The following is a 243,332-nucleotide window of genomic DNA, read 5'->3' on the forward strand; positions in this document are numbered from 1 at the left end:
GACTTGTGATATAAAGAACAGTGTGTAGCCAAGGTAATAAACCAATTTTGGTTATTCAGAAAATGTGAAAAACAGACACCTGTGGATCCATTAATAGCTATGCTAAATAACTTGAAAGATTTTTTTGTTTCCTGGCAAAACAATACAGATGCCAGCAAAAAGTCTCTCAACATTGTGCTACATTAAGAACAAATAAATGCTTCTATCTCTTTTCTCCAGTACTCCCATCTTTTTGCATAAACCACCATGATTCAAGAGCACATTTACTAACAGCTATCAGAGAAATTCACTGGTGTCATGGTTTAAGCCCCGGCTGTAAATTAGAACCACGCAGTCTACTTCCCCCCCACACCTTTCTTCCCCCCACTCCTGGAGGGACGGGGAGGAGAATCAAAAGAATACAACTCCCACGGGTTGAGATAAGAACAGTTTAATAACTAAGGTATAACACAAATCACTACTGCTACCACTAATAGTAATAATGATAAAGGAAATAACAAGGAAGAGAATACAACTGCTCACCAACCGGTACGTCGCCCCCCACCCCGCAGTGATCCAGCCCTTCCGGGCACTCTGTTCTACATCCTGGGCATGACGTGCTGTGGTATGGAATACCTCTTTGGCTAGTTTGGGTCAGGTGTCCTGTCCCTGCTTCCTCCTGGCTTCTCCTCCTCCCTGGCAGAGCATGAGACTCACAAAGTCCTTGGTCAGTCTAAACATCGGTGTTATCAGCTCTGTTCCCAGGCCGAAAGTCAAAAACACAGTGCTGCAACAGCTACCAAGAAGAAGAAAAAATGACTGCTACTGCTGAACCCAGGACAACTGGGTACGAGCAAAAATGAAAACGCAGTGTAAAGATTGTGTCTATGGCGCTACAGCACAATAACCAAGGTGAGAGCTGGTTTGACAGCCTCTCTCTGACAATTCATGCTAATGTTTATGTTAGCATATAATCCATAGTCTAAAACAAGATCTGGAGCAGAACCACCCACTCAAAAGAACATGGAAATATTAAACATTAAATTAATGCTTATTGAAACAGATAAATTAGTGACTACTTCTACTCTCAGAAAGGATGGGTGATCTTTGATGGGCAAAGCACTGTCAATGGTCTACTATGTCTAGCAGTGCATCTGTATTGTGCCTGTGAATCATCAAAAGCTATAAACCATCCTGAAATCAGAGACTTGTCGTGCTCTGTGCCAGCCAGCCAATTCAAATCTGGAGAATATATTTTCTGACCAGGAATACCAGTTTTTTAACAGTGCTGTTCTTAAACAGCAACAGAAAGTTAGTCTGCTCCAGGACTCCTTTGCATGGGCCTTATAAAATACCTCCTGGCTTTTAACTGACGTTATGCTGAAGAAGAATATTTTAGTCTGAGTTCTGCTGAGGCTATCAATCTACAGCTGACATGACTGAACATCATGTCCTTTTTAATATCATTGCTATATATGGAAACTGATGAAATTGTGCTCAATTTTTCTGACATTATTAATTGCACAAAATCGGGTTTTATCCCCACAAAGGTGTACGGAGTGCAGTTACCCGAATGCTGGGCAGTGGGGGCTGCAGGGTGGGCTCTGTGAGGAGAAGCCAAGGCTGCCCCATGCTGGAAACAGCTGGTTCCAGCTAAGGCAATCTCACCAAAAAAGCTTTCAAAAAGAAGAGGTTTTGTAGCTATTGCACTTCAGGAGAAAACAGTAATACTGCATCAGAAGAACATTCAATTTTTGAAATATATTTTTTGTATTTATATTAATTGCTATTGCAATATTTCATGACATATCATCATTATTGATGTGTAAGGTGACGTCTCCTGTCATATTAAATTTCATCACATTGTGACACATTATACCAGCAACCATATAACTCCATATATCATTATATATGCAATATTATACTACAGCATGATATAATTATTAATATTTTTTTCTAATTTTTAAACTTATTTTGGTTAGGCATTTGTAAATACTACCTGAAGACAGTGAGTATTTACACTGCCTACAATATGCATTTCAGTTTAGCTCACTAAATTAGCAGCCTGTTTGTACTAAGATCTCTTTTCAGTGAAATGTGAGCTAGGAGAACTTTACAGAATTTTAAGCTTCTGCTTTTACTGACTCTCTAAAGTTATGTGTCTCTGTCCATAAACTATATTGACAGAAAGAGCGACTAGACTTATAACTCAGGGGTATAATACTACATGGCATGAGCATGCCAGTTATCCTAAAGTAAGCAAGATAGATGTTGAATTGCTTTCACTATAAAAATAAAAAAATTCCTCCCAACAAAAGGAACTGAAAGTTGCTGTTCACATAAGTATTATATTTTGAGCTCATCTTCTTTTTTTTTTGTTTGAAGAGTGTCGTGGTTTAAGCCAGTCGGCAAGTCAGCCATGCAGTTTCTACTCCCCCCACCCCCCAGAGAGATGGGGAGGAGAATCGAAAGAATATAACTCCTATGGGCCAAGACAAAAACAGTCCAGCAACCAAGGCACAACACAAACCACCACTGCCACCACCACCACCACCAATGACAAGAGAAATAACAAGGGAAGAGAATACGATACTACCCACCGGAAATGAGCCCGACAGAGAAGAGGACGTGCCCTTCCAGGTAACTCCCAGTTACATCCCCGGGCATGATGTGCTGTGGTATGGAATACCTCTTTGGCTAGTTTGGGTCAGGTGTCCTGTCCCTGTTTCCCCCCGGCCTCCCCTCCTCCCCGGCAGAGCATGAGACTCACAAAGTCCTTGGTCAGGGTAAACATTCTGACCAGCAACTGAAAACATCGGCTTCATCAGTATTATTCCCAGGCCGAAAGTCAAAACCACAGCACTGCACCAGCTACTAAGAAGGAGAAAATCTGACTGCTGCTGCTGAACCCAGGACAGAAGAGCCAAACTGTTTTATTACAGTAAACACAAGAGATGTTCACTTTGAGAAAATCAGTGATTTCAATCAGTAGTAACAGCTGCCCTTTAAAGCTTGAGGCATGTAATAAAGACCATCAATATTTTTATATTATTGTGAATTACTGCTGACTGATGCATTATTCTGTACCATCATGAGAAAACAGAAAAATAAAATAACCAAACAGAAAAAAATTAAGTGATTTTTGAAAGGACAATCCCACTTAACAAGGACATTATTTAAAATAAAGCAATAAATATTTTCATCTCAAAGCATTCCTCTAAGAACAATTTAATTTACAAAAGAAGAATGAAATCTATTTAGTTTTCTGAAGAATGATTGAATTGATGATAAAAGATTTAATGCAAATTTCACTGCAAGGTTGTGTACAGATCATCGCTTAGGTTGACATCTTAAATAAATAATCCAGTTATTTTTAAGAATATGAGATCCCGGTCTTCAAAATGACCTACAGTTTATTTCTAGTATCATGACATTAAAAGTATGATATACTTTTTATGTTTGTGTTCAATTTATTTTTCTTTTAATTTCTTGATTATCAGAGTGTAAATTCTATGCAAATTTGGTTTTCCATACCATTTCATCCTCTACGAAAATCACTGTTGCATGCTTGTCAGGTTTTACAAATAAACTAACTAGAAGGAAAAGTCAAGTCACATGCCAGCTGATTTGACATATGTCTTTCTATATAACAGCCAGATACACTTAAGGATCTGGGTTTTCCTTTATACATTGCTGTAAAATTCAGTGGTTTATTGTAGACCCAGGAGCACAAAGAGGAGCTATATACAAAAGCTGCATTAGGACACAGATATTGGCTTTCCCGTACTGTGCAACTGAGCCAATGCAGATAAAATAAGCTGTAGGATTTCCAGGTCAACAATCATCAAAGAATATTCAATAGGTCCTGGGTTATTTAAGAATCTGATATTACTGTTTTTTCTGCTTGTAATCTCATTCATTTGCTGTTATCTATCTCCAATAGATTGTGCTTATAGCATGACAGCATTCTATAACCCTTCCTGGCTTTTGTTATGTCTTTAATACTTTTCTTTTTTTCACCTCCACGTTGTTTCTTAATTTTTTTAAAAAGCATGTGAAACAGATTGTCCTCATCATCATCGTCATGATCATCATCATCATCATCATCTAACTTTCCTTAGAACGCTTATTATTTTTTGATTGCTCCAGAAACTACAGCATCTTTTTTCTTTTTTCTTTTTGTTTTTTTTTTTTTCTTTTCTTCCCTGCTTCTGCTTCTATTTCTTTATCCTATTTCTTTCCTGTCTTTTGCTAATATATAAAGAAAGATAGAAATCCCAAACATTTGCACCCAAATAATTAGTAAACCGTCGCACATTTAGACTGTAAGTCATGTTCATAGATACTACACAAGTACTTACCAATCACATTTTATAAAACCACAGAATGTTATTCTTTCTAAGAAAAGCATACAGTTATGAAATCAGACTTACAAGATGGCATCTGTTGCCCTGAAAAAATGAAATATCTTTGTTTCTCATATATCGTTTGCCATATATTCATTATTAGCTTTCCCAGTGAGATATACCTCCTCTGTAAGGTTAAAAAAAGGTACAAAGTTGGTGGTTCTAATATCAAGATACTTGATGGAGGATAAGTTCGGTGGAAATCAGAGGTGCTAGAGGTTTGTCATCATAATATAATGCTCAAAATATGCCTTATAGATATACAGTACCAAAATGTAGACTAATTAGCTTTAATTTTAATCAATTTTAGTCAACTGGAAAATCTTCGATTTGCAAAAATATAGAAAGAGGATACTGTTGAGAACAGTGAAGAAAGTTCAAAAAGTGGTCATTACACCTTTGGTTGCACATTAACACTGAAATGTTAAAACAGCACCTCTTTATGAGATACCACACTTGGTTAAGGAGCAAAAAAACATGTAAGAATGAGTTTCAGCACGTGCTGGCTGCTTCATTTTGTCTGGAAGTTGTAAGAAATGCTTTCAAAAATGAGTAAGTTATTTCAGAGAAAACCATAAAAATTTCCTAATCATATATTATTTTGATATTCCTTGCTGTTAGGCATAAGAACACAAAGACGTTTCAATCTTAAAATTCTCATAGGTGAAAATATGTCCTGTTTGCAAAGTACAGGCATTTGTCTCTAGAGCACTTGCAATCAAAGCAACTTACAATCACTGCCCAGTGTACTCTTCAGGAGCGTTTTCATGGTCCCACATGCATCCATTTCTCTCTCTCCTTCATATGTTTTGCACACCTATTGAATGGGTATGGCAGGCACAAATAATTCCCACTAGCTGTTTGACTGTGCCCAGCTTTGTTCCAGATGGAAAGCCATCACTGATAGTCCTTTTTTTTTAACTCAGTTCCCTATTTGGTGTTTTGATTTTTCATTATGCTTACCAGCCTCCCATGGGAATGTCAAAAAATATCTTATCTTGTGGCCATCACACCCCTAAAAACAAACAGAAGTTAAAAACATAGATTACTTTGACTGCTCTTCTGCTTCTGCAGCTGGAAAGGTGGATTTTTACACTGTAGTATAACCTTCTTTCAGGATAGGTTGCCTCTGCTTCCTGCTATCTGTGCTCTTTGGCACTGTGTTTGTGCTGTTTCGACACAGTGTCAGTCAGCACTGCTGTCTTTTAGCTACTGTTCCTGATGGGTGAGCCAAATACTAGTAGCAAATCCTATGCACCATGTGATGATTTTTTTTTTTTAAATGCAAGATTTCATCTTAGAATACTGGCCCTTTTGTCAACATTCTTTAGTGAGCTGGGCAAACAGTTGTAAATGTGTCATACTGTATGATCTCATGGCCCAAGGTTGTATGAGCTGTATGTCAAGGCACAGTTTGGCCTTTAAATGTATAAACATCTGAAGTGCAATGTTGTCGTGATTTAAGCCAGTCGGCAAGTCAGCCACGCAGTTTCTACTCCCCCCCCCCCCCCCGCCTCTAGAGGGATGGGGAGGAGAATCGAAAGAATGTAACTCCTACGGGTTGAGATAAGAACAGTCCAGTAACTAAGGTATAACACAAATCACTACTGCTGCGACCAATAATAATAATGATAAGAGAAGTAACAAGGGAAGAGAATACAATACCACCCACCGGAAATGAGCCCAACAGAGAAGAGGACGTGCCCTTCCAGGTAACTCCCAGTTACATCCCCGGGCATGATGTGCTGTGGTATGGAATACCTCTTTGGCTAGTTTGGGTCAGGTGTCCTGTCCCTGCTTCCTCCCAGCTTCTCCTCCTCCTTGGCAGAGCATGAGACTCACAAAGTCCTTGGTCAGGGTAAACATTCTGACCAGCAACTGAAAACGTCGGCTTTATCAGTATTATTCCCAGGCCAAAAGTCAAAACCACAGCGCTGCACCAGCTACTAAGAAGGAGAAAAACTGACTGCTGCTGCTGAACCCAGGACATATGAGGAAAAGGGCAACTGTACTCGAAAGAGAGAGCAGATTCATTTTGTTAAGGCAGCAATGGCTGGCAGCTCCTTAGAAATCAGTAATTTGCCTATGTTCTCTTTGTTGCTTAAATCTCTACCAGAATATACTTGAACATACTGACTGACAAGGATGAGAAGCTTTGGAAGCACAGCTGAGAAAGAAGGGATTTTTATAGAACTGGACTTGCTTTCCTCATATAATTAAATAGAAGAGATGCAATAAGACAGTCTTGAAAAGAGGGAATATAAAAGAGAAAAAGAAACCAGTAAAGTTGGATTAGGAGTAGCCTACCTCAAAATTCAGGTTTTTAATAAGGCAAACGTTTATATTTTGGGTGCTTATTCAAACCTTGGACACTTTGGATAGACCTGTGAAGTCTGAAGAACATCACGCTCAGATTTTGTGTAGCATATAGTTAAAAAATATCTGACTTAGGTTATTTAGAGAGCAAGATTCAATTCTTTCACAAACTGCAGCTTAAGTGTTAAAAGAGCAACATTCTACCTCAAGATCTTACCTGGCAGAAAGATACAGGAAAACAGGAGTCTGAAAATGAAGCTTCCAGGTATTTCCAGAGCCTGAGCTGTTCAACATGGATAAAAGCTGAAGACAGTATTTATAATTTTAGACACATTCAGCCATCCTATGAAGGCTTTGATGTTAATAACTTTTCACCTCAAATGCAGAAACAGTGACTTCCATGAAAAATACATCCAATGATAATATCAACAAAATAAAAGTGAAGCTGGCAGTGCTATATATTTAATGTCATCAGTTACAGTACATTTACCAGCATATCATAAACATTAAAAAAAGACTGTGCTAACATTTTAACCTGAAAAAAACAAAAAAGGTAACAAATATTTTGCCCAAGTTTCAAGGATATTTGAGCCCTCTGAGTGAGAACTGTCTCCACATTTAGATATTACATTTGTGTGAAATATAACGAGCCCTTAATATTGCCTGAATAGTGGGTCACTTTTTCCTGTGAAAATGGCTAAAATAACAAAAAAACACCAAAACACCCAGAACAACATCAAAAAAAGGCTTTGTATCTGCTCAGACCGCACAGTCACTTAGAGGGCAAAGTTTCACTCTTTGCGGAAGAGGATTAAAGAATAGGTCACTAAAACAAACCAAAAAAAAAAAAAAAGAAAAAAAGAGAAAGAAAGGGTTAAGTGATTAGATGAATTTATGATTAAGGTTTCTTTCAGAGCTCCATTAAGTCTACACAGTTTTTTATTAATTTTAAGCCCTGCAATGATATCATCTAATTTTATGGAAATTTGATCCTTATGCTTATTTAATTAATAAATATCACTATAATTTTGTTTAAAAGCATATGCTGAATTAATGCACTTGCATCAAAAATATGCTCAATGGCTATAGTTCTAGCTGATAACGGTATCTCACCTTGTTTAGTGCTAGAAAATTAAAAAGGAAATGAATGAAGAGCTATAAAATGCCATCAAAATAAGTTAGAAGTGGCCAGGTTTCAGTGGAACTAATAAACAGAAAAATTATTAAAAGCAAATAAAATCATAAAAAAGGAAGCAGAGCATATTAAATTTGAGAGGAACACACACAACCTGACTCTGCCTTGTGAAGTGAAGCAATAATTGTTATCAAAGTTTGAAAGCACTGGTAGAAAAAGACAATTTAGAAAGACAACTCTATGTGAGTAAAATCCTATAAGATAATTCTGGTCTATGTAGCTGAAAAATTCATTAAATTTTAAAAAATGGATACTTAGTAAAATAGAGTACAGCCAACATTCCACTTAGATTCTTATTTATTTCTATATTGAGGGTCCGTCCAAAATGTTAATACTTTGTGAGGACTTTGGGGTTGTTTTGGTTTGTGGTTTGTTTTTTTCTGTTTGTTTGGGTGTTTTTTTGTGAGGGTAAGAGATGCCAAAATAATAAATTTTGGTCATATCTGTAATGATAACAAGTAAGATTTATAAGAAACATGGCTCTTCTGACATTACTTTGTAGCTCCAGAATATTTTGGAATAAAAATAGCCATATCAATTTTTACTTATGGTGCTAAATCATGCTTCCTTTGAGCAACTTATTTTAGAAAAGAATGCCTTAACTGATTTCTTCTGAAAGAGAAGAATTTAATCAGATTTTAGTTTCTTGATATGAATGGCTTGCCTATTCTTGAATAATCTCAATAATGGAGTTTTTTGTAAATAATGGCTTTTTGCTACTTATTTTGGTAATTTCAGGTAAGGTCAGTATACTTCTCTCCTTTATAAATTCTCTTCATCCATCCATGAATATTCTAAGCAGAATTTCTCAATCCTTACATGAAATTATACATCCCAAATTTCATTATCTGTAATACAGTAAGATAACACTTGCCATTAATTTATGAAATAAGGAATTTTAATCCTATTTCAGAAGGCAGACATCTGAAAGGTGTATTCTCCATCAAAGTTCTTAAAGCAGAAGTACCAAAACAAGACTGTAGCCCAATGAGCCCTTTTTATTTCCCACTCCTTTGGGTTTGCCTCTTCATTAGCATTTTCTTTCTTAAACAGTAAATTAACCATGATAAGTAACTTCAATTACTGATTTATCTGCAGTGGAGGTGTTCTCTACAATTTGATAAAGTGCTTCCAGGGTTAAAGGAGAAGGTCGTCCGTCAGCAAGAGGATTACATCAATTCACATTTACAAGGTTAATCTCATGCAGAAAAGATCCAAAACAAGTACTCTGCTAAGTCTTCAGATGAGTCCTCCCTCTCTTGGCTTATGGATTTTTGTACAATTGAAAATCAGACACTCTGAACTAAATCTAAGCTGAATCAGTTATATAATAAACCTGCTATTATAGACTCAGAGGGCTCCAGGATCCAGTTCAAGGTCTTTGGGTAAAATCCCAGCGCTGATGCTTTCTTTGTAGAATGACGCATGGCAGGAACAAACATTAGAGCATCTAATTTGGACAAACATCTCGGCTGCTAAGTGCAAGTAAACCTAAGATAATTTTTTTTTTTTATTTATTCTGACAGAATGAGACAAATCCAGCAAGAATGGAAAGAGAAAATTGTTTGTAAGCCGCTATTCAGTAGCTGCCATCACTGATTAAGGTGACTGACACATTATTGTGTGGCCTCAGCAATCTTTTTTGAATTAAAGTGCTGGAAAATTGATGGGATTTGTAAAAAATGAGAGATTTTTACTGAAAAGCTTTTATTTTTTTTTAATTATTATTTTTCTCTATTTTTTGTCCAGCTTGCTCTAGCTATTAATGGGATGAATTTATTAGCCTATTACTGATCCAGAGGCCAATAACATTGTGACAGAGTGCCCTTTAAAGTAAAAGATATGAATTCATGCACCATTAACTGTCTCTGTAAAAGCATAAAAGCCCGCAGAGATGAAGAACACTCTGAATTAAAAAACATACCTTCATATACATAATTTACAAAATATCGCAACTGTGGATTCATAACTTCAGCTCAGTTTATTGCCTGGGAGAAAATGGATTATACGGGTAGAGGAATCAGCATTATGGAGGGGAGAATGTCACTAATTTTCAGACATGTTGGCAAGTAATCTATTAAAATTTTCACAAGTGCCAGATGCCTAAATGAAAACAACAGTACAGATATCCCTTGATAGCAGGTTAATAAGGATGTTCTACAAATGTGATGAAGGAACAGTATGATTGGGTCCTAGCAGCCAGGAAAAGGCATCAGAGAAATTCCTTACCACAATGAGAACAGGAGGCTGAGATCTGATGCAGTTTGAGTTTGCAGCTTCTCTTGTCATAGGATCAAAAGATAATTCAGGTCAGAAGGGACCTCTGGTTACCTACTCCAATCCCCTGCTCCTGTCTTGTTCTTTATTTCTAGCTTTCTTTCAAAGCTTGTAATTAAGAGCTTAATTTTTTGCTTGCTCCAAGTAAATTTGCTTTCTCTTCAAGCTTCTGCCACACTGCAAAGATGGGACAGTAAGTGGCAGGAAACAGTTCCTGTTCGCATCTGGAAACATCAAGTTACTCAGTATTATACCCTTGTGTCTATTGCTGGGGCATATAACGCACACACTAATTTCACAGCGTCATCTCTTTGTTCACATTTGTTTTCAACAGAACCAGTGGAATTTCTTCCGTGTAGTATAACTCTCTTCCTCCAGCTAAGATGGCAAATAGGAATACTTTATGAGAAAGTATTGCAATAATTGTCAGTTTCCTGGCTTTCAGAAGTGTGTGATTATATTTGGCATTTTGCCAAAGCTCATCTACTTTTGGTTTAATCTTCTTTTATCAATATATAGACACTTATAATGCTTATTTCTTACCACATATCTCCATTCTCATTGCTTGTAATTCAAGCCCAATTTTATTCAGCAGCTAATGGTGACTCTAAGCCTTCCACTCAAACATGTGAAGATTGTTCCAGAAGTAACTATAAATGGGGTAAAAACAGTTCCCTTAGATTTGCAAGTCTCAGTTTCCCAGGACAACCCTATTTCTTGAATTATAAAAGCCCAGCTCGTACCATGCATGATTCACATTCTGTGATTTGTGATTGCTTCATATATCCTTATCCCATGTCCTCTTATCCATCAATTTTACAAAACCAGGCAGTGAAATCCTGACCTGATTGAACTCAAGAGAGTTTTGACATTGCCTTCAACAACACTGGGTTTTCACTTAAAATCTTTGTAGCCTTTAAATGAAAGAGCCTTTGGTCTTCTTGTTTAGGAGGGGGAGGAAAAGCACTAAGACACAGACTGATGGTAATTTCACTACATGTATCTATCTCTTCCATTTGTAAGATACAGCAGTGAGTAGGATCAGAAAGGATATAAAGGTGAAGTAGGCAGACTTTTCCAGCATGGGAATAGGTTGGCTGAAATCTGCATAAGCATTTCTTTTGTCAGTATGTGTAAAAACCTGGACATAAGAGACCATGTTGACTCATTTGGACTGCCAATGGTAAGCATAAATAAGTTACAAAGAAAGTGGAATTCTGATCTCTATTAAAGACAAGTCAGGCCTGGTTAATCAAAGTTTTAAGTGAATCAGAGGTGAAACAAAATTATCCAGAGGTTAAAATTTAGCTTGAAATACATGTAATTTCCATTTTCCATTCATTCCTTTATGTCCCACAGAGCACTTTCTTCCCTTCTGGTGAGTGCAAACACAAGGAGTGGGAGCCTTTTTCAAGCTAAGTTGCTGTTAGAGACCTTTCTAATATCCCTTCCAGTATCCTTTGTGAGCTGGACTCTGCTGCAGAGACAGTGAAATGTATATAAGGTTCCAGAGATGGAAAAAACATATTACTTTATACTTCAAATGTAGGAAGAGCAAGCCTAACAGAAGCCAGTAGTGTCAGCTGCATGCTCAGCACATGAGACTTGGCTAGTGCATCCATACTCCTAAAATTGATGTCACTGGGATCACGCGTTAAAACACTTTGTTGGAATGTGCTAACAGGGGCACCATTACTGCTTCATTGCCTGTTTGCTGGTGGAAAATTGCTGCTTGGCTGATTCCCTATTTCCACACTCTTTTGTAATTTCTCTTTTCAGTCTGTAAGCCTGTCGAGGAATACACTGAACTGAATATCAGTGCTCTATTGTTGAGCTTACACCTAAAAGTCACATATGACAGTAGTAAAAAGGTGTTAAAACTAAGCCTTGGAATGAATGCAGAGAAATATTTTTTCCATATTTCTTCCCTCAATTCCCCAAACACAGTCTGTGAAGTTATATCTTGACTGATTAAACAATGAGCAGCATTCAGCATGAGATAACCCACCAGCAGCTCCCCAATTTGAGCAGGTTGGTCTGTATTCCTCTATCTATTTTGCTAAATTACATTTCTCTGTGGCTCTGTCAGTCATCCCGTGCTTTCACCCCACTCTATTCCATTCCACTCACATTCCTTTTGACAATTACAGTCTCTGAAACCACAGACATACATAAACAAACACAGCACCAACTTTATTAAACTTAGCTACATACTATGCCTTTAAAATACAAAGGTTTTCCTTATATTACAGAAAGGAATGGAAGTTCACAGATACCATGCTAGCCTCTTTTGACAGCAAGTACAATAATAGGCTTAACAAAGCATCCTCTCCTTGGGCCTTGTAGAACCCAGTAAACTCTGAAGAGGCAGCAAGGTTGCTCCTCCTCTCAAACCTGCTGCCAGAGAAGATTCAGCAAGACCCTTTGCTCTGCCTTCAACAGAGGACATCATGGAAAGAATAACTCTTGAAAATGCCTGTTTTCCATCTCTTTTGTCATCTGGCTGTAAAGAAGATGGATGTTATACTCCTCTGCTCCTCTTAAAACTATCCTACTGGCCAGCGACTGAAAAAATCACCATGTTACCATATAAGACATACTAAACTGTGGGAATGGGGACTGAATAGGAGGCTTCTTGTTCCTTGACTGGCTGTCCAAACTGTTAGGACAGAAGTCATACCTTTCTCTTAAAGCCAGACCAACTTTCCCTTCCCAGGTGGAGATACTACTCAATTGCATGTAACTGCCAGTCCTGTGCATGCGCACAGCAGGGTACCCTCTGGCAGCAGCTCAGAGACTGGTGACCTGGTGTGTGGGTCATGGTGAAGAGACCCTTCTCTAAAGCTCCAGAGCAGGATGAGGTGTGGGATCTGGGCACCCAATCCCTCAGGATGGATACCATAAGTGACTAAAACAGTCCTTCCAGTGTGTGGCTAAAGAATTCGTCAGTTTGGTTTCACCATTGAAGTCCGAGAGTGTATCTTATCTAGGTACTTTAAGCATCCAGTGGCAGCTTAAGACATTTTCAGGATCAGTTTTGGAGCCTAACTCCACATTCAACAGAAACCCTGTATTGGTCTAGGTCTCTTGTGTATGTCACTGCTTGCTTCCTTTTTAATTTGTGATATCTGAGAAAAGTCCTACCTCTGCCTCTGCATTTTTGGAAGACAAAAAGTATTTGCCACAACTTATAACCATTGTAAGGGCTTGTGTCAAAGCCCTAAAGTTAATTAGAGGTTTTTTTTATTGATTTCAGTAAACCAAATTCAATTGCTTATCCTTCAGTGATTTTTTTAACAATTCAGCCCTTTCACATAATGGTTTCCTAATTAATGTTAGTTGTAAAACTAAGATGTTATGTTTAGAGCGTATATATGTTTGTTACAGAGCATGTAACAAACCAATGCTTTTCAATTTCTGCAGTGCTTGAATAGCTTCTGCATTTACATGTTTTCCTCCCTGTTAAACTCAGGATTCAGTCACAAACACTTTGCGATACTTAACTTCCAGCTACCTGGCACTCCCCGAGTGGAAGCATGCAGGCTTTTTATAAGAAGGTGTGCATATTTCATCTCTCTTGCCAGGGGGGTCCCTGGATGAAGAAGGATGAGAATGCTCCATGGCCTACAGTGAGCCTCAAGAAGTTACTGCAGTCAGACACCTCTGCTCCCAACTGCAGATCCTGTCCTGGAGAGCTATGAGTTAAAAGTAGGTGACAGTGATACCAGGGTGAGGGAGCAGGAAGGAAGAAACCTTGATCCTCTCCCTGGCATACATTTCACATTAACACAATAAGAAACAAGAAATAATAATAGCTATGGGAGCTTGACCTGTGTGCAAGACTCAGCCTTGCCATCTAAGAGCTCTAACTACTAATTCACTGATTCATATTCCTTGCTTGTTTTTCCTCTAAGACCTAAGTACGCGTTTGAGTCTGTCTCTTAGATATCTAAGACATACTTAGTAACATAACAGCTATCCAAGAGGCTCAAAATGATAATCGTTTTGACCTATATCCCAGTGCTGGTAGTAGTTATTCAGAAACCACTACAATAAGTTGGTCAGTAATTCCTACTTTTGATGTATACCTGCAGGGCATAGCCCTTATCTTTGACCTTGTCATCAGTGAAAACATGACAGATCCCAGAGGGTTTCAGGCATAGGTTAGCAAGTTCGAAATTACTGCAGTGACCTCTATTTCCCATAAAGAAGCATATTTTCTGCATGCTATAGTATCATTGAATTTTTTACATTGCATTATTCATCAGTTACAGCTAGCTCTTGTTAATTCTGCTATGCATTTCCCTTGGCTATATTCTGTGTTAAATCAGTTACTACATAAACGATTATAACCAGACCTGCTCTGTATTTATACTCTTATTTTACAACGAGGTGATGAATATGCCAAGACCCCAGGTTCTGATACATTTTCTCTTCATTGTTTTGCTTCTCAGAACCAAAATTTACTTTGCTTATTTTAAGACAGTAATCTGTATTGTTGTGATAAAGAAGCATTTATCGGCCTCCAATATGAAATTTTATTGCTTGTATTATTTAAAGTTTCTGAGAAGTCCTAAAGGTATTTTCCATAAGTATAGAGACTAAAACACCCTTCAGAAAACAAAATTAAAATAAAATATATTTGTTTATATGTATTATTCTTGGGGAAGTTTTAATACAAATTAACCCAGTGGGGCTTTTTACAATCTGAAAACATTTGAGTAATGATGTTCTCTGTAAAGAGATGTTCTCTTTCTTATGCCACAAAGTTATAACAGATAAGGAAGATCAGTTTTCCAGCTGATTGTCAGTCACAGCTAATGACTATCTCTTGCAGTTATTAAATGTCTGTTGGCAATTCTCATTATTTGAATAGTACATTTTTCCAGAAATAAATCCTTATGCTTTGGGCTATGAACTTTTATAGATCAGTTTTCCCAAACTACCTGGTCTAAAAAAAACCATAATTTAACAATGTCAACGGATCTGGATTAATATTTTCCTGTGAGAAAAAGGATTCCTCTCCCCAGACCCATGTCCTGTAGAGTCCCACAGCAATAACTTTTGAAGAAATCTTTCAAGTCTGCAAAGGCTTCAGAGGAAGAACCAGATTGTTTAGGTACTGCTGTATTGTTAAAATGCCTTCTGTCTGAAAGGCAAAATTCTTCAGACTGCATCCTCATCCAGGTTTCCACACAATGTGTCTTCCACTTACTTGCCAAGAAAAAATGCCAGGAAGATCACTTGGTGTGAGAGATGTCTCCTGTCAGATTAATCAAGTGGGAAAGCTTGGATGATTGGATTAGGTTAATAAGTTTCAAGGAAGACCAGAAGCTTATCAACATAATGCACATACAAAATCCCCAGGGAAGAGAGAGAAGGGGAGGAAGGGAAGCATGGTCAGGCATTGCGGAGGGGGAAATGGTTAGGCAGGACAAGGTGCTGCAACATCAGAAAATTAATCTGCTATTCAACAGGTCACTTCTTTTCCATCCAATCCCCACACTGCGCCATCAAAGAAGGATTACTTATAATGAAGGGCAAGGAGGAAAAGCTGTTTGCCCCTAAAGAGATTTTTGACTACTGCTCAAATTGGAAATAAAATAATGGTAATTGTTGGCTAGTCTCCCTTAAAATGAATGGATACATCAAGGTGCTTCCTGCCAGGAGCTCATACCCATGACAGAATGAAGAACTACCAAGGCTCAGCAAACCTAAATCTGACTGCCATGTTGTGGCATGGATGACTCCTGAGCAGAGGTGACGATGGACTCTGAACCTGAGGTAAAGAGAATCAAGGATCTGGGAGTGACAATGTTCTTCTATCCCTCTAGCCCAGCTGGTACAGTGTTATGTTTAGGCTTTAGTCTGAGAATAATGCTGATAATACACTAATGTTTTAGTTGTTGTGAAGTGTTTCATTCCTAGAGAAACAAAGAGACTAAGCAAGCAGACAGGCCAAAAAACTACTGAAATAAATGTAACTTCAATTCTCAAAGAAATATTAGAGCAAAACCACAGAAAAAGTCTACTTATCATCTAGAAGATACCCAAATGATAAGCAGTATGAGCTTGACAAAAAAGAAATCCTGTTAAACCAGTTCAATTTCTCTAACATGGCAACAGACCTGGTAGTTAGGTGAAAGCAAATAGTTTGAATTGAATTTTGATCCTGTCCCACAGGATATTCACTTGACTCCCTCCAAAAGTACACTCATGATTGGCTTACAACAAAATGGATAAGCAAATGGAGAAAAATTTTTCAAGAGGTTGAAAGTTAAAAGGTGAATTAAGTACTATATGAGGACTTCATGGGTTCTATAATCTATAATTTCCATTACAGACCTGAGCAAAAGACTGCATTAAAGGTGCAAGAAGTGGTGAGGGGCTGTAAGCTTACTGTAAGAGGAAGAAGAGAATGAAACATCCACTTCCAACCCCCCTGCCATGGGCAGGGACATCTCACACTAAACCATGTCACCCAAGGCTCTGTCCAACCTGGCCTTGAACACCGCCAGGGATGGAGCATTCACAACCTCCCTGGGCAACCCATTCCAGTGCCTCACCACCCTCTCAGGAAAGAATTTCTTCCTTATATCCAATCTAAACTTCCCCTGTTTAAGTTTGAACCCGTTACCCCTTGTTCTATCACTACAGTCCCTAATGAAGATTCCATCCCCAGCATCCTTGTAGGCCCCCTTCAGATACTGGAAGGCTGCTATGAGGTCTCCACGCAGCCTTCTCTTCTCCAGGCTGAACAGCCCCGACTTTCTCAGCCTGTCTTCATATGGGAGGTGCTCCAGTCCCCTGATCATCCTCGTCCCTGCCCATGGCAGCGGGATTGGAACTAGACGATCTTAAGGTCCTTTCCAACCCTAACTATTCTATGATTCTTTGATCTTGACAAACTGCAGAAGTTGTCAGAAGAAAAAATAAAACAACACTAAAAACCAAACCCAAAGAAAGAAGAACAACAAAACAAAACCAAAAAAACCATAAAACCAGTCCTAGACAGGAAATAGGGACAATCAAAAACCAGTTACACAGCAATCAGCAGCACAAAGAATCAGTGCAAATAAAAATTTAGGTAATGATTTTTTACAAACTAATAATAATTAAATACTATTACTTGAAATACTGAAAGATAAACTGAATTTTTTAAAGTGAAACACAGGAAGTAATCATTCTGCTCTATTCAGCACTAATATGGCCTCCCCAGAACTACTGCTTGGAATTGTGAATGCTGTGCGTCAAAAATATAAGGCCATTAAAATTGTTAGAGAGACGGTAAATGAAGAAACATGAAAATGTGGTCTGGTTTGTCAAGAGAAAAGAAAACTTGGGGGAAATATGATGACAGTTTAAAATGATTCTAAAAAAAAAAAAAAAAAAGAAGGGAATAAACTTTTTTAATGTCTACTGTGAATAAGACCAGTAGTATGGACTAGAATTGGAGCAATGGAGGTGTACATGAGGCAGGTGGAAAAGCCTTTAATGGGAGACAGAGGAGTAGATCGCTTAGTGGTAATGTGCAGCATCTTCCTCTGCAGGTTTTAGGAACTGACCAGGGATCTGTCAGACAGTCTTGCCGCAAATGGGAGAGGAAAAGTGAGATGGGCTTTCTCATTCCCAGCTTATTTTCTGTGATTCTGAGCAAAATTCTATCATAAAAAAAGAGAAAAGAACACACAGGTTAATACCAGTAGGCTACGTTGGATAACTAGTGTCATTACAGGAAATACTCATTTTCTGCATTGCTTTTCCACTAAGATTTGTGCACTTTACAGGTATCTTATGTGCAGTTCCAAATCCAGCATTTATGCGAGGGTGTCCAGCACATGTTCCCAGCTGCTCAGCTCTGTCTTTTTAGCTCAGACCAGTTTGTAGTTCTGAGAGCTTAAAAACATTTCTCATGCAGTACGGCATAGTGCTTGTACAATGTAATGAAAGAATCATACTGCTATTCCAAATATCCTCAAAAAGACTTTTACCTGAATTAAACATCCTTGACTTCTAGAGCAATATTATCTATTACTTTCAGACCCATTCAAGTTTATTCCTGTGCTGGACTAAGACCATCTGTGATTCCTCAGTTTTGACATCATGTTTTGTTTTGTTTGCTCGGTTTTTTATGGGAATTACATGTGGGCTGGAATGAGTTGGAAGTTCTGCTTACCTAATGGATTGCAAAGAAGTATGGTCACTCAGTTGGAAACATATTGTTTCCTTACCTTAATAGCATGCAAGCAGCTTCTGCTTTTTGAACGTGAATTCTGTTTCTGTACCTCTAGTGTGTTTGTCCTGCTGGCAATTTCATTACAGAAACAAAAAGCTTCATGCATTTTTTTAGATTACAAGAATAATATTCCACATTTGTTCAAAACCTTAAGACTATTATTCACTGACATAATTTGACTTGTGTTTCATTCTGCAGAAAATCATATAGTCCAAGCCAATGAAGTTTTCTCACTCACATTTTATTCAAAAGAATAGCACAGCTTTTATAGATATAAAAAACCCGCAGTGCTTAGGGTGAATATTTGTGTTTCTCTTAGCCAAAGGAAATGTATAATGGAAGATCATTTAACTACCCCATATGCTATTTTTTTATGCTCTTAATGGGCCTGGCAGATTGCCTAGTGAGCATCTTGTCTATGGCAGAAATTAATACAGGTGGATTAGGAAAAAGCATAAGAAACATATATAAAGAATATATATACACATATTATATAATACATATATATGGAATATACAGAATATATACAGAATAATCCCTCCTTAGTGTACTTTCTTCTCTTATTAATTTTATAAATTATATTTAGAAATTCCTATTTTAAAAACTGGTTGTCTAATACATCCTTTCTAAAGAAATATTGTAACTGTTATTATACAGCAGTGGGGTGGGAAGAGGCCCCCATGAAAACATTTATCTTTTACATTACTCATTACTAGAAAGGGAAGGAATATTATCTGTATCAAAGCCATATTGCCCAGTGTAAGAAAAAGAACAAAATTTTCTTTTTGTACTGCCTTTAATTCAATTAAGGGTGTTCAGCATACATCCCTCTGGTCAAATCCCAAGGAGGACACCACGTAAGTAATAGTCTTGCTAGCTTGCTGGGCAACTCTCAGAGGACAGCATTTTGCTCTTTCTGGAGGCTGGCAGGGAAGGGCAAGGCTGCCCAGCCTGACAGGACATGCAGAGCATGCCTGCAGGGCATGCAGCATCCTACCTTCTCCGTGCCCCAGGAACAGAAGCCACCAGCTAAGCAGAGGAAAGAAGAGCTGCCATCTCCCATGCATTTTTAGCAGCTGTCTGTATTTTTAATTTTGCAACTACATCTTTTATCCTAGCCATAAACTAGCCTGCAGGACACTAATTTTGAGATAATCTAAAAGGAAAGGTTCTCACTTTACCCAGTAGTACTCTTCAGGGCAGCCATGGTATGCCAGGATGCTCAGGTTAGCTTACAAGTTCTTTGCAAGAAGAGTCTTCTGTTCACTGTCACTAGCTTGGAGAACCCCTTGCCACAGAGTAAAAGAGGGATGGACACTTGAATTTTGGGATCCCTAAGGAACTGGCAATAGGTGTAACAGCACAAGTCAGACTTCACAGAGCTAAAAATAAGGAAATACAGTTACTAGAAATGTCACTTGCTCGGATCTGTGAGAAAAAACAAACACTTCTAAAACATCCTCAAAACTTCTTCCAGATACAAACTGAAGAGAGACGCCTGTACTTTTGCACTCATGTGGTACAGCTCTAACTACTGTTCAGATGACAGAAAAACTGCAAAGAACTAAATGCAAATAATTTTCACAGACTTGAGCCAACTGTTTAGAAGCAGCAGCAGCACTGTTGATGCACACTAGTAAGTGCACCAAGCCTCTTTGGCCGGTGACCACATAGAAACGCACATCTGCCTTACACAATTTGGAAACCTCACAGCTATACACCTGAAGCATCTATATTAACACTCCTTCTTGGAAAACAGGCGGGTAAACACCTCTTACCATGAGTGTTACTCATCTAGAAACTGCCTCACTAGCTTAATGATTGTGACATAGGAATTAGCTCTAATAAATACTATTTCTCACAGTGCAATCATCAGTTCAATTTAGTGGTGCATTTTTTTACAGTGCAACAGGACTTTGCAGAGAGCAATGGGCAGCTACATCATGAATTACGAGCTAAGGAAGGCTGGGGAAAAAAACTCAGCAAGAAAAATAACTGTATGGAAATGGATTAACAGAGCTTTCAAAAGGGACACTATGACTGAGCTGTGCATGGCTTGAAAAAGCAAATGGCATCTGCAAGAAGTCTACTGAACATAACTTTGCTCAGGCTACTAAAATGGCTCTTGGATTTTTCTGCAAATGCCTGACTAGGAGGATGAGAAGTGATTGAAACAGTAGAGTGAGAAGGAACATTGCAGCTGATTGGGCTTAACCCAGCCACAGGCTTCTGTCCATAGAATTACTACACTGTGATTTATTATTTAAATGCAAATGCTACCATGCCAGGTGGCTCCTTCAGTGAGCCGTGTCTTAGCCACATGCTCTTTCTTCAGAAACTCACAAGAATATCTGTGCAGGTGGAGTGGGTGTGAACAGCAGAATTAAGGATATTTAATGTCATTGGATTTTTTTTTTCTTAATTTCCTTGTTCTTAAAGTGTGTGTGAAGTCCAACAAATCCTCAGTGAAAGATCTGGAGGCATTTTCAATAGTTTCCTCCCAGTATTTCTTATCCATTGTGCAATAAGGGGTGCTTCAACCCTATCAAGGTGAGAAATAAGGTCTGCTTCCACCTGCATCTCTGGATTAAGTTCCTATGTTTAATGAAATACATTTAATGAAAGTATCTGTGAATCTTCTACCATTGAATTAGGGTTCATATGGCAGTAAGTTTTTAAGGAAACAGTGTAATTCACTCGCTAGGAAACCAGGATAAAAGTCAGCAACAGGAGAACTGCATTTTAGTGAAGTAAGAACTACTTAAGAGAACACAACACTAATAATAGTAAATCTCAAAAATACATGATAAGGTCTGCCTATTTTTCTTCTAATTGCTGGATCAATTCCAGGGATATTTTACTGACAGTGTGGTCTCCTATATCATTACAACAGAATCATCTATTTTCCACCAAACTTCTGCAACACAGAATGAGTCATTATTTTTCACTTTTTCCTCCATTTTAAAATGACATCATGTTTCTATACCTTATGAATATTAATTTACTTTTAAATAAGATATTATAAAAGTTATGATTGGCGTTTGGTAATTTGGTACATTTAATTGGTCAGAATGAAGAAATCTCCTTGGGGTTATTGAATTCTTAGATAGTCAACCCTACATTCAAAGTATCAGTCATTAAATTATCAAACATGTATATACCAAAAAAGATTCACTATATCACTATATATCCCTCCCAGGCACAAAATAGTGCCATGAGCAGAGACAAAGGCCTTCTGACCCAATACAGCTGTTTTAATAAAATGTGTTCTCATGTTTAAGGACTTTCAATTTATGTTCTTAACTAAGAATTTTGAAAGTTCAATGAGTCAGTGGCTTTTAGTGATCTGTTTCATTAATTCTGTTGAATACTGCATAAGTATGAATTATAAGAGCTTTATGTAAGATAAAAATCAAGTTTCAAATGTTTAATACTAAGGTATATATTAAACAAGAAACCCCTCTCTTTAGTAGATGTCAGAGCTGTTGGATTTATACAAGTTACTGCATTTTTTTCCACAAGTTATTGTATCTTTTTTCTAATTTCCTTAAAGTGAGAATAGTAAGAAAATTTATGCTTAGTTGGATGGAAGCAGAAATATTCAGACCTATATTACTGCTATCAGATAAACCTCAAGTGTCACTATGAGCAAGGATTATACGTGGGATGTGTTTGTGCACTGTGAGGTAGAAGAATAACATTTTTTTTCTATACATGAGAAACCAATGTGCAGAAAAGTGCAGAAAAATGCAGAAACTTTCCTCACAGTGACACAAACAGCACAGAGATGAACTCCACGATTTTCAGGTTGATTACAGCTACATTTTTAGATTCTAAATTGAAATATAACTCAGCTTGCCATCTAAAAGCCAGCTGTCCCAGGAAAATTTTATTATAATGACATAAGAACGAAGTTACCCACTTGAAGTCACTGTTATATTTTTGTGAATCAGATATGAATATGGTTATTAAGAAAGACCTTTTCTACTCCAATAAGAAGCCATCCCCTAAGCACAAGGATCTAAGAACTCTTAATAGCAGTGTAACAGCTTTAATTAGCCTTGGAAAAGGGTGGTTTGACACCACACAATATAGCAAAGTACATAAAAAATAAATTCCTGTTTATTCAATCTTTTAACACTGAAACAAGTGGAAATGCCAGTAACTATCGGCATTAAGTAAACTTAAGTTTGCTTAAGTTTAAGTAAATTTAAAATTGCCACAGCATACCACAATGTTTCCTAACAAACATGCCAAATTCACTAACATTCATAATATTATCTTTGCTGAGGAATGAATATACATATAATAAATGCACACAACATTATTAAATACAGAGTGATACATATTTTTTTGTCATTATTTTAAATTTCACATCCTGGAGACTTAGCAAATATTTTATGTTCCTAATATCAAGTGAAGATGGGAGAGATTCAGATTAATTTTACCAATTTTAATGTCGGATTGCAAAGCTTACATAACTACAGAGAAAGGGTTTGAAATGCTGACCATATGTAAAAAAAAAGTCCTTGAAACTGACTGAATAAAACCCCACCTTTTTTAATGTATTTATGATTTACATAAATCTCTTGATTATTCGAGGTCTGACAAGGATTTAGCCATAGGATTTAGCAAGACACTTCTGCTAAAGAGAGCAATGGGCAAATGCTGTGTTTATGTTGCGGCATGACACTGATTATTGTTTCCTATTACAGTTAGATTGAGTGCAAACTACAGGCAAGCTAAATAAATCTGAGCAAACCAGTGCCATTTTAAATTATTCACATCTAAAGAAACCAATGAATGACTTTGTTCTTTCAGTTGCATCCAGCTCAGACAGGATTACAGCCAACCTGGAGAAAATGCTAATGAAACTTACTGCTGTTCTAAGAATAGAGACCTCAGCTTGAAATCTAATGCTTGTGCTTCTGTGGAGTCTAAAGAGAATGGAAATGTAGCTATAAGTAATTTTTGGAAAGACATCATTGCATTACAATATTTGCTGATATTCGATAAGCTTATATTAGCCCTTTTGAAGAACTCTCTATACCTCTCTATGATAAGCAGCTTTATCAGTTGAAAAAAAAAGAAAAAGGAAGTTAAATCCCTGTGTCCTGTTACCATTGTGGGAATTGCATGTGTGGGATTTAACATAAGAAACTGCAAAGGGAATAAAGTGCAACACTAGGCTCAAAAAACATCACTGTTTGGTTTTGCTTGTTTGCTTTTTAACTTCTTTCATACAACTCATTTTGTGGGACATTTCATTTCACCTGTAAAAGAAATCCTGCATGAAAAGATTTTTTCTGAATTGTTATAATCTTAAACAATGTATTTTTGCTTCAGGTCATATAGTGAATGATTCCAACCTCTTTGATCTCAATCAGGACCTTATGAATTGTTATGAATGCTGCACATATGTTCATCCTCTCTCCCAGCCTCACACAGTTTAGATGAATGTACACTACATGTGTGTTGAAATCAGTCTGAGTACTTCTGAGGACAAGAATTTCTAAAAGCAGACATGATCATAATTTCAAGAAGTATGTATCTAGCAAGTAAATTCACTAATAAAGAGGTGGAAGAATCTAAGACCTACCCATTTACTATGCCTAACAAAGTCAAAGTAGGAATAAAGAGAAAGCGTTTAGACAGGGATGACACATAATCCACAAGAGGTTGTATAAATGCCTCCATGTATTTCAATACAAAAAAACGTTCAAAGTATTAGTCATATTTCCTTTACCATCCCTCATTTTAATTACACATGCATCCACATGTGAATATGAAACAGATAGTTATCTGCCACCTTCTTCAGAAGATCCTTGTTCTGGTGTATCACAGGAGATTTGAGAGGTAAACTCACCTACTAACCTTGGAGCAACCCTATGTTAGTTTCCACCACTAATACAAGAACTTGTATGTACATTCATACACAAAATTGTGTACCTCTTAGTTTAAATCAAGTGCTTAAATATGAGCTGGAAATCGTGTACCAATTTGCTTGTATCAAAAGAAAGCACAGTGTAAAGGGCAAAATAAAGAAAATGAGTGGTATCACGTGGTAATTCTAGTGGGATGAAGGACTGCATGACTGTATCAGGCAGAACTTCTGACTTCCTTATTCTAGGCACCATTTTGCAGCTTTTAGAATGCAAAGGCTCTCTTTAAGATAAATGAAATATTGATTTTTAGGTTCTAGATAGACTCCATGAAGATGCTCTTGTAAGTCACATTGTGTCTGCAGAGAGTGGAGTTTTATGACCATAAATCAGTTTTCTGATACCCAAAAGTGGGCTTTTCACTCAGACATAATTCACTCAACTTCCCTGTGCATCAGTAGAACTTGCCTTGCAGCTTTCTTAAGCACTTTCAGAAAAACCTTACCTGAATTTCTGGTATTGAATATATCAATCATGACTGTTATACCATAGACACCCCTTTTGATTCTGAATACAGCAGCAATAGAAACAGCATTGTGAAGAAAGAGACAATCGATAACTCACAGAGCATTTCTCTGTGTGTTGAAAGCAGACGTTTCGAAAATATGTTTGAATAAAGAACGAACTTCTGACCAATGCAGTACATGGTTTGAAGTGCCTCTGGCACCATTAGGCCTGTTTACACTGCCAGATGCAGCAACCCTCAAGCTCCAGAAAGTGCTTTAACACAACAGACCTTGAGCCTGGATTGCCGCTAAAAAATATGAAATGGAGGGTCAGCACTTAGACCTCAAAGGGGCAGTCCAGCCACTGCCAGGTCATCCTCACTCCAGCCCTGAGCAAAAGCAGTTCTTCACTCTACTCTGGGTGAACATCAGCCCTGGAAATCAAATCAACAGAAAGAAACTGCTGATTCCTGGCGTGCCTCACTCTTTGAATCGTCCAAAGTTTTACTGGTCTCTGGAAATTCCATCCAGTTATCTAATCCTGGGAGGGTGGGAGTGGATTACAGATGGGCAGGTCCACCCAAGGGAGAAAGACCAATACCCAGAGAAGCCTATTTCACCTAAAGAAGGGGAAAAACCCACAGGGACTGCACTGAGAAAGAATTTATTTCAGAAGGAAAGATTTATTTGGAAGTAATTTAACAGACAACATACAAGGATTTTCAGGATCTTCAGGTTTTTTCCATGGGCAAAAGTGCCATCTTTACAATATTTTTTACCTGCTATCAGTAAGCAACACGCTTGATAATGACCTTATACAGAGGTCATAGATTTCCTACATACAAATAACCACTGATTAGCAAAATGAAAGGTTAAGCAAACTAAAGTTCAGTGAAGGGTCAGGAAAAGTTTGATTTTTCAGCAATTACAATTTGACATTACTTGTGCCATGCAGTTATAGTGGTACTATGCTTTCTTAGGAATTATGTCATAAGTGATAAATAAATACTACATACATATGTAAATTTGCTACATTTTCCTCTACTGGAACGCAAATACTAAGGCAGAAAAAAGATTATTCCTCCCCCCTCCCTGGAAAAAAGGCATAAACAAAGGAATTAACTTATTTGATCATATAAACACACACATCTTTACAGCATTCTCCTGGAGATAGCTTTCATGTGTAGACGTACACAGGCTTACAGAGATTGTTACATCTGGTTCTGATACAGAGTATGACCCCTTGAATAAAGACAAGTACTGTCACCCAGACCAGCACTGCTTTAAGGCCATACCTTGATATCAATCCCATGGGCAATACAACTGAATCCTTTCAGAAAAATGTGAACACTGGGGAGAACTGAATGAAAGTTGGACTCAAAGAAAGAGGGAGGCTTTCAAACTAAATAAAAAGAAAAAGCTGGTTTTTTCCCAGTTCAGCTAAGTGTGAATTCAGACCATCAGTCTCATTAAAACCTAGGTAGAGAACAATCTTTTTGCTCACTAAGGATGCCAACGTTGCTTCTCTGGGTTTTTGCATGCATTTGCAGAGAGGGAAAGAACCTGGTGAATAAAATAAACCAGTGCACATCTCTCATTACACCACCACAGGAGTCAGATCTTTATATTCAAGAACACACATGGACAAAGAATTATTTGTTTTCCCTTTCCCTCCAGTGCTCCTCCTGTGTGACAGCATCACCACTGACACCGAAGAGAGTGATGCTTTTGCAGAGCAGTCCCTGTGATAAGAAAATATAAAGTTCTTGGCCTCTGGATAAACATTAATTCATGTATAATGAGTTTGTTTGGGTTTTTTTAAATAAAAGATATTACAGGAAGAAGTTATTATACAGCCCCATCTTGTATAGTTAGTGTTCTCAGCAAAGCAAATTCACCTGCTTTCTACAGATACCATCATGGTCTTTAGACTGAGCAACACGCCTTTAGAATGAAAATTTTATTTTCTTCCCTGAGATTTACCCAGTCCTGCTCACCCTGACCTCCTGAATTGCCTGTCATTGGGATTTAGCATTCCTTCAGAACAGCCCAATACCCAAGTGCTTCGGAGAAAACATCTCAGTGTGTTTATCCAGACACACAGGTCCATGCACCCACAAATGCACACATGTACTGTAGCTATTGCCATGACAATTAGTGTGATCCCAGCACACACATTCCAAACAGCCTCTAACTCTCCCTGAAGCTGAACTTACTTATTTGAAAACTCAGGGCATCTCATGCAGAGGGAATTGTAAATAGCCTTAAAAGCCACACAAGCACAACTTTATCCTGTGCCATCCATCTTAACTATTCAAGCATCTTGCTTTCCTAGCATCAGCTGGACTTTCAGGTTTAATCCAAAGGCTTTTCTTAGCATCTGTATCCAAGTGTGACCAGTTTTTCCTCAAGATTTTATCTTGACTAATATTTTACCTTTTTTAAAGTGAGTCTCTGTTGGAAAAAAAGCCTCTGCGGTTGGAGCCATATAGTATCCCAGTGAGGACTGAGCATGCATTGCTATGTATAGAAAGGAAGCTGACAGAGACTCAGGCTGAAAGAAGATTGAACAAAATCAGACTGATAGGTGATATGAAACCTGCTGTTATGCCCATTTATATTTTTTCCAGTTAGGTGGTCTGTCCATTGAGAAAATTCAGTACCCAGGAATTATATTAGATTTCTTGTACTTATGCTCTCCTGAAGTAAATTTCAGTGGCCTTTTTGAGACCTCATGGAAGTTTATGGGAGCACAATATTTCACAGATGGCTTGTCTGCAACCTTATTTAAATACCAACCTCACTGTCCCAAACACAAGCATGTCAATAGTAACAATAGCAAACACATTAAGAGGGAACACACCGTGTGGAGGCAGAGAAGCATCAGAACAGTGAATGAAAATCTGCATTAAAACTAGTCAATTAATGAAATGCCATCTGTTCATCCAAACTTCATTCAAAAGCAGGAAGTTTTCCTGTTTACTTGAATAATTAATAAGTCAGGGTTTGGAAAAATTAGTGATCAGCTGTATTTTTTTCCCTCTATGAAGCCTTTTTTCTGTGATGAATCATTATGCAATTATTTACCTTGAAAATGACACCAGGTCAGCCTCCCCCATGTTACTGTAGTATTTTTCTCTGTAGAAGTGTTACATGAAACTTAGCTGGATGCATTCACTGGATGTCAAATGAGCTTTATTTAAACAAAAATAATAATAAATTGGTGCCTTCCTTTAGTGCAGCTGTGTTAATCTTCTGTCATTTGTTAATCATGATGTTAATCTTCAGTTCATTTGGGGTTTGGACAACAAGGCAAACAGAGTGATGCAGGGTGAGTTCCAAGCCAGGCTGGGTAGAGTAGAACCATTACAAGATGACGCATAATATAACTTCCAGTAGAGACATACTCTCTTTTGGCTTTCTCAGAGCTTGGCCTAGACTTGCTAAAATATTTGTAAGTGTTTCTAATAATAAGTTATAATTTTTGGTTTCAAGTGAGCTGAAACCCAGCAAAACTTGCTGAGTTTTGTTTCCAAGACAAAAATACAATTAGTTTTTGCTTCCAGACCTGGTGGAAAATAGGAAGAATCATTAAACCACTTTTCCCCTGTTCTCCCCTTCTACTCTTTTGGCTTTCTCTTAATGTCAAGGCTTTCACAAGCTTCAGCAATTTGACTTCTATTGAGGTCACATGCTTTTAATACAATTTTCTGCAGGCTGTGGATCATGCCAGCTAAGAGTACAGAGTGAAAAAAGAAGATACATGCTGGTTCTAAATCCTTGGTTGTCCAGTTTCCCTGCTTGCAAGCTTCTTGATGAGCAGAAGCCCTGTTGGGGGATTTATGCTATCTCAGTGAACAGTGTTACTGTTACATACAAAAGCAATATTGCCAGTGAATTTGGACCATCACCTGAGTTCTTCACACTATGACAGTACCGCACACGAGGGCTAAATATTTGCTTTTAACACCTAAGTTTTCTAGAAATTTTTCTTTGATAAAACATTGTGCCCTGTGTCATGATTTGATAGATGTAATGCTCTAAATGGGTGCTCCTATTCTGGTTTTGCTGCAGAGGAAAAGAAAAGAAGATAGTACTCAAATTTTTGCAATGGAAACATGGTTGTGCTTAGACCAAATCCGTAGCTTAAATTCCTGAGTTCCTATCTATGTGTTTATGTGACTGTCACTGTTGGCACAGCTGAGTGAAACCTCCAGATAACTCTAAAATGTTTCATACACAGCTTGAGGTGGCCCATGGCTTCAAATGCCCCCCAAAACTTTAAAGCACTGAGGATTTCAGTGGCAAGGAGAATCTGACCAACTGACTCAGGCTTCTCACCTGCCTTCTCTGAGTATGGCTTTGAGTGATGCTGATGTGCTTTCCAGGCACAGCAATAAAGTGTTATAGATGAAGTAATAACAATCACTGATGATAAGTAACACAGTATGTGTGTTTGACAGCTACACTGTTATAAATAAAACCAAAAATTGATTCCTTTCATTACATTCCTTCTGCTTTTAATATTCCCTAAAACCAAGTTGCTGTTATATGAAGTAGAGGTTCTTGCTAGGCAGCCCGCTCTCACTGAGCTCCACCAGCCTCCTTGGCTCTGAGTGACTGCTGAGCAACACAAGGGACCAGGAGTTAAAGACCAAGAAAATCTCAGCAGCAGGGAGTCCCCACATTGAATGTGTCTGGAAATAAACATAATAACTGGATATAGGTATATCTTGGCTGAAGAAACATGAGAGTGCTTTAGAATAAAGCAGTGTTGCTCATAATCTGCTGTTTAGGCAGATTATGCCTAAACATAACTCAGGCAAAGACACAGTCTCCATCCTGTTAAAGGCTTAATCCTTGCAGTGGGTGCAAAGATGTTGTTCGTACAGGAAATAGCTACCAAAAGGTAGATACCGAATTAGTGCCCAGCTGCAACTCCTGCCATGTCTCTAGTAAAGCATTAAGATGAAAAGATTTACAAGCAATCTCCCTCCATACCTGGTTCATAGAAGTGTAGCTCCTTTTCTTGCTTTCTCTCAGTCTAGCAACTTTCCTTGATCCTTGGAACTGAGGAAGAGTAGTCCCCTTGTTATTCCTCTCACAGCTTGTCTAGTTCCTGCTCCAGATGCAAGTTCCTTATTTCCCTTGGATTCCCCTTTCTGCTTATATTCCCTTAAAACATGTCATTTGTTGTACTAAGCTACATCTAGAGCTGTACAGTTTTGAGTCCCAGCACTGCCTACCAGGTTAAAGCCCAGAAGCCTCCCTAAGCTCAGCATGCCCAAGGGAATCTCTCCTAGAAGGACTTCACTCTGTACATTCAGACAAAGCAGCCACCCAAAAAAAAACCCTCCTTTTTTTACCTAACCACAGCTTCCTAAGAAAAAGGAACAGGCAGTAACCAGCAGACAGGCAAAATTCAAGCCACAGATTACATCTGCTAATTAAAGGCAGGATAGAAATGACTCAGTGCTGGCACAAGGGCTCCTCAGTTCTCCAAAGATGGCATTCAAGGGGATGTTCATATGCCCTACTTCTCCCATAATTCGAAACATTTAAATATCACACTAGCAAAACCTTTTCCTCTGCTTCAACCTCATTTTGCAGCCTGGCTGCCTTCAGCTTTTTGTTCTCAAACAATTGTGCTTATTAAGTGAGATGTTGTCCTGAGTTCAGCAGCAGCAGTCAGTTTTTCTCCTTCTTAGTAGCTGGTGCAGTGCTGTGTTTTGACTTTCGGCCTGGGAATAATACTGATAAAGCCGATGTTTTCAGTTGCTGGTCAGAATGTTTACCCTGACCAAGGACTTTGTGAGTCTCATGCTCTGCCAGGGAGGAGGGGAAGCCGGGAGGAAGCAGAGACAGGACACCTGACCCAAACTAGCCAAAGAGGTATTCCATACCACAGCACGTCATGCCCGGGATGTAGAACTGAGAGTTGCCCGGAAGGGCTGGATCACAGAGGGGTGGGGGTGAGGTACTGGTCGGTGAGCAGTTGTATCTCTTCCCTTGTTATTTCTCTTATCATTATTATTATTATTATTAGCGGTAGCAGTAGTGATTTGTGTTATACCTTAGTTATTAAACTGTTCTTATCTCAACCTGTGGGATTTGCATTCTTTCGATTCTCCTCCCCATCCCTCCAGGAGCAGAGGGAAGAAAGGTGGGGGGGGAAGTAGACTGCGTGGTTCTAACTTACGGCCTGGGCTTAAACCACGACAGATGTTCAAACACTTCTCTCTTCTCAATTTTAGCAGCAGTATGCACATACTGGGCTTTCATGCTAATGTATTGCTGCTGTGTGAAAGCATTTTCATCATGCATGATTATGAAACAGTAACATGAAATGAAAATCCCTACTATGGCAAGTGTCATCAGTTTTTTAGAAACCTGGTCTTGCCAAATTGTGTGCACCGATTGCTAGTGAGATAGGGAAAGACCTTTCTATGCCTCTCAGGCCTCCAAAATCTCTGGCTGGACCCAGGTGTAGAGGCAACTCCCTGTGACTCATTTGTCCGCTCCTGACCCAGACCCCTCAGCAGAGCAATTGCCTTCAGGAATTCAGTGCTTGCACCCCTATGCAAACAAAATGATTCAGCTGTAGAATATTAACAAGCTTGATAACATTTTTCCATTAAATAGGAAGCCAATCTTCAGGGTGTGATTCTCTATCATTTAACAGATGGGCTATTTTCCTGTAGAAATAGGATGGGAAAAAGTGGTAACAATAGTGTGAAAAAAGCAGAGTTCCTTTATTGGCTTCTTAGCTGGTTTAATTTTAAAATTAATTCCACTTAAAGCCATCTCAAAGGGCACTAACAGTGTTCATCTATTAGATACTGTCAATAAAGTTTAGGATCTGATTGTGGGAAAGCACTGAAAGATGACCAATATAAATTACAAAAGGAGCCTCTTCTGCTCAGTTAATATTGGGAAGATATAAACTCCCAAAGTTCACAGGTATTTCTGTTTGTATTTCTATCTGAAAATGTTTCTAAATATACAGGAATTTAGACAAGGACTTTTCCATTAGATATGAATACTGTCAGGTACTAAGTCCCAATACATACACTCTTCTAGCTATTTTAATACCCAGTTTTAAACTTTCATGGTTAAATTGACAACTAATCAAAACTCCATATAGCATGCTGTTAACAAGGTATACAGTAATGTGCAATCTGTGTGGGGATTTATTTTTTTGCTTGCCATAAAAATGTTACCTTCCTGTTTTTATGGTAAAGAAAATTTACACAGTGTCACAAACCTGAAAGCCATTCCTGCATTGCCTTCCCTTCCTGTTACCACTCCTTTCTGCAGTTCTCACAGACTATTACACATACCAATGATTAAAAGGTGATGAGCTCCCTATTGAATTAACTTCAGCTGCATATTGTTCCTTCCTATTTATACAGAAGAAAGCTGCAGGCTAGATGATACTTGTAGTCCAATCTAGCAGGTATAATTCAGCATTAGTGATGGAGAGACCAAAAAAGAAGAGAAATAAGAGAGGTGACATCTTAATGAAGAACAAGTTTCCTCACACTCTCACCAAACAGTGGACTAGAAAATCTTAAAGCCCTTCTGATATTTATAATCTGTCTCCACGTGGTCTGCATGAGACAGAGCTACTGGTGGCTCCCAGACTTTATTGTTTCTTGATCACTCTAAGCGAGAAGACTTGCAGTAGCAGGAGACCTTTTACTTGGGCTCTGAGTAGCAGCAGAATAGGTGCCTCAACAAGGTTGTTTCCAAAGAGCAAATTGATTTCCAGGTACAGAGAATTTTGCCTGCCTATTAAATTCTGAGCACTGTCACATTTCTACAGACAGCAGCCTTATGAAACCAAGGAAATACTGAGAGTGTGCTGCACACATACACCACTCAGATCACCAAAAGCCTACTCCATAAGGTGGGTAAAGAAATATTGCATTGCAAGCCATCAGATTGCTTTGGCACAATTGAATTTGTTTCACTTGCATATGGTGCTTCGTTCAAGCCAAGATGACCCTTTGATCAGGTAAAGATTTAGCAGATTAGTTTTGAGTTTCTCATCACTGAATAAAATTAATGTAACAGCCCAGATCCTAGAAAGATCTCACAAGCAAATCTGGAGTAGCCACAACCACTGACAAAAGAGCTACAGCTGTGTGAATCAGCTTCAAGTTGAATTGAACAAAAAACCTTAGAGTTGACTGAATATGTTTTTACAGTGTCATTCATATCAGAGCTATATCCTACTCTATTGAAATCTTGATGTTTATGGAATCAATGCATGACAACATTGGGAAGCAGCTGTGTAGATGGCTCAGTATATTTTCCTCTAAAGTACTGGTTTAGCACACTAAACCTAGAAAAGTTTCTTCTGCTCTTAGATCTGCTAAGATTGCTTGTGTTACAATTTGTTATAAATCTCAAGTGATGAAGGTTTTTTGCATTCCAATTCAACTTATTGTATGACACTAGAAGCCACAGAAGAGCTCGCTGTTCAACAGTATACTAACATTTTAATGATAGCTTTTTCAGTAGTGATGCAACAGAAATTGTGATCTAAGTATAATTTAAGAGTCGTTATTTCAGGAGGAAAGACAGTGGATGTATACCACTACCATGAAAAGTTCTTGAAAAAAAGCTATTGCTCCTTTGTTAATGACATTAGAAGTCAAGTTCTTAATTTTCTAGAAAGAATGAAGCATAGACCATCAAAAACCCTGAAGGTGTCGTGGGAAATTCATGGCAGCTTTTTTCCCCCCACCTATTCAACATTCTCAGGTTGTTTCATAGACAATTTTATGACTGATGATTCCTGTGGGCATTTGGTTTCTGGGTTAATTGAAACTAAAAGGGGTAGAAAGTAGTTAATTTCTTCCTATATCGGTAGTTGCAATATATACATATTTTAATGAACAAATAAGTAAAACAGTCCTTACATCTGTCAAGACTTGTAGAAATGCTGATAGGAGTGGGTACATGAAAGTAGGCTTTTTCTTCAGACAGAAACAGTTATAGGAGCATTAGGAGCAGAAGAGGCTCTGAGTGTCCTGCCTGCTCTAATGGTCCTGCTGGCCAACACCAGGAACTATACCTGGACTATAGATATGTCAGTGGAGGCAAAGAACAGAATGTCTTTTCAGTCTTTATCCACTGGAAACAGGCTTTTGAGAACGGGAACACATGTCTGTTCCCAGGTTAAACAGTGAGTGGAAGGCAAGCAGTTCAGAAATTAATCTAGTCTAGACTTAATTGAGGAGAAATTGCATTTTCTTCTTTATTTTACTTTAATTAAGCAAATCATTAGAATTGTACATATTAAATCATGGCTGTGGAAAAGGAAATATGCTGTTTCATTGCAAGTAATTTTTTTATTACTCTAAATGCATCAACTTTGTAGAATCTACTACTAAAAACATTAATTTCCAGGAAAAGACAATGATACACAGATACAACTTATCTAAGCTAGGATAGTAAATAATTGGTTTGCAACAATTAAAACTCAGATTTCTTTGGTATTTTTTTATCCAGGGTGACCATGAGTTGTCTGAGCCAATTGTGTGAAAGAGCACATAATATTTCTAAATCAATTTCTGTCCAGAATATGTATTGTAAGGAGTTTAATATTAACATTGTAACTTCATGTATTTTAGACACTGTTCAATCAACCATTAGCAATATAACAAAATATTGGTGAGAAGTAAATAACAAAGGAGGGAACTTCCTGAAAGACACCAAGGTTTTCAGTAGTTTTGGATAAAACTTGCTATTAGCATAAAGGGGTGTTTGTACCAGGAAAGATCTGAGAGTGTTGCAATAGCTGTAGTCCGTTTCAGTCAGAAAGACTTAGTGAGCCCTAACAACAAGAAAGGTAACTTACAGAGAAGACATTTTTATTTCTCTAGAAAGACTCAATATGAAACAATGGAAATAATGGATACATAAAGCAGAGTATGGTACAATACAACTAGGGTGGAAGACTATGGGCTATCCCAAAGTAGCTAAAATCAGCTTCTCAATATCACACTCATTTCGTCCACGTAGAATCCTAAAATAACCATTTTCTCCCCAAGTTTTTCCCCAGGAATTTGCAGCAATCTAAAGAAAAACAAAGCGGAAAAAAATAATTTAGTTTTAAAGTCATATTTTAAAATGCAGGTGTAAAATGCAGAATGAATCCCTTGTTAGTTTCCTTTTAAAAAAACAGAGTTTCTCAGATTTGGTGTGCTGAGAATCAGAATGCATGTTTTTCTGATTTCAAATAATTTGTTCCTTTTTGTTTTGACCAAAATTTCAATTCTGAAACCAAGGTTAACAAAAATGGGATACTACTTCTACAAGGCAGCTACATAAGTCGAAGCAAAAATCATTTGGTAACATAACTGTTGGCTGGAGAAAGCGGTCATTGAAACAACAGTGGTCAAAATTCCAATTACAACTAATCTGTTAAAGAGAGACCCAAGATATGAAAAATCTGACTTTTAATAAATCAGGTTCCGTTCAGGTAGCTATTGGCATACTGAGCAATTTAGTTTCTAATGAAGTCTGCAAAAGTTTTGCCCTAGATGTCAGTGAAACTACCTACCAAAAGCCTTCTGCCATCAGCTCCAAATTACCTTTATTGAACACAGGAATAATGAGATGAGCTGTTAATTGCAAGTATAGCGATAAAATCTGACTTGCTCTAAATGTCTGAAAACGACAATTATTTTTTTTCTGATATATGTATCACATTTGCCAATGCTGTTTAGATAGCTTGTCTTTTCCAAACTTTTTAACAAGTAATACATTGCTTTTACTAAGTCTCATTTACAGGCATCAGAAATAACTGAGTCTTCAAGGGAAATCTGAATAAAATCTGAGAGTTTGAATAGGATTTAAAAGAGAAAAGACAGTGTAGGAAAAAAACACGGATACAGGTAGGACGTCGGATAAAACAGGCTTTAAAATTGAGGTAGATGATGCTATAGTTCAAAGGTCAATATTATAAAAGCTGACAGAAAGGGAATAGAATTATGAAGGAGACTTGAGGGTGAAGGAAAAAAAATAGATGCAGAGAGTGAATGAGAAGAAAAAAGTTGTTTTTCAATAATCTGTGTTGTAGAGATTGTTTCTTTCTCTTCAAAACCCAGTACTAAGGATTTACTTACCCAGAACTTCTGTTTCTGTCCTTTTTTGTCAGTTAATGCTCCCCACCTGTTACAAGAGATGGTCTGAGTGAAGCCTTTCATGGATATGTTCACATTTTGAAGCTTTAAACAAGCAACCAGAAAATAAAAGCTTGTCTTAGTATCAGAACAAGGCCTGACCGATAGGCATCTCCATGTTTAAATAACAAACTCTGATGATGAAAATGAAGGTAAGTATCCTGTTAGCCACAAGCCAAATCACCATTAGGGACTACAAAAACTTAATGCAAGTGTAGTTTAAGTTCGTCATTGCAAAAACCTTGATTTAGTGACAGGATCTCTCCTCTGAAGAGCTTGCTATCTGAACTGAACTGTGTAAGACTACTGAAACTAATGGGAACCCATTTCTTCAACTGAAGATCCCTCAGAACATTTTTGTTAAAGATTTCACCCAGCACCTTTACAAAAATAGCTGGTGATTTGGGACTGAAAATGCTCACAGTTTTTCTCAGCTCAAATTAAGCTGCTGACAACCTAATCTGCTTTATGGCACAGTGTGGGGGATGACTTGTAAACTTACCTAATATTTCTTTTGACACCTTTGAGGACACATTTAATGTTGTAGCACCATCCATGAAAAAACACAAGAAATTACCCCTGCCTGCTAGGTGATAGGACTTTCACAATTGTGCAGTTGTAGCTGAACTGCACAGTGCTCTGAGTTGTTAAAATCACTTTGTATATATACAGGACAGAAGTTCCAAACCAATTGTCTGTATGTAGTTCAATGAGCAAAAGCTGCACTGCACTTCTTAGGTAGCTAGGTATATATGGTATGTCTACTGACTGTTCAAAGAGTTCTTTCTTGTTCTATATGAGTGTTTGTCAAGTTACTATTTGTAGGTCATGATGCTTGGGTGCCTATAAAAAGGCACAAATAAACAGAAAACCAAGGACGTGAACTTTTACAGATTTTTCCATAGTATAAAGTTAATCTTAGAATATCCTGAATGCCACTGACAAGGGGTTTATTTGGGCCATTACCATTACCCATAAACAAGGGGTTTATTATTGATTTATAATGTCACATATTTGGGCTGTGTTTGCAGTGCTCCATTTGAAAGGCAAGCAGCAAAAGTATGATGAGAAATCCTACGCTGTGAATGGGAAATCAGGATTTTTGTCTTTGTAAAACAAATTTTAACAGCCAAGATGGCATCCATTTTCCTTAATTGGCAGTAAACCCTAATGTATGTGGAGTATTTGCATTTCCTGCCGAAGGAAAAAGATCGAAACAAATTGGTGACTAGCAGGGAGGTGAAGTCTATATAACAATTGCAAGCACAAATTGTAGCTACTGCTCATTATATGCAAAAAGTCATAAAAATAATGTTGATCATAATGACAATTGACAATAATTTCTGTTTTTTAAAAAGGCCTCATAACAGCACATAAAAGTTAAGGGATTGTTAATATTTATTACTCACTAATAAAATTAATATTATTTGCCATTTTTTGGCAAAATATGTTTCAGATACAGTCAGTCATGATTATAAATTTGAAATAATAAATAGGCTGTCTGATTTCATATCAGATTCAGACTTATCTCCTACTGACCATTTTACTAAAAAAAAAATTACATCAGCTGTAGTGTGAAAGTCCAATATTTACACCAGCCTTAAAGACAGAGGAAAATTGCCTTGAGTTTATATTCATGTATTTCTGCATTCAGTATTACACAATATCTCCCCACTTGTTTGAGCAGAATGATGATCAGCTCCTGCAGACTCACTTTTCTGTGATTAAATATTTTTTCTAACATTTGTTATATCCTTAAAAAAAAAAAAAGTCAGCTTCTAGTTTCAGACACTGATAGGAATTTACCAATTCTCAGAAGTGTTTCTAAATGGAATAAAATTTAGAAACCAAAATGGAAAAGGATCCTTTTTTATCCTTGACAGTAACATATCCATGAATTTAATTTCCTAGGTTTTGTTCCATCATAGTCAGATACAGAGGTACTAAACATTCATTTTATCTTACAGTTTAGAAAAAAAAGCTGTTTTCTCAGTAACCTGTGCCCATGGACATTCACCCAAACACTCCAAACTAAAATACATTGAATTACAGTTTACTAGAGTACAGCCAGCAGGTCAAGAGAAGTGACTAATCCCCTTTATTCAGGACCTGCCATGCTGAATCTGGAGCACCGTGTCCAGTTTTGGGCTTCCTCATACAGGAATGACATTAACAGGCTAGAATAAGACCAGCATGAGTCCACTGAGATGTTTGGGGTCTGGGCATATGATATATGAGAAAAGGCTGATGTAGCTGGCTTTGTTCAGCCCTCAGGAGTGGTGGCTCCAGGGAGATCTATTAGTTGTCTTCTGTTTTTCAAAAGTCTGGTACAGAGAAGATAGAGTAGACTCTCCTGATAAAAGCACAGCAGATGGTAAGAAGATGAGTCACAGTTTTTAGCAGGGAGAATTTCAATTGAACATAAGGAAAAAAAGTATTTTACAGCAGGAGTGTCTAGACATTACTGAAGTGAGAGCTTGTGGAATATCTGTCCTCAGAGGTATCCAAAACTCAACTTGAGAAGCCCCATGAACCTTAACTATGAAGGCTGCTCTGCTTTGAGGTAGTGAATTAAACCAAATGACTTTCAGAGATCCCTTCTAATGTGAAGTGTTCAGTGGTGTAAGCAACTTGATCTAAGATGGCCTTGCCAATTTAGGGTGCAGAGAGTTGGACCAAACAACTTCCAGCCTCAGTCTACAGTTCTACAAATTACTAAATTTTGTATTAAATGTATAGATTTTGTGTAACAGATAACTAAGTATACCAACAGATGGTGGTGGGGCAAGTTATTTTGCCAATTTTTTTAATAGCTGCAGTCTAAAGATAGAAAAAAAGGCTGATTTGCAGCTTACTGATCAAAAACAGTCCTGGCGTTAGGGCATGAATTGGGAGCAGGACTTAGCAGAAAAGGTGGAACAGTGTGTCATCTCTTTCAATTAAGTCCTTTACTGGCAGCAACTGTGGCATGAGCTCCTAGGCCTGTTTTTTACCAAGCCTCTCCAGAACTTGGCACTTGTTCCAAAGACTGGCTGAGATTTACCAATTCTCATTTTTCCCAGGCTGATGTGCTTCTCCCAGTCTGATAAGGCATTGCCTGTAATGGAAACAGCCGTTGTTTTGTGAATTGCAGTCTATATTTATTGTTCAATGATGTGTTTTTTGTAGCCACATTCTAGTTTGATTGGATATCTTGCCTTGGGGAATGAATGCCAGCTCCATCAAAAGCATTTCTGGATATTTCTAGGCTCATTCATACTAATATATTTTCTAAAGAGGAAGGAATTCTTTCAAAAAGCTCCTTAGTGGAAAGTATTTCTGCAGTAGTATCTTTAGGAATGGAGGACATATTTTTGAAAATGGATTTCTCAATTTTCTAAAATAGATTTCTCAGCTTAAGTATTGCATTTTATCTTTTCAATTTCTCTTTTTCCCTTTTCCTGCCTATAAAGAAAACTACTTTAGTAGTTTTCATGATTTCAGCCTTATTAGTGGAATAATTTTATTCTTCATTGTATCCCTTAGCTGTACCTGTCAAACATTATGGCATTCAAGCACAGCTTCCACTTTAAACTTAATTTAAGTTTAGATTCCTCAGAGAAAACAAATCTCTAAACATCTTTTCTGTTGTTAAGCCAGGCATATGAAGGTGAATTTTCTGAGTTATAAAGAAATATGTGATATAAATTAATAATATTAAATTCAGCTTGAATTTTTAGTGCTGGTTTACTTGCTGCTGTAAGTGCTACTCCTTGAAATATGAACAATGACTAACTGAGAGGAATTTGTCAAAATTAACAGATAATATTTAGTAATTGAAAATAAATTCAGAGGAAATGTTAACCTTCTAAAACTCTTAGCCATCCATTAAGCTGACTGGAAACTGTATGACATCTTCCTTCTGCAACTCAGAAAACAATCTTTTTTCTATGGAGTTCATGTCCTGTATGTTTTCCTACATAGATGGGACTCTGTACAAATACATTTGCCTGAATCTGGGTAATCTTGGCAATTTGACTTCTTTATTTCATATTTTAAGATAAACATTAGCTGCAAAATTTTATTTATTAATAAATTAAAAAGGAGCCTTCATGGAAGACACTATAGGAGTAAAAAGGAACTTGCTATATCATTGACAGCAACTGTGGAAAGTGATAGCATTCCAGATAATTTTCCCTGCATAGCAGCAGCTCAGAGGAAGTGTTGGTTGGTCCCTCAAAGTCTTCAAAACCAAAATTTTTAAAAAATCAAGTAACTAGAAGTATAATCCTGAAGGAGCTAAGTAAGCCATTAGGGTTTAAAAGTGAAACCTATACCACCCAATTCTGTCCCAGAAAAGTGAAACATTAGTACACATTATGGCAGGCATAATGTAGGACAAAGATACTATTAATCAATGTAAATTTTTGCTTTGGTTATACTGTGGAGAAACAGAATATATAATAGTTCCTTTACAATATTTTCACAAACATAGTTAATACCATGTACTACTGTTTTACTGGTTTCTTTTGAGATTTAAGCTGTACATTGGCATTGTTATCCTTCCTGTAAATGTTAATGTCAGTACTGAAATCAGAATTTGTCTTTTTCCTGGTGGTAAAACACTGTGGGATTTAGTTCAAGATTAAGATATCTAAACGTATGTGTCCCACAGTAGTAAACAGAATACAATGTCAGTCATTCACTTTCTTAAATGCAGGTGTCTAGGGCTATTTGAGATGCCTCAAGGGCACTTGAGACATCCACGTGTTTCTGGGAAACATGACAAAGGACCTATGAGACGTCCACATCCTTTTGAAGACACAGCTAAGTGGGAGGCTCTTCCCACTTCTGGTAACATCAAATATTTGCATAGGGGAAACTAACTGATCCATGAGCAGTTGTAGCTGAGTTGCCCTCCAGTCTCCACTGACTTTGTGGACTAGATCACCATCTCTGATGAGAATTTGGATATCTAGCACATACCTGCCTGAATATCCCATTGAATCCTGGCATAATTAATTGCCTAATTCTGAGAAGAGCAAAGCAGAAGACTGGAAGTTACTAGGAAATATACGGTGAATAAAGCATTAGAATGGGAACCAGCAGACAATAGAATGCATCAGCTTTCAGAACTACAGAACTGTAACACAGAATAAATGACTGGGAGAATTAAGACATTGCAGACTGAAAGACTTGGATTCTGTCCATCTTAAACAATCAGGTATAAAATCAAAGAATTTAGACAAGGTGGTGAAACTATCATGATAAACAATATGGAAATTTCTGGTCTGATATTTATCGGTTTTTCACAATATAACACAAAATCATAGATGTCACAGTTCGGTTGGACAAAATTAAACTAGGAATGCAGTGTCTGAAAAAGGTCACTAAACTAATCTGGGATGCATTTTATGTTCCCTCATGGCTTGGAGCAAGAGCTGGTTTAAGGACCAACAAACTGGAACAGATAATGACACTTTAGTTAATCTTTCCTGTTAAAAAGCTGTGCCTTGGAGTCTCAATCATGGAACAGAAAACCTTTGTGTTGAGCATTGTAAGTGAAAATGATTTAGTAGAAAAAAAAATCCTGTTGCCATTATCTGCTTTCAGAAAGCAATCTTGAAAGAAAAGTGAATCTGAGAGGTATCAATATTTTGACTATAAGTTAAAATCAATGGGAATTAATAAATGATTGTCACTACTTCATAAACAACTGACACTTTCAGAGTTGCTAGCTGATATAATTTCTATAATAGTCAATACAGTATCTCCTCCTACAGTTAATTTTCTTTCTCTGACTGTTCTTGTTCCTGAAATCCCGTAGTTCGTGTAATCAATGTAGTCATTACCAATTTTTCCTAAAGTAGATATATACAAACTACGTGCTTTTAACTCATGACATTCCACGTTGTTAAAAGTAATCTGAGATTTCTAGTGTCTCCAGGGAAGCTAAGGCCTTGAAAGCTAATAGATGTGATAGTGAGTAGCAAAATAGTCATGGAGTCTGCCTTAGGTATGTTAACAATATTAGAAAGAAGGCATAAGAAGCTGGGATTAAATGTAGGCAAGATCATGCCTCTTTTGAGTAGAGTTATACAGTATATGACTGGAGCAGTACACTAAATTTGATATGTCACTGATAAAAAACCAATAGCAATAGGTATTTGTGTGACAAATTGAGAAAATAAGTCAAAATATATAGACACTAACAACCTAGATGAATGTGGGGCTCAGTCACCAAGCAGAAACAGAAAACTGCCATATATAAGCATCTATAGATAGAAAACGGGGAAGAAGGTCTGCCTATCAATTACCAAAAGGTATTTTAAAGAGAGAGCTTTCTTCTGTCTGACAAAATATTCTGCAAGAAATACATGACTCAGCTTTTCCAAAAGAAGCCATCATGATCTTCAATCAAAAATAACCTAGAATAAAAAGAAGCAATTTCATTGAATTACATTCCTTCCCCTTCAGGAGAAAAAGTAAGCAAGGTATTTCCACTTACTCAAAGGAAACTAGCTCCAACTGACTCTGTAAAGAGAATTTTGGTGCTCTTTCAGATAAAAGAATAAGGACTTGCATGTTTATATAAAAGGATTTTCATAATTTTGTGTCCAGTTTCATGCAGTGGAGGCATCTTAGCTGTCCCTCTCAGAAATAACTTTTCCTTGATGTTAACTCTGTAGGAGTAGGCCCTGAATGCACAGTTTATTTATTTTAACTGCCTGACAGTTAAATAACCAGAATATGGAGACTTTTTAAGTATTCTTCTACAGAATGGAAACTGGTTTTGCTTGAACTTTTCCTAGTTTCTTTTTCAAGGAACTATATTAGTACAATGGAAGTATAATTCACAAGTATAAGGAATATTTTCAGAAAAAAAACATAGTAGTTGATTATTAAATATCTTCAAATAAAATAGTAGAAAAGATAGGAGTATAACCTAACACAACTAACTTATCAGCAGTGGCTTCAAAACTGAGGTGTTTTGCAGGAGAACAGACTTGGTCATATAACTGATATAATACCACCAGACAAAAGAAAGGTATAGCTATTGCAGGTTATGTCCTATTCTTCATGCTGTAACACAAAATACTAGCACTTTTCAAAAACTAAGATTTTCATCTACTCAATAACACAAAAGTTTTGTTTTCAATCTTTTATTAATAAGAAGGTGGTTGGGGTCACTGACTAGTGTTCTCCATGAGATAAAAATTCCTAGAAAATGGTTGCTGGAAATTGAAACTATAGTTTTGCCTGGACTTTCCAGCATGAGAGATGAGTCAAATCATCAGTGAGTCAATAGTTAAATCATTCCCACAAATCTACTGTAATGAATTATATTAGAGACAGTCTCAAAGATTTAACTCCATGAATCATCAGAGACTGTGTATTTTTCCCTATCGTCTTTTAATTTATTTCTTTTTTTGTAAAACATTTTGAAGTGTTACTGTTCAATTTTTAAACTATAATATCTGATTTTGATTGTTTGATAAAAGTACAGTCAACAAAGTAAGATTTCCACCCTCCTCTTAAAAAAAAGAAAACTCAACCCAAGATTTCTTTAGTCAGGTAGAAATAATTTGGGTCATAACTTTTGTTCTTTTAAGAAGTTACTTATTTGTTGTTATTCTGAATCTAAGCTCAGTGAGGACAAGTGAAGAGGAAAATGAAGAGAAAAACAGTGTGTTCAAAGCCAAAACATGCGATGTCACTAATAGGAGTCACTGGTATCTTTTTCAAGCCTTTGGACTTTGCACAGGTGAGTCAATTGTTTATTAAATCTTGGAGTGCTGTTGCTCTGTCTGGCTATTTCCTCAACACTAAAACACAAGGTTTTGCTTCACGTGTCAATTTTATCTCAATTAGGATGGTTTTTCGTGTTAAGTAAAATTCAACTAAAGTTTTTCAGGGCATAGATATTTCAATGCCGTTTAATCTGCTGCACTATTGAATTTAAAGCTTCCAGTGAATCACTGACAAAAATAGAGGGGGAAAAATGTTTCCACTTAATATAAACCCCTCAATGTCCTTTTATGAAAGTCCTTTGTCGTTCTGATAACCTTCCAAACATCTGAAAATCTATCTTATTTGTGAAACAGTATCTAAGGTTTTTAATAAATTTTTTCTTGTCTCCTTCAAGCCTTGAGGTGGCAATCCATAGATCTGATTGTAGCCAAAGTCTTGGGAGTTTGGGGCCTTTCTGAATTTTTCAGTGTCAGGGTATCAGCAGATACAGCTTTTTGAGTGAAGGTATGGATCAGATATCACAGCTTGGCACCGATACTGAAGTAATGCAGAGGAGAAAGTCTGAGAGAAGATTTGTCTGAACAGGCTGCAGACATTAATGATGGATACTTTACTTCACTATGCCCAACTTTGAAAAGAATATATTCAAACTAGAACTGTAGCTATACAAGCAAATGTAATTCCTCTATGCTGAACAGACTTTGGCATCTTTACACCATTAATAAATCTGCCTTATGTTTTCTTTCCCTGAGGATACTACATTTCTCTTCTCTCGTCTTTTTCTAGGTGGAACCAAGAAAGCCAGAGGAGCAGAAGGACAAGAAGAAAAAAATAAATAAATAAATAAGCATAAATTTTACAGAGGCTCTGCTATAGAATAAGCTTGACAGGTTTGTTCAGCAACTTTAGGTGAAATGTATAGGTCTAAAAGATGAATCTGCTACCAAGTTCATCTTTGATATGAATTCACTCTACTTTGATTATTAAGAGACCTTGAGATAAAGATGACAGTTTCACGTCAGTCATTAGTCTTCTTAAAATAACAAAGCAAAGCAGAAGAAGTTAAAATTACCAAAGTTTGACCAATTTGTCTGCCTTAGTCCCACTTGTTATTTGCATTTTCATTGTGCTTTTTTCATCTTGTTTTAATTCTGGTGCCATTAAGAGTTGTAATATGTATGTGTATATACACATAGGTCCATGAATGTGTGTGTATGTGCATATACACAAACATAAATATGCAAGACATTCTGAAGACACTTACTATGAATGTTATGTATCATTCAGATGGTCATTTTGATTTTAAGCTACTTTATGATTCTATTACAAGTGAGGTTCCTCTAGTCTGACCTAGACATTTTAATGTTATCTATGTAAGTATGATGTTACTCCACAGGTTCTTTTATAGTCAGCAGAAAGAAATAAGATCCAACAAAGCAATTCAGCTCAGGTTTAGATAAATACCAGGACAGAACAGAAGAATAGCCATGGAAGGTAATGGGAACCATGGGTGCCTAGCAGTGAGATAGGAATCTAACTATTGCACATCAAAAGTTAGCTGTTATGAAACCTAGAATAGCCATGGAAGGTAATGGGAACCATGGGTGCCTAGCAGTGAGATAGGAATCTAACTATTGCACATCAAAAGTTAGCTGTTATGAAACCTAATCTCCATTACTCGTTTTTATTATTTACCTGCCTGTCTTTGGAATACAGACACAGAAACTGCTTGAGAGATCCTACTTTCTCTAAATGTTGGTGTGGTCAGTCCATCCTGCCTTCGAATTGCTGAAAGCCCTATTTCACTCTCCATGTAGACTGTGATCAAACCTAAATTGTCTGCTATCTGTAACCACAGCTTGCAGCTGGCTGTTCCATATTTTTCTATCCTGCTTCCATGCTGTTCTGTCTTTTCCCACTCTCTCCCTGAGCCTGATGTCACATAGTACCTTACTAGAGATAGCCATGTAGTCCCATCAGAGCTGATTTTATAAATAAGGAGACTTCAAATGATAGAAAATAACTAGCAATTTCAAGTTGCAAAAGAAGGGAAACCAGTCAATGAATTCATAATCCTTATGATCAAATGATCACTTAGACAGTTTGTGTGTGCATTTTAGGGTTTGTACAAATAGCTCTTGTAAGCTTCACCAAAATTTATTCTCATTCTATTAACTCTGCACCTTATATATTGCACAATTCATGGGCAGTTTAAGACCTCAGAAATGCTTCTGAGAGATTAGAAATACCAATTCAATATAGTCATTCACTATTATGTCTGCCTTTTACAAATATTTAATCTCTTTTACAAAAGCAGTTATAACTAAAAAATCCACCTAAAATAAACATTAACCCATACAAAACCCCAACATTTTTTACCCTATGTGTCATCATGTCTTCTTTTCCTTCCTCTAGGAACCATCTCAGGTAAGCAGAATGCAATAATCCTCAATAATTTTATTTAAAGTCCAACTTTAATGAGATTCTAGTGACTATTTCATGTAGGTCAAGGAGTTTGCATTATTCTTTGCTCAAAAAAATTACATACGGCACATATAGCTTGGGTGAAGGTTTTTTATACCAGAGACACATGTTTTACATTCAAACAAATTAATGACATGAAAAACTGATAGTTTAATCTTGAAGACATTAAAATCTATACAAAAGAGTGGTTTTACACTTAATGGTGAAGATTCACTTTTTATGTTAGGAGCTAACAGTGCTCCACCTATGGAAGTGAAACGTTTGAGTTCCAAACTGGCTATTGACATTTTATAGCGTTCATAACTGACAGAGGAAAAGGGGAAAGAATATACTTTACTCACCCAAGGAGTTTGACTGAATGAGTTTTCCATCTAGATCCTGCTTTTTGGGAGTGTCTATAGATTCCCCCTTTGTAAAGGAAAAAATCTTCATACACTTTCATTATAGCTAAAAAAAACCAAAGAACAAAAACCAGGAAAAATCTAAAGTCAGCAAATATTTCTTAGATTCTTCTTTTCTCCTTGCATTTTACTACTTAGTTTTTTGTTGTGTGTTGGACTGTGTAAGTTTACTTTGCAATTACACTAAATTCACTTATTTCAGAAGTTCACTGCTGTGAGTGATCCGAGGGAAATATTCTAACAGAGTTCCCTCGAAGGTCTCTTGTCAAATTAATTGAGTTTCTATGTCATGAAAATTCCCTATCATAGACTTTTTCCAGTACAATGAGAAGAAATATTGCTTCCTGTAGGTTTACTTGTGTTTTCTTAGTTCCATTGAAATCCAGTTCAATAAAACAAATATCAAGGTACATGTACAAAATCCTCTGTTCTGACAGGCAGCTGCATACTCAGGAGAAGTATTTAACAGACAATGTATATCCTGTGAAATACAGTGGAGTAACCAGTATGCCTTTTTAGGAAACTGAGATACAGTGCAATAAGTACACAACAATCTCCTTATGGAGAACTAAATTGTATATATGTTCATTATGCCTTTTAGCTAAAAGTGTGGGAAAACACCTCCTTTGTATCCATAAAAGTGTAGGACCGAAGAGCTGATGGACTTGACATTTTATGCCAAAGAATGAAGATTGCAATTTGCATTTTATTTCTATTCATTATTTCCTATGAATATCATTCACTTCTCTTTTAAGAAAAAATTGTTTGGTTTATTTTCCACATTTGGCCTTCCACCTTAGTATCATTTGCCTTGTTATATCTGAGCTACCAGATCCACAGAAATGAAAATATTTCCAGGTTTGCATTACCTTTAGATTCCAGTGAATCAGAAGCATTACATAAGAGCTTAACTTCAACTTAGTTTTAGCTTATGATTTTAACAGTCTTAGACTGCCACACAGCTTGGAACATAAGAATTAGTAAAATCCAGTTTCCTAAAGTCTTGCACCTTGGGAGTCCCATAAAGTACAATTTGTATTGTGCTGACCGTTTTTATGTGATTGGACCATTTATGCCATATGTGCCTGGTATAGATCTGCAGTATCTGTTAAGGTGAGCTCATGCTGCAGTTTTTTCTGTCTGGCACATTTTCAAATTTCTGTTTCCTACCTGCATAAACTCAAAGGAAATTAACTATCCTTACAACCTCTTGGCCTCTATCATACTTGGCTGAACACAGAAAACACTGACAAATTTTAGCGGATGAAAGAAAACAGCTAAATAAATGGTCAAATGAGCCCATATGCCCAGGAAACCTGGCTAAAAATATTCTTTGCTAATGAGGTCTCTCACATAAAAAATGTATGCCAAGAACAATGCATGCAGAATAAGCAGCCACAATGCTACCTAGGTGGCAAGTCTGGGGGAGAGAGATATCGTTTAAATCAGAAAAAAAGTTAAATGCTTTTAATGAATAATGTTACAGCTTCTGCCAAGCTGCCTGAAGAACCAGAGTTCACGCATACTGACAGGCACAGACTGGAAAATAACGGAAACTTTATTCTTGGTTTCTAGCTGCAAGCTCAGGACTCTGCTAGACCTCTCTGCAAAGGTTTGTTCCCTCCTTTCCCCTAGGCTCACTACTGTATAGAGTTAGGAGTTTAACTCCTGCTGATGTCCCTGTACTGCTATGTAAAATTACAGCTGTTGAGGTTTCTGAGCTTCCAAGAAGCTTGAGGAGGGAGAGCCTTAAAACAGTACAAAGGAACTGAAAGGGGAAAAAATACTCCCACTGGCCCTAGTCCAGGTGAGGATGTCAGAGGAGAAGTGAAGGTCATCAGTCTTTTAAAAAAATACTATAGAGGCTTCCCTGGATCTTATTTTGATATCTTGGCCAAAAGGAGGCAAAGAAATAGGGGTGAGTGCAAGGACTGCAGAATTCACTTCTCCCACAGTAGGTCTGAGGTTAGAAGATCACATCTATCATCAGGCTGAGACAGGATAAGGTAGTTTTATTTCTAAATCACATTGTTATTTGAAATCAAGTTCCATATATTCAGTTTCAGAAAACAATTTATTCTTTATCAGGAACTTTAAGTAAAAAACATGTACTTGGCTGTGTGAAGAAATATCTAAATTATTTCCACTAAAATGAAATAGAAAATTTTGAAGTTTATTTCCAGAATAACTCTAGTCTATGTGAGGGAATTTTATCCACGATTACATGTCTCCATTTTGTGTGTGTGTATATGAATATATATTTCTCTATATATGTAAATACATATACCTGTGTATTTGCATATCTATCTATTTATCTAGGTGTATATATATCCCTGCAATCAGGAGCTAAGTAATGGTACAGTCTTTGGAATAAAGTGGGTTGGGTATGTGAAGTGTAAGGTAGACAGAGAAATGATAATTCAAAATCAAGTACTGATATATTTTATTTTGTGACTCTGTCCTGATATGGATTGTGACTTGGATAGGTTGGGATGATCACAGTCCACCAGCCAACTTTGTTGCCTCCCATGTAGAAGAGACTTTGTATCTTCCAAAATCAATGGATTAATTATTAATGAATCAGTGGAGGTAGTGATTTTCCTAAGGTTGACAGTAACTCATGTATCAGCTACCACAGTCATGCTGAGCTGTCAGATATATAAAAGAAGCAGATTATAAAATTCATTCTACTATGGATTCCTCTGGATAAAATTCTTAAGTAAGAATTTGTGCCTCATAGACGTATGAAGATATAAAGAACTAAAAGTGGTTGCTACAAAAAGAACTAGAGCGTAACGCTGTACATTAATGTAGCCTAGCGTTTTCTCCGGATCTTTTTCTTGTGTTAGCAAATTAAATATACCTTTTTCTTTCCAATATCATAATAGCTGAAATTATAACCTTTGCAGGGTCAAAACTTTGATATATTACCATGAATGTGTTGCCTTTTCTTTTGATTGGGACTGACTACTGTGACAGAAAGGATTGTTTTCCTTCATCAGCATTATAACTATCAGAACATTATCTAAAGTCTATTTAAAAACAAAGACAAATGGGCAACATTAGATTGTCCATTTGAATGCTTTTAAAGCATTGATGAAACTTCACTGTGTTTATTTGAAACCAGATTTTTTTAAAAAACTGGTGTTTCATTATTTGCATCTCAAAGTGCTAATTGCTCAGTTCCTGACCCATTAAAACAATGAGGTATGTCAGAGACAAATTGTCATTCAAATTTGAAAGCTGTATAGCAGAAAATTTTCAACTACATTCCTACGCATACTGTTTCACAATTGTTAAAAAAATATGCATTTTCCTTAACATTCAATATGCCCCAAATCCATGTACATTCATGATCAAACAGGATGGCTTTCTACCTCATGGTCTTGAAAGGATCTTGAATATTTTCCAGCTGTTAAACATTACTTAGTACACTAGATAAGACTGGCTATAAGCACTTTGTAACTTCTTGAGGAATGACAAGTGAATAAATAATAGAAAAATCTCTTTCGGTAGCAGACCATTTGCAGGATATTTCAGGGGAAAATAAAAGTATGGTATGATTTGAAAATTAGAAGTATGCACTGATTGCATTTGTAGTACAGGAAGATAGAAGAGAGAATCAGTGACAAATTACTGAGTCATAATTTGGACTCTTAAAAATCTCATTATAACAAAAAGAAAAAATGGAATGTGATTTTACTCAGTCATACACACTCTCAGTCATAAACTCTTCTTCAGATTTTTCTATATACAGCATTACCTTAACCTGACATAGACATTTTCTCTGAAAAAGCATTGACATTTAAAAAAAAATGTATGAATTATTGTGTGGTTAAAACCTAACAAATGGCTGAATATAGATTATTTTATGTGGAAGATTTAGTACTGGCAGATTAATCCAGCAAACTGTATATACATGGACTATGAATGCAATATTAGAGAGAAGCCCCAAAATTTTTTCTTGAGGATACTAATCTTTTCATTTTCTCAAAGCCAGCAGAAATTACTGCATTCACTTCTAGATCAAATGCAGCATGGGAAAGAATATTTTACTTGAGCAAACAAAATTGGGTAGAACAAAAAGGACTGATGATTTTGATCTTGTTAAATTTGAGCTTCAGATTAATTGCAACTGCCCACATAAAGAGCTTTAATAAGTAGTTTCAACTGCATGATATACTGAAATGAATTAAATCTAAGAATCAAGACCATTTCGATGAGAAGTTGGAGGTCACGATAATTTGCCATGTAGTTGAGGGCAATAGAAACACAGAAGTCACCTTAAGTAAAAGGCTTTGGGTTTTCTTCAAAAGAGGTGGGCAGCCTGCGCTATGACATTTCACCATCACCCCAAACCCCACAGCCCTCAACCTCTCCAGTTACACTGGCCTGAGGGGTGAGCAGGAACCTGCATTTTCAAGTGCTGCCAGCACCACCCATGACTCCAAACAGACTGTGTTCAGGCTAAACAACATTTCTGCAGTTCCTCATTCCCTGCTGAAGTCTTTTTCTCTAAGAGGTCAGGGATCTCCATTGCAGGGTTCAGCACAAAAATTCAAAACTAGCAGCCCTTTACAACCAACAAGAATATTTGGGTTCTGAAAGGGGGAATTCCGGGAGTATTCCAGAACTTAATGATTTGCTGGAGGGCCCATATACTGCAGCATTGCCTTCAGACAAGAACAGACTTGGTGGGTTAGCCTCAGCCAATGGAGAATTAATATCAGCCCTAAAGAGGAGAGCTTTGCTAACATTTACCTCGTCCTGCACATCCCCAAATTACTATTTGATCAATAAGCAAGAAACTGTCATGGGAAAAAGGCACATTTCAAGCACACAGATTTTGCACAGATTTTCAACAAATCCAGCTCAAGGCCATTTTACTCATCATGGTCTATGTTGCAGGCATATCCACCTTTAGGGGCACTACTTGCCCATCAAATGTCCCTGGATGAGCTACAGTGCATATGTCTGTCCTATTCACTGTGGAATGTAATTTGTGTTTTCTAATATTTTGATACAAGGACATTGCACACTTCAATTATTTCAATAATAATATTATCATCTTCCAAACTTACCATACCTTGCACTGGTCCTTTGTCCATGATTTCTTTCATTATATCAGTTTCCTGAAGGAAGGTAAGAGCGGCAGCAGAGAGAGCAAGGGAAGATAACATATTCTATTACATAAAATTAAAACTCATACTAATTTATCATTGTGTACATAAAATATATGTATGGATGATATGAATGTACGATTGTACTTGTATTTCTGCTAGACAATATTTGGTTTGCCAAATGAACAAAACTTTCAGAAGCATGTTTAAGAAGCACTAACACTCAGTTATGACTGCATACTTTCTTTTCTATCTCTAATAAATATCACAAGCAGCAGCTTTAAAAAGATGATGTAAAACTGAGAAGTTATAAAGAATTTGAACTCTTCTGAAAATACAAGGGTAATACACAGGAAAAGGTCACAGCTCCAGTATTCAAGTAAAGCGAACATATTTCCATATGCCGGATAATTTTCAAACCCAGTGGAGAAAACTGAGTGAGACAATGGTGAACAACATGAACTTACTTTTGAGGAGACCCTGTAGTGGGCGGCACACCGGTATAACCGATTGGATTCTACCAAAGCATTAGGACATGGCCCGTTTGTATGGTTTTTTCCATATTCGCTTGACACATAACAGTGATTTTCACCTGATGGCTCCAGGTGACTCTTCCAAAATGATGGATAACAAGCATAGGACACAACGCTGTTCAGATATTTAAAAAAAAAAAAAAGTTGGTAAGAAACTCCTTTAAACATTTTTATAGTTTTATTTCAAGCTGGAACACTGACAAATATGAGAAAACGGGTGAGACTGCATAGGTATCAGAGAGGTGGGACTTACTGCAGTTTTACAGCTTGGTTATTTTGCAGTAACATTCAGATTGTTCCGTAATGGAAAGACAGGTTTATGTTTGGAAGTGAATATGGACCAAAGAACAAACAGAGACAAACTTTGTGACTTATAAACATGTGACATTCAGTGTGCACAAAAGCCTGGGGACTATCCCACGGGGCTCAGGCCACAAGGCTCTTCCTGTCAGTTCCTGATTATTGACAGCAATGAGTCTCTCAAGGAAAATAAATGACAGATTGTGTCATGATATCACAGGGGTATCTGCATTTCCTGAAAATATGCTGGCTATTTCTTAGAAAAACATCTATCTCAAAATATTTTCTGAATGCTTAGGAAGTTTTTGCTCGCACATTGAGAAATTTAATTTTTCCTACCACTTATTACACATCTGCATTAAAATTTTCAATTTCAAAGTTTTAGAGTTTATGTAAAGAAAATATAAGTAATTTTTAACTCTTTTAAATTAAATTCTATATTCCACAAAGATTAATTTAAAAATATTAATTCAAGTAATTACTGGGCAGTTCGTTCTATCAAAGGTTTCAAAAGCACAAAAATTGATTTATGAAAAGAATAATGGGGGAAATGTGTAATAGCAAATACATGTTTCCTATGAAAACAGGCTGAGTTGGTGTTCTTCATCCTGGAGAAGGCTCAGGGGAGACCTTATAGCAGCCTTCCAGTACCTAAAGAGGCCTACAAGAAAGCTGAAAACAGACTTTTTATAAGGGCATATAGTGATAGAACAAGAGGTAATGGCTTTAAACTGAAAGGGGATAGATTTAGATCAGATGTTAGGAAGAAATTCTTCATTATGAAGGTGGTGAGACACTGGCACATATTGCCCAGAGAAGCTGTGCCTGCCCCATCCCTGGAAATGTTCAAGGCCAGGTTGGATAAGGCTTTGAGCAACCTGGTCTAGTGTAAGGTGACACTACCCATGGCAGGAGGTTGGAACCAGATGATGTTAAGGTCCCTTCCAACCCTAACCATTCTGTGACTCTATGTATTTTATTATTTTTACTTTTTTTTAAAAGAAACAAACAAAAAAAATCTTCTAATAACAAAGAAGATTTTATTTTTCCAACACATTTGTGAGACCTCACTTGGAGTATTGTGTACAATTCTGGTGTCCACAACATGAAAATGATATGGAAATGTTAGAGCAAGTCCAGAGGAGGGCCACGAGGATGATCAGGGGACTGAAGCACCTCCCGTATGAAGATAGGCTGAGAAAGTTGGGGCTGTTCAGCCTGGAGAAGAGAAAGCTGCATGGAGACCTCATAGCAGCCTTCCAGTATCTGAAGGGGGCCTACAAGGATGCTGGGGAGGGACCCTTCATCAGGGATTGTAGTGATAGGACAAAGGGTAATGGGTTAAAACAAACAGGAGAAGTTTAGATTGGATATAAGGAAGACGTTCTTTACTGTGAGGGTGGTGAGGCTCTGGAATGGGTTGCCCAAGGAAGTTGTGAATGCTCCATCCCTGGTGGTGTTCATGCCAGGTTGGACAGAGCTTTGGGTGACATGGTTTAGTGTGAGGTGTCCCTGCCCATGCCAGAGGGATTGAAAGTAGATGATCTTAAGGTCCTTTCCAACCCTAACTATTCCATGATTCTGTGATTCTATTTCTAGTTGCAGGCTTCAAAGACTTAAAGACATTTAACAGATGTTGACAGATAAGTGACTGTGGAGGAGTTGTGATAACTCACGTGTGACTTATACTCTTGTTAATTTTGGATTTGAAAATCTTCAAAGTGCTAAAATCAAATGAGCTTTGAAGCACAGGTTAGAAGCCTTCATTGCATTCAAGAATGAAGAAGGGCAATAAAAATGAGGTGGTTTCAAGGAAAGGTAAAGAAGTGTTTTAATTCTTTACCTTGGCAATACGTCAAATGAATTGCTGCTTCTGCAGTAAGTTTATTTCAAGTAGCTTATCATGAATTGTTCAGCCATTTTGACTGCTTGGCTTAGCTGAACATCCTTTTTACTTCAAAAAAATGAAGGAAAAAGGGTGTATTTAAAATGCACCTACTAAAAATCTCAAAGGTGCACTGAATCTTCCTCTTATTATTTTATGCTTTTTATGAGATATTGCAACCGTCTAGTTTTCTACTTTGCATTGCTAGATGTTTCCAAAACAATATATGCATTTCTATACAATGCCAAGGAGGCTTATGAGAAGGTTCTTTTTAAAGAGTCTAATTAAATAGTTCATTAAAGCAGAATATTTTAAAATAGGCAGTCTTATTAAAAGGATATGCACTTAGGTAGCTCGCCAATTGTACTGAACTTTCTGAACCTGAAGAAATGAAAACTGTATTTCATTTAATGTTTTAGTTTTTTTCATTTATGTTTGCCTATGTATACTTAGTTGCCAGGAATTTTACAAGATGAGCACATATATGCTTCAGCTACTTTGAATAAATCATCGGATTTTCCTATTAACATTTGGTGGTATAAAAATTGACCCGAAGAGAATGTCTTTTTGCTTACAAAATTCTTTCTGCCTGAGCTAGACCAACACACACAGAAGCTCGAAAAAGCATTAATTCTGCCTGCTTGAAAAAAGATCTTCCGTCCAAAGTTGTTAGGTTGTTAGGGTGTCATTACTTAGGTACTCACTGGCAACCTCTTTTATTCCCTTCTGAATATCTAAAGTTATTCTTGATTCCCAGATTTCCAATGGGCAATGGTAAGCTTTTAGGCCAAATATACATGAGCTGTTAATAATAATTTAAACATTTCTTATGTTTTGCTTCTATTGTTAAATAAAAAGAAACCTTTGTTTTATATATGTAGACATATCATATATGTATTTATAAAATGTATCTATCTCTACATACATAATCATTCTAGTCACCACTGATCACCAATTTCCAAAAGAAATATACTGCTGCTGACTGTAGTCAGGCCTTTAAGGCAAGTAAGGTGAACAGATAATCTCCTCAGAGCATGATCTGATATAGGCAGGGCAGGAGCAGGTGATTGCAACCCTGTGTAAGAAATGGTATGACACTATTCCTCAGTTGTACTTAGAAACATCTCAGAGGGAGACAACAAAGTAAAAATTCATTCCTGGAGTAGGGATTTTTTCCCCTCCTTTCAGTTGGATTGTCCCTCTGGAGTTGTCACTGGTTCTGCATGGATGGGTCTTAATTCTGTGGCAATAGAAGTGAAGCACCGAGTGACACCGGCACACTGGAGCTGTGTGGTAATCCAAACTTGACAATTCATTCTGGACTAACAGTCACTTTTGAATCCTTTCACTAACCATATTCTGTAGTAATGATTAACAGAATTCAACAGCTCTGAAACATGAGTTTGTACATGCTGAAGCATCAGAACAGTAAACATTAAATGCATTTCAGGAAGACCTTACCAGAAGAGTCATAGAGGAAAAATAAAATAGAGACATAAATAAGTGCATTTATATGCACATACACATACACATATAGAAAAATACTACCAGGAGCAAGCAGCATTCAGAGAGAAGCAGCAAAAGTCTGCAGTATGTTCCTGTATTCTTGACAGAATTTATCTGAAGTCATGTTTATATGTTCAATCTAATGAAAATTTTTGTGGTTTTATCATATTTGAATTGTGTTGAATTTTATCATATTTGAATTGTGAGGTGAGAATATAATCTCAAATATTAGACTATGTTATTAGCAAGTTGACCAAAACTAATAGCAATAACATCCTTATCATACCTGGAAATTGCTAAGAGCCCAAGGTACAAATCAGATCAAGCTTTGATTAGAAGCAGTATTTGTGTTCAAATGTGTAACCTTTTACTATCTGAAAATAAAATGTTTCTTCCTCATCTTAAAGTCTATAACCTTTTAATTTCCCTTATTAGATAAAATAGGTGTTTTCAAACCACACTGATTCCTCCTAAATTGTGGCTTGCAACTGAAATGCCTAAAATGAATAATAAATAGAGATAGAATATGGTTTTATTCTTTAATTGATGGAGAAAGAGAGAGAGAGAGAGTTTGACAGTAATTCTGCTCCCCCTGGAGAGACTTCACTATTAATTGGGTGCTCAGTGATTCTGTCAAGTCAGGTCTCAGAACTGGCCTAACCTCATTGAGCTTTACGAAGGTCTTTCATTGACTTCAGTGAGGATAGTCAAAGTCAGCACTTGATTTTCCTCAAAATCTATAAAAATCATGAGATAAGCATACTTCAGAAATCAGGAAAACAGAAGATTTAAAACAGTATTGAACACCTGCTGTGAAAATTTACAAGCCCACAAAGAAAATCAATGCACTTTCTCCCTATTGCAAGGAATGGGGATAATGAAAAAAATTGATTGCAATATATTGGTTCATAAATAAAAGTCACCTGAAAGTGCAAGGAAGCAAGCACTATTTAACAGGGCTCATTCAAAAGACACTTCAGACTTATATTATGAATTTACATCTTTTTTCATTGTCAAAAGTAAATGGTTATGGATTATAGGGTTTCAGCTACAAAAATTATTTAATTATCAGTCCAGTGAACCAAAAATATTTATTCTGTTTTTTGTTGTTGTCTATACTATTTACTCTTGGCCACTGTCAAAGACAAAATATTGGGCTAGATGGACCCTTTCTCAGATACAGCATAGCCATTGTTGTGGTCTTCCAGTATCTGTTCTCACAAATATTTGGATATTTTCCCTAAGGTGTTTATTTGTGTCTGGAACTCTTGGAAGAGGACTTGAAATATCATTTAAACTTCAGGAAACAAAATCAGGATTAAGGAATATTGTTTATAAAAATAGTTGAGTAGACATTTTCATGTACACTGACAATGAATCAGTGATCAGGGACAAGAATGGGTAGCAAGCAAAGGTCTGTAAGAGCTCAGTGATGTTGTACACATTGCAGCTGACTCTACAGGGACAAGAAAGCTGGATGAATGACTAAGAAAATAGTCTCAGACTGTGAAGATGTATTCGAGATCTAGATAGTCTCCGAAAATCTGTGGTTGTTCTCACAACTGCCTGGCAGGTTCTTTAATCACTCACCACTGATCACCATTAAGCTACAAGAAGCTGGTGAATACTACAGGGCATATCTGGCGACTGAGCAATAATACAAGTACTGGGGACTTACCCCAGGTTCCAATATAGGTTGGGCAACGACCTGTTAGAGAGCAGTGTAGGGGAGAGGGACCTGGGGGTCCTAGTGGATGGCAGGATGACCATGAGCCAACACTGTGCCCTTGTGGCCAAGAAGGCCAATGGCATCCTGGGGTGTATTAGAACGGGGGTGGTTAGTAGGTCGAGAGAGGTCCTCCTTCCCCTCTACTCTGCCCTGGTGAGACCGCATCTGGAATATTGTGTCCAGTTCTGGGCCCCTCAGTTCAAGAAGGACAGGGACCTGCTGGAGAGAGTCCAGTGCAGGGCAACTAAGATGATTAAGGGAGTGGAGCACCTCCCTTATGAGGGAAGGCTGAGGGAGCTGGGTCTCTATAGTTTGGAGAAGAGGAGACTGCGGGGTGACCTCATTAGTGTATCTAAATATATAAAGGGGGAGTGTCACGAGGATGGAGCCAGGCTCTTCTCAGTGGCAAACAATGACAGGACAAGGGGTAATGGGTACAAACTGGAACACAAGAGGTTCCACTTAAACTTGAGAAGAAACTTCTCAGTGAGGGTGACAGAACACTGGAACAGGCTGCCCAGGGGGGTTGTGGAGTCTCCTTCTCTGGAGACATTCAAAAGCCGCCTGGACACCTTCCTGTGTAACCTTATTTAGGTGTTCCTGCTCCGGCAGGGGGATTGGACTAGATGATCTTTTGAGGTCCCTTCCAATCTCTAACATACTGTGATACTGTGATACTGTGACTTGGGAAGTGAAAAGACAGTTCCCAGGTGTGCTCTGGTGAACTCAGGTGCCCTGCCTGTATGCTTCCAGCCTTACAGGAGTCAGAAAGCCTGCTGTGCACAGTACTTTCACACTGGTGCTCTGCGGTCAGCCAGGGAGCAATCTTCTCACTACTTCATTTACACCAGCACGAGCTCTTGCGTGAGTACAGCTTGGTTGATAACCAAGTGCCTCATACAGTCTCAGTCTGCCACATTTTCCTTATAGAAATAAGCTAACTATACTTAATCTGCCTCTGCAGAGCAGGCAGTGTCACTAACCACACTGCTTCAGGTGAAAGAAATTTAGCTTTCTAATACAGGAAGAATCTTACTACTATGAGCTCATGGTGGTTATGCCCACGCAGAGATAACAGTCAGAGGGAACAGAAAACTAGGCAGTTTTCCTGTTGTTGCATTCTTTATGGCTTTTCCTCTGAAACTAGATTGCTCCAACTGTTGTGGAGATAATACTTATTAAAATGGATCTCTTATCTTACCTATGCCGGCAATTCTTGTTCTCCTGTCCTCAACATTGTAATCAAGCAAACAATCCAGTGAGAAAGAGTATTTACTCTCTTAGGAACATGAGTTACTGACTAAAGGAGCCTGTTTTGGGGCTTACAGAAAAGTGTTTGTTAAAATGTTACGTTATAATTTTCATTTGTTCATGAATGAAGCCTCTGGCCATGAAGTAAAACCCTCATTAGTTGTTGATGGGTTTTTGGATAGAATCCATTAGTGCCTACAGTAATCGTCCAACTAAAGGGTCTCACACTTAAAACCTTTAAACCCTGAGACAGAAAGACAGAGGAACACATATTTACACATGTAAATTCTCCACATAGCAATGCAAAATCCATGTCAGATCAGAAATAGCTTGGTACGCTAGAAGAAATCAGAATGATCACTTTTTATACTGTGTCTGTGTGAATGACAGTGCTTTGGTCTTCACTTAGATTCCAGGCTGCCATGTCAAATGTGACGTCTGATGCATCATGTCAGACATTCTTTTGCTCTTTCCATGGTTTGTTTCTTTGTTTGTTTTTAAACTAAAATTTAAAGTTGACAGACAGCAGACCCAAGATACTTCTGTCTGTCAGTATCAGGTATATCAAAGCCAGAGTAAGTGGTAAATGTATGAAAGTGAGAGAGGAAATAGATTTTGGTAGTGAGCAGGAAAGATAAAATATTTTCTATAATTTCTGCTGAGAAACAGCAGAATGTAACACAGTATATAAAATCTGGTTGTTGCAAATTCTCCTGGGAGCCATTTCCAGGTACATGAAATTCAAGAGGTTGACTAAGAACACGCAACACAGATTTACCATGGTAAGTTATGCCTCACCATGATGAGATGATGAGATGACCTGGCCGTGATGAAATGACTGCCTCTACAGAGAATAAGAAAAGCAGTGGACATCATTTTCCTTGACTTTATGGTGTTTTCAGCATGGTCTTCTGTGGTGCTGTTCTAGTTTATTGGACTAGATAAACTGCTTACAAGGTCAGTAACTGAACTGAACTGGCATGCCGACAGGCCTAAAGATCAAAGTAACTGGTGCCTGTTTGCTAGTGGCATTCTTCAGGAGTCAACACAGCTACAACACTGTTTTGCATCTCAATAGAGATTTGGACAGTGGGACATAGGGCAGTAAGGCACCCTTAGTAAATTTGTGGAGGATGCCAAATTGGTGGGGAGTGGTCAGCATGCAGGCCTTTCATTCAGAGCAACACTACAGGCTAGAGAAATGAGCTGACAGAAACCTCATGAAGTTCAAAAAAGGCAGAAAAAAATCCTGCTTCTGAGCCAGAGCTGCCCATGCAGAAGCATTGGCAGGGCATTGCCTGTGCAGAAGGCAGTTTCACAGAGAATGACCTGTGGTACTGATGAGCTGAAAGTTGAATATGAGTCAGCAGTGGGCCCTGTCAGCAAACACTGACAATCTTAGCAAGAATATAGCCAAGACATTGTTAGAAGTTATTATTCCCTTCAAATTGTCACTTTTGTGGTTACATCTGTGGTACTGTATGGGATCCCCAGTAAAGACAATGACAAACTAAGCAAATCCAATGGCAGGCACTTAGAGGTCTGAAGCATATGACATGCAAAGAGGGGGTGAGACAGCTAGATTTGTTTAGCCCAGAGAAGTGAAAGCTAAAAAGGAATCTAGCTACTGTCTTTCACTATGTAACAAGAGGTTATAGAGGAGACAGAACAAGACTCTTCTTGGAGATACACAGCGAAAAGCGGAAAGGTACCATCACAGGCTGTACCAAGGAATATGATGATTAGATATACAAAAAAGCATATGTTTGACCACAAAAGTAGTCCTGAAGGAAAGGCTGTGGAACCTCCATTCTTGGAGATACTCAGAATATGACAGGGGATATGGCTTGAGCAGCCTGATCTAATTTCAGAGTTAGTCATGCTTTGAGCAGAAAGTTGAAGAAAAACTTCATTCCAAGCTAAATCATTCTGTGATTCTAAAAATTATTATATGGAATTTTAAAAAGCTTCTAGCTTTTTGTGTGGAGCTTGAGAGCTGTGAATTTTGCTTAGTCCCACCTGAAGGAAAAAGGGTCTTGATAAATTCTTTGCTACAGTGTCGCATTCTGGCACAATCTTGGGATGGGATGATTACTATTTGCTTTATAGAAAGATAATGTTTGATCTTTTTGAATATTCAAATTGTTGTCTCATGCAACTGGCTGCTTATTCAAGGTTGTTTAATGTGAAGAGCCTGTAACCCAAGAACCGTAGAAGTTTTGAATTCCCTTACAGTATTGTCTTTGACATAAAAACCTTTCTTGTTTTTCTTGCTTTTAGAGAGGATACCATTTTCCTCAGTTGTGTTACAGCTAATAACAACATCTAGATGCAATAACGCTTAAACGGGAGCAGGATGGTTGAACAGTTTTCTCTCTGAGAGCCCTCATTCAAAATAATCTTCACTCACTTCTTCAGGAGTGCTTGTAGTTCTTCATAAAAGTGATTTAAAGAAGGTATAAATGAGAGAAAGTGGTACTCTTGATGAAGTAATACGGTTAACTGGGGCAAAGCCAAATATTTCTTTTTGAAAGGTCAGAAATCATCATTATAACACAAGCAAACTGTATCTTAAGCAACTGGATCAATTTAAAATAACCTAGACAGATGGATTAAATATTTACCCATGTGTTTTCAGATATCTCCAAGCACCGTCAATACTTCCACCATTACATCCGTGTTGATTCCTGGTATCACAAGAGATCAAATTCTGAACGGAAAGGTTGTCTGTGATCTGACCATCAGAATGAATTGCTATTCTATCTGCTGCAACACCTGTTTTGAAACAAATATTCCATTATCAAAACCAAATAATTACAGCTTCACATTGGTTATTGTGAAATAGGGACTGAAATACAACTTCAATATTTTCTGTCTGTGCAGATATCTTCACAAAGCAATACAGATTTAATCTGTACAGACTTTCGAGAGAGGATGGTGAAACTGCAAATCATCATGAGCAACTTTGCTGTAAATCAACAGATTTACTGGTTATCATAAAGTCCCATATATTTAAACACCAAATGAAGCATTTACGTAATTTAGTCTGATAGTTTCTAACATGTTTGTAAATGCATATTAATTTCTGTTTGACTTCGGCAGAAGATGCAAATACTCCCCCACCTCTCTGCAGCTGAATCTCCAAATCTCTCTTCTTTCTTTTCTATCTTCCCTTTCTTTGGTTGAGAAAAAGAAGAAAGGCGAAAATGAACAGTCATATGAAGAAAAAATTCAAGACTGAAAGTACATATTGGTTTTAGTGGAAAGAATATTTGGAATTGTTCATACTAATGTGTAGTAAGTGGGATTCAATGGACCAACCTTCCTTATCACACAAAATTTCTCTTCTGAGATAGATACCTTAGATGTCTGAACTCAATCAGATAGTCATAATTCTAAATACTAATATATTTATGCACTGATTTGAAGGCAAACTAGGCTAAGTTGTGTGTGAAATTAAGCTACTCCTCCTTTCTTTAATGAGTGACAATGAAACAACTATTAGGCCCTAATCCCAGTCATTACCTATTCTTAAATTATATTTTTATTATTGTTACCCTTTATTTTTCCACCTGAAAAGAATAAAAAGCACCCGCCTTGAAATCTAAAGCCCTATGAAAATCAGCACTAACTTCAGTGAACTTTGGACATGACTTCAGAAGAGTCAATCTGCTGATGACAACTGATAGCAACTGTGTTCTTTGCTTTGGTAAGGTGTCACATGAAGGTGAATTTATTTTCATAGATGTAAAAACTTTTTACTGAAGAGCTCTGGAATACTTACATGAGTTACTCATTATAAGAAAAAGGATGCAGTAGTGACTGTCTATTTGTTGAGCAACAATTAATCTTACCTAGAAGGCTTGAAAATTTGGATTGAAAATGCTAGGGGCACCTAAACAACATGGGAAGGCATCTCATAGTATTTAGCATTGAAAAGAACTATATGAATTAAGATCAAAGGTTTCAATTACGAAAGGGAAAATTTAGGCTGAATATCTGGAAAGTCTTTCCCTCTGTAAACTCTGTTCATCTTTGCAATAATTTGTCCAGAGAGCTGCTAGAGCTTTCTTGGTTTCCTCTTTTATAGCTACACTGAACAAGACATATTGGTAACAGAGTGCCTTCAGTCTGTCTTTGTCAGGGAGCTGGAATTAACTGAACTAAATGTTCCTTTCCTTCTCTTACTGCTGTGATTTAAGGAAGTGGTTGCAGAAACCTACACCCATGAGGACCCACTGGCCAGATTAAGTCATAAAGACTGATTGCAAAATTTTTCTTCTCTATCTTTATATGTACCAATATATACTGAGATTTACTGCAACATAAGAAAAATGAACATAAATGATTGCTGTACCTTCTTTTGAGAAAGTGGCACAAACACTTGTGTCCTTTTCTTATAAAACCAGAGGTTGCAGCACATGCAGTTTGAATTACCTTACTGACATTTCCTTGCTTGCCGAATCTGAAAACAGTTACTTCCACAAATATCTGAGCAGTTTCAGGGTTTTTTTCTCATGAAATTATTGATAAGGTTATACTTAATTTGCTGGAATAGCAACGGTTGGACAATGGTAAATGCACAAATGTAAACATACATTAAAGACAAAAATAAAGCCCCCTTGTTTTAAACTTTGAAGTCAAGAATGCAATTGTGCAAGCAAGGGGTGCAGGTTTTTAAAAAGTTACTCTATCAATTACAAAAAATTGTGTTAGTAAATTTATTTTCTACTTTCTGTCACCAAAACACCTCACTGTGTTACATGAACTTGTGAAAAGTAAACAAAGCTCTACAGCTTCGATTGACTCTTAAGACTTCAGGACAACTTAAAGGGAAAGCTGTAGAAATTTAAATGTTCTTATTTGGTGATAAAAAGTGAACAGTGGGCTGAAGTTACTCCATTAATAATCACTACAAGTTTTCACCGCACACCTAACATCGAAGACATTTTTTTAAGGAGAAAAAAAATAATATTACTTGCGGTTGAAAAAGCCCAGGATGCGCCACAGTTTCGTTGATCCAGAGGATCATGAATCCACTCAGGCCATGCATAAGTGGCTGCAAAAAATGCAGGAAAGTTTTCTTCTGGAAGTGATTTTCCCTAAAACAAAATGTATATGCTTCAATACTTAATTTTATCTTATATTTTACCCTAAATTTATTTTTAAAGTTCTTAATTTTCAAAATGAGGAAACCCAAAGCATTGGCATCTGTGGCTTCCTCAGCACCAATGTGATGGTTACACTGTGGCTGAGAACTGTGGACCTCCTGAGAGCAGCAGGGTTCTGGCACTTCACTAGCTGAGCTGGAAAGCTGAGCTCCACCACTGTCAACCTGAATAGCCTTCTAGTTTCTCTCTGATTTTTATTTCAAACAACAATTCCCTATGAAACACGTTAATTATGACCATATAATTAATTATGGCATTTTTGGAAAGAAAAGCCTTCTACTACAAACAGCAAAGAAATTAGTTACCTGTTACCTTATTCTCCTTGACACACGGCTGTAGGTAGGAAATTTTAGTCACAGGGAGGCATCAGTGTACCATTGATCATTGTGTATCATTGATTTGTGTTTTACACAGAGGTTTTTCAATCTCCAGCACCTATTCCAGAACAAAACCCAGTGATTTTCCTTTTGCACTGCTCTCCAATGTTGTGTAGATGAAAATTCATGGTCCGTTTACTAAAGCCATTTAGACAGCCAATTTTGGCATCTTCATCTCTTAGCCTTGATTTATATCCTCCAAACTTTGCATATCTGCATATGAGAGAACCATCTGGTACAACTGCTATTAATTTGTTTTGTGTTCAACATACCAAAACCATTGATCCATGTTTGTGCTTTTTTTTTTTTTGCTGTTGAACTTTATGGAATGATTGCTTCTGCTGTTCAGGGAAATAGGAATAGCCACTTAGAATGACAATATTAGTCCATCCAGTCCATCAGTTTGTCTCAAACAATTGTTGACAACATCTGTTTTAGAGGAAAATACAATATACAAACCACAATAATCTGTTCCTAAGCAAAACATTTCCTGATGCTTTCTTAAAAACAGCCTCATATCCTGAAGCACGATAGCTTCAATCCTGTCCAAATTTCTTTATTTTACTTTGATTTACTTAGTCTTCTAATTTTGTCCTTGCTGAACCGCTTTTCTAAATTACTTGTATGACTTATAAGATTACATACCTATTCCTAAAATGATTCAAACTTTTGAGCTCAGTTTTTTCAAACTATTTAAAGACACTCTGGGAAACCAAACTTTACGACTTTGGTTGTATCCAGAACACTTTGTTGTGTATGCTGGGAAACAGCATTGCCTCCATCTACCTTGTACACCTGTGTTTCCCGTTGAAACCCATGACTGAGAAGTGATTAGAGATAAAAGCAGCTTGCACCTTAGCTCTGTATCATAAAATCACAGAATCATAGAATAGTTAGGGTTGGAAAGGACCTTAAATTCCTCTAGTTCCAACCCCCCCACCATGGGCAGGGACATCTCACACTAAACCATGCCACCCAAGGCTCTGTCCAACCTGGCCTTGAAAACCACCAGGGATGGAGCATTCACAACCTCCTTGGGCAAACCATTCCAGAGCCTCACCACCCTTACAGTAAAGAACTTCCTCCTTATATCCAATCAAACTTCCCCTATTTAAGTTTTAACCTATTACCCCTTGTCCTATCACTACAGTTCCTAATGAATAGACCCTCCCCAGCATTCCTATAGCCCCCCTTCAGATACTGGAAGGTTGCTATGAGGTCTCCACGCAGCCTTCTCTTCTCCAGGCTCAACAGCCCCAACTTTCTCAGCCTGTCCTCATACGGGAGGTGCTCCAGTCCCCTGATCATCCTCATGGCCCTCCTCGGCACTTGTTCCAACAGTTCCATGTCCTTTTTATGTTGAGGACACCAGAACTGTACACAATACTCCAAGTGAGGTCTCACGAGAGCAGAGTAGAGGGCAGGATCACCTCCTTCGACCTGCTGGTCACGCTCCTTTTTGATGCAGCCCAGGATACGGTTGGCTTTCTGGGCTGCGTGCGCACACTGAAGCCAGCTCATGTTCAGTTTCTAATCGACCAACGCCCCCAAGTCCTTCTCTGCAGGGCTGCTCTGAATCTCTTCTCTGCCCAACCTGTAGCTGTGCCTGGGATTGCTCCAATCCAGGTGTAGGACCTTGCGCTTGGCATGGTTAAACTTCATCAGGTTGGCATCAGCCCACCTCACAAGCGTGTCGAGGTCTCTCTGGATGACATTCCTTCCCTCCAGCATATCAACCGAACCACACAGCTTGGTGTCATCACGAAACTTGCTGAGGGTGCTCTCAATCCCACTGTCCATGTCATTGACAAAGATGTTGAACAGGCTGGTCCCAACACTGAACACGAGCCATTGACCACAGCTCTTTGCGTGAGGCCATCCAGTCAGTTCTTTCTCCACCGAGTGGTCCATTCATCAAATTGATGTCTCTCCAATTTAGAAACAAGGATGTCGTGTGGGACAGCATCGAACGCTTTGCACAAGTCCAGGTAGATGACGTCAACTGCTCTGCCCCTGTCCATCAGTTTCGTAGCCCCATCATAGAAGGCCACCAAATTGGTCAGGCAGGATTTCCCCTTAGTGAAGCCATGCTGGCTGTCACCAACCACCTCCTTGTTTTTCATGTGCCTTAGCATGCCTTCTAGGAGAATCTGCTCCAAGATTTTGCCAGGCACAGAGGTGAGACTGACGGGTCTGTAGTTCTTTGGGTCATCCATTTTCCTCTTCTGGAAAATGGGGGTTATATTTCCCTTTTTCCAGTCATCGGGAACTTCACCTGACTGCCATGGTCTTTCAAATATGATGGCCAGTGGCTTAGCAACTTCATTCGCCATCTCCTTTAGGACCCGCAGATGGATTTCATCAGGTCCCATGGACTTGTGTACATTCAGGTTCTTAAGATGGTCTCAAACCAGATGCTCTTCTACAGTGGGCCTAGGGCCATCATTCTCACAGTCCCTGCATCCGCCTTCCAAGACTTGGGTGGTGTGGTCAGAGCATTTGCCAGTGAAAACTGAGGCAAAGAAGTCATTAAAAACCTCAGTCTTCTCCAAATCCTGGGTAGCCAGTTCTGATAGCTTCCAGAGAAGGCCCACACTGTCCCTAGTCTGTCTTTTATTTGTAATGTACCTACAGAATCTCTTCCTGTTATCTTTCACATCCCTAACCAAGTTTAATTCTAACTGGGCCTTAGCTTTCCTAACCTGGTCCCTAGCTTCCCAGACATCATCCCTATATTCTTCCCAGGCCATCTGTCCCCACTCCCACCTTTATAAGCCTCTTTTTTCCCTTGAAGCTTCCTCAGCAGCTCCTTGTCCATTCATGGAGGTCTCCTGGCCATCCTGCTACACTTCCTTATAGTCGGGATACAACACTCCTGAGATTGTAGTAGGTGATCCTTGAATATCAACCAACAGTCTTGGGTCCCCCTGCCCTCTAGGAGTATATCCCATGGAACCTTATTAAGCAGGTTCCCGAAGAAGCCAAAGTCTGCTTTCTTGAACCTTATTAAGCAGGTTCCTGAAGAAGCCAAAGTCTGCTTTCTTGAAATCCAGGGCAGTGAGCTTGCTGCACGCTCTTCTCACTGTCTTGAGGATCTTGAACTTGACCATCTCATGATTGCTACAGCCAAGCCTGCCCTGGAGCATCACATTTCTAACCAGCCCTTCCCTGTTGGTGAGCACGAGGTCAAGCATGGCACCTCTCCTTGTTGGCTCCTCTATTACTTGCAGAAGGAAGTTGTCTTCCACACAATCGAGGGACCTCCTGGATTGCTTGTGCCGGGCTGTACCTTCACTCCAACAGATGTCAGGGTGATTGAAGTCCCCCATGAGAACAAGGGCCTGCGAGTGTGAGGCTGTTCCTATCTGTCTATAGAGCACTTCATCCACAGAGTCCTCTTGATCAGGCGGTCTGTAACAGATCCCCACAATAATGTCCCCCATCGCTGCTCTCCCTTTAACCTTGACCCACAAACTCTCTGCTGACTGATCACCTGTCTCCAGACAGAGTTCCATACTCTCCGGCGTATCACTGACATAGATAGCAACTCCCTCTCCCCGTCTGCTGAGCCTGTCTTTTCTAAAGAGCCTATAACCTTCCATTCCAACACTGCAGTCACAGGAGCAATCCCATCATGTTTCTTTGATGCCTATTATGTCATTCCCATAGACATGCACACATTCTAATTCCTCTTATTTGTTCCCCATACTATGGCGTTTGTATGGAGGCATCTGGGCCAAGCTCCAAATGAAGCTGGCTCATTGGCTGGGGCAGCTGAAATATCTCTGCATTACTCTGAGCACAAGCAAGGGACTTACTAGACCAGGCAGCCTCTCTGCAACATCCCTGATCCGAGTCCCTGGCAGGCAGCACACCTCCCTTGAAACTGAGTCAGGCTGACAGATGGGTGCCTCTGTGTCTTTCAAAGTAGAGCCCCCTAGTACTATGACCCGCCGCTTTTTCCTGGAGGCACCAGTAGTGATCCTACTTACAGGTGCATTAGCTGGCTGTTCACGTGGCAATGTGTGTGTATCTGACACTAAATTGGGATACAGACCCAACAGAGAGATTAATACAGTCTGTGGATATGCCTAGACCCGGTAAAACTCAAGCGCTTCTAGGTTCACTATGTTAGATGCAGACTGTGAGTTCTAAATACTATTAAAGTATACTGCAAACTGTTAAGTCACTTAAGTGCTTCTGAAAGTTTTGCCTGCAACCATAAAAAGCCAGTAATCTTTTATATCTTGCTAAAATATTAATCTCAATATTTTGATTAATCACTCTGAGAAGTCTGATTTTTCAAAAGCTTGTTAGATGCATGGGACTTGCAACCTCAAGTGGCACACAGAAGGCAACAGCTAATTTCAACAATATCTTGTTAAATTATTATGTTCATTATTAATGAGCAAGCACAAGCACAAGATTTACTTTGAAGATGAGACAAATCATACAGGTGAAATCCTAGACAAATAGTGTTTCTTTTACATGATAAAACTGCTCATTATCAACCAGTAAACAAGTAAAATTTGGCAAAGGTTGTTTAGCACACTTAAGAGGGCAGTGACTGCTTAGAATTTTACAAATGAAGCAGTTGAGAAAATAAAATTCTAGATAGATCTTTGGTCTGAAAAAATGTGTCACTTTATGTATTCCTAAACTGCTGGCAATGTATATAATAGCCTTATATTGTAAATCCCACAGCAAAATCCTCATTAATCTTCAGCCTTGCCATTTAGAAATGCATGATTGACCTGCAGCCAGAAGCATTAGCTTTTTATGGGAGAAGTTCCTATCCTGATATTGAGAAGCACTGCTGTGTCAAATATTTAGTCTAGACAATTGTTTTGCAACGTATGATCCATGAACCAGCATCAGATAGCACAATGCAATCAGCAAAAATGAATGAGTGGCAAACTATTTTTAAACCTTTATATGTATTCTCTGCAGCCAAGCTAGGCCAAAACAGGAAGGTAAGTGAATGTAAAAGAACACTCATACTTCGCCTATGACTTCAGAAGAGTTAGATGGCCCTTCAGAGAAAAAAGGACTGAAGGTGATGACTGGATTTGCAAATGTGGATATAGTTTTTCTGAGAAAAAGCAATATTTTTTTTTTTTAAGTAGGAAAAAAGTTTTGGACATCATTTGCTTTGTGAAAACGAAAGGGGTATGCATGACTTTCAGTTTACAAAAGAGAGATCTACAACTGCTGAGCTTTTTTACTATGAAAGCCATATATCTGTGGAACAGCTGGTGCACTTTCTGCACCTTCACATTTTATTTACATATATTTACTTCATAGAAAATGGTGCCTTATTACTAAACTATGTATTCCATTTTCTTGTAAGATGGCACTTAGGTGAGTACCTTGTTGCTGATGGGTTCAGACCCCGCTATTGCCTGAACACATACTGACAGAATACCACCAGAAGTGTATCACAATGTGTTTTAAAGGCATAGCAGGTATTTTTGTGCTTCACAGACCTTCAAGAACCATTACACTATCCCCTGTAGTAACACTTTCAAAATGCCTTCTCATATAACACACTTGACACTATTGGGGGCTCCAGTTCTGTCAGGAGTCACAACAGTTTTTGCGGTGTATTTAGCTGTGTGTCTATGTTCAGGTCTAGGCATAATCTGCAGCAGAGAGTACTCAGTTCAGATTTAGTTCTTGTTCCAAATCATTGATTTTTAGGAATTCTATTGTGACATCATTTTAAATTACCCTTCCAGATATATACATTCACCTTATTGAGCAGGTATAGTCTTTTATTAATAGCAGAGCTTTTGAAAACTCCATAAGCAATTTCAAGAAGTTTGTGTTTTCCCTAAGATGAAATGTAGCTCTGTCACACCATTTAATTTGAAATAATGTTAAAGAAGCTGTATTTGTAGTTGGAAAAGCTTCTACTCTACAACTAAACCTTTCAGGACTGCAGATAACTAGGACTCTGCCACAGATGTAATGGGTTAACACAGAAAGGCTTTACATTCTTTAGTCCTTTTTTCCATGCAATTGAGTAAGCAGCCCCTTCTATACAAAAAAGCTTTTCTCAAGCATCCCCCAAAGACAGTAGAAAATAATCAGAACAGCCAGAAACTATTATTCTATTATTTATTATCTAAATAGTAGAATAGTAGACCAGCAGCATGCTGAAGAAATTAGTTCCATTTAAAGTAAAAAAAAAAAAAAAAAAAAAGAGTTATTTTTAATGAATGAGTAGCTATGGTTCTCTTTCTACATCAGCAAACCTACTAGGTTTTAATCAGGTCAGTACAAGACGAAGCTCAAAATTTCTGAACACTAATTATAGCATTTTTATCAACTAAGTGTATGACTTTGGGCAAATGACTTGCAGTTTTCTCACTTGCAAAATGGGAAAGGCAGTAATAATCGCAGAGAATACATGAATATTTAATTACTGCCAATTTATCCACAATAAGTAACTAGTACATTGGCCTACAGGTAAATTAGTACTCAGCAAAGTCACTTAAAGGTCAAGCCATTAAGGTTTGGAGAATATCTGAAAAATATATAAAAGTCATTATTTCTGAATTTCGTCATTCATATCCTTTTACTCTCTTCTGAGTTGTCACCTAGTTACAGGTGAAGCTTAATGAAACACTGTCATGAAAACTCACTCTTTTTTTATCACTTAGGACTTTGTAAAAGTGTTAACATGCTTCACCAAATAGCAGTGACAGAAAATTATTCATGGAAGGTGAAGCAGAGTCTCTGAAAATCTGGTAAGATACTTATAAAGCACCTGGAAGTTAATGCCATTGCTGAGCCAAACCTGTGCTATGAATTTGCCAGATCATGCAGTGACAATAGGTATGGAGCTGGCTATGAGTGAATAAAACCTTTCTTTCTTTTTTTTTTTTTTAATATTTTTATGAAGTATTAAAACATGGCAGATAATAGAGAATTTCCTCAGGCAGAACAAGGACACTAAAGAGATTATGTTCTTCTAGAAAACTAGAGAATGGGACAGAATCAGGGAGATTTGGAGCTTTTCAGGAAGCTTCAGAGAAAAATATTTTTACATCAAGACTAGGTAAGACAGAAACTACTGGGGTAAGAGCAAGAAAGTTTTAATAATTCTGAAGAGAAACCATAGGAATGAAGCAGGCTTATGTACAATTACAATTCAAAGAAATTTTCTGCAAACTTAGAGAATTCTCCAGAGGCTGACAAAGTTAGACAGAGATTGTTATTTTGTAGTTTTAGCTTTTGTAAGTAAAGTAAAATATTTCCTTGAATCCTGTGCAAATCTTGTGTGTCCAGCAGTATGTAGGACTTCCTGAAGGCCAAATGTATGAGTGCACAAAGCTGGATTTCTGGAGAATAATGCACTGAAGCTCCTCAGGTGTCTGGCGGGGCCAAGGGTAGTTGGGTTGTGGCTCACAGATTTTTTAAAAATGTAACAGGTAGAGAAAACTTATCAGTGGAACAAAGACTTCAAGTAGTGTGTCTGCTAAAGCTATGGGAAACTTAATAATAATGATTAAATACACTAGACATAACGCAGGACCACTGAGTGACCAGCAACCCCAAACTAAATGGAAAAGAAGAAATATCACATAGAATTTCTGTAATGTTCCCTGTCTTGTTTTCCTAGGTGGGATTTCTCTCATCTAGCTAGATATCTAGTAATGTAGATGTCAACCTCTGAACTAGGCACGCGATATCCATTTTTTGATTCTCCTATATAAGTATCACGCTGTATTCCTGAAGGAAAAAACAACAGCAAGTCAACCCCAACTATCTTTAGCCTCAATGTAGTTAACTGGTAATTTGTAGCAGATACCTACTAAATCTTGCACTAAACCCTTTTGTATCATTGTCTTATTTTGACTTGCCATCTTGAACTGAAGTAGATCCTTCTGTGGCTGCAAGGAGCAGTCTAGCAAACCATAAAAGGCAAAACTCCAAAGCTTAGTATCTGTCAACTGCTTGCTCTGGTAACCCTCCATAGTGTAATTTTGAGCAAGATAGCCAGTGTGGGCCACAACCCAATGCCTCACCATGCTGATGCAGGAAGCTAACTGTGTGGGACAAAGAACCAATCTGCATCAACTAAATGGCTAGTATTGTTAAAATTGTTGCTTTGGCTAGCCTGGGTCAGGTGTCCTGTCCCCGCTTCCTCCCGGCCCCCTCTCCTCCCTGGCAGAGCATAAGACTCACAAAGTCCTTGGTCAGTCTAAACATCAGTGTTATCAGCTTTGTTCCTAGGCCAAAAGTAAAAAACACAGTGCTGCAACAGCTACTAAGAAGGAGAAAAACTGACTGCTACTGCTGAACCCAGGACACAGAGGTACATGGTTCTCCCCCTCTTTCCCGAATTCCCTGTCAAGTGGTAGCTTTGCACTGTAATTTTGTTTCTTCTAAGAAAGAAGCCAAGAAACTGATCCAAAGAATTGAAAAATCTGCTTTGGATTCAATAACTATGCATTTCTTCTTTAATTGCTTATCTTATTTACACAACTTAAATCACATTTGCTTTGTTGCAGAACTAAATATAAGAGCATAAATATATGATAGAAAATTTAATTTAGCTGCCATGAAAATGGCCGTGGCAAAGACACTTAGAAAGCTGGTAGTAGAGAATTATCTCATTTTCCCATTTTTCCCACCATTTTTCTTTCCATTTGGATAAACCTCCAGTCTTACACTGCATCTTTACATTGTTTTATCTTTTCAGAGCTTCTTTCAAAGACTGGTGTTTAGTCTCAGCTGGTAGTGTTAATGAATTATGACTAATTTAATCTTTTTTTTATGGCTACAGCTATGTGTGCAATGATTAACAAACGGAGGCAATAGTATGGAAGCATCCTAAAGAAGCAAAGATTTCAAACACCGATGATCTACAATGCTAAGGCAATACTGATGCATAGCTTCCCAAGGGATAATATTTGCTTTTGCTCCTCCTTGTTTGATTTCCATCAACAGGACCACACACTCTGTGACTTGGAGAACTATTCATATTCAGCACGGAAGCATTTAGCATATTTAACATGGAAGCATTTAGTATTAAATCCCTGAATCATAATCTTATAATTGCCCACATTTACTTTCCCATGTGATAAAGTTATTTTAAAAATTAACAACTGTACACTTACTGGAGGTTCTTTCATATTCAGCAAAGAATGAGATGGAGGGAAGGTGCCCAGGCGCTTTTTGAAACCTTCTTCCACTGTCATTCCCCAGAACTGAGTGTAGTTGGCAGCTTTCCATCTTCCTCACAGACAGAAAACAAACAGGCAAAACCCAGGTTAGAGACACCATTCACATTAATAACTTGCTTCTTTTTAAGAGCACCACTAACATCCAGAAATAATCTTTCCAATTACATTTCAAAACCTTGTATTTGATACAAAAAAGAAAACAGCCTAGAGAAGAGAAGCTGCATGGAGATTTCATAGAAGCCTTGCAGTATATGAAGGGAGCCTGTAAGGATGCTGGGGAGGGACTCTTCATTAGGGACTGTAGTGATAGGACAAGGGGTAACGGGTTCAAACTTAAACAGGGGAAGTTCAGAATCATAGAATAGTTAGGGTTGGAAAGGACGTTAAGATCATCTAGTTCCAACCCCCCTGCCATGGGCAGGGACACCCCACACTAAACCATGCCACCCAAGGCCTCATCCAACCTGGCCTTGAACACCACCAGGGATGGAGCATTCACAACCTCCCTGGGCAACCCATTCCAGTGCCTCACCACCCACCACCATAACAGTAAAGAATTTCTTCCTTATATCCAATCTAAACTTCAACTGTTTAATTTTTAACCGCTTACTCCTTGTCCTGTCACTACAGTCCCTGATGAATAGTCCATCCCCAACATCCTTGTAGGCCACCTTCAGATACTGGAAGGCTGCTATGAGGTCTAGAATGGTCATAGAATGGTTTGGGTTGGAAGGGTCCTTAAAGATCATAGAATCATAGAATAGTTAGGGTTGGAAAGGATCTTAAGATCATCAAGTTCCAATCCCCCCACCATGGGCAGGGACACCACACACTAAACCATGCCACCCAAGGCTCTGTCCAAACTGGCCTTGAACACCGCCAAGGATGGAGCATTCACAACTTCCTTGGGCGATCCATTCCAGTGCCTCACCACCCTCACAGTAAAGAATTTCTTCCTTATATCCAATCTAAACTTCCCCTGTTTAAGTCTGAACCCGTTACCCCTTGTCCTGTCACTACAGTCCCTAGTGAAGAGTTCCTCCCCAGCACCCTTGTAGGCCCCCTTCAGATACTGGAAGGCTGCTCTGAGGTCTCCACGCAGCCTTCTCTTCTCCAGGCTGAACAGCCCCAACTTTCTCAGCCTCTCTTCATACGGGAGGTGCTCCAGTCCCCTGATCATCCTCGTGGCCCTTCTTTGCACTTGTTCCAACAGTTCCATGTCCTTTTTATGTTGAGGACACCAGAACTGCACACAATACTCCAAGTGAGATCTCACGAGGGCAGAGTAGAGAGGCAGGATCACCTCCTTCGGCCTGCTGGTCACATTCCTTTTTGATGCAGCCCAGGATATGGTTGGCTTTCTGGGCTTCAAGAGCACACACTGAAGCTGGCTTATGTTCATTTTCTCATCGACCAGCACCCCCAAGTCCTTCTCTGCTCTGAATCTCTTCTCTGCCCAACCTGTAGCTGTGCCTGGGATTTCTCTGACCCAGATGTAGGACCTGGCACTTGGCATGGTTAAACTTCATAAGGTTGGCATCAGCCCACCTCACAAGCGTGTCAAGGTCCCTCTGGATGGCATTCTTTTCCTCCAGCGCATCAACCGAACCACACAGCTTGGTGTCATCTGCAAACTTGCTGAGGGGGCACTCAATCCCACTGTCCATGTCACCGACAAAGATAGTGACAAGACCAGTCTCAACACCAATCCCTGAGGGACACCACTCATTTCTGGTTTAGATTATATATAAAGAAGAAGGTCTTTACTGTGAGGGTGGTGAGGCCCTGGAATGGGTTGCCCAAAGAAGTGGTAAATGCTCCATCCTTGGCAGTTTTCAAAGCCAAGTTGGATAGAGCCTTGGGAACATGGTCTAGTGTGAGGCATTCTTGCCCATGGCAGAGGAGATGGAACTTGGTGATCTTAAGGTCTTTTCCAACCCAGACTATTCTATGACTCTATGATTTAGTACAGGCTCTTCTACTGTGAATAAGTGTAGGATAGAGCAATGCAACAGTGTATGGAAAGTGGTGATTTGAGGTCAGCATCATGTCAGCCTGCAGGAGACAAGCAAGCAATACTTCAAGGAAACACGTAACAGTGTTGTCTTGAAGTTATGCTCAAATTATGCTTCAGGTCAGATGCCCACAGAGAACTAACATCTTCATGTAGTGAGCTACATTGCCTTCAAGCTTTGGTGAACTAGCAGTGAGACACTGTTGAACCCAGTAGAAAACCTACCTGACACATTCTGCCTGAGTTTTACACCAATAGCCAGGTTGAAAGAGAGAGCTCTCTATGGCTGTTTAATTATTCCCTCCCTACTGTCAAGTAGACTAGACTGAGATTGCAGTGTTAACTGCAAACCGTGTGCACAACAGAAAAAAATTACCTTGAAGTCATAATCATCTAGAACACACTGAAATTTGTTATTACTAGAAAAGAACTGGGCCACAGGGGAGAACATTATTTTTGCCCAGTTCTTTCTTGCTTATGTATGAGGAGCAGGGAGGCAGAATTCTTGCTGCCCAAAAGAGAAGCCTCATTACTCTTGGTCTGTGTGTAGTCAGTGAAGAGTGCAAGTACCTGCAGAAGTTGAGTCATATCTCAGCTGGGCTTAACCACCCTGTGGCAAACCTTACCACTGACAAGAGGCAGGTGAAGGGCTCTGGGTGCCTAACTTAATTGTCTATCCTAAGTCAGTTGGTTTGAATGTCTCCCATGAAGTACAAAACGTTTTAGCATTGAATAACTATTTGAAATCTGGGCAATCTCAGTGGTAAATTTAGCATCTCATCTTCTAGGAAGGCAATCCCTATATCTGTCTGGAAATAGTCAGCAGGATACCACAGCACACTTCCTGCATTGAGGTGTCTGTAATCCCTCTGCACAACATGGGGAAAGCAAGAAATGGTAACAAGAGAAACACCGAGCTTCACGAAGTTCTGATATCCTGGTCCCCATTTGGCCTATCTTTTTCTCTTCCAACATTACCTAGAGTCCCATTATGTGGAACTGTGCTCTTGAGGGGGGAGAAAAATTACTTTAAAGAATAAGGGAATATTATCTAAATAACATATTGTGAGGAAAAGAAATTATACTAAATTTGTAGAAAGTTTTAGATAGATATTTACAATGTTGATTCTTACCAGCATGAGACTGTTGTGTTTTTTTTTCATTTAAAACTCTATAATCTGCCAGAGATTTAGGAAATTGTCACAGATGTACACTTACAGTCAAATTGCTGTAACGTAAGTAGGGAAAGGAGGAGTGACAAGGACTGCATAACTTGTAATTTACACATACGTACAATAAGCAGTACAGTGGTTTACAACAAAACCTTAAATGAAGAGTGTTCTCACCCATAATCTCCAGAATTGATGTGCTGAATTAAGTCTTGGCGAACAAGGCATATTTCTTTCGAACACTTCCAGAGACTTTGCAAGCATTTGCTGAAAGGGCAAGAATATCACTGAGCAGAAAATAAATTGTCAAAGGAAAAATATGTACTTTAACAGCAGAAGGAGGTTGGAGAAAAAACCCAAAAGTGTTAACGGTATAAATGTCACACAGTATTTATGAAAACACGATGCTACTTCTTGCTGTTTCACTACCAATGAATCCTAACTGGAACAGGGTGGGAAGGCTTACTGCTTAAGAGAAAGACTGTATTTGAAAAATTTTGCTTCCATCCAAGCATGAAAGAAAATGTCCTGTAAATGAGACCTTTTGAGAAAGCTTCACTCTGGAAACCCAGAAAGAAGCCATGTGTCGGTAGACACATTGCTCCAAAGACCCTGGGCTATAGTCAGGACAGCGGGAGCCCCAGCTCTTTTTGCATGCTGCTGGAGTCCCCTGGGCTTCCCTGGGGCTGGAGGTGCAAGGATATTTTTTGGAGCAGCAAAGCAGAGGGGCAGCTGAGGCAGCGAGCTGCTGGGACTGGCAGCAGAGCTCCCCTGCCTGCACCACCTGCTCCTGTTCCAAAGCAGAGAAAGGGATGCTCAAACAGTTGATCCCTTTCCTACGTAAATATACATATATATTCTTCCTTTATGAAATAATGTCAGGTTTCATCACTCATGCCAAAGAAACAGAGGAAAACATTCTAAAATAATCCCCTAAACTTTAATGCTATTTGTTTTGTCTGCATTCAGGTCAGTGTCCAACTCTAGGCTGAAACCATTTTGAGTTAAGTCAGAGCCAGCAGACTGACTGAGCAGGAACAGAATTAGGCCAGGGAGGTGGAGATTTTAATGCTTTAATTTTTATATCTTGATTAGAAAGCCCATGGGGTAACTTTTGCCATTCTTCTAAGTTGGCTGTAATCTAGTTCTATGATAGCTTAATACAGCACTACTCTTCCAGCTATTTTGATTTGATTACATGTTTAGTATGAATTTAAGAATGCTGACTACCTTAATTCCTCTTTCATGACATATGCTAAATAAAATCCAATTTTCTGTTCTCTAAAACATTACCAGGAATTGCAGTTGTCTTTAATTATTGCTCCTTCTTCGTAATATCGTCCAGCTCTATAGCAACCTGTCAACATAACATATCGATGTGTGAAAAAATTTATCATATTTTAAGTGAATTAACTCAAAACTCTTGCAACTATTGAATTAATTAGTTGTACGAAATGTGCAGAAATTATTCAGTTGAAAGTCAGCAACATTTATTCCCAGTTTCTTCCAAGTAATGAAGGTAGTTTGATGTATTTTAATTTTTTACCAGGTACATTATCATTCATAGTAAATAAAACCAACAACAGATTCAAAACACCCACTGAAAAATTATCTTACATGTAAAAAATAGAATTCTTCAAATAAAGTTATTTTTCAGTAATAAAAATCAATAGAATACTTTTCTAACAAAAATCATTTTCCATTTGTCAATTAAAATAGAAATAAGATTTTCCAGTTATAGGATTTTAAAAAAAAACTAATAACTACTCCAAACCCATTGTAATATTGTAATATAATCTTTTTCCTTCCCAGTTTAATTTCTTTTTGAAAAGCAGGTAGATCAATTATGTTTCAAGGAAACGTGTGTTTCATATTTCTCCAAACCCAATATAAAACCTAAATTGACTTTTCCAAAAAAAATAAATGCTTCTTAATTTTTTTCTTGGATAATACTTCTGTGAGAAAAGACTTTATATGTGTTCTAAAATCTTCCACACAACTTTCTTTGGTGTGCTTGATTGTCAAAACTTCAATAAAAGAAAGATCCAGAATCACAGAATCACAGGATGGTTTGGGTTGGAAGGGACCGTAAAGATCATCTAGTTCCAACCCCCCCGCCGTAGGCTGGGATACTTTTCAGTGAATCAGGTTGCTTAAAGCTCCATCCAGGCTGCCCTGGAAGAATGTCTGCACAGGACTTTGGATCAAGCTTATAACAAACATCGTACATTTATCACATGGGTCTTTGCTTTCCAGCCAGGTAGAGATCATAGTTCCTCCCTCACTGAAAAGGTTTAAAGTCAGAACCCTCAAGTTCTGCTTTCTCCTCCATTTTCAAGAAGCTTAAACCATATATCATATTACTATAGTGTTGACTTGCATTTGCAGTAGTATATCATGCTTTTTCCCTACCACAGATGTGAGGAAGGCCATCCTCCTCTCACGGTGAGGGCTGTCTGCCGTGTGCGCCTCAGCTGCCTAAACGTCCCTCGTTGGCATTAGCCATAGCAAATTTCATGCCGAAGTAAACTATTGCTGATGAACTAATTATATGTGCGTGCCTTTCCCTGTTAGTCATACAGCAGGCTATGTTAACGCAGATACGAGAGACGTCCCAGCCACACAGTCTGACATCCAAAGTGTCTGTTCTAATTCAGCTTCTGCTGAGAGATGAGGCGTTTTTCAGAGAATACATGATGCAATTTACTCAGATGTCACAGTCTGTCACAGTCTGCCACAAAATCAGCATCAGCAAGGAGCTGGAAGGAGGCATCCAGCAAGATAGGTACTTCAAATGCATCAAGGGAAGGAAGTACTGATGCAGCACCTGAGGGACAGAACCTCATCGGAGCTTTGCTGGCAGGCATAACCATGCCTGGGAAAAAATGCAAACCTGGACAAGTACAGAAGAATCTTTGAGAATGTTTAAGAATGCTTAGGGGACTGAAGATTAAAACCACACAATTTGTTTAGTCCAGCCAAATTAAGACTAAGAGGGCCAGGAATGCTGCCTGAGGCATCAGTGACAGAGGGCAGAGATATCGAAGCTGAAAGACGCTGTTTGCATGAGAACACAGCACGATAGTCTGGCTGTGAACATATTCAGTTGGAATATTAATATATTAAGTGTCAAATTAATTAATTTGAAGATGCAGCTTGATGACTTTATGAATGGGATTATAGGATGTGAAAATCATGGTTGGAAGGAAGAGTATTTGATAAACAAAGACTTTCCTTACAGTCCAGCATTCTTACAGGTCTTAATCTATTTGCCCACAGTACTGATGTAAATACTTCTGTCAGTGAAATGTCTCCAGGTTTATTCAGTTGTAGGTCAGACCTGACTGTGTGGTGCAAAAGCAATTAACGAACTCTCTGGATGTCACTTCTGTACCACGACCGGGATGAGACCCATTGTGTTGAATCTGACAGGACTCTTTCATACCATCAGAGTAACGGAAAGAAAAAGATAAACAATAAATATACTCAATAAATAAAACTATAGCAGTTCTTCTAATAACAAAAATTAAAATAGAAATTATTTTAAAAATCCAGAACTTCTATTTGGTATCTAAGGCAGGCATGTGCACAGTTTTTTAAGAAAGTACAAGGAAAGCCATCAGAAAACACTGAATTCTGGGTTCACAAAGGCAAAGTCAAAGCAATTCCATACTGTTAAACCAAAACTGGCCCTCCACATGCTGCACACCCATGGAAGAAGTCAAGTAACTCGCTGCTGCCATGCACCAAGTCAGTGAATAGATGGCAATGCAGAAATAAAGCACCAAGCGGTTTTATTGCTGCTCATTCCAGCTCATGTAAGCACTTCAGTTTATTGGTTTATTTAAAGAAATATGACTTAGGAAGCCCTGAGGGCAAAACCACAGGCAACCAAAAGATCAGAATCTTCCAGGTGAAAAGAATTTTGGCATATGTGGTCTTCTAGTGCTTAAATAATTCTTAGCCAAAGGCAGAAGTGTAATCTCAGTAGCTAAAATACAGCTAATACATTTATGCCATTTCTAAAAATGTTTCATAGTTTGCTTAATCTTCAGGCATTCAGTCCTTTTTTCCTATTTTTTTCCTTCCAATTAGATTCTTTCTTCCCTGTTCCTCAGGCATTCCAGTTCTAGAAAGTTCCTTTAGAGTTGTGGATTTTTTTTTTCCTTCCATATTTTGGCTGCTTTATTGTACCCCTTTTACCCTCTAAGTTACTTACATAACATATATCCAACAAAGAGATTTTAATAAAGCTGCAGATTTTCCATCAGGGAAGCACTTTAAGGATCAGAAAAACAGGCTCTTGCTTTGAGGTACGTAAACAGAGTAAATATAATTGCTACCTCTTGCAGGTATGTACAGCCCAGGTGTTACAAAACACTGAATACACACAAAAAAATTGGATTAAGAAAGGCAGTAAACATGTTATGCCTCACTTAGTCCCTTATCTAAAACCTCTGTTATACTTTTACCTTTTAGAGGTACACCTTCATGCAGGGCCCGCATAGAAAAATGCTGTAGGTTTTGTAGTGATTCATTTCCATGAAACATCAAACTAGAGCCGCAGGCTGTCAGCTGAGTAGCAGAAACGCTGCTAAATGTTTATGTAGAGCTTACAACAACAACCCATGATCTGCTGGAAATAATATACACTACTGCACCAAATAAATATGAAAGAAATGTCTTTATTTACGCAAATAAAGGACACTCTTTTAGATTATTAGAAACACTTTGGAAAATCAAAGTTGTTTTACAGCATTTCTGTCACTCCCACTTTTCATATTTTGGCTGCATGCCTGGCTTACAAGCACAGCCTTCTGAAGAGCTTGTGGTTTGGGTGCTGAATGCAAGCAGTAGGGTTACTGCAAATAGTTAGTTAATTTTAAGGAGTCATGGTATCATTTTTGTTGATTTTAGGCTTTTGAAAGTTTGGTACAGTCTCTACATTTTCAGCCAGTTTTGGTGTACCAGAAGGAAGAAACTACATAGTCGTAGAATCCACAATTCTAAACTTCTCTCACCTGCAGAGATTTGGCATAAAAGGGAACCAAGGCAGCACCAGCTGCCTGTAGACCATTTTTTTGCAATCTCTAGTTCTAAAAAAAATATGCTAAGTTTAGAGTAGCCCTGAAGGAATTTTCACTACAAACTAACTAGTAAGAAACTAAAATATGCCAGAAATCCTTGATCTAACTACTTCCCTTTACTACTCCTGCTCCTGTGCTGTCTCACATGAAAGCTATGCTGGATCAAAACCATTGCACAATAATTTAGAGCAGTATAATTCAGAATAACCCTCAGTTTTCTTGATTATTTGTATGCATTGATGGATATAATAATTTAGACCTTGCTGTTCACTTATTGTTGATTTGTGAAGCTCTATTGAAATTGTTGAGATTACACTAATTTTAATTCAGTGAGGTTATCTCTGAGAAGTTGCGAGTAAAACAGAGATTCTGTCCAACAAAAATATAATTTAACCAATTTAACCTATTTAACCAATTTAACCTATTTAACCAATGCTAAAAATATGTTGCTAGAAACAGAGAAATAAGAGCAAGTATAATTGTACTCCAGTTTCATACTATCTTTCTCCACTATGTCTTTAGTCACATTTTTAGGATGTATGCACTCTGATCAGTAAGTTTGCTTCCAAGTATATTTTTATCATAATGCACTAATGCCAACTGAATATCTTCTCTATGCCTACCTGATGTCAGAGGTGGCCAAGGTTCATCTGACCTGGTGGGCTCAACACGGTGGTCGCAGACATCCCAGTAGTCAGCACAACAGTCTACAGGGCCAGGAGAACCTGAGGCACAGAACTGGTCACAGTAACATATAGCTGCTCTGGAGACAATATTAAAGCTGCAGTCATCATCTCTTCCCGTGCAACAGCCTCTTACTCTGCAGGATCTTCCCTGATACAGACTCCTTTTTAGCCTGTTCCACTTTGCAGAACCATCATCTTCAACAGGGTAAAGTCCTCGGGAGAAGTTTCTTCTAGAGCCAAGCTGCTCTGCCATCCGAACTTCACATGCAATGCAATATAAGATCAGTATCTGACTTTTGAGACACATTCTTTTACCTCTAGCAACCTTATTTCAGGCTTTCTGCTTCACTTGAGCAGTAAATATCCATCTACTGCACATGCAATTCCTTCAGTTAGTATTCAGAAAGAAGTCTGAGCAGGAATCTACAGACTAAGGTTTTCTAGGAAGACTCTGTATGTGTTAATTATTAGTCAGTCATGTTGTAAACTGATTTATTTTCCCAGGATACAGAGACACTGGAAACAGAGCCATAACTATGTATTAATCTTTATGAAACATTGGGTGCATTTTTTGCAAGTGGGAAAATTTATAGTAAAGGTTTCAAAATATAAAGAATATACATGGTCTGGTATTTTAGTTCTATACTTTTCTGAAATTAAAACAATATGAGGAGTAAGTCGAAGGAAGCTTGCTTTCCTTCTGGCTTCATTTACCTGTAACTACTATATTCCCAGTACGATGGGAAACTATATAACAGACTGCATTTCATCTACATTCACCTTTCTGATACGCAAAGCTGTATCACTGCATTAAATGTATCCTGCAACCCCTATTTCAATCTTGCTTCCAGTGATCTAGGTTAGCTTTATATGCTTCATTTTGAACTGGTTTACTGTGTGTGAATTCAGAAAAACATGAGATTCAGTATAATCTATTACCCAAAGATATTCCTTACAGGTTTGCATTTCTTTAGACAAAATGAACTTGGTAGTCATTGTTAAAAGCGTATTTAATACCCACTGATGAGTGCTCATTCTTATTTAAAAAGGAAATGGCTGTATTTATAAAGCCACAAAGAAAACCAGAGCAGATATCAAAAGATAAATCTAACAGCCTTTATTACTTGATCTCTGCTCTCCAGGTTTTTGAGTATCAGACAGAAAGAAATATGCATGGTGCTTTGCCAAATCTTAAAAGAATAAAAAATAAAACCAGCAAAGAACTTTGACATTCCTAGCAGAGATAGAATATAAGGCTAAATTGCAAAAAATATCATAGGTTAAAATCTGAACCACTGCAAGATAATTTAAAGCTCCAAAGCTGAATAAGCAGAGGAAAAATCTAGTCATAGTTTTGTTTCCATTTTGTAGCAAATGAGAGGGACCTGGAGAAGGAGATGGCAGACTGTTTTCTAGGGAATGAAGGAGGTCTTCCCCTTTGTGACTTCAGCTGGGCTTTTCAGTGCTGCAGGAAGTCAGAGCACCAAAGGATGGCTACTTTTGAAAGCACAGCTGGCAGCTGTTTTGGATGCATTGCCAAACCAGCAAACACAGCTGGCTTGGATGCATTGCCATGAATAACAGAGACATTAAGTGGTAATGTGTGTATATGTGTGTGTATGTTTATATATATGCGCTTGTTGTCAAAATGTTTGAGTTTTTAATACCATTTCTTGCCAGCAGTGCTTTATATTGGACCTGCTTCCCACACTGTCCCCACTAGAGCTAAAGAACTGTGAATGAGGGGAAATTGCATCAGACCACATGATTTTTACTGTGCTCTGTTGCAAGCAGTCTTCTGTGTGGAAGTTAATAGAAAGGCCAAGGTCAGCAACATGCAATCACTGTACGTAATAGGACATAAATCTTATCCTTAAAATTTGCTCTGTGGGTTTTTTTTATATAAAGTTTTATTTATAAGACAAAAATCTGGACAACATTTAAGTCTGTTACTGTGCTATATTATATCAAATATAGCATAAGGAACATTGGAAAAGTTTCATGGAAACTCAAGTGATGTACTCACTAGAAATTATAATCTAGTTCTTTTCTTTATGTGTATGCAGCTCCATCAGTTCCAAGAAAATGACTCCTGATTTGCCCTGACATTATCAAAACGCACATCTTCTTTGTTAGCACAAAGGTATAGAAATATTTTTACAAAGTCATCTCCTTGCTCTGGAAGCATAAGAAAGAAAAGAAAGCTACTATATGTGATAAATGTTACGAGCCAGTCAGATTAAGTGAACAGGCTTATCTGTGTTTTCACTTATAGACCTCTGGTTTCATTTTGGTTTGTTTGGTATTTTGATTTTAATTTTTAACTTTAAAGACTTGCTGATGGTAAACCAAAGGCAAGGGATTTGCTTGAAAATGAGACAATTTACACAAGAATGAGGTTTCTTTTAAAGGAGAGTGAAAATGTAACGTGCATTTCTAAACAGCTTTGTTTTTTGACACAAGAAACTGTGCTGAAACTTGATAAAATTTACCTTTTCCCAGTTTTTGGCATGTGTTCAAACATTAAAAACAAAAACCAAAAACAATCAAAAACCAAACCAAAACCCAAAACCATTCATCTATTCTACTGTGATTCAGCAAATATTTTTATTTCAGTATTTTCCTTTGTAAGCAAAGTAACTCTGCTCACTGTAAAAAAGCATACGTTGACTTACCTGTAACTATTTAAAAATACTTAAACATGATCCTTTTTCTCTATTGAAGATTAACCTATTCTAAGCATAGCAGCTCTGCTAAGCTTTTGAGTTATTGTCCTGGTCCTACTTCTAGTCTCTACAGTTAAGTATAGAATTATCTGACTTGTACCTGTTTCAGCATTACCTGATGTCTACCCTAGCGCTTCAAAAAACACCACACATTGGACAGAAATTCAAATATTAATATCATTGAACATTTGGTGGAGTAACAGATAGGAAACAGATTTACATATCCAGGAATTTCTTTGAAGCTGGAGCAGGATTATCATAGCATCATAGAATAGTTAGGGTTGGAAAGGACCTAAGATCATCAAGTTCCAACCCCCCTGCCATGGGCAGGGACACCTCACACTAAACCATGTCACCCAAGGCCTCATCCAACCTGGCCTAGAACACCGCCAAGGATGGAGCATTCACAACCTCCTTGGGCAAACCATTCCAGTGCCTCACCACCCCCACAGTAAAGAATTTCTTCCTTATATCCAATCTGAACTTCCCGTGTTTAAGTTTGAACCCGTTACCCTTTGTTCTGTCACTACAGTCCCTAGTGAAGAGTCCCTCCCCAGCATCCTTGTAGGCCCCCTTCAGATACTGGAAGGCTGCTATGAGGTCTCAACGCAGCCTTCTCTTCTCCAGGCTGAACAGCCCCAACTTTCTCAGCCTATCTTCATACGGGAGGTGCTCCAGTCCCCTGATCATCCTCGTGGCCCTCCTCGGCACTTGTTCCAACAGTTCCATGTCCTTTTTATGTTGAGGACACCAGAACTGCACACAGAACTCCAAGTGAGGTCTCACGAGGGCAGAGTAGAGAGGCAGGATCACCTCCTTCGACCTGCTGGTCACGCTCCTTTTTGATGCAGCCCAGGATACAGTTGGCTTTCTGGGCTGCGAGCGCACACTGAAGCCAGCTCATGTTCATTTTCTCATCGACCAACACCCCCAAGTCCTTCTCTGCAGGGCTGCTCTGAATCTCTTCTCTGCCCAACCTGTAGCCGTGCCTGGGATTGCTCTGACCCAGGTGCAGGACCTTGCACTTGGCATGGTTAAACTTCATCAGGTTGGCATCAGCCCACCTCACAAGCGTGTCAAGGTCCCTCTGGATGGCATCCCTTCCCTCCAGCATATCAACCGAACCACACAGCTTGGTGTCATCGGTAAACTTGCTGAGGGCGCCCTCAATCCCACTGTCCATGTCACCGACAAAGATGTTGAACAAGACCGGTCCCAACACTGACCTCTGAGGGACACCACTCGTTACTGGTCTCCAGCCGGACACTGAGCCATTGACCACAGCTTTTTGTGTGTGGCCATCCAGGAAGTTCTTTATCCACCGAGTGGTCCACCCATCAAATTGATGTCTCTCCAATTTAGAGACAAGGATGTCGTGTGGGACAGTGTCGAAGGCTTTGCACAAGTCCAGGTAGATGACATCAACTGCTCTGCCCCTGTCCATCAGTTCCGTAGCCTCATCATAGAAGGCCACCAAATTGGTCATTATTACACAGCCTTTCTTTTAAGTCTCCTGATTTGTCTGAATAAGCCTATTGAGTATTATAAAAATCTCATTTCTAACCACCTTCAGGACACCGGAGATAGCAGTGGTCACTGAGGCTTTGAGTGCTGAAGGTCACCTTCAGGATGGACAACCCCATAAGAAGACCACAGCAGCTTCTGTTCTGGCTGCAGGAAGCAGACTGGTATCAAGCTTTATGCCCAGATTGAGAAGGAGAATTGCAGTACTGCTAAATTGTGCCAGGAAAATGGAGTGACCCTCAGCACATTTAGGAAGAAACCAGGACACCCAACGCCAATTCAGTCATTCGCCAGTAGGCAAAACACAATGCATAAGGGAATCCCTGTAATTTCTTATCTCCAAGTTAAACTCTGCAATGGTACAGGCCATCCTTTTCTTTGAACTCAAACAGAAATTTAACTGGTGACTCCTTGCACAAAATACATCGCTAATTTGTTATGGCTGCCATAGCTTGCACTTATTACTCTTTCTTATTAATGGCTGTAGTGCAATCTAAGTAATACAGTAAAAAATACTTCACCTAAAGTATTATCCCACAATGTCTTCTCTCTCCTATGTACTAATGGCAGAATGAGATTCCCAAACCGCAAGTGACTAGCTCCTAGATGTGTTTATGCAGAGAAAAGCAGTGTGTTAAAGCGATTTTCTCACTGTCACTTTGGTCTCCATGTGTTTGGAGCAGGAGTGGGGTGTGATTCCACCCTGTTTGACAACAGCCTGACAGCTCACTGCTGTGGGTTGTTGGCATGGTATCAAGCAGTGCCACTTTTAATTCACACATTTCAGGCTGCTTATCTCAATTATTACCATGCTAATCCAGATTTACATGTAACTTAGAATAATGGTGGTTTAAGTGATAAAGATCATCAGATGTCTAACTAGAGTCCTGCCACAGTATGATTTGCCTCTGTGACCAGCATGCTCAGTTCCTGAGATATTTAAATCAACAGATTTAGGGTCAAAGCAAGAGGTAGAGGAAAAGAAGCTGACCCCCATTGCCCATGACAAAGAAATCCCATTCCTCACACACGCAGATTCATATGCACAAGTGCTCAAAGTACTCAATCAATGACCACCGGTAAAAGGTGACTTTATAGGCACAACATTGTACTAAGTGGTCCCTACAGCTTCATAGCCTTTACACTCTTCTCACCACAGTAATTCACCACGCATATTTCCCACTCCAGGGGCATCACTCGGTCAATCTCAAGGCAGCAGATGCCATGTCCTTTTTATTGTCAGCCATACTTCAGCATTGCCCTGAAGTCAGCCCTCTCTGGGCTTAGTCAGGTAAATACATACAAAGAATGGGGAAAACTGTGCATGAACCAGCACAGCATGCACCCACACGTCTGCAAGCATTCTCCTAAACAGTGTTTCACTACGGCTTGCAGAACAGGGAAGAGCAGTCATTGTGGCTTATATCTAGATAGGAACCTCACAGGAGACACAATCAGGCATGGAAATCTTGGCGGTGGTCCCAATATATCATGGACCGCACGTCACCTTTGTTATGCTGTCAGTGTAGATTACTGTGGACGGTTTAGCCTGTGCATGGCTGCACACAGCTTCAGAGAGGTGATGCTTGCAGTAAGCTTGTCAATCCCAAACCTCACCAACCAGTTAGAGGTGAGGAGGGGAGCATACTGTATTTCACTGTCAGTATGAGCTCTCAGGTGTCATGCAGGTGTTTCATGGCAGATCTGTACCTACTGGTGTTCATCTCAAATGTGTGTCCCTATCTGATCCCAGCAGTGAGTGCTGGAACTCCAAGTCCAAACTCTTCTCTTGATCATGAGTAGACTGACAAGGGCAGAGGCAGAAGTAGCCTCCCATACCAGTATTAGAAACCTGAACAGGCTGTCCATATGCTTACTATTAGTCATAACATAAGGTAGGCTTAGAGGCATTTTTGGATACATATTAAGTTTGGCATTATTGCAATGCAATTTTATCCAGTCCACTTGTAAAGAAGCTAGCTTGCAGTAGGCTCTTCCCTAAACTTGTAAGCTACACCATGCCATTTGTTTTGAGGTGTATGACTTGACTAGTGTAGAAATAACCTAGCATCGTCCTGTGTATAACTAGATACTACTCCTTGAATAAGTGAGAGCAGTCCTGCACAGAAATCATCAGCTCATTTTTATTCAGACCTCTTTTATAATGTACGAAGAGATGCTGCAAAGATGATATATACAACTTATTCATGTGAAACAACTATGCCTTTGCTAATGCACACACTAGATAGCCACTATTAACATACTCACCAGCCGCAGTAAGGCAGATAGTGAGCGTGTGCAGTGTAAACATCAGTCAGGTGGGGGAAGACTTGGCTTCTTAATCCTCATAACAGGATGATTCTCAGTGTTACTGAGTTGCCATTTTCTGATCTCTGCTTTTAAGGATTTTTTTATACCTTAAGGTATAGATTTTTTCCTTTTGTATCCTTGAGCTGTTACTGTTATCTTTTTAATGAAATGTTTCTCTCTGTGCTTTTACTTCTCTCCCTTTGCATAGCTTTAGCTTCAGCTTCTTCACTTCCTGCTATTTAAGCAATTTTTTCATTAAAACTGAGCCAAGATCACAGAGATGTGCCACATCAAACTAGACTTTGGATCCAGACAACTGAACCCTTGGGCAAAGGGCTGCCCTTAGTCTTTTCTAACAACCAAATTTTCTTAAGTAATGAATTCTGAGCCTCCTTCCCATGGCCTATGTCACTGCTCACATACATGCTTTGTGCTAGGCAAATCTTCCTTTTGACCGCTTGGGCCAACTTTAATAATTTTTTTTTGCCAGCTTGACTTGTAGCACATAGCAACAGAAACACCCCAAGCACTCACAGGATACAGTGAACATACTGTATCTGACTGCAGGAGAGGATGAGTAAAAAAGCGGACCATAAGCCCTAAACATAAGCAGACATTGTCATCCTGACAGAAATGTGCATTTTACCAGAAAAATAATGAAAAAAACAGGGTAAAGGCAGCAGGATTTGGTCTAAATATACCGTACTATTGAAACATCCATTAATTTTATAGTACTACTAGAAAAGCTTTCAATTTTCCATGTTGAGTATTGCTCTTTATAATCTCTCCTTAAAGGATTCTTTTCTTTTAATACTCTTTCTGTTGGTTTCTTAGATACTTTGTAGACTGTAATTGCCAATATACTCCCATTTTTCATATATAGACAGAAGCTGTTTGGGCAGATTGGGCAACTGTTTTTTTAAATATGCATAGCTGAACAAATTTACAAACCCAGAGGTCAATAAAAAAATTTTTCTTTTCCCCTTCCTATAATCCTAGGATTTCTTTCTCTTCTTTGTATTCCTTCCACCTGTGGGATTCAGCTTATCACTGGGCTAGTTTGAACCTAATTCATATCATGTGAATAATTCTCTTGACTAGACATGCTAGATGGCATTTGTGTTTCACAAAAATGGAATTCAAGAGGAAAATAAAGTTGGGTTTGGACCAAATTCAGAACAAAGCAAATTTTTTGAAAAAATGGGCAGAAAAGCTTACTAGGACTTTTGAGAATCACGTAGATCACACCGATTCTAAACGTTAATTTTTCCCATTTCAGTGCTTTACTGAAAAAAGAAATACTATTAGGTCCTTGGTGGGTAGAGCTATTACATCTTACACAGTATTTATAACACACTTATAAATGTGCTTAGATGTAAAAGTGCATATTTATTTTTAAAATTTTTCAGTACTTTTTTTGTTATATTTACTTATATGTATTCATTTCTGTCCCCAGGAACTCTCTCTTGAACTCACTGAAATGGTTTTCTCTATTTTTTTTTCTGCTGTCAGGTTAATGAGTATGCCCTCCACAATATGAACACACTTAACTTCTGTTATTTTTCCATTGAGAAAATAAACTAATACAAAACCAAACTTTATATTTCTATCAATCTGTTCATGACATTCTGAAGGACATGTGTGCCCCTGTATCAAGAGAAAAATGCGTAGTTTACCTGTAGATAGACACCCACTGACTGCTGAACTTCTGTTTTCACAGTTCCACAACTCAAAAGTTTAAATGCTGGCTGGATTGAAATTGCACCAGGTCCAATAGTGCAAGAGGCTGAGTAGCCTGAAGACTATTCCATTTAAACTGGTTTTAATGTTTTAACTGATGATAATATTTTATAAATTAGTTCATCACATTCATTTTAATGAAAGCAGCAGCAATTCTCATTAAAGTATTAATCTTAACCACAATACATAGCAATGTGTCAGAAGGCAAAATGCCTTCTACACCAAGACAGGGCTGCGATGCAAAGGTCTTGAACATACACATACCTGTGAGGTGATTTGTGGTTTAAAGGATCAGAGGGTCAGGGAAAAGGCAATTAAATCATGCAAGCATCAACAGTCTGCTTCCTTCAACTTATAAAACATTTTGGAAGCAAACTGCTTCCAACTGGATCCAGGCTCAGGCAGCATTGTGAGGGAGCAGCACAGGGTAAAAATAAAAAAAGAGTATAAACTGGAGAAGAAGGTGGTGATTCTTCCATGTGGGCCAGGAGCGCAGCTGACAAATCTGCCTGCACTCTCCAGCTCGCACAGACACTGCCTGGCCAAAATGGCTATGAATATTGCATGGCAGGGAGCAATCGCTGTGCATGCTGATAGCTGTGAGTGCTGACACAGATGTGAACAATTCCCTGATTATTTCACAAAACATAAGTGTGTGGTGACAAAATGTGACCAAGGTTAAGAGCATGGGGGTGTTTTCTTTTCCAGCAATGTTGACATTCATTCTCAGCTGCTTGAAATATGTGGAGCTAGATTTGCAGGACTGAAAATAAGAATCGCAACAAACACTTTGCAACAAAAATACAGCTTTATTTAATTTCAACATTCATTATTATTTCTAAAGAAAATATGCTGTGTTATATTGGGCGTCTCTTAAATCAGCAAGCACTCAAAAAATGATATTACAATATGTCATGTTCATGTGTGCATCTCTGGGGTTAATTCTGTTAGTACATAATCTCTTGAAAGAGTTTGATTGTTATTACTGCTATGCAATTGGCATACTGGAAGCATTTTTGTTGTGAGGGGGTTTTTTTGTTTTTGTTTGGTTTTTTGTTTGTTTTTTAATTGTGTTTTAAATAACATTTGTGCTGTGGATTCCTTCTCAGTACAGAAACAGGCATCAAAATACTCTGCAGTTTTAGCTCTTGATCCTAATCCAGAGCTGCAAAAGAAGAGTTTTTACATGAACAAAAGTCATCAAAAATGCAGATTAATAAACTCTATAACATGCACTGAGGTCATTTAGTTCTCCTAATTTATACAACCTGAGGATCTAGCTGACAAATGTAACTCATAGTTTAACAGAAAAAAAGTCCTAAAGGTGTCCTTGCCCATGGCGAGGGGTTGAAACTACACGATCTTTAAGGCCCCTGCCAACCCAAATCATTCTATGTTTCTAATATTCCTTTATAACAGTCCATTAGGAAGAGATATAAACTGCTTTGTCTCTACTCTGTCCTTGTTTCTTGTCTTCTATGTGAAGACACTGAAACCTTTAGAACTTTTCTAAATGTCCCATTTGTTTCCCACATCCCATGCAACAGATTCTTCACTAATACTGAACAAAGACAAGTAATTACCTCCATCATATAACCACTCCCTTCAACATCTCCCTGGAATATAATTTTTCTTAAGAACATTACCTCTTCAACTTAGATTCAGTTTGTGGTCCTCTGTAATCTTCAGTTTTTTTCCAGCAGCATTACTGCAATGCTTTCTCAGTCTATGCTGCATTTTTTTGTTTGTTTTGTCTTCAATGAATTTTATCATACTGATTTCAAGCCACTTCTCTAAGGTGACATCTTTTGAATTCTAACCCTGCCTTCTAAGCTTCTTGCAAGTCCTTCCAAACAGGCATTATGTGTAAATTTGGTATGCTTACTGTCTATGTGATTGAGCAAGTAATTAATGGCAACGTTTTATAGTGCTAGAGCCAGAAGACAGCACTGTGGAAGCCTGTGTGAGATGTTCACTCACTGTAGTAATAAATGACTGCTCTCACAGTCCAGCTTTGCAACCAGTTGCACATCTTGGACAGAGCCTTGGGTGACATGGTTTAGTGTGAGGTGTCCCTGCCCATGGCAGGGGGGTTGGAACTTGATGATCTTAAGGTCCTTTCCAACCCTAACTATTCTATGATTCTATGATTCTATCTACCTTATGTGAATTTAATTTAGTCTGTATCTGCTTTGCTTGCTTATGAATGTCATGTGGGCCTGTGTTCAAGGATGTGCGGTATCAAACACATCCTCTATATCTGTTTTGCTGTTAAAGTAGGAAATGAGGTCAACTTGATAGGATTTATTTCTGACATGTCACTGTGCAAGTCATCTTATCTCCTTATTATTAGTAGCTGCTTACAAATGCATTGTTTAAGACTGTTCCAGTGTCTTGGAAATGTTACTAGGGCTGACTTTTCTGTAATTCTTTAGATTTTCATTTCCTCTTTTGTTAGATATGATATTATGTTTGCCTTTCTCCAGTTTTCTGAGAACTTATTCATCCTGCTAATCACTAATATTTGAGAAATTGCTTTGGTTAAGTATTTTAAGGGTAGGTTTCATTAGATTGTGTTAGTTTATGTCAGTATTCCTTCAGGCATTTCTTTCCTTTTCTTTTCATGATCCTACTCCCAAATTCTTAATACTAACTGAAATAAACTTTTACTCACAATTAACCTATTTTCTGAAAACTGGAACAAAGGAAAAGGTATGGAATATTTCAGCCTCTTCTCTCTCACCTATTTACTGACCTTCTCCATCAAGAACTACATTATATTTGCTTTCAAGCGTAGTTTTGAGCAACCTGGTCTAGTAGAAGGTGTCCCTTCCCATGGCAGGGTGGTTGGAACTACATGAACTTTAAGGTCCCTTCCAACCCATTCTATTATTCAATGACTCCATGATTTCCAATATAATATTATTTAACTCTAGCAAACCATTCATTTTAATAGCACTATGTAGTTATGTGCTCAAATATAAAATAATATTAATCTTATTAATCTTATTTCAATCACATTACTTCACAATCTAATTCCAGACTATACCTCAATTTCTTCCAACTGTTTGATTGCATCCCACTTGGAATTAATTCAGTTGTGACTTTATTCTGTGATGTTAAGAAGTTGAGTTGTTCTGCATTGATAATTACTAATGGAAAATCATTCACCAAATATAGCCAGCTTATTATCCAAATATTAATTTTCTAGCTAAAGCATCCTATCATCTTTTCAAACAAAACCATAAGAATTTGTTAAAGTGAGAGTAAAGATATAGTTACATATTCAAAGTGGTGCTATAATAAACTCAGAAAAATAGCAATACTCACCATTATAGCTAAACAGAACCTCTTTCATTGGCAACCTGTAAAAAAGGGAATTAAAAGGTGAAAACAAAATGGAGAGGAGAACAAAAACTGCAGTATGTTAAACAGGCACAGTTCTACAAATTGGTGGACAACTTCAGACAGCATAGTGCCTTTTAAAAACATTGGTTTCCTGCACTGTTAATTTGTAACTCTGCCTACTGAACAGGGGATGATTTTTAAGACATTGACATGTCTGAGGAAGCGTACTGCACATAGCAAATTTCAACAAAGCATCACCTTGGCTAAATGCACATTAGGGGACATTTCAGGCTCACTTCTCTTTCAGACCACACCCTGGAAGGACAGACCTTGTGGCCAACCATGCATTCACATAGCATGGATACTGTTTTCATCCACCTTAACAAGGTTTTTGACACAGTCTCCTGTTGCAACTTGGTATCCAAACCAAGAAGTAGGGTGGACTACAGTGTGAATGAATAACTGGCAGGACTACTTGGCTAAAAATATAGTAGTCAACTGTTCAAAGTCTCTGTTCTAGGTGGAATTTCAGAGGATGCTAGGGTGGCATGGGTGCACATGGGTGGTAGGAGAGTCAGGAATTCTGGATGTTGCTAACTTGGAGAGAAGGGGGAGACTGATATATGACGGTATGGCTCCCATATATAGGACTTTTCCAGGTTGGATGAATGTGCTGGCAGGAGCTTCGTGAACAAATACAAAATCCTGCATCTGGTAGGGGACAAGGTGAATGGAGGAAGTGAACAACCTTGTGCAACAGTACAGGCCAATGACTGACCGGCTTACTGGCAAGTCTGCAAAGAAGGACCTGAGGTTTGATTGGCATCAAACTGAACATTGCGTTAGTCCACCCTTCCTGTAGTAAAGGATAACCTCATCTACAATTGCATTAACTAGAGCATAGCCGGGAGTTATTATTCCGTTTTGCTAGGCACTAGTGAGGCTGCGTCCGGAGCACAGTTTCCATTTTTGAGCCCTCCCAATAGAAAAGATTTTAAGTCAACCAGACAGAAAAACACAGTAGGGGATCATCAGGATTGTGGAGAGTGTTCCCTGATTCCTGGGAAAGGCATATGATACATGAGGGGAGGCTATATGGTTTGTTTAACCTGAAAAGTAGGTTAACAGGTATCTGTTTTCCCTCTCCAGATACTTAATAAGGGTTTATAGACAGCTCAGATTTGCATGGTGAAAGGAAAGGAGGCAACAAGTGGGGAAATTATAACTAGCCATAATGAAAAATATTTGTTATCATGAGTGGTCAAACACTACAAACAATTGTATGAAGACAGGCTGAGAAAGTTGGGGCAGTTCAACCTGGAGAAGAGAAGGCTGCATGGAGACTTCATAGCAGCCATCCAGTATCTGAAGGTGGCTTGCAAGGATGCTGGGGAGGGACTCTTCATCAGGGACTGGAGCGGTAGGACAAGGGGTGATGGGTTTAAACTTAAACAGAGGAAGTTCAGGTTAGATATAAGGAAGAAGTTCTTTATTGTGAGGGTGGTGAGACACTGGAATGCTCCATCCCTGGCAGTGTTCAAAGGCAGGCTGGACAGAGCCTTGAGCAACACGGTTTAGTGTAAGGTTTCCCTGCCCGTGGCAGGGGCATTGGAACTAGATGATCTTAAGGTCCTTTCCAACTCTAATCATTCTGTGATTCTCTGATTCTATGATTCTGTCATTCTAATTACTTATGCATTACTTAAGTATTGAATAATAAAAAAGCTTCTTCAAACTACAGCTGTGTTCTGACTACTTATTCAGGGCAAGCTCTTTTCTTCTAAAGTTATGCAGTAATATGCCATTGTCTAAAGCAGACCAAATACAACAGTCGCTTCTTAAAGTCAAATATAGTTAGATTAAAATTGCAGTTTAAATTGCATACTGACATTTCATACTTTCTCTGTATTATGTTTTTATTATTTATTTATATTCTATACACTTTCAGGCTTTTAAATGTAAATCTACTGTATAAGTAATATGTATACAGTAATACTTCTTATAGCTATCACATTAGAAATAAAATCCCAGTAATGCATTAAATGTTTTTCCCTGTTAATGCATGGTGATTTACACTGCCCTGTCATGTCAGAAATATTTTACTTAAAACAAGGAAGTATTATTGAAGTTTGCTAAAAGTATTGCCCAAATACCTGTTGCAAGCATGAATTTCATGTTGTACATAAAAAGTATTAAAAAGTAAAAAATTTAAAGCATTACTAAAGTATAAAGTATGTCTGCTGATATTCAAAGTTTTTTGTTAGAGAATTTACAAATGTGCATTGTTTGGACCTACCTTTCTACTTATATATATCAGAAGACTGCAGTTTACTGTTCCTATTTAATCACTCATCCATTTAGGAGGTTAAAGAATTTGTTACAGCTAACAGCTGAAATTCTTATTCTATAATAAAAGAAGTAATTATTTCTAATTTTAATGCTTATTTGGTGGGTCATCAAATTTTCAGTTAAATGAACCGTTATGATGACATGGAGACAGCCTAGGGCTGCATTGTTTGGTTTGTTCAAAATAAACTAGTGGTTGGTGAGACTATCACTTCAGAGACATACTGTTCATTTCTTTCCAAAATATTTTGGAAGATCACAGGTTAAGTCAGAACAGTTCTCATTTTGGACATGACATCAAAGCATCAAAGGATTTTCTAATTTGAATTATCCAAGAGTTGTTTTAATATGCATTGCTGTTGCCCTATGCCTGATTATTTGCTGCTTTAATCTCTGTGCTTAGACTCAGTATGTGCAGCACTCTTTACGAATTGCCTAATGTCCCCTAGTTAGTTAGATAATTCATAAAATCTGCAAACCAGTGGTGCTGTAAAGATCACTCTGACCCTACATCCCAGGTGTGGGAACAGAATTGATGCTGATTGTGTCACAGTGTAACACAGGCATACCCTGTGGCCTGGCTAGCTATGGAGCTGGCAACAGTACTCTGCCACACTAATCTATTCCAGCTCTTCACTGTCTGGAGGACAGGGCTCTAATTTTATGCAAAACTGAAAGTATAAAGTGAATAGTGTGTCTGTGATGTGACAGGTAGAGACTCTGTGTTTATGTCTCCAAGGAAAGCACTAGGAACAACACAGTCTTTTGCCCCAGTATGTCAGGGTAGAACCTGCACCAAATGGAAGAAAGTGATTGAACAAAGGAGTTGAACATGTGAGTAAGAGCAGCTTCTGACACACTTCCCTCTAGTTTTATTAGGTATCTACCATATCCTGATTCTTGCTTTGACGGGGGTCTTCTTTACAAGTTGAAAAGGTATTGAACAGTACATGAGAGCTGAATCATTCCAGAATACTTAAGCACTACCAGCAACCTCTCTCAGGCTGTCAGGATAACCTGGAGGAGAAGGCAGACTGTACCCTGCCCTCGCATCTTTGCACCAGAGGCAGGGGAGTGCAAGCCTCTGCTATGGGCACAGCCCATGCTCATCCATCCCTGCTCCATAGTTATTATGCTGCCAAGCAACTTCATGAGGGAAACTCATAAGCCCTGGGATTTTCTGTGTAAATCCAGGGTACAATGACCAGGGTCTTTTTAACTGGAAGAACATCACTGTGCTCTGATAGTGCCGCTTGTGTTGGAGCTTTGGTCTAACGTTAAAACCCTTACATAAATTCTTTAGGACAAGGACTATTTCATAGAATGGGTGAATTTTTTTCTCTATATGTAGAGTCTATCAATAATTAATACTAATGCTGACCTCTGACCAAGAACACTCCTTAAGAAAATAAAGATTAAGAACAATGTATAATCGAACTTTGGACCTTACTGATATTTCATTTTCATAGAATTACAGATTTCAAGGACTTTTGCCATTGAAGCATTTTAAAATGGAGCAGGACAGATTAATTGCTCCCTCTTGTAAAAAAAAACCCAAACAAAAAGCAAAACAAACCCAACCCTTTTTCCCTCCTAGAAAAAACCCAAAACCAAACAAAAAAGAGCTTCTTGCACAAAAGACAGTCAGTGAAATCCTGTCACCGTTGAAGTCAATGAAATAAACTTTTTCTCATAGTGTCTTTTTATGAATGTTGACCTGCATACAATGTCTTTTTGTGACTATATGGGAACTTATGCCCCTTGTTCTTTCTAAAGATTCTGACACAGTACAATTCTGAGAATGATTATAACATCATAACCTGGGCAAACACTAGGTTTACTTGAAAAGAAGACAGTATTGGAAATTACTGGCATATGTCTTGGCTAGGTTTTAAAGGCTGCATCCTTCAGATCTCTTCCTATTAGAAACACTGGCTGTGGAGAAGGATTTTTCTAGGAGGAGAATGTCCCTTATTTGTTTTCCTGATTTCTCAGTGACAGATCTAATTTGCTTCATGCATGAAGACAAGAATGCTGTTCTTCTGAATACAAAGGTAACTCCTTCCTCATCCCTCCTGCCCCTGAATACTTTCCCCTGAGAAAAGCAATACAAATTACTAAGTAGAAACTAGGAGCACCTTCCTTTCTTTCCTTCTCTCACTCCTTCCTAAAGGTCAAGGATGTGCTTGCATTTCACAGAGCATCTGCCCAATCTTCTTTGGAATTGCATAAATCACATTGATGTTTTCTCTGTGTGTTTTTAGCTCTGAGGGAGGACCATTGTGGGAGACTCAGCATGAGCCTATATGTAATTTTAGATAAAAAATTGCATTTTGGTGAAGGCAGAGACTACAAGACAGGGATCTAAAGTTCTTATTACAGCAGTAGAAGTAATGCTGGACTTATAACTTGACAGAATTTTTCCTAATCAGTTTATACAAACAGGACTTCACTGATAAAAGGGAAACATTAAATTAGCTGGACACCTGTGAGTTATATAAACTCATAAAGTGTAAATTCAGTATAAACAGTTCCTAGATAGGTTCCTAAATAAAAAGGAACAATACAGATACATGAAAGATATTGTGATATTAGAAATCATCAACCAAGGACTACCACTTTCAGAGCAGCTACAAAATGTGCCTTGAAGCTCTTGAGCTGCTTCTATGTTGCTCTCTTGTCTGTCTCCAGGACTGCATAAATGTTGATCTCCTTCTGGATATCAGTGCTATATATTTCCCTCTCCAGCAATAGATCTCCAGGGAAACAGATGTCTTTTTTCAGTCCTTCTTGACTGAAGATTAGCTGTATCTGTATCTTCTTTGCCCCTTCCTAAATATGGTAAGACATTGCTCAGTCTCAACATGGCCAACATGGTGTACTCTGCTCATCTCCTCCTGCTAAAAAGGGGATATAATTGGGGAGGGGAGGGGGGGAAGAGGGAAATTAGATAGCATTCCCTGTGCAAGTACTTTGAAAAGTTCACTGGAGAAGACTTTCCTTGATTTGTAATAGGGAAAACAGAAAATGTGTCATCTCTTGATGCTAATTCCTGACCAGCTTGTGGTGAGCCTGACACAGTTCTTCTTGCTACATGTGGACTGGATTATACCTGTATAGTCATACTCAATTACAAAATACAAATTAGTGACAGGCTCCAGGGAACCAGCACAAATAGCTTGCTCAGCTGAACCAAATGGTATTTGATGCTTTTTTCCAACTTTAAAGCTATTTGCCTCCACCCAGCATTATTGTATATGGTGAATGACTGTCACCCAATAAGATGATAATCAGTGGAAAAGGAGAGTACTGATAACAGCCCAGATAAATCCTTTTGTTTCCAATTGATTGTCTTTAGTCTTTGTAAATGCAGCCACAATTGAATTCTAAAGGTCATGGTACAAATGTTCCAACTGTGGGAGTACGTTAAAGTTTTTTAATAAATTGCTTGTTAAAAATTCTGTTCAAAGTGTTTCTTCAAAATCAAGACAACTTTCTGAAGGCAGTGCTATATATTTTATCTGCCTTGGAACAACCAAGTTGGCCTCCAATCAAAGGAATTCTGAACTTCTGTTGCCATTGTCAATCCATTTTTAAGAATATCTCATGTTTTTAAGAATATCTGAGTCAAAGTAGTCTAACTTTATGAAGTCAGCATGAGATGCTTCACTTTCTGAAGTGATCTTATAATTCATCAATTAAATTGTTTGGCTTCTTTCTCAAAATAAATATTTTAAAAAAGATTTGACTTTCCATTAGATCTACAAAGCTCTCCCTCAATGTGGATGAGAAGATGAGATGTGGGGTTGAGCTGCTTGCTTTCCTCTATAATTTTTTCAAATACAGGAAATTCAGCTGCTTCATCAGAGGCTGCATATATATACATATAAACACATGCATACTTACATATACACATACAAATACACACACACACACACGTATATATGGAAAGGACATGAACGTTTTGGGGAGGGTCAGTGGGCTGGAACATCTGTCCTATAGAGACAGGCTGAGAAGGTTGGGCTTGTTCAGCCTGGAGAAGGGAAGACTCAGGAGAGACCTTTGAGCAGCTTTCCAGTAACTAAAGGGGACCTAAAAGAAAGCTGGAGAGGGATTTTTTACAAGGGCATGTAGAGATAGGACAAGAGGGGATGGCTTTAAACTGAAAGAGGGGAGATTTAGATTAGGTATTAGGAAAAAGTTCTTCACTGTGAGTGTGGTGAGGCACTGGAACAGGTTGCCCAGAGAAGCTATGGCTGCTCCATCCCTGGGAGTATTCAAGGCCACTTTGGATGGAGCCTTGAGCAACCCGCTGTAGTGGAAAGTGTTCCTGCCCATGGCATGGGGTTGGAACTAAATGATCTCAGGAGTGTTGCATCCCAAATAGAAGGAAGTGCAGCAGGAGGGCCAGGAGAACTCCTTGGATGGATAAGGAGCTCCTCAGGAAAATTCAAAGGAAAAAAGAGGCTTATAAAAGGTGGAAGCCAGGACAGGCAGCCTGGGAAGAATACAAGGATGCTGTCTGGGAAGCTAGGGACCAGGTTAGGAAAGCTAAGGCCCAGTTAGAATTAAACTTGGCTAGGAATGTTAAGGATAACAGGAGAGGATTCTATAGGTACGTAGCGAATAAAAGACAGACTAGGGACAACATAGGCCCCCTCTGGAAGCTATCAGGAGAACTGGCTACGCGGGATTTGGAGAAGGCTGAGGTTCTTAATGACTTCTTTGCCTCCTTCTTCATGTCAAAGGCTCCGACCACACCACCCAAGTCTTGGAAGGCAGACACAGGGACTGTGAGAAGGATGACCCTAGGTCCACTGTAGGAAAGGATCTGGTTTGAGACCATCTTAAGAACTTGAATGTGCACAAGTCCATGGGACCTGATGAAATCCATCTGCGGGTCCTAAAGGAGATGGCGAATGAAGTTGCTAAGCCACTGGCCATCATATTTGAAAGATCATGGCAGTCAGGTGAAGTTCCCGACAACTGGAAAAAGGGAAATATAACCCCCATTTTCAAGAAGGGGAAAATGGATGACCTGGGGAATTACAGACCAGTCAGTCTCATCTCTGTGCCTGGCAAAATCTTGGAGCAGATTCTCCTAGAAGGCATGCTAAAGAACATGAAAAACAACGAGGTGCTTGGTGGCAGCCAGCATGGCTTCACTAAGGGGAAATCCTGCCCTGGCCAATTTGGTGGCCTTCTATGATGGGGCTATGGAACTGATGGACAGGGGCAGAGCAGTTGATGTCATCTACCTGGACTTGTGCAAAGCCTTCGACACTGTCCCACACGACATCCTTGTCTCTAAACTGGAGAGACATCAATTTGATGAGTGGACCACTCGGTGGATAAAGAACTGCCTGGATGGCAACACACAAAAAGCTGTGGTCAATGGCTCAGTGTCCGGCTGGAGATCAGTAACGAGTGGTGTCCCTCAGGTTTCGGTGTTGGTTCAACATCAGCTGGTCTTGTTCAACATCTTTGTCGGTGACGTGGACAGTGGGATTGAGTGCGCCCCCAGCAAGTTTGCCAATGACACCAAGCTGTGTGGTTCAGTTGATACGCTGGAGGGAAGGGATGCCATCCAGAGGGACCTCGACAAGCTTGTGAGGTGGGCTGATGCCAACCTGATGAAGTTTAACCATGCCAAGTGCAAGGTCCTACACCTGGGTTGGAGCAATCCCAGGCACAGCTACAGGTTGGGCAGAGAAGAGGTTCAGAGCAGCCCTGCGGAGGACTTGGAGGTGTTGGTCGATGAGAAAGTGAACATCAGCCAGCAGTATGTGCTCACAGCCCAGAAAGCCAACCGTATCCTGGGCTGCATCAAAAAGGAGCGTGACCAGCAGGTCGAAGGAGGTGATCCTGCCCCTCTACTCTGCTCTTATGAGTCCAGAGGAGGGCCATGAGGATGATCAGGGAACAGTTCAAAACTGTTCAGTGCCTCACACCACCCTCTAATGAAGTACCTTTACTTCAATAATGTTTTAGAAATTTTACAGATGCTAAAAAAAAAAAAACCAAGCTATCTCAGCTCAACAAGTTGGTTTTTTTATAGCTTCACTTTGTGAAATCATACTGGGACTTTCTTTGGGTAGATCCAGTGCAGAAAACATAAAAACTGCTTTAGAGAGAACTAAGAAGTGGCTCCTGGGAGGCAGAGGAAAGGGGATAGATGGTGTAGAAACAAGCATAAAGTTCAAAGGCGAGAAAAAAGGAAGGAGGCTGAAATGCTTAAATGCAGATTCAAACAAAAAGAGATATGAAGTAGTTCTAAGTCTCTGACACCCTGCACAGAGGGACCAGAGATGCACATGAAGGGTCTATGTTCATGCCCCATATATTCCCGGTACAGAACAGCAGTTCGTTGGTCCACCCAGCAAGTAAGATGTCCTTTTTTTTTTTTTCTTTACTTTTTTTTAACTTTTTTTTGTCATTGGAAAGTGACAATATATTGACAAGCTGTCAACAAACTCAGAACCTGGGCAAACCCGCTGCTTCCAACATGTGAAGGACTTGACCTCAAAACTCACTCAATACTTTTCAAAACAACAAGGCAGTTACTCATTCAGGAAATAAACTGTGTTACAAAAATGTAATTATCATTCCTATCTATACTGTTAAACTCATCAAAAAACTCATTAAATAATTATGAGCATGCACTTGTCTTGGTTGTAAAAAATTCATTCTTGTGGCATTAATATACTCATGCTGCAATTATTGGCAGCAAGTTATGCATTCCTATGCAAATTTGTAAAATAATACTGAAAATGTCCTTTAAACAAAGGTATTCTATTACATTCAAAAGCCTACAGTAAAGAATATGATAGTTAATTAATTTACATATGTTTATTTCAACACCAAGACTGTAATTCAGCTTCATGTTCATGACCTTCTTGGAAAAAAGACTTGCCTGAGCCAGCAGAACCATTTTAATTTTTATCTGCACTGACTCAATAGAAAATTGATCACATGTAACAAATCACTTCTGCTCTTACTGAAGGAATTACCGAGGGTGGTAAACACTCTGGTCCTAGAGTTTAGATATGTAAAAGCAGTAGGGAATTGGCCACTGAATTTAGATTTTAAGATTTGTGTCCTTCTTCAAAGGCAAGTAGAACTGGTACTGAATTTTGATACAAGGCAAACTTGCACTGTATGTTTTTATGTTTTCGTGACAGTCGTTTATGAAATTCTCAATAACTAATTTTCCTAAGTGCTTCTAGTAGTTGTTGTGTCTGTTATTTAGAACAGAAGTTATAACAGTGGCTAAATCAGGGAATGGGTGATTTAAATGGGGCTAACTAAAAAGCACATATCAGGAACCTGAAGTGGAAATCTTGGGGTTACTCCAAATTCACATAAGCAACACAGTCTGCAACACAACTCTGATGGTTTTTATTCTTAATGATTAAGAATAACTAATATTTATCTAGTCCATGTAATGGACAAAAACAGACTTGAAAGCACAGCACATTTTTGCTCACCAAGTTGTCACAAACTACATAAACAAAAGATAAAGCTAGCATGCAAATGCTTAGCCCAATTAAATGTCAACTGATTACCTCCTTAGAGCTGAGTGTTTCATTTTCTGGAATAGGCACTATGGCATGACTTGGCTTCCGGGCCAAGATGTCACAGGTTGGAGAGAGCATGAGGTTAAAAACAGGAAATAGAAATAAATTATCAGTTTAATTTCTATATAAACTATCACTACAGTTTAATAATGAAAGCAAATAACCTCAGTTAAATCCTGTTTGTGTTACCTGCCGAAAAGGCCCTCTTTCACTACTCTTTAATCTGTATGAAAATCCATTTCAAGGTATGGCCTGTTTTCTATTATATCATATTCTCATAATTAAAAGGTTGGGGAAGAAATAGATCACTTTCCAATCTGAAGGAGGTATCTCAACTAAAAATCACAGCAAGGGCACCTGCCTTATGATAAATCTGAGATAATGCATATAAAGTTATTTAAAATGCAACAGTATTCCTGTCACTTTGAATATCCATCTTCTTAAATCACTTCCAAAAGAGCTCTCCTTAATCTTAGATTTCATCAACATAAATCATACAAACACTTAACTAAAAAATGCTGTATAACAGGAATTAGTATGTGCAGAAAGGAGTTTTAGATCTCAGTGATTTTCCAGTGTTTTGAGTATTATATGACTTTCACCTGAGCAATGAAGTTTGATGAATGTGACTCAAGTGAACAACCACACCAATTTCAATAAGATTTTAATTAGTAATAGGTAAATTAGGTAATTAATAGGCTAGTAATTAGGAAAATAGATAAGCCAGAGCTTATAAAAGCAATGTTAAGATCACAAGCTTGTGATGTTTTCCTATGCAGTGACACAGAGACATTCTCTATAGAGAAAATCTTGCTGAAAGTGTTGGGGTTTGGGTATTTTAGAGTTCTATGAAAACAAGGTTGGAAGAAGCCTATTTTCAGTGTATCAAAGGCATTACTTTGTTTTCGTATTTAGATCAAATAGTAAATTAACAGATGATGTGTTGCTCAAAAAGATATTGTTCTTGTCCTAAGAAAATTAATTTTGAAACTGTGCTTTTTGTGAAGTAAAACTGGTCTGCTAAACTGCCCCTATACATAAAGAAGGATACTGAAGTGGAATATACTCTAATTTTCTGCGATTATGTAATGGATCTGCTATGTATTGCTCTCTCTCTCTAAATTTGCCCTGATTTGCTTTCAAGGAAGCAGGAATCAGCTCTAGCAATAAGAGCAGCAGTTACAGAAGCTTTGACCCATTTTGCTTCTTTTTTTTTTTCCCAGAAATGAAAAGGCAAATTATTAACTTTAGGTGCCAAGTTTATTTATTCATTCAGTAAATGTAGACAAGGGAAAAATTTTAGCCAAATAAAGAGTAATGAAGGAGTAAGAAGCCTAGATCCTTTCAGCAGCAACATTTCTCCCTCTGCTGCATACTTGGATCCTGATTTCAGCCAGCACAGCCCCTAGACTTTACACCACGCCACTACTGCAGCACAGACAGGAAAAATTTAACGGCTTAAGTGGGAGACCAAAGTCCTGTTTCTAATCCAAGCACCCTGCAACTACCAAGGGTGGGCAAACCTTGGTGATACACAGGTACAAAGTTCTAACAACACCTGCAGTGTCATGGGAAGCTTATTCCATTGAAATAAACCTTGGAGTTGCCTATTGCCTCACCAGAATATACATCTCTCTATTCTAGTAAAAGAAGGGTTAATCACAAAGAGAAGAGTGAAAAGTATTGATCATTTTCTGTTTACTTTGTGATGTGCACCTAAGTTCTCTGAGAACTGTCTACTGCTTGTTGCAGTAAAGAAAAGCTCCCTAGTCAGGTAGTGATCTGAGAATGCAACAGCTCTTTTTCTGAAATTGCACAAAGACCAATCAATGAAAAATGCACTTTTACTGTGTTATCCTGGCCTTTCTTGCTAGTAGTATTCATTGCCTGTTGTGGTGACCTGAAATGCCTCTCTGAGTCATAATTCTTCCTTACCTTGTTCCTTGAGTATGAGGTTTGAAGTCCCTCCTTAGTTCTGACAAAACCAGTGATTCTTTTTTTTTTTTTTTATCCAAGAAATATATTTGCTTCCTTTATTTTGACAGCATCCTCTTTTCAATCTAAAGACCCAACATTTATAGCAGTCTCCATAGAGTGGGAAATTATGTCTATTTTCTGGACATACACACTTAACATTGACTAATTTAGAGAGGCTTAATTGAAAGAAGAGAAGTGAGAGGCAAACAAGGATTTAACTGATTAATAATGGGGAAAAAATGTTAAAAAGGCTGAACACTTGGAGAAAACTGAACAATATAAAGCTCTCTGCTTGCACCAGGCTTCTCTGACACAAGTTACCTTAGAAGAGTCTATACGTTCTATAGTCAGGTGTCTGGAGACCTTATTTTGCCATGATATGGGGTCTAATCTTAAGGAAGTCACATATGGTTGCATTTATAAAAAACTTTAAGTAGTACTTTAGTGAATATGCAGCACACAAGCCAAGTGCTGCATCTTTTCTGTTGAAATAATGTTTAGTCTTGCAGGTCCCTAAAAGGAGGGTGTTAGATTTTTTTCCTGGAATTGTACAGCTATGCCTCTGCCAGCCGCAAAGGAGCTGAGTACCTCAGCCTGGGTGACTTCATCCTAATTAGCTGGAGGCTTTTTCTCTGTGTTATTTCTATCAAGTGTCAGTGTAATCTGAAATGTGTTAGCCTTGCTATGGAAGAAGTCTCATGCTTGTCCTCCCAGAGTTTAACCAAGAAGCTACAGAGTCTTATTCTTTCCTCCATGATTTTTCCGTACAAATATAATTCTTGTTTTCTTGAATGCACACCAAGCCAATCCCACAAACAGGATGGTATTTGCTGTGCCAGTGCTTTTGCTTTCTGCAGCTCCATAGGTAAGGAGTGGACTCTTTAGGAAATGAGACAATGAGTTTGAATTTCTGTAGGGTGAGATAAGCACTGTAATCAGGTCTCTCACTGTCTGGGCAAGTATTAAAGGAGGGCTTTGGCATCTCCATGTTGTTTTGTCTGCATGACGGTCAGCCGGAGTTGTTGGGAGGACACTTAACAAGACAGCCTACCTGATTAAACTAAACCTTGTACCTGAATCATAGTACAACTTATGGCACTAAGCACACGGAAAAGATCCTCACAGAGAATGATCATCTCTGCAAAGATGAGCTATCAAGATCAGAGTAGCAAACAGTCAACTTAAAAGTACCAGAATGCAAGGTAGGCTGAACGAAGTGGGATTAATACCCCTACTAGACTCTGTGTGACTATCCTCCCTCAGAGTCATACAGTAACGTGCTCATATCCACAAGTTCTGAATTATGAATTCAGCTTGGACTATGTACTTTTTACGAGTGTGTTGCCTTAATGAGACTTCATCAATCTCTGTCACTGGCAGTCTCTCAACTCCAGATCAAAGCAGGTGGCAGGAAACCTTAGTTTCTCCCACAAATGTAAAGGAATTGCATCTGCTGATGTTGAAAGATGACAATATGGCTTTTATAATTTGTACTCTTATTGCCTTTGTCAGTTACAAAATTCTGCATTACTCTTACAAGGTTAATTAATAATATTTAACTTTCCAGATATCGCTCTATTTTCTTATATTATGACATTTTCCTTATTATTTCTGAGAACAGTGACAGAGAAAAATAAGCAAATCTGCTTTTGTGGCTGCAAAAATTGTATCGTGGAGGGTGGATATCCTGACAACATTTAAGAATTTAAAGCATGCAAGATCAAAGGGAAATTATATGCTTGGCCAAAATAACCTCTTGCAGACTCAGCCAAGGCTTAGAAAAAACGTGATTATATAACAACTTAGTTAGACCTTTGTTCATTTAGCTCTGTAGGGTAATCAGCAAGACATATTTGCCTTTAAAAGGTCAGTTTATCTTTATTGTGCTATGAATCACAGCTGCCTCTGAATAATATAAAGCTTTCCGAGGTGTTCCCAAGGTAAGACCTTTTTCATAAATCTAAGTGACTCTCTAGAGGGTTCTGCAATCTTTGCTAACTGAGGCACAGGTTTAAAACCCTGTGGAACTGGTGAAAGATAAGGTACATAAAAAATAAAAATGTTTCAAATATAGTAACCAGAGAACATTCATGTATCACTATTCTTTCAAACTACCCTGTTAAGACCACTAAGTTAATCCACTTTGAAAATAAATAGGTAATATAGATTTGTATGAAACACAGAGTCATTTCTTCACAACAGGAAAAATTACTAATTTCTAAATGACTAAAAAAGTTTGTTTATACACATATAACAAGCAAACTTTTTTTTATAAAACAATTTTATAGATAACCACTTTTTCTGAAAGCAAGAACATGAAATCTAGGGTACTACTAAATGGTAAAACACCCACAGCAGCAAAGACTACCTTCAACAAAGGGGAGAGAAAATATATAATGTGAAGAGACAATTTATAATTAAGACAATTCAGTCTGTCTGAAATTACATGATATAAAATCCATTTTAAAGATTCAGTCAGTTAAATACCTTTTTTTTTTTTTTTTTTTTTTTTTGCAATTTCCACCTCTCTGTAAGGAAAAGTAAAGCAGAAATGCTGATCACAATAAAGATTTATAACACCCCTTCAGCCACCTATGTCCTGACAGACTTGCAGATCATTATTATATAGTACCATACTTGTGCATTTTTAACTTGAAGATTCCAAACCTCTCCCCAGATATTGGTAAGCACGTGCACAAGACACACAGCTCACACACAGCCATGGTTCCTGGACAGGTTTTCACAGGACACAGGCCTGGAGGGCACCAGAGTGGGGTGAGACTGAAAGATTTGTATGAGAATACCAGAGGCTGGAGGAGTTACAGGGCTTTGCAGTAGAGATTCCTTATCTTTAAGTGGAGTTGGAGAGAGGGAGATGCACACAAGTACAGCAGTGCTTCAATTTTTCCTTGGGCTGCATTTTCTAAGCCAAGTTGAACAGCTCATGCTGGGCTAGCCATCAATGGAATTGTGTGGGGATTTTCTGCCAAAATGATTTTTCAATGAAAAAATACTAGCAACAGAAAAAAAGAAGCTTTCTGCAAAATATTTTGATCCCTTGTAAACTCCCACTAGCCATTTAGAAAATTAAAATGAAGTGTTTAATTTTAAGAAATCCCACCTCTAACTGGCATATTGTGTTTTCTGATGTAGATGTTTCATTTTGCATTACTTCCATAAAACATTCAAAAGTATTTCACTATCAGTTCACTCTGTGGCAATAATGATAAGAGCCTCTGTTCTCTACTGTGGGCTAATCAAGCTCTGCAGTTCCTCACAGGGCTAATTTCACTGTAGGTGATTACAGGAGCTGGTGGCCAGCAAGGGTACCAGGCCCGTAACAAACACCTGGGGGAAGAAAACCACAACCTGCACACCTATAGGGTAAGGCAGCAGAGACAAACATATTCTAATCATATGGATTAGAACTATCTCCATTGAGTTAAGTCATATAACCCAAATGATACATATTGATTTCTGGAGTATTTATATGTTTTCAAATTCCTATCTGCATTGGAAAGAATATTTCAGAATTTCCAGCAGTATAGGTGTTCGAAATTTCCCTCAGCATACTGACTGTGAGCTATTTATGGTTCCACAGAAATTGAGTCATTGCTCAAAAGTGACGACACTTCCCTGCCCCAGGAAGGGGCTCATTGCTCATTGACTGATAACAGCCAAAGAACTTTAACTGCTTTCCAGGTGAGAGTGTGATATAAAATGGATTTAATTTTCAGAGTTGACCTTCCACCCACGTATTTTCTTCCCAGATTAGCTGCAAAACTGAATAAGTCCTGTTTTCTGAGTAAGCTTTTCATGCAACAGAAATCTTTGACCTTAGTTACTGTATATCCAAACCACAAACTTTGACTGAGTTTTCTAGAGTATATGTGCATAACCGTCATTGCCTATATTAAAATTTGTATTAAGATTGTATTCTACTATCATATAATTACTAAAAATATAGCTACTGTTTAATTAAGAAAAGGAGAAAGCTACTACTGCAATTTACAGATTATCATATATGACCACTTCATCAAAATTCAGAACACATAGCCAAAAAGAAAAAAAACCCAACCACTAATGCCTTGAATTTCATAACATCTTTGTAACATACATAAATACTGGCTTCTTTAATTAAAGCTCTAAGTACATACTTGGAATTTCAAAGAACTAATTATATTTCATACATTTTTCTAACATAACTAGAAAAAGAGTTAATTAAGGCCATACTTCGGAGTACACATTATATCAATACCTGCCATAACAGTTAATTGAATTCTAATTGTGACAGTTTGTCCTTTAAAATGCAGAGTTTCCAAGTCAGCTCACTGTTTACTTTTCCTTGATACCTCAGAAGAGTTTTTACAATCTGAAAACCAGCAGGAAATTGTCTAGAAACATATGTGTTCAGTCACATCTAAGATGTGAATTTCTATGCAGCTCTGTGTGTTTTGGGATAGTTTCCATTAACTATGATTTTTTTTTTCCTTGAGACTTTTTTTCTCACTCTCTTTAATAAAAAGCATACAATTGTTATTTCTGTGTCTCACAGAGGTTATATGCTCACTAAACCTTTTTTATATTTTTTACTCAATGGTATATTTCTGCTTTTGTTGTTAAAACCAACAATCTTTACCTCTGAGTGTGTTCTGTTCTTTGTAATTCTATCTTTTGTTGTTATTACTGTATTACAGGCAAAGGCATGTCTCTAGGTTGCAGTTCCCATTTGCCAAATTATTAATAGAGATTATTTCTTAACATTCCCATTTTCCGTGCTTTCAAATTCCCTTAGAAATGGAGTTGTATCCACTTCAAATTCAGTCATGGATCATGATCCCAACATCAGAAGCATCCTCCAACCTATGGCAACCTTGCCCCCATCACCATCGGCATGTCATAGAATCCCCTTCACAAACAGTCATTAGAAGCAGATACCAGGAGTGTTGTATTTGGTCTGTCGTGTTTCCTTTGGTTGTTCTCCTAAGATGTGTGCTCACATATTAACCTGAAAACACAGAAGGCTAAGACAAAGCGATCTTGGAGTTGTTAGCTGGGGCCAGAATTTCTATTATATTTGATATTGGTTTACGCATTTAAAATGTCTGCCTGAAATACATTAAGCAGAAGAATAGAATTAATCTTCATAGGAAACCATGGATAAGACTGAATTCAAGTTTTATATTACATAGAGATTTCTAAGAATGAAACCAAAACATTTTAAAGTACTTTTTGGTTCTTGAGACTGGTTTAAGCTTTTCCAGCTAAGACAAGCTGCATAAATAAAAAGGCAGAAAACAACAGAAGTGGTTCTAAGTAGATTCCAAAGAAACCAGGACACTTCTGGGCACAGTGTTCACTGAAAAGCACATTTTGATTTCTAATGAAAGTGCCTGCTGGGTCTGATCCTACCATGCTCAAGAAAACAACTCTGTGTGAAAACAACTCTTTGTAAAAACAATTCATTGATTTCTAAATTAAGTACACCAAAGATATAGGGGTCATACCATCAACAGCTTCTCTTAGTGGAAATAAGACAGCAAGGCTCTTAAAATTGCCTAACTAAAAAAAAAAAAGCGTTCGACACTGTCTCACACGACATCCTTGTCTCTAAATTGGAGAGACATCAATTTGATGAATGGAACACTCGGTGGATAAAGAACTGCCTGGATGGCCACACACAAAAAGCTGTGGTCAATGGCTCAGTGTCCGGCTGGAGACCAATAACGAGTGGTGTCCCTCAGGTTTCGGTGCTGGAACTGGTCTTGTTCAACATCTTTGTCGGTGACGTGGACAGTGGGATTGAGTGCGCCCCCAGCAAGTTTGCCGATGACACCAAGTTCAGTTGATACGCTGGAGGGAAGGGATGCCATCCAGAGGGACCTCGACACGCTTGTGAGGTGGGCTGATGCCAACCTGATGAAGTTTAACCATGCCAAGTGCAAGGTCCTACACCTGGGTCAGAGCAATCCCAGGCACAGCTACAGGTTGGGCAGAGAAGAGATTCAGAGCAGCCCTGCAGAGAAGGACTTGGGGGTGTTGCTTGATGAGAAAATGAACATGAGCTGGCTTCAGGGTGTGCTCGCAGCCCAGAAAGCCAACCGTATCCTGGGCTGCATCAAAAGGAGCATGACCAGCAGGTCAGAGGAGGTGATCCTGTCCCTCTGTTCTCGTGAGACCTCACTTGGAGTATTGTGTGCAGTTCTGGTGTCCTCAACATAAAAAGGACACGGAGCTGTTGGAACAAGTGCAGAGGAGGGCCACGAGGATGATCAGGGGACTGGAGCACCTCCCGTATGAAGATAGGCTGAGAAAGTTGGGGCTGTTCATCCTGGAGAAGAGAAGGCTGCGTGGAGACCTCAGAGCAGCCTTCCAGTATCTGAAGGGGGCCTACAAGGATGCTGGGGAGGGACTCTTCACTAGGGACTGTGGTGGTAGGACAAGGGGTAACGGGTTAAAACTTAAACAGGAGAAGTTTAGATTGGATATAAGGAAGACGTTCTTTACTGAGAGGGTGGTGAGGCACTGGAATGGGTTGCCCAGGGAGGTTGTGAATGTTCCATCCCTGGTGGTGTTCAAGGCCAGGTTGGACAGAGCTTTGGGTGGCATGGTTTAGTGTGAGGTGTCCCTGCCCATGGCAGGGGGATTGGAACTAGATGATCTTAAGATCCTTTCCAGCTCTAACTATTCTATGATTCTGTGATTCTATGAACTCCCCAGGCCAAACGGAATGAGAAATGGTAATCAAATCCTTCTTTTCCTTTGGAAAAGCTCTCTCTGGAGAAGTGGGTAGGAGAGTTCTTTCCAGGCGGTACCAGACTTAAGACATTTTCCTGTTAAGTGCATGCTGCGGTGTCTCCTGTTGAGCCTAAGCTACCTTCATGTTCTTTTGGTAATATGATGGCTTTGAAGAAAGCAATCAATTACCAGGTTATGATCCTTCTAAAGTTCTTTAGGAGAAATGTCTTCCTTATTAGAGCAGCTGAGCAAGATCTCTAGAGGCGTTTTCTGCAGGCATTATCAAACCAAGCCCAAAGTGATAGAAATGTCATCTAAGTATGATATGATTTAAATAGTTCACTGAGCCAAAGCAATGCCATCAGAGGATATACAGAGGAGCCACAACAATATTAAGCATTAATACTTTCCCAACGAGGAGGTTGAATTTGTAGCACAGTGCTAATGAAATGACTTGTTTGCCTCTGATTTCTTTTTGTACGCTAAAGCAATTGTTCAGGATCACAGATAATAGAAGGTTGAACAACCACAATACACCTACACAAGAATAGCATTTAAATATCAACATTCGAAAGAAAGAAACTCTATTCTAGAAATAAAAGCAGCTGGGATGATGTCAGGGAGAAAAGTACTTTTCCATGGCAACCTTGAAAGGCTGCCATGTTCAGAGAATGTCAATCCCCACTATGCTACTATTAATCAAACACAAACTCCAATGAGTAGGAGTTTGGATGATGAAGTAAACACAACTGATTTAATCTAAAAAATAAGAAAGATTCCTTTTAAGTATTCTGCTTAACTATAAGCCTGAAGATCTGCAAGTGATTATGGAAGGCTGACATAACAACATTTAGTGATCTCAATAAAAATCCATTTAGGTCCAGGAAAAAAAGTAATAAATAAATTGGCTTGAGTTCAAATTTGGACATTAAAGAAAACTTTCCCTGTGCAAGCTTAGACCTTTACTCTTATAAATAATGTCTGATCAGATACAGAAATGGTAATTTTTTAGAAATTCTTGTACCTCTTGCAAAAATCCAGTTCCTGACAATCCATTTTTAAGGCTATGCTGCTAAAGAATTAGCCGATAGAGAGATTTTTACAGGGGTGTACATGAATTGTGTTCACAGTCCTTGCAGACAGAAAGAAGAGGCAGCTTGAAAGTCAGTAAGGACTGGGAGGCAGTCCCCAGGTGAAGGAGCTACACCTGCTCATCCTCTGGCTCTCACTTGGGCAGGTCATTCCTTTCTCCTTCAAAATGACAGCTGGTTTCCCAAAATCTAATGCTCTCTGCCTTGGCAGGTATTTAATTCAGTCATACCCCATATGAATCATAGAATCACCGAACAGCCCAGGTTGGAAGACTTCAACCTTTTTTGGGGAAAGGGAGCCTAGGTGAGGTTACCTAGCACCCTTTCCAAACACATCTTGAAAACCTCCAGTGGTGAGCACTTCACCACATCCCTGGGGAGGTTGTTCCAGTGACTGATTGTTCTCACTGTAAATAAATTCTTCATACAACACGAGGAAACCTCTCCCAGTACAACATGTACCCATTGTCCTTTGCCTTCTCCAAGTGCCTCCCTGTGAAGAGGAAGCCTCCATCTTCTTTGTAGTCATGCTTTAAGCACAGGAATACTGTAATGAGGTTCCCCCCTTAGCCTTCTCTTCTCCAGGAAGAAAAGATCTGACTTCTTCAGTCTTTCCTCATAGGGCAGATTCTACAGCCCTTTGATCATCTTTGCGGCTCTCCTTTGGATGGTCTTCAATCTGTTCACACCGTTTTTTAATTTCTGGGACCAGAACTGGACATAGTATTCCAGGTGCAGAGTTGTACTCTTCCGCCCTACAGAGCCTTCTGTTAAAAACTGAAGGGATTCCCAGCAGAAGCACTCTTTAGAATTAACCACAGTGCTCAGTGTTACCACAAGCTCTCCATCGCTGCAACAGTTGTACTAGTGTCCACTTTCCTGAGCTTTTTTATTCCAAACAGAAGGAAAAGTATAGTTTTTATAATAAAAAGTTCAACTCATGTAATTATTCAAGACCAAGGAATGTAAACAAAAGTAGCAGCACCTGATGTCTGGGGACAGACTAGGGAAGGAGAAGACAAGAGATATAATAAGGCAAATGAAAACAGAATCAGTTCAGTTGAATGGGCAACATTATTACTTCAGAAGGAGCCTGTGCACAGAAGAAAGGAGCCTTACCTGTTCTCCAAGCAGAAGGATAGACACAATAGCCTTGTTCACATTGCCTCCTCCCATCAAAGCTAAAACCACATTGTGAAATTATTTGGGCCACAGCTTATGGATTTCATCACTCTGAACAGTTATAACTACAAAACCTGCCAGGTATATCTTTCAGCTTCATCTGTGTAATTTTATCAGTTATGACAGTTCAGGCATTCCGTGGAGCTTCAAACAAGAACAACCTGGACCTTAGTGTCCTTTTGATAAAGCATTTCAGATAGAGACAGCTGTTATTTTTTCACACACTGAAAGAGCAAATGAAATTATTCTGGTTTTAGGAGCTCACCATATCTAACATCTCTAATGTAAGACACAGGTGATCATTATGGGGTTTTTTTCCATATCCCATTTCCCATTTCTAAGGGAAGGCTTTTTCAATGAAAGTGCAGGTAAAAGGTAGCAATGCCTTTCACTGGCACATTGTATCCATTCTCTACGGTATATTAAAACCATATTTTTAAATGATTGTTAAGAATTTATGGCAGTGGGTTTTGCCCTCTAGTGGAAGATGAAGCAAAATACAACATATACTTCAAAATGTAGCATATATATAATATATATGGATTTACCATGTAAACACTTACCAAGTGTTTACTAGATGCTAGAGAGGCAACAAGTGAGTCATACTGCATATTATCCCTTATCCCAGTGAACGAGAACTGAAGAGGAGGAACACCAGGAATTTACAGAGGTGACAGTCCAGGTTTAGTAGAGAATGGAAAGAAATTCCCATGATGTCTGGCTGCTGTTTAAGGAACAGGTCTAACAGTTTGAAATTTCAACACCTGATATTGTGTCTACTATATTGTGTTTTCTGTTACTTCAATTATATATGAAAGTAAATTAAATAATTTATTTTTAAAAACATGAATAGCTCAGACTATAATTGGGTGATGCACAAGACAGGGCTATTGCCAGAAATAAGAGGTAAATATTGTTAGGGGTTTTATCAACATATACTGATTCAAATATTAAATATTGATCATGTGAATAAGGTCTAAATTAATCATCCTTCGGTTACCAAAGAATGTTAATACTATAAACCAAAACAGATTAAAAATATATTTTAAGTGGTGAATATTTACTTCTTGTGTAAATAAACCTCTGCTTGTATTAAATTAGCCCAGTATTGACATCTGGTTATTCTGTTTCCCAAGGTATTGGGCCACACCTACCTCCATTGTAAAAAAGGGAAAAAAGGAAGACTCAGGGAATTACAGGCCAGTCAGTCTCACCTCAGTGCCTGACAGGATTATGGAACAGATCCTTCTAGAAACTATGCTAAGGAATATGGACCATATAGCGGATGATTGGTGACAGCCAGCATGGCTTCATAGGGGGCAAATTGTGCATGACATATTTAGTGGCCTTCTATGATGGGGTTATTTACAGCACTGATATATAAGGGAAGAGTGATTGACATCATCTAACTGGACTTGTGCAAGCCATTTAACACTGTCCTACATAACACTGGAGATCAAAAATTGTGGACGAAGAGGCCTTGTAATCATTACCATATGGGTGGAATGCAAATATACAGGTTCAGCTGTCCTATGACCTTTGCATTCAAGAGAAGAGTTTTGAGTACACAGTGCTATGGAAAATCAGAGCAGCTTCAAAATTCCTTATTTGAGCAATTATTCAGCAAGGGTATCCCTGTTTGAGAAAACAGCTGACATGATACACCAAAAAATTACACTATCTTACTATCTTAAGAGAACTTATTCATCTTCCCGTACAGATTTCTGAGTTTCTAGCAGTTTTCATTAGCAAAAGCTAATACCTATTTTCATCATAAAAGCTGGCTTCAATGGTCATATCAACTGTTTGTTCATGTGAGTGTCCTGTAACGAACCAGGAAACTTGTTGAAATCTTTGCTGTCTTAAATAGATATGTCAGTCTGGTTTAGTAAAAGTTGAAAGAAAACAAAACCCAGTCTAGATGTGAAAAGGTTCTTTTGTTCAGGATGACTCAAAAACAGGACAGAAGGTTGATTTGAGTCTTAGTTTTAGTCTAATAAGTTTAATAAGTGGGTAGAATGGTAAATTTTATACTTCACAGGACAGAGGGGCCAGCTTCAGACACTGTTGACTTTGCCTATTAACCTAAATTATGTTTCTAGTCAATGGGCATGGGAAGGTTTTTCCAGGCATTTCTTCAAAGTCCAGTGGCTGACCAACATACATTCTCTGCAGAGGTGATAACTTCTCTCTAAAGCAGTTTCAGCTCCCAATCTACCTAAAACTAGTAAGTTATATTTCACCCTGTGCTTCTCCTGAAGAGGAAACCATGACATAGCCTAAAGATACAGCACCTAATGCTGGTGTTTTAACCTCTTGCATCCTAAATAAAGCACACTGTACATCTTATAATGAGGTTATTCCTCCAGGAATCAAAGTGTGAGCATTTCCCTCCAGATCCTGTTACAAAAAGAGGACATGGGAGGGATGCATCTGGGGGGTCCAAACAGCATCTTCTATATACTTCCACAACCAATGCTTTTCTAACACCAGACAGGAGCTCTCTTGACATATTGTAAACACCCTGCGCCAGCTGCATTTTGAAAAGACTCATTTGAAAATTGACTCAATTTGAAAAGCTCATTAGCCAGCCCTGTCACCCACACTTTGAACTACAGAGGTTTTTGTCTAACTTCATGCTGTTTCAAAGAAGACACCAATATCAGCAAAGCTGTGGTTCCCCACGTATGGGTAAGAGACAACTGCTTGTCAAGAAGACAGATAAAGCCACTGGAAAAGCTTGTATTTCTCTCAAGTTAGCCTCCTTTCCCTCAGTCCCAAGACAAAGGAAATAGCCCACTACTTTAGCTTGGGTAAATGTCAAAAGTAATCAGAGCATGAGGGATGAACTAGATTATTTCTCCTTTCAAGAACAAATAGCTTGAATAAGGAGTAGCCCTGTCCTGGCATGCCTGGAGGAAGCAAGCCCTGACACAAGCTGTGCCAAGGAAAGGAAAAGCAGCAATATCTCCAGGGACGCTGAAGACGCAGGCTTGTCTGAGATGCATCTCCCAGAGCACTTGCCAGGACTGATCCTAAATTTTGCCTGGAACTCAAAGGATAAAAGCCTGACAAAGCTCTTGGATCACACCACATTTGACGCTCACCTTATTGTACAAAGAGTTGTGACTGTAAGGGCGATAAGGATTCTCTTGAACAACACACATGATGAAAGACAAGTGGCTGAAAGGTCCAAAGTTTAGACAGTCAGCAAGGGAGACAGATAGAAAACACATAGGGGACTTAGTTGGAGGGATCAGTTTAGTTGGATACAGAGGGTGTAGGAGCGCGGTCTCCTACGAAAAAAGAAAAGTAAACCAAAAAAAGATTAATGAATGAAAGAAAAAAGCTTTGAACAGAAAGCAAAGTGCTTGCCTTGCACCCTTTTTACATTTCACAGGGCTTGATAATTAACTAGGAAAGACACTCTACCTTCATGCTAATACAACTGTTCTACACTAAACACTTTCATTGGCATGAAAGCACACATGAAAAAAAAAAAACTGTTGTAGATGACCCATTAAACCAGCTACACTTTGGCTGATGACCAGTGCATCTCATGCATAACCATGTTTTGGGACATTTTCTGGGAGGGTAGCTTGGAAACAAAATCAGTCTGAAAACTTGAAAAATTGAAAACAAAATCAAAGTGCTTGAGAGTACAAAAGAAAGTCTGCCTTATCTATGCACTAGCAGGATCACTTCAGGCTTTTTAACAAGACTTTTCATCCATTTAAGAGTTAAACCAGTGAAGGTGCATGCACAGTATATTTCACTACTGCAAGTTCTCAACAATTATTAGTGTTTCTGGTTAAAAAAACCCCAAACAATACATATATGGGGTTTGAAACCTAAAGAATAAAATCTTTTTTTAAAAAAAAAAAATGTTTTTTTAAAAATGTGAGATAGAGTGAAGGAAGCATACACAGGTTTTGGCACAAATCTCATGCTCGTGTTTTGTCTAGGCCACTGACACAATGAACCCACTTGGCAGGCTGAATATAGACAAGAAACTCCTTTGCACGCTGTGTCTTTGAGCTAAATACCCAGAAAATTTGTGACAAGAGCTGTGATGAGTTCCAGCAAAAGCTGATGTATTGCCTGCCGAAAGAGTCAGAGTGAGCAAACTAGTGAATCAGAGCCCAGCAGCAGCAAGAGGCTGGAAAGGGACCAGACGGCAGTCACTTCACACAGGCCTTGCCTCCTGCCTCTTGCACCTCCTCAGAGGCATCAACCCTACTTATTTATTAATGATAAGCCTTGGCAAACTGGCTTCATAGCTTCATGCCACTTGTAACTAATATCTCCTTAGTTCATTTTTCTCTCACTCTTCCATTGTCCAAAGTGGCTTACTTTTTTTAATGACAAAGGAGCCTATGTACATTCTTGTCAATAAATACTTGCAAGATGAATTCTCTAACATTGATTGAGTTGTCTTCATATTAATGTGTAATAAAATACCCTATTATTTCCCAAAAAATATTCTATTTCCCTAGTTCAATTAAAATCTTCATGAAACCATCAGTCACATCTTCACTGGACATGAGTTACATATACTTCTAGTATCTTTTATGGTTGTTTTTTGAACAAATTGGAGCATACTTGCAAAATTTCTGAAGCATTAATGAAATGTACTAAAGAAGAGAAAAAAAATCTTTCTCATAATGAGGAAATTACCATCTCCAGTAACGGTATCTGAAAATGTGGGAAGCTTAATACTGTCATACTGGAACCTCAGTTTGTACCAGTGTCTGCAGAAAGTGCTTAAGGGGGTGATATCCACTGAACAGCCAGTGTTACAAATTGTATATGTCCTCAGGAAAAAGCTAATATGAGAGAAAGCCAAAATAAAATGGGATTTTTCCCTTGTTTATAAATTTTATTGGCACATGAGTGTCAGTCTACTCACAGTGTACCCAGAACATAAATAAAAAGAGCTTTCTGTGAGCTGAGAGACATCCTTTCCAGATGATCTTTATTAATTCAGAAATCTCTTTTTGTCTCCATTCACTACTTCGGATTATCTGTACGAGAACAGCTGCCTGTTAAAGCAAAATTACTATTTTTTTTTATCAGGGAAATGGCCTTTTCCACACAGCGGAATTTCTTAATGAAATGAAAAGCAAACAAGCTACTCTCTGTTGTGCAAAAAAATGTGTGCTCGACATAGGGACATGAAGCTGAAGGTCAGCGGTTACGGCTGGCTGCTTCATTATGTCTCAAGCTGAATGTCACTCACATAGTCACCAGTGCTCAGTGTCACATTGGGAAGATTGGCACAGAGAGAAAATACTGAAGAGGGCTAAGAAAAGTCAAAAGAGAGAATAAAGATGATACCATCTGGAGTCTCATCTAGTCTGTACCATCCTTGACAATGCAGGCTGAAAACGTCTGTCGTTTCAAGAAGGGCTGGGTGAAAAAGGGGCAGCAACATCACATAGTGAGAGTTTTATTAACAATGCTATTAGCAAGAAAGGAAAACACAGAGACAGGGAGAGAACAGAAATGTTTTTTTCCCTTCAGGACTGGAAAAATCTCCAAATAAAACCAGGGAAAATCAGTAACAGTATGAGCAGTTTTGCCCTCAGCCAAAGTAGATACTCTTATTTGAGGAGAAGTGCACTAGTACTATCTCTTCCGCAGAAAGCAGAAAGCCTAACTGCTAGCTTCCTGGTTTCAATCCACAGCCCTCACATCCCATGGATGTAGTCAAGTTACCTGACTTCGGGGTAATATTAGTGAGAACAGCTCCCACTCTTCGGAAGCGAGCCACTGTGCAGCCAAAAATGGTAACTACTGAAAGCAGGTGAAGAGGGAAAATGAGTGTCCTTACAGGCTAACAACCCCATGGTTAGAGATGAGCACTGCAATTTTCAAGCTGTTGTCTGGGCACCGAGCCCAGTTCCACAGGCACGGCTGTTGCTCTTCTACAGGCACTAAAACCCCTGAGGAGAGTTTCACAGATGCTGTAAGATTATGAACATCCTCATGTGGGTACCCAAATCTTCTCCACTCACAAGAGCCTTATGTCAGCACCATAAACCCACTCTGAGAGGCAAAAGCTGAAATCATAAACATGCTGTCATGATCAGCACTTCAGCATTTTCCCCAGATCCGGCTATTATCATACTACTAATTGTTGTATTAGACCACCATTAGAATCATTTAGCCATTTCTCATACAAACAAAAAAAGGTTTCTGTTAAGCCAGTGAATCCATCTGTATATACGTCCAAGTACTTCTTTTTTCAGAACTTTTTATGGATATCTTCCAAAGTAACAAGCATTTTACAGCAACCTGCAGTATTTCTTACCACAAGCTTAACATATTCATTGTCAAATTAACTTTTCCATCTATCGAACTCAGTGCACAATATGTTTAGCTCATTTTAATATATAGCTTTTATGTAAAATAACTTTGGCTTTCGCTAAAACATTTATTCCTGGACTTATTTCATCCTCAGAACTTCAGTAATATGGACCATAAGTAATTTATACTTGATTTTTACAATTAGTTTCACATGTCAGAAAGCTTCAGACTATGGCAATAACCCCAGGTTTGTATTTGCCTAAAAATACAAGTTTGGTGATTGCATCCTTCCTTCATCTGTGAAACTATAGCCAGCAGAATCAGTGCCCAGCCCTGGTGAAAGGAAGGCATGAGCTGCCCCTGCCTTTGCAGAGGCCCCACTGAGGTGGTCTAGCAGCAGCTCCAGGGCAGCTCTCTTTCTCTTTCATCCCAGGTGAATGGCAGGACAGTGTCTTGGCATGAGAAGGTTTTCAGTAAGTTAAAGCATGAAAAACTCACTATGAACTCATGTGGAGTCTCGGAACTCAAATATTCACTCTCAGCCTCAGAAGTTCAGAGACAAACTTCAAATCATCATTTTTATTATTATTTTCTTATACTTTATGGAAACTCTACATTCTATAAAAATCTGTAGAATGAGAAAGCTTCTGATGCTACCCATATGTGTTGCTGGAACCCACTAATACTACAAATATATCTTCCTCTCTTTGTAATGCTGCGGTACTCTTAAGAAATGCTAGGATTTTTCTATCAAGCAAGTCAGAACTATGGTGAGAAATGGGAAGAACCAAAAGGAATATCTTAAAAAAAAAAAAAAAAAAATATCAGTTTTGAAATGGAGAAGAGAAGGCTGCCATTGTTAAGGCCTCTCTCTAATGTGAGAGGCATAGAAGAGAAATTTGAATGGTAAGGTATTTTATTCACTTCGTGTCTGACAACAGGACTATTGGCTTCATTTCACTACCCTGGAAATGGAAAATTCCAAACCTGCTGGTTAAGTTAATAATGAGCTCTTACAGGGACATTCAGATTATGTACAGCAGTTAAGGTTTAATTCACATAAATGTACAAACGCAAATGAATAAAAAAAGGCTGACAGAACCATTTATCTGGGGTTTCTCTGAGGCAATGCCTTATACAGGTCAGCAAACTTCAAGATGTGTTTTTGTAAAGTGACCCTGTGGCTTTATGCAGAGGTCTGTGGGAGAAGACAGCATTTTTGCTGGCCCATGGGCTACATTTTAGTGCCTATCATGTGTGATAGGAAGAATGAACCTAGCCCAATCCTTGCTGTCCTCATTTCTCCTTAGAGAGGATTCAGATCTGGACCCCAAATGGATGAAGGACTTTCCAGTAGATCTGATCCAGACACCTGCTTGACAAGGGAGCACAGGATTTTTGCTTTCTTCTGTACAGTGTTTCCTACAGACATCATAAAAAGGTCCTCTCCTCAGCATATAGGCTTTTAGATCACTCTAAAAAATGACCCTTTAGAAAGCCCAGCTGACCAGCTCCAGCCTGGAGACTCTCCTCCAGGAGCCAGTGGCCATTAGGGAATCATTTAACTTCACAATAGAAGAGACCAGGACAAAAGAAGGATTTAAGATTATGCCATCATCTTTAAGAAAACTAGATGAGGCTACAGAATCCTTCGGAGTGAGAGTTACTCACCTGCTCAGTATTTTGATCACTGATTTCTTCAAGGTACTTTTTAAAAGGATTGGGTTGATAGGGCTCCTCCTTTTGCTGTACACTCTTTCCTTTCACCATCACCGGACGAATGACACCAGGTTTTGTCTTGACCCATAACACAGCCATGGGAAAAGAGATGGAAGAAAATAAAATAAAATACTTTACAGTTCACACAGTATTTGTTGGGTCAGTTCCAGAGCAGCTGTACTGACTAGGATTTTTTTAATTTTATCAGTAATTTATTTCACCACCAAAATTATTCAGGTGTCATGCTGCCTGGCCTACTTTTACTACAGATTGTGGACAAAAACATCAAGAGCTCGTTTTATGCCCAGAACCTCACCACTGACATCTGTTTACTTTCAACACAAAAATAGATGCTGGGCTGTCAGACTATGGTTTGTGGGGTTTGCCGGCTGTTTGTGCTAGCTGTTCAGCTGCATCTTGATAAGTTCATCAAGTCACACTTAACGCACAGCCGCACATCTGCTTTCAGGCTGCACATTCCTTTCTGGGTTCCTCAAAACAGTAACTTTGAAGCAAGGAAGGGCAACATGTAATGCTGTTAACTTACACCCATGCATGAACAGATTAGGGCAAAGTCTTCCTGGGGAACAGTATCAGTGACTACATGCTGAACTTCATAGACTCATAGCAGTTTTTATGCTGCACAATGGCTTCCAGCTCCTCTGATTTGCTACCCATGCTGTTTGCACTTCAGTTGGGCTATTGATCCCACCACCTTTTAAGGTGGCTTTTTTTAACCCCATCTGTTGCCAGCTGACCTGGTGTTATATAGACCAACCCATGATCAAAGAACCCCAGATTCTGCTGGTGACACCAGGCTCGGAGCCAGGTGTTGATCTGCTGGCTCTGCCTGTTTCTTCCCTCTTCATTCCCTGCAACTGGTAGGACAGAGGAGAGCACTTCTTGTGCTCCTGACCCCTTAACCAGTGTTCCCAAGGCCATGAAGTCTCTCTTGGTTGCCCTTGGACTTCTTATGGTAACTTTGTCACTGCCTACCTGAAAAACTGATAATGGATAGTAATCTGAGGGCTGTACCAGCATAGGAAGTTTTCTCTTTGCATCTTTAACCCAGGCCCCAGGGAGGCAGCAGATGTCCATAAGAAGTGGGTCCAGCCTGTGTATTGGGCCTTCTGTTCCCTTCAGAAGGGAGTGTCCTATGACAATGACCTGTCTTTTTTAACTTTATGGAAGCAATTTGGACACAGGACATAGGACAACTTAACCTTAACAATGTCTCCATGCTAGATGAACCATTATCCTTGTCAGTGTTTCACTTGCAGAGCCTCACACCCCTCATGCAGGAACACCTGGGCAGGTACGGCATCCAGAGGATGGATGCATCCAGTGCACTGAGCAGTAACTTATCACCATTGCCCAAATCCCTTAAGTCACTGTGTCCAGTTGGGCAGAGAGGGGACAGGGAATCCTTCATATCATACATCCTGTCTGCCTGCTGGGCCTGTCTCAGGGAAGGCAGCCTGTGCCTCTTTCACTCTCCCTGATAGTCCTCAACCTACTCACGTCCTCCCTGAGCTCTGTCACTAAGAAGAGCAGTTCCTTTACCTGGGCACACGTCCCACAGGTCTGGTCACTGCTGCTGTGGAACACCAATGTAAGAGCAAGGCACAGGTTGTAGCTGGCACCGGCGTGGCAACATGTTCCCACCAGAGTTGTGTCCATTGTGGTGGATGCAGAGCTTAGAGGCCAGGGCTTTCTGCTGGGTAGATATTGCTGCTCTCTGGTCAAGCTGGCAGAGATTCAGCACCTTTCTGCACACCCTTTTGGGTGAACTGCCAGATGCCATGCCCTGTTTGCCCACACTTTTGGCAGCATTTCTGATCACTGGTGCTCCCTAAGGGCTTCTTTTATACATGGTGGGGTTTGGCTGCCATTGCTCCTAGCTCCCCTCCCCAAGTCCTGTCAGCCACTGTCACACGAGCTGCAGGCTTCTGGCAGCTCTCTCAGATCCCCTGAGGTTCCTCCGTTTTGGGAACCCTCCTGTGCTCCATGCTAGAGCACTCTGCTGCGGAACACACTGGCACCAGAGACACTCACCTCAGCAACTGAGTGACAGCATCTTGAAGAGTTCACTTAGAAAAGTGCAGTTTTAGAGGCTTTAATTAGCATGGATGTGTGATTCCCCTTATTTCAGACAGATTGGATTATTTAGTCAAGAAAAGGTCTTAGATAGCTACCAGCCAACGAAAAAAAAATGGCTATTGACTTGTCAATCAGTACATCTGTGATTTTCAGAACTCTTACAGTAAAGTCTGACACGATGGATTGTGGCATAAACTCTAAATGGATGCTAGGGGATAATTTTAAAATACACAACCTGTTCGGTAAACAAAGAAAAGCAAGAAGATAGTTTGCATTCTCACTGGAATTTGGGAAGTATTGAAGTCCTAGAGGGATTTGAGACTGAATTTTAACTTTTAAATAAGTTAATTCTGTTCTTCTCTGTTACAGCGATCCCACAGAAAATGGGCGGTTTTGTCACAACTGATACAGATAACAACAGGACTGCTGCTCAGCTCCTTCTGTGGTTGCAGCCCAGAGGGACAGCTTGCCCAGCTGAGACTGAGAAAGAGGTGCTGTCACAGCTCCACATCCTCAGTACCCAGCAGAGTATAAAAATGCAGAGAAGAAACCTTTTTCGCTATTAGATTTATTTATGAGATTTAGCCTATGTACATTTAATGACACCATACTGCCTATTTACAAGAGCAATACACTTAAGCAGTGTATCTGGAGTAAAAGAGAAGCTTACTATGACAGCATCTGGGATTGCCAGATGTATCATGTAAACTGAATTATGGATAACTTTCAAATAAGACCTGCAGGCATCCAGCAAGGACAGGATCAGAAGGGTGCTTATCAGAGGGAAGGGTGCAGGCAGCAAGAGATGTCTCCATATCTTGTGCATCTGCCTCTGCCCTGGGAAAGGACAGAGCAGTGCTCAGGTGCTGAGATGAAGGTGACAGAGGAGAGCAAAAGCACAACATGCCTGGGAAGAGCAAGGGCCAGGCAGCAAAATATCTTCCTTTATCTTTGTGGTTTATCCCCTCCCTCCTTTCCACAGGTTGGGGCCTTTTCATCAGCCTCATCTAACAAGAAGCATATTCAACTGAATGTAAAAAATCAGCCATAAGGTGATATTCATTCTTTAAAAAGGGTAATAACTGCCTAGTTGCATTAAAAACTCTTTCATTGCAAAGGTTAACATAGTGAAAAATATGGTGTTCACTTAATAAATTTATAGTCCATAGTTCATGATAATTTCTTTGTAGAATTCACTATAAAATATTTATTTTCCTCTCTAAAGTTTCTGAGAAGAGTTTGCAAAAGGGAAAGACTCCTGGCTCTCAACAGAAAAGTAAGTATAAAAATAAAAAGAAAGCTACAGTTGTTATCAAGTCATCATCACACAGACAAAGGACCTGTGGCCTTCTAGCACTCCTCCACACCATGTAACCATGCAATTAAAAGCCCATTGAGGTACCTGAAATCACCAAGTATAAGCTACTCTCCTTATGTAAGAAACCGCTTCCAAAAGCACTCTGTAGAAATACTTTCAAGGGAGCATTTTCTAAACAACATCACACACTCAAGTGTTGACTGAGTCATATGTTTGTATCTGACTCTGCTAACAAAGTGACAGATATCAGCCAGCAACCAGAAATTGAAATACTTTATTAGCACCCTGACAAAACATATAAAATCTCTGATCCAAACCTAAAAGCTTGAACTCCTCCTTTAATATCAGGTAGCGCAACTGACATTGCTGAGAAACAAACTGAAACTTAATTTTGCCAAGGAAGTGTTGATCTTCCTAAAACAGGGCTGAAAAATTACAAAGGCTGTTACCATAGCAATGGACTGCCATCATATGGCTACTCCCCTAATAGCAAATTATACAGCCAAGACGCAAGCTCCAGAGCTGACCCATAATCAGCTGTACTGATTTGGTGTCAGGGCGCTTCCTGGCATGGTTTTGGCTCAGGCTGGCAAACACAGAAATAGCAGGACAGGCTGGGCAAGGGAATCTCTTGATAGGCAGTATGGACATGGATACCCTTCTTCAGGGACAGAAGGGATTTTGGCTGTATGAAAAAGAGCCCTGTGTGATATTTCCCTCAAAAGTCAGAAGACTGAATTACTCGTCTGCAGGTGTATGGGTATGTTCAACTCTATTTTTTCCCTTTGTTATCATGACATTGATTGTCCCTGAAATCTTGCTGAAACCGGTGGATAAGGTCCCAGCTGCAACCCTGTTCCACTCAGAAGAGGCCCAAAATTCTCTGAGTCCCACATTTTCCTGTCTGAATCATTGTCAGTTCCACTTATCCAGAGTATTAAGAGATTACCAGTGTAGGATCAGACCCTCCTCCTCTGTTAGCTAGCAATGACTGCAGCCACTCTTTGCGGTGCTCTAGGTCACTACATAGGCATTAAGGTGTTCTAGATACCTGATCAGCTTTTCTGTAAACAAGGAAGTTGCCTCTTAATGTTTAACAAGGGATTGGCTCTTTTATATATTTTCGATGCAGTGCTGTTTTGAAGCAAGCCTGCCTCTGAGATAACCAGACAAATAATTAACATAGATAAGACATGAATAGATAAAAATACATAACAAAACAGGAGAGCTAGCCTTGTGATAAAAGTTGGCTGCCATCTTTTGTTTCTTTCCGCTCTAAGTCCATCAGAGCCCTCTTGACAAATAGTAAGCACCGAGTCTATCTGCTTGGCTGCATGGTCTTTATTTTCTGTACAAATTGTAGTCTTTGAAGCCTTCTGCTTCAACTGGGATAACCAGAGGAACCATTTCCAGTTCTTTCCAACAAAATCTTTAGTTTTGGGGAAAGGGACCCTGGGACAGATGGGGCTAGTATGTAATGAAGCAAGCCTCAGCTGATGCGGTTATCTTTTTGTCAGCACTGAGAAGCCAAAGTTACCAAAGGAGCCTTTAAACTGTTAACAACACCCGCTTTCAGATAGTGAGGAATTGGCTACTTTGTCATGAAGGGGCATTGCAGTTTCCACTGTCAGCAAAAAGAGGGGGGTTGCCCTAACAATACAAACACAGAGGCTTTGTCTAGTTGAACTGTGAAACACCTTAAAATATTCCCCTTCTATTTCTTTTCTGCCACAAATTAGTCTTCACAAAATGAAATATGTAATTGAACATACTACCTTCTTTTTATTTTCCTTTGTAGAGGCTTACACTTGCAAAAATGCAATAAAACATTTCAGGCAGTGTATCAGTCTATGACAAACTTCTCCTTCAGTACATTTGAAGGTGTGAAGGCATATAACTATGGTTAAAAGAATTTCCTCTTCCTCCAGCTAAATAGTAAAACACTCACATTACTGAAAGCCTAGGAAGGAAAGATAATTATTTTCTTCACCTCCATGCTGAAGCAGGATCAGTTCTTACACCAGAGCACAGAGAATAAGGACAGTCACCTGTTTGAAATTCAAGTTGTCTTTATTTTTGTTCATACTGAAATATTTGCATTTCAAGAAACACAAATTTTCAACAAGATGTCTGATACTATACTGTGTGCTAAACTAAGCCAAAATTAAAATCAACATATTTAGCCCCTTTCCATTCTATTCACAGTACAGGGATGAGCTTTTTCCTCAACAGCTGGAGTAAAGGGACAGATCCACAATAAAAATAGTGTGAACAAGGCATTCACCTCTGTTGCTATTCTGCAGCCAGCAGAGGAGTAAATTTGTAAGTCTGGGACCAGAAAAGGGAGCAGGTTTCCCAGGCACTGCTCACTGCCCAGGCTGGTGGCAAGGAGGGGGATAACAGTGAGAAACCCTTCCACTGCACCCTCAAAACCTACAAATGACTGTTGCAGCATTAAAATGAATAAACATAAAATATTTAGGTACTAAGGTATGCAATACTGGTCCCACATGAATTTTGCTTTACTTGCTTAAGAAGCTTCAGTTGATGATGTCAATAATATGTGTTGTGTTGGTGTGCTGGGTATGGTTTTGCGCTTTGTTGTCATAAATCATTCATAGTCATCTTTTAAGAGTAGAAAATCTGTTGATAATTGTCACAGTGGCAAGCCTAATGCTTCACCTGTCCTTTGGATTAAAGTCACATAGCTCAGAGGTAGATACGTTTCTGGTCACCATAACAATCAGTATCTGGTACAGCTAGTCAGAGACTCCAAGAGAGAAGAAGTAATTAGCTAAATCATAAATTCTGCAAAATTTCTAAATCAGAAGAAGAATCATTCATGAATAAAGATCACAATGTGCTCAGAGACAGGTTTGCTGTCTGAACATACAAGAATTCCACTGTAGTGATCACAGTTTAAAACAAGTAAATTCAAATATATTGTTAAATAATTAAAATGCTTAGAAAAAAGACAGAAATCAAAGAAGCTGCCAAAAGTATTAAATAGTTATAAGTGCCCTGAATGCTACTTGAGACAGTAACGCTTCGGAGAAGCTGTGCGTCAGATTATAAGACTTTAAGAGATCAATACTGATGTTCAAAGAGCATCAACGAAGTGCAAAGAAGTGAAGAAAAAAAGAATAAGGAGGAAAAGGCTCCAAAGTCAGGAAGTTGTACTCAAATACCGCCTATAGAAAGAAAAGGAAAAAAAAAGGGGGGGGTGGAAATCTAGCCCATAATATAAAAATGTCATGAATTACATCAACAAAGAGAAGAAAAACTGGCTAAATTTCCTTACAACTATCAGTCTATAGGGCCAGTAGATAAAATCAAGACAAAAAAGATGCTTGAAGAAGACAAGTCCAAGGCTGAAAATCAATTCCTCACTTCAGCTTTCTTCACAGGAAGACTTAAGTTCTCACACTGGCAAAGAAGTAATTTGGAGGGAATATGTCAAGCACCATGTCAGTAAGACAGATCTGAGAACAAATCAATAAAATGAGCAAATAAAGTGCAAGGAATAAATAAAACTCTAAAGCAATTCCAGTGTGAAATTTCCACATTATGAATTGTGGTATTTAGCTTGCTCCTTCAGACATAATCAGCTCCAGAAGAATGAGAAGTGCCAAATCTGGGACAGGTTTTACTACAGGAACCTGAAGGGAACAAGGAATCACCGGTCTCTATATGTGACATTTAAAGCTGTGCTTTGTAGGAACAAATTATAGTAAAGAACAGAATTACTATATTTTTGAACAAAAAATAGGGAATGTCTTTTTAAAGGGCAGTTGTGCCTCATAAATATTTTAAAGTTATTTTAAAGAGTCAATAATGCAATAAAGCTGGCTGGAACAGCAGATGTAGGTTGCATTTAAACTACCAATAGAAGAATCTTTCAACATGTAGAAACACACATTACAGGAAATCAAGTGAGAAACCACAGACCATCTTCCATGAGGCTCAATATTTGGGGTTTTTTTCCCACCAGGTCCTAGACGCCTGGCCAGGGATCACAAAATGAAGCTGCAGCACAGATTATGAAGTTCAGTGGACGTGCAGCCATTCTGCACATGGATTTCCAAAGGCTTTGGTGAAGGTCTTTCAGTGGGGTCTACTAAGGAAATGAAAACGCTACGGAATGAAAGAGAATATTTCCTGCGGACAAATTAAAAGATAGGAAGGAAAAGGGTGGAATAAATGTTCAAATTTCTCAGTGCAGGGAAGTCACAAATAGAGTTCCTTGAAGACTTGCTCTGGAATCCTTGCTTTGAGTTATGGATAATAGATCAGCTAGAAAAGAGTGGCCATTAAGGTGTCAAAGTTTGACAGCTGTATCAGATCATTCATGAGAGTAAAAACAAAATATCAGTGCAAAGAGTTGCAGAGAGATCTTATGAAACTGAGTGAATGAATGATAGCAAGGGTGAAATTTAACTGAATTCAACATTGCTATATTTCACTGGGAAAAACTAAGCTATATTGTAAATTTACACAGGCAGTGAAGATACAGTTAGCTCCAAAACTAGGTGTCACCACTCAGGAAATATATCTTGGATTGATTGTATACAGTACTATGCGAACCTTGACTTACTGCTCAATACAAGGAAGAACTAAATAAACTACTAGAAATTGCTAAGAAAGGAATAGAAATAACAATAAAGACTCTTATTATGTTGTCATGTAAGTAAGAAGTACTGTGTTCAGAGCTAGACAAGAGTAGTTTATGGTTTTAGTCTCCCAATCTCAAAAACAAAATCTTGAAAAAGATACAGAAAAGGACAATAAGGTTCATCGAGGATATGGGACAGTATCCACACTTCTCAAAGAGCCACTAATCCATTTTGACTTTTCTGTATGTAAAAGTTGTTTGATAGGGTAGTGTGGGGTATTACGGTTAATATCTAGAATATAATTATTATTTAGAAAGTGAAGAAACAACAATTTGCTGTTTCAGTACAAGAACAGAGGTCAAGTAGTAGGATTAAAATAAATAAAGTACTATTTCACACAATGCATGATTGAAAAGTAAACCCCATTGCTGCAGAATATTGTAGGGACTTGTTGCACAAAACATGGAAGTATAACAAGATTCAAAATGTAACTGGAAAAAATTATAAAAGAAATGGTCAATGATTACTAAACAGAAGAAATTGATTCAGGAATTCCCTAAAATTCCATTAGCTGAATACAATGTGAAAAATTTCTCATTCACATCTCGTTTTTCCCCATTTGTGGTCACTGCCACTAGGACAGGATCCATGACCACTCTTCTGACTCTTCTTCCGAAAGTTTGGCTCCAACAGGACTAAATTGTGATCAGAGCTAAAATGAATTTGCATAATTTCCCTTTCTTTATTTGATTTTTACACTTGCTTTTCACTAGTTAAGCCAGCTCTGATTTAAGATGACGTGTAAGAAGAAAATAGATGCCAGAACATTGTTGCATATAAACAAAATTGTAGAAGTGGGATTTTAAAAGGGTCTGAGAACTTGTCTGAGTTGTCATAGACCTCAAGATTCAGCAAGACTCTCTAGTTTGTCAATTAGTCCATGGGTTTACAGGTACTGTCAGGATTTACAGTTACTTTAAACAGGTGTGTATTCAGTACAGAAGAAAGCAATATGAGTCTATAGAAGCAAAGCAGCTTTGTAGGAGGATATTTCCTGCAGCTTATTTCAAAGTACTAAGAAAGTAATAATACTTTTGATTTTGTGCTTAGGCAAATTTTGAAAAAACAGCGTACCACAGCTGTGCAATACATACCAGCTGACTCTCTGTTACAACAGGTGCTGATTTGTAAAGGCTGGCCTGCAAAAAAGATAAATACATACAGCATTACATACAATATCATAGTGATTATAGTTGTGACAGAAGAAAAATCCATGGACAGCAGCATGGAAGCTTTTACTACTGATGCAATGACATGCAATTGGTAAGAGAAGTTAAAATAGTGTTATTTCCAGTTTATTTCTAGGTACAACCAAATATAAATGCCAATCATTAACATTTCAGCGAAACTTTTCTTCAAGTGAAACAAAATTCTACTTTTTCATCACAATCTAATCTCAAAATACAAATCCTGACATTTCTTACCTGCCATTGTCTGTTAGTTTTCAGCATCGATGCTGTTAACACTGCCAGTTGTACTGGGACTTTGTTCCAACCTTATCATCCTTCTGACTTTACGTTATGAAAACCAGAACAATCCTACTCAAGCATTACTTTTTTTTTTTTTTCTGAGTATATACTGAAGCTGTATTTACCCCAATCTAGGTAATTATGATGAATGTGAAGTATTTATGCATGTATGTGTAATAGCCATGTGCCACATGCTTATCCATGCAGTGGTGATATTCAGAATTTCTGGTGCATTGATCTCTCCCATCAACTCCTTCAAGCACGGCAGGAGTTCCACTGGATAACACAGCGTTTCTGAATTGATGGCATATGTCAGCCACAGTTTTGGGAGATGGAGATCTGCACTGGAGTGGTATTAAATATATTCTGTTCTCACAGACTACATCTGAAACCCACCTTTTTATTTCGTTAAAAAGGTCTCTTCCAATATTCTTTCTAATTAGTATGAGCCAGAACAATCTGTCAAGTAAAAATCACAGTATGCAATAAGATATGCATACCACCACATTCAAGAAGCGAAATTGAATTGATCAGTCAAGCATTGTGCTGGCATAAAACTGGAAGGCCTCTATTGCTTTACCAGCACTGCTTTGACTTGCAGTTCAATAGAAATGCTGAATGATGAATAGCAAGCAGAGATTTCTCACCACAGGACGAGATGAGTTGTAAGTGAAATATGAAACCTGCAGTAACTGTGTATGCGAGTAAATATTAAAATGTTAATTTGGTTTAATCTTTCAATAATGGAAGAAATGACTCCATGTAGAGATTTTCTTTACATGCTAAAATGTGTGTGTACATGACAAAGCAGCTTCTCATCATCTTAGGCTAAACTAGGGGGTTTCAGCCAGCTCTATAACTTGGAAAGAAAAGTTTGGGTCAACCCCAAATTCTAATGGATAGGCAAGAACTAAAGGGGTTTAGGCTAAATCCAAAGAACTGCACCTGTCAGCACCCATAACAGTCTGTTTACCAAATAGCTGAGCTCTTACCCCACATTTAAAGAAAAAAAAAAGTGTGTGAAAACATTAATTTTAACATCATAATCACACAGATAAAATTAACAATATACACCACTTTGAAGAGATTCTAGCCATGATGGATTTACAGCAGTGGGAAAACATCTCAAGACTCAATTGCCAGTGTTCTAACACACTCACTTCTCTGTGCCAGTCAACACCATTTGTCATGAATAGATGCCTGTACAGATTCACCCAGTATTATAGCAAAAGCAGACAAATTAGACATTTCTGCATGCAAAATGTAATTATAAAAGTACTTACATATCTGGTTTCACGCCCAGCTGCTCTTTGCAGTGTTGTTGACACCTTGTACAAAATAAATAGATATATTAAGAACAAAGAGTTACTCTGAGGAGTAGCCCAAAGAGATTTTCATCATTGTGACAATTATTAATTGCTCAAATTCAAGAAAACTTTGGTTTTCCAGAAAGATTAATGCAATATATAAGAATAAGTTATCTTAAGGTTTTGCTTGATACGTTCATTGTAGAAAATACTATTTAATTTTTGCTGCTTAAAAAAACCTATCCCACTCTATTGAGGAAGGCATTTAAATTACCTCCAAGAACTCTCATAACAAAACGCTATTATTACATAGCCGTAGGTGTGGTTTCCTCATGAATTTTAAGTTAAATTTCCTCACAAAATAACCTTAAATGGCATCTTTGCATGTTCTCTTTAGCAAGAACTTGCCTTCACCTGACTAATCCATGCTATTTCTATGATATTTACTTATACACTTTTTTTCCCTTCCTGTCTATGACCTTCTTTTACCCTTAGTTTAAAGCATTTTGTTATAAGCACTTTAGCTGATAAAGGCACTTATGGTCACTATGCTGCATCCTCTTAAGCTCACTTTTTGTCCCCTTTATTTGGCTTCATGACTGCTAACAGAGGCCTCCAGCTCAGTCAAGGCTCAATTCTCAATTGCCCAAGGAAGTAGGTTTTGGATGCTACAGCATTTTAACCACTTTGGATTCAGCAGACATTGGAAAACATTCCCTCAGCAACTGTCTGTGCCTGCTTCTTCATGTTACTATCATGTTTCTGTCTTTCTGCTGCCTGAAGCCTGATTCACCAGGGTATGTTTGTTGACAGAAGAAATAATTTCATAAATGAAAATTAAATTTGAAGTGTATATTGAATATAGCGACTCAGGAATGCTGGTTCTATGCCCTATTTTTTGCCTGATGAACTGAACATTGTGCAAGCTATTTTGAATGCATGAATTTCTTGATATGTCCCTCTGCCAAAAATCCCTTTCCTTTTGTTTCCAGCTGGATTTCTGCCATTTTCACTTTCCTATAGCTACCATGACCAATTTAAATTTATCTGCGGCAAACCGCGTAGGATCCTCTTCCCTTGGTTAGTCATCGTTCTTAACACAGAAGGCACATCATTATAACTTAATGAAACCAGAAGTTTAACACTAATACAGAAAGTTATCCCTGCCTCTCACTACATGTTTCTGAGTTATTCAGGGTAGTGAATATAGTGGTAGAAAATGTAGTGGGCCTCCACCTTTTGTGAGGGGCCAGAGTTAAAAGGAAATCAGCCCTTAAGAGCAAGTCTATTTATTCATTTAATTATCCCATTATTTGAAAATTGATAGTGAAAAAAAAAAAAAGGTTCTGAAAGATTTCCAGTCACTGAAGCTAGAAACATTGTCTCCTCTGTAGTAAGGACACATAGATGGGAAAAAATCGGTAATCTGGCCAAAGATATTGTAGTATGGAAGGCAAGTTATGAAGGATTTCTTCCTAGTGGGTCTTAGCTTTTGAAGGCTTAACAAACAGTTTCTCATTCATAAGATAGCCCCTTCTGACTTCAGGAAAGCATTCTGCAGCAACAACTGCTCTGACTCTAGGGCTACATTTCTATCCTTCCATGTCTTTCAAACCACCGGATACTTCTACTGATGCTGGATGTCTCAGCTGCAGCTTTCATTGCTATAGGTTTTACTGTTGTCATAGGCTCTACTGTGATTTTGCTTGCCTTGATATCTACCTGGAAAGAGTCCTTGGTATCTGGGTGGGCTTATTCACCTACCTTGCCAACATCTGACTCCGAGCCCATCTGCAGAAAACTTGGAGAAGACTCAGATCGGCGCTGTAAAATTATTTTCAACACAGAACAGACTTATTAATGACGAGAAACAAAAAAAAAACAGGAAATGAAGAAAAAGTCAATCTTCCATACTGATGGGTTACCATAGTCAATGGGTCCTGCAGAACCTGATCAATGACAGCACACAGCTCTTCTGTTTGTTGTCTGAGCTCAGCAGGGGAGCACATCTGAAAAAAGACGATGGATCATTCAGTTAACCTTTGCTTTTTTGTTTTCAAATAGAGATTTGAAAGTCATATAACAGCACTACCTCTGAATGAGTGTCCAAAGCAATGTCTTCAGTCACACTTGCAGTCTTGGTTGACTCTTCTAATGCCTGCAATTAAAAAGATGTTGGTGTGATACTGAGTTCAAAATTTTAAAAACCAAGCAAACATAATTTTTGCAATGCTGTGTTTCCAGAAGTGACACTTTATGATTCACCATGGAAAGATGGAAGAAGAAGAAATTACAGGCCTTTGGAGCTTCTTCAGGTTACCAATTTCTGATTCTGAATTAGAGAGCGGCTGCACGGTTGCAGAAGGAGAGAGCATATTCAAGTTACTTGGGTGAATTCTCCCTGCTTTTAGAGATCAGAAACTATCAATCTAAATTGTCTTCTCTGGCAATGTCCCCCTCCTTCAGAGTAAGTATAACACTGTGAATGTATACCACGTGCCAAAGAGGGGTCAGGGGGCTGCCTGATGTGCACATGAGAGGAAAGCCACCAGCTATAGGCATGTGGACAAGTCAGAGGTCTAAGCACACAGGAGGTCCTTTCTTTTCCTCCAGTAGACATTTTCCTTAGAAAGTGCCTCCTTCTTAAAGAGGATTGTGATTCTACACTGCAACAAACCAATGCTTGACGTTTCTTGATTTTAGCCTGAAATTAGAGGTGTATAAAGCGGAATATGTGCTATACATATGCGATATCACACTAAATAGGTGTGCTATCTCTCCACAAGATTCTTGTGCTTGTATATACCTCCTGTTTTTCTACACAAGCACACTTGGGAGCAGCATGAATCAGTTTGCTGATCCTTCCCCTTTATCAGGAAACTCACAAAACACCCTCAAAAGAGAAAATCCAGTGGCTCAGTTCCCTTTTCATCTTCATCCAGAGTCTGATACAAACTCTCACTGCCATCACCCATTACTGCTTTGAAGTGTTTTTCAAACAGGCTCCGTGCCGAGACCAAAAATTACTCTGGAAGCCTGCTGATGTGTGAAGCTGGACTACAGGGGAGGGACCTGCAGGGTTTATGGGTTTTTTGTTTAACACATTATGTTTTTCTGAAGTTTCATTTTGCTAGTTAATTGGAAAAAAAATATGAAAGAACAAAAAAGCATTCCAGTAAAGCACTTTTTCATGCATGTGGGATTCTGTAGGAATGGACTGATCCCAGTGAGGGGAGTTATGAGGCCTGCCTGTCACAGAAGACATGTAGAGCTCGCAGGAAAGTGGCAGAATTTTTACATAAAAAATATAAATAAGCATATACTTAAACAATTGTTTCTGAGTTTAATTTTGCTCAGTACATTTTCTCTGGCAAGTTTCCTGTCCAGCTACTTGCAGCATACATCTATTTATGCATAACTGAAAAGTTAATGACAATTCATTTTAATATTATTTTTATATCATCGACAAATGATCCTGAACAGAAATACATTTATAGAACACTGTCTTCTATCAGAGAGCACAATAATTAAAAATGAAGAGTAGCTTCTTTCCAAATAGATTTCTTACCTCCCCTCCAGCTCTAGACAAACCTGTTTGCCTTAGAGTAGTTGTATTTCAAAAGGAAAAATGTAAAAGAACAATGATTTTTGACATACAGAAATTACTGTAATCCTATCCCAAGACAGATTAAAAGATCATCTTTCTCAACTCTGCTGGCTCATCACTGTCACCCAGCTAAGTGCTCAGATCAACAGGCAGTCCTGTAAAAGGACGGCTCAGATAAAGAGGGCTCATCAGCATTACACTCAACTACTGTGTCCCCATTCACCTTCAGTCAAGATTACATCCTCGATTAACATAAAATGAAGTGATAAAATGAAGTAGAAGAGTCATTCCAGTACCTATTAGGGCCAGGATTGCCAAAGTACCCTGTTTTAGACAGATGATGAGTCTGAATGAGAGTTAAGAAAACCAACAAATTTTAATCAGTCATGGAATCAGGATGCAAAAATTGCTAAGCTTCTCAAAATCTCCAAGAAACAAGTAGGGGCAATGAACATAATATAGTAATTGCAAAAAAACCACACGTTTCTGTTTCATATTTACTTCACCAGAGCAGTGGGAGAGGGTGAACACAGCCAAGGGTAAGAAACAGCTACCCAGAAGATACTGAGGAATCTTTCTAGAGGAACTACGGCCACATCTACCAAGCCTCTGGTCGGAACCAAGACTTAGGATAATTTAAGTACCAAACACCCATCTGTCTCAGTAGAAACTGGGTACCCAAATTTCTTTGCATTTTGGAGCCTTCATTGACTAAAGAACTCAACTGAGCCTAGCATAAGGTCTATGTATTCCACAGTCCCCCTGATACACAGCCATCATGCAGGGCCCATGTCAGAGAAAGCTGCAGTGATCTTCCTTTTTGAACCTTTGGGGAAGGAAAAGTTTAATCTTTAAAGTGATCAAACTAATTTCATCACTGTTTTATCTCCTTATTTATTTATTTATTTTCTATTTGAACAGCCCTAGTCTTCTGAAGAACAAGAACAAAGAGTTCTAGATTTTAGGCATCCCTAAGCATCCCTAACACTTCTGCAAAGAAAAAGGGTTCTGTTTAATCTGTGGCTAGCTTTTAAAATTAAAACTTTTTTTTTTCAGCAGTGATTTTTTTTGCATTTCCGCACAGAGAAAAATGTGAGATTAAAAAAATATAACCAGCGTTTCTGAACTCATTACTGGAGTTAGCTTGCAATAATGTCATGATTAATTTAAAGCATTAGTGCTATCTACAGTACTGTTGATTAGCGCTATCAACAGTATTGAAGCTTCAGTTTCTGTGCTGACTGTCTAACAATATTACGTTAAAAGTGGAACATTCCCATTTAGGTATTTGAATTTTTTTATTATTATATATGAAAACCAACAGTGAGACCACAGTTTAAAAGAAAAGTGCAATTTAGAGAACGAAATGTGTTTGTGACAGGATTTAAATGTTCAGATGAAACAACCAGTTGCTGAAACACTAATTTTTTCCCTTGCAAAGGGCAATTTCAGGGGTGTGATCCATATGCACCATTGACATCAATGATGACTACAATCCTTTCCTCCTCCTTCTCCCAAGCTATTAGTGTGCTAAAGCTGTATGAGGGCTGAAAGGACACTGGTAAATGAGGCAAGCAGGATCACCAACATTTTGTTAGAAGAATAAAAACTCTTGACAACATATAGGAATATTAAGCATTGTTTCATCCATCAATGAACCAAATCAATAGTAGAAGAAAAAAAATTAATATTGTAACCTTGATCTGACGCAGCCTCCTTCTTTATTTTGAAAAGCCTGGGCTGAGCAAAAGCCAAGAAGTTTCCTCTTCTTTTATTTCTCTTTTGTATTTTTCCCACCGTTATCTTTTCCTAAGCCCTCAGCACATGCAAAAAAATCCATCTGTATAATGGAACTTCACATACCAGGAGTTCCTTTAACTTATTCCATGAAGATCCTAGGAGATGGTAGTGAAAAGACCTGGCTACTTTTCCTCATATAAAATAATTAATACTAAAAGCTGCAAGGCGTTTGAAAGAAAGAGGGGGCTCATAGCCTTCTCCTACATTGACACAATTGGTTATTATTACAGGCAAACTAGGTCCTTTATCACTCTACAACTGCACAAATTGTTTCCTTTCTTTCTTATCACTAGGTATTTATCTCTAGCCTTGAGAAGCATTTTGACATGAGTAAGTGACCTGGATGCAAGAAATTCACCTAATAAGTGCACACCAGAAGTGCTTGGGGAAAACTAAGGAAGGTTTTATTAAAATATTCTCTTCAAACTGTTCTCAGAATCGCCTTCTAGGTCCAGAAAAGTCCTGACATACTTGATAATAGCCAACTGTCCAGCAGTTAGGTCTATCATCTGAAAGTAAGAAAAAAATGTCTTCCAAGTTCCTGCTGTATGATTTCAAGGAGCAACTTAAACTTGCATTTGTCATGATCAGTCCTTATACCAGTGCATATTTGATAATACAGTAGGTAAGATTTCCCTCAAGGCAAGAACAAAGAGCTGCATCTCCAATGTAACAGATCACTGCCATATTTTCTCAATTGCATTGCCTTCTTTTCATGAAAAAAAAAAAAAAAAAGAAAACAAATAAACAGAAAAAAAAAACACTCTCTTTTTCCTTCTGCTTTTCTTCCCTCCATGAGAAGAATATAGTACACTGCTGGCAGTCTGCTGTGTAGGTGATGCAAGTAGGATCTGGTTTAGGAGATGTCTACTTAAGAATCTTCCTGCAGCTCCCTGAAATAAACTCTTCATCACTACTTATTTTGACTGAAAGATATTTTTATAGAAATTTGATAAAGACAATCTCTAAATAACAGATTAATTACTTTTTAAATACTGTCTGCATAGGAATGGAATTTTCAATTAGACTGTGATGACATCTGTATAACTAGTAGCTATACAAAAGTGAGTGTCAATAAAGGAGTGACTCAATGACTCAACATTAATAAGGCCAGAAAGAACCACAGTGATCACCTAGTCTGATCTATTCTTTGAACTACAGAACTGTCTGGAATTACTGTATGAAGTGCCAAAAGAGCATCTTGTCTTGATTTTTCAGTTTTTGTGATAAAGAGCCTATTTTTATCTCCAGAAAATTTTTCTAATGGTTTATTCTTTCACTTAAACTTTTGTCTTATGCCTACATTAAACTTGTCCAGCTTCGTCTTCTAGCCAGTGGATCCTATCATCTGCAGGGCTGAAGAGTTCATTATCACAGTCTGTGCACCCGCTCCGTTGCTATGAATCTGTATGGCTATGATGGCACTGCTGAGAGACCCTGGTTACCACCACCTCATTATCACCATCTCTGCTATCCTTGCACTGTGGAGCTATACCCTTGCTGGTGAGGACAACTGTCCTGCCAGCCTTGCTGTCACTCTGGCTCCCAGTTTACCTTCCTTGTGGAGCAGCCTGCTCTTGCTAATCCCTTACAGAGCCTGAGGACACCTCCCTTAAAACACCAGTTTTTCCTCTTTTGCCTTCAAAGGAAGTTACTGCCTGATCTTCTAAAGGATATCCTGGATTGGCCTTTTTCTGAGCAGAGCACAGGTGATCTGAGGAACATCAGGTTAATACAAACTCAAACAGCTGGAAAGCATGCCAGTTATAAGATTTGATGAAACTAAGCCACTTCTAGGGTTGGCAAAGTATACATATATATAGCCAATAAGCCTTTTCTTTTCTGCTAATGAGCACAGATTTGAAAACTTTCTTGGAGTACAAGTACTGGAGGATAAGAACACCTCTAGAAAAACCATTAAGATGATGATAGCCTAATGGTTTCATAAGATGATGAAAAATGCTGGCTAAAATTAAAGCAACTATACACTCATAAAATACAAAAAAAAAGAAATACTTGAAAAAAAAAGACACAAGGAGACCATTTAGAGGCAGACAAAGCATTGTAACTTACATGACATATCAATGTCAGTTTTCTATCATTAGATTTAATTAATACTGCATATGAATTGTCACTAGGATACCCACATCTGAGGTGTCTTCTTTCTCACCACTCAAATCAAGTAATATAATTATTCACATAAGTCAAAAAAGTTGACTTATGACAATATGCATTTCTCATTTAATTGCATAGCAAAACACTTTTTTAGCACTTTAGGCAGATGATGTACTTCTAATCATGCATTCAGCTCAGTAATATCTGTGCCTTGCAGATATAATGTTTCTTCCTTACTTGCTAAAAAAACCCAAAAGAACCCCACTAGAAAACTTCTCCCCATAACCATGATTTTAATGTTCATAAAATATCACTTATGTAGTTAAAATCTTACTCTAAGAGTTACAATCTCTCTCCTTTTTTTTTTTATCCAGTTCATAAAATACATTGCATAAAATGAGAGCAATATAATTTATGTCATTGAGCTAAAAAGTAGCATGAGTTACTTCCCATTTCACTCCCCAGTATTTTTGAGGGGAAAACTTGGATATTACAGATTGGTGCAATGTGATCTGTGTGTGACTCCTTCATGCTTCCTTTAAGACCAGTACCCTAAATGCATGTCAGCTAGCACAGCAGGACTAACTTAGGAGCACTGTAATTTGCTGCTGGATCAATAGGAGATTATTATCCATAATTCCCAAGATGACAGAAAGCATGTAGTCAGGCCATGCTGAAACATACAGTTCACAAATTAAATTAGTCAAGAGCCTCTCCTGGAGGCAAATCCTGTGCAGAAAATTGATTTCTTATTAGTTTTACATGACTGTGCTTTTGCTACTTAGGGCTACACCAAGGCTAGCATTTTCAATAGAGAGGTGAATAACCAAAAATCTATCTAAACACAGATGCCTTTTGAGTCATTACTTTTTCCACAGACGCTGGCATTAGATGTGCTATTCAGTTTTACATACTGGGGATAAGTAACATGCGGATTGTGAGTCAATGCCCCAGAGATCATCAATGAGACCATGAAAAGGAATCTCGTTTCTTCTGAAAAAGTACAATCAGATGGCTGATTCTAACTTGCCAGTTTATGTCAGGAGTGTGCTCTTAGAGTGAATATCCTGCTCTAATTCATCTACCCGGCTTAGTGTACAGAGTGGTGGAGTCCACAAACTGGATGCCTTTCAGATTAAATCAACTGTGAGTTAATCAAATGCTTCCAGCCACTAACAGGCACTCTGTCCAAACAAAACCAGCCAAAACCACATTCTGTAAGGATGTAGGATCCCATGCATTAATTATTTTCCTATACAGAGACATTCCTATTGAACCATGTTGCATGTTAAAGCAGACATAACATTCATGAGTGCATTCCAGGTTTAAGTAACAGAAGAATCAGGTATTACGCAAATGATTAAAAAATCATTTAAGATTAAAAGAACAAGGGAAAATAATTGAATGTCCCTTTTTTAGGAAAAAAAGAAAGATATTTAAAGCAGTTAACTGATAACTACTAGATAACAATCAGTAATATATAACAACAAAATTACGATCTTCAAAATTCTTATAGTTAAGTTCACTCTCTCCGATGTTTTTAGGCTCTGAAAATTTCTAGTTAAATTAGCTAAGCTGTGCAAATGAATACATATTTGAAGATGTAGTTAGGAATGCTTAATCTTTCAGAAATAATCAAAGGCTAGGTTCCTGAACTAGGCCCTGGACAGAAATCTGTTTTTTTCTGATAAAGCTATAAACTGGATGTCAAAGTGATTAAGCATGTGTTTAAACATGTAAGACATTTAGCTCATTGCTCATCACAGAAAAATTTTGTTCAACTTAGTGGGCTATTCCAACACAAACCATTCTATGATTTTATTCTTTTGTGCAAAACTAATTGCGGGGTGGTGGAATAAAACTAGGCATTGGTAGGTACTTTGAACTCTTCATGCAAAACATAAATTTTCAATTTACTTCCAAAGTTGCATTATCTAAATAAAGACTATACAACCCGGCCTTTGTTGGATGTGCCTCTGGTTGTAAATAAATGCACTAAAGACTTCTTTTTATCTATCATCATACCTTACAGAAAAGGATTTTTACCCCAAACTACATCTTTGGGACAGACCTCTGGCCCATGGTAAATGTTGAAGTGCTCAGGGAGGTTGTCTGGGAGAATGGAAGGTATAGTCCAATACAATGTCCAGGACCGTTCCCACTAACAATACAGTTGATCAAATTTGCCTATCTTGAGATGTTAAATTTACTAATATAAGCATAGTCTTCTAATAATCAGTAACTGACAGAGACCTACTGATTGGTATGTCCCAGAAAATCAGTGCTCCAGACACTTTCCAATGATAAAACAGACTTTGAGATGTTGTTGTAAAGAGCAATTCCTTCAGGACTTTTTTTTTTTTTTTTTTACAGTAAATTTATTTGCAGAAATTTGCATTAGTGAAGGCTTTGTTCTTCAGTGGAAAGCGACCCTGAAAAATGGTTGGATTTATAATCCTGAGCAGTTAGTTCTCAGTGTTTCTACTCTGCAATATCCCCCACAGAAATGTCAGAATATGTACATAAAGTTGACTGGTGTCAAATACACAACACAATTCCCATGTCTTCGAGTAAACACTAACCTTCTGTTCCATAAGTAATGTGTTTGTAGGGATTGCTGCAAATGCCTTGTAGCTTGTCTTGATCTTGTATTGCTAAAAGGGTAAATCAGAAAGCAGGAAGAGAAGTAAAACAGGGTAGAAGAGGCAGAGAGGGAGAGTGGGAAGAGAGGGGAAAGGTACGACAGAATGAAAGACATTTCCAATTGTCTTGCAGACATGTAGCAACAATACAATGCTTACATATTACCTAGGAAAGCTATTTCTGAACATTTAGTGCTTCTGTTAAGATCTTAGAGGACTGTAATGTACATCTTTTGCTTTTAGGAATGAAGTAGGGCAAAGTAAATTCTCTGTACCAGCTTATAACTTCCAAAGTGATTTTGACTACTTTCTACTGACTACTATGCTTAAATAAATATCTGGAGAGGCAGTGAAGTTTTTCCAAGTTTGCTTGTGGTTTGATATGATGATGCACAACTACTTCTGCAAGTTCGTGCACTTCAACAACTGCTGCTGTGCAGTCTTCTCCTGGACCACCAAGTCAGAGGGATTTCTGTGATTTGCTTTAATGAGACTGATTAGGATCCTTAAACGCTGAATTACTTGTATGAGTGGATAGATAATTTAAGTCATTTCACAGCTTTTCATCTCCTGCACAAGTAACTCTACCACCCAAACAAATACTTCAAAGTAACTGTAGGAACTTTCACATTCTAAACAAGCATATAGGACTGGCAATTTAAATCATACAAAATGTATGGGTTTTCATATAAAAATTCTAAGATTAGCCTTAAGAATTATTATTTTAGAACAATTTATATGTTAGACTGTTTTAGGTCACCAGTTTTTTTAACTCTTTAGCAACCATACTTTCTACTTTTCCTTTCTAATTATGGAGGATGAATTCAGTAGTTTTAAAATTACTGATGAGTTTCTTCTATATTACATGAGTTTAAGAGCTAGGATTCTTTACAGGATAATTCATCCATCCCAAAATTGGCATCTATCAAGGTAAAATAAAATCATCCTGTAAATACACCATATTCTTTCTGTTAACTATAATAGAATTGCCCAAGTTTTGCTTGGATATTTAACTTTCAGATATCAAAAGTCACATGAGTTGAATCCTACCCTTTGAATGTGTAGACAGCAACACTCTGCTATAAGTAGGTGTACATTCATATATATATATGTACAAAATCTATATGCAGATAAGATATAAAATACTGCTCACTGAAGTAAGATGGAAGACCTAAATTCCAAGTATTAAAACTGCCATATCCACAAAATGTATCCTTGTTTGCTTATAATTGCAATTCAATCAAGAAATTTATAAAATAGCACATGTAAATTAAATGTAAAATCTTTACTGGCTTTTACATATGATGAGATGGGCATCATATATGATGAGAATACTGTGACCATTTTGAAGTGGTTGTACTGTCACATGAACTAAACAAAGACAGATCAGGTTGCTAAAATGTAAAATTTTCTATACCACTGGAAGGTGCTTCATCACTTCCAGATACTGTAGAACCTGTGAGCAATGTGCTATTGTCACAGTGTCTGAGATGTGTGGAAAGTCTCTAATTCATTTTCTTGTCTGTATGAATATGTTAACTGACACATTAGTTCATGTTATTTAAAATTCTTATTTAATGCCTAAATACATGTAATAATCTGGTTCACAGGAATCTGGCAGTATTTTTAAACAGCCATGGACAATTAGGTCTGCTGGCTTGTACCATGGTCCAGTCAGAAGCAAACCTAGCCCAATATCAAAGCTCAGACAAATATCAGCCTGGGGAGTTTTGAGAGAAGCGCCCTACTTTTCTTGCTCAAATGATCACCCAGGGCACCCACAGGGCATTGCAAAGTGTGCTAGACACGTACCTATAAAGCCTTAAAATCAGCAACTAACCATGGTAGTGCAGAGCTCCTCAGGAGTAATCTTTCCTGCTTTGTGGTAGGTTTTGCAGCTGTGCTGAGCTCCATGTTGTTACAGTTAGTTTGTTCCCCAGCTGTTTTGGGTAGATCTACATGCATTCCTGTGCTACATTCAAACAGGAAAAATCAAAGAATATGTAGAAATGATACTTCATGAAACCACTGCAAAGAGCTTTCAAACAACAGCCAGAAATTTTTATTCTAATCTGTTCCTGTGGAATCAGCAATTTTATGTGTCTCCACTCCATCCTACTGTTAATTTTTCTATATTAGGTCCATGAGGACACTATTAATGTGTTTGTAAAGTCCAGGGAGAGGGGTTTTTATTACCTTTGGTCACTCAAAGTTCACACTGATCTGTGGATTATGTTTATATTCACTTTGCAAAGCAGTCATATTTTTAAATCATTGGTGATCACAAATATATAAAGCATTGGAAAGCACATGTTTACATATAAAAATGCAAACAGTTAAAAAAGTTCATCAGTTATTCTTTGATTTGCATGAATCAATGCATGCATAGACATAGACATTTAAAAGCTCTCCATATTTCATAATTGCTTTGATATCATGCTAATGAAACAGTTTGATGTGAATACTGCAAAGTACATCTAATGACAAAATTCTGGTTTAATAGGCTTTGGTTTAATACATGTCTCAACATCAACCACTGTTGAAGCAACATTAAGGTAGATAAATTACACATGCCAAAGCAAGTCAAGCACTTGTAGATGCTGCGCTTTTCCCTTGATATTCACTTAGCAAATTCATACATGCAAAACTTTTGTCATGCATTGACGGTCATCAGATGAAGCAACTCGCTTTTTGTCTAGTTCTGAAGTTGAGTTGATTGGCACTAAAGAGACCTAAAGGCTGCTTAGGATTTAAATGCTATGTCTCCTCAATCTTTTCTCTTTTTTTCAGTGGAAATATACTGGGATTTGAGGCTGTAGAGTTTTCAGAGAGCTTGGTACCGTTAACAAATCAGCAAAGCTCATTGTGCTATGCCATAAACTACATATGAAAATAAATGAGAGCAGGAGGAAAGGCAAGTGTTGAATGCACACTATTATTAACTGTAAATGAAATCTCAGCCTCACATTTTAAAGCCACAAGAGATCTTTACTGCACTGAACACCCAGCTGCATTTGATTTACAGATTTCAGATCTTCCACATCCCTGGTGGAGCCAGCTCTGTTGGCATGATTAAAAATTGCACCCAGCTAACAGTCCAAGACTGTTAAACTGCTGGACACTCTCACTGTCTCCATGGGGTTCTGGGACAGTTTCAAAAGTGCCACCATATCACATTATAAAGCAGGATTAGCAGGAAAAGGACAGTAGGGAAAACAGAAAGTGAGAAATAACCTCCTCAAATATAAACCTGCGCAATAGCTCTGTGTCACAAGCAGAGACTTTCCTTATGCCAGAGACTCTCACAATGCTCATTGCACTAACTAGCAGAAACCGCAACTGCTTTGTAATCTGCAGGCTCAGTCAGGCCTTTCAGTTTTGTCCCGGGGCTTTTTCCTTGGAATTTCTACAATTTCATTTGTCTTTTTGATTCATTAAGTAGTACTGACAGGGTGTAGAGACACTGTACAGCTGTGCTTGGCGCAACAGTTCCTCTTGGGTTGTTTAATTTTTAAAAGAACTATTCATGATGATTGCTACTTTTTGCTGATCTAAACCTCTCATTTTCAATTAACATTTTCCAAGCAGTTCAAGTCACCCTGCCATGGCCAAGCTGTTGGGAACATATCTGACACAACTTGATCTGGCAGACCAGGCTGTAATTTTGTGCTGTGAACAAATAAATCAATAAACTGTGATAGCCCTTCAGTGATGGGCAGAGCTCAGATATTAGCAAAATGAGGCAGAAACGAAGCACAGTGCAGAGATAAGATAAAAGAGGTTGGAAAGCCTTCTACATCTCTGATGTTTTCTAGCTCTTCATTTTGCATAGCAGTTCCTTTTGTTTTCACCTACCTGCTGCATGTTTTTTGATCAGCTTTCCTTTCCTCTCCCTTCCCATTCTTGAGACTTATCCTTAGGTTTAAAGTGTGACTGGTTCCCAAGCCCTCCTGCAGAAATCACTGTCATTGCTTATTCTCACTCCACTGGTGCAGGACAAACAGCGAGAGTGTGGCTGATCCATTGAGTGTGAGACTTTCGTATTTGCAGTAGCTCATGTTGTAGGAAGATTGCTGTTTGGTTGGGGTTTTTTCCCTCATGTCCTGTCTAGCACAACAAGATCAAAGTACAAACGAAAGGGAAGAAGCAAGAGACTGTCCTTGTCCTCCCTTTTTGCCTCTTGGCCCCAAAGTCCCTGCTCGGGCTGGGCTGTGCTGTGCTGCACCTTTGGACTGGCGAGTGCAGGCTCCTGGGGTGTGGGGAGGACAGGTGGGACAAGGTGCTTGGGAACGAGCTGTCACTGGAACAGCCAGTTCATATCAATCAGATTAGACTGCTTCTAGCTCAGCCCTGCACCTAAAATCACCAGATTTCTATTCCTTTCAGTGGGAATGCGTATGGATTTACATTAGCATGGGTGCATAGAACGTGGTTTATGTTTATTTTTGACATACCAGTGTTTCATGTGAGCTTCAAAAATAAGTGCACCAAATGTATATCAGGGCCACTGGACACAAATCCAGTTTCAGCACTATTTTCTCCCTCATTAATAAAGTATTTGATTTTTATGCTAAAGGATTCCTACAGCATCTTCCCTGTAATACAGAACACTTTGCTAGCAATTTGATATGGTAGGATTTGGTCTTCGCTGTCTTCACTATCTATACAAAATCAGTTCCTTTTCAAATGTTTTTCTTACGCAGCTCATTTACTTTACTAGCCTTGTGCAACATGGATGTGATTTTTCCTACAGGGACAAAGAACTATTAGAAAATAAGCATGCACTAAGAGTACCTTGGGTTTGATGTTTTCATGGTCAGGAGGCAGGGAAAAAGACTGTGGTGAAGTCAGCTCTCTGGGTCTTGATGGTAGTGTGCCTCGTGACTTGTCTGAGACAGGTGATCTGCACTTTAACACAGGTGAGGTGGCAGACTGCTCAGGTCTTGGAGAGGAGGAATTAGACCTATAACTCATGTTCACCAGTGAAGAATTAAATTGCAGTGGATAGGAATTAATATTACCAGTTTGTGGAACCGGTGGAGTAGAATGAGGTCGTGAGAGAGACCACTGCTTTGAGGTGCTTAAAGGGGTAGGAGAGGAGACAGTTATCTCCCGAACAGACATTTGGGACGAGTCTGATTTAGGTCTAGAAGATGGATGCAAAAGACTTGGGGAAGGAGATGTGCGTTTTTCTTGGGTGGGGGAGAAGATACCACTAAGACTAGTAGAAGAAAGCAAAGGATATGACCGGCAGGTAAAAATGGGTGAGTAAGTGTGTACCCTCTGAGACTTCTGGGGTGCCCGGGATCCAGAAGCAGCACACTGCATCCCTCCTGGGGAAGGAGAGGTAGGGCGTGCATGGGAAGAGGGTGCTGGGGGATGAGGAGGAGGCAGTGCAGATTGCAAACCTGGAGAGGCAACTGATTTTCTATGGGAGAAGATGGGAGATGACAGAGGACTTTGGGAATCCGGAGAAAGTGTTCTGCCTGGAACATGGCTTTTAGGAGAAAGAGACCTTGCCTGAGGGGTGGGATGAGGCTTGGAGGGTAAAGACTGATGCTTAGCCCACCCTGAAAGCCAATATTCTTCTCTACTGGGAAAATCTGGGCTTGAAACAGATTTCTTGGAGGTTGGAGAAGTTGTTTTGGACTTTTGATCTATTGTGAATGTTGAAGAACTAAGGGGGCTAGGAGAAAATGTGGGACAAGAAGCAGGAGAAACTGGTCTCCGCTGGGAAGAGCCTGATCTTAAAATAGCAGTTAAGAGGGTCAGTCTGGTTGGCAGAGGGGATCTGGCTCCTGACTTCGCTAAATTTCCTCTAGATGACATTGGTGTGAAAAGCTCATTTACGCTACATATGGTTGAAGAGGAGCCACAAAGAGAGGGTGGAGACAAAGGTTTAGGGCTAGGACATAATGAATGTGTTATTATATGTACAGGGACAGGAGATAAAGCATTCAATCTTTTGGAAGAGCTGGGGGATAAAGACTGAGCTGAAGATCCTTGAATTTTAGCTGAAGATGAAGGACTGGGGGAAAGACTTGGACTTTTTGCTGGAACAGAGGATGTGGTGAAGCCTCCCATTTTGCAAACACAGCCAGAGGTATAGAGACTTGATGTTTGTAGGTTATCATACAATTGAGGAGTGGAGTAACAACTGCCTGATGCAGAAGAGGATGTTTTAGACATGGAAGGAGGTGAGCTATGGGGAATAGAAGCAGACTGAAAGTACAGAGATGAATCTTGCTTAGAAAACCCGGTCACTGGCTGCCAGTTGTTACGGGAGTCTTCCAACGAAGAGGCTTGATTCAGGTTAGCCTTGGCACCACACGCTATTTTCTGGTTAATTGGAGAAATTAAGTGGACAGCAAGTGGTTTAGAGGAAAGATGATCAGAGATGGAAAGAGTAGAAATTAACTGGAGAAAAAAAAAAAAAAACAGAAATGTTAAAATAGGTGAAACCTAGGGAACTGTTAAGCACCCCACATTTCAGTCCTGTGGTCATGCATACAGTGTTTTCATTAGTACTGCTCTGTGGGTTAAAAGCACAGGTCTGTCTTAAATTCAGGGATACAGCCTGATGGATAAAGCTGTCAGGGGAGGTGACAGACAAGTTGTATGTTATTTTATTTGGACCACAGTTTTGTTGACATAAAAAAGGTTCAAGGCTACTGTATTTTTCATTTCAGGTAAAACCCAAGACAATTGTGCCATCAGTGTCCAGAATCATGTGATAACCATTCACATTGTACAATTACAACAGAAAGTAAGAAAAATGCAATATTGTCCCATCTCACTTTACCAGCTCAATGGAAAGTAGCCTTTCTCTAAATGAGATTCAAGTCAAGTACCCATTTTCTCATTCAGTAAACAACACCTGCTGAAGCACTGTGATATCTGAACAAGAAATTTGCTCAGAACTACTTAAATCAGGCATCCACTTTGTTTTTCACTTTTCTTGTCATTCACAGGGCAGTGCATTTGACAGTTTGCAGGCACATAAGAGTCCTTATCCCCTTCTCCACAGTCTTACAATACACTAATAAAACTAATGAGTTCTTTCATGGGCGCCTTTTTTCTTAGGTCTATTCTAATTAGGATTTGTCAAAACTAATTAGAGTGTACAAGTATATTATCAACCTTTTATACAGTTTTATGCTTCTAAAGAAAGAAATTCTCTCAAAATCTTCCAAGTTCTTATAATGCTGAAATTAAAAACTGGGGTATACACAATATGAATAGAACGTATCAGTATGAAATAGTAAGCTTAGTCAACTGTAAAACCAAAAGGCTAGAAATTATCACCTAACTTTCGACTGAGCATTTTGAAGGCAAGGACATTTACTCTAATCCCTACAAACTTCATATAAATATAAACACATCTATTTATTTACTGTTTGATACTCTGAAAATATTATGCAATTCTATAAAAGACAATTATACCATTTAGTTTCTACAGACATGACTTGTGCAATACTGTGGCTCAGCTTATGAATTATATTTTTAATACAAATATCTTCCATGTAAAACAAAGGAATTATTATGATGATTATGGTTATTATTTTTATGTCACATAGTATTGATACATCATAAAACAAAAAATAGAACAAATCAAATAATAGTTTTAAAGTGAGAGGCAGATGCTGGAAGAATCTCTAACAGAAGGGCAAGACTTGAGACTTTTAAGGGCTAACCTATATGTAAAAGGCTAAATGTGGCCTATATATTCAGATCAGAACCCTATTAGGCCTTATAACTTAAAATAAGTGAGTTCTCCCTGCTAAATGATACTCTATAAATAGAAAACATTATAAATTGAAGATACTATCTGTATAAGAAAACATCAGAAAAGCCAAAGCTATGCCTTGATTTATAGAAATAAAAGCCAACAATCAGAATGCCTTTACAACCATACTGGTTTCCCTTTATTTTATACATGCATTAAAGTGTCCCATTTTGAAGTGGAAAGCCAATAGATATATACAGGACAAATATCAGAATATGAAAATTAATATCAGTGATATTGTTTCATTAATTCTATTGGATTAAGAAATTATAACTCTATTTGAAAAAGCTGCTAATTAAGAATAAGAAAAATATTGGAAAGTGAGAATAATTTACCAACATTTAATCATTCTGAAAAAATATTCTTAAATATGCCACAAAACATAAAATTATTTAACAAGTTAAAAAGCAGCATGGTAATACATCTGATTGGTAAACTGTAGTAGCCTCCTGAATTTAATAATGAGTTCTGGAAGTTGATCAACTAACAAAGCAGAACAGGGGAATGAAATCTTTATTCCAAAATAAAATATATAAATTTTACTTACAAAGAAAATGGATTAAAAGAAAATAAAGAACTAATATGAAACTCCATAATGAAAGAGCAGGATGTGCAATGACTTCTAATTAATTAAAAATTAGTAAGAATGATTTATAAGCAGCTAGGAAAATATTCATGGTAGCAGATGGTAAATTTGCTCCTGTGAGTATGATAAAGGCATTTTGCAGCAGTTTGAACATCACTGAACATTTACATCCTGAGATAATTAGGCCATTATTCAAGTCTTCTGAAAAGATTCTGCTGTTGCATTACAGTATTAACTACATCTATAGACGATCACCCTCTTATTTACAGGATCAGAGAATCATAATCAAAGTTATTTGGAAGTGACTTCTTGAGGTCATCTAGTCCAGCCTCCTACTCAGAGCAGGGCTGTCACCAACACCAGCAGGTCAGGTCAGCTGTCTCATTAAGTACCTAAACCCCTAACGGAGAGATGGCTCCAGCACACCCGGGCAGCCTGCGTCAGTGCTGCATTACCTGCCAGTGAGGAAGATTCTCCACATGTCCAGCTGGGACCAGACCTACCATGCTTCAAGTTATAGCTATTGCTGTCTCATGTGTCACTGCAGAGAGGATTTTGGTTCTGTCATCTCTGTAACTTCCCTACAAGTAGTTGTGAGCTGTTTCAAGATGCCCCCTTGGCTGCCTCCTGGTAGAAATCAACAAAGCCAGCTCTCTCTGTCCCAGCTCATATTGCCCCTGCTACCCTTATGGCTTTGTGCTGGATCCCCATTCCCTTCTTCACATCTCTTGAATATGGGGCTAACTGGCCACCAAACTGAACATGGTTTTACAGGTACAGCCCCACCAGTGCCAACAGCTGAGATATGACGACTTGATCAGTGGAATTTGTTTTGCTTTTTTTTTTTTTTCTGTTCAGTTTCTCTACTGGTTTAAAACACTTCTGTAGTTGTACTGGGGTAGTGCAGAGGGGGTGAATGACTGAAGTAGACTTGAATTTCTTTGGTCTGCGATTCAACTGCAAGCTTTTTTTCTCTTCCTAGGCTCACCACAGATATACATTTCCTAAAAATGTATGAAGAAAGTTGAAATAGGTGCTGATATTACCTTAGGACAAAGGTATCAGGGAACCTGATCAGTATCTTCCTCAGGTAAAATTCCACTGACTTCACTGGGAGTTTTTGGGAAGAAATGGATATTTCATAATGGTATGAATCCAAAACCGATTGGATTTATTATTCACAATTTCCTCAATCAAAAATTCACACTGAATTTGATGAAAAATTGAGTACCACAAATATTTCAACACAAGATAGGAAGTCCTATTCATTTTCAGAGACAAAGTAGCCACACTTAAATCTTTTTTTTTTTTTTTAAAGTATCAATGAAGAATTGCATTTTAAAATTAAGAAAACCCTGTCAAGGTCAAATAAAAAAATGACTGAATTTATTCCGTGTATGAAGGACATTGCGATTTTGCTAAAGGTAGAGATTTCTTCTGCATATACACCCTTGAAAATCATCCATGCTCTTTCCAAGATGGGAGACATTAACTTTTCATGCAGTAAATTGTATTGATGCATTTTGAAAATGAAAAATTTTAGAGACCTTTTTTGAATTGTCCCAGTGACAACTTAAAATTTAAATAAATCAATAAATGTATCCTAAAAAGATGAGCATAAAAAGGGCTTTTCATATTCGTTAGTTCTTTACACTTGTGCAAAGTCAGTGCTAACTAACAATCAGAATAACTGATTTATTTTTTTTTTTTGCAGCCTCTTTACCACAAAGGGTTGCAGCAGGTGCTGAGAACAAAAGCTAGGCCTGGGAAGTCTGATGCCGCTAATTTAAATAATGTACAGGCTCCACTGATTTCAGTCCATTTAGACTAGCTAGGAATCTAAAACCTTCTGATTAACTTGCTGTGAGATGAGCTGCTCTTAACGGAAAGAACCAATGGTCTGCATCACCTGTTCCATGTGTACACCAAAGCCATGGAGAGAGGCAGCAAGTCAGAAGGGTTGGGAAAATACCTTAGAGTCCAAACATGACAGGAATGGCCAACAAAAATGCTAATTAAAAAATAAATTGGCCAAGCTACTTTACAAAGTGAGTCAGTGTCCGTGTCCTGAAAGCTTTAGTAAGCAAAGGTTAGCTCTATAGTTTAAAGAACAGGTTACCTGATGTTTTTGCGGATCAGCAGTGCTGTGGGAAAGTGCAGCACCTGGAACGTGCCCATTTCCAGGAGGTTTCCCTGCCCCAGTTCCAGGGGAAACATGGGATGTGGCCAGCACCTGAGCGCTGATGGGACCATAGCCATTGGAAGGCCGAAGAGCGTTGTTCGAGGCAGCAACTACTTCATCTTCTTCACCGGAGTCCGTAATCAGGATAAACTCAGCCTTAAAAAGGTCATTCTCCTGCATTTCTCCTTTGCTCAAATTACACCCTGGGGACTGGAAAACCGTTCGGATGCTGTCTGTATGGATGGCTGACACACAGTCTTGTCTGGCTCCACTCTTTAAGGCCAGTTCATCAGAGAGTGCATTAGACTGCAAAAAGTACAAGGAAAAAAATCCCAATTAGTTGCATCTTATTTGTGCTTCCCAAAATGCAAAGTGGTTTTGACCTGCGGTGGTGGCTGGCAGTGCACTACCAAAGGTGCAGAGGGCAAATGGAATTTGGGCATCAGCATCCAACAGAAACAATCTGTCCAGGGAGCACCCCACTTCCAGCTCCCCAGCTGACATTGAGGGGCTTCTTTCCCAGCGTCTCACAGAGCAACAGAGGACTCTGAACACAGCAGTGGCCCAAGCCTGGGGCTGGTGCAGGAACTGAAAAGGAGGGTGCCGTCAAGCCAAATGAGCTGTCAGAGCAGACTATGCCAGACATGATGGGAAGGCATCCCAACTGTGGGATCCACGGGAGCAGACAATACTCCTCAGAGGAGTCTGACAGAATAATCTGGGACAAAATTTATACATATTAATGAAGAAACAAAGGCCTTTATGCCAGGTCATCCTCTGGACAGCAGACAAAGAATCTGAGGTCAGAGAGTTTTACTGTATCTTCAAGCTTGTCAGCACAGGCTACAATTGTTCTTCATATTTTCTGCAATTTCCACTCCCATTGTGTAACTTCTCAAGCATGCTTTGGATGAGAGTGGGAGTAGTGCAAGCTGGGCATGTGACACATCACAAAATCATTCCCTATTGAAACTGCTAAGGTAAGTTATATTTCTCTTGCAGCAGGAATCAGGTGAAAGGATGTGAAAGGATAGGAATATTGTGGACTGCAAGAGAAAGACTGTAAATGAGGCTCATTTTTTAATCCAGGTAGAGGAATATACTAATTACAAATTTCAACTTCACTTGCAGTTCCATGAGTTCCTGGAGCTCAGTTCTTGAAAAAGATATTGGACTATAATGGGGGAATTACTATGGAGGTGCTAATTTCATTATCTGATGTTGGTTTGGTTTGGTTTTTAAAATATTGTTGAGATTCTAGGCATTTTAGAAGAAGGAATAAGCTATGTTATGAAGGCCTCACTACTGCTCACTTGCCAGGAAAGTTATCTCTGCCTACAGAGAAACACAGGAAGACAGATATGAGGGAAACCTGATTCTGCTTTACCCAGGGTGTTACTTATAGCAAAACCAACATTGGGTGGCTGGAAATGTAACTAATAAGTTAAACATCCTGAGGATAATATTGTAATGCATGTCTCTTCAAGCACATCCATTCTCTGCCTACACCTAATCAGTTTTTAGACAGACAGGACACTGAAAATGCTGGAGCATGTTCAGGTCAGAAGTCTGTGAACTCCTGTGAAAAGTTTATGACACAGAAGAGCATCCAGAACTGCAGCACCAGCAATGTCCTAGAGAACGAGCTGTTCTACAAAAGCAGAATCACCATAAGCATTAATATTAACCGGCGGGCTGCATTTGTTTTTCAAGCCGCATGGAATAAAACAAGAGCCTGTTAAGTGCTGGGAGGCAGAAAGTAGTAACTGTGGGCTTACCAAAAGAAGGAGTACCAGCAGTCTTGGGCTGGTGGCTTCACTGTCGTAAGTAATCATGGGGATAAGCTTCCAAAAGCAAAAAACAAGCTTCCATTTTGACACATAACTATGCAGCTATAAAAGGGATTGGCATCTTTGCTGGAAGCCACAACACAGGAATTTGATGAGACCAGGATTCCATGACCAATTCTTGGTCAATTCCTATGTGATAACACTCCTTGCACACCACCCTTGCTCCCATAAAGATCAGGAATGAATCCCAGTTTGTCTGCTGAGAATATAGCGTTGCATGACTGACAGAGGGGAGTATCAAGGTGGGCAAGGATTTCCTTCCAATACAAACTCTGCCAAAGGCTAAACAAGCTATTGAGCAGGTATCAGCCTTCTCCAGCACAACAATTCTTCATCTCTGGTAGGCTTGGTGATTAAAATCAAGCACAAGCCAAGGAACAGTTAAGGGAAAGAGCAGCAATTCAGTGATGCTCAGGATAAAATTATCTGTATTCTTTGAAAGGTGGAAAAACTAGTGCAAACAAAAACCTACCTTATTTATAATTTCTTGATTGCTCAGATTCTTTGGCTCCTCTGGAATTGTCACAAGGAACTTAGAGACATCCACAACCTCACAATGAGTTGGAAGTCGTCCAATGGATGGTACAAATGTGAAGGTCAGTGGTTTGGTTCCAGATTCTTCAGAAGTCACCTAAAAAAAGCATAATTAGTTCAACTTTTTATTCAAATAAAGATAATTTTAGTCAGAGTTGAAATAACATGAATTGCCTATTTAACTTACAAGTGCATTATTAACTATACCAGTCATTGTGGGCTTTTTATTGGGTCACAGTATATTTTTTTTTATGTATATATATACATATATATATCTCTGAGAATGGAGACCTTGGGACAACTGTAGGAGAGGATCAGGTTTGAGATCATCTTAAAAACCTGAGTGTGCGTAAGTCCATGGGACCTAGCGAAATCCATCTGCTGGTCCTGAAGGAGCTGGCGAATGAAGTTGCTAAGCCACTGGCCATCATATTTGAAAAATCATGGCAGTCAGGTGAAGCTCCCAACAACTGGAAAAAGGGAAATATAACCCCCATTTTCAAGAAAGCGAAAATGGATGACCCGGGGAATTACAGACCAGTCAGTCTCACCTCTGTGCCTGGCAAAATCTTGGAGCAGATTCTCCTGGAAGGCATGCTAAGGCACATGAAAAACAACGAGGTGCTTGGTGATGAGGGCTTGAGCACCTCCTGTACGAAAACAGGCTGAGAAAGTTGGGGCTGTTCAGCCTGGAGAAGAGAAAGCTGCTTGGAGACCTCATAACAGCCTTCAGGTGTCTGAAGGGGGCCTACAAGGATGCTAGAGAAGGACTCTTCATTAGGGACTGTAGCAATAGGACAAGGGGTAACAGGTTCAAACTTAAATAGGGGAAGTTCAGGTTAGATATAAGTTCTTTACTGTGAGGGCAGTAAGGCACTGGAATGGGTTGCCCAAGGAAGTTGTGAATGCTCCATCCCTGGCAGTGTTCAAGGCCAGGTTGGAAGGAGTCTTGGGTGACATGGTTTAGTGTGAGGTGTCCCTGACCATGGTAGGAGGTTTGGAACTAGATGATCTTAAGGTCCCTTCCAATCCTAATTGTTCTATGATTCTATGATTCTTTGATATTAAAGCCTTTTTTACCAGACAAAATTGTCTCTATTTTGCCAAACAACATGCTATATATATTAGTGGTATGGCACAGCAGACAGGAGAAAATTTGTTCAATAATTTGTTATTCTTTCCATTTTCCATACCAGAATCAGAAAACCATATTCAATTCATTTCAAGACTTTTTTTATCTTTGTTTAACTCCACTTTAATAGAACAACAATGTAATTATACCACTGTATCTGGACATATTACAGCCCCAAGAGTATTTGCTTAACAACTTAAAACTAATTGGAAAAATCTCTGCTCTGCAAAAAGAATGCAAAACTTGTTTACATTTTCCAATGCAAATGCAACTAATTCTGAACAACATCTTGGGTGAATTCTGATTCAAGGATCTTATCCTGATTTTTTCAGGTCGTTCAGCCACATGCATCAACTAATTGCATGTCTGTCTGCTTATTTCTCTCTCTCCACCTTGAATTCTTGCTAGGACTGTGTGTGGAGCCTGAATTCACTCAAAGGAAAGGCTTAGAGAAGGCAATTTCACCTAAATGTTCAATTTTACCACAGTGCTCTCCCATCTATTCCATCTCCTTCACAGGAGATACTGAAAAGGAAAAAAAAGTCCACACCATGGTAAAACTCTCAGTCGTTTTGCCAGGTATCAGAGAGTAGAACTACAAAGGTAAATAGAGGGAACTACATCCCAGACCACCAAACCCGACACGCTGACTTTCTCACTACTTCTTGATGTAAAAAATCCTTCTTTCTGATTCAAAACTGTGGAATGCATAGTTTTTCACTCTTTTTTTTTTTTTAATCATCTGATTTAAAGCTTACAGCAGTTGATTTTGTTTTCAATAACTCCGATATGCAGAGCTTTGAACTGAAATGAATCATACAGATAAACAGGACTATTGCTTGGGCTCTGTTTATTGCTTGCTTGTTTAAAGTAAAACAAATTGGAGAACTATGGCTCTCATTATGCTTCTTTGTAATTTGCATCCATAAGTAAGTAGCAATTACAGAACAGAGTGGAATTATAGAATACATTCACATTATTCTCCTTATATATCACTTTGTGGCTGGAACATTAGAATTATGGACATAGATTTCCAATTTAAAAAAAAAAAAAAAAACATATCTAAACAAATATTCATTAATTCCACTGACAGCTGTCTCCGTGAGGGCTTGGGCAAAACAGGGACAGGTTATTTCTGCAAACACTACCAACTGCTCTTTTCTCTACAATTTAGAACTCTGCTCTCTCCTCTACAATTTAGAACTCTGCTCTCTCAAACACACCCTGAACAAATTTACATGTGTCCTCCTCTAATTCTGAAACAATGAGGTGTTTTGATGTCTGAAAGTGAAAAATATGAATAAGTGACAGCCATCTCAGTTCCAAAATCGTGCCTTTATATTCACAAACTTACATGAGCAGGTAACATTACACTGCAGGCTTGCTACCCAGCTAGAGATGAGCATTGAAAGGATGCAGGAGCAAGATGATCTCCTACTTTCCTCACCCTCCACTTCACACAAGTGGCCAAGCACTGCAGTACATGATGCACGGCCTGAATCAGTAGCAAAAGATTGACTGCTAAACACTTCACCTCAGCAGGATCTCTGGATGTTATTTTATCTGAGTGAGAAAAAACATAGCTCTGTCCTTCTCTCAGCACCCAAGGTACCTGAATCTGATCATTGCTTTTCATAAAGAAACATCACAGGTTTTAAATATTAATAGCCAGCACATTAAACACTTATTGCTTGCTCCTGATATAAGCCAGCAGAGTAACCTCAGTACTCAAGGACATGCTTACTAGAAGGCAGCCACCAGTCCCTATAATGCAGCCAGGGAAAGAAGAGAGAAGTGTGTAAATAGCAAGACCACACACAGATTTATAGAAAATTTCAGTCAAATGTGGTAGCACTGCTAAACTCACCGCACTTTATCTGCATATTTATAATGAGTAAATTACAAACAAAAGCCAAGTTATGAGGCTCCAGTCCATTGCAGAGTAATTGAAAGATCTTGCCAGCAGCTAATTCTGTACTCTGTCTTACCCTGCACTTCCAATTTTATTGCTTTGGTGGAAAAAAAAAAAAAAGAATACATGAAGAAAACTTTGCTGTATTTGGCCCAAACACATTGTGGAAATAACCATCAAAATTGCTCGCAAGATAAAAATAACATTTGAAAACACATATAAACATGTGCAAGCTAGAATATTTTTTCAGGTGGGAAGTGCCATTAAAGCATGGCACTATTTACATTCCCCTAGAATATTTTATTTTTCCTAGAGTTTAGAAAGTAAAAACTAACAAATAGAATTACTGAATTTCAGAAAGTTTTAAGTTGCCAGATACTGCATGAGGCAGTGTGCAAGAGTGACTTCCTCTTAGGCTCACTCATAGCAAGTGAGAAACAGGAACTTCTAGCAAATAAAACTGGTCATGCAGTCTAGGTCATGCATCACAGAAACCAAGGCAACAAGCAAGTATCACAACACCCGTTCAGAAAATGCAAACGTTCAAAAAATAGGTAAAAATATTTTGACATTTTAAAACTTAAATATTAATTAGAAAATATTAAGTAGAAAGAACTATTACATACTTTTCTTTTTTTTTTAAGCTAAAGAAAGGATTTTTGCACTTTTTTAAATATACTTACAGAATCACAGAATCCCGAGGGTTGGAAGGGACCTCAAAAGATCATCTAGTCCAACCCCCCTGCAAGAGCAGGGTAACCTAGAGTACATCACACAGGAACTTGTCCAGCCGGGCCTTGAATATCTCCAATGTAGGAGACTCCACAACCCCCCTGGGCAACCTGTTCCAGTGCTCTGTCACTCTCACAGTAAAGAATTTTTTCCTGATGTTCACATGGAACCTCTGATGCTCCAGTTTACACCCATTACCCCTTGTCCTATCACTGGACATCACTGAGAAAAACCTAGCTCCATCATCCTGACACTGACCCTTTACATATTTGTAAACATTGATGAGGTCACCCCTCAGTCTCCTCTTCTCCAAGCTAAAGAGACCCAGCTCCCTCAGCCTCTCCTCATAAGGGAGGTGCTCCACTCCCTTAATCATCTTTGTGGCTCTGCACTGGACTCTTTCAAGCCTGTCCTTCTTGAACTGAGGGGCCCAGAACTGGACACAATATTCCAGATGCGGCCTCACCAAGGCAGAGTAGAGGGGGAGGAGAACCTCTCTTGACCTACTGACCACCCCCCTTCTAATGCACCCCAGGATGCCATTGGCCTTCTTGGCCACAAGGGCACATTGCTGGCTCATGGTCATCCTCCTATCCACCAGGACCCCCAGGTCCCTTTCCCCTTCACTACTTTCCAGCAGGTCAACCCCCAACCTGTACTGGTACATGGGGTTGTTCCTCCCCAGATGCAAGACTCTACACTTGCCCTTGTTGAATTTCATCAAGTTTCTCCCCGCCCAACTCTCCAGCCTGTCCAGGTCTCGCTGAATGGCAACACAGCCTTCTGGTGTGTCAGCCACTCCTCCCAGTTTAGTGTCATTAGCAAACTTGCTGAGGGTACATTCAGTTCCCTCATCCAGGTTGTTGATGAAAATATTAAACAGCACTGGTTCCAGCACCGACCCCTGAGGGACTCCACTAGTCACAGACCTCCAGCTAGATTCTGCCCCATTGACCACAACTCTCTGCCTTCTTCCTTTCAACCAGTGTCATTTACTATATATCTCTGGCTGATGTTTCTGTTCTTGAAGAACTGAAAGAAATTAACAGTTTGGATTTTCAGCATTTAATTACATCTACTAATAGCCACTCTGAATATATAGAGGAAAGGCTGATGAGGAATGTGAAGCTTGAGGGCGATCGTGGCTGCAGTGACCATGAAATGGTGGAGTTTGGGATCCTTAGAGTCCAAGGAGGGTTTGTAGCAAGCTCGCTACCCTGGATTTCAGGAGAGCGGACTTTGGCCTCTTCAGGTTCCTACTTGGTAGAATAACATGGGATAAAGCCCTGGAGAGGGAGGGGCCAAAGAAAGCTGGTTAATATTTAAAGAACCCCTCCTCCAAGCTCAGGAGTGATGCTTCCCAACAAAGACGAAGGCAGGCAAAAATCCAGGAGGCCTGAAAGGATGAACAAAAAGCTCTTGGACAAACTCCAACACAAGAAGGAAGCCTACAGAGGGTGGAAGGCAGCCTTCCACTACCTAAAGGGGGCCTACAAGAAAGCTGAAGAGTGACTTTTTACAAGGACATGCAGTGACAGGACAGGGGGAATGTAGTGAGACCGCACCTGGAGTACTGCCTTTAGCTCTGGGGCCCCCAGGGCATGGACCTGTTGTAGTGAGTCCAGAGGAGGCCACAAAGATGCTGTGAGGGCTGGAGCACTTCTGCTGTGGAGACAGACTGAGAGAGTTGGGTTTGTTCAGCCCAGAGAAAAGAAGGATCTGGGAAGACCTTAGAGCAGCGTTTCAGTACTTAAAGGCACCTACAGGAAAGCTGGAGACGGACTTTTTACAAGGACATGTAGGGACAGGACAAAGGGGAATGGCTTTAAGCTGTCAGAGGGGAGATTTAGATTAGATTTTAGGAAGAAGTTTTTTACTGTGAGGGTGGTGAGGCACTAGCACAGGTTGCCCAAAGAAGCTGTGGCTGTGCCATCCCTGGCAGTGTTCAAGGCCAGGCCGGATGGGGCTTGAAGCAACCTGGTCTAGTGGAAAGTGTCTCTACCTATGGCAGGAGGGTTGGAATTAGAAGATCTTTAAAGTCCTTTCCAACCCAAACCATTCTGTGGTTCTATGATAGGATACATAGCCTTCAAATTCAAACAAATGTAAACATGTACATGAAAATTTCTTGCAGGTTATCATCTTTTGCCCATGACCAGTAGGAACAGTAAAAGGAGTTCAATGCCGTACATTCCCAGCTGCTGTAATTTACTTGAATCAATAGAGTTACAGTGGCAGAAAAATGCCATATGCTACTTCTACTCAAGTTGATACTGATAAATTCTGATTTATATTATATAATCAACTTTATGCACAATGAAATAATTGATTGTTTTAAATTGTATCCTTTCATGTTTCTTAGTTCTTTGAAGAATATAAATTGCAGAGTTTAATATAAATAACCTTTGAATATCCATTGGGGTCTATAAGCTGCTGCATACACATTGCTGAATAGCTTCAAAAATTTATTCTAGATAACTTCCATGACTTCCTGTACCACCAATTTACAAACAGGTTGGTTGCATAATTAATTCCATCTGTTTACAACTGCCCCAGGGATAGCAACTTAAATTATATTAATTATTGCTTTCATTACCACAGCTTCTACAGCCTTTACTTGTAGAGCACATTTTTATTGTCTTAGTTACCTTATGAAGACAAATGAACCTTTCATTTAATCTCTTGCATGTTCTATATACATTCAGCATACTGCCTATTTTGTAATTTAAATTGAGGTTCCATTGTCAGTGATTGCTCTCCAGGATTTCCTTCTGGAATACAGATTGCTAAAGCAAAATTTAATATGTTGGTCCACATTGCCACTTATTCCACTGATTTGCTAATGTAAGTCATTTCACTAATAAAAAGACACCCTGAGAAAACCTCACTCTTGAAATACTAAGTACTTCCTTTTGAGGCTGTATATTTGTTTAAAGGACAGAAAAAGAAAATATATGCATAAATAATAGCAAAATAGTGAGCATGCGCATCTTGATATAGAAACATGACGACTGAAGCGCTGTTTTGGTTAGAGTACAAATTCACATGCCCACAATTCCTGTGTGCTAAAAATAACTCTAACACACAGAGAGAGCTAACAGCTCACAAAGTGAGAACAGCTAACACCACTCACCCAGTCAGGGAGAGGGGCCATCCGAAAACATGGCTTGGGTTGTGCAACCTCTCCTTAAACTCCTTTTCTGTGCTCAGACTGAAGTCAGAGCACACAGAGACATTATCTCCTCCTTGAGACAGACAAAAGGGCTAGTCTACTACAGAAGAAATTATCAGTTAATGAAATGTAAGAATCTTCGGCATGTCTTCATACCCTGATTTATAGCTATCACAGTAACCTAATACGGATTAGCTGATTATTGTGTAATATGAGCTCTGGTTTATCTAAAACCTTTTACAAACAGCAGCAGATGATCTGAACACTAACTTTATATCTGTGAAACTTCAGGGGAAAAAGCTAAATCCAATCCAAAAGTCAAGGATGAAATTACAGCCCAGATGAAGTTTGTGCCAAAATTCCCACTGGCAGCTGTGGTCCAGGAGCTTCCCCAAGCCCTGTGATGTGCCCATTGTATCACCTTCAGCAAATCATTTTTCCTTCTTTCAGTACAGCAGCACACACTAAAATGCACACACACATAAGTATTTTTTGAAACTTAATGTGTAAAGCACTAGAAGGAGCAAATGAATGATAGTATAAATTGTAATCTGCTATTTAAAATGCAAAAGCTCATTCAGCTGAAGTGCTTCCTTTCAATAATAATTTTAATTAGCTCTTTAGCCCAGCAGACTTTATACAGCTGTAATTGCTTTTTCATACTTGTCTACATATATGCAGCTAAGCATGGTGAAAAGTAAGTAAAGATAACCTTTAATTTTCTCCTTTGCAAAGAGGGAGTAAAATACTTTGCCTGTTATGTTTAATTGATTTAATTAAATGCATTTTGACTAAATTATCATAAAACATTAGACACCAAGGATGACTGGGGTGACCCACACCAGACTGCCTCTACCTACTTCTTCAGCAGGTACTCACCATTTCCTTCTGTCTGTCCTGCATTCATTTTACTGCATGGATCTACCAGAAATTTTTCAAAAATATTGCTGTTGATTTTGCACAGGATTTTTTGTAATATGGCCAGGCTTGCCATCTGGTCTTGCACAGAAGGAAGTCAAGGAAGCGCAGAAGTAGACTGAAAAGTTTGAAGGTTGATTGCAAAATAAAATTAAAAGAAATAACTAAATGGTGCTGTCTTGTGCGCACACAGACTGCTTATCCTATACATTAGCAGTCAGAAGATTCCCTGGGAAATGGGAGACTTCAAACCAAGTCCTGTGCCTGTAGATACATAAAAATTTCTACACCTAAACTTATATCCTTACAGGGTCATAGGACTTACGAGTTCGTATGTAGAGTACACATACTAGTGTATACACAAAGACATTCACACACTATGATGTACAAAATATATGCTTATACAATGTCATGTTACTTCCGCCTAACAAAAGGGCTGCAGACTGCTTAGTCCCATTAGTATAACAGCAGCAAGGCACTACAGATCCCAGTTTGCCAGTCCTTTTTTGAACAACTCCGTCTCAATTACTCATGAGAAACTGAAAGTTAACTTGAATTTATTCTTTTCCTATGAAAGTTTATTGCAATTTCAGTGCTGAGAGTTTCCAGAATGCTTCTGTCATCCTCACAGCAGTCTTGGAACACAGTCTCATTAATGTGGATAACAGCTCCCCTCATTTTCTTTTCCTGAAAGCTGCATCTATGAGTAAGCAGGTGGAAGTTTCAAATCAAGCACTGGGAATAGAAATAAATCCCTATTGTCATCTGTCAGAGCTGAGAGGTCAGTCTTGTGGGATGATGCTAGCAAGGAACTCCAGTTTAACAGTAACATGCATCAGCCATTTGCCCTTTGGTTTCTCAAGATGTCTGAGTGGCTGAAGGCCCGAGGGATTTCAGACAGAACAGCTCCCTCCTCATGTAGGCTGACATGCAGTGAGGTTTTGCCACCACACCACTGAGCACTGCCAGTCCTGCCCTCACCACTACAGGAGGATCAAGGTCAGGTGGTGCTGCTACCACAGATGAGCACCTCATCAGTTCTCCTTTCAGAGATGCATCATAAATCAAGTCTGATAACAAACCAGTGATATTGCTGCAAGCAACGTATTTTTGCAGGAGATGGTACTCAGCATCACATCTGTGTCTATACATATCCCTGCATGTGACATCTAATAGACCATTATTTTTGTACAGTGAAATAGCTAGTGAGTGACTCCAGAGAAAGGATATGTATGTTCTAATAGAGTATATGTCATGTTATCAAGAAACTTGAAGAAGCTTGAAGGCTTTTGAAGAAAACCAGGGTATTTTAACAGATGCGTTCAAAAGTAGAAGCACAAGATAACAGCAGAAGCCTGGAAACTGCAAGTATAGGATAGGAACCCTAGGACTTACAAGCAAAAATTATTAATAATCAGTTGTTATTCACTACATGAATACAGCCTTTTGTGCTGGTATTAAGGATAATAGAGGAAGGAAAAAACCAGTACCCAGGATGTGTAAAACATAACAAACATGATAGAATTTCTATACAACATAGAATTTGTTGGCCAATAAAAAAAATGTAAGTGAACTGTTGGCAAACACAGAAAAATAACTTCAAGTGGATTAGCAGTGAAGGGGAAGTAAGCCTCACCATCAACCTCATACACCTCCCTGCAAACAACTAGAGGTGCTGGCAGCTTCCATAACAAGGCATATGAAAAAAGAGGTGGTAAAAATAAGAAAGCTTGTCTAGGTCAGTTTTAATTTTGTAATTATTGAGAATGAGCTGTAATAATAATCCTCACACTTAAAGTGTGAGTCATCATCATATAAGCCATCTGTATATTTGAATTTGTGTGCATTTGTGTGAACAATACAATGAGGAGATGCTAAGAGAAAAGAGTAGATTGAAGGCAGGGTAAGTATGAGAGGTAGCACATGAAAGTCTTTTCTAAACTGACAAACTCAGGAGATCAGTGGTCCAGCTGAACACACAAGAAATGATGAATTCAAAATACCAGGAGTCAGCCCAATCTGAGCAAGACCACCGGGACACACTGGAATCATCAGTGAACAAGTTGAACCCCATCCAAGAATGCAGTAGCTGCTCTACATGGACCATACGGGATTGTACACACAAACAAAGTAACAAGAGGCCCCTAAATTAAGTTCATGACAACTCAACCTAGAAGCCAAAGGCACAGCAGTAGGCCCTTCTGCTTCTGTACAAAGGGTTGCTCTCCCAGCTGTGGCTCCAGCTGGGTAGCTATGAGTTAGTGCATGAGCTTAGAAGAGACCTCCATGAGTTACTAAAGGCACTGTGTGAATAGTTATCCACTGTTAATAAAACCACCCTCATTCTATCAATAATAATAGCTTGGCTAACAAAAAGTGTTCTGATAAATATTGGTTGTGATGACTGACTCATTCAACTCAACCCTTTGTCAGCAAAAAGGGAATTAAAAACATTATAACTGTTATTAGACTGCTAACACTTTAATTAAATTAACTACAAATTTTTGCCTCTCTCTGTGTGTCTTTTTAGTATTGCATGAGCTGCACAAGGTATCCGGTCTTTTACCACACCCTTCAGGCTTGTCAGTGATTTGGATGCAGCAGCCAAGATTGAGCATTTCCCACTTGTGCAACTTCTCTGCTCATTTTTGAAGAACTTCCTTCCTGATTTGTTTACACAGAACTGAAGGAGGACTGGTACAGCCTCATATTAGCCGCTGAGTTATGCTTTAAAGGGCTCCAGGTTAACAGCTGTGTGTGAAATCCCTCATGGACTCTCCTGAGGATATGCTGGATTTACGGCTGTCAGTGCTGCACTGCAAACCTGCTGTTACCAGGAGCACTTTAGCAGTATTTTGCCTATACAGCAGCACTGGCAGTCTCTCTGTGTTTCCCCAGGTATAAGTCTATCCAAAACACTTCAACACAGTGTGAACACCCCTATTATCCAAGACAGACAGCAAGAAATGAACAACCATGATCCTTTATACCACGGTCATCTAGTATTGTAGCAGGTACTCAAAAAAAAATCATCCTCAAACCTGAAGGACGACAGTTTCAGGCTCAAATTCATTCTCACTTCCAACACTTTCAGTAAAGAAAGTGTTGAAAGCAAAGAAAACCTCTAATTTCCCTCTTTTGTCTGTTCTCAGCTAAACAATGTTAAAAGTACATTTTTCTTTTTTTTTTTTTCAGGTAAGTTTTTAAAAATATTTTCATTTTTGAACACTTTAAAAGGTAAAGGGGTTTTGAGTGTTAAAACCTTTTGGCTGAGTTTGGTTTAATTGGACAGTAACTTTTCATTTAAAAATAATTGATCTAGCAGGGCAAAGAAAGCACTAATGTGATGTGCTCTTGGCAGCACAGCTCGTGTTAAATTGCCTCCTGTGTTTGGACTCTCCCATTATTATTATTATAAAAACTTCTGGTTTTATTTCTTTTAAATCTCTGAAATATGACATTTTCAATAGATACGTCCATTCCCAAACTGCTACATCTTCTGTCTGGGCATTTCTTTTGCTAAGGAGCTATATTTTTGGAGCAGGTATCCAAAGGATATAAAGAAACAAATCAAGATGCACAGCCTAAATTTTCAAAGGCTCTGCATCTGGCACCCACATATCAATGACAGATAATATCTACCACATCTTCCATGCTTATCTCACCAGTTGATCTTGACATACTCTCAAATATGACCTTCAGGTTCCAAAAAGTGATCCAGCATCTGGATTTATCAATTTTTTTTTATCAGTTGGAAAAAGGTATTTAAAAAAAAAAAAAAAAAAGATGCTTTCATAGATTTCATGAAGAGGAAATTAAAATGTTAGTCTTTATCCACTCTTATATGACCAGACTGAGGACTTCTAGTTTATCTGCTGTCATTTTTTCTGCTGCCATTCCAACAGATAGCAGTGAAAATCTCATAAAACCAGATAGCCCAGATTCCTCGGCTCCTTTCCATAAGGAACAGAGTTCTTATTGATGTGTCATTAAGGATAGACAGTATTTTGGAAATGTCAGATGCTAAATTTTCAGCTTTTTTAACTAATTACAAGAGGAGGCTGTTGGTATTTTAATCATTAAAAAGTGGATTCTTTCATCCAATATAATCAGCAGTAAGCTTCTCATCAGAAGCCACACCACCCTTTACAGTCTTCTGCCAAGGGATTTAATGAATAATCAATATGAGCCCATCTATAAGCATTCTTACCTGTCCTCTGCTAATAAAACTCAGTGGGCTGATAATTCAGATGCCTCTTTCCCCAGGCTGCTGTCTGTAGCATGCAGAGCACAGCGCGAGATATATAAAAAATGAACATAAAAAAGCACTGAAGAAATGTATGTGATAAAACCAAAGAAGAGGTCATATTTTCCCCTTCTCAGCAAAGATTTTCAGAGGTCCTTTTAATGGGTTATTTCTGAGTAGGTCTGCGTGGGCTCAGAAAAATGCTGGCTACAAAGGGTAATTATTCTGGTGCTCAGCTACTAACAAACAAAAAGGTAAAGCTGAATGGCTGTTGGCTTCTTCCACACATTCACAAGAGGGCAGGATGATAAGCTTGGGATATAGCTTTCTTCTCTATGCTAATCGTTAAAAAGCAGCTGTCTTTAAACTTTCAACTTGAGCTTTCCCAGTTGTGAAGAATACTGAATGTTTAACAGCACCAGGTTCATCTTCCTACAATTTCATCTATTTGGAGAAACAACTACACTTGTTCCAATTAAGTAAATTTATTTTTTCCAAGAAAAGTGTTTGTGTGAAGAATTGTCATTCTACAAACTTGACTTTGTCTCATCAAAAAAAACATATTGAGTTTTGCACACTGGCATAATCATTCAGCTAAATAGTCATGTACCATTCCTCAGATATTTTAGAGTGTAGGAGAAAGAATAGGAGAACTGTAGAACAGTAAACTGTACATTTTGTACCAAGAACAAGCATAATTTCTTTAGCCAACAAATCTGGGCAGCTTGAAAACTGATATCTATGCTGTGCCTCAGGCTTCCTGTGCAGCACTGAGTAAATGCCTATAACCTTGTCTATACTAAAATATTCTAACAGTCCATGGGTACTTCTATCAAAGCTCTATATCCTACATCCACATGACATTATCTGACTAGTTCGGGTGAAATTAGCATGTATAGTTAGCATGCGCCAGCCTTAATTTAGGACAACTCTCACTTCACCAGTTTCTGTACCTAGACGTGACATACAGTATCTATCCAAGCTCCCATATGAGTCCAGCCAAACAGCTCTTCATATCTAGGGCTATCCCATTCAGATGGCAGTTTTTACATAAGTCAAGTTCTGGTTTTGCCCTGCAAGTCTTATTCCTGACAGGACAGAACAGAAATATGAATGATGTTGTTTCCTTTCAAAATCAGGTTTTCCTTCTTTCTAGGCTTATGCTCTTGGTCTTGTATTTCAGTGTCACTTAACACATCTAGAGACCAGTGATTCTTTCCTTCATGTTTTTGTGTTGTTCTTAGCAATTTCTCACCACCTAGGTTTCTCTTGCTATTCTCTCCATTCCCAGTTTGCAATCTACCTTTGAGTTATGGTAGAGCTTACATCTGACTTCTAGATAAGTGAGAAAACACACTGGTTTTAGGCTTGGCTTCATGACAAAATGTGCTACTAATATCAGACTTCTAAAGAAGAGTCTTTCAAATTTAAGCAATCCTCTGTCAATGTTATAAAGAATACTTTAGACTTTCAGCTGAAAATGTGTAAATAACACTATATTTATGACACTGATCTAAAAGGATCACAGTATTAGAAAAAGGGCTTAAGTTTAACAAAGATCTGCGCAGTCATTTACTTTAGACTAAAGAAGCAATAGGGTTTATTGTCAGAACTTCATTTTCAGAGATTTTATAAACATTTTTATCACCTTAAAATATTTCAAATATTATTTCAAAACCCATATTTAAGCCCAGATTTGTTGGCTTATAATATTTCAAAGTCCATATTTCCTGTAATGCCTCAAAATAAACTCAGTATCAATGTTGACCGTGACAGTAATTCAGATAATATAGATCCTGAAACTACCTTCATCGCCAGGGAGAACCACTTACCCTTAAACTCTTCCTTAAGTTAGATAACTAACATATGCTACATTGGGATATATTCTTTTCTCCTCTCCAGTGGTTTAGCATTTTGATTATGGTAAGTGTTGTGTACTCCCTTCTTCAAACTATAAGGCTAGATTCCAAAATTCTGTAGCCTTTCAAAGCGACTTTTGTTCCTTTTGCCTTTGTAGCAGATGACTTTGCAGTTTTCTAAGAGCAGAACTGCCAGATTCACAGAGAATGTTGCTTGTTTGCTACAATGTTATAAAATGTCTGGATGAAGGACAATCCTGCGAGACTTAGAAGACATCCTGATTTTTTTATCACTTTGGACCATTTTTTGTCGAGAGTTACTTGAAATAATTCAAATTTTACCTGAGAACTGAATTTAAATGGATGCGATTTTTGAACTTGGTCTTAGCTTTGAAATGGAGAAAAAATATATCTTGGATGTCAATTAAACATTATTTCTGTCATTACTAGTAACAGAGCAGTACAATTTACCATCATCATCCCAATTATAACAATGTGCATTATTTCAAAAAGAGACTCAACTTTGAGTTAGAGTCAACATCAAAACTCTGGAAAATAATATTATATATGTACAATTTACTACCAACAGAGACTGGTGTTTTTCATCCATTTCCTGAAAAACATGTTTCCAATGGAAATTAATATTGCAATTCACATTATATAAATTACAAGGTTAATACAAAATTTAAAAAACTTTGTTTCAGTGATTATTTTGTTGTTTTGAGATATTAGTCAAAGTTTTAATTTCCAAGAGCAGGAATCATTAGACCAGACATCAAATGTGAATCTTTCATTTAAACTCAACAGGAAAGACCCTATAATTCATAATATTTTTTAACCCAATGTTTTGACAAGTTTGAAGATTTACAGATAATAAACAGAAATGGACTTAATAAAACTCGTTCTTATGTTTCAGCAAATAACTTTCCTTAGAATTCTTTATCCGAGAGATTATCTAAGTCCTGTGAACAATATTAAGAAATCACAAGCATTTTTAATAAAGCTCTCACATCTGTATGCACAAGGTATCATGCAATCTGAAAGCATCATAATCAATGTCTTATGAACAGCCTCACAGGTTTACATAATACAAAAGCATATCTAGTATAAAAAAAAAAAAAAACCTGAAAGCCCTAAAACTGTAAGCAATGTATTAAGAATATCTGAACACCAATGTACTGGCAAATCCAATTTAACTGTATTTATGAATGCTCCTCACTAAAGCTTCAGGTTATTTTAAATTTGTATTTCAGCATTATTTATGTCCGATTCTGTCTTTCTCATGGTGTTAGATTTTATATTCCTACTGTCTATGACTGCTTCTTCAGGAAAAAAAAAAGTGATTAGGAGCTCAATCTGGCCAGCACTATCCAGCTGAGGTTCTGATTACAGCAGAGACCGCAGGTCAACGGAAGAGCTCAGGCACTCAAGAAAAGCACAGGGCAGATGTGCCCACAGGATCAGTCCTCTTCTCTGAAACACCCGTTCTCTGCCTTTTAAAGAAACTGTAATAAAAGATGTGCATTTTATCAAAAATAGTAGTTACCTCATGCAGTTCGTCTTACAGTTCTAGTCTCTGATTTTGCATCTGTCCTGCCTATTAGGTCTTGTTTGTTAACCAGCCAGAAACTGGCACATATAAAAGAGTTTGAAAGTTAAGGAAACAAAACAACTTATTTTTGGAAGTGACATAAAAGCCCTCTTGTACCAAGTACTTATTTTTTCCTCTGCTTCCCAGAAAAGATCCTTGTAGGACATTACCAAATATACTAGGAGCTGGTAAAATTTAATTAAATTAAAAGGTTGTGTTTAATTTCAGTAGAAGTCCCTGTGCCCTTGTGGCCCCAAAGGCCAATGGCATCCTGGGGTGTATTAGAAGGGGGGTGGTCAGTAGGTCGAGAGAGGTTCTCCTTCCCCTCTACTCTGCCCTGATGAGACCACATCTGGAATATTGTGTCCAGTTCTGGGCCCCTCAGCTCAAGAAGGACAGGGACCTGCTGGAGAGAGTCCAGCGCAGGGCAACTAAGATGATTAAGGGAATGGAGCATCTCCCTTATGAGGAAAGGCTGAGGGAGCTGGGTCTCTTTAGTTTGGGAAAGAGGAGACTGAGGGGTGACCTTATTAGTGTATATAAATATATAAAGGGGGAGTGTCACGAGGATGGAGCCAGGCTCTTCTCAGTGACAACCAATGGTAAGACAAGGGGTAGTGGGCTCAAACTGGAACACAAGAGGTTCCACTTAAACTTGAGAAGAAACTTCTTCTCAGTGAGGGTGACGGAACACTGGAACAGGCTGCCCAGGGAGGTTGTGGAGTCTCCTTCTCTGGAGACTTTCAAAACCTGCCTGGATGCCTTCCTATGTAACCTCATCTAGGTGTTCCGGCTCTGGCAGGGGGATTGGACTAGATGATCTTTTGAGGTCCCTTCCAATTCCTAATATTCTGTGATTCTGTGAAGTCAAATGCTGTGTTTGTTGCATGTAGTATTGCCTCAGCTGACTCTATTGCCCGTATACATAGGAAATCTCATCTCCTTTGCAGTTCTGAAAAGGACAAGGAATTTTTCTTCTAAATATTTTCTTCCACATAAAAAAAGTCAATTTGCTTGAACAAAATCTCTTAACAGAACATATTTGCTTTTAGTCACTTTTCATCTGGAAGGTTCCTTGAATCCAGGATGGAGTGACTAGTGGAAACACCAGGATGGAGAGACAGAACTGCTTTTGAATATGCCTCTCTTTGAAAGACAAGATGGAAACTTACCCCAAGTTTCCTACAGCACTGATGAATGTCCCAGCTACCAGGCTATTTTCAGATGTCTCTTTCTCAGACGTGCTTTTCAGCATAAGCTTTAAAAGACGTCTTCCTCTATTAGCATCAAGAAACAAATTGCCAAAGGTTGAAATTTTCCTTCAGATAAAGTCTTTTCCTAGCGAGGAATGTCAAACCCAGCCACTGAACATTAAAACAGTGATAGCACCTATGGTCAGGGAAGCAATCAGCAAAAAAGTCCTGAAGATAAGGCCTTGGGTGAAGGATTTAAGAGGCAAGAAAGGAGCTTTAGGCAACTTCAAGGGGGCACCTTTTGTTCTGCATCACTCTCAGGCACCTGCCTTTGGCCATCGAGCAGCCAAGACCCACTGAAGCACCTGAAGCTCACAAAAAAGCCAGAAGGCTGCAGATAAAGGGTCTGGATTGAGGGGTTGTCATCAGCCTTTATTGTTCTTCCAAAACAATGCATTTGAGGAGTGCATTTGAGGTCACAGATAGATTTGAAGTTATTAGCAAGCATTTTTGTTTGGCTTCTTACTATCAATAAATAAACACAAACTTTAAGACTTCACTGACCCACAGCTGGTTTTGGCAGAATTCAACAGCAAAAAAGGCTTACACAGAGGATTTCTGCCACAAAACCAAAATCAGGTCTGCGTCAGAGCTCCTTGTATGCTACACAGGGCACAAACTATTTCTTTTTCATTAAACTGTCCCTCTGGTTTACTGGAACCTCAAATATTCATTAGAGCATTCAAGATTTTGAGGCTTTTGGCATGCTTTCTGTAGAAAGTGTGTGTCTGTGTGTGTGTGTTTTAAAATGAAAGACAGGAGAATGCTGAGTGGGTGAAGGTGAAGTGTCAAGAATTTGGGATTTGCTTTTGCAGTCTGTTGCCTATGTCAGCGGGCTATATAGTTGTCCTATTAAAATAAATCAGGCTTTACTCACACAAAATTCTATAGCTTTTAATGGTTACCTGGGAAAAAATGCAGATTTTGAGCCATTTTTAATGAAGTTTTAGAGATGACATAAAATCAACAACAAAAAATCCATGCTGTGATACATTTGCACCTGCCTACTATAAAATATACCTCATTCCATGAAGACTAATTAAAAGCACAGTCCCACAACAATTGTGCTGCATCACATCAAAAGACCAAATTCTAAATGATCAGCTTGTTTCAGCACCCAGAATTATCTAAGTGGCACACTTCAGAAGCTGCTTTTCTCATCCCAACTCAGCTTATCTCTCTTGGAGCATGTGCACATGATTGTGAGTCTATTTTAAAAGGTTATTATCTGGCAGTGAAGGTACAGATAGGGAACCAACCATCAATAGGCTGTTGGACATCTGCAACTGCAAAATAAAATAAATGACCATGAAGAAAACATGTTTATTTAAATACCCTACCATTACTTTTTTCCCTGGGCAGCATGAGAATGTGTTTCCACTAACATGGGATAGCTTGTTTGAATCAAGCAATTCAAACCATGTTAATTGAACACTTGCAACCATGTAACCTCTCATGTCTGATAAAACAAGCCTGAAACCTTACGGAAAACTCTTTGACAAGATTTTTTTTAGTCAGAAGCATTGAATTATCCTCACTTCTCATATATTTAACTCTTTTTTAATTGTTTGTCACCACATTAAAACAACCAGCACGCAAACACACACTTAGAAAGCATATTCTGGGTAAGAATGTTTATACACTGTACCCCTCATAGCAACTGATGGGCAAGATAAACCTTCTAGTAAGGCTTCATATTTCTTCTCTGTTCAGACTGAGTTCATGCTTTTGTAGCACCCACACGACGTCTACTAAGTTATCAAACACCACCTGCGAGCTTAATGAGTGTTGACTCAATGCACAGACTTTCTTTTTCTTTATGAAATAGCAATCTGATTATTGAAAAATGAAATATAAAAATGAAGATAAAATAAAGGAACAATATTTTTAAGGAATATGCAAAGAATGCATTTTACTCACATAGCAGCAAAAGCGGGTGTACAAACAAGCCAACAAATGTTAGTTTTCTGCTAGTTCTTGCCATCATATGTAAAAATATTCAAACATACAACGAAATCCTGTTCAGAATGAAGAATATTTTAAAAGCCATTAAAAGGTTCTTAAACTTATTGGAATAAAACTGAATCATTCAAGAAAAAAAAGGCCATAACAAGAACATACAGAAACAACGTTAAAATCTAAGCACCAGCTGATCATCAGGACATGGGAATCAAAAGTACAGTTTAGTTTCCCCACTCTGGCTCAATGAGTATTCAATTAGTTAAACAACATGAAAGAATTTTATTCGGAGAAACCCACTCACATGCCTTGTGCCTAATGATAAGGTATTGGAATTCTCCTGCAAATTAGGATTTCTGAGTTCTGTTCCTGAGCTTGCCCCTTTCTCACACATTTCTCTAGGTATCAGCTACCAGCCACAGCCTGAGACAAGACGTTGTACAAAACAGGATTCTGGTTGATCCAGCATGGATGTTTTTATAGTCTTATTCTCATAAGAAACTGATATCTAGTTTAGAAGACTAAATTTGGAAAAAGTCACAGCTGAGAATGCTGAAAAAGGCAAGCTGCTTCCCTGTGGTCTAACGTCAGATACTCACCGCTTTCAATGGCCAAGGTTTAGGCTTGTTTCTGCCTTTCACTGGCAGCTGGCTGAGGCAGCTCTCTATCACAACTTTGGGTGATTACTACAGATAGAGCAGGGACCCCTTCTTAAGTTCCTGAGCTCAGACCTGAGCCAGGCTAGGTCAGCAGCCATGCAAAGCTCAAGCTAGTTGTGTAGAATGTCACTTCATTTAATAAGTACAGTACAGCTCTGTACTCATTTTCCACAACGAAAGGGTTCCCATCCAGATGGTGGGAGGCACTTTAATCCTTTCCTTTAAACATGGCCCTAGAAGCTGAAGAGGGAGCATGCATGCAGCGCAGCCTGGAGGTTGCAAAAGACCTCAAAGCACCCAAAGGTTAATGCTGCATAGGCAATGCTGGACTAACAGCCATTGAGATTCCACCCCAACAGACTCACGGGTATAAAGAAAACCCCACCCTTACTTCATTCTTCCATAGTACCCATATGGTGAAAATGAAATAAAAATCTACGGACAAATGAATTCCAGTGACATCTAGAGTCATCATAAAATTGTGCAAGTTAAATCCTCACAGCTCAGATTTCCACCATCCATTCAAAGTCTGTGCCAGTTATATAAGTAATACACACACACACACACAACTGCATTTTCAACAGAAAATGTATATTTTTACAGACATTTAATTTTGAATGAAACATCCAAAATGGGTTTGTACTCTTTGAAAGAGGAAAAAGCCTTGAATGACATTGAATCAGTTCACAACATCATGAATTGTTGGCAATGAAATTAATTGTATGACAGCCTCTCATAACAAAATGCTACCTATAAGCATTTCACATATCCAAACCAATAAACGCTATCTCTATCATTAAGGGATAGGGGGAGGGAGATAGGGGGAGATAGGATAGACAGAGAGAGATATTGAGGGCAATGCTAACAACTGAAGCAATATATAATAACCATATTCATGTCAAGGAGTGTGTCATGAAGAAGTTGATGTGATATGTATATTAATACATGCCAAATTTACTATAACATCAAATCAGAGTCCTAAGTCAATGTTTTGTGCAGTTGCTGATAAAAGTGACACTGGTAACAGCAGTATCACTTATCAAGATATATTAATGTCAGCTTGCTTCTCCCACTGCCAACAGCTAAAATGTATAGTGATAATGCACTACATATGCTACCCACCTCTCTCTGACAAGATCAACCTGACATGTCAAATCTTTCTAGAAAACCCTAATCAACATGCTCTGCTACAGTAAACTGAGATACCAAGGCTATCTAACTTAAGATGCTGATGAATAAATAATAAACCTCCAAGCATTACAAGCAAACTGATTCCTCCAATTGTAGATATTTTAAAGACTGACAGTGATTGCAGTTGGACATCATATTTATCAAAAACATCATATGTATCAAATCATATTTCTCTTAGCAAAATACCTTCATAGTAGTACATATAGCACCTATTAATACAATAATGGCAGTGTAGTAGATATATTTTATAATCTATACAAGACCTTAAAATCATTTTATATTTTATAATCCATACAAGACCTTGAAATCATTTTACAGACTTACTCCCAGTGAAGATTTTGTAAGACATAAATAACCACAGCAGAAATATGCAAGAGATATGTTGCATTTTTCATTGCCAATAAACCATCATTCCAGCCTAACTAGTGTTTTCCAGCTGTAACAGCTTTCACAAAATAAAAATACCCCTTAAAAAAATCATACGAATGACAGCAGGTTTTCTGTGCCCAAGTAGCACCTTCAGGAAAGACTAGTGCCTAAATCTCCTACTTGGAAGTAGTCCTTGGTATCTCATCCCTATTTAAAAAAACTCCATTGAATGTTGCCTACAGTGTGGTAGCTCACATCACAGTCACTAACCAGCATGTCCATATGTCCTTATCAGTTTGAAGGGTGCTGATGTAGCAATGTATCTGCCCAGATCAGTGACTGAGTTTTGAGGTGGGAAGAGGTGTGATGGAAATGTTGGGACCGGAGGTGCCTCTGAGACTTTTTCTATTGATTTCAGTGAAGAAAGAACATGTCTTCAAATTTTATCCAAAGCACTTTGACTAAAATGTTTATAGAAAGTCAAATGAAGATCTCTTGTTCTTGCTTTCTCTAATGAGAAAACAAAGCACAAGGTGGACTTGGTTTGTGTTCTGTCATATAATTTCTCTTCACTTACATGCTAATTTTCCTTTAACTGTGAAATTATTGTAGTGGGATCAACTAATGGAAACCTAGTCAAATAATTGGCAAAATCCTCCCAAATCATGAGACAGATTACACTGTTAGCAAGGCTGAACATTATTACTGTGAGACATTCTGAATTGAATATAAAATATGCATTATAACTTGCTCTTTACATGAGCCTCCAGAACAACAACATTTTTTGCATAATTATTTTTGGCATGAGTATCAATATCCTTAAGTAAGGCACATGACAGGTACTCAAAGATTTGAAGAATCACTGATAGAGGTGTTCACGATATTATTACTTTAAGAAGTTGATGATTTAAAAAGTTTAGATGCAGTCAACTTGCATGTCTTGTGGTGACTGGAAGTGCACCATGTATATTATAGATAGTCAGAAGTAGTGTATTAATTTGTCATTTTCTAAAATGGCTGCTTAAGTAAAAAAAAAAGAAACTTATTAAAATGCTTTTCATATTCATGAATAAATTACATCAATAGTCTTTGTACTAAGTTCCATCTAAGAGCAGATTTTACATTTACAGTAATTAGCGTAAGGTTAATCTCCATCAGTCAATTGCAACTGTAATAATATACACAGAGAGCCTTTGAGCTTACGGTATGCAATACTGCAAAAGCAATTAATTATATTTCTCTGCCTGTTATGGAAGTCAAGTTTTTTGATGACAACCAGCCAAGTTCATTCTTAGTGATACAGAATACCAACAGTATAAAGCCAATAGCCTCAGAGATCTGTTTATCCATTATCTTCAAACAGAATCAATTTCATGTTTATATATATGTAAATATGTGTAAATATTAATGCACCTTCTTGAACCTTAATTCTCTAAAAGCATTTCCAGAAAACATACTTGATCTATGCAGTAAGTACTGTAATGAAAAATACTTTAAAATAAACCAAATAGCCTCAAACCTGACAAAGAAAAGGAGATTTTGAGAAAAGGAAATGCTAATGACACTGTACTCTTTGACACAGTCCCCATGATTTGTAGGTAAATCCTAAACTATACATCAACACAGGAAGAAAGTAGTAAATGATTTTCTAACCACAGCAGTTTAAGATTGTATAGGATACTGCAAGTCCCTTCTTATTTCTTTAAAACTGTCTAGATATATTGTCAGCAGTAAACAAAAATAAATACATCCATAAACAAAATCTGACACCACTTTTCCTAGGAGAAAATGAGAATGATTCCTGTGGCTACAGGAAGGCGTAAAAATCTGAGAAGGAATTCATGACGGAAGTAAAACTCATCTGAGGGAAGATGAAGGGACTGTGGGTTGCTTCTTCAGCTGGTGTGAACTGACACCACTCCTTGCATCTCCCTGTGACTTCAATGGTCCACACCACAGAACCAGTGGGGGAAAAAAAAAATAGAGCAGCAAAATTTTTCCCAGTGCCATCTACCACTCTGTGAAATAATCCCCCATGAGAGGAATTCCAATTCTTTGCCAAGCTGCAGAGATCAGGTTTTTACTAAGAAAGGAAAGTAGGTAAGGTGCAGAAAGGTATTTCTTATCTCAAATATTCATGAGTCTATAGTAAGAACTACTATTTATTTCTTACAATGTTTTCCTTTAGCATATACCCCATTTCTAAATACCTTCCTAAATCCAATTAATATCCTCCATAAGCTCTTTATAAGTTTTGTAATTCAAAAAGTATTTGCAATGCTAAGTTATTCTTTCTGCTACACCAGGGATGAGCCTAGCAATACAGAGATTGTTACAGTACTAAACATTAAGGCTGATGTCTAATAAAGGCAGTTGTGTTTCCTTTTAAAACAAACTTTCTGAATAAATTATGTCTGAAAAAAATTAGACCCATGTAAGTATTCCCCAGCCACCAGGCATGAGGCAGTTCTTGCAAGAGGTAATGCTCATTCCTTTGTCTATTACAGCTACTTTATATTCAGAAAATATTCAACATTTATGGTTGCTTTTTGTTCTCTGACACTTAGGAGACATTCTTCATATAGGGTGAGATTTAGGGTTTGGGAAGCACCTCAAGGTTGGTTTAAAGAAGTTTTTCAATAACTGGGTGCTCAGGATGCTGAAGGCATTCACAGCCCGATCCCTGCAGGATGTCTTCTAAAAGGGGCCAATGACTTTTCCTTTCCAAAACGAAAGGAAAACAGAAAAACAGAAATGGCTACCTCATGCACGTCCATTCTGTGAGGCAGGCTTAGATTAAACCCATAAGATCAGAGGACTTGTCAAAATAACTCCTGCTCTCTGCATTCGTGATGGGGCTGCAGTTTCAGACTGGCATCAAAATACTCAGAGTAAAAGCAAACTCATTGAAGCTGAAATTGATGTGCTTGGGAAATTTTAATATAAAAAGCCTTGAATGTTCTAATGTTGATGGATGTCCGTGACTTGAAGGGAACTAAAATTGAGGGTTTCTAGAATTTTGACTGAAACATTAAAATTATGTCTGATTCATACTCAGGATGTGAAAGGCTTTTCAGCTTAGGCCCCAGATTAGGAGACTTCCTCGCCTTGCACTGCAGTAAGGTAGCTTGCAACTGTGGTCCATAAGAACTGTTTACTTTTTTTGTCTTTTGACATCTCTAGTTAAAGAATTATGATATATATCTGGAAAACAAATAGGAAAAGACAAAATTTGGTTTAGACTAAACAGACTAAAAATAATCTACATGCCATAATATTACAAGGACTGTTTTGTTACATTGCTGATACATTATCCAAAGGTCTGTAGGATCTTCAGAACAGGGTTTTTGAGGTGAGGGAGAAGAGCAACCTGACCCTAACAGCAAGCCCAGTCAAGAAACAAACGATGTACTGATATGACAGTAGCAGCTTCTTCCTACTGGTGTACAATGGGCCCTGGAGATGCTCAGTACCTCTTGTCAATTAGAAAACTTGAGATAAACGCTGTCTCTACCACAACCCAACTATTCTCTATGTGCTGTGCAGATGAACGGTGGTGGTACCAAAAAGCACACAAGCTATTCAGCCAGCCTAGGCTATTCAATAACTCTTGGTGCCATTTTCATCTTATCTATCTCTGAAAGCATTGACAGGAGATTTTGCACACAGGCAAATCTCCTCTCAGAAGACAGAGGCCAACTTCATTAGTTTGTGTGTCTGTCTAAAGAAATAATTCTCAAAGACAGCCACCAAGGACATATGACCAGTTGCCATCCTATAGATTTCACTCCTGTCTCTGTCACTAGGTGACCTTAGGCAAGTCACACTTCATCTTATACTTGCATCTAACATGTCTGGTATTTTCTTATTGGGGAGGCTTCAGATATGTAGAGTACATCACTCTCAGTGATGCAGCACAGCATGGCTATGTGCATTGATAAGGTCTGTCAGGTGAGATATAACCCAGTCGTTCTCCCTTTCTACAAAAGAATGCCCTTACTTCTTTATCAGTAAAGGTGTCCTTTGTGAATTTATTCTCATTTAAATGACAAATGCTACACTTTCTGTGTTTTATATTGTAAAGCACTTTTTTCTTAAACTAAATTGTCTGCATTATGATTTTTTAACAGAAATGGAAAATTAAATGAAACAATGAAAAATGAAAAAATGAAAACAATCAACTGCCTCCTCTGTTGCTGTAATTCTAGTAAGTTCTTGCAAGACATTATGCAGAGTTCCTGCATATTTTTACTGCTTCAATTCATACTTAACAGTGTATATACACTATGGAGTGAAGCAAAATTCAAGCAATGAGAGTGGGACATTTTCACATATTTCTGTCCCTCACTTTCACGAAGGAGTAGAGAAGCTCTCTGCAGCCCAAATGAAACTTTCTTTGATTCCTTGAAGGAAGATGCACTGACTGGTGCAATCTATGAATATATACTAGTTAAGTACTTTGAATCACCTTCTGGCAAATTACTACTGGGAGGAAAGCATTTATTAAGTATATGTAATTCATCCCATTAGTATAATGGCCTTTTCTCCATATTTCTTAATTCTATTTTCCCAAAACAGAATAGACTTTCCAGGGAGAAACAGACTTTTCAGGAGTCTGTTATCACTCAGCCATTTTTTTTTTCTGAACCTGTGATTGCCCTCTCTTAGGCCATGTCATGTCCCTTCATATTTTTTTCTTTCCTTTTCTTAACCACTAAATCATAGAGATCATCCTGAATTTACAAATACAGCAAAGAGAGTAACCTTCAGACTATTCTCTTTGATAAGAAAATAAAGAAATATACAAACTGTGTGGGTCAATCACACTGTGGTAGTGGCATTTAAATGGCAATATTCTATGACAGGAAAGGGTCACAGCTTGAAAACTGCAGTACTTAAATTTGTATAATTGACAGTACAAATTGAAGGTTTTCCTAATCATTTTATGCTTTATTTTTCAAGTGAGAAATATGAGCAGATCCTTATTAGATTGCCAAATGTACCTGAAAGAATATTCAGGATGTAGTAGAATATTTAACCAGGCTGTGTGAATGACTTTAGAAAACACAAAAGACAAAAGTCTGTAAGATAATAAATAACACTGACATACTTAACATGCTGAAAGTCCTCTTTCAGGCTGAAATACCTTGTGCTATCAGTCAAAAAGAGTGGCTCTTAAAATAGTCTAACACTTTTCACAGGAGTAGGAATGTAACCAGCTATTTCTTGGGACTTTGCCCAGATTTCAGTCTACATTTTTTTTGCATTTTCAATCTTGTATATCTTGAACTTCCCATCTAAAACTTGGTGTGTCAGCTGATACCTCTGTTCCACACCAAAGATAACTCTAAAAGACGAATACAACAATTTGAAAGACAATAAAATAGCATTGCAATAATCTGAAAAGCCAGTTTCTGCAGACTTAAACTGCAGATTCCCATACGGATAGTTAAGGAAATTTAAGCACTTATCATATCTACATTTCAGCTTGTTCAAGGCTCCATTATGGTCAAAGGAGAGAGAATAGGCACTTCTTGGAAAATTATTCATTTCACTGTAAGATTGTAATCTAAACTACAGCAGAGAATAATGCCCAGGAAGCCCCTGTTTCCATCCACTGACTACAACAAGAGTCTATACAACCTGTTGAGATGTAAATGCAGTTGTCTAAGCTCAGGAGAGATGATGAATCATAGCCTATTGACTAGCCATGTTAACTAAAATAACAACTTCTAAATTTCTAATTTTGGGGAATGAAGATTGGGTAATTAAAGCAAGAACAGACTCTAAATTAGTAGGAGAAAAAAGATCGTAACTCAGGGCCTACCTACTCTCATCTCTCTGATTATTTCAGAAGACTAACAAGTAGAATATTAAAATCTCCTGTATGTCTCAAACACCTAGATTTTTACTTCCAAAATTCATAGCATAGGTCTTATATAAACTTAAAATGGTACCTATCTTTAGTTTCTAGTTACACTTTCTGTACCAAAATCTCATGCTGGCACCTGAAATTTCTGTGGGAAGGAGTGCTGAAATGCCAGAACAACCAAGAAATAGGCATGAATGTCTTTTTTGTTTGTTTTAAAAAAACCATAGCACAAGAATGCTGGGAAGCATTACTAGAAACTAAATGTCATTTGCTGTTAGTTACAGAAACTGCAAAACCAGGATAAATCAAATGCTAGAGATTCTTGAATGCTGACTTATTGGCTTAGTCTAGGACAGTTTACATCCTTGGATTAACTTTCCTCTCCTACCTTTTCACTGGAAAATGGTTAAAATCAAAATATCACTTCCATTTGCTTTGTGGAATCAAACACTGTGGATTTGGCATCAGGATCAGGAAAGACTTGACATCAAAAGGGCAACATCTATCGCATGGCAATATGTTTATGCCAACATGCGGTATGGCAGCTACAGATTCCTCAGCCGTCAGGGAGATCAAATTTTTGGAATGGTCTTGAGATGGCAAGCTCTCAGCTAAAGGCACACCACCAAGGCATTTGCAAGCAGAGGCTCACTATCTCCTGGGTGCAGGGACCAATTCTTCTCTTCCCCTGGCCCTAGGATCATCTCTTATTCTCCAGCCCACTGCATACCATGTGCTTGTGAGAATAACATTTACCTGACATCTTGCTCTAGTTAAAGGAGCAAAGTGTTTTTCTTCAGCTTGCCTTGTTTTTTCAAGGTCTCTTTTCCTCCTTTTTGCTAGCTGTCAAACATAAAAAAGATAGCATTAATCAAAATGTTATGGGCAACCTTTTAAGAGACACTGAGCTGGGAATTCTCTTTATAGTCCAAATGAAACACTTTCATCATCCCAGGAATGGCCTCTTTTGAGATTATAGGCAATATAACAAAAAAAAAAAAAAAAAAAAAAAAGCCTGCACCATGACATTAAGAAAAAAAAATTGTTTTAAAAGTATTTAATTAGATGAAATTTCCATGCCATTTCTTTCTCTACTGCAGAGGCACTTTAGCTTGTGACCAAAGAGCCTAGCTAGCACCTGCCCATAGGGTATCTGAGGAAGGAAAACAAGTAAAATACACTTTACCAGACTATTACCTCATGAATTATTTCCTGAAACACAGTTGTTTCCCAAGATGATGCATATTCCTTCTTCCCTAGTGAATGACCTCACTAAGACTGATATTCATCTGATCATAGAATCATAGAATAGTTAGGGTTGGAAAGGACCTTAGAATCATCTAGTTCCAACCCCCCTGCCATGGGCAGGGACACCTCACACTAAACCATGCCACCCAAAGCTCTGTCCAACCTGGCCTTGAACACCACCAGGGATGGAACATTCACAACCTCCCTGGGCAACCCATTCCAGTGCCTCACCACCCTCTCAGTAAAGAACGTCTTCCTTATATCCAATCTAAACTTCTCCTGTTTAAGTTTGAACCCGTTACCCCTTGTCCTACCACTACAGTTCCTAGTGAAGAGTCCCTCCCCAGCATCCTTGTAGGCCCCCTTCAGATACTGGAAGGCTGCTATGAGGTCTCCACGCAGCCTTCTCTTCTCCAGGATGAACAGCCCCAACTTTCTCAGCCTATCTTCATACGGGAGGTGCTCCAGTCCCCTGATCATCCTCGTGGCCCTCCTCTGCACTTGTTCCAACAGTTCCATGCCCTTTTTATGTTGAGGACACCAGAACTGCACACAATACTCCAAGTGAGGTCTCACGAGAGCAGAGTAGAGAGGCAGGATCACCTCCTTCGACCTGCTGGTCACGCTCCTCTTGATGCAACCCAAGATACAGTTGGCTTTCTGGGCTGCGAGCGCACACTGGAGCCGGCTCATGTTCATTTTCTCATCGACCAACACCCCCAAGTCCTTCTCTGCAGGGCTGCTCTGAATCTCTTCTCTGCCCAACCTGTAGCCGTGCCTGGGATTGCTCCGACCCAGGTGTAGGACTTTGCACTTGGCATGGTTAAACGTCATCAGGTTGGCATCAGCCTACCTCACAAGCGTGTCGAGGTCCCTCTGGATGGCATCCCTTCCCTCCAGCGTATCAACTGAACCATGCAGCTTGGTGTCATCGGCAAACTTGCTGAGGGCGCACTCAATCCCACTGTCCATGTCACCAACAAAGATGTTGAACAAGACCGGTCCCAACACCGATCCCTGAGGGACACCACTCGTTACCGGTCTCCAGCCGGACATTGAGCCATTGACCACAACTCTTTGCGTGCGGCCATCCAGCCAGTTCTTTATCCACCGAGTGGTCCACCCATCAAATTGATGTCTCTCCAATTTAGAGACAAAGATGTCATGTGGGAAAATGTCGAACGCTTTGCACAAGTCCAGGTAGATGACATCAACTGCTCTGCCCCTGTCCATCAGTTCTGTAGCCCCATCATAGAAGGCCACCAAATTGGCCAGGGCAGGATTTCCCCTTAGTGAAGCCATGCTGGCTGTCACCAACCACCTCCTTGTTTTTCATGTGCCTTAGCATGCCTTCCAGGAGAATCTGCTCCAAGATTTTGCCAGGCAAAGAGGTGAGACTGACAGGTCTGTAATTCCCTGGGTCATCCATTTTCCCCTTCTTGAAAATGGGGGTTATATTTCCCTTTTTCCAGTCGTCGGGAATTTCACCTGACTGCCATGATTTTTCAAATATGATGGCCAGTGGCTTAGCAACTTCATTCGCCAGCTCCTTCAGGACCTGCGGATGGATGTCATCAGGTCCCATGGACTTGTGTACATTTAGGTTTTTAAGATGGTCTCGAACCAGATCCTCTCCTACAGTGGGCCTAGGGTCTTCATTCTCACAGTTCCTGTGTTCACCTTCCAAGACTTGGGTGGTGCGGTCAGAGACTTTGCCAGTGAAGACCGAGGCAAAGAAGTCATTAAGAACCTCAGCCTTCTCCAAATCCAGGGTAGCCAGTTCTCCCGATATCTTCTGAAGGGGGCCTATGTTGTCCCTAGTCTGTCTTTTACTCGTTACGTACCTATAGAATCCCTTCCTGTTATCCTTAACATCCCTAGCCAAGTTTAATTCTAACTGGGCCTTAGCCTTCCTCACCTGGTCCTTAGCTTCCCGGACAACATCCCTGTATTCTTCCCAGGCCGCCTGTCCCTGCTTCCACCTTCTATAAGCCTCTTTTTTCCTTTATATTTTCCTGAGCAGCTCCTTATCCATCCAAGGAGGTCTCCTGGCCCTCCTGCTGCACTTCCTTCTAGTTGAGATGCAACACTCCTGAGCTTGGAGCAGGTGATCCTTGAATAACAACCAAGAGTCTTGGGCCCCCCTGCCCTCTAGGGCTATATCCCATGGAACCTTACTAAGCAGGTTCCTGAAGAGGCCAAAGTCTGCTCTCTTGAAGTTCAGGGCAGTGAGCTTGCTGCACGCTCTTCTCACTGTCCTGAGGATCTTGAATTCAACCATCTCATGGTCACTGCAACCAAGGCTGCCCTGGAGTGTCACATTTCTAACCAGCCCTTCCCTGTTGGTGAGCATGAGGTCAAGCATGGCACCTCTCCTTGTCAGCTCCTCTATTACTTGCAGAAGGAATTTGTCTTCCACACAATCGAGGAACCTCCTGGATTGCTTGTGCCGGGCCGTACTGCCGCTCCAACAGATGTCAGGGTGGTTGAAGTCTCCCATGAGAACAAGGGTCTGTGAGCTTGAGGCTGTTCCTATCTGCCTATAGAGCACTTCATCCACAGATTCCTCTTGATCAGGCGGTCTGCAACAGATCCCCACAATAATGTCCCCCATCGCTTCTCTCCCTTTAACCCTGACCCACAAACTGTTGACTGCTCACCCGTCCCCAGACAGAGTTCCATACTCTCCAGCCCATCCCTAACATAAATAGCAACTCCCCCTCCCCGCCTGCCAGGCCTGTCTTTTCTAAAGAGCCTGTAAAAGTGTCCAGAATAGAAATCTATATCTGAGTTGTGCTCTCTTAAACGCGATATAAAGAAATCAGCATTTCTGAGGTGTAGTTCATCCTACTCAAAGGTAAATATTTAATATGGATCAGATTAATAATGTTCTACAATTTCTGTGCTTTTTTTCATGAGAAACTCCAATGACTTTCTCGCTGAGATATACATCATAGACAGCTAAAGGATGAGATATGAATCCTGTCTAAGCAACATTAATTGAACAATTCATAGACAAGATTCACTGTAAACATGAGCCAGTGGCACCTAGGGCAAGACGATGCCTACTACAATATTGTGTCAAAAAGCAGATATGTATAAAGGGCAGTTTGGTAGAAGATCAAAATTGCCATGAGGCACCACACATACAATTGAAACTGGTAGGGTTTCATATAACACATAACTACATTAAGAAACCCGCTGCCTCAGGAAGTTCCAGATGCCAGAAAAAAAAACAGTCTGAAACCCAAGAAAATACACCCACAGTGAATATATCCACTCTTTTACACTAAGGCCAAGAGGACCAGGAAGGAGCAGGAGTATTGATTCTTTTCCCCACACCTTTTTTTCTTAAACATGACCTGCAAGCAACAGTCAGGGACATGAAACTGGGCTAGATGGACCACCCATGAGGTCAGTATGTCCATTCATATTTACTGACCTAATATTGATAACACTTTCCTCATGGCAGTAAGCCAACCATGAAATATAACCCTGCCTCACACATACCATTTTTTCCTAGGGTTACCAAATGCAGCGTAAGCCTCAGTTTTACACCAAGAAACACACCCAAAGCACAAACAGAAAATACAAGCCATCACCCTACCAGCTTTTACAATCCTACTTCGCAACATCTGTGCTCGGTCCAATTCTCTATTTCTGATGCATTATTTAAGTACAGATATTAAATGGTAAGGACAGTTCATGTAGGAGCCAAACACCTACTTGACATTATCCATTCTGTTTGTCATCAATATGACTCATCAACAGTAGTCTCATCTTCCATCTTTTTGGGCAAGGTTGAAAAATTGCTAAGAATAGCAGTAGAACTTGACTGCAGAGTGTTTTTCTGGGGAACTCAAATCTTAGACATGACAAATCTGTGACTAATGCTGCTAATTGAATTTTTACCTCCATCTTGTTAAGGAAGAACATAAACAGTAATAGATAAGGCTAGCTTTTATAACGCTTCTTTCTACTGCATTGTTCCTGCCTCTTCATTTCAAGGCAGTGAAATACCAAACCATTACACAAAACCCTCTCCTAAAAGTCCTGCAACTATTTTTCTAAAGAATTAGACATATGGGGATTTCCCAATAATAATCTGGAGCTCAGTGGTGAGCTATTATTGCAACACAAATCAGAACATATGTTCTGACCTGTTTATGTTAAAAAATATTTCATGTATGGCATATCCTTTTTTCCTCCCCTTCCAACTTCTCCTCCTCCTTTTCTTTTAAATTAGCCATTAGTTTAACTATTGTATTTCAGCAGTGAGAGTTGCTATGCATAACCAAATCTGAACTCTTATGACAAACTGAAATTGATATGTATTGTTCACATTAAGTACTTCTAAATAACTAAGAGAAGTATGTTAGGGAAGAAAATATTCCATATTAAGCTAAGACAATCTCTTTTGAGTCCCTTCAGATCAGCTTTACAGAGGGAAAAAAAAAGACAAAAAAATATAAATAAGCACAAAAATCCTAAAAATATTTTGCACTAAGTAACTACTATTCCATTCATCTCATACTAATCCAGAAAGTTATGAATTACTGTTATCTTCCAGTACAATCAGTGTAAATTAATTATTTCAAAACTCAGTGGAAATAGACCCACAAAACAAGAATGTTCAAATGCTGCTAAAAGCAGAAAATAGTTACAGGAGTTTACAAGAAAATCCTAAAAAAAAAAAAAAAAAGCACACCCAAAGTTTCCTGGGTTTTTTTCTGGTTTGCTTTGTTGGGGATTTTTCCCAAATTTTTCCTGGATTTGCTGCAGTCAAGCCTGTATAGAGAGCCCATAAGAACAGATGGCACCAGGAGCAGAGACTATTCCAATATGCAAGCCAACTGGCTAGGATAAACCTGTGTTTAGTAGTGGTAAGCTTCAGGACAGTGTTTTGGGTTTTGTTGTTATTAGGTTTGGGGTTTGGTTTTTTTAAATCAAACAGGACGGTATATAATCAAAACTGGCTGCATTCGTAGGAAGGGAAACACACGAAGCTGCGCACTAGCAAGTAAGAGTGCGAGCGCATTTTGTAATGGCAAATACATTCAGTGCTTACATTCTTTTCTGTATTAGCAGCCAATCACACAGTACTTACAACAATCATTGCCACAGAGTTATCAAATTTTTCAACCGCAAACTCAGATCCCTACGGAGATTAAATCACAGAAGCAATCCAAACAAAATCAACAGAGTGCTTCTAATGAAGTGTGTGCATAGATCCGCACAAAGTCATAGCCCCAGGGGTTTATCAGACAGAAACAGGCTGGTAACCAGATGCCAAAAAAATACTAATAATATGTCAGAAATGAAAGATTAATAGCAGTCAGTCTGTTGCTGCTGTAAGTGACAGAAGACAACTGAAAGGAAAGAAAGGAACCAAAACAGAACCTTGTGAGTTCCCACAAACAACTACGGCAACTGCACAATCTAATTTATGTTATCTGACATTACTCCAAGCTTCTGAATGCTGAAAAAAAATGCGAGGTTATCTCTAGAGTCAAATAAAGACCCAACCACGGGACTGAAGAGCACTGTAAAGCAGTGAAAGGACAAGTCTTGTTATTATGCCCAAAGCTCTTGTCAGGCTGGAGCAGTGTGGCTGCCTCACATGCCTAGCGTGCAGAGAGACAAAGTGACACAAATCCTGTAAACACTTCAGAAGACATGAGAGAACAAGAGGTCAGTCAAAAATGTGACATATTGCCTAGTGCTGATGAGTGAGAAGGCAACCCCTACACTGAAAGAACGGCAGCAAAGGAGGATTGTCTGCACATCCTGAAGAGATACTAACCATGAAAATAATAATAGCAAAATAAATCAAGCAAAGATCTAGAGCATTCTCACTTGAAGATATGATGGAAAGTAGCATTCCTGGTTTCCTGAGTAGAAATGTATCTTCTAGCATACTAGAATAGGTCATCCTGGGATGTAAAAGTCTCCTTTATACCTACTTATATCTACTTATATAGATCAACGTATAATTATTTGAGCAAGACTGAGTAACAAGTGCAGTCAAGTGCTTTTATATAAAAGTGCTGGAGGGAAAGGAGGGAAATCTTGTTTATAGTTCAGCTAGGCTCAGGTATGGGAGTCAATGGCAAAACCTGTTTGTATAGAAAGAAAAGAGTTGTCCCTAGTATCACTATCATGTGGAAAGCTCTGATAATGAAGCCAGCAAGCAAATGCAAGAGTAGGAAGGCTTTGATCTCCTTACTGAAATCCGTTATCCTGCAATATGTGAAAAAGCACAACTAAATCTTTTCTTGGAAGAGGCTTTTAAGTGTCTATTGGGGAATTAACAGACATCGTGAGAATCCCTTCAACAGTGTGAAAGGTTGTTATAAACACATTAGCAGAAGGATATTGTCCTGTTAAGCCATGCTTACAAGCTACTTACAGGTGTTTTGCCAAGTAATCTGTGAATTCTACACTGTTATTTACCAAAAGGTCAAGGAAACTTAATATTAGGTGCAAATGATGAAGTATTAGATCGATTCCCATGTTTCTTGATCTTCCTTGATTCACACTTGTTTCTTAAACCTCACTAACATCACCTCTTAGTGGTTTTACTTAACTATTCAATAGTAATTACCTTTTTTCCTCTTCTTTCATTTCTCTCATTTCTGACTTCCATTACATTTTCTCCACCTTCTCATAATGTTTTTTAGGACTCCCTACCTCTCCAGTCTTTCTGTCAGCTTTCTTCCCAAGCTTTATCTGACATATCCATTGCAACTATGTCTGTAACCTGCAGCGCAGTATAGAAATGTTTGTGGTGTACACCACATTGCTCAGGACTTCAAGCAGATTAATTCAGCTACTAACAATGCAATTTTCACATTTTGCCTCAGCATTGCTGACTGCAAAGACATGCCACCCCCTTCACCCTCCAGACTCCATTTTTTGCTTCACCAGCCGTTTTCCCTACAGCACTGATTTCACTGGCCTATGCAGGGAAGGATTACAATGATTTAGCTAAGTTCCATTGCTCCAGGAAACAACAAAGTACTGAAGCTCCCACCAAAAGCAATTTAGCAGTTCAAAATAGCACTTATGCCTCGAAAGTGCTTCTAAGTTCAACCTTTCAACCCCTCTTCTCCTTTCAATATCCAGACGTTTTAAGCATTTGCAAATTCCCATGTGTATAAATTCAGGAACTAAAATGTCCTTAGGTATTTATGCTACCTTTATTCATAGAATCATAGAATGGTTTGGGATGGAAGGAACCTTAAAGATCATCTAGTTCTACCCTCCTGCCATGGGCAGGAACACCTTCTGCTATGTCAGGTTGCTCAAAGCCCCATCCAACCTGCCCTTGAACATTTCCAGGGATGAGACATCCACAACTTCTCTGGGCAATCTGTTCCAGTGCCTCACCACTCTCACAGGAAAGAACTTCTTCCTTATATCTAATGTAAATCTACCTTCTTTCAGTTTAAAGCCATTCTCCCTTGTCCTATCACTACTGCTTGCCCGAAGGTGTTACTGCCTTAACTCAGCTCAACATTGAGGTGCTCGTCTCATGCCCAAAGCCAGCCCATGATTATTAATAAGGTATCATAGACCCACATCTCCTGATAGGCAACATGTAGTGCTCAGGGAAAGCAGAGATGCCATAACAAAACCATGGACTTTGGAGCACATCCAGGTGCCAGAGGTGTTTCTGACGGTGCAGAATTGCTGTTCAGTTGGAGGGCAGAGCAGGATGAAACATCATACTAATAGACCAAAAATGTAAACTTAACAGGTGAGAATATAATGAAAGAAATTTAAGGCCAAAAATGTAAACTTAACAGGTGAGAATATAATGAAAGAAATTTAAGGAATAACAGGCTGTTTCAAATAACCTTCACGGAGAAATAAATGGTTGTTCCGTGTCTCTTTTTTAAATGTTAAAAAGTAGCTTTCAATTACTTTGTGGGTTAATAGTACCAAATACCCTAAAGTACTCATCATGCCACATAATACCTAGCTAGTCATTTCCGTCATTTTCTAAATAACTGATTTAAACACACAGCTAACAGACATAAATGTGCTTTCTGACAATTTTTCTGTCAGATATCTTCATTCCTTTGAAATGAAAGCAACAGAAAAAATACATTTTAAACTTGCAATTACAGTTTTATAACTTCATTAAAACCCATTTAAAAGGTACTTCATTTTCCAGTACAAATCCACACATAAATCCTAATTCATGGCAATAGCTTTCTGTTTATGAAATTTGCATATTTAATATGTAAATTATAAATATTTAAAATTACACACGTTTAGTTAGAGAACTATTTATTGAAATCAAGAATATAACAAATGTTGGGATGTTTAGTCATGAAAAATGAGGGGAAGGGAAAAAATGAGCTGTTTACTGTCTTCTGAAGAGAATCAAGTTCACATGAAATAGCGCTTTTTCCATATATTCAATAGCAGCTTGAAATAAACATCTGAACTTGACTTGAAAGACATTTATAAAGAATTTATATGAAGAATTTAGTGTACAATGGCATGTGCAGTGTGTTCAGGAGACAAGAGTAGACATCGATTATGTATTTGTTCCTAACCTTGAGCTCAGAGGCCCTGGTGTAGATGGGGAAATTGCAACATACATCGTGTAAAATTGCAGTATTAGTAATGCTAAAGATGATGCAACCTTTATTAACGCTTATGCAATGATTTAGAGTCTCCACTGGTTTCCAAAACAACCAGTTTGAATCCTGAATATCATCTGATTCATTTTACTCTACATTCAAGAAGCTGGAGCACTAAAATCTCTAATATCCACAAATTCTGCTCTTTTTAAGAAATTGCTTTAACTTGCCCCTCATAAGTGCCACCTACACCCTTCCTGCCAGTGGGTAATTTCTGAGAGCACTTTGCAGTGTGCTGAACTGTGTTTTGAACTCATCTCTTCTGTACTGTCAACGTGGCGGAGGGTGAAAACGCCAGGTTTCCTTTTTTTGGACATCCTGACCGTTTGAGTTATGTTTTCTGCATGTGTCAGGAAGCACATGTTCTGAAAAATGCAAAAATTGTCAATTGGAAAAAGAATGATGAAATATTAGGTATAATTTTACCATATTTTACTTATAAGACCACAGAGAGTAACTGCTCTGATAACATCATATCCTGATTTAGCTGGTGGTGGCGATCCCGAAGCACAATCACCACTTGAGAAGAAATAAATAGCCCATAATTCAGCTATTGACATTTATGCTATTAACACACTAATAAAACAAAGGAAAATTAAATTCACTCAGACAATCCAATTTTCCAGAATATAAAGTGTATATTTTCAGATGTAGAGTCTTAGAAGCCATAAATACTGGAGCCCCTGAAAACCCCAGGCAATCTGTCCCATGATACAGCCCTGCATCACCACAAATTGTTGGCACAGTTCACAACTTTGGAGCCCCTCAGCCCCGATTTCTGCTCCTTCGAAACTGGGGAGGACCTGAAAGTTGACTTCATTACAGAAATAATTTATCACTGCAATCCTTCAGCAGACACACCTTCTTTCACAGAAAAAGACACTATAAACTAGGATCTTGTTAGATTTAGATACTCCTCACAAAAAATACTGATGGTTTCTTGGGATTTTTTTTTGTAAATGCAATTATCAGTGTTAGTTCACCTAATAGATTGTAAACAACGTAACTATAATGAAAGCTGCAGTATTTTCAACTGAGATCAGTTTCATCACAAGTGAAAACATTATCTGCTGAAGAAAAACAGAGAAAGAGAAAAATCACATCCATTTCTCTGCTGGGATTTCAAATACAAATACATCCCATTTTGCTATTTTCTCAGACTGAAAGAAAAAGCACAGTTTTGACTCAGGAGCTTTGCTAAGAATTATAATTTCTTTGTTTGATTATCAGTTCAGTTGATGTCTGGCTTTTGATCTGGATGTATTTCAATGTGCATTTAGTAAAGAAGGATATTAAATTATTTAGCTCTTGCTTGAGGCTGAAAAATCTAAGGATTTTTTTTCTAGCATGTTTGCTATACAAAATTGTCACTAACATCTATAGTTGTAAGAAGCAGTAAAATGGTGATAAATGTGCTGTCCGTAAACTTCTGTGAGATGTACAGAACCACTATGAAAATAATTTAAAATCTATTCAACAGGGGAAAAAATTCTGATGGCTCTTTCCAGAACCTTCAATTTTAGTGGTTCAAGTGAATCCAATTGATTTTTTTACAGTGTTTAAAAACAAAGCATTTAAAAATCCCTATAATTTTCCCATGTTTGATTTCCAAATTTTCTTCGTGATCAAGACAAGAAACATAAAAAAGCAAAGATAAAATGGCAATGGTTCAATGTCTGCTCATAGAGACAAATGTGAAATTGGCTTTTGAATTTCTTTAAATCTGTCAGTTCTGGAGTACGAATACATCCATTTGTGTACAATTCAAGATATGAAAAGCTCTGGCCTGCTGCTTTCCACTTTTCAGAATCCTTAACAAACTAAAAGCTATTGAGCAAATTTACGTTTTCATCTAAATTCAGTATATCTGCCTTTGTCCCTTTTCCTCAAGAATGGATCTTCATTAGCTCAATCTGTATTTAATTAATCCTTTTAAGCTTACGAGATACAGATGGATATAGTAAAAGTGCCATCAGAAAGTATTTTGCAGTATGTACTACATGTCACTATCAATCCTTTGGAAAATCTACCAGTTAACTCTCGACACTGAAGTACTTAACGCACAAAGGTTTCCTGTATGACCATGACATTCAATAAAGATCAATTTTGTCTTAAAACAACATCATCAAATAGATCTGATGACAGGATGACCACTGCCAAAACGTAAGGTGCAGTTTTTGCTGCTGAACAAGATAACTGATAGTTCTGCCATCTATTTAATAATAAACATTAAAAAATCAGATGTGAAAAAAAATTTCTTGTGAAAACACAGAACCATCTTGGAAAACCTTCTGCTTCAGGACAGCCATTGGCCTGCAGATTTGGCTGTGCAGTATTACATACACTGTGATGGCATTTGCAGGGCTACATTACAGTAACCCCCCTGCCATGGCACACCAGAATGTGCTCCCTGGTCTCTCTTCACTTAGACTGGCACAACATTTGACTCTTAGAAAGGCAGGGAAAGCTGTGGAATTCTACTATAGAATTTACTATACAACGTGGTGGGTTGATAAACTAGCACACTTCTTATTTCCTGCCACAGCCAGCCACTCTACTCCCACTTCTCCTCATCCAGTGGAATCTTCTCCTAAGGGACAGATGAAAAAAACTTGACATCACTTGACAGAGACTCGAAGCATTATTTAGAGTTCTTTTACTAATCAACAGTACATTATAAGAACATATTTTTTATTTAAAAAAAGAGAGAAAAAATAACCACTGCCTTCTTTGGGAGAGATTTTTTATTAAATGCCCTGATAAAGTTAAGACATTCCTTTTTTTTAGAAATATCAATGAAGCTATTGAATCATTGCTGCCAGAACAGCATTTGCTGCCTTATTTCAAAGACAAGCAAAAAAAAAAAAAAAAGATGCCTTGATATTTCAATCGTTTTCTTCAAAAGACTGATTTTTCTGGATAGGTTAGTGGTTAAGATGCTTAGACTCAATGCCTAAAAGGCATTTAGGAAAATTATTTTAACAAGCAATCATTAATTACCAGCCTTTAAATATAATCTAATGGTGCATCCATGGAGGGCAATATGGGCAAAAAAACCTGAAATGTTACGCATTTCATAGCTGATACAAAGGAAACATGGAAGCTTTTTATTGCTTGTCTGTCTGTTGCCCTCAAAGGCTAGCAGGCTTCACATCCACCTTCTTCCTCCCTTTCACTAACCACTTCTTTCCTTTTATTCTGTTGATTGTCAAGCAGCTCTATTTCCAAGAATTCACATTGGAGTAACAGATTTAATGTCACTGCTGTATTATCGAGTGCTTTCAGAACTCAAAGGACAGTGAATTGAAAGCAGTTTGTTTATAATGCAAGAATGAAGAGGTCTTAATGATAAACAGAGTCTCATTGTGTATCCATGTGTTAAAGGTGTTTTGCAGATGGAAAAAGCTGTTAGCATGTTTTGTGACAAATGCAGTAGGGCAGCTTCAAAATCAAAGACCAAAAGAAAAGTTGTTTGGAAGGGACCTCTGGAGGTCATCCACTCCAGCATCCAGCTCAAGGTGAGTCTACTGTCTAAGCAAGGTCAAGTCAGCCATGTCTTCATATAGTTGAGTTCTGAAAATTTCCCCAGGTGGATATTCCACAAATTCCCTGCTTGTTCCAGTGCCACCCCACACTTCTAATGAAGAGATTTTCCTACTATCTGTCCTGAATTTCAGTGTCAGCAGCAGTAACAGAGAACATCTTTCCATGTATCACCCATAACTCACTCCCACATTCCTGAGGAATATCTTTTGAAAACACGTGTTTTTTCTCAGTAATGGTCTCCATCTCCAAACTTATTTCTGAAAATGGTCTCTCACCCATTCTATCTCTCAAGCTACACATAGGTATCATTCAGGCAAGTACCAAACCAATATCATACCACAGACCAATCTTTCAATTCAACTGACTTCAAGAAAGTTCCAGTGCTAGAAACGTATTCCCAGAACTATTATCAGCAGGGGCTGTCTTTCCATGTTAATAGTTCTTTCTTTGCTACTTTCCGCAAAATGCAATCATTTGAATTTCCCTGCATGACTTTGTTGTAGCAGGTGATCCAGCTGATAAGACAGGAGGTCTTATCTTTCCCCACTGCAAAAAGTTCAAATATGCAATTGTTACTTGTTCCTAAAAAGCCTCTTACACTATCACATTCAAGTGCCTGCAGGAATCTGCTGCCCTCGTCTTCTGAATCCCTGCATGAAATTGCATGGCAATGTTCCACATAACCTTCAGCCAGAAATGAGCTGATGACATCCCTCCAAGATAGCTTTTTTCCCACTGACGCAACCAAAACCTTCCTCAAGCATTTCAGCAGTGCTGTATAACTGGCATTGGGTTAAAGAAAACATATCATAAGCTCAATAAGGTGAAAGCTAAGTGACAGGATTAGAAAGGAGGACAAACCAAGATTCAGTGTTTCCTGCTTGCTTTGTTCCTGTTTAATGTCACATCAACAGTGCTAAAAATATTCTGCTACTTGCAGCTTCCAAGTTTATTCCTTCCTGCTTGGTGATCAGTTGCTGAAGTAATCCATGCTTCCACACAGTCCTGGACTTCAGAGCTCAGGGATATTTGAAAGTGCCTCCCGTGACCAACCCTTTCAGCTGAGGCTACTCTAATCTGGGACAAAGTAGCACAAAACTCCTTAAGTGTGACGACTCACCCACCTGAACTCAGCTGCATGACAGAAGCTCTCAGAGAAGGCCACAAGCAACCTCCAACAGAAAAAATAAGGCTTTCTTCTTAGATAAACAGGAATCATTTAAATATAGAATCATAGAATGGTTTGAGTTGGAAGGGACCTTTGAAGGTCACCTAGTCCAAATCCCCCTGCAATGAGCAGGGATATCTTCAACTAGACCAGATTGCTCAAAGCCCCATCCAACCTGGCCTTGAATGTTTTTAGGGATGGGGCAGCCACAGTTTCCCCGGGTAACCTGTGACAGTGCCTCACCACCTTATCATTAAAGGTTTCTTCCTTATATCTCATCTGAAATATTCATTTGTGTATACTGTATAGGTCAATTAGGTCAAAATGCAGCTTTACATCTTTTCTTAAGAAAATCTCCTTTTTTACATATTATTATAATTACACACTAGAAAGCTTGCATATCTCAAAAAGCTGACATAGAGTCATGTTTCCTCTTGTAATACACTAGAAGTCTCCTGAGCAACGAAGAAGTAATTCATGATTGCACATTTATGTAACAATGTTTGAAAGCGTGGTATTATATGCGTAAAGTGCTCGCCTAACTTTAAAGGTTAATATCATATAATCATAGAATATATACACACACATATATAAAAACTTCTCTGACTCTACGGTAAGTATGTGTGTTAATTTAGTTTCATATGCTATGCTGGATATGAGCACGATGCTCATACATCAGTACCGAATTAATCAACTGAGGAATGGATTCAGGCAGGGCAACATATTTTAAGGAGTTTCTTTACTGAGTAGGTGTGTTCTTACAGGAAACAAATAAAAAAGTCAAGGCATAAAGTAAACCAGTTAAGAAAGAGTATTTAAACAAACAAAAAAATCCTCATTTTATCTTTCACCTTTACCCTCTCATCTGAACCACATAGATCTGCAGCCTTGCAGCTACCAGCCTGTCCCCTGTTAGGGAAGAGGAGAGGCAAAAAAGAATGAGGTGTCTGTATCTGGCAGTCCATTGTATATATGCCACTGTCTTTCTCACAGAGTGCAACCTGCTGAAGCACCTCTACATTCTGCACTCCAGGCTGTATCACTGTACTTCACTTCCTGAATCTCCGCAATCCTCACCCACAGCGATTATCACATTCTCTCTACAAAGGAAAAAGAAGCCTAGCTGACCTCAGCAATGCTGTTCTGTGACCTTACACTGTTGTCCTGGCTAGATACAGATAAGCATGCAGACCCTGAGCCATGCATGCATGCGAGACACCTGATGCACGAGGAACCTACAGACCTGCCCCTCTCACAGACTACAATGCAAGTTGCTTGGCTTGAGCCACAAGCTTCTTCCTCCCACCTCAACCTTTCCAGGCTTCCTTCCCCACCCACTGCAGTGAATCTGGAAGGGCATTTGCTTGTGGAAACCAGGAGAGGCTGGTATCCATACAGGCATAAGCACAGTTCCTCTCCAGTGCCATAGGCAGAAGTGGCTATTCTATTTGTTACTCACCTGTAGAGATTTTTCCTGATGCCAAAGATGATCCTGTTGTTTGAGCATTTGATTCCCTGTATATGCCCAAAAAAAACATTTGCTCTTCCCTCAGCTCCTCTTCCTTCCCTGCTGCTTTGCACTAAGACCTTTTACCATGCCTGTTTGACCACTAGTACAGCCACCCCTGCCCACTCATCCACTTCAGTACTGCAGCAACTATTAGGCAGCCAGCAGTACCTGCTATGGGAGCCTGGTGCATACCCAGAGGTAGCATGACAGAGCGCTGACAATAGGGTCCTGCTCCTAGCTAAGATGTGACAGCCTGAGCCTGGAGGCTGTGCTGCCATCTCTGCCTATCTGGTAGCAGCCCTCATCAGCACAAGAGAGAGGGTGACCTGGTAAAGAGGTCCCCGTGGGGAGGGTTATTATACCTGGCACCTCCTGCCATGCTCACTCCCACCAGCCTCCACCCAACTCTCCTCCTTCCTCTTCTACTCTTCAAACAACCCTTCCTGTCCCATACTTCTCACCTGGTTTACACGTCGTTAACAACTACACCTGCAAGCAGGGCCAGTCATCACTGTATTAGTCACCATCCTCCATTCTGTTTGGGCTCCCTTAGGTGGCAAACTTCAGGAAATGGACTGTCTTCTCTGAGGAGTCTTTTCTTCCCACAGAAAGGTCCTAACTTGACAGGGCTCCTTCTGTTGCTGCCGGCGAACAAAGATTAACCTTTGTTTCTCTTGTGTAGGCTTGATCTGAACTGTCTACTCTGTATGAGCTGTATCCACATACTGTTTGTGTAAAGCAAATGCTAATTCTGTGCATGAAGTCCTGCAGCCCTTTCTTACAGAGTCCATCCTCTCATCCAAAAGATAACCTTAATGCCATTTCAAGCAGTACATGGTATTCTCTCTGATCCATATATTCATTTGGTTTATTCTATTCTCTCTTTATCACTACTTACCGTAACAAGAAGGTAAAAAAACACAGAAGCAAAAACCACTTATCATGCAAACTAAAGCACAAAGACATTCCCTGTTAAACATACCAATATAAACATTATTTTAAATGCTATACTTCATGTGCTGCATTTTCACAGGGAGATAAGAGATCAAATAGGAAACAGACAAGTGTGAAATATAATTACAATGATTTCAAATAATAGAGGTAATATGCCTTAATGGAAGAGGACTTCAGAATGTAAACAGACTATTTTGAGCTGAGCCGTCATTTCTACACGGGAACCCTGGAATTACTCAGTCCTTCTGAGCTATGCTAAAATCCTTTATGAAAGGGAAAATTGAGTCCATCTGCTTGATCCAATGTATTTGAGAGTGAGTCATTCTATTTTCAAATCACAAAATGCGCCCTCCATTTCCACAGCCAGTTTCACACAAAGACTCTCTTCAGGATCCTGTCTGCAAAGGAATTTTCCTCCAGGAAGCAAAGACAAAAATTTTTTAACAACAAATTTCACAAATATTACATGAAATATCCTGAAGTGGTAGAGAATTTTATATTATTTATCTTATCCACAGTATACAACGAATGTAAAGGTACACCACCATTTAATAAAACTGTCTGCGAAGTTGCCATTTATGGATGTTATACTTTGAGCATGAACTGGTCTCTATTTAATTGGCACACTGCAATCAGAATAATTTCAGGATTATATAGATTTTGTTCTTTTGAAAATGGGTAGAAATATTTGTAACAAAGTATACAAGCCCAAGATTTTTCTTACACACATAAATATATATATGTCATAGGACTGTGACATTGTAGAAATGACTGAGATGTGGTGGGATAGCTCACATGGCTATAGTGATGTATTGGGTGGACACAGGATCTTCATAAAGATGAGGAAGGTAAGAAGAGGATCTCTCAATGTGAAGCAGCAGCTTAACTGTGGGGAGCTCTTGTACAGGTTGGACAACAGGGTAGGTGAGCACTTGCAGGTGAGGATCAGAGGAGAGGTCAGTGAAGGTGACATCACATTGGGACTGGGTTAAGGACCACATGGCTGGGGTGAGGAACTAGATTATGCTCCTCACAACAACTTCTTTAAATAACACAAGCAAGTATCTGGATTACAGACCCTGGGTTTTATGGAAGACTTTATCTTCCCTGACACCTGCTGGAGAACAAAACAGCAGGATGCAAGCAACCCGGAGGATTTCTGAATGGTGCCAAATATAGCTTCCTGATACAGGCACCAGACAGGCCAACCAAAGTCATGCACAGCTGGATCTGTTATACAGAAATGAGAAAGAAGTGGCTGGGGATGTGACACTCAGTGGCGGGCTTGGTGGTAGTGACTGAGAAATAATGAAGCTGAAGATCTTCTGGGGGACTGAGGAAGACCAGTACCAGAGAACAGATCCTGGACTTTAGAAAAGCTGGCTTCAGCTTATTCAGGAGCTGGTAAGTGGGATCCCGTGGGAAGCAGCTTGGAAACAGATGGAGCTTGGGAAAGCCATCATGTATGTGAAAACCACCTTTTACGCATGCAAGACTGTCCATACTGATATTCAGGAAGACAAGCAGACTTATCAGGACGCCAGCAGAGCTAAACAGGGAGTTTGTAACAGAGCTGCAGTGCAAAAAGGCAGCGCAGAAGGTGGAAGCAGGTACAGATAAGGCTAGGGTGACTCCGTAATGTCTTTGCATCAGCCTTCACCATCAAGGTCTCCCAGACCTCTGTGCTCAGCAGCAGAGTCAAGGAGGAGGAAAGCAACCAGCAGTGGATAAGGACCAAGACAGGGAGGACTTGAGTTAATTCAACCGACCCCTGCCTGTGGTAAACAGGTGGCTGGGAACAGCACTTGGAAATCATACCTGACCAACCTGATTGCCTTCTACAATGAAATTACTGGATTTGTGATTAAGGAGAGAGCAGTGGATGTCATTTACCCTGACTTGCCTCCACACTGTCTCCCACAACATTCTCACATCCTACCCAGAATATGAGGGCCCTAGTAATTGACAAGCAGATGGCTAAAACACTGGCTGGACAACTGAACTTGTTCAATCAACATTCAGATGTTCATTGTTAGTGCTTTATACTGTTCTTGGCTAGAGACCTTCTGAGCTCCCTTTGCACCTGAGTAATCCTATGCTTTTACAAAACAGACATAAAGAAAAAAATAAAATCCAGTTAATTGCACATAATGTCGAAAATTGACACCTCCGAGCACCTATAATACAAAATTGTTCATGAATTTGCTACACTGAAGTTAAACGCGCACAGACATCAACAAATGCACATGTAACATGTACAAATAGTATCTGTAGCACACATTGACACTGCTCCCATGCAGCGTTGGAATATTGACCTGACCTGCATGTAACAAAGAGAAAAGGACAGAATCAATAAAAGCCCAGGAGGTACAAACCAGGGAAAAGTGATGGTGAAATCCATGTAGCAATCCAAAATGAAGGCAGTAAGGCTAAACAAGCAAATAAAGAGATGGGGCAGAGAGGAGGCTAGATGTTGTCTGGAAGAGGACAGGGAAAGGGGCAGGAGGACTGGCGTGGGGCCAGGGCATTCCTCCACTGCCAGCAGAGCTCCATGAAACCCACCAAGAGCACCCTTTTGCCAAGCACCCACAGGATGTGACCTGCCGCTGCTGACAGGGACCCTCTCACCTCACCATGTTACAAGGATTCAGTTTTGAAACAACCAAACAGCGGGTGACCTGGCACAAGAGCTAACATGGCTCCCCTCAGTGGGGTCCCTGCTTGCTCCAGTTTGTTCCTTAAAATTAGTAAATGATGCACACAGAGGAAGTCATCAGAAGATCATTAAGGCTCCAAATGAAGAGCTCTGCACTGTGGAAAAGCCTGACTTAAAGTTGCCTGCTCAATATTTTGTGCACTAAGATGCAATCAATAATTACACAATAATAGTGTCTGTTGACATTGCTATGTATTTTCCCCATACATCTGCTAGAACAAAATTTCAGACATTTCCTTTGAAGGCTTTCCTGAAGCTTTTGTGGATTTCACATTTGCTTTTAATTTTTAAGAGTTTTCCTTATATGTTATATATCAACTCCAAATTCAAAATGAAGTCACTATCTAACATATTAATTCATTAATGAGAAAATGAACAAGTGAAACATTAGACATTAGTCAAAACATCATGCTAAAGCTTTACCAATGTTGCTTTGAATGTTACTCTTTATATAAATACTTCTTTTCATAAAAAAAGAAAAGGTACTTTAAGGCCAAGTCATTACTTTCAGTTTCGGCGCTTCCCCTTGCCTGGGTGAAACTGTATTTAAAACTGTTAACTAACACAAGCTTGTCAAGTCTCCCCTAATCAAGGCTAGTAGAGGCAAATGTCATGATTAAACAAGAGTAAATGCTGGCTCACCATGAAATCAAACTAATGCAACACCACCACTATTTCAGATAAGCGCTAAAAAACTCAGTGCTGATTTGTTTCTTAACAGAAGTGATGGTCACCTTTCTTAACAGCTTTGCAAAGCGAAGAATAAACTGCCCTTTTGTGATATCAAGACTATAGCCTTGTTAATGCATTTCAAGCCCAAGCTAATTAAAAATAAACTCTGGTTTGACTATGTTTGCTTTCTGTTAATAATTCGTTTTGATCACACCTCTTTTCAGTAAGCTCCAGACACACTCCAGACACAGGAAAACAGTTTCTTCTGTGTTTTGCTGATCTAGAGTTAAGAACAATAGTGTGCAAAGACATGAAATAGTCCGAGAAAATTCCAATACAACCACAGACTCTCAGCTGTTGGTTTGGGTTACAATAACAAATTGACATTGAACTGAGAGTTCAGTTTTTGCACTTCACATGCACACAAAATACATTCACAAATTTATGTTATTTCCACAGAAATGTACCATCACAATTAACTTAACATACATGAATGAAGTTTTAATCTTCAAGGTCAGTGGTTAAAGGAAGCCTGGAAATACTCCTATGAAGTACAACAGAAGATTTGCCTCTCCTTCTTATCATTAAATAAATACATACATAAATAGCAACATTTCTCCACGTATCTTACCGTTCGCTTTTCCTCTAAAGCATCTCTTCCTGAGACTTTTACCTGCTTTCCTAACTCCATCTCCCAGGGTGTGGGAAAAACACCCTAATATACTGAGGAGAAGTGATTTAACCTGACTACATGTTAGATATCCCAGTACTTTTGGAGTCGGGAGAGAGACGTATCAGACAGCACTGTGGTGATTTCTGGTCAGCGCGTGTTTCCATTTATAGCTGTTGAAAATCCACAAATAGAAGCGTGGGGAGAGGGCAGGCAGCTGCCTCTGATAACAATAAATGTTGGTTTGGCATTACAGAAAATTGTTCAGGAGGGATTCTGGTTACTGGCCCCATTTACTCCCCCCTTCAACCCCAAAAGCTCATACTGAAAAACTCCATGAAAATAGGTAGCTATTGTCTCAGTAGCACCATCTTGTACTCACGGAGATTATTAAGCAAGTAAAACATCAAATATGATTAGCTGGCACCATATGTTACATGTTATGTTATGTTAGTATGTTATGTAGAGGCAGAAAGCATAGAGAACAGGATTTTTAATTGGTGCTTTAGCATGACTTGATCTTTCTCTGTTGGGTATTTGGGACTGAACTATGCTCATACACATTCATGCAGAGTGTACTGTCCTTTTCTAATATTAGAACATGACATCTCAGATTTTTGAAATGCAGAAAGAATTGCAAAACTTTCAGCAGGCACTGTGAGCACCCCTAAATATAAGAAATGACCAGTAAGCATCAAAAATGAAGTGAATATCCACACAAATGGTGGTTATGGAGTCTGTTAGTTAACTGCAGAAGAATAACTTAGCTCTGGTTCACAATGATAAAGTCAGGAGGCCAATATTAGAAACTGTAGCACCAGGGGAACCTCTTGGCAGCTCTGCTGTGGATGCCAAGGTTTATAACACACCCTCCAGTTGCCACATCAACTGAGCTCATGTTGTCTCGGGAGTGATTCACACACATGACTAGCTCTGCACGTACAAGCAAGAGAAGGGGAAGCACGATGACACAAAATCACATAGAAAATATTTGCTACTGTTAAACAAGAATGTTTAACATTCTCTCTGGTCAATCCGGTTCATTAAGAAATACAACCCCTTGTAAAGCTGGCACTTTAAGCATCTCACTAAATCCTTAGTGAAGAAAACACACATCCTTTTCCCTCTCTTCCTCTCAACATGTTGGTGAAAGAGACTTCTAAAATAGATAGATAGATAGATAGATAGATAGATAGATGATAGACAGATAGACGGACAGACAACTATAAAAACCTTTTTCGTCTTTGTGGAAATGACAGCAAAACTAGGCACACTCCTTTCTACTCATTTCTAGATGGATGCTGTACTCACGTAACCTTTAGACCCTTGAGTAGGAAGAAAAGGCAATCAGAGAAGTCATCACACAACAGTGTATATAGTTTACATATGAAAAGTTGATCAAAACAAAACAACCTTAGAGTTTTCCTGTTCTGAAACATTCTTCAGAACAAAGAAAATTTATTCCAATGACAATTATTTTTCTTTAGTCTCTTTTACCTTCATTTTAAGAAGTGTATGGCAACCGCTACAAGAGTAAATGTGGCAAGGCAAACACAAAGAACCAGTCAAACCTACAAAGGCTGCTGTAGTTGAGGGAATAAATATGAACTTGATGTCACAAGAGTAAAAATACATCCCAATGCGTTTCCCAGAAATGCTGAGATAAAAGAGTAAGTGACATAATACCCAGAGGAAAGCTGTAGCTGTTCTCCACTCTTCAGCAGGAAGGCAAACAGTATTAAGAAGTTAATATCTCTGAAATCTTTTCTATGAGGCTGAAACATATCCCTGTGGTGAGAGACTTGTACAATGCCTTTGCACCACTTAATGTCCTCAAAGGAGGCCTTCAGTGGGATCCAAACAGCAGATTACATTACACTGCTGCTTACATTACTGGTCATTCATGAGGCATGGGTGAAAAACTCCACTCCCATCAACCTGTCCATTTGCAACAGTTATATATCACAGACAAGGACTGGAGCATCTCAGGTGGGCACGTTCAGCTACATGTGCCCAGTGTACTCCACAGCCCTATCCCACCAGTGGCTGGGATACCCCAGCTGTCAGCAGGCTCCCAAACGGCGGCTCTCAAGGGAGTCTCTCCCTCCTTGTGCTGAGGAATGGTTACCCGTGTTGGTAAAACCGCAGGCTGTATCTGGAGTTCATGCTGTGTGTAACTTAGCACTCATACTAACTACACTAAAACATAATCTTCAGTCATGTTTATACTCTCTACTTTCAGGATCTGTTTTCATGTGTCAGCTCACCCACATGAATGTTAAAGGTGATCACTATGGAAAGACCAGGGAAGTGACTATGAAGTGACTTCACTCATAATAATTCCATGTAAGATGCTAATGTTAATAATTGTGGTTACTACAGCCTGAATAGGAGATTCCATGGGGAAAAGGAAAAAAGGGTGAAAATTAAAACACTATGATAAGGAAAGACCTAATTTCTCATGGATGGAAATTCATACTCTGTATGCATCATGCTGCTGACACTGCAAGTGCTAGGGAGCTGGAGCAGACTGCATTGGAGATGGGAAAGGGAGTAAAAAACAAGGAATGCAACAGAGTACGACAGCTAACTTCATGCCATCATGTTAAAATCAGGAAGCACAAGAAATACTGAATGCAAGGCTCTTCTATGGCCTGGATTCTAATCCATAAGGACCCTGGAGGTAGCACAGAAAGGCTGACATCTCCTTGTTATCTACCACACCTTGTTTAGCATGACATTTGAAGACTAACTGGAGGAAAGACCATGATCCTAACCATGTGAGAATTTGGGTTTATATAATTATGGGAGTACATTTCTTATTCCTTCATAGAAATAATGGCTATTCTACTCCAAGGACTTTCTAAGACACCATTAGTAACTGCATATTTCCTGCTTTACTTCACAAGGGAAAACGTAGTAAACAAGTGCTAAGTAAAGAGCATGTTCTACACATCGCCTAAATTACTGTGCTGTTTTCAATTACTTCTTTGTATTACAGTCACTGGTCTCTCGACACCTGTTTTTCTTCTCAAAGCAGGACCTAACAAAAGGCCAAGAGATGAAGTTAATGGGGATAGGAGGGGTGGTTTGTTTGTTTTGTTTTGTTTTGTTTTTTTTTGCAAGAGGTAAGTGCTGAATATTCAAAATAGAAGTACTATGTAAATAAACCATTTAGGCAGATGTATTTTCTGTGCTCATTTGATCTGCTGTTCTTGGAGAAGGAAGCAAGTGACTATTGTGATGTTTGTGGGTCACTTTCAGCTGTGTTTTCACTCGTGGTTACAGCAATTCTTTTACTTTGCTCATTTTCATATTCAGCCTGACTTGGCTGTAGCCCAGGGCTGCCAGCAAATGACTGTATCACACATCATACATCTGCACCACTTCATTCTATTTGCTCAGCATCAAACACACCATAAGCATTCAACAGTCAGAAGTCTTAATTCTGACCCTGATGTGCTCAATCATATTATACTCAGTTAAAAGCCACCTACTTTATTCACAGTTATAAGAACTACGATTAATACAGAACTCATATCTGCAGTAATATTTCGAGGTCTGATATGGAGAGAATTTCTGTCCCACACTTTAAACAAACATAAAAGCTAAAAGAAAACCCAGTAGGCTCCCTTACTACTTGTAACCACTAGTCTGGCAGAAGCTGCAAATAAAGCTTTCCAGGTTATTTCTGGTGCTCACCCTTCTGTCAGCCCCAGCATGTCATGGCAGCAAGAATCTCTTACGTTACTCCAGCACGACCACCCAAGGTCACACGCACATGCCTGGAAACTTCAGGACCTCAGCAGTGTTTCTAGCTGGTATTTCATGGCATGCTCCTTACAGAAATGAAGAGCGTTACAGAGCGGCTGGGACCGTACACGGAGCAGGCTTACCTTCCAGGCGGCCAGGAGCCAAGGGCTGGAAGCTGATCCTTAGGAGAGGTGGCTCCGCATTCCTGCCGCGGCACCCGGCAGCTGCTGCTGTCGCTCCCTTGTCCACCCCGCCAGCTCTGCAAACATTCACAGAGCAGAAGGTAGCAGGCGTGGAAAAAGAGGGAAACATCACAGGAACTACAAGTCTCTGCTTTGCACATGAGGAAGCAGAGCCCTACGTGTCATGTACAGGGAGCAGGAGGCTCCTTGGCAAATTTTCTCCAAAGGGGAAACTTTGAATACATTTGAGGATAAAACCAAGGAAGGTTATTTCAGTAGTACCATAAATGGATTCTGAGAGCTCTGAGCATTCTCTGACATGGCAGTCAATGGAAGTTGTGAGTGCTTAAGTGCTTTTTTTCTCTTCGTAGGGCTTTTAAGTCAACTGTGTTAAAGTGGACTGTCCTGCTGCTGGCAAGGTCCTACATGTGCTGCCCTCCAGGAGTACAGACAGCAGTGGAACAACTGACCTCTTTTCTGTTGCACACCCATTGTTTCAGATATATACACGATGTTCCTGAACATTACTGCTATACCCCAGGCTGTAAAATATATTTCAATAGGTGCATTGCAAAAAAAGAAATCTTCCCTGCCATATTCAGTGATACTGTTTGCCTTGCCTTCTTTCACAATTATAGATGTGGCAATGTTGAGACATGGCTAACAAAATACATTAGGAAAGCATTAAATACCTTGTTAACTATCCCTCAAGTGATGTGGCAGCTGGCAAAAAGGAGAAGCCAGTTGCCCATGGAAAATGAGCAACTGCTCCACAGTCAGGCAGTGGGCTTTTTCTAGGCACCTCCCAGGTGAGCAGCAAGCAAGAGCACAGGATATGAGCTGTCATTAACAGGCCAACTCCCATCATACATTTTCTACCTTGTCTCGCCCACTTTTATCAAACACCAAACCTCAAAAGATACATTACTCAGCACTGATAAGGACATGGGTACCTGACCTCCACCTCTACCCCTCTTTTGCAGAAGAAAAATGAAGTATAATCACCTGCCCTAGCATATTTTTTGCTTAAGCAAAGCCTGAATACATGTGTAACAGAGGCTTTGACTGATGGATTTTGTGTTTGGCCGTTTACAAAATGCACACAGTCATTCACAAAAACATTTGAATTCATTTGTCAACTTGTGTTCAGGTTTTTTCCACAGAAAGTGCTACCACCGTAAGTTTATACCCACAACGAAATCCTCAACACTGCAATATGAAATGTGCTTTGAAATCAAACCAGCTGAAAAGGATAAAGTGTTTAAAAGTTATCCGAATGCTGACAGCATTTGGTTAAAAGCACGTAACTTTGATAGAAAATCTTTTTACTTCCAAGACCTAATGAAGAATCTAAAATAAATATCAGTACATGAGGAGGAAAAGGAATGAAATTAAGAACTCTCAGCAGCTCTCAACTACAACTTTTCCTGCAGCCCATGGCTGGTTTATAACAGCAAAATTTGTTTACTTCTTCTGCAGACTAGGAAGACATAATAAAGCAATAATAAACAGTATGTTATTAGTTGGGTTGCCAAAGATTTTATAGGTTCTGAGCTTGATATTTTTGCAATATACATTGATCAAACATTAAGTCATTATGGAAGAACTCAGTTTATTTGGAGGAAGAAAAGGTATGGGAAGCAAATATTTTTTAATATAATTTCATTTATCAGCATCATTTAAGCTAATTCAAATTAGAATCCACATAATACAGTCTTTATTATTAAAGCCATAGCAGATTCTAAAGTAATGTTCATTTTGCAAATGAATGAAAATTAGTGTAATATTCCTATTGCTATATTCAATTAAGATGCTGATGTACAAGATAATGAAAAAGCCACTGTGGATGCAGTTGAGAGTCAAGAGAAATCTTGATATCATAGTGTTATTGCAAACCTATCTTTTCTAGATAAAATATCCCTTTTATCAGTAAGAGATATTGTTCTAACTCTGTGACAGCCATACTCTCCTGGGAACTTACTTGTTCCAGAAAAGCCAGCTACCAACATTCTTTCTAGTCAGATATGAATGATCACCTGAGAAATGCTGCAGAATGTGATTAAAAGATGAGGATTTATCAGGCACTGAGTTGTCCTATATTATATTTACAGGAAAATAAATTGATACCCATCATAAAACCCATAAATGCATACTTTATGCACATGAAAAAAAGTCATGACATCCCAGTCTAGCAGAGCCAGACCCCACCTCTGATTTAAGGCAGCACCACAGAACCTCAAATAAAGATCAGTCCCAAAAGGCTCTTCTTAAGCACCTCAAAATGCACTACAAACCTGAACAGCAGTGAAGAGAATAGAAGGAGAGAACACTGTTATACAAGAACATTTGCTCTTAAAAGCTTATCTTGTGTATACACACACATATATATATACACAAAATACTGGCATATCACAGTAAGTAAAATTTGAGGTGTTCTGCTTGTACGCAAATCAGGAAAAGAAATAAAAGAGTCTCAGTTCCTCAAGTATAAGAAATTGATTTTCAATTCACTTTCAGGTGTGTAGTTGTGTAAGATGCCTCCTGCATTTAGATCTCATAAAACACAATTTACAGGTCCTGTCCAAATCTGATACACATTTACCTAGAGAAACTATTCTTTATTACACTAGAATAAGATAGAGAATTCCAATGGAAATAACGTTTGGAAACAACATTTCTCTGCAGGGAAGAAAAAAAAACCAAAACCAAAGCAAACCAACAGCACTATGTAAAAGACAGAAAAGGATTTTTTATTCTCATAGAAAATGACATAAAAGGAACAATTCGAAGGAACCTGGGGGTAGAAAAAAGAGTGAGCTGTATAGACAAAACATGGACACAAGTTTTAAAAAATACCCCCAAAATTATACAATTGTTTTCAGTGTGGGTCCAAATGCGTAAAGTACCTTCTGAATAAAAATCACATGCTCTTTCATCATTGTATTTAGGTTCTGCTGGATGCCCTTACAGGTGGCTATTGAAACATGTGTTCACATTCACATAACCTCACCCAGCACATTTTGGTTCAAGTGCGCAGGTTCTGGTCAAAGGAAAGTTCAAGGCAAAGAAATACAAACATGGGATCTGCTCCCTCAGCTCAAATCCATTTTCTGTGTAATGGTTTTCCCTACAAATAAGGCATAGTGGTTCAACTACTACATTAAATGTAATCAAACAATGGGAAAAAAAAAAACATTCGTGAACTCCTTCCAGAGAAGTACTTTATTAGGGAGGGTAAAAAGCACTGTTCAGACAGTCCGAATAGGCATGGCCTTCTGTGCTGTCAGGTTCCTCAGGCTCAAAGTCATCTGGGTCTGGGGGCAACTGGTCGTTATCTTCATCAGAAGTGGAAGGGCGTGTGAGGATTATCCGAGGTATCTTCAGCAGGATGAAAAAGATTTCAGAGAAAAGAGTCAGGTCAAGAGCAGAGTAGTGTATAAAGGGTTTAAAGGTGAAGCAGGTGATGAGACAAACACGGGAGAGATGTAACATAGCAAGGTTTCATAGAATCATAGAATAGTTTAGTTTGGAAAAGACCTTTAAGATCAAGTCCAACTGTTCACCTAACACTGCCAAGCCCACCACTAAACCATGTCCCTAGTGCCACATCTACATCTCTTTTAAATAGTGCCAGGAATACTGACTCAACCACTTCCCTGGGCAGCCTGTGCCACTGCTTGACAACCCTTTCAGTGCAGATATTTTTCTTAATATCTAATCTGAACCTATCCTGGCATAACTTGAGGCCATTTCCTCTCCTCTTACTGCTTGTTACTTGTTACTTGGTTGCACTTCCACTAGCTCCCCCTGTATGCTTGGGTGGATCCCATCCAACTCCATAGACATGTGTGTGTCTGAGCAGGTTGTAACCATTTCCCTTTGGATTAGGGGGGCTTCATTCTGCTCCCCATCCCTATCTCCCAGCTCAGGGGGCTGGCACGCAGAGAACAACTAAACTTACTGTCAAAGTCTGCAACAAGTGGCATTAAGTACCTCTCAGCCTTTTCATCATCCTTTGTCACTATGCTTCCCCCCACATCCAATAAAGGGTGGAGATTCTCCCTAGTCCTTTTTTTGTTTCCTTTTGTTTTCAGCTTTCTGAAAGAGTGTCCTGGTTTAGCAGTAGCAGTCATTTTTTCTACTGGTGCAGTGCTGTGTTTTGACTTTTGGCCTGGGAACAGAGCTGATAACAGCGATGTTTAGACTGACCAAGGACTTTGTGAGTCTCATGCTCTGCCAGGGAGGAGGAGAAGCTGGGAGGAAGCAGGGACAGGACACCTGACCCAAACTAGCCAAAGAGGTATTCCATACCACAGCACGTCATGCCCAGGATGTAGAACTGAGAGTTCCGGGAAAGGCTGGATCACTGCAGGGTGGGGGCGAGGTACCGGTTGGTGAGCGGTTGTATTCTTTTCCTTGTTATTTCCTTTATCATTATTATTATTGGTGGTAGCAGTAGTGGTTTGTGTTATACCTTAGTTATTAAACTGTTCTTATCTCAACCCGTGGGAGTTGCATTCTTTCGATTCTCCTCCCCATCCCTCCAGAAGCGGAGGGAAGAAAGGTGGGGGGGGGGAAGTAGACTGCGTGGTTCTACTTTACAGCCTGGGCTTAAACCACGACAAAGAGAAAGTGTTCTATGCCAAAGAACTGCATTGATAATTAAAGCAAAATAAAGATAAATCACCTTTGCCTCTCACTGACTAGCTTTTTTTTTTAGAAAAAAACCTTCCATAGGAAAAAAGAAGGGAGAAAAAAAAAGATAAAAAGATCTTTATAAAGACAAATAAATATGAAAAATATAAATCTACTATTATTTAACTTCATTATTTATTAAATTCATGCACCTGAAATTAATAAGGATCATAAAACATGTAAATTATAATTTATGTAACTATAAATTATCTAAAATATAATTATAAGCATATCAATTATTGTTCTTTGGAAAATTGCATATTTTAGCTTTTTTACTGACAAAATATGTTTAAGGGAAACAGTAAGACAAAATGTCAATCTGTAATTTATTAATAAATATGCATATATGGATTTGATTCACATCAATTTTTGTGCTAGAACTTTGTGTTCTTTGAGAACTATAAGTAATGTTCTATAATTCATTTAAGTGCTGTAAGGAGAAAAGAGAAGAATATCAGGTTCTTTACGTATAGCCAAATTATGCATCAGTAATGGTTTGTATCAATTAATGTGTTATTGCAAATTTAACTCTGATGTGCAAATCAGATTTTTTTACTAATTTTTAAAAAAGTTTAACATGCAATAAAAACAGATATAACAGTAAGTCTAGCTATCTAATGAGCAGGTAATTCAATAACAGGTAATACATAAAATGCACATCTTAGGCATGGTCTGAAAATTGTCAAGAAAGGTAGCATTTTTTATTTATCAGCTACTTAGTTGCATTTCTTCATGCTTTACAAGAATGATTTATGTTGACACCACACAATTCAATCATTTCTATACTATTTCCTTGCTGTACATTATTAGATTTAGGAAATGACACAAGCACATAGATGCTTCATGGCTGTTCAGCTAGTCAGCCTGTAGGTTTCTGCATTGAAGTAAAATGAATTATTCCCCAGGTTCCATCAACTGCATTAGCTCCAACTCCACTGACTACTGGGGGGGCATGCACACTACGCATAGATATCGAAATGCACGTGTGAGTCCAGAGTTGAATCTCCCCCATGATGTGCATAAACTAATTTTAAAACCAGGTATAGATAAAGTTATATTCCCTGGAGTACTGAACATTCAGATATAGCTCCTTTATTTTTTTTTTTTTCCCTTCATTTTACATAGACTAAGATGGACACATTTCTGGAAGCTTTAAATAACCTATATAGATCCTAAGTACTGGCCAAGCTAACAGCTCCTGGGAAGATTTTCTTCTGTCATGCACACCTGACAGCATTTATAAGCTTTCCACACATTGGATGCTTTTCTTGGCTCTGGTCATTGCTGAAAGATATTTCTTACTTAACGATAGCCAGCAGCTTTGTGCTAAAGCAAATGCACATCCTATATATAAGGGTGGTATACTGGGTCATATATTGAAATTCTACCATCTCAAGAACTTCTTCAAGAACTTCAAGAAATTCTGCCATCTCAAGTGTGGAGGTCTATGCCCTATCTGAAGTTATCCATAGAAATACCCAGGACCAGACTTTGCATTTCATTGAACTGTCTGTTCAAAGCTCAAGGAAGGCCTTTCTTTGTGTACCCTGGTACTAATAGTGTTCACATTTCTCCACGACCAGATTGCATTAAATTAGCAAGTATGAAGGAAGAGTCACCAGTATGTCTTATTCCTTTTGAAGAACAACCCTTAGGCATTTTGAATGTGAGTTACTGAAATTCTCTTTATCAGCATGGTTTCTACTGCTCAGTGATCCCACTTGCAAGGAATCAAATCCAATTCTCTATAAAACCTTTTCTTAAAATAATTCATGATCTCTGGAGTCTGATTCTTGGATACTATTTTCAAATACTATGATGGGACTAAGTCTTACAGTCACAAAGTGAATTTAATTGATGAAATGGAAAATAGAAAAAAAAATCTAGCTGTTGGTGAGGCATAACCCTAAAAAATTAAACTAATAACATGAAGTTCTTGTGTGTTATTCCCCTCCACCACCGAAATACCCTTCTTTTAGAGACCATTATTCATTTTATTTATCACCAAAAAAAATATACATTTTAAAAAAGAATTATCTAAAAATTATTTAAAATTAATTACCTAAAAATTCTTTTTTGAAAAGTAATTAATTATCTGAAAGAAACATAAAACTGAGATTGTAACAATATTGCTAGAGGAATGAATCCCACAGGATGCTCAGTTCTGGCATGAATACTTCACATTTCTCCGTATGTTCAATACACTGTAAGCCGTAATTTGGCTTTCCCAGCTTTCCCAAAAACTTATTTCATTTCCTTGATGACAAACTCTCTCCTGTACCCACAGTCTGAAAGCTTGAACACCTCTAAGTGCTTGAGCTGCCAGCTGCAAGACTCTGCAACCAATGGCTCTGGTTAGACTCCCTGTTAGACAACTTCCTGTCCACTGGTTCATGCCTGTGCAACACTTCTATGGTAATTGTATCAACCTATTCCATGACATAAGTGGTGCTGGAGGAAGTCTTCCATGTAATCTTCCATGCTGCTGCAGATAAAGAGGAACTGGCACCAAATGACTGATCAACTTTCTACAGCGGAGGTTGAACAGTGTCTCAGCCCAGAATTGCTGCAAAGGCTGGAAATCTGTGCTCCCAAGAGGAAAGCAGGCTCAGCTTTGATCTGCAGCTATCCCTCTGTATCCTCTCCACGCAGATGAAAGCTTGCACATACACCCACTCATGCTGATTTGGAGACATAACGCTGAGTTTCTCTAACAAATCAAATATTCTGGTCCAAGCACAGCTGTATCCTCTCTCCCTCTGCTTTCTGCACATCTTCCTGACGACTCTCTCACTGAAACCCCATATGAACACGTTGCTGTTCCCAAACCCACCACTGCTCCTTGCTGTGTGGCCAATTGTACTGCTCTGTGCCTGCCTCCTTGACAGGATGTGGAAGAGCCCTGATTTCCTCACAGTTGAACCATAGGTACCAATGACAAAACAAAACTCTTAATTGTGGGTTGTGCCACCTATGCAATTGCAACAGTGAAAAGAAGATCAGGCATCTACTTTCTCTCTCCTAGCATCAAAGTTATCAATCTCCTGCAAAAACAAAACCAAACAATAACAACAAAAAACCAAAACCAATCAAACAAAAAAAAAAAAAAAACCACAAAAACAGCACAACACAAAATAGATGTAAGAAACATACTTCCCAGTTCTATCCACAGGGGACTTTCCATCTTCACCTAACCATTCCCTAGGAACCTAGCACTTTCCATCACTGCCTTCACATTCACCCTAGCTCCAGGAAAACCACAATCACTTCAGGAAAATAAAGCAATCACTAAGTTTTATCAGATCCCTTTCCTTATCCAGTTTTGGTTTTTAGGAAAAAAAAAAAAAGAAACAAATCAAATACGAAGCCAAAACAAAGTAACAAAACTCAACATGATCTTTTGTTCCATCCTTTTCTCAAATCCACTGTTTCTCTTCCCAGAAGAGAAATCCCAGAAGTATTTTCAGATTTCCAGGCTATCTTCATTAACCAGAGTTTCACCTTGTTAAATAGCCAAGTTTTGCTTTTGGAGCTTTTCGTTAACATTCATATTTAAATGCACATTTCCTGGGGCATCATGATTGAAGAAAGAGAGAAGAACAGATTTCATGCGCAAAAAAATGTCACAGAAAGTGGAAGCAAACTATTTCTACTGCCCATTACAAGAAGAGCAAGACGTTTGGGATGAAAAGAAGGAAAACCTTTCCCGCACAGGCAAATGAGCTCAAGTTGCTTCCCTAAGGCATGTGGGAAAGTGTAGAATTCCCATTTTCTACCAGTAATTCTTCAGAAGTTGATCCTGGTGTAGGAAAACAGATTATCCAGGATCCTGTGTTGTTCCATTGTTTTACTCCACTAATTTTTATTGAATAGTGTCTGAACTTGTTTAAAATATTTCTGTTGAAATTGCATAGTCCTCCTACTCGCTTCCCATCATCATTCACTCATTATTAAAATAATAGCTGAAGTACAAGTCAATCCCAAGCCATCAAAATATACGGACTACTTTTCCAGAAAAATGTATGATTAATCGTTTGAAACAGGTTACTGTTTTCCTTTTCCCCCGAAACTGTATTTGCAGTACCTAAAAAGTAAATTTCTCAAAGGATATGTTGTATACCAAAACCAGTGTGTTCACTACAGGAATTTCATTCACTACCTTGTTTGCATCTTTCTCACACTTTTCAACATAAATACTAAGACTTTGGACACTGAAAAGATTCACTAAAAAATTTCATTCTTGTTTAGATCTGGTATTAATAAAAATCACGTTATTTCACACACCATTTAATGGAATTACCACCCTTCATCAAATGTTGGGGTCCTTTAGCTGAGCACAGACATGGGCTGCCTATGCACTCCTAGTCCACTGCAAGAAGCCCTAAAATAAACCCACCTAAATAACCTGGGAAAATTCAGCTGTGATATTGGCTGCAAAAAATTCTTTCATATTGAAATAGAATAGGAACAAACCCACAACTACCTATGATCCTTCAGCTGAAAGCATCTTCTTAAAGCATAATAAATGAGATGTTCACCCAACAGGTTAACAACCAACAATTTTTAACTTCCTGTTGTGCACACATGTGCTTTCCTTTTCCACTTGTAATAAAAATGTTTGTCCAAAAGGTTGCAGAACAGTCTATAAAGAACAGTTCATTATGTCTTTTTATAACATTTTCAAAAGAAATCCAAACAGAACAAAACCCACCACCTTTTATTTCTTCTATAAGTCTTCCCCTTTCCCTGACCTCCCCCCTCACAGGGCCATACTCCCATCTTAGCAGCAGAATAAAGCTCTCAAGGCAAGTCACAGAAAGCCTGAGCTTTGCATGAAAGCCATAATCAGCAGCCACAGGGCAAAGCACAGCTGCAAGCAAGGCCAGCCGCCGGGAACAGAGGCTATGAATCAGAAGGTGATAAGACACATGAAAAGCCCAAGTCTGAAAGAATAGGAGCATGGGGAAAGGATTTGGATTGGCCTTTTGGAAGAAAGACAGACAAATTTTTAACCCTAGTTCAAACAGGTCAGTTTCTAAAGAAAATATTCCTCAGCAAGAAAATACCTCTAATAGGGAAGCCTGCCTACTTCAACTCCATATATGTGAACAGTACATATTTGACTTAACAACTGATCTTCACTGAAGGGTACCAGCCTTAGCACTGGTGTAAACAGGGGGAAGTAAAATCATCTACCCAGCTGAGGTCATTTGCAGGGGTTTTCATAAGCCTCATGAATAATGCAAGGATTTCACACTTAATTTTACCTTTTTTATCATCACTGCTGATGGCAGCATTATCTTAGACTTGAGCAACAGGAAATTGAGACTTCCCACTAAACAGTTCAAACATGCCTTTGCTAGATGTGAAAGGCTGCATTTAGTAATGACTGTACTTATGGAAGAAAGTGTCTAAATCAAATTTTAAGTGAAGGAGGGCATTGAGTCATGCCTGAAGAAGTATTACACAACTGGACTTTTAAATAATATTTTTTAAAAAAGATGCCAAAATGCATCCAACTAGAACAACAGAGAACAAGCTGATCAACTGCTGCACCGTTCAGACCAAACTGGCATCTAGTAGGCTACTTCATTAAAGCGATATGATGTGTTGCTCCCAAAGACAGAGACAAAGGATAAAAGCAACCTTCTCTCCAAAATAAAACATACAGGAAATACAATTTAAAGTGGGAGAAAGAGATCTAATTAACTCCTCGTGAATTTGTTACCCACAAGCAATCTCACTGCCAGGCAGAAGCAGGCAAGGTAGCCAAGGTGCCGCAAGGGAGGGAAGCTGGGGCAGGGGCTGAGGCAGAACCACAAGAAACACCTAATGCACAGCAGCATGTATGAAACCATGTGTATTCGCGAACCCCACCCAGGCATTCAACACAGCTTCCCTTTAATAGCATATTACCAGGAACATTTTAACTAGCATGTGTTTCATACTGCATCTCTAACAGTCCTTGTCTTGGAAATCCTTGATTGCATCCCTTCCCTTGGTGTATTACAGTGTTATTTCACTGCTTTCGAAGCTTGTGGCCAAACTCCAGGAATTGTGAAGTCAGACGGAGAGACAGGTATAAACCTCTCCTGCACCCTGGAGAAGATAAATCTATGGTCCAGGCATGGAAGAAGTACCTCATTATGCCATGCAGCAGAAGACTTCTGCACAAGGAAAGCAGTGGCCCATGCTACTGCGTTCATGGGGCGACTGGCTCATGACAGCCCCTGCTCTGGGTTGGAAGAAGGCAGCACGTAATTCCTTAGACTTGGAGCAGCCACACTGATCTCAAGAATAGTCAAAGACTCATGCCTGAGCTTTGGCACTGTGTTTTCAAACATGCTGCCTCGGTTTTGCATGCAGCATCCCAGCGAGAGCCCAGAGCAGCCCATCCCTCTTCCCTAAGCTCGTTGCTCTTTCCATACTGGTGTTTTGATCTGAAATCTACTTCAGCTCAGCATGGTTTTCTGGTGGTTCAATGCACTAGACAAATGCTACTGCATTTGCTCTACCCTAAAATTTCTTCTGTGTGAATTTCCTAGAGACTGATATCCTTTAAAGGCCAGGTTTAAAACTGGGTATTTTCTCCCTTCTTATTGGGATAGCATGTGAGCCCTTTTAGTGTTTTAATTGTCTCCCAGAGTATAGTATATATAACATTTGGGCATGTCACATTTAGAGCAAAGTTCCTTTCTGTTCTTCCTATCTGGCAGTTCAGTGCCTTCAAAGGGCAATGCACAAGGCAAAGGAGTTAAGTAAAACTCAACATTGCATTTCATAGCAGACAAAAATGAAAGATCAGTGTCCATCCTGTCATATCTGCAATGCTGCTGGATATAAAAGCCTTTTATATAATCCCAACTTCTTATGAAAATTGCCCTTCCTCCATTTCTTTCATCTTCTAATGTACCACTGGACAATGATTTCCCTGAAACTGGAAATTGGTACTTCATAGATTTTCATTCAAGTGTTTTCTGTGAAATCATTGATGGCCTGATGCTATAAAAACATTGAAGAAAATGCATTATTTTGATCACATTGGAAGACTTAAAAGGTACTGCCCCCATAAGTCCCCATGGCCCAAGTTACCAATCCTTTGACTTCGGAGAAAGCTCGTCACCCCTGTGAAAGGCAGCAGTCATACCTGAACACCTGCAAGAATTCAGTACAGCCACCTCCTCTGCTGAATTCCTACAGAGTCCATGAGGATGCATTTCACAAGGGGAGATGCTGATTGTTTGTGTGATTGTTCAAATATTTATCCTCTTTCATTCTCAAATACTATGTTATGTCCTACAGCATGGTACCTTGCTTGAGTCTACCTGTTTCTTGTATGCGTTTTTGCTTTTGTTGTCTAAAGTGCTTATATTGTCTACCAAAAGATGGGTTTACTTTGTAGATTTTTTTCTGTAACTTTGAGGTATTCCAATATGGTATCTTGAACAGATCAATTAATGACTTATTTTTTAAAGGTTTTTCCTGTTTAGCATTGTTAATTACAAGCTCTGCAAAACTGAAGAATTTAAACTTTGAAGTGAGTCAGTTCTGACTGAGTCAGAACTTTCAAAAGAAAAACTAAAACAGTTGGCTTTTTTAGCTTGAAGAAGTTCTTCAGATTTGTCCAATCCTTTGAGAGATTTTATATTAATTAGAAAGTCTCTAATACACTTATGATGTTAATAGCCCAAAAAAATGGATCCAAGAGATGATGATGCATGTCACAAAGTGATAGGAGATGCTGAAACCTGTCAATACTCTCCATTCAGTCAGACAATATCCACTGGAAACTTCAGCCAGAGCTTGAATAAAAATATTTTTTCTGGAGAAAGACTGTGCAGAGCTTGTTCTGTGTTTGAGAGGACGGGCAGGAAATAAGGAGCAGAAGACAGAAAAAAAGAGAACTGGATATGAACTCCAAGTTGAAGTTCCTTCTGTCAGCAGGGGGCACTATTGGCAGCGTTTGCATCCTGCATATTTTCCTCCCAGCTGTAGTTAGGCATTCAGCATTTTACACACAGTCTGCGTGTAGATAGTTCTGTTTCTAATCTGTCATCTTTTGATGCCCATACTTACATACATACTCTTATATTAATATTACAATTTTAAATTCCAAAGAGTGTTTAATTTGGTTTTATATATACTAATTAAAGAAAAATAAAGGATTCCATATTTTTGGTGTGATTAGCATAGCCGAGAAAAGTCTATAAAACACAGTATGTAAAGAAGTACTGTAACTGTAATTAAAGTTCTGGGGCCTCTACATTTCAATAAAATAACCATATTAAAACCAAGGGCAATTCCCATTTTTCCTTTGCAAAACAATGACTTGGCATGAAAGAACTTTTCATTTTCTGTCCAATAAAACACTGATCATTCACATTGTCATGGAATCTTAAAGCTGGAACAAAGAAAAAAATTGAGTTTGACTGGATGTGTTAACAATTCAAATGAGCCTTTAAGAATAAGAGCAACCCGGCACAAGGAGAACAAAGAGGAAACCTAAATCTGGTAGCAGCATTGCCCTTTATAATGTCAGAGCATCAGGCTCAGAGATGGGATAGGCAATGGAAAGAGACAGATAGAGGGCTATGGCTAGCAAGTAAGAGACAAATATTATCACAGCATATGCAAAGAGAATGTTCATTCAAATTCAATAAAAAAATAGATTAAGACAGAGTCTATGCTGGAGGGAAGGAACAGTGATGACATAGGAGAGAGGGAGATGGGCAACATCCAGCACATAATTCAGCTTTTACAGGAAGAATAATAAGAGCATTTGGCTTCTTTGACAACATGCTTCTCTCCTTCCCTCCCTTGATGCAGATGCACTCGTCTTCTCTTGAAACCTAGTCAGAAATATGAAGGAAACAAACCTTCCTAGATTCCTAGCATAGAAGATTCTGCATTAAGGTCCTACTGCCATCTGCTTATCTGAACATGCAAAGTATGTCCCCCATAAGAAGCCAGGCTGCAAACATTTTTCAGATAAGACAGTTACTGAGAAATAAGAGGAACTTCACCAGAGAAAGCCAAGAGTGAGAGGAGATGAGATACTGACCAGTTCCCAAGCCAGCAGGACACTCCTCAAAAGCCCATAATCCCTAAAACTGATGAAAACTGCTCTAGGTTAAAGGCAATAACTACACAATTTGATAGGTTCTGATAAAGATGGAAAGGAAAGGAAAGGAAAGGAAAGGAAAGGAAAGGAAAGGAAAGGAAAGGAAAGGAAAGGAAAGGAAAGGAAAGGAAAGGGAGAGGAAAGGGAGAGGAAAGGGAAGGGAAAGGAAAGGGAAAGGAAAGGAAAGGAAAGGAAAGGAAGGAAGGAAGGAAGGAAGGAAGGAAGGAAGGAAGGAAGGAAGGAAGGAAGGAAGGAAGGAAGGAAGGAAGGAAGGAAGGAAGGAAGGAAGGAAGGAAGGAAGGAAGGAAGGAAGGAAGGAAGGAAGGAAGGAAGGAAGGAAGGAAGGAAGGAAGGAAGGAAGGAAGGAAGGAAGGGAAAGAAAGAAAGAAAGAAAGAAAGGGAAAGAAGGAAAGAAGGAAAGAAGGAAAGAAGGAAAGAAGGAAAGAAGGAAAGAAGGAAAGAAGGAAAGAAAGAAAGAAGGAAAGAAGGAAAGAAAGAAGGAAAGAAGGAAAGAAGGAAAGAAAGAAGGAAAGAAGGAAAGAAGGAAAGAAGGAAGGAAAGAAGGAAAGAAGGAAAGAAGGAAAGGAGGAAAGAAGGAAAGAAGGAAGGAAAGAAGGAAAGAAGGAAAGAAGGAAAGAAGGAAAGAAGGAAAGAAGGAAAGAAGGAAAGAAGGAAAGAAGGAAAGAAGGAAAGAAGGAAAGAAGGAAAGAAGGAAAGAAGGAAAGAAGGAAAGAAAGAAAGAAAGAAAGAAAGAAAGAAAGAAAGAAAGAAAGAAAGAAAGAAAGAAGGAAAGAAGGAAAGAAAGAAAGAAGGAAAGAAGGAAAGAAGGAAAGAAGGAAAGAAGGAAAGAAGGAAAGAAGGAAAGAAGGAAAGAAGGAAAGAAGGAAAGAAGGAAAGAAGGAAAGAAGGAAGGAAGGAAGGAAGGAAGGAAAGAAAGAAAGAAAGACAAAAATACAAGTGTTTCTCCACAGAAGAACACATATTTTGGCTACTTTAGACACTTGGAACATATTCAGCCAAATGACTCCCTCTGTCCACCATGCTCTAAGGTAAGTATATTGGTGTAATCTGCCTCCTCCCCTCTCTCACAGCTGAACAACTTTAAGGGAGACATTATTTTCCAAGAGGCGTACAACATAAAAACCAGTCATTTCCTCTTTTCAACTGAAAACACTAAAATTCAGATACACTACAACAGATCCAGGCCCCTAGCAATGTGAGAATCAACAATTTCAACAGTGGTTCCTCTAGCAAGAAACCTTGTGCTTCTGCAGTGTGGGTTAAGACTGTAAGAAACAGCTACCAAGTAGAGCTGGACCAAAAAAAATTATAGAAGCATTTTGATCTGGAAAATAAAAGTGGTCTAAATGTTTCACAAGAGGATGCTGGAGACCACAGCCCCCAAAACAAGTTTCTTTAAGCAACTGAATAGAAAAGAAAACCTTTGTTGTTTCATCTCATATACAAAAGCTGAAGCTCAACCCTCCTTAGAGAGCAATTCACAAAGGAAACCAGAGGAAACCAAATTTGTATGGTCTATTTTCTTATTTTTCAGTCAACTATCAAATCACATTATTTAAAAAAAAAAATATGTATGGTTAATAAAAACTGAATGTGGTCTTTGATTATAGTCTTTTGTATAGTAGGCAAATTTTCACTTTGCCATTAGCTGGGTTGTGAAGGGCCTTCCTGTAAAAGGATAAAAAAAGGCTGGAAGAGGAATCAAACAAAGCACTCCTCAGGCATTTGCTGTAGGAGAAACAGTTGCTGCTTCCTGGTACTTCAGACTTAATACAATTAAATTGCTTTTTGACTTTAATCATTCAGACATCTTGATCTTACTGTATCTCCCTAATAAGCCGTAATTTCAGGTGCGCACATAGATGGCCATGATTGGACCATCAGAGACTGGTCTTCAAAGAGCTGAGATTTTGAGAGTTCACAAAAATGGATCAGATTTCTTAAAGCCATCCTGCAGGCTCAGCTGTGTCCTGTGGCACGTGTGAGATGTTTAATCTCATCTGAAAGTAGCCACCTAAAATATGGGCATGCAGTTTCAGCCTGTCATGCAAGTTCCCCCTTGAGTCAAAAGATATAAATGGTCACCTCCAGGTAGCAGGTCAACATCTCCCTCCTAAAAGAGGCCTCCTGGAGATGCTGCTCCTTCCATTAGCTAGAAAGAGAGTCCAGACAACAGAATAAACACTCAAACCGGAAGGAATGGACACTACTCTTAAAACCTCCAAAACAGAGTCCTTCAAAAGCTCTGGTCTGGTGCTTATCCAGATGAGCTCCACTCAAAGCCACATCCCAGCTGCAGTGACAGCCAAGTAAATGCTTGATAGGATCACTAATCTTTGGTAGGTGTTCTCCTTTTACAGAGCTGCTAACAAGCATTGTGCCAGGCTTTACCATATTTACTAGCCTTAATGACAGACAACACAAAGTACTTTGCTAAGAATGATTTGTCACTCACCAGGGCCATCTTACTTACTGTTATGATGTGGTTTACTGTTGGGAAGGGACTGCCCTTGGATGAAGCTTCAATGGGAGCAGCATCAAGAGTGTTGGGTTCTGAAATGAGGGATGCCTTTAAAGAAAAAGCAGCAGAAATGCATATTTTTATTGTGACTGCTGTTTAAAAAGGGAATTCTCTCCCTCTCAGGTTAGTATGCAAATGCTTGGTCCTATCATTATATATGATTGCACAGTGAAAGCAAATAATGTTGTAATTCTTCCTATACGCCCTTTTTGATGAACACTGTATATTTCAACTGTTGAAATAGTCAGTTAAACAATAAGCAGTTGTAACACATAGTATCAAGAGAAAAATGCTGGTTATTTGTACACAGATTAATCCTATGGTCAAAACATTAGGACTCCTAAATGCATTAATTGCTTCTCATCTCCCACACATTAAAAAAGAGGTTATTTCCCCCACACACACACATTCTTTAAATAGATGAAAGATTCTGCCATCTTGTGGGAGACAGAAATCATAACTATTAGTAGGATAACAACAGCAGAACAGAACATCATGGACTGGAAATTTCTTCTCTTTTTTACTTGTTTCATTATTCATTAAATGAACAGGCATTACTAGCTAGTATATTTCAAATAGCGTCCAAAATAAGAATGAGTTATAGCCTCATGGAGGAAGCTAAGCAAAGCAGCTGATGTTTAAGATAACTGACTCTAACAGAAACTTTGCTCAGAAGTTAAAGCAACTAAAAAGCCTGTTGATTTTTTTCTCCTTGATCATCTGATAATGTGAAATATATAAAGAATTATTTGAATCCTTTCATGTTTCTAAAATATAAAAATTAGGTAAGGATAATCTTTTCATAAAATAAAAAAGATAAAATTATACCGAATTCTATCTGTAATTATCCTTTTAGAAATGTCAAATTAACTTCCATATCTGCATTGTGTAACACAATCCTCTATTAATCAGTCTATAGTATAGTTTTACAAAATTAGTAGGTTACTTTATCATTAATTTGACTTCGGCTGATACAGTTTGTATCCCTATTCCTGGCAATGTAGTAGACATAAAATATTGCCAGCTCTGTTCTACCTTAAAATTCAAGAAGGAGTATGCTGGAGTAAAAACTATTAATTTAAGCAAGTATAAATGACAGTTTAAGAGAACAAGAGGTGAAAAAATAATTATAGACCAGTTTCACCTCAAAGCAATTTTGTAGATGCTCTCCTCCCACTCCACCTTTCTCAGCAGGTGAAAAACAAACAGTAAGTTAAAAATACATATCACAAAACTGTACGTGATCTAGGGAACCTCTGAAGCTCAAGAGAGTGGCTTCTGCTAGGAAAGACAAGGCTTAGATGGAGCAGCCTGAGAGACACTTTTATCCTTTGGCACCTGGCACTGTAAGCCTCCATCAGGGGAGTTACTTTGAGATGTTCTCTCTCAACTAAAAATTACCTCTGAGAAACAAGCTCATCTAGTTTCTATTTCTTTGTAACAACTGAAATGAACTCACCTGGTAAATCTAATACAATGTTATAATAAAGCTTCTTGGATCAAGTACAACTGCATTTGTGCTTACATAAGCTTACGAAGACCATTATTTTGCTTTAAAAATCAGACATTTAAGTGAATGCTTTGAACATACAGATCTGAAAACCTGAATATAATAAGAAGGAATACAATAATTTAATGTTATTATTCTTTCTTTATAATGTAGTTTGGGAAGTATCTACAAAGCTAAGGCAAGCCTAGATCTAGATCTCAAATTTCCCAACTCTGAGTGATTTGATTTGAAGATAACAAGAGAACACACTCCACACTGACAAACAACCCATCTACCTCTGCCACTCTGTCTCCTGCTTGTACCCCAGACAAGTCTGTTGGACCATCTTTCTGCAGCCGTGTAATCACGATCCCCTGGTAACACAAAAGACAGGTTTCAGACCTGACAGGGTTTCTTGCAGTGTTCTTAGATGTCAAAAGCAAACAGGAAGTAATTAATTTGCAGGACTTGTTGTTCTGCTGCCTCTACTTAAAGCACAACTAAACGTCTTAGCAAATTAGGAAGACAAAAAAGTCTCCATAGCTGACACATATGACAATTAAAAAAAGTCATTGTTTACTCTGTGCCAAGGGGGACAGACTGGGAACAAAGATTTATTTAAATGATAATTAAGGGAGAAGATGTGAGAAACACTTCTCTCAAATGTAGTTAGCTCCTGGGAAGGAGCAAATGGGACGGGAGAGACAGGTGGATTGCCACGGGAGTGACCCCAAACTGAGGTAGAAAGCAGAAACTAGAACAGTGTTTCAGACAACAGGTCGTGTTTGGAAAATCAATGGTTTACATTGAGTTTTCTCTTCAAAATAATCCCTCCAGGAGCTTCCCCATCAAAATCTACTGCTGGTGTCTACTTCAGGAAATATAACCTTTACTCTTGTTTGCTTTATTACAAAGATAGTGATGTTACATTGAGGACAACCTTAGAAAGAAAACAGCGAAACACAATAGCTTCATAGAACTGCTCATCAGTTTCTTTCTCATGTTTACTAGATAAATTTTGAGTTATGAAATGCACCTCATCATTGTCTTTACATGGAGATGAGCCCTTTCCACCAGCAATGCTAATACCAAGACTCCCCATTTGACTGCACACAGTAATGGTAACCTGGAAAAGAATTATAATGGGTAAGTGCCTGATTAATGACATGAACAATGCCTATTAATTACATGAACAATGAAAACTTACCTCCCACTCTGAACACGAGCAGCTTTGCCCCTGTAGAGCTCAACCCAGATCAAAATAGTGCTGTGTTTCAACACTGGCATATGTAAGACTAGTCTTTACTCTTTAGTAACACAAAGAATGCATTATTATTATTATTTCTCCAGGTTTGATAGTCATGCAAAAAACATGTAAGGCTGCTTATAAGGCTGCTCACCAGACCAGTTGTTTCATAAAACCCACTGATTCACTCAGTATTCACAATGGCAACAATGCCAGTACACAGGAGGAGTTAAAAGTAAATACTTTTTCATGAGTTTATGAAAAAACCTTTGTTTTAGAACCTCGTCTACAACCTGATTTGCTTGCTCTCAATACCCTATCAGTCAATTGAAAGCCACCCTGCAAGCTGGGTGCTTAGACTTACTATACTGTCATGCTGGAGACTTCACAGGCCCATGCCATCAACAGGTCCCAGCACGGGTGCAACACTCGGTAAGCTGCCTTTCCTGGTGCTGCATCCTGTGACCCTAGGGCTGCTGCAAGATTCTGCATCTCCTGCCCATGGGTGGTCAGCAGAGGCGCAATCTGTACTGGGAGACCTCTGTGAGCCAACCCGCAAAGTATATTTTCTCCTCATGTGCTCCAAAGCGTGCCAAGATGGGATATATACATTAAGTTCCGGGTACAACTTTCTCCATAAACTTCAGCCCAAGCCTTGCAGTTCTCTCTGATAAATTTTTATCCCTTTTCATGGGATGGAGGCTTTCTCGTGCCATGAGGGTAAGGCCATGCCACTGTTCCATGGACTAAATGAAGACTTAGCTGAGTGCCCACATGCACACACTCTTGGGGTGACCTTACAGTACCAAAGCTGGATATATAAAATGAGTCAGTATTGAATGGCTACAAAGAAAATATTTACTGTTTTTTTTAATGTAAAACTCTTTTTTTTAATGCTCTCATATAAGACAGTGGGTGCAAGGTCAAACCTCAGCTCTCTGAAAGAGAAGTCCCAGACATCTACCATGCAATATTCCCTCTTCTTTGCATCTTTTATAAATTGCCTCACACAGGAAGTGGACTTCCCCATGGATATGAGGGCTTCCCCACAGACACACTGAGCCTCCCCATCAGCAAGCCCAGCCCATGCAGCAGTTTAATACCTTCAGCGGGGGCTGTGGCACATCGACTGCCCTCAATTCCTCCAAGATGCGTCCGCTCTCACTGGAGAAGCTGCCTGCTGCTGAGATGGGTGGCTGCACCTTAATGTTAGTCCCTGAAAGAGTCTTCCCTTTCATCGCCAACTTGTGCTTTTCTTGAAGAACTGTTCTGGTGTTTCTTTGATCTCTCATGCTGTCGTCAGTATCAAACAGACTGCCAGAAAACTTGGAAATAGGTTCCTGGGGGTTAGAGATAAAAAAGGTAAACATAGCAACAACAAGGAGAATACCTATCTGATACCCAGTCCCTACCCATGGCAAATTGGATTTGTTCCTCTCTATCACATTGCTCTTCATTAGGATTTGTTTCACTGAAGACAAAGCTGTAACTTTAAAGCAAATGTGCAAGTATCTTTCTTTTACCATTATTTCTCTGGACATGGTTTTCCCTCAATATGGGGGTAGATATTACGGAAACTAGGGGAGGATTGATATTCATACAGACTTTCATTGTATCCCATGGCACACACAAGCACGTACGACACACACCCAACTAAGTCCTGCAATACCCTATGAAAAGGATGGAACATGAGAATGAGACTATTTGGGTCAGCTTCTGGCAGCTCAGTAGCACTGAATCTGCTGTCCAAGGGCAAGGAACCACACACCTAAAGCAAAGGAAAGGGCTTTCCATGAAGAAAGTAAAACATTTTTTGCAGTTTCTTAAGGTTCACATTCTATTTCTGGGATCACAGGTGTGGGATGGAAGGGAAGACCCTACTTTGCATTTACATCACTAAGAAAAGATTTTGTTTAAGTAATTGGATTGACTTTATTTAGCTGCAAATGGCAGTTGAGTGAAGACCTGCAAACTTAGTGATTTAGGGATCCACTGGAAGTGGAGCCTCAAAGGTAAGGCATCCTGAAGCCTTCTTTGAACCCTGGCTCTAGGCTGGACCTAACCTGAGATGCAGTGAGGAATTGACAATATCACCACAAGCACTTGAAAAGAGAAATACAAGATTAAAACACATCCCCCAAACAATCAAAACTTCAGACAAGCTTGACTGCAAAACATAATTTTCCAGTTATCTGTTATCTTGGCTAAGTGAAATTAAGCCATGAAGTCCAAATGCTGATCAGATTTTATGGATGCTTTATTTATATTTAGCTGATTTTTTCTGCTTAATTTGATGGGTGAAGTTAAATTAGATCTTCATGTTAACTATAATCATATCTTTTATTGGCAGTAAAATGATGCAGCAAACAAAGGTCAATACCTTTCAAAAAAACCCACATATCTTCCTATGCTTGGAAGTTTAACATCAGAAATAAAAAGCAGTGGCATTACCAGGAACAGAAGCCCCACGGCACACTTAATTTTTCAATTGATACCAGAGCTTTCCCACAATCTCTTTTTGTTGGGATGAAAGAAGCACCGCCAACCCCATGGAGAGCAACCAAGGCATGATTGCTTCCTATTTTCATTTAAAAGGGAATTTGTTTAGCTTTAACTCACATAAAACATTCATTATCTTTCTTCTCTTGAGAGAGATGCCTCTTTACTGTCACCAGAATAAATAACCCCGACTCATCAGCAGTGCTAGGGTGCCAAGGGGGAAGGCCAGGAGAAAGAGCTGGGAGCGGAGGCTGGAGAGTGGGCACACCAGCAGCAGTCTGGGGCTAGGAAGGGAGAAGAGATCCTGGCAGAGGAGCAAGAGCCCAAGTTTCTCCCTCAACTCTTAGCAAACATCTGGTGAGCAAGGCCCTGGAAGGGAAAGGTGGCAAGAGTGCAATCACAGCCTCCTTTTCTCAGGCTATGACCAAGAAGACAGCCAAGCTTACACCCAGCTGACAGAAAACGAGCACTGGCTAGAGGAACCACAGCATCCAGGGTTTCCGAGATGTCAACATCCTGGAAGAGCACTACTCAAAATTAATCATGCAGTGGAGTAACACTGCAACCTCACTTTTCTACCATCCAGTCCTTGGGAAACACAACTTCAAACACTGCTATCAATCTGCTTACCTGAACAAGATGGTAGCAGGGGATATAAGTAGGAGTTAAATAAAAACTGTATCATTGCTCAAGTTACTCAATGAGTAAGCTGCACTGTGCACTTGGGGATGGGATGGATTGTTTAATTGCAAGCAAAGTAAGGGAATAAAATACTGAACATGATTCTGTACCCTCTGCACAAGAAAGGATGTGAAAGCACAGGCCGTGCAGCCTCCTGCTAACCCGAAGTGCTCGGCAGCATAGCTCTACAAGAAGATTGTGGCTTCCGGACTGGCACACAACATTGTCCCTCCTGACTTCAAGGAGACTACCTACATCATCAGGATCCTCCAGTTCCTCCGCTTCTTGCTCAGGGCTGATCCTTCCTTCCCTCCATTTTCCATTAGCAGAGCTGAATTTGTACAGGTTTCCACCGTGAAAACTTTCCTTTCCTTTCAACGAGGACCAGCGAGAGCCCTGAGAGCTCCAGTTGTGGCCACCATACAGTTTAGGAGACTTTGGAAGCCACTTAATAGAGTCCTGAGAGGAAGATAACAAAAAAGAAACAAACAAAAAAAGAAAGGGCAATGAATAGATTTAAGAAAGTGGTTGAAGTATGTGCAGAAATTGTCTGCCAAGTTCTGCAAGGTATTTTAGTGTCTTGTAAGTCACTGGGTTTCCCCTTTTTGCCTTGAGAGGTACCTGCAGTCCTGGAGAGACACTTTGACAATTGGCATTACTGGTGATACAAAGAGCAAGTGAAGGCTGCTAAATCAGTGGAAGCCTTCAGGGACTTACACCAGTGTGGAACCAAGCCCACCTTCAGCATCATAAAAAAGAATTAATGACCAACAACAATCTTCAATAATGTCATACTCTCTATTATTAAGAAAAGAAACAAGAGTACTTAGACCTTTTGCGATCATCTCATCTCACAACCTGAGTCAAAAAAACCCTATTAAGTCACCCCCGTTTTCATTATTCATTAAATAAATTGTAGTACTTTTTAAATAGTCCCAATAGAAAGTACAATACTAAATTGATCTTTTCAGGTTTGCTGCTTTTCAAAGCTTTCCCAGAATGTCCATTACTTACTTACATCCAAAAAACTCCACCTCTCTTCTTCATACAGAGAGTTCATACATGACAAGTTGTGTCAAGGCTGCCCATATACCTCAATTTCGCCGAACTTCAGAAATAATTTTTTTAAAGTAGCTTTTACATTTCTTCTAAGCTTTATTTTAATCTTGCCTTTAAATTTTCTCATGCTGATACAAATCCAGTGGCAGACAAAAGCCTAATGCCATATAAATAGGTACATTAATGCATATGCTCCAATGTGGCAGAATGATGGAGAACATAAGCTAATGAAAAATAAAATATCAACAAGCTTATGGTGGGGCAATCAGCAGCACACAGTGACTTTCACATCGTTTAAACAGATATTTAATTCAAATTTAACACTTGTTTTGCTCCCATTTTCCCCCTTAATGCAGAACAGTTATGTTCACACACACAGAGATTTCTTGCTGTTATCAGCACCTTGATGTCACCATCTCTATTAGATCTAAGGTTGAGAAAGAAAACATAGGAACACTGTTAAGGGTAAGGTCCATTTGAAATTAAATCTGGCAAAGGATGTCAAGGACAAGAAGAAGGGCTTCTTCAAATACATCAGTAGTAAAAGGAAGATAAGGGAAAATGTGGGCCCACTGCTGAATGATGAGGGTGACCTGGTGATGGAGAATACAGAGCACGTAGAGTTACTATGCCTTCTTTGCTTCAGTCTCTACTGCTAAAGCCAGCCCTCAAGCATCCCAGAACCTGAAGGCAAGAGAGAAAGTCTGCAGAGAGGAAGACACTCTTGGTCAAGGAGGATTGGAGATCATTTAGGCAAACCTGACACCCACAGATCCATGGGCCCTAGTGGGATGCACCCACTAGTGCTGAGGGAGCAGGCAGATGCTAAGCCACCTTCCGTCATCTTTGAAAGGTCATGGAGAACAGAAGACGTGCCTAAAGACTGAAGAGTGTCACTGCAATCCTCATAAAGGGCAAGAAGAACTCAGGAAACTGCAGGCCAGTCACCTTCACCTCCACCCGTGGAAAGGTGACGGAACAAAATGGAAAAGAAAGTTATGAGAAGCATGGATTCACCAAGGGGAAATCATGTTTAACCAACCTGATAGCCTTCTACGATGGAACAACTAGCTGGGTAGATGAGAGGAGAGCAGTGGATGTTGTTTAGCTTGACTTCAGCAAGGCTTTTGACACTGTCTTACATAACATCCTCATAGGTAAGCTCAGGTTAGGGGAGTGGACAGTGAGGTGGATTGAGAACTGGCTGAATGGCAGAGCTCAGAGGGTTGCAGTCAGAGGCACAGGCTATAGTTGGAGGCCTATAGCTAACAGTGCTCCTCAGGGGTCAGCCTCAGGTCCAGTCTTGTTCAACCTAGTCATCAATGACCTGAATGAAGGGACAGAGTGTATCCTCAGCAAGCTCGCTGATGGTACATAACTGGGAGGGCTGGCTAATATACCAGAAGTCTGTGATGTCATTTAGCAATACCTGGACAGGCTAGAGAGTTGGGCAGAGAGTTATCTCATGAAGTTCAACAAAGGCAAGTGCAGGGTCCTGCCCCTGGAGAGGAATAACCCCATGCACCAGTACAAGTTAGGGGTTGATCTGCTGGAAAGAAGCTCTGCAGGGAAGGACCTCGGGGTCCTGGTGGAGAACAAGTAAACCATGATTCAGCAATGTGTCCTTGTGGCCAAGGCAGCCAGTGGTATCCTGGGATGCCTGAGAAAGGGTATGGACAATGGAGGTGTTTCTTCCCCCCTACTTTGCCCTGGTGAGGCTGCACCTGGAGCAGTGTATCCAGTTCTGGGTTTCTTGGCTCCAGAAAGACAAGGAGCTACTGGAGAGGGCCCAGCAGAGGGCTGCAAACATGATTAGGGGTGGAGAGCATGTCTGTTATGAGGAAAGGGTGCGAGAGCTGTGTCTGTTTAGCCTGGGGAAGAAGCGACTGAGAGGGGATCTTATCAATGAACACAAGTATCTTAAGGACAGGTGTCAAGAAGATTGGGCCAGATTTTTTTCAGTGGTGCCCCATGACAGGATGAGAGGCAACATGCACAAACTGGAACACAGGAAGTTCCACCTGAATACGAAGAGGAACTTCTTTACTTTGAGGGTTGGAACAGGCTGCCCAGAAAGGTTATGGAGTCTCCTTCTCTTTAGATACTCAAAATCTGCCTGAACATGATCCCATGCATGACCCTGCTTTAGCAGGTGGTTGATCTCCAGCGCACCCTCCCAAACCCAACCACTCTGTGATTCCGTGTAAAGGAGATATGACAAGGCTGTCAAAGCTGGACATACTGATTCACCTTCAGCACTGAAAGAGCTCTCCTTGGGATTTTTCACTTGCTTTTGGTTTTAGGATAGCTGAAAAGATTAGGACATAGTCAAGGACAATATCTCAGTCTCATTGGAAAAAATAACAGATCTTTCTGTGAGTCCTGAAAAGATTATGGCCCCAACAAAGGATTATTTGCATTGCACACAGAAGGCATGATTGGCCTCTATAGGAAATTTGCTGTTAAACAGCATTTTGAACTGCACTGACATTTGGAGATACCACTGTTTGCTGATAAATAGCTGGTATTTCTGGTTATTCTAAACCACATTGCTCAGGACACTCAAGCTGACTGTCAACTTAGTTCATCAATTGAACATCAATGATCATGGTAGTAGCTCCCATTGCTCCTGATAAATTTGAACACAAGGCAGGATACCTCCTGGTATTTCTTTATGCTTGACTTGAATATAAGGAATCCTTAAATAGAAGCTTTGTTTCCTGTGAATATTAACTAGGTGGATGGTAATTCTAATCAGATAGGTAAATAACATACTGGTTGAAATTGTTTGTTATTGTTTTGGTCTGTGTTATTTCAGAATAGCTAATGTGACATCTCCTAGCATTCAGAGTACTTCCAGAGGCAGTTTAAATCCTTGTCAACTTTTAAGCTCATTAGGAAGTCATAAAGCAATTTCACTCGAAAAGTAAACACTGTACTCCACAGGTACAGTGGAGCATTCAACTTCTGATGGAATGTCTTATCCTTGTTTGACCCCAATCCCTAATCCTAAACAACAGCTTCTCAAACTCAGCCTACCAAATTCTGCAAGACCTGTAAAAGGCTGTTTTCTCAAGGTAACAGGTACAGATTTCAAAATAAGCTTATGCCAACAATCATTTCACCATCTTAAGCATACATTCAATTGCTGCGGTAGCCTCCTGTATAAACAAGGGGCAAGCTGATGTCCATCAGTTTTTACTGTCTGTAGATTTTAATGTCCAGACTGTCCAGTAGATTTTACTTCCCTATGCCCCACACAGCTGAGCTGGTAATACAGAGCTGAAGGGCACTCCTGCTGCCTGCCTGCCTTCTCCTGCAGAGGATGCTTTTCCTCATGCTGACAAACAGCTATAAGGGAAATTCAGCATTTGATTCACACGTCCTACCTTCTTTAACCTAAGAGATTTTAGTCTTCAATATTCTTGATGTACAGAACTTTAAAGTAAAACAGGAACAAAATGACAATTCTGGGAAGAGCTGTTCACATTTTCACTAGGTCTATGCAGTACCATGGATGGCATTATATTTTTGGAAAGACATTTGATTAGATCAAAGGCAAAAGATTGAGCGGAACATCCAGAAATGCCTTTATATTTGCATATACTTGTTTTAAGTAAAACACCCCATGGATTATGATTTCAAGTAATAAAATGGAGAAACAAAGCCAATGAACACTGCTGCTGTGAGCAAAGACTAATTACTTTGAAAACAAATCTCAATCTTCAATAATTTCTTGATCCTTTTTGATGAAAGGGGGAGGGGGGCGTGGATGGAAATAAGAAGATAGTGGACTTTTAATCCAGACTTCAGTAACAATAAAAGGTGAGCAACAGAGAATGCCAGGGATGTTGTTGCTAGACCTACTGACAGGGTGTTACCATACCTGGCTCTTCTCACCCTTTTGGACAAAGCTAAGAAATGCTACACAATGCTGCAAGTTCTTAGTGAGGCCAGTCACATGCAGGGTTTGCTGTAAGAAAGAGATGGAAGGTACAGCTCTGTTTGCTTTGCTTTAATGTAAAGCAACCACTCAATCTGATTTTTTTAACTGGTTTTGTTTTCCCTTCCAAAAATAACTCCTTGCTCTGATGTACTAATGAAAATTGTGTTAGATGGTCAATAAGCTGCCATCACCACTCAAGGTGGAAATTGCTATAGTTCAGCTAACAGATAGTAGATTTGTACTCCAAAAATAAAACTAACAAAACTCAAGTAATTTATTAGCTCGTTCTCATTACATTACATACCATAGGACCATGCTTTGAGACAAAATAGGCTACAGGCAAATATCCTAATATTAAAAGAGAAAAATAATTTCTCTTTACAGAATTCCACAGATAATTGATTTTCTTATTACCCAGGTAAGACAGGAAGTTTCTCCTTGTGTTTTACACATGGGGAAGCTAAGACCCAAAAAGATCAAAAAGGTCAATGTTCTAAGTCATCAGTAGCAAACACAGAGTGAAGCACGAAGATTTACAATCTTAAAATATTTATAATAAAACATAGGAAGAAGGCAAATTCATTATTTAGAACTTTAAGTTTCATGGGTATTTGGACTGTGTAACACTGCTATTTTGTAAGTGCAGAAGTGCTTGAAGGGGAAAACTATTTATTGTGCTTAGCAGTTGTTATGTTCCATGGAAATACATTTTTCGTCCCCCTTCATTAGTAATGATACCAACAGGTTGGGCAGATCATCTTTCTTCAATATTTCAGCAGCAAATCAGGTGGACTCCTTTTTTGCCTTCTTTCAATGTGTTTGTCATGTTTTCAAAGGCAATCTCTTCAGAATGTAAATACTCCTCTGTATCATGCTCCTGTATGTTAAAAGGACAAATTCTTCTCTATTCCGATCTCATTAATAAATCCTGTAGAGAATGAATTTCCCCAGGCAATAAAGGCATACAAATGCTGTATATCACCCTAAATCATTCTACCAGATGAAAAAGAATCCAAACCACCCTGACAATAAAAGCCAAGACGTGAAAGCCACCCACATTTCTGAAGTACCATACTGAAATCATACCATGACAATGAAGCACCGTGCTTACAGCAACAACCTAGTCACCATCAGCAAGTAGAAACCAGAGCTTTCAGTTACCTAGAATATTTTGATGGTAATACACCTGCTACTAGTAATTCAACTTAAAACCCCAAATTCACATTCTCACCTACTTTTGTTAAAAAAAAAAAAAAAAAAAAAAAAAAGCTTAAATAGCTTCATTAGTAAATATGGTTAAGAAAACATCATTAAAGATGTATTTCCTAGAACATAAACACTCTTTTAAGTAAAAATATACATAACACAATTCTACTAATTGAAAACTATTTCAGACTCATTCCCTTCCTAAAGAACAAAAGGCTGTTCCTTAAAGAACTTTGTGTGATTCACATGAAATGAGAATGAAAGCTAAACAAAATGCTGCTGCAACAAAGGCAGCCTTGAATATGCTTTTGTTGTAGAGAAGCAACACAAAAATTGCCTGAACAGACTGTTGAAACAAACCTTCCACAAGGAAACTTTGCTAGCAGTAAATACATGACAATTTTAAATTTAGATGTTCAAGTATTAACTAGCCAGATAAGAGTTTTTAATATCCTGAAGATAACATTTAAAAAAACATGCTGTAGGTTATCCCAAAAGCATCCATTATACAAATGCTCTTCAGACTTGCAGTTTTCTCCACTTTTGAGCGGAAAGAAATCATCAGCAATATTCAAAGTCACTCTTTTTGTTGGTTATTTTAGATTTTGTTTTGGTTTTGTTTACTGGAAGTCCATGATGTCATCAACAAACTATAAAGAAATTCAAGTCATGTTTATAATCATGTAATGCTCTGTTTTCCAGAAACACAGGACAATTGTATTTCCTATCAGCTACTTCAAAATGGTTTAATGCAGCCCATCTATTTAGGTAAAACTAGCAAGTTATTGGGAGAGGTCAGAGAATTAAACTGCTTGTATCAATGGCACAGTCCCATAATTTGCTCAAGTTTGCTTTAGGACCAAAAGAAGAGAGTTTCAGTTCAACATAAACCTAACTCTTCCAGTCAAGTCCTGTCTCCGCAGTATTCTGCAGACAGTTACAAACTGAAATTCAAGCTGCTGATGCTTTGGCGGTATTTGCAAGCTGTGTGTGCACACCTGTGGATCTTGAGGAAAGCTACCACAGTCTGTATCTGCGTACCACAGTGAGTGTTGCTTTTTGTGTGTGGCCCTTGAAGTGAGCATTGCTAACATTTGAGGCAGTTACAATGCCTCCAGATGCACATCTAGAGATTTCAGTCAAGACAACATTCTCCAGAAGCAGCTGAGCACAGTCAAAAAACATCAAAGGCTACTGGACATCAGGCGTCAGCTTCCTGGTATTAACACCAGGAAGATTTGAAACATCACTGAGGAGCCACAGTTTCCCCACAGACAATACCGATGCTGTACTTTCTGGGAGATGACTTCTCTATAAACTACTTCCTAATATGTCACAGACTAACAACATCAGTGTTAAGAGGCCCACGCTGAAGAAGCTACAAATTCAAAACTAGACAGCCACAAACCCTTGTTACTGAAGTTAGTACAACGCACGGTCCCGCCACACACACTGAACTCCTCAAATCCCTCTGCTGTGGCAGAACCTACGACTGGCCACCCTGTTGCCACAAGAACCATAGAAGAGACAATAAAACACATGGTGTCTTCAACATCCACCAGAAAAGGAGGCAAGACAGCTCCTGCCAAACAGCCCACAGAGCTCTCCTTAAACCAGCTACCTGCTTTTCCACTTCGAGAAATCACACATTTTTCATTAAGGCGGTTGAATCCTGATTACATTCCTGACTTCAGAATGAAAGAGGAAGGCACAATTGTTTCAGGAGGAAGGGAACACCCAGAACATTTATTGACAGCCAAGACCAGTCAGCTTTTATCATCTTCTCTGACAGCAACCTAAGCACAGAAACAGATTCGTGTGTTTGATGGAAACTGAAGATGGGAAGCACTCTTATTAAGTCAATTGAATACCTAAAGTAGTTTTATTTTTGGGAGTCAAGGTAAAGAACAGCAATGAATTCTCCATTAACAAAAGGTCTAGACATTTCTGACAACTAGCGTGCTGGAGTCTCAGTGGGAGGTAGACATTACAGTGAACCAGAATGGGACCAACTGATATACTAGAGAATACACTTTAAAAGAAGTAAATTCTCAGTGTCACTGCTCTCCTCTCAAAAGCTGAATCCATTCATTCAAAAGCAGCAAGTAGTGAAACCTGTTAAGTAGCTAAGCAGCTAAAACCAGTTTACCCAGGACTAGTAAAGCCATCAATATTAGACAAGAAGCAGGCTGATCAGCTTGTCCTGGACACAAATTTGCTGGAAAGGACAGCAGTATGCAAGTTTCCAGTATGTGCTTTCCCACAATACACTGATTATCAAAAATATGGAATGTAAGCCAGAAAAATAATCTTTACACATAAATTATATGGAAGCTGTGTGAAAAGCCTGGAGCGACACAGAGGGGATGGAAAAATCTGTGGCTACACTAACTACACTAACAATGGTAGCAAGAAAACGTTGTTTGGTTGAGAGTTCTTTCTGTTCTTGTAAGACTATGGAATCATGACTTTCAATAAAGAGAATTCACATGCAGTAACTGACAGGTTAATATTAAATCCACTCCACAACTATGGTGGAGTGCATTTAATTGGTTTTCCCTGGTTACCTGTTTAATAAAGCAGCGTGCAAATTTTGTAGTGTTCCTTCCCTTGCATTAAACTCACCTCCCAAAGGACTTAGAGAGCAACTGAAAAAATAGATGTTTGTAGAGAGAGAAAGAAGAAGTTATGCATACAAATTATATTTACTACCCAGGCCCCTCAAAGCATCAGCAAGAGAAATAAGTTAGAGCCTGGCAAGGGAGGGCTCATCATACAAGCTTTCAAGGACAAACACTGCTTCAGCATAACAAACATCAGCAGCTTTTTTTCTGGATATAGAATACAGTTTAAACTGGCTGTAACTCTACTGACACTGTTTCGAGGACAAGTGTACCCAAAACCACTTTATAAAATGGCACACATATGGAGCATTCAAGAGATCAGACAGACTGATGGGGTCCAGGCTACTGTGTGGAATGACATAAAAGTCACTCTTTCATGATAAAGCTGCTGTGAATCAACCATTTAGGATCTGGGGGAGAAAAAAGGTAGCCACTTGTCACTTTCAGCCCTGAAAACAAATGACAGTTCAAGTGCTATTATTCCACACTACCAGCAGTTGTTGTCATACCTGAAGCTTTTACCAGCCTGGAAAAACGCACTTATTGTCAAACCCAGAACACCCTACACTGGATTGTATATACTGCTGAGCTACCTGCAGCAGAACAGAATCTCAAATTGCCTCACTCAAAAAGCATAAACAGAAGAGATTAACAAGATACAGCACCACACGGTGCTCCTGTAGAAAACTGGAAAACACACCTTCTTTTTCAGATCACCCAGATACTCACTGAAAAAAAACCCATGACGACAATCCAGGCTTTCATTACACAGATTCAGCAAGTGAATACAGATGGTAGTCAAAAGCAAGGGCCATCAATAACTCCTTTTGGGATAGCAGCAAGGATGGTCCGATGATGTAGTATTATATCCAAATATGCAGAAGAACTTAGCAATGCTGAGGCCTATAAGGCTGTGAACGCTGCACCAGGAACAGGCTACCTAGGAAAGTGGTGGGACCACCAACCCTGGAAGTGTTCAAAAACCATGTAGATGAGGCCCTCAGTGATATGGTTTAGTGGTGGTCTTGGCAGTCCTGGGATAATAGTTGCACTTAATGGTCTCAAAGATCTTTTCCAATCTAAGTGATTCTATGATGGACTTCAGCTTCTCTAACCCCCCATCAAGCAACTGTTGGCTTCTTGTCTGAGCTCAATTTATTTTCTTTTACAAATGAATGGAGGCAAACACCTTCAAAAAGCAATTCAAACCACCTGCCTTTGGCTGATAACAACACAGAGACAATACCAGCCACCCTAGGTAGGAGGAATGTGAAACTGTCCCAGACAAAGGCAATAAGCCTGGATCACCCATTTCTCGGCAGCCAGAGAAGCAAAACCAAGCATTCCTTCTACTATTTACAAGGAAAAAAAGGAGAAAAAGAAAAAAAAGGGGAGGGGGAAATGTATAAAGTAAAAAAAAAAAAAAGAAAACAAAAACAGACAGACTGCTGACTTCATGTCAAAGCCAATACAGCAAGTAGTGCCTGTCTTCTGGCTAGGTTTGGGGCTTTTTGGGCTGCAGCGCAGTCTCCACAGGCCTGATGGAATATAGAAGAAATAACTGCCTACTGACAAAGCACCTACCACAGAGCTGTAACAAGATTTACTTCGTGTTTTGACCTTACCAGGAAAGATTAGGTGCACATGCGCAGTTAATTATTTTCATCTGGTGGCATACTAGGCAAGGCCCAAATCCAGGCTTTACACATTCATTTCATTGTGCTGATGGAGCTGTCCCATTTATATCTGCAGCAGATGCTAAAAGCAAAACAAACCACAGTCTCCAAATAAAAACCTGGCATCACAGAGCCTTGCTGCCTTTGGCTTTGGTCTGTCTTTTTTAGGAACTCATTTTCATCTCAAATGGGTTTGCCAATGTTTACTTGGACTCTGGGTACAAAGTTTCCTACATTTTTAAACTTTTGCTTTGTCAATTCCAGTAAGTACTTCAAAAATAAAATCTACCCAAGGTTGGAGTCAGCCATACCAAAACATAATTTTCTTTCTATTTTAACACTAGCTTACCAAGAACGACTGTGAGAACTCTGCCTTGGGAGGAATGAAACTCCACTACCTTTCAACTAATCTATCAACCTGCAGCACCTCCTGCAAAGAGACAATGCCTTGAATCTTTGGGATAGGAAGAATGATAAAGTATTTTAGAGTTGAGTATTTGCAGATGGCTTGCAACACCTACTTGCTCAATATCATAAAGAAAGTGCCTTTGGTAAAAGCTTCAAATCAAAGTTTATAAAGTTAAATTATAAAAATTATCAAATATTTCAGTTATTAAACACAGAAGTTACTATGACTTCCCTGATCTCATTTCCTATCGTCTCCCAGAAACTGTCATATAACCAATGCTTACTGGAAAAAATGGTCAGCAGAACAAGAGATGTGCTTTGCCATACATGAAGTGTCAGGTTGAAATTTGGGTTCATTGCATTAGTTCACACCAAATACGTCAAATCTTTGCTCTGACCCCAGGCTGCTCAAGTCTGAACAAGTCAGTGGTCTTTGTTAGCTCATGGTACATACAGAACACAGAGACATCAAAATCAATTTTTATCAGCCCTTTGCAAAATTGTTATTTACCAAATTCAACTCAGTTAATACTTACTTTTATAAACAAACCAGAACCCACAGTTTTAATAAGACCTTGAAATCAGAATTGGACCACTGGAAGTGCAACACAGTAACAATGATCATAATTCCAGTATTAATTCATACATTCTTTAATTGCTACTTAATGATACAATAATCTATTGAAGCTTTTGAAGATTTTTTTTATTATGGTTTTATATATCTATATAAAACCACCAAAGCACTTTAAAGAATCATGCTTTCTTGTGTAATACATAAAACTAGTTTCATACTGTGCTTCTGAAAGTCTATTGTGCTGTTTTTCAAGTTATTTTACAGATGGCACGTTGAAAAAAAATAACAAGGGAAGCATGAATTTCTAGTGACTGCAATGCAACACAGCATCCAAAACATGATGTTTTATTACAACTAAGTTAAAGTGTGAGTGCATTATGTAATAAACAATAGCAGTTTGGTCATTTTAATCTCAATTCTGCTTACAACAAAGCTAACATTT

The 243,332-nt window shown here is 38.9% G+C and overlaps 2 protein-coding genes across 2 annotated transcripts; both read right to left on the reverse strand.

The window, feature by feature from the left end:
* Nucleotides 1-34,772: 34,772 nt before the first annotated feature.
* On the reverse strand, nucleotides 34,773-82,937 carry TINAG (tubulointerstitial nephritis antigen; the record flags this gene model as incomplete). Its single annotated transcript, XM_080615643.1, has 11 exons — nucleotides 34,773-34,883; nucleotides 35,936-35,981; nucleotides 46,549-46,654; nucleotides 51,695-51,740; nucleotides 52,196-52,376; nucleotides 61,557-61,707; nucleotides 63,911-64,034; nucleotides 73,609-73,723; nucleotides 77,035-77,124; nucleotides 78,151-78,214; nucleotides 82,568-82,937. The coding sequence occupies 11 exons, from the start codon at nucleotides 82,935-82,937 to the stop codon at nucleotides 34,773-34,775; spliced, it is 1,404 nt and encodes a 467-aa protein (XP_080471769.1).
* Nucleotides 82,938-94,268: 11,331 nt separating this feature from the next.
* MLIP (muscular LMNA interacting protein) lies at nucleotides 94,269-205,210 on the reverse strand (the record flags this gene model as incomplete). The annotated part of the gene is made up of 14 exons (XM_080616055.1): nucleotides 94,269-94,295; nucleotides 104,190-104,243; nucleotides 118,297-118,485; nucleotides 123,170-123,295; nucleotides 132,403-132,447; nucleotides 134,061-134,105; nucleotides 135,849-135,908; nucleotides 136,010-136,093; nucleotides 136,177-136,242; nucleotides 144,189-144,260; nucleotides 149,043-150,665; nucleotides 154,740-155,108; nucleotides 157,125-157,283; nucleotides 205,151-205,210. 14 exons carry the CDS (start codon nucleotides 205,208-205,210, stop codon nucleotides 94,269-94,271), a joined length of 2,979 nt encoding a protein of 992 aa, XP_080472181.1.
* Between the last annotated feature and the right edge of the window lie 38,122 nt (nucleotides 205,211-243,332).

This window comes from Psittacula echo, assembly GCF_963264785.1.
Source record: "Psittacula echo genome assembly, chromosome: 4".
Lineage (NCBI taxonomy): Eukaryota > Metazoa > Chordata > Aves > Psittaciformes > Psittacidae > Psittacula > Psittacula echo.